Here is a 244,802-nt window from a genome sequence, read left to right on the forward strand (position 1 = left end):
GGGAAGACCTAGTGCATTAAGTGCCAGTCAGGCATGTAAGTGGCTAGCAGCAGGCTTTGCACAGGATCAAGGGCCCCAATGGGGGAAATCCTGCCCCCGAGAGTCGCCGGCTAATCAGAGGCCGGCAGCTCTTCTTTGCTGTCGGCGTCACTGGGGGAGCAGTGGCAACTGCCGGCAATGCACCCACCGGGGGCCCGGGATCAGTGAGGAACCCAGGCCTCAGGTGAGTTCGGGCGGGATGGGAGTTGCGGGGTTGGAGATTGGAGGGTGGGCAGGGGGTTTGGAAGCAAGGGCAGGGCTTTCAGCTGCTCCCCCACCCACCCTACCTTCTCGATGCTGGATCCCTCAATCAGGCACTGAGTGGCTGACAACGAGAGTCCCTCTCTCTCCACCCCACTCCTCCAACCCCACCCACAAATAAACACACTAGGCTTTGCTTTTCAGGCTCCCTGCATGGTGACCATTGGAATGCCAGCAATGGCGGGCTGAGGCCCTTAAGTGGCTGCGGTGGGGCGGTAAGGACATTCACAAGCCTCCACGCCCCAGGCTGAATCAGGGCAGATGTGGGAAGGCGGCAGGGTCCTCACCCGACACCCTCCAACCCAATGAAATGCTCCTTCACCTCCAAACTCCGCCCCGGGGAAGGGCATTAAATTCCACCATTTGCGTGTAGAAATGTTCCCTAATGTCAGTCCAGGAAGGTTTGGCTCTAAGTTTTAGAATCTGCCCTCAGGCCCTTGACTCCCCAACCAGCAGAAACATCTATCATGTAAGTCCCCTTTAATATCCTGAAACTTCGGTCAAACACCCTTTAGCCTTCTAATAATGCCTTACAGCCTTTAAAGGGTGCCTGGTTGAAAGAATTTCATTTTCATTATCTGGACAATCACTACATAGGTCCAGAGATAGATGCTGGGTAAGCTGCAGAGCATCCCAGGGAAAGTCAAACCATAAGTTAGGAATCAGTGTAGTCCTGGATCTGTAAATATCTTGTATTAGAGAAATCTTCTGGGGGAAGTTTTGTTGATATTATTGCTGCTTATTTCTAAAGAACTGGCAAGGTAGGTTCTGTGTATATATAGGTATCTAAATGCTGCTTGTGTAGCTGAAATGATTCAATATATATTCCAGCAAGCACCAACAGAGTAAAAATAACACAAAAACTGCAATGGTAAGCAAATAATGGAACTAAACAAAAGATAAATTACATTAATAATATTGTCTGCATGCTTGAGATGAAACGGGAGTAGAGAATGGTTCATTTTATGTAATTTGAAAATGAATTTCCAATTTATTTGGCTTCACCCTCTGCCTGCAGAAGGACATTATTACTGGCTAATTATTCAGCAACCTCATTAGAATCTACGACCTAAAAGCTGTCTCTCTCTCTCTCTCTTGCAAACAACCAAAATGCAAAAACTTAAAGCACAATCAGCTTGAGAGCACTGCGTTCTATTCCGAGCGCCTCACCTGGTCTATCAGATGCAACACCCAGAATGATACTGGGTCTAAAAAGGTTAAATTATGAGGACGCGTTGCATGGGCTAGGCTCGTGTTCCTTGAGTATAGAGGATTAAGGGGTGATCTAGTGGAAGTGTTGAGGACGATTAAGGGATTTGATAGGGTAGTTGGAGAGAAGCGGTTTCCTCTGATAGGAGAGCTGAGAACAGGTCTTTGATTAATAATGAGTCGCTAGGCCATTCAGAGGTGACGTCAGGAAGCACTTCTTCACCCAAAGGGTAATGACAATTTGGAACTCTGTCTCCCCTAAAATGATGTCAAGGCTGGGGATCAATGAAAAATTCACAACTAAGATTGATAGAAGTTTGTTGGGTATTAAGAGTTACGGTAGCAAGGTGGGTAGATGGTAAAATACAGATCTGCAACAATCTAATTGAATGGCAGAACAGGCTTCAGGCGCTGAGTGGCTTCATCCTGTTATTATCTTCCTAAGGTGGCTGGAGCCTCACTTTGTCTTAACCTATTATTCCACCTCCTCCTCCACCTTGAAAGTTACTCCCTGTATTGAGGCTGCTTCCTGGGTTGGCAGGAATGGAGAACAATTACCATTCTTAAACAAAAACAGAATTACCTGGAAAAACTCAGCAGGTCTGGCAGCATCGGCAGAGAAGAAAAGAGTTGACGTTTCGAGTCCTCATGACCCTTCAGCAGAACGGGTCATGAGGACTCGAAATGTCAACTCTTTTCTTCTCCGCCGATGCTGCCAGACCTGCTGAGTTTTTCCAGGTAATTCTGTTTTTGTTTTGGATTTCCAGCATCCGCAGTAGTTTTTTGTTGTAATTACCACTCTTAGTCTGTCTGTCAGCGCTCCTCATAGTTTGGTCCGTCTTTTCCAATCGATGGTTGTGTGGTTTATGATCAGAATGGACATGCCTGGCTCACTTCAAGGGTTGTCTTATAAGGAAAGGTTGGACAGACTGGGTCTGTTTCCACTGGAGTTTAGAAGAGTGAGAGGTTCCTTGATTGAAGTATATAAGATCCCGAACGGCCTTGGTAAGGTGGACGTGGAAAGGATGTTTCCTCTTGTGGGTGAATCCAGAACTAGGGGGCACTGTTTTAAAATTAGGGGTCGCCCTTTTAGGACAGAGATGAGAAATTTTTTCTCTCAGACGGATGTGCAACTTTGGAACTCTCTGCCTCAGAAGGTGGTGGAGGCGGGGTCATTGAATATTTTTAAGGCGGTGGTGGATAGATTCTTGTTAGGCAAGGGAATCAAAGGTTATCAGGGATAGATGGAAATGTGGAATTCGAAACAGAAGCAGATCAGTATAGAATGGTGGAGCAGGCTCAAGGGGCCGAATGGCCTACTTCTATTTCTATTTCTTGTGTTCTTATGTAAAGGACTGAGGAGTTCGACAGTTTTCACTGTCTGTGAAAGAATGAATAGGTGGTAGTGTGCTAAGAGTTTTAATTTCAACAGTCACTAATATATTGATTAGATTTTATATTTTATAATCCAGTGCAGCATTGAGGGAGTGCTGCATTGCCATAGTGCTCTCTTTCAGACGAGATGTTAAACTAAGGCTCTGTCTGCCCTTTCAGGTGGATGTGAAAGATCCCATGGCACTATTTTGAAGAGGAAGAGCGGGCTGGTGTCCTGGCCAATATTTATCCCTCAATCAACATCACAAAGGCAGACCATCTGGGCATTATATCCATTGCTGCTTGTGGGATCTTGCTGTGCACAAATTCACGACCACGTTTCCTATAATACAACAGTGACTGTTCAACAAGTATTTCATTGGACGTAAAGCACTTTGGGGCGTCCTGGGTCATGAAAGGCGCTAGATAAGTGCAAGTCTTTTTTGTTGTGACTGCTTCTGTGCATCAAAATATGTAACCGCTCCATTGTGCTATTTACAGATTCACTTGAATTCTTTCTCAAACAATTCTGCAGCATTGGAGCAAGATCTTTTCATCGCCATAGCCCACTCGGTTCCATCCGCATAAAGTAGATAGAAGGGAGGTTAAGGTAGTCTGTGAGGTTGAGCCACCTGAGTCCCCTCTCCAGGGAAGCTTTACCTTGGGAATTGTCACATTTGGGAAAGTCACACAAGGTACTTTATTATTGCATGACTGTTTTGTGTTTATCAAGTGTTGTGTGCATTAGAACTAGAGAATAGAACCCATTATCTCTGAGCTCTGCCAAACTCAGCATAGATTCATCACCAGAATTGAACCTGTGACCTTCTTGGTCTTGTGACTCAGCGACTAATCATGTGACGCGCTTGTTCACTGAGGACACTTCAGTGTCCTACCAGGCTCTGTGTGGTCGGCTGCTTCTCCTGGCCTCACTGATCAGGACCCTCAAGCTCTCTCTAAATTAAACCTAAAGAGCATACCCGAACCTGTTCAGCCTGAATAAAGAGCCCTTAACCATGTCATACCTTATTGGAACATGCCCTGATGAAAGCCTCACTTGTGGAAATGGCCCTCCCTCCTCCACCCCAAAATCAGCAACAATATCAAGTCATTGAAATCACTTTCCTTTTTGCAGCTCAACGACAACTTATAAACCTGGCTCTGCTCCAGATTTCCATTTCTGCATGAAAAAGAAACATCTGAGCTCAGACTCGCCAACATTTAGTCCTGGCCACTGTCCAAGCTCACGGTAACTGATATTTGGCTCCCAGTGGTGCACCTCTACTCTTGAAAATATCACTCCTGCCCTGCAACAACATTGAAAGGATCCCTCAGCACCACTGAAGGGGAGATGTCGATGTTGCCCTTCCCCCCCACAACTAAAGACGTGATGATACGCCGCAGACATCTGGTAGCAGATCAAAGGCACTTTCCTCTCCAAACGGAACGTTAGCCTTAAGCACATAAGAAATAGGAACAGGAGTAGACCATTCGGCCCCTCGAGCCTGCTCCACCATTCAATAAGATCATGGCTGATCTTCTTGTGTTTCAATTTCCACATTCCCATCTAACCCCAATAACCTTTGATTCCCTTGCCCAACAAGAATCTATCTACCTCTGACTTAAAAATATTCAATGACCCCGTCTCCACCGCCTTCTGAGGCAGAGAGTCCCAAAGTCGCACAACCCTCTGAGAGAAAAAATTTCTCTTCATCTCTCTTCATTGCAAGGGGGATGGAGTATAAAAGTAGGGAACTCTTATTACAACTGTACAGGGCTTAGAGGAGACCGCACCTGGAGTACTGTTTACAGTTTTTGGTCTCCTTATTTAAGGTGGATCATATTTGCATTGAAGGCAGTTCAGAGAAGGTTCACTAGACTGATTCCTGGGATGAAGGGATTGATTCATGAGGAAAGGTTGAGCAGTTTGGGCCTATACTCATTGGAGTTTAGAAGAACGAGAGGTCATATTATTGAAACCTGTAAGATTCAGAGGGGGCTTGACAGGGTAGATGCTGAAGAGGATATTTCCCCTCATGGGGGAATCTAGAACTTGGGGATACAGTTAGAAATAAAGGGCCTCCCATTCAAGATGAAGATGAGGAAGAATTTCTTCTCTCAGAGGGTCGTGAGTCTTTGGAATTCACTACCCTGGGGAGCAGTGGAGGCTGGGTCACTGAAGATATTCAAAGCTGAGTTGGGCAGATTTTTGATCTACAAGACAGTCAAAGGTTATAGGGAAGCAGGCAGGAAAAGTTAAGACCACAATCAAGTCAGCCATGATCTTATTGAATGGTAGAGTAGGCTGGAGGGACCAAACGGCCTACTCCTTCTCCTATTTCTTATATTCTTATATCCAATAAGCAGAAGCTCCCCAACAATCCGAGATTCCATAGGCACAATAATATGTAGTTCTTATTTTGTAATGTTGTATTATTAAAAACAGAGCCACACTTGTAGCTCACAAAGAAAATGTACTGTATGGACTATAAGACCAGGAGCCTTTGAGCTCCTCATATGTGTTCATAGAATCATAGAATGGTTACATCACAGAAGGAGGCCTTTCAGCCCATCATGTCCATGCCATTTGATCACACTTCGGGTATCAGTTGGAATGCTACCCTTGTCTTTGCCATTTCTAGACTTGAGAGAAAAATACAATCCGGCTGATTCCTGACCCTCTGATTCCTGCCAGGTGAACCCTCGCTGGAAAGTGTGCAGTTTCTGGGGGAGAATAAGTTCGGGTTTGTATCTGACGACTCTGCATTTGAAGACCCTCCTGGCATTCACTGTGTAAGACCACCAGGAAAACAATGGCCACTTGGTTGGGAATCCAAGGAAAGGCCAATACCTTCAGGAATGGAGTGATGCAGAACTAAATTGATCAAAAACAAAGTTTTTGTGCTCAATGTTCAGTACAAGATCTCTGTTCCCATTGGTTTATCTCTTCCTCCTTTCTTAGCAATCCCTACTTTGTTGTTATTTTAATAAATAATTGAGACTTAAGAGAATAAGGGATTGGTACCTCAAGGTCTCCATAGCAACCTGGAATCAGGAACATTGACCAATAGAAGGGAAAATGTCCCATTTTCAGGTGCCCTTAGCAACTTAGAGCTGGTGACTCCTACTAACAGGACTGAGAACGTCCTGGGACCAGTTCTTCTTTGTCATGTACTCCTGACAAGTCTCCAAAGCTTCCCAGTCTCTGAATACTGGGCTGATGTTAAGTGGTGCACTCATGTCCGATGGGTGTGTTACAGTGATGACCCAACCCTCCCCACCCCCAACTTGGTGGAGGGTGCTTGAAGAGCAAGAGGGGTTTTGTGAGCCAGGTTAATGACCTGGCCCATGTAGAAAGGGGCCTTGGCAACAGAAGGAACTGAGAACGTGATCAGCTGGATGTAAACACAATAGGGGAAATGAATTCCCTTTGGCATGGAAGAGGAGAAGGAAAATGTCTCATCACATGCACTAGGTTCCGGCTGCACAGACAGGGCAAGAAAGAGCCAAGATCCACATCACATCAACTCATCTTGCACTTGATGTACAATTCCCAGGCATCCCTGATGTAACATGGAAGTGGGGAGATGGCATGGGAGGAGAGGGTGGAGGTGATAGGTGGCATTGTTGGAGGGGCTACAGCGGGGGAGTGGGGGTGGAATGGGGGAAGGGTGAGGAGGATGGAGACGGCATGGGAGAGGGATTGGGGGAGATGGTGTGAGATGGGAGAGTGGGGAGAAAGATAGGATGGCATGGGATGAAGGGCTATTTTATGAAGAAAGGTTGAACAGGTTTGGCCTATACCCATTGGAGTTTAGGAGAATGAGAGGTGATCTTATTGAAACAAAAACGATCCTGAAGGGACTGGATATCGGGAGGATATTGTGGGGGAGATTTGAACTAGGGAACACAGTTTAAGAATAAGAGTTCTCCCTTTTAAGGTGGAAATGAGGAGAATTTTTTTTCTACCAGATAGTCATTAGCATGTGGAACTCTCTTCCCCGTAAAGCAGTGGAGGCTGTGTCATTAAATTTATTCAAGGCTGAGTTAGACAGATTTTTGATCGACAGTGGAGTCAAGGGTCATGGGGAGCAGACAGGAAAGTGGAGCTGAGACCACAACCAGATCAGCCATGGTCTTATTGAATGGCAGAGCAGGTTCAAAGGGCCGAATAGCCTACTCCTGTTCTTAAGTCCTATGTTTCTATGGATATAGCTTGTCAGGGCTGATGGGATAGGGGATGCGGATGGCATAGGAAGAAGGCATCGGATGCGGGTTGGGATGGGGATGATATGAGAGGGATGAAAGGCATGGCACGAGATTGATAGCATAGGAAGGGTCAGATGGCATGGGATTGGGATTTAAGGAAGTACTGTTGCAATAAATAAACTAATTTCACACAAATGTTTTGTGGATTTCTGCTAATTATAGTGAACCCCAGTGGCGTTCAAAAATGTGCTATTTTTCATTCCCTTTGAAAGTGCTTATTTATTAATTATAAAAATATTAGGAGATAGGAAGATAAGCGGTTTGAGTGACAGTTGAGGATTATCCAATCAGGTGTTGATGCTTCTCTTCACTTTACGATTGGTGATGGGAAGGTGGAGCTTCATGAGGATGGACATGTCAGGAAACCAATGGCTGAAGAGGGCCAGGCAGGGCAGTCGGGATCTCCAGGTGATGTGATGCAACCTCCCTGAATATGTCCAAACTCGATTTGGACACCTTACCCATATTTCACTAGCAGCTTGTGCTTTTTTTTTATTCATTTACTGGATGCAGGCACCGTTGGCTAGGCCAGCGTTTATTGCCCATCCCTAATTGCCCTTGGGAAGGTGGTGGTGAGCTACCTTCTTGACTCGTTGCAGTCCCTGTGGTGTAGGTACACCCACAGTGCTGTCAAGAAGTGAGTTCCAGAATTTTGACCCAGCGACATTGAAGGAACGGCAATATATTCCCAAGTCAGAATGGTGAGTGGCTTGGAGGGGAACTTCCAGGTAGTGGTGTTCCCCTGTGTCTGCTGCCCTTGTCTTTCTAGGTGGTAGCGGTCACGGGTTTGGAAGGTGCTGCCTAAGGAGCCTTGGTGAGTTTCTGTAGCGCACCTTGTAGATGGTACACACTGCTGCCACTGTTCATCAGTAGTGGAGGGAGTGAATTTTTGTGGAAGGGGTGCCAATCAAGCAGGATGCTTTGTCCTGGATGTGGAGTGTTATTGAAGCTGCACTCATCCAGGCAAATGGAGAGTATTCCATCCCACTCCTGACTTGTGCCTTGACGATGGTGGACAGGCTTTGGGGAGTCAGGAGGTGAGTTACTCACTGCAGAATTCCCAGTCTCTGACCTGCCTTGTAGCCATAGTATTTATATGGCTAGTCCAGTTCAGTTTCTGGTCAACAGTAACCCCTAGGATGTTGATAGTGGGGAATTCAGCGATGGTAATGCCATTGAATGCCATTGAATGTCAAGGGGCAAAGGTTAGATTCTCTCTTGTTGGAAATAGTCATTACCAGGCACTTGTGTGGCATGAATGTTACTTGCCACTTGTCAGGCCAAGCCTGGATATTGTCCATGTCTTGCTGCATTTGGATATGGGCTGTTAGGCCTGAGTTCAATGAACTATCCTCAACAAGACTAAGAAGGTAAAGTTTCGAGGTGCCCTTAGTAACCTGAGGTCAATGACCTCACCAATAGGACTGAAAGGCTCCTGTTGTCAATTAAGTTTCCCCAAGGCATGCAACATTTAGCTATGACACAGAACATCTTAGCACCAGTGGCAACCAGACACTTATGTCCTGTGAGTATCAAGACCAGTGAAATCCTTATATTTAAACAAAATTCCTTAATGATGAGATATTGTGCATAAGAACTGATAAGGAATCATGGCATGATGTACACTTAAAGGGCTGAAATAGAGGGCTGGCTAGTGTTAAATTATTCAGTTTGACAGATTAGAGAGGACCAGAGGACATGAGTTTAAATTATGACAGAGGGGGAGTGGACAAGATGTCAGCCAGTGGGTCTTTTCCCAGAGAGTAGTGAAGAATTGGCTTCGAGTCCTTGGTCCGCCTACAAAGCGACGAAGTGATGTCAGAGAGATTGGCACAACCCACGGGATGTCCTTGGGATGAAGGTGCATGTGGCTCATGGATAAATTGCTTTGCTGAAATTGGAACTCATTCCCACTTCTGTCACCAATCAGAATTTGAGCCAAAAAGCTGAGTTCTAACGGGCCTCCCTGACTCTGCTAGATACAGCCTGGCTAACCCAGAAATAGCAAAGCTCCCTCTACTCCGTCACTGAGCATCAGAAGAATGTCCTCCATATTATATCAGTGGAATTTCTACCCATGAGTCAGAAATGGCCTGGGAACCTTACTCCAGATGCCCTGGTGAGTTGGGACTGGATTTCCAGTCCTGAATTTGGGGTTGATATCCAGGGGAACCTCCAATCTAATCTGACCTTTCCCTTCATCATACGGGTTGTGGGAACCCATTAAACCCTTCCACTAAGACTGAAGCCCTATTGGCCGGTATAAAGATGATTATGGCCATGTCAAGGTCTGTCAGGCTGTTAATCGGCCTGAAAATCTTTACATTATTTTGCCCTCTTCTTCAAGGGAAGAGAGTGAAGATATAACAATAAAGTTACCAACTCCAAACTCCAAGTGACATGGATAATTCGTGTTGGATTCAGGACAGTTTTCTGCCATTCCATCATTGATACTGCCCAAGCCCATTTGCATCGGGCCCTCATAGAGAATCATAGAATGGTTACAGCACAGAAGGAGGCCATTTGACCTGTTGTGTCCATGCTAGCTCTTTGTAAGAGCAATTTACCTAGTTCCCCTCCCCTACCTTTCCCCTGTAGACCTGAAACTTTTTTCTCTTCAGGTAATTATCCAATTCTCTTTTGAAGGCCTCGATTGAATCTGCCTCCACCACACTCACACGCAATGCATTCCAGACCCTAACTACTCGCTGCGTAAAAAGCTTTTCCTCATGTCTCCATTGCATCTTTTGTCAATCACCTTAAATCACTGCACTCGACGCTTCCACCAATGGGAACAGTTTCTCTCTATCTATTCTTGTCTAGGTCCCTCATGATTCTCAACGCCTCTACCTAATCTCCTCTTAACCTTCTCTCCAGGGAGAACTGCCCTAGCTTTTCCTGTCTATCCATTTAACTGAACTTCCTCATTCGTGGAACTGTTCTCGTGAACCTTTTCTGCAGGTTTCCATTGACCGATCACTCTGGGCTGGATTCAGACTGAGTCTCAGAGGTTAAAGGGCCTAACCCTCTCAGTTTGGGTGATCAGAACAAACATTTTTGAGAGGTAACATGTAATAATTGGAGTGGTTTGCAATTAATTAATGATTTGCGATATTTAGAAGATAACTGCATTTCAATGTTTTGAACTTGTTACCCAGGCACCCCTTTGAAGTGATTGGTGTGGCCTAGGGAAAGTACTTTTTACTCATGCCACTTGTGGGAGCTTCCTGTGCACTAATTGCCTCCATTGTTCCTCTACATTACAACAGCGACTACACTTCAAACATACCTCGTCGGTCGTAAAGTGCTTGTGGAGATGTCCTGAGGATGTGAAGGGGCTATCCAAATGCAGGTCCTTTCTTTCTCAATAGATGATTACCATGGAAACGTGTGTGGAAGGTGTCTGTTTCACAGAGCTCACCTATTGTACAAAGTAGCCTTTATAAGAGAAAACAAGAATATCAGAACTAGGAGCAGGGCTAGGCCCCTGCAGCCTGCTCCTCCAATCAATAAGATCATGGCTGACCTGATCGTGGCCTTAACCCAACTTTCCTGCCTGTCCCCCATTACCTTTGACTCCCTTGTCAATCAAAAATCAGTCTAACTCAGCCTTGAATGTATCCAATGACCCACTGGGGAAGAGAATTCCAAACGCTAAAGACCCTCTAAAGAAAAAAGGAAATTTCTCCTCATGTCTTTCATAAATGGGAGGCCCCTTATTTTTAAATTTTATATTGTTTAATAAGATGAGGTGGTGCGTGGCTTTATTGGGACTGGGGTTATTTTTATGTTATCGCCTGGTCACGGCTGCAGTTCTCCCCTGCATTCAGGTGTACAAGTGTCTGGTCTCCAGTGAACACCACCTTGTACATTGGAAGCCTAGAGAGCCCGAGCAAGCACAAGTGACTGTGGGACTTTGATCCTTGTGTGTGGGTGCAGTAATTGCATTTGTAATGACCTCGTGTTCTTATAACTTCCACGGATTCGTGTCACGAAGCCAGGCCAGAGGTGGGTTGAAGCTGTCAATATGTTCGTTGGCCAGTCTTAATGCGACATGAAGATGCCCGGCAAGCGCTGGATGGCGCTGACAAGATCTTTGGCCATGGTATTCCCGGCCCTATATCCCATCCATCTTCAACCTTCATAATGTTGTCCGCCTCCATCCCCGCCTCAGCTCAGCTGCTACTGAAACCCTCATCCATGCTATTGTTACCTCCCAGCTTGACTGTTCCAATGTTCTCCTCGCAGCCTCTGTAAGCTTAAGCTCATCCAAAACTCAAGCACCCGTGTCCTAACTTGCACCAAGCCCTGTTGGCCCATCACCTGTTGCTCACTGACCCCACTGGCTCCCAAATCCTTGTTTGCAAGTCCCTGCACGGCCTCATCCCGCCTCCTTCTCTGGCCCCCTGTAAGTCAATGAACAGTGGGGCAATGGAACGGGTCCCAGTGCAATTTAGGATATGGGCAGCAGAGTTTTGGATGTCACCAAGCTTACATAGGGTAGAAAGTAGGAGGCCGGCCAGAAGCACATCGGAATAGCCAATACTAGAATTAATAAAGGCAATGGATGAGGGTCACACAGGAGCAAATGAGCTGAGGCGGGTGAGGTCGGGTGATATTAGAGGTGAAATTGACGGTCTTAGCAAAGGGGTAGCTATGCGGTCAAAATTTCAGGGTCAGCTCTGACAATGAGGTTGCGAACAGTCTGGTACAGCCTCAGACAGCCACAGGAAGAGGAATAGAGTCAGTGGCAAGCGGACTGAGGACTATGGCTTCAGTGTCCCCGATGTTTAGTTGGAGGAAGCTTCTGCTCATCCAGTCAGATAATGTAGAGAGAGTGGGCGGGCTGAAAGAGGTGGTGGTGAGATAGGGCTGGGTGTCATCAGCGACATGTGAGAGCTGACCCTCTGTTCCTGGATGACGTCGCTGTGGGGTAAGAAATAGGAGGGGGCCAAGGATAGATCCTTGGGGAATGAAAGAGTGCGGGAGGGAAAAGAGAAGCCATTGCAAGTGAAGCTCTACCGACCAAGACTGGAAAATAGGGTGAGGTGTCATTAACAGGTGCAACCGATCGCAAGCGCCTTAAATATTAAAAAGAAGACTTGACAAGGTAAGTTTTTTTCCCCATTTATTCAGAGAATAGTGTGATTAAGAAATGTTTTACAGTTCTGTACATTTCTCTAACTCTACTCAATTTATAGGCATTCGTACAGGGTTTTTTGTTCTGCAGATGTCTGGACAATCAAAAGCATGCACAGATTTTAAGAGCTGTAAGTATCAGTCCATACTCAAAAGATTCATACCTGTGTTTTTTTTTGTTCTGTTTTTCTTTTGGCAAATTTTAATTAATCAGATTTTTCTAGATGTCTGACAATCTCTCAACAAAGTAATACAAAAAGAACTTGCAGATCATCTTGTAAATTTCCCTGATCACCTCAAAATAGACCTTTCCTCCCAGCCCACTGTACAACGACTTGATACACTATTTGGACGTTTTATGTTGGGGACACAGGACAACCACCCATTCGACAACCTCCTTTTGATATAAGACTTAGTGATTTCTCTACAGTCAGTGTCAGCAGGGGCTTAAGGAGGCAGGTACAGCACGGGGTAAGATACAGAGTAAAGCTCCCTCTACACTGTCCCCATCAAACACTCCCAGGAGAGGTACAGCACGGGGTTAGATACAGAGTAAAGCTCCCTCTACACTGTCCCCATCAAACACTCCCAGGAGAGGTACAGCACGGGGTTAGATACAGAGTAAAGCTCCCTCTACACTGTCCCCATTAAACACTCCCAGGACAGGTACAGCACGGGGTTAGATACAGAGTAAAGCTCCCTCTACACTGTCCCCATTAAACACTCCCAGGACAGGTACAGCACGGGGTTAGATACAGAGTAAAGCTTCCTCTACACCGTCCCCATCAAACACTGCCAGGACAGGTACAGCACGGGGTTAGATACAGAGTAAAGCTTCCTCTACACCGTCCCCATCAAACACTCCCAGGACAGGTACAGCACGGGGTTAGATACAGAATAAAGCTTCCTCTACACTGTCCCCATCAAACACTCCCAGGGCAGGTACAGCATGGGGTTAGATACAGAGTAAAGCTCCCTCTACACTGTCCCCATCAAACACGCCCAGGACAGGTACAGCACGGGGTTAGATACAGAGTAAAGCTCCCTCTACACTGTCCCCATCAAACACTCCCAGGACAGGTACAGCACGGGGTTAGATACAGGGTAAAGCTCCCTGTACTGCTGCAAGAAGCCTCCTCAGGTGAGATAAGAGTTGAATCCAGGATAGAGCTCCATCGATGCTGTCTGATTGCTGTGCCTTAATTATCCTTCCCTATATTCGGTCTGAAAAACATCTCCCAATTCTCTGTCATCACGTCGCTATTCTCACCGACTCTCTGCCCATCTCTTAGTGAACTGAGAGCTGGTTAACCCCCATGAGCTTATACCCACTGGACAGAGGCAACTCTGACCACACCAAACCAAGGGCAGATTTTCTTACTGTGAGGTTGGGCCCAGGGGGCTGAACCTTCTCCCCACATCTCCCCCCAACCCCCTCCACCCTCTGCTTTAAGCCCTCAAAGTTCCAGAGATATTTACTTAGAGGGTGGCGGGGGGGAGGTGGGAGATTTGAAATATTAAAACAGCACACAACATATCTGGGATCAGTCTGAAGATTCTAAAGATGTTCTCAAACAGATTTCTGTACATCATAAGTTTAACCCTACATATATCTAAAAAACACCAATGTTCCTTTAAACCCTGCAGAGAAATGCTGACTTCCCTGCAGTGCTCCCCATGTTAATATTCTCTGGCATTTTTTTTATTTTGCTGTATGATAAAATGTCACCCAAAAATATTGCACAAATACTTTGTACACTTTTTCCTGTAAATTTTTTGTTGTTATTGCGCATAACTTTTCCGTTAAAAATGTTTGCATAAATATCAACACAGATATCACATAAATATCAGTCGAGGTGGAATTTGAAATCACATACACAAAATAATGAGGGCGCTGGACTCCAGTGAACACCCAGATCCAAACACTTGGGACTCACTCTCTGGGGTCACACCCACCCCAGCAGATAGGCTATTGGTCCTGATGGAGGGCTAGCAGTGTTAAAACGGTGAAACCCAACTCGCATTATTGACAGCCAAGAGGCTAACGGTCCACCCCTTGAATCGATAAAAGATTGGGGAGGAGTGGGGAGGAGGAAGGGGAGAGCAGAGGAGGGAAGGGGAGTGTGGAGGGGCAAGTGGAGTAACAGAGTTGGGGGTTGGAGGGGGGGGAGGGGAGTACAGAGAGGGGAATGTGGAGAGGAAAGGAGTGCGGAGTGGGGTAAGGGATGTGCAGGGGAGGCATGGGGAGTGCAGAGGGGCTGAACAGGAGCGTGGGAGGGGGGGAAGAGAATGTGAAGGGGAAAGGAGTGCGGAGTGGGGTAAGGGCTGTGCGGAGGGGATATGGGGAGTGCAAAGGGAGGGAACAGGAGTGCGGTGGGGGGAGAGAAGTATAGAAGGGGAATGGGAGTGGAAACGGAGAGAGAGATTTCCTCCAATCCATCTGACAGGAAGGTGTTGTTCGTTTTTGCTTAGTTTTACGAATCCACGAGAAATGGCAGTTGGAGTAAATCTCTCCCTCTGAGGTTCCTAACGTGTAACTCAGGACCCCCCCACCTCAACACACCACCCCCCCATCCAGTCACCGCCCCCACCCCCCCACCTCACCCATCCCCTATCTCTCAGCTCCCCCAGGCTTTTTCCTCCTGAAGGTTAGTAATAACCCCCCTGAGCTGCCGCCCAGTGTCTCTAAACCCAGAATGCAGCGTGGTTGCAACATCATAAAGAGGCAACAAGGCCCTTAATGATCTAAAAATGCCAATGACATTAGCTTATAATAGGAAGTTCAGTTTTCTGAACTTTTAAAAATTAAAATGCTGTTGGGTTGCAGGCACATGGGAGAGCTGAGGATGTCTCAGGAGGTAGCCTTTAAGGTCGGTTAGTTTAACTCCCAACCTTTTTTCTTTCACCAGCCTCTTTCCTTTTCTCTCCCCTCGTGTCCTCAGCCCAGTTGCCACTTGTCGCTAAGATGATTAGGAAGCTGCACCCATGTCCCTGCCAGTGCCACTTTCAGCCAGGTATATAGGGTCAGCCAGGCGTGTAAGGTCAACCACTTGCAGGAGTGACTCCTACTCCCCACCTAACTCCACCATCAAGTACTTCCTCAAGCCTGCAGTGAAACCTCTAAGCCCGGCTCCCCAGGGCTACGCAGTAACCGTTAGTTAATTCCACAGAATAAGAAGACTTGAGGGTTTAACGGGCATCGATCCTCAAAACCTACTGGGAGTTGCCCAACGCTACATGGCCAGAACCCTGACAGAAACGTCGATCCTCCCGTCTGTTTTCCATAAAATTTAGGCATTTTTACACCAAAATGTCTGTTCCTTAACACCCCCTCCCCCAGATCAGGTTAAACAGAGCCGTGCGGCGGATTGGCACAGGATGTCCACCTTATCTCCACTGCCAGCGCCTCCTTTTGCCTCCTCCATCAGGATCAGGTTGCCCACAAGCGCCAATGGCCCAGTCAGTGATCGGCCTGGGGTCTCTGGTGCCCATCTCCCCCTCAGTACACATTTACAACGCTTTCCACGACCATTGCAAGAAAGCGTCAGGGCAAAGAACAAAAATACTTTCAGACAATTTAATTGAGTAATTTTTTTTCTTCCTTTTTTTTTTAGATCTCAGTAGGTTTAAAGGGCAGGGTGGATCTGACCAATCACAGGCATGCTTAAAGGAAAAACATTCAAAAAGGGATTTAAAAGATTCAAAAATGCATAAATACTTCAGAGCAAAATTCGGCAAGACCAAACTGGTTGAGTGTTACAGCAGATCCATTGCTGGTGATGTGTTTCACTACAGTAAATTAGAACTGCCAGGTTCAGTTACCAGTGCTCACAACATGCAGATCATTGACGGCAAATAACCATGTTAATTCATGCATCTGGAGAGTTTTTGCACAGCTCTTTCTAGGGCGGGGGGGGGCCTTTCGCTACATCTCTTCGTCCTGGGTTCTGTGTTTGAATACCAGCGGGCATCCCAACGCAGGGAAGGGAAACATCTCAGATGGCTTGAGAAATGAGCTGGTGGAACTACAGGGTTTTGGGAAGGAGAGGGAGGTCAAAGGCAAGGCAAAGCCTAAGGCTAGGATAGACAGGTTTTTGGTCTCTTAGGGAATCAAGGGATATGGGGAGTGGGCGAGAAGATGGAGTTGAAGCCCAAGTTGAGCCACAAGCGTGTTGAATGGCGGGGCAGCTCGATGGGCCTTGTGGTCTACTCGTGCTCTTATTTCTTATGCTCTTAAGTGTTTTTAAAAGGTGTTTGAAGGGGAGGGCAAGTCATAAGGGGTTCAAGGAGAGAAAGCCAGAAGGCATCAGTGTTATGACAGAGGTTTTTCCCTACAACAGAGAAGAAGTGTGAGGATGAATAAGCAGCGGAGCAAGAAGTACTTTTGGGAATGTATAAGTCACAGAGTCATAGAGGTCTACAGCACAGGAAAAGGCCCTTCGGCCCATCGAGTCTGCGCCGGTCAAACAAGTACTTAACTATTCTAATCTCATTTTCCAGCACTAGGCCCATAGCCTTGTAGGCCATGGCATCGCAAGTGCACATCCGACTATAGCCTATTCAGTTTGGTGGCTGGGGTATTGGCGAGGTTTGAAAACAAGGTGGCCAAAATGGCACTGTACTGACAAGCCTGAGGAGGCATTTGATGTGGCAAATTTCTCCTCTGGTAACATCATGACAGATTTCCTGCTTAAAACATGTGCTGAGACAACAGCTCTGCCTAAAGCTGAATAAAACAAACCAGTGCCAAGGAAAGACCTGTAACTGGTAGCATGAGCTCCCCCTACAACAGTGAAAAGTTTTGGGTAGCAAAGCTTGAATCCAAGTTACATTTACCCCTCAAGGAATGAATTGCATTATTTGGTGCTTTACTGAAATCCTTTGCAACCAATGGGCCTAAACGTTCACGGGAAAACATTCCCAACGTACCAGCACATAGATGGATACATGCAAAACTTTTGGGAGGGAGGGTGGCGGAATAGTTAGATTTACCATAAACCTGTTCAAACTCCCAAATCTGACTTTCAGGATGTTCAACATGGATTCAAGGTAAAGTATTGCATTTCCGCCCCTAGATGTCTCTAGTGTGCTTGCTAACAAGAATATGATGCATCACGTTTCCAATGAGCTGGTGGCATCTGTTGGCAGAAGCTAAGTACTGCAACAGCCTTTATTGTTAGTCTATTAGGAAGTCCAACCAGGATTATTTCTTTGAACTTGTTAGGACTATTAGTTGCTTCACTACATGAATAATTTACCATAGGAAGTCTTTTTTCATATTTTTTTAGGAATGTGTAAAACTCTACTCTTCCACTGAAGTGCCTCACGTTCTCAGAGAACATCCTTCATGCTGTGTTGGCATACTGGTTGCAGGTTGGGCATCCAGCAGAAGGCTGGGTCAATCTACCATTCATTGGGTTTGGTGAACACAAATGTAGCTCCCATAGGCCAATGTTGACTGAATCTTTTAACATTGAAAACACAACGTGGAGCGACAAGGGCATGAGTCATTAAAGGTTTTACAGGATGGGAGATAGCAATAACTAGGTGATGTCAAATTTGGGTTTCAGAAACTAGAAGATTGTAGGTAGGAGAGAAGAGTGAGGGAGGTAAGGCGTTCCAGTTTCAAGGTGCTGGCGGAGATTGTGTTTGAGCAGGAGATGGTGTGATGAGTCTCAGTTGAGGAGGCAAAGAAAAGGGAACGGGTGTAGGGTGGGCTATTGGCATTGTTAAATATCCTGAGCCAGTGATGCTGTCAGAGTGTCTGCTTCTGTCAAGGGTCAAAGCTTTCCTGTGAAGAAGTTTTCCCATTTGCCTGTCATCACAGCCAATCACATCAAATAGAATTATAAAGAAATATCCAATTAGGAGATCGAATTGAACCCACTATAGCCTATAATATAAACAGGTTAAAGCTGATGTTAAAATAGCAAACAAACAAATGCCATGTGACTGCATTAAATATTGCTCTGCCAAGCCTGATGACTGTCACTCCCTGCCTTATATAACCTGCTACTAAAACAAGAAAACATAATAGACTTTTTGGACTTGCCCTTATTGGTATAGGTATTGGGAAATTGTCTTTTTAAATAATATACATAACTTGTATTTGTGTGCATGTGTATACGTGTTTGTGTGCATGTGTATATGTGTTTTTGTGCATGTGTATATGTGTTTTTGTACATGTGTGTATGTGTTTGTGTGCCTGTGTATATGTGTTTCTGTGTATCTGCGTGTGTCTGCATGTGCATATATTGACGTGCGTGTGCATATGGTACATGTAAGTATTTATGTGTGTGTGTGTTTGTCTGCATGTGAGACATGTATTGCTCCAGGTGATGGATCTGCTTTGATTTACAGTGAAAATACAAGTAAACTAACAGTTCAGACAGGGGCGATGTGTTCCCACTACAACATCCCTGACCTACCTGAGATCAACAGCACATGGGCCCCTCACAACACTTCCATTTCTTAATCCATGCAACTCCACAGAGTAAAATTTATCCTAACAGTTCAAATGAAAGGAAATCCATTCCCCTTAACTTATTATTTCCTCCATTGACTGGATTTTAGCACAGAAAGAGAAAGCTAAGTGTGTTTGAGAAAGGTTTTGTCCCTTACGGCCTGAAGAACAGCATCCTCGGAGACAGAGATGGGTGTAAACTCGGGTAGCACTGTCACAATTACCACCACTCCTCCTCACCTCCCACCACACAAGAGGAAGACAACTTTCTTCCTGAATTCTAATTTAGTATCAGTGGCCGTGAGGACATAATTAACCAGCAGCCCATTGACTGCCCCAATGACTGGGGGATTAGACATTACACTGCACAGTGTATGTCTGCAAAGTCCTACCTGATGAGCTTGAGGACTGTGAGGTGTTGAGTTCTTGTCTACAAAGTGTAGCTAAATAACAGCACAGTGATAGAGGCATTATTGCACTGTACAGGACAGAGCGTTTGATTTCACTTATGAAATTCTGCAGCTTTTGATACTCTAATATTTGCATAAAAGGTAACAAGTTTGACAAAATGGGGGTTTGGGGAGGCTGAGGGGTGAGGAAATGCCAAGTTATTGACCTGAGATACGTCTGACAGTTCTGATCCCTTAAAGAATGAGCTGACATTGCGCACGAACGTTGTCTCAAAGCTTGTGAACAGTGAGGGTCCTTGGCCCAACCCAAGTAGCATTAGCCATCTGCAGTCAGCAAAGCTTCCCTATAAAGCAAAGGGCTGCTCAGCGATTTGGAGCCAACAGGCCAAGGTATGGACCAGGACTCCTGTCGCCCTTAGCAACCTGCAGCCAATGGAATATCGGAAAATACTGAGCCCTAACACCCACACCGACCTGACAAGGATTAATTCTTTGGGAGGCTCCTATCTCCAATGGGCTGTGGTCAGCCCAGGGGTAGGGAACCTTGCAGGCAGAGCTCGGGCTTTTATACCTCCAGGCGCTCTAAGCCCAAAACCTTGCCAGTCAAACAAAGATGCTTCTACAAAGTAGCCCTTCCTTTTCTGAAGACCATCAGATTCGCAGGAAAGGAGGGAGCCGGCAATCCACACGTCCAACCTTCTCAGGCATTCCGCCAACTCCATTTGCTTTGCCTGAAGCCTCACTGACTGCCATTGGAAGGAGCCAAGGATCCCACTGGGAGAGGGTTTACTGGCCCCAAGCTGCAAGTTCTTGAGAAGGGCTGAAACCCTGGGTTCCAAATCCAAACATCACTGGGGATCTGCAACGTAACACTTAACATATCTTTCATCTCTCCACTTACTTAGTTAGCGTGCCAGAGAGAGGAACAGAGCAAGACAGACAGAGAGCGAGCGAGAGAAAACCAGGGGAAAAAACGGTCAATATGACCGAGTAATGGCACCTTTCTTATATACAAGCCTTTTAATATTAATTCTGATTAAAAAATAGAAAAAAAAGTGCTGCATCCTTTCAATAATACTGTTTTATATGATTGATTAAATTCATTTTTTTTTGTTTCTTTTTTCATGTATTTTTCATCGAGTTTTGCAATCTGGAAGGAAAATATAATTCTTTTTTTGCATATGACATTAAATATAATCCTTACAGTACATCATGCAAAGTCATGCTGAGGCTCAGAAAAATGCACCTTTTAAATATATAATACTTTTTTATCAATTCCCCCCGCACAGCTTTTCTTCCTCCTTTCCGAGATTTCTGACTCCAGTCGTTTTTTCCCCATTCTACCACAATTGTTTGCACTTTGATTTGTCCTCTTCGTTCCTGTATTGGATCCTTATTGCAACAAAATTCCATGTTCCTCGATGTTTGTCCTCATTCGTTTGCTTCTTCAGCGTTGTCATCAGCAAAGTAAGGTTTTTGTGGGGGATTTTTTTTATTTTTGTTGGGGGGGGGTCTTTTTTTTTTGTTTTTTTTTTAAAGAGTTTCCCTGCTTGAAAGTGAAGAGAGAGCAAACGAGATGAGCAGGAAAGAGGTGACGACAATGGAGGAGGGATGGAAGGAGGATGGAGGAGGAGGAGGAATGAGCAAGGCAGGAACGCAGTGGCAGGAGGTGGGAGGGAGCAGGGTGACAGAGGGAGATGACACGACAGGAACGGGGTGGGGAGGCAAGGGGGATACAGGAGGGAGAAGGGGAAGGGTTGGGGAAGAAAGGGTTGATGGAAGACTTAGCAGGGTGAGTTGAGAAAGGGGGAAGGAAGGAGAGGGGTTAGTGAGGACGAGGAAGGGGTATTGAGGAGGAGGAGGGTAGGCGAGATGAAGATGGTTTACAGGAGGTGGGAAAAGAGGTATTGCAGAAGGAAGGGGAAGGGGTCACTAGTTGACCGTGACGGCCTCCAGTTGCATGTATCTAGAAATCACTGGACTGTCCTTATAATTATCTGTGAGTAGAGAAGAGAGCAAAAAATGGCTCAGGGACAGCTTTGATCTCACCTCGCTCTTGCATAACAGGCATGCAGCAGTCGAGGCTGAACACTCCACTTCAGACAGAACTTTTTTTTTCTTAAAAAAAAGGAAACAGTTTTTTTTTTTGATTTTTGTTTTAAATTGTTCAACATGCACCAAGGCAAACGTATTCATTTGCTTATTGCTTGCAATGGAGTTCCATGCATTAGAATGCGGGAGAAGGGGGAGGGCGAGGGGGAAAAGAGAAATCCCACTCCACTCTGGATCAGAAAGTCATTTCCACTGGTTTCCCACCTTGTGTGTGTGTCTGGTTCTTTTTATGCCTGTACGGCCCGTATATCCTGAGTGTACACTTTATTTTATTTAGCCAAGAGTCAACGACAGAGAATACATAGTGGTCCAGAAAAATCTGCAGCTTCCCTATGTTAGGATTCATCGTTCCACGGAAGTCAATTTTTCTTTGCGTTTCTGATTTTCTCAAGCCTTTGGGGGGATGGGGTGCGAGGGTGGAAATAATCTATTCGTTTAAAATATAGGAAAATTCCACCGTGCTGTCCGTTGAGGGGGTTGGGGGGGTGGTTAGCCGGGGGGGAGGGTCTGTTCCTTGAATAAGCCAACGACTTGGCACAAATTTAACCACTTTAATTTTCCATTCGAACGGTAGAAAGCAGATTCTTCATCAGTCATTTGGTATATGCAGCCTATTGTTCAAGCAATGGTCTCTTTTCTTTGTGTATTTTTTTTTAACGATTTTAATAGTCCTAAATATATATATATATATATAAATATATCTATATATACCTATATAGATATAGATACATACACACACACACACACAGATATAGTTCTCTAGAAAAATATTTCCCACTCTTTTGTGTCCATGCTACAGAATGGATGGAATGGGTGATTGGGGTCGCCTTAGTGGACATGGCGAGCTGAATGGCGAGGTGACAGGAGACAATCGGAGCGCATTCCCACTCATGCCAGAAATGTTGTTTAGGCTCCTCGACTTTTCATAACCTTGGGTTTCAAAAAGAGAGAAGAAAGCAATTTTTTTTGCACATATACTAAATAATGAATGAGTGATCTAGACTCCGAGACAAGGCTTAACTCTCTGGAACAAGTCTACACGGACTAGGGTTGCCAACTCTCCAGGACTGGCCTGGCGTCTCCAGCAATTGCAGATCAATCTCCCGGACACTGCTATGTGCGACCCTGGAGAAAAATCATCGGGACGTTAAAAAAGATTGGGTGTTTTTTTTTTCTTTGAGCTTTTCTCTTCACCAGATGTAAAAATATCGACAATGGGAGAAAAAGAATGTTTGGCTGACTGACAAGCTTTATCCAATTGGGTAATGAGTCTTATTACTTTCCAATTGGCGTAGGAAGGCAGTACGTCACAAAGATGGATGGGTTGGCCGACTAATGGCTGGAGCATGGAGCAGATGATGTGATGAAACCTCCAGGAATACATTTAATCATAGTTGGCAACCCTAACACAGACCCACAGACAAAATAAAAAAATATATATATCAGGACTCGATCTTCTATTGCTTGGTAGATTCTTTCAAAATGGGTCTCTCTTTTTCTGGGAAGTATCTCCATCTGACTGGCTTTTCAGCCAATTCTAAACTCTAGGCCGTTGCCACCCCTGATCAGCAGAAGTCCAATCTTACTCTCACCACTAAACTAGGTATAAAGCCCAACCACGAAGCCAATGTCCATTCACTCATGAATTTTAAAACAGCTAGCAATTTAAATTTCCTTTCGACATTCAGATGGGATGTCGACCTCACTGGCTGAGTGGATGGGGCCGTGGGATCAAATGCTAGGAATTCCAAAGGGTCAAAGGTTTAATTAAACCCTACCTGAATCACTAGCCATCTTGGTGGTATAAAATGAACACTATTATGGAAGAGCAGAACCATTTTATTGAAGCATCGAGGTGGGGGGGAACAGGGGGGGGTGGGGGGAAATTATTTAGATCAGCCCAGATCCACTAAATATGATTCCGGGTCATCATTTATGAAGCAGCATTGTAAGCTCACTGAGACAACACAAAAAAAGACAGGCAGCAAGGGCAAGAAACCACAAAAAAAGAGCAAAAGGCAGTGGGTAGTATCTCCTACAGAAATAATTAAACACGCGTGAATTTGTTCTGTCAGAGTGAGAGAGGCTGGCTCTAGGGAATGGAACATTCAGCACTTATTTTAGTTGTAAACACATCCAGCAGTTCCATCACAAACATGCCATTGGTTAAATTCAGAGTGAAGTTCCCTCTCAACTGTCCCATCAAGCACTCTCAAATCAGGCATATTATGGGTTGGACGCAGGGTAAAGTTCTCTGTACCCTACCCCATCAAGCACATCAGGTGCATTATGGAGAGACAAGCTCCTTCTTCACTTCCCCCATTGAGCACTCTCAGGTCAGACTGAAACTGCCTCTACTGACACGCAGCAATGTGCCTGAACCCCAATCCAATACTCAACAATGTGCCTGAACCCCAATCCAATACTCAACAATGTGCCTGAACCCCAACCTGATACTCAACAATGTGCCTAAACCCCAATCCGATACTCAACAATGTGCCTAAACCCCAATCCGATACTCAACAATGTGCATGAACCCCAATCCGATACTCAACAATGTGCCTAAACCCCAATCCAATACTCAACAATGTGCCTGAACCCCAATCCGATACTCAACAATGTGCCTGAACCCCAATCCGATACTCAACAATGTGCATGAACCCCAATCTGATACTCAACAATGTGCCTAAACCCCAATCCGATACTCAACAATGTGCCTGAACCCCAATCCGATACTCAACAATGTGCATGAACCCCAATCCGATACTCAACAATGTGCCTAAACCCCAATCCGATACTCAACAATGTGCCTGAACCCCCATCTGATACTCAACAATGTGCCCGAACTCCAATCTGATACTCAACAATGTGCCTGAAACCCAATCTGATACTCAACAATGTGCCTGAACCTCAATCTGATACTCAACAATGTGCATGAACCTCAATCTAATACTCAACAATGTGCATGAACCCCCATCTGATACTCAACAATGTGCATGAACCCCAATCTGATATTCAACAATGTGCATGAACCCCAATCTGATACTCAACAATGTGCATGAACCCCAATCTGATACTCAACAATGTGCCTGAACCCCAATCTGATACTCAACAATGTGCCTGAACCCCAGTCTGATGCTCAACAACGTGCCTGAACCCCAATATGATACTCAACAATGTGCCTTAAGCCCAATGTCAGAAGAGTGCACTTACTGAATTACTTTAATACCTTAATGTACTCAACCATCTTTGTAATATCATTTTTCAAGACCAATGTTTCTGGCAATTGTGCAGAATCACACCCCATCAGGCTAAGATTGTCTCAAAATCATTTCATGTCCGACCTTATCATTCACCAATCATTCACCCAAATTCTCTGGACTAGATTCAACCCAGGAATGAGGCGACTGTATGCCAAATAATCAACCTAACCCTCACTACAGAAAAAACACAACCATCCTTAAGTGTAGCAAGATTTCCTCTGAAATAGCTTTGAGAGAGATCTGAAAGATATCACAGCTCTGGGTGAATCATATACTCCAGTTCACTTTCTTTTGTACAATCCCTGCAATGACCTGTGAACTGCTAACTGTGGACAACGCCTGTAGGTTCATACCCTGTGTCTCTGGGAGGACTACATGTTGGCGATTACTGTCCATATGTTACATACGTGATGATGACTGTGCAAGGCCATGTTTGGCAGAAGGAGCAAAAGAAGAGGATCCCCTAATTGCCCCCCTCCCCCATCACCCTTGCAACTAAAGACGCCACCTAAGGCACTTGAGCAGAAGAGGGCCTCCTTTTTAAATTCTATGGGAAGCTGAGGAGGAGACTTCTGCCAGGGAGTTAAGATGTCTCAGAGTCAGTCATGGCAACATCAGTCACCTTCTATTTCATGCATTCATGCTTACATAACAGCTCTTGTTTTTCTTCTGTACAGAAAAGGCATAAACATATGAACAACTAAATTCTGATAAAACTCAAGCATTTTTTTAAACACCTTATGATTTCATTTTCTTAGTGTTCCCTCCTCTCAGTCCCATCCTTTTCTGCTAAAGGGGTCTCCAGTTATCTCCAAGTACATATTCAATATGCACCCCTGGTTGACCTTCCAAGGGCTACATCTGAGGAGTGAAGGGTTCCCTCCGCCCACAGAGAATAGTTAAGATCGTCTGAGGGAAGCCTGAATGTGACCTCATTTCAGGTCAGGACGGGAACCCTTTCCCCTGGATGGACTCCTACACATTGTGTTTCACATCAAACCTATTCAACATGACCCACTGTCTACTCATCAGCCCTGAGGCCTCTCCTAGATGTTCTATCTCTGGGGGGTACAAACTACTGGATTCAGTTCTGAGACATCCCTGCCATTGACTTTTGGCATTGAACCACTGGGCTATCCCTTGGCCTGTTTCTGGTAATAGATTGCAATGATGTGCCTTGTGAAAACTGAAATAGTAAAGAATTGGTGAAACAATAGCAATAGTATCATACAGCCTGGTAAGGCACTGATGGGATAGTGGAAATGGTGCATTATGGAATTGTTGAGCTAGCAGAACATGCAATGGAATGACTTTGATGAGACAGAGTGGTCGAGGATCAATCCTCAATGTGGAGGAATAATTAACGCAAGCCTTGCCTAGGTCCATCAGGGGACTGCAATAAGAAGAGGCGTCCATTAAGTCCACAAGCTTGACTACCTCACCATCCTTGCTGAAGGACACAAAAGATAGGAATCCCTCATGGGGAATAAACAAAGAACGCCACCAGCCAAATAAAATAAAGCAGCAAATATCACGTCAGACACATCCTACAGCCCATTCAGAGGACAATTCCCCAGCACTCTTTTCAATGACAAGTGCTTTGCTACTGGTTAATTCCTCCACAGCAAAAGAGAATGACCTTGTGTTTCACAGCCAACCTACCCAACATGACCCATTCATTACAAAGGTTAAATTACTTTTCTTGCGATCTCGCTGCTCCCAGGAATCTGGCAAGGAGGCCAGAAATTGGAAGAAATAAATCTACTGGGTTTTAATGCTTGATTACAGTTGGAATTAGCATCTTACACTCGATGTCATTGAAAATCTTACAGAGACACATTGGGCAGCTCTACCAGTCAAAACCAAATATCATAATGGCTGCACAGCAATATTCTATTCGCTTTTTCTTGGGGGGGGGTTTTTTGGAGATATGTCACTGATTTAACATTTGGGTCCTGGGTCTGAAACCAGTGGAACTTTCAATCCCTACACTTTCAGGAACTCAAGCTTTGTATTAAGATCTGAAATATATTAAGCTAACCCCACTATCTAGTAACTATCAGCATTGTAATGATTAATATGACCATAGAACATATTTCATGCACAACATTGGACACCTTAATGACCATATTCAGGGATACAAGCAAACTTGTGTCCAATTAAATTTGGTTGACAAAACTGTCATGTTTTAAATTATGAAGGTTTGCCTCTCTTTTCTTTTCAATATGCAAATTCTGGTCACCTCTTAAAGCCAAGAAATTGGTCCTTCACTTTCAACGTGTGATTGCAAAATATGGTCCATCTTTTAAGCAAGATTGACAACCACATTGAAGAGTGCGGCAGTGTTTCATTATTATGTCACCGTGCAGAAGATGGCATCTAAAACCTTTCCAGCACTTGGGAACTCAATGCAGAGAGATCATTTTAAAGATGAATCTGAATTCAGTTTACCTCTTAAACTGTGTCAGAGAATGACCATTGTAACACACTCCAATATGGAGGAACATGAGAGATCCTTCACTCCATTCAGTCAGGAGAGCGCATTTCCTATTAAATGTTGCTTTTGACAAAATACAAAGCATCCATTCAGCAACCAACATCTCGAACCACTTACATCTTCCTCCATGCCAACTGTTACCATGATGATTAAAGTAGGGACATGAACTGCACTGGTGTAACCATGGTATCATTAGCAACAGAACGATGATACCACATTTTGGTTGCTATAGGCCTAAAACAGGGCCTTTGTTATCAATGAATTTGCAGCAAGTTCCCATTTAAGATACATCAGCTGTCCTTTTCAACATTCAAAGCCAATTATTAGACTCTTCCTGCAGTTATTGCATCTTAAAACGAGAGGGAGCACTGGGCTCAGAGGCTTTCCAGTGTCCAGTGACACAGGAGGCAGACAAAGCATGTGTTTACATCTGCTTCCATGGCTAATTCTTCCTGAAACAAGTCGCTAGCCTATGCCAAGAGGGTACAGCTTGAGAGGCACTACTCCACATCAAGCATAGCTGACCAGGAGACTCTCCCGCTCTTACCACCTGCCACAGGCATAACAGATGGTTTTACAGGTTGATAGTTAACCTGTTTGGCCATGTTATGAATGCACCTTCCTTGGCCCTCAAGTCCTGAAGTGTGACTTGAACCCGGAGCTTCTGGTTCAGAGATAGGGACACTACCCACTGCGCCACAAGACGTCCTACTGGGCATCAGAACTTCTTTAAAAAAAAAACAACATAGATAATTCCTGATTTGTTGTCTCTGGCTTCTTAGCAGTGTCAAGTCATTGGAGAAGGTGCAGAGGAGATTTACCAGAACAGTACCAGGCATGAGGAACTTCAGTTACATGGAGAGTCTGGAGAAGCTGAAACTGTTCTTCTTAAACCACAGAAGGTTTTGGGAAAATTTAACAGAGGTGTTCACAATTATAAAATGTTTTGATAAAGTAAATAAGAGGAAACTGTTCCTACTAGCAAGGGGAGTCAGTAACAAGAGAACACAACTTGAAGATAATTCTTCAGGAGAAATTATTTTACACAATGAGCTGTTGTGATCTGGAATGCATTGCCTGAAAGGGTAGTCGGAGCAGATTCAATAGTAACTTTCAAAACGGAATTGGATAAATACTTGAAAAGGAAATGATTGTGGAAAAGCTGGGGAATGTGTATTATCAGATAGTCCCTTCAAAGAGCATGATGGACAAAATGCCCTCCTTTTTGATTCTTCACTTCAACAGCGTCCACTGGCATGTTTTTCCATAACTCTATTACTCTTCATGTGAAGAAGATCTGTCTGATATTTCTTTGTTATCTCAACTTTCTAATTACTGATGTGTGTGTGTGTCCTGGTATTTTTTTTAAATTCATTTATGGGACGTGGGCATCACTGGCTAGGCCAACGTTTATTGCCCTTGAGAACTGAGTGGGGCATTTCAGAGGGCACATAAGAGTCAACCACATTGCTGTGGGCCTGGAGTCACATGTAGTCCAGACCAGGCCAGGTAATGGACATTAGTGAACCGGATGGGTTGTAATGGTTTCATTAGACTTTTAATTCCAGATTGTTCTTTATTAGATTCAAATTTCACCATCTGCCGTGGTGGGATTCAAACTCAGAGCATTATTATGGGTCTCTAGATTACTAATTCAGTAACAACACCACTGCCTTCCCCTAAATTTGGATCCTTTTCTACAAGCAGGTCACCTGGATCCGTACTAATTCCCCTCGAAACTCCAAACTGGGCACCTCACGATCCCCTCTTTTATACAGGTTTTGTGGCTGTGCTGAGGTACGTTAAAGGGAATGTCGTATTGATTTTACATCTTCAGATAAAAATTTTGGAATAACTGTCAGCACTGAGTATCCAATATCAGGGGGAAGGGGTAAAAACAAAAAACTGCGGATGCTGGAAATCCAAAACAAAAACAGAATTACCTGGAAAAACTCAGCAGGTCTGGCAGCATCGGCGGAGAAGAAAAGAGTTGACGTTTCGAGTCCTCATGACCCTTCAACAGAACTCTTTTTGGGTAGGAGGTAGAAGCGGGCCGTCCGAGGTTGGGCGACTATCAGGTTGGAAGCTGTGGGAGGAAGATCTCCAGAGGAGATGAGGTCAGTGACAGTCCTGGAAACAATGGCTTGATGTTCAGTGCTGGGGTCATGGTCCAGGGAGAGGTAGGAGGAAGTGTCTGCGAGTTGACGCTCAGCCTCCGCGAGGTAGAGGTCAGTGTGCCAGACAACAACAGCACCACCCTTGTCAGCAGGTTTGATGACAATGTTGGGGTTGGACCTGAGAGAACGGAGTGCAGCAAGTTCAGAGAGAGACAGATTAGAATGGGTGAGAGGAGCAGAGAAATTGAGACGCCGACTGTCACGCCGACAGTTCTCAATGAAAAGATCAAGAGAAGGTAAGAAGGTTCTGTTGAAGGGTCATGAGGACTCAAAACGTCAACTCTTTTCTTCTCCGCCGATGCTGCCAGACCTGCTGAATTTTTCCAGGTAATTCTGTTTTTGTTCAGGGGGAAGGGGGTTGGTTTAATAAGGAGACATTAACCTTTAAACAGCCCACTGAGAGTAAACAGACCTCCCTCGCCCCTTCATATTTTAGAACAAGATCGTAGGCTCAGAATGTAAATTAATAGTTAAAATCATAGGAACATACATATGCACATACAAATTAGGAGCAGGAGTAGGCCACTCGGCCCCTCGAGCCTGCTCCACCATTCAATAAGATCATGGCTGATCTAATCTTAACCCTGATAACCTTTCACCCCCTTGCTTATCAAGAATCTATCTCCTCCTGCCTTAAAGATATTCAAGCACCTTTTGAGGAAAGAATTCCAAAGTCTCACAACCCTCAGAGATAAAATAATTCCTCGTTTGTGTCCTAAATGGGCAACCCCTTATTTTTAAACAGTGACCCAAGTTCTAGATTCCCCCACAGAGGAAACACCCTTTCCTCATCAATCTTGTCAAGACCCCTCAGGATCTTATATGTTTCAATCAAGTCGCCTTTTACACTTCTAAACTCCAGTGGATACAAGCCTAACCTGTCCAACCTTTCTTCACAAGAAACCCGCCCATTCCAGGTATTAATCTAGTAAATCTTCTCTAAACTGCTTCCAACGCATTTCCATCTCTCCTTAAATAAGGAGACCAATACTGTACACAGTACTCCAGATGCGATCTCACCAATGCCCTGTATAACTGAAGTACAACCTCTCTACTCTTGTATTCAATTCCCCACGCAATAAACGATAACATTCTATTAGCTTTGCTAATTACTTGCTGCGCCTGCATACTAACCTTCCGCGATTCATGTACTAGGACCCCCCAGATCCCTCTGCACCTCAGAGCTCTGCAATCTCTCATCATTTAGATAATATGTTTCTTTTTTATTCATCCTGCCAAAATGGACAACCTCACATTTTCCCACAGCATAGCATGGTTACCTGACAGGAGGAGGTCATTCAGCCTGTTGTGTTTGTGCCAGCTCTCTGTAAGAGCTACTCAGCTATTTCCACTCCCCCCGCCTTTTCCCCATAGCCCTGTATATTTTGTCTCCCCAGGTAATTATCCAATTCCCTTTTGAAAACCACGACTGAACCCGCCTCCACCACACTGGCATGAAACTGTTTTTCTTCAAGTTGCCTCTGGCTCTTTTGCCAATCACCTTAAATCAGTGTCCTCTGGTTCTTGACCCTTTTGCCAATGGGAACAGTTAAGTTATTTAATTTATGAATTGTACAGGGATTTAAGACCAACATTTTAAGGAGAGATCAAGTACTATACCTGTGCATGGTCTCCGTTTAATAATTTACTGAACATTAGTGTGATATACTTGTTGACATGGCTGCAACGAATGTTGAAAAGTGATGGAAATCAGCTCAACTCCTTCTCAAGTAATACCCATGTCAGTTGAGAATATAGACAAAAAGGAAAGTATCAGTCGTTGGTCAGCCTGCTACCTGCAATGCCAGAGGACTGGACTCCTAACTGGGACAAATTGATAGGCTTCATTTGACAGTTGGGTTGTGGAGTGGGGAATATGGGCAACCCGCCATTGCGAGCCAGGTTCTCTGGGATTGACAGGAACGCCAGCCAGGAAGTGGGAATTTTTTCCCCTTACTTCTCACGGGCTTTCCAGTTTAGGGTAGCTTTGCTGAGCCTTTCCAGATGGAACTGTGGATTGAGAAAATCTGGTGCTCCTGATTTTCACCTTATCGATTTCTGAGACCACAAGGTCAGGAGCATGGTGAATAGCCCACACTGCCCTCCATGTCCATTACGCCAATCCACCTTCCGTTGCTGGAACCCTGGCCTCTCAAAATCACCTTCATTGGCCACTCCCAATCTCAGCAGACTGCGCCATGGTGAAGTCATGTCTGTCCTCGGGTCATATATTGTACTTGACAAGAAGGCCATAAGGGAAGGTTTTTGATAAAGGGGCTCAATAATTATTGGGCATTAAATATTTGTTGCTAGCTTGTGAAGCCTTTTTGAAAAATGAAATTTCCCTGTCTATTTTGAGTGGGACACAGTACAGATTACAAACTTAATATTCCCTAATCCCAACAAGGATGGTACAAGGTTCATGCCTTTTGGACCAGAGAAGGTACCAGTGGGACCTTCTTATTGAACCGGTGCAATCTTTGTAGTGGTTTTTGATACAACTGAGCAGCCTTCGAGGCCATTTCAGGGGACAGTTAAGAGTCAACCACCTTGTTGTGGGTCTGAAATCACATATAGGCCAGACCAGGTAAGAAAGGCAGAGCACCCTCCCTAAAAAGGACGTTAATGAACCAGTTGAGTTTTTATTAACAAAACTCCAACAACTTTGTGATCATTTTCATGGATATCAGATTTTTAATTTAAGGTGATTGGCAAAGGTGACATGGAGAAAAAGTTTCCTCTGTGCAGAAAGTAGTTAAAGATCTGGAGTGAACTATCGGGGAGTGTGGGGAAGGCAGGTTCAACTGAGGCTTTCAATAGGGAAAGGGTTAAAACACCTGAAACTCTTTTGAGTTATCAACAGTCACAGATTGCAACTCTTTCGAGTACAATCACAGTTCTTGGTTTCCGGGAGTGGGACATGAACCCACAACCCTCTGATTCAAAGGCGAGCGTGCTATGAACTGGAGGAAAAAAATTGCAGGGCTATGGGAAAAGGGCAGTTGAGCAGAACTAGCTGATTTGTCCTCGCATACAGCCAATCTAGACTTAACAGGCCAAGTTGCCTCCTTCTGTGCTGTAACCATTCTCTGATTCTGGCTAATCCAATAACATAATCACTACATCACCATATCCATAAGGTAGCCACTAGGTTTTCCACTGCAATACATCACCTTGGCACAATCTGATTTTTGACAGCACAAAGTTAATTGCTGGTTTAAAATCATCCTGCTATTCCAAAACTATCACAATCCAGTGGGTGCGGGAGAGTTTGTAATCCCATGTGAAAATAGCATCATTAGTGGAGCTGGGTGATTTAGTGAACGGATCGACTAGAGAGCAAAGCAACACATTTGAGATTTTGGTGCGGGAAGGAGTTGATCTGACTGGATTACACAAACCAATGTCGCAATGCGGACCTGATTGCAGACTTCACCCGAGATTCAGCACCTTCAGCAACAACAATCTGCTGTTGCAGATGAACAACAACAACAACCTATATTTATGTCGTGCCTTTAATGTAATGAAACATCCCAAGGCGTTTCACAGGAGCGTTATAAAACAAAATATGATACTGAGTCACATAAGGAGATACTAGTTCAGGGGGCCAAAAGCATGATCAAAGAAGTAGGCTTTAAGGAGGGTCTTAAAGGAGGAAAGTAGGGAGAGAGGTGTGGGGAGGGAATTCTAGAGATTAGGGGCAAGGCAACTGAAGGTGCAGCCACCAGAGGTGGAGTGATTGAAATCAGGGTGCCCAAGAGCCAGAATTAGAGGAGCATAGATATCTCAGAGGGTTGTGGGGCTGGTGGAGATAGAGACAGGGAGGGGCAGGGCCATGGAGGGATTTGAAAAGAAGGATGAGAATTTTAAAATCAAGAAATTGTTCGAGTGGGAGCGTATTGTAGGTCAGCGAGCACAGGGGAATGGGACTCAGTGCAAGTTAAGAGTTCTGGGTGACCTCAAGTTGACAGAGGGTAGAATGTGAGAGTCCAGCCTGGAATGCATCGCAATAGTCAAATGTAGAGTTAATGAAGACACAAATGAAGGAGTCTCAGTACCAGGTGAGCTGGGGCAGGGGTGAAGTTACAGAGGTGGAAATAGGCAGACTTAGTGATGGTGTGGATATGAGCTCAGGAGCTCACCTCTGGGTCCATTATGACACCAAGGAATGTGAACTGGAGTAAACACTTCAATATTGGTCTCAATATAAAAGGACTGTCATCCTAGTCAGCTACACAGTAAAGGAAATTGGACACCGGAATCCTTTCGCTCTGAGCACAGCTCATTTCATCAGGCACTGTTGTAGATGCCAGAGCGTGGAGACGGTGATGTGGCACAAGAGCCCAGAGCTCACCGCTGCTGAGGCCAGGCACTGACAGAGGAGCCTCATGAAGCTACCCTTTATGAACAGATTCCTCTACATCCTGCGATGCTGTGGATTCCGTTTCTCAAACACATGGGTCTCATTCTCTGAAAATGATAACCTAATATAAGTCTTTAAATTCTGAAAGGGTTTCACTAGGGTAGACAGAGAGAAGGTGTTTCCACCTGTGGACGAGAACATAGCTAGAGGCTATAAATATACGACAGTCACTAATAAATCCAATAGGGAACTCAGGAGAAACGTCTTTACCCAGAGAGGGAGTGGTGAGAATGTGGAATTCACTCCCACAGGGAATGGTTGAGGAGAACAGCAGAGGTACATTTAAGGGGAAGTTGGATAAACACATGAGGGAGAAACGAATAGAAGGTACACTGATAGGGTGAGATGAAGAGGGGTGGGGGGAGGCTCGTGTGGAGCAGAACTACCGGCAAATGGGCTGAATGGCCTGTTTCTGTGCTGTACACACCCTATGTAGTTCTGTCATTTCTGATAGTTTTCCTCTTTAGCTTTTTCCCATCCCTAAAAGAATTGGACCTCATTGCATCAGGGGGATGAAAAAGGTCCAATATCACAGGCCCAGGTCCCACTTGCCCAAGGATGCCCTAAAATCTGCCCACTGCCATTTGGGGTCAAATGATATTCAGGCCTCCGTAGCACTCCGTTTAAGCAGGAGTTGGGCCAATTGCACATGCTAATGAGGGGCCTAATGTGGGTTTAAGGACCCTCCCTCTGGAACATTCCTCAGCCCCGGACAGGCAGCCTGCTCCCCTCAGGTGCTCCTGGTCCTGATGCGGACCAGCCAGGGGGTGCTGGAGATCGTCAATAAGCGTGATCCAGGAATGTTTTATTGTGGCATGCTGTCAGCCTGCTCTTTCACTCCCCTGCATCTACCTGAGAGCCATTTGCTGGAATGGGATGGGGTGGGGTGGTCCTACCAGGTGCCAAGAGGTGTGTGTGTGTGTGTGGCCCAACTGTAATATTAAGATGTGGTCCAAGGGCCAATATGGAATGAGAGTCAGTGTCCCCAGCTGGGGCATCTGAAGCTACTCAATACTGGAGGACTTGAATTTCTATAGCACCTTTCTCTAGCCTCTGGATGACCCAAAGCACTTTACAGCTAATTAAGTACTTTTGGAAGCATAACTGATGTTATAATGTAAGGAAACACAGCAGCCAAAGTGCACACAGCAAGCTCCCACAAATGGCAGTGTGATAATTACCAGATAATCCTTTTTCAGTGATCATATTGGTGCAGGAAAAAGTATCAGCCAAAATGCCAGGGAAAAATGCCCCTGCTCTTCCGCCAAGGGTGGCCCTGGGATCTTTTGCATCGGCTTGAGAGAGCAGGCGGGGCCTCAGTTTAACATCTCATCTGAAAGACAGCGCCTCCAGCAGTGCAGCGCTCCCTCAGTACTGCACTGAGGTGTCAACCTAGATTATGGGGTCAAGTATCTGGAGTGGGACTTGAAGCCACAACTTCCTGACCCAGGAAAGAGTGCTACCCACTGAGGCAAGCTGGCACTGTGATAGTTGGGCTACAGTTCTACAAGCACTGGGCAATCTCCAGTACCTCCGCTAAATGACCATTATTCATGTGGAGCCTTAGACTATGACTGACATCAGGTCATTCATCCACGAGTAAGTAACTCAGCTTTGTGTTTTGTTGAGGCGCCTAATCAAGGGGGTTAAAATGATAGAAGGGCAGATAAAGAGCAATGATTTCCTCTGGGAAATCCTGAACAAGAGGGCACAACCTTAAAATTACAGCCAGGTCCATTCAGGAGGTAATTTTTCAAACAAGGAGCAGTGAAAATCAAGAACTGTCTCCATCAAAAAGCTATGGATGCTAGAGGTCAACTGGTGCTTTCAAGACTGAGATTGGTAGACTTTTGATAGGTAACAGTATCGTGGGATATGAAACGAAGGCAGAGAGCTGGAATTGAGATACAGGTCAGCCATGACCTGATTGAATGGCAGAACAGGCTCTTGAGGGGCTGAGTGGCCTCCTCCTGTTCCCAATTCATGAAGGGAGCCATTAATGATATTTTCAATTGCAAAAATAAGATACACACCTTACCTCCAGCAAGAGGCAGTGTAATTAATTGGGCCACTGCTCCCTCAAAAATGACTTCACGCGAGAAATCGCTCTAAATTATTGCAGCTCATGATTATCTGACGAGAACAAAGTGAATATGCCTGGCCCTTCTGATTCTGAAGGACTCATTGTGGTTTAAAACATTATCAGCGTTGATGTGCCTTACACGATAATGCAAGTCATTCTTTTGTCAGATGAAAGAACGAGATATGTAAGTGTTGACAGTTGGGAGCAAGAGGCCAATTTGCCTGGAGCTCGTCACATGTCAGGTGATGTAATCCTCCTGTCCTCAAAGTCGATGATAGTCGAGACTTTCTACACTGTTCCACCACAGAATCACAGGATTGTTACAGCACAGGAGGAGGCCATTCCGCCCATCGTGTATGCACCTGCTCTCCAGATGAGCAATGCACCTACTACCACTCCCCCGCCTTCTCCCCGTAGCCCTGCACATTCTTCCTTTTCAGATAATAATCTAATTCCCTCTTGAAAGCCTCGATTGAACTTGCCTAACCACATTGTCAGTCAGTATATTCCAGATCCTAACCACTCGCCGCGTGAAAACGTTTCTCCTCATGTCTCCATTGGTTCTTCTTTTACCAATCACCTTACATCTGGGCCATCTAGTTCTCAATCCTTCTATCAGTGGGAACAATTTTGCCTATCTACTATGTACAGACCCCTCATCATTTTGAGCACCTCTATCAAATTTCCTCTCAACCCTCACTTCTCCAAGGAAAAGAGTCCCAATTTCTCCAATCTATCTATGTTGCTGAAGTTACTGAACTCTCCCAGGGCAAGTACAGCACGGGGTTGGTTACAGAGTAAAGCTCCCTCTACACTGTCCCCATTAAACGCTCCCAGGACAGGTACAGCACGGGGTTAGATACAGAGTAAAGCTCCCTTTACACTGTCCCGTCAAACACTCTCAGGACAGGTACAGCACGGGGTTAGATACAGAGTAAAGCTCCCTCTACACCATCCCCATCAAACACTCCCAGGACAGGGACAGCACAGGGTTAGATACAGAGTAAAGCTCCCTCTACACTGTCCCCATCAAACACTCCCAGGACAGGTACAGCACAGGGTTAGATACAGAGTAAAGCTCCTTCTACACTATCCTCATCAAACACTCCCAGGACAGGTACAGCATGGGGTTAGATACAGAGTAAAGCTCCTTCTACACTATCCTCATCAAACACTCCCAGGACAGGTACAGCACGGGGTTAGATACAGAGTGAAGCTCCCTCTACACTGTCCCCATCAAACACTCCCAGGACAGGTACAGCACAGGGTTAGATACAGAGTAAAGCTCCTTCTACACTATCCTCATCAAACACTCCCAGGACAGGTACAGCATGGGGTTAGATACAGAGTAAAGCTCCTTCTACACTATCCTCATCAAACACTCCCAGGACAGGTACAGCACGGGGTTAGATACAGAGTGAAGCTCCCTCTACACTGTCCCCATCAAACACTCCCTGGGCAGGTACAGCACGGGGTTAGATACAGAGTAAAGCTCCCTCTACACTGTCCCCATCAAACACTCCCAGGGCAGGTACAGCACGGGGTTAGATACAGAGTAAAGCTCCCTCTACACTGTCCCCATCAAACACTCCCAGGACAGGCACAGCACGGGGTTAGATACAGAGTAAAGCTCCCTCTACACTGTCCCCATCAAACACTCCCAGGACAGGTACAGCACGGGGTTAGATATTCTGAAACATGGAATATGATGTCATGACCTCAAATTATGAAACATTGTCACATGGAGATGAGATTATCATGTGACATTTGGCAAGTACATACATGACATAGTACAGCCACCCATATGTTCTAGGAATTGATGATGATCCTAACATGTGTGAACAAGAACATCAGCCTCTGTTCATCCCATTTGAACAGCCCCAGTGACAGTCCAGGTGTGGGACACAGGGTCTCGGGTGTTAGATACAATGCCAGTTGCTCTCTCCTTCCCAAAGATTTCTCACTGGTTATTTCCTGGGGCTTCTTGATCAATTTCAAAAGGAATGTCCCATTTTAACCAGAACGCCCTGACCTGGGGCTACGAGTCCCAGGCCGAGATCAACTACTTTATGGTTCTACAGAAAAGCGTTCCCCCAGCCCAGAATACCAGCCTTGCAGCTTTGAGAACTATAACAGCCTCTTTAAATTTATATGGGTCGTAATAATTAATTCAAATTTTAATTTTAATTCTAATTGCTTCAAGTAAATGAGATCTTGCCTCAACTTGACTGATCCTGGGCATTCATCTTAATTGGTCATTACTGAGCCAATGGGAACAGGCTGGCTGATGGTGTGATATCCTATGCAGCCGCCACCCCCTCAACTTCCCCCATTAAAATTTATAAGTCACAAATCATGGATTTACTAAAGAAATATTAACTTAAATCAAGAGATGTATGCCTGGTCCGTGCTGACATCCTGAGACATCCAGGCTGGCCTCAGCGTTCCTTTGCCTAACAATGGGATAATCAGCGAACAGGAGTATTTGTGATGTCTGCGATGCCCTACATAGCCAAATGGCCAGCTGAAACTCACTGTGTGTTAACACTCGATTAACTACTTGAGAGAGGCGCCAGCAGGTGCCCAACTCCCCCTGCAAAAGTCAAGTTTAGATGCCAGTGAAGCCTGAAACTCAAACCAGAGGCTGGTGGGTGGGTGATCTCCCAGAGGAGAGCTAAGCTCGCTGGCATTGTCTCCGTCACTCAGCCATATCGGGGTGGGGAGAAGAAAACGACAAGGAATATCAGCTCGTGTTGTGATGCCAGCAAGCCAAAGCGGCCTCTGGATTCTGCTCTGTGAGGGAGACCTAATCTCATCTCCGAATTCCCCTGGATAACACTCCATTATACCTGTCACCATTTGCCAATTGATCATCACCATCTCGGCTCTTTTGCTCATACATCTTCCTTACGGCTGACTATTAATCAGATGGACACCCCCTCCTTCCTTCCCCACATCTCTCTGCCCTTCCTTCCCCCCACCCCAATCCAAGAAATGGGACAGATAGAACACGTTGAAAACAAGAAGCTGTGAATGATTATGTGAAGGAGGGGGTTTGCGGCGAGGGTGGAGAAAGCCTTCATTCCAGCTCACGTGCTGATAGCCTCTACCTTTCTTGCCCATCTTTGGCCATTTAACCTCCGGAAGGGTCCTCTGTGATGATCCCAGAGTGAAGGTCCCTGCAAACCTCCATCAGTCACCCAGTTTCCCTTTAATAGTCTTAACAACATCCTTTATCATTTATTTACAGATTGGTATAATGTATCAAATCCTTCCCTGAACAGTCAATAAAAAAAAAACCAAGTGTTATAATATCCCCCAAACAAGGTCCCCAGCGAGTTTCTGAGGGCTAGATTAGCTAATAAGATTGCGCTAATCTTATTTTAAGAAATTGCGTATTAATTTCAGCTCTGCATCTTTGCCAATTGTAACTTTGGTTTCTGAGATCAGGGATCTCGGACCCTGAAGTTGAGTGATACAGTGGCAGGGGGCCAATGATCAGGGCCTCAGCTCAGGTTTCAATGACAGCAGGCTTTCTTAATGAGCTACAGGAGGCAACTGAGAGTCTCTCAGGAATCATCTATTCTTTCTTGTGGTTTATTCCGGGGACGCGGGCAAAGATTTGCTGCCCATCCCTGGTTTGCCCATCCAGGTGAGTAGGTGCATCACTTCAGAGCAGCAGTTAACAGTTTCCTCTTTGGGCTGGAGTCACGTATAGGCCCAGACCTGGGTAGGGACAGCAGGTTTCCCTCCCTAAAGAGATGGGAGTGAACCAGCTGAGTTTTTAATGACAATCCGACAGCATTACCTTTTACCATCCAGGTTTTAGTTTACAGATTATTCTTTCCTAAACCCAATTCAAATTGAGACTGATGAATTTTGAGTTTTCGCTCTCTGGCTTATTGGTCCAATAAACATAACCACTGAACCTTCAGAACACTGCTTTGCTGAGAGACAATTCTGAGTGAATAAGAAATTAGAAATAATCCCACTGTGGATCACCTCAAGGGCCCCACGGAGGTTAACCAAAGGATCTCATTGCATTCCCCGGTCGCTCCCTTCCCACCGATCTGTATTCAGACTATGGACCTGCTTGTATCCCTTTTCCATTTGGGCCTGAGGGTGTCATGTGGTACCTTTGCGAATACTTCCATCGGGAGAGTGCTCAAAGTCTCCGGTGGTCAGCAGGAAGCAGGCTCTGTCCCGGGCGTACTTCTCCCTTCCTCCGGGCGTGACTGGCTGGTTCTCTTCTGGTGACAGGGCCTGGTCGATGGTTGGACAATCCTCATTGGCCAAAGCAGCATTGGCAGCATCCCCGTTTTGCTTGGGATCTTGCAGGCAGACAAAAATAAATGAAACACACACAGAAGCGTTACTCATTAAAAATCACAAGAATTCCCTCAAAAAGTATGACAGTAGAGGTGTTAGGTAGACTTTAATTAAGCAGAGAGACCTTGGAATCTATATATGCAAATGCAAATCCTTAAACATGGTGCAGCAATAATTTATTCTTTCATGGAACACTAGTGAACCAGATGGGTTTTTATGACAACCAATGATAGTTTCATGGTCACCATTACTGAGACTAGTTTTATATTCCAGATTTATTAATTGAATTTAAATTCCACCAGCTGCCATAGTGGGATCTGAACCCATGTCTCCACAGCATTAGCCTCTGGATTACTAGCCCAGTGACATTACCACTACACCACCATCTCCCCAAGGTGGCTAGAAAAGCATATGGGCTGCTTAGGTTTATAAAGAGGTCTTTGAACTTTATAAATCACTGATTGGTCCTCAGTTGTAGTATTGTGGACACCACACATCAGGAAAGATGTAAAGGCCTTTGAAGGGCTACAGAGGAGGTTCACCAGGATGCTACCAGGGATGAGGAACTTGAGGACAAGTTGGAAAAGTTTGGACTGTCCCTCTTGGAGCGAAGAATTTTAAGAGGTGACCTAATAAAGGTGTCCAAGACGATGGGGAGGTTTTGATGGAGTAGAGAGAAAAACATTGACAGGTGGGTCAACGACCAGATGTCATAGATTCAAAATCATTGGCGAAAGGTCAAGACAGAAGATGAGGAGAAATTTTGTTCACTCAGAGTGCTGCTGGGATCTGGAATGCTCAAAGTAACAAAGTGGCAGGAACCGATTCCATAACTAATTTTAAAAGGGAGTTGGGCAAGTACTTGAGTGTGAGGGACTTCCAGGGTTACAGACAAAAAGCTGGAGTGTGGAACTAAGCATGCTGCTCTTTCAAAGAGGCAGCAAAGACACAAAGGGCCAAATGGCCTCTACTTTGTTGTAAATAGCTAGGATTCTATGAGAATCAAAGGGTGAGAGGTTACAGCTGTCAGGAAAGGTCGAACAAGTTTTTTTTTTCATTATGAATGCAATTGAGATCTGACCTGTTAGAGACCTTTAAAATTATGACTGGGTTGGACCAGTTGGTTGTGAAAAGAATAGCTCCAGGTGCGCATTTCATTTATTAGCCGAGGCGTGGAATATAAGAGCAGGGAGGTTATGCTGGAACTATATATAACATTAGTTAGGCCACAACTTGAGAACTGTGTGCAGTTCTGGTCACCTTATTACAGAAAGGATGGCATTGCATTCGAGAGGGAACAGAGGAGATCTAGGAGGATGTTGCCAGGATTGGAAAATTGCAACTATGATAACAGATTGGATGGGCTGGGGTTTTTCTCCTTGGAACAGAGGAGAGATTTGATTGAGATGTACAAGGTTGTGAGGGGCCTCGACAGAATGGACGGGAAAGGGCCTATTTACCTTAGCAGAGAGAGCAGTGACTAGGGGGCATAGATTTAAAGTGATTGGTAGAAGGATCAGAGTGGGCCTGAGGAAAAATATTTTCACCCAGAGGGTTGTGGGGCTCTGGAACTCACTGCCTGAAAGGGTAGAAGAGGCAGAAACCCTCAGCTCATTTTAAAAAGTGTCTGGATATGCACTTCAAGTGCCGTATCCTGCAGGGCTACGAACTAAGTGCTGCAAAGTGGGATTAGGCTGGATGGCTCATTCTTTTGGCTGGTGCAGACATGATGGGCCAAATGGAATCCTCCTGTGCCATCAACTTTATATGATTCTATGTCGTTGAATCCAAAACTGGGGATCATTAATATATGATAGCTACTAATAAAACCAATTGGAGAAATTTCTTTGGAATGCATATTTCCATTCTTGGGAGCAATTTTGTAAATAGTCCACTTATTTCAGCACCCACCGAATGATACATTGTCCAACCCATACATACCTTTGTATACAACACTTTCATACAGAAAGGGACCATATAAAATACTGTGAAATACACTGCCTAGTCCATATGCATCCCTGCGTAACACAACTATCCAGTTCATATGCCTCCAATATTTAACATGTTTGTACACAATTATAAACAGAAAACCTCTGCAAAATACCCAACAGGGTCTAGCAGTATCAGTGGGGAGAGAGACAGAGTTAATGTTTTGGGTCAATGCCCTTTCATCAGGACTGGAAAAAGTTAAGAGACGTAACAGGTTTTAAGGAGGTATGGAGGCAGGGGAGGGGGGGTGGTGGGTATGGAAGAAAGAACAGAAGAGGAAGGCCTGTGATAGGGTGCAAGACAGGAGAGATTAAATGACAAAAGGGATGATGCTGCAAGGCAAAAAGGGGGATGGTAATGGGACAAAACCAAAAGATGCGTCCAGAAAAGGTGTAAAGGTGAAACCCGGAATCATCACCAAACAATGGTGTCCAAAAACAAAGGAGGGTTGAGACTATGACCTGAAATAGTTGACCTCAATGTCGAGTCCAAGAGACTGTAAAGTGCCTAACCGAAAGATGAGGTGCTGTCTCTCCAGCTTCTGTTCAGCTTCCTTGGAGCAGTGTAGGGGGTGAAGGACAGACCGGTAAGTGTGGGAGTCGGTCAGACAAGCTTGGGGGGGTCACACTTGCAGACTGATTGGCAACGCAAGCACCCAACCTGTGTTTGGTCTCCCCAGAATAGAAGAGGCCGCATTGTGAGCAGTGAATGCAATAGACTAAATTGAAAGAAATGCAAGTGAATCACTATTTCGCCTGAACAAGAATAGGATGAAAGAGCTAGTTATAGGCTTTAGGACAAAAGCTAGATAATGATATTGTTCCTGTTCAACGTGGACATTGAAGTAGTTACTAACTACAAGTATCTAGATGTCAAAGTGGATGATAAGTTAAATTGGAGGGAACAGTGTACAGGTGTGGTAAATAAAATCCTTTTGTTTAGATCCTACAATCATGAAACTCTTCTTTACAGCTGTAGTTGAGAGTGCCATCCTTTTTGCATGTGGCGCCTGGTACTGTTGGTTTAAGAAAGCTGACTCTTTAAGGGTGCACAGATTATTGAGCCAGGCAGGATGAGCAGATCTTTCTTGACAAAATCTGCTCGAAGAGAATTTTGATAAAAGTAAAGAGTGTCGTGAACAATGAGATTCTCCCCCTGTCTCAGTATTACTGTTGGATGCGTTCAGGGAAAAGGCTACGATCCCTCAGATGCAGGACAAACTGGTTGCTGGACTCATTTGTGTCCTTCTCTATAAGAATGTTTAACAGGAGTTTGATGTATGGACTCACTGACTATTTTAATGCTTTGGAATAGTTTTTAATACATATTTTAAGTAAAGTTAGAACTCTGTGATAGGATAATTTTCTATCTTTTATTATTATTCATTTATACGTAATGGTTTTAACATACAAGCAATGTACCCAAAATGAATTTCTATGTGGACAATGAAGTGAATTTTGATATCCCCCTTCCCTGCCCTGTTCTTGCTCAAAATCTTTTAAAGCTCTAACTTTTTCTGGTGAAACAATAATTCTGTTTCTCTCTCCACAGATGCTGCCAGACCTTCTGAGTGTTTCCAGCATGTTCTGTTTTTGTTTTAGATTCCCAGCTTCTTTTTGCTTTTCTCCAGTCTCTGTACTGTCCAATCCACACAGAAACTGTGGTAACACTCTGTCATGTCCACACACTTCCCCATGCAACAGAGTACCCAGTTTGTATACCGCCCTGTGTGGTCCATGCACCACCTGTTGCATAAGACATTGTCCTGTCTATCCAGACACCTGTGGGGACTTTTTATTCAGCCATGTGATGTGGGCATCACTTTAATTTCCCTTCAGCTTCAGAAGGTGGTGATGAGCCACTTTCTTGACTTGCTAGGCCACTTTAAGGGGCAGTTAAGAATCATTGCTGCAGGTCTGGAGTCACATATAGACCCAACCATATAAGGACTGCAGCTTGCCTTCCCTAAAGGAATCAGATGGATTTTACAACAATTCAGTAGTTTTACGGTCACAATCACTGATTCTAATCTTTTTAATTTCAGATTTATTTAATCAATTGAATTCAAATTCTCAAACTACCGTGATGGTATTTGAACTCAGGTCTTTGGGGCCTTTTGATTACTAGTCACATAACATAACCTCTATGCTACCATTCCTCACCTAACACACACTGTCTGGTCCATTCTGCTCTAATGTGTAATATATTGCCCAGTCCATACAAATACCTGTGTAACACATTGTTCAGTACATACACCTCCTGGTTGTGTAACACACTATCCACCCAACATACATTTTCCTGTACAATATATCGTCCAGTGCACGCACACCCTTGATCATAGTCTCTCCACTTTGTACAGGCCCCTCTGTAATGCACTGACCAGTCCGTGCACCTCCCAATGTAGGAACACCAGGAACAGGAGGAGGCCATTTAGCCCCTCAAGCCTTTATTCAATAAGATACATGGATAACCTGTGACCTAACCCCATTTGCCTTTGCCCCATATCCCTTACCACGTTTCTTTAACAAAAAAATTATCGATCTCAGGTTTTAAAAGGATATAGCATCAGCTGCCATTTTCGGAAGAGAGTTCCAAACTTCCACCACCCTTTGTATGTAGAAGTCTTATTTAATTTCACTCCTGTGAGGTCGGGCCCTAATCTCTAGACTTGGCCCCTCCCCCTAGTCCTAGACTCCCCAACCAGCAGAAATAATTTCTTTCTATCTACCCTATCTTTTTCCCCTTGAAAACTTCCATCAAATCACCTCCGAACCTTCTAGATTTCAGGGAACACAACCCTAAATTAGGTCATGTCTCTTCATAATTGAGTCCTGGTATCATTCTGAGAAATGTACGCTGTATTTCCTCCAAGGCCAGTCTATCTTTCTTAAGGTGCGCTGCCCAGAACTGCCCACAGTAACTCCAGCAGCGGTTTAATCAGGGCCTTGTACAACTGCAGCACAACTTCTACCCCTTTGTATTCTAGTTCTCCAGACATAAAGGCCAGAATTCCATGAGCATTTTAAATTATTTTCTGTATTTTGCAATGACATTTTAATGATCTATTACCTGGACCCCAAGTCTCCATGGGCCTTCACTGTTTCTAGCTTTTCACCATTTCGAAAGGCCTTGTTCTATCCATTTTAGGTCGGAAGTGGGTGACCTCACATTTGCCTACATTGAAATCCATTTGTCACAGTTATGAGCATTTACTTAATCGATTAATATCTATTTGAGATTTTATACTTCCATCTATACTGCTTAAAACACCACCTCTCTTTTAAATCATTGGCAAACTTGAGTGCCTTGCTTTCTATCCCATCATCTTTTCTTATTCATTCACGGGATGTGGGCTTCGCTGGCTGGGCCCAGCATTTATTGCCCATCCCTAGATGCCCTTGAGAAGGTGGTGGTGAGCTGCCTTCTTGAACCGCTGCAGTCCGTGTGGTGTAGGTACACCCACCGTGCTGTTAGGGAGGTAGTACCATCCGGTTTCACTCCTTTTTTTGTGACTTTGTAGCGGTTTGCTACAACTGAGTGGCTTAAGCCATTTCACAGGGCATTTAGAGTCAACCACACTGCTGTGGGCCTGGAGTCACATGTAGGCCAGACCAGGTAAGGACGACGGGTTTCCTTCCCTAAAGGGCATTAGTGATCCAGGTGGGGTTTTTACAACAATGGTCGTCATTAGACTTTTAATTCCAGATTTTTACTGAATTCAAATTCCACCAGCTGCCATGACAGGGCTCAAGCCCGAGTCCCCAGAGCATTACCCCGGTCTCTGGATTACCAGTCCAGCGACAACACCATCGCCTCCCCCCGATCTACGTTGTTAATGAATATAGTGAATAGTCAGTGCCCCAACACAGATACTTGAAGGGCACCACTAGTCACATCCTGCCAATTAGAATGCCTGCCCATTCTCCCATATAAACATAAATACCTACGAACATACGAATTAGGAGCAGAAGTAGGCCACTCGGCCCCTCGAGCCTGCTCCACCATTCAGTAAGATCATGGCTGATCTGATTGTAACCTCAACTCCACATTCCTGCCCACCCTTGATAACATTTCACCCCCATCTCACCCCCTCTTGTTTATCAAGAATCTAAGTAGCTCTGCCTGAAAAATATTCAAAGACTCTGCTTCCAATGCCTTTTGAGGAAGAGAGTTCCAAAGGTTCATGACCCTCTGAGTGAAAAAATTTCTTTTCGTCTCTGTCTTAAATGAGTGACCTCTTATTTTTAAACAGTGACCCCTAGTTCTAGATTCTCCCACAAGAGGAAACATCCTCTCCACATCCACCCTGTCAAGGCCCCTCAGGATCATGAAGGTTTCAGTCAAGTCACCTTTTACTCTCCTAAACTCCAAAGGATGCAAGGCTAACCTGTCCAGCCTTTCAACAAAGAACAAAGAACAAAGAAAAGTACAGCACAGGAACAGGCCCTTCGGCCCTCCAAGCCTGCGCCGATCATATTGCCTGTCAAACTAAAACATTTTGCACTTCCAGGGTCCGTATCCCTCTATTCCCATCCTATTCATGTATTTGTCAAGCTGCCTCTTAAACACCACTATCGTACCTGCTTCCACCACCTCCTCTGGCAGCGAATTCCAGCCACTCACTACCCTCTGCATAAAAACTTGCCCCGCACATCTCCTCTAAAGTTTTCTCCTCTCACCTTAAATCTATGTCCCCTAGTAATTGACTCTTCCACCCTGGGAAAAAGCTCCTGATTATCTACTCTGTCCATGCCACTCATAACTCTGTAAACTTCTATCAAGTCGCCCCTCAATCTCCGTCGCTCTAGTGAGAACAATCCGAGTTTCTCCAACCTCTCCTCATAGCTAATAACCTCCAGACCAGGCAGCATCTTGGTAAACCTCCTCTGCACCCACCCCACCCCCAATGCCTTCACATCCCCCCGGTAATGTGGGGACCAGAATTGCACGCGATATTCCAAGTGTGGCCTGACCAAGGTTCTATACAGCTGCAGCATGACTTCCCAGCTTTTATACTCAATACCCCTGCCGATGAAGGCAAGCATGCCATATGCCTCAAGAGGTAACCTGCCCATTCCTGGTGTTAGTTCGGTAAACCTTCTCTGAATTGCTTCTAATGTATTTACATCCTTCCTTAAATAAGTAACCAATACTGTACACAGTACACCAGATGTGGCCTCACTCGTGCCCTGTACAACTGAAGCATAACCTCCCTACTTTTGTAATCAATTCCCCTCCCAACAAACAATAACATTCAATTATCTTTCCTAATTACCTGCTGCCTTTTGTGATTCTTGCACTAGGACACCCAGATCCCTTTGAATCTCAGAGCTCTGCAATCTCTCACCATTTAGATAATATGTTTCTTTTTTATTCTTCCTGTCAAAGTGGACAATTTCACATTTGCCCACATTACACTCCATTTGCCAGATCTTTGCCCACTCACTTAGCCCTACCCTCTATCTCCTGCCGCTCAGCCAATTTCCTAACCAGGGTTAATAATTTGATTGATTCCATTACTTTAGCTAACAGCCTCTTAAGAGGCACCTTATCAAGTGCCTTCTGGAAGGATAACATCCAGAGACATTCTCTTGTTCACCACTTACATTATCTCTTCAAAATATCAGGTCGCAAACCCCTCTGCTACCCATTAAGAAAACTTTGAACACACTGCCTAGTTCATATGGAAGCCATGTGTAACACACTGTGCAGTGCATAAATACAGTTGTATAAAGCAATGGTCCGGTCAATAAAGCTCTTCTGATTTCTTTATGATGGCAGCTTATATCCTACAGACTCAACAGGTTAAAGGACTCATGTTTATTTATAAAGTAATATTTAACCATACGTTGGTTGACTGGTTGACTGTTACATCAGGCTGAGTCTATTCCCCACGGAACCTGGACAACCAGTGTAATTTATGTGAGAGTTTATTAAGCAGGGGTTCATCCAAAGCTAAACAAAAACATATTTTCCTTAGTTTCTATCCCTTGTATTTCTAGAAATTGTTATCCAGGATTTGGCTGGTTGTCTGCTGTGGATGGGATATCCTTCCTCAGACATCAGCTACTCTCCAGCAACGCACCCAAGTGCACCTCGATTGTTGAGTTTCAGAGGGCTGTTTGACCGTAAAGATCATCCCCAGCTACTCTAGACCAAGTGCCCGTTGCTCATGGGCAGCCTGTAGCAGCGCGTGACGAGACGAACAATGTCAGAGCACCAAAGCCAGGCCTGATCCTATCCTCACTCCCAACTCCTGACACATGAGCCTCCAACTGTGGTCACCGGGTAGCAAGCAGCAGCAGGGACCCTGGGTTTTACCTTCCCTTACCCAGGGGTTCTGAGGCTGACCAAAGCGCTCCCTGCCTCCCCCGATGGCACAGATCCACTAACCCAACAACAGACAAGAGCCCAAGTCTGCGTGGCTCCAGCAACCCAGTGGCTAGGTTCACTGAACCATCTGACGTCTTGTATTTCAACAGTGCTCGGAAACCGTTTGAGCCTAGGGTCTTTGCCCACAGAGGAAGGCCTACCTGCTCTGTTTATTTCGATGATCTCCTCCTGAGCGAGTGGGCAGGAATCACCCTGGGCACTCCTCTGGGGGGACTTGATGTCAGGCTTGCAGTAGTTGGGAGAACCCGGCTGGGGAGCTCGAGGGATGTGCTTGTTCTTCTTCTTTGGTAGTTTCTGCTTGGCCATAGCCAAGGAATAGTACATGCCAAAGTTATTGACAATAACAGGTACAGGCATGGCGATGGTCAACACCCCAGCCAAAGCACAGAGAGCTCCCACCAACATCCCAGACCAGGTCTTAGGATACATATCCCCATAGCCCAGGGTTGTCATGGTGACCACCGCCCACCAGAAACCAATGGGGATGTTTTTGAAGCTGGTGTGCTTGCTGCCCGTTATGTCTTCAGGGTCGGCCCCTATCCTCTCTGCGTAGTAGATCATGGTGGCAAAGATCAGGACCCCGAGGGCCAAGAAGATGATCAGCAGGAGGAACTCGTTTGTACTCGCCCTCAGCGTGTGGCCCAGAACCCTCAGCCCGATGAAATGGCGGGTGAGCTTGAAGATGCGGAGGATTCGGACGAAACGCACAACACGCAGGAAGCCCAGGACATCCTTCGCGGCCTTGGATGAGAGTCCGCTCAGACCAACCTCCAGGTAAAAAGGGAGGATGGCTACAAAGTCAATGATGTTGAGGGTGTTCTTGATGAACTCTTTCTTGTCCGGACAGAACATGATGCGCATCAGGAATTCAAAGGTGAACCAGATGACGCACATCCCCTCCACGTAGGTGAGGAAGGCCTCAGTCTCAATCTCCACATCCTCCACCACATTGGTAATGTTCCCCGAGGTGACATTCTCGGTCCTGTTGACCAGGTGGTTGAATGCTTCATGGGTCTCAAGGCAAAAAGTGGTGATGGATATCAAGATGAAGAATAGTGATGCAAACGCCACATACTGCAAAAGAAAGAGAAGAGTTAAAAAAAAACAAACCAAGTGCATCAATGCATCGCCACGGTAACACTGAACACTTGGACCCCTGGGTAACAATTTATAGGGCTAAGTTTCCCACTATAGTATGGATTATGGTTAACCTTTGGTGGCGATACTTACAGGTTATCTGGGACCTGGAACAAACTCACAACATTCAGTTGCCACCCTACCTTTCAAGACCACTGCCCTGTTCTAAAATCAAAGGATGATACAGCACAGAAGGAGGCCATTTGGTCCATCGTGCCTGTGCCAGCTCTTTTGAAGAGCTATCCAATTAGTCCCCTGCTAGCCTCATAGCCCTGCGAATCTCTCCTTTTTAAATATATAGTCAATTCCCTTTTTGAAACATTGATTCTACATCCACTGACTTTTCAGGCAGCCCATTTCAGATCATTGTAATTCACTTTAGATAAAAAATAAAAATTCTCTCATCTCCCTGTCTTTTTTGTCCCTTATCTTAACCCTGCGTCTACTGCTTACCAACCCTCCTGCCAGTGGAAACAACTTCTCCCTACCTGTTCTATCAAAACCTTTCATAATTCTGGACACCTCTATTCATTCTCCCCTTAACTTTCTTTGGTCCAAGGTTTTACATTGGGTTTTTTTTTAATATAACTCAAGGGCAAAGTATATTTCAAGTATCTCATTGTCCACTTTTTCTCATATTAGAAAATACTTGCTCTAGGAAAGGTATCTATAGAGATCCTGAAGAGAATTAGAAGAATAGATTACATTGAATAGTATTTTTGCAGTCACTGTTGGAAAGTAGGAAATGTGGTGACCAATATATGCGCTGCAACATTCTGCAGTCTCTCTCCATTGAAGTAACATTAGAATTACAGGATCCAATGACTAAATGTTAGCCTATGCTCTCTGGTGTTTAGAAGAAAGACAGGTGATCTATTGAAACATACACAATTCTGAAGGGGCTTGATAGGGTAGATACTGAGATGTTGCTTCCCCTTGGCTTGGGAACGTAGAACATGGGGGCACAGTCTTGGAATAAGGGGCTAATCATTTGGGACTGAGAAATTTCTTCACTCAAAGGGTTGTGAATCTTTGGAATTCTCTACCCTCCACCACCTCCCCCACCAACCTCGAGGATTGTGGTTGCTCCATCATTGAATATATTTAAGGCTGAGATAGATTTTTGGTCCCTCCTGGAACCAAGGGATATGAGGGGCAGGCGGGAAAGTGGAGTTGAGGCCAAGAATCAGCCATATTGAGTAGTGGACAGGCTCAGTGGGCCATATGGCCCCACTCGTGCTCCTATTTCTTATGTTCTCATATCCAGTGCCTCATTAGAATCAGAACTGGCATGAGTGCCACGAAAGGAATGATTGGCTTCAAGCAGCCTCCTACATTCTGCGACAGAACGCTGGGCCTATAAAGATTTGCAACGACAAAAAGCACGACTGTCGAAATTATCACAGTAAATCTGCGACATGCCACTGCCTTGGAAACGGCTGTTAGTAACAAGCAGGCATGTTCTAAACTGTAGTAATAATTACTCAACCTCTTTGACCCTCTACATGAATGTGACAACATCAGGGTTTGCCCCATGGGCTAATTAAGCAAAAAGGTTAGCGGGAAAACTACTTCAGAAATCCAAGTTTTACTCGTGAAGTAGTCACTACTCATCACCTCCTGCTGTAAGCCACCCCAACTCCCGATTCCATTTCTTAACATATTTTATTGTTACCAGATTCCGCTCTGGCCTTGTTTCTCAGCAGCCATTAACTGCGCTGGAAGCCATTTTGTCAACTGTCACTGGGCTGCACAGATGCCCGCAATACCCAAAACAATTAAAGAAACATTTTCCTTCAGTGCCTGTCCTTTGTGAGCTCCTACTGTACAACTTTCTCCTTTTGATTTACAGGCTCATTACGCATTGCCAACTCTCCCAAATTGTCCTGGAGCTGTCTGGGAATTAAACGATTGATCTTCCTCGAGGAGCCCAGGAGGAAAGTCACAGGAATATTTCCGTTTAGCGTTTCACTCCCGCCTGGACGTCAAACCCAGAATGTCACCAGTCCCTGAGCTACCTGATAAAAGCACATCTTAGATAGAGGGGTTTCTGGCAGGCAAAGAGGACTGTGGGTATCACAGCCGCCATTATTGACTGATTGACATATCAGGCAACTAATGGCATGAGTCTGGCGGGGGATAGGTGTTTCTGTTGGAGATGGCAAGTCTCGTGATGGGACCTCCCAGTATACAATCCAACAGGAGTTGGCAACCCTCGCTATCAATTGCTGTTTGCGAAGGAAGTTTATCCCAGGACTCGGCCTGCATTTGTTTTATTCATTCTGAGATGTGGGAATCACTGGCAAGGCCAGCATTTGTTGCCCATCCCTAATTCCCCTTTAGAAGGCGCTGGTGAGCCGCCTTCTCAAACTGCTGCAGTCCATGCAGTGTATAGATACACCCACAATGCTGCTAGGGAGGGAGTTCCAAGAGTTCGATCCAGTGACAGTGAAAGGACGGCGATATAGTTCCAAATCAGGATGGTGTGTGGCTTGGAGGGGAACTTGCTGATGGTGCTGTTCCCTTGCATCCGCTGCCCAGGTCCTTCTAGGCGGTGGAGGTTGCGAGTTTGGAAGGCGCTGTTGAAGGAGCCTTGGTAACTTGTCGGTCAATAAGATGTGTGGTGTTAACCTGGGGAAATGCCACAATTTTCACTCGGAGTGAAAGGTCTTGGTGGTGACCATTACATAGCCATGAGCAATCATGGTGGACTAAACCCTTTCATTTTCCAGTTTTATAAAGTGGCATTGCTGGATCTACAACATCAGATGGAAAGATCCATTTTGCAGGCCACATTCCACACAGTGATTTGAAATATTTAAATACAAGTGGATCTACTTTTGGACCGGCCTCCTGCTAACCAGGGGCATGTGGTGGAGATGTCTTCTTTCACTGCCACCTTTGGCAATTCTGCTGGTTCAGTTCTGGACTCTGTACCTCAGCAAGTACTGGTCAAATCATGGGTCATGCAACAACAACTACATCTTGCATTTATAAAGCACCTTTCACATAGTGAAACGTTCCAAGGCGCTTCACAGGGCCGATGGTCAAAGAAAATTTGACACTGGGCCACAAGAGGAGATATCAGGAAAGACAGCATAAAGCTCCGACGGAGAGGTAGGTTTGAAGGAGGAGAGAGGCGCAGAGGCTTAGGGAAGCCGCAGTGAATTGAAAGCATGCTGGTGCCTAAGACCCCAAGCGCCATGGCAGCTGGTGGAATTTAAGTTCAATTAAATAATAAAAAAATCTGGAATTGAAAGCTAGCCTCAGTCATGGTGACTACGAATCTATCATCGATTCTCATAAAAACCCATCTGGTTCACTGATGCCCTTTAAGGAAGGAAATCTGCCATCCTTACCTGGTCGGGTCTATTTGTGACTCCAGACCCACAGCAATGCCCTCTGGAGTGGCCTAACCAGCCACTCAGATTTAACAATTAGGGATGGGCAATAAGTGCTGGCCTTGCCAGTGACACCCACACCCAATGAAAGAATAAAAAGAAAACAACATCACTGAAACAGATGGCCACGGTGCTGTTTGTGGGAGCTTGCTGTGCACAAATTTGTTGCCACGTTTCCTACACCACAGGAGTGACTATGCTTTAGGAGTACTTTATTGGATGTAAAGTCCTTTGGGATGCGGGTGGTGCTACAGAAAGGCAAGCCTTTTTTAACATGCTTATCGTCTTGGCTGAGGTGAGTTGGGCCAGTTAAGGAGAGATACCAGAGGTGTTGGCGTGTGCGCCTACATAATAACAGTGACTACACTGCAAATGTAATCCATTTGCTGTAAGGGGTTGTGGGATGTTCTGAGGTCGTGATAAGGCATGTTATAATTGCAAGTCATTCTCTGCAAATGGGGGAGGGATTACAAATCCAATTTGTTTCTGGTTGTGCCTGTTTTCAAAATAAGGGCTTTGATATTGGAATTATCTGAAACAGGGAAATCTGTGGTCAAGCTTAGCTGGCATCATAGGAACTGAATGGCAGAGTCAGGAGCCTTTGTTGTACTTGGTGACTGAAGAAAGCTCTCAGGACAGCACAAAGTGCTTTGCAGCCAGTGAAATACTTTAGAAAAACACTGTGTAATGTAGGAGACAGGGCAGCCAATTTCTGCACACAGTAAGCTCTCCCAAACAGCAATGTCAATGATCTTGTTGGGACACAAATACAGGCCCAGGACATCATGGAGAGCCCACCTGCTCTTCTTCAAAACAGTTGCCGTGGGATCTTTTATATCCACCTCAAAGAACTGACGGGGCCTCGGTTTAGCATCTCAAAAATAGACAGTACCTACAATACCCGTACTGGGGGTGCCCGCCTGGATTATGCGCTCGAGTCTCTGAGGTGGGACTTGAACCCTTGACATTCAGGCTCAGAGGCAAGATTGCTACTGACTTAGCCACGGCTATCACATGACCAGCCTGTGTTCTTTTTCAAAATGGACTGGTTCGAAAGGGGTTTGTTTTGTCAGCAACATCCCCATCGCTTTAGTAAACCATATGCCTATGGTGATGTCACTGACTCACTGCCCATGCTCCCTAAAAGCCTCAACCAATGCCCAGCCCTGTAACTGCCATCCAACTGTAGGTTACCACCTCCCTACGACAGTCCTGGTTTAGTGGGTGGCCAGGATGAAGTATTTAACATGGACCAGTGACGCTGCAAGTGGCAGTGTCAAGACCTCATTGCAGGTGTGGACTAGTGCCCGCCAATTCCTTCTGAAATAGTTAAAGACAACCCTGGCATTTAGAATCAGGTGGGTTTCACTCTTTGCTTAAATGGGCTCTCAAACGTACGGTACCTCATTGCAATCCTGGAAGACTGCCGGGTATCGGTTTTGTCTTACAGGCGAAACCTTAATAACAAGTAGCTGCGATTTATCACACTTTGGGACGTTTGTAGGAGACACGAGTGTGATACCAAGGTGAACTTCCTTTTCCAATACATTAGGATGTTGAGCCGCTGACACATCTTGGACACTTCCCTCAACATAACCACCAGCACCCCATCCCGTTTTACAGGATCCCAAAAGACCAACACCTTTCCCATTTACTCCCATTGTGGAGTAACTCAAATAAGAAAAATATTTTCGCTTTCATTTCCATTAGCTAGAATCTCAAAGGACCAAAGTCCTGCCCATTTCCATAGAATTCCAACGGACTCCATCTCTTCCTATTCACTTCCACTGTCTAAAATACCAGTAGGCCCAAACTTTTCATATTCATGCCCATTAGACGCTTTGCCAATGGAGCAAACATCTTCCTAATCTCTTCCATGACATTGCCTCCCAATGACCCAAATCTCTTCCCATTCACCGCAATTGTTTAAAATTCCAATTGACCAAAGCTCTTCCTGATCACTTCCATTGTATAGAAACTCAAAGTGCCCATATTCTTCCTAATTGCTTTCATGGTATAGACCCCAATGAGTTAAATTGCCTCTTGTTCAATTGCACTATTTTAAATTCCTTTACACCAATTTAGTCAGACAATTGGATCCAATTAAAATATATATTTTTTGAAAAGCCATCTCAGGATAAATCTAGGCTATCCAACACTCACCAGCTACAGCCTCTTACAGGCTGGACTTATACTCAAATACCACACAGACCTAGAGAAGCAAGATACAAAATGGCTCTGGATCTGGTTTCTCTTCATCCAGTTTAGTGTAAAAGCCTCAGACCGATTCAAGCCTAAGTCGCAGAAATGGAACCAAAATGTTGATCGCTCCAAATCTGTGAATTCTAGCCGACTCATAAGTCGTGTTGGATTCTTCCCCAATAGGCACAGTCTGTTCCCTGCCCACCCTGTGCCAGAGAAGCCTCTTTAACAGTCTAATCACTCCTAGGTGTAATCTGTGTTTTTGTTCCCTGTTTTCCGTTGTTTGTATTTAGAGAGCGGGCCAGATATTTGCAAATTGTCTGTAATTACTTGCCATTCAAAGACAAGGGTGCACATAATAAATGTGAAGCCACCTTGATGAGGTAACGCACTATAACTGTTCGACACAACGATCCAACTTTTTTCCTCACCTGAACTGCCACATAGGTAGTACAAAGTGAGATATCTGTACATCAACTTGGGCCTCACTTTATTCCAAGGTCTGTTTGACATCTTTTCTTCTCCCTGCTTCACTCATCACCAATTTCTTCTCCCCATTTCCACCCCCCCCCCCCACCCCTGCCAATATGATTCTTTGTTGAGGCTGATTTAAACAATCTCTGACGAAATAAAATAAGGCCACTCTGCCCATCAAGAAGGAAACATTCCTAAAGCACCTTTCACAACCTCAGGGAATCCCAAAGCGCTTTACAGCCAATGAATTACCTTTTCGAATTGGAGTCATTGTTCCAATCAAGAAAACACAACAGCCACTTTGCGCACAGCAAGCTCCCACAAACAGCAATTTACTGCATTGAGTTCAACAGATTCAGATCCACTCCTACTTTCTCAGACACTGATCTAACCATCCGCCTCCACCTTTTGTTTATTTACTAGTAATCCAGAGACCCAGGGGTAATGCTCTGGGGACCTGGGTTCGAATCCTGCCACGGCAGATGGTGGAATTTGAGTTCAATAAAAATTTGGAATTAAAAGTCTAATGATGGCCATGAATCCATTGTTGTAAAAACCCATCGGGTTCGCTAGTGCCCTTTAGGGAAGGAAATCTGCCGCCCTTACCTGGTCTGGCCTACATGTGACTCCAGACCCACAGCAATGTGGTTGATTCTTAAATGCCCTCTGAACAAGGGCAATTTGGGATGGGTGATAAATGCTGGCCTAGCCAGCACGAATGAAGTTTTTTTAAATGTGGCTTGTGCCATTCAAATGTCGATTGGCTTCGGCAGGACCAGAAGGACCCTGACGGCAGGGAGGGGCTGGAAAATTCTGGCCTTAATCTCTCCTGCCTGCCACCCTATCCACAGGTCTTCCCTTTCATACATTCCCTGCTTCTGCGCTTTTGCTTAAAACCTGTTACGTCTCTAACATTTTCCAACTCTGACAGAAAGGCCGTGGCCTGAAACTTTCGCTCTGTTTCTCTCTCTCTACAGAAGCTGCCTGATCTGCCGGGCATTTCCGACATTTTCTGTTTCTATTATAGGAATGGGAGGAGGCCATTCAGCCCCTCAGTCCTGCTCTGCCATTTTCAATTCGTTCATGGCTAATCTGTACCTCAGCTCCATTTCCCATATCCCTTGGTACTCTTACCAAAATCTATCAATCTCAGTCTTGAAAATATTTCTATTGACCCAGAATCAACAGCGGGAAGAGATTTCCAGATTTCCGCTGCTTTTTGTGTAAAAAAGTGTTTTCAAATTTCCCTCCTGAATGGCCTGACTTGAATTTAAAGATTATCCCTCTTGTTCTTAATTTCCTGCTCCCGCCCCCAACAATCAGAGGAAAGAGGAAAATCTGTAATCAAATCCTTTTAACACGATAAATGCCTCAATCAGATGAACAATCTTCCTATACCCACCTATACCCAAGGGAATACAAGCTACACCTATGTTAGCTGTTCTCATAAATTAGGCCTGACACAAGATTGCTTAAATATAATTCGGATTTGATCTGCATCCACAATATGAACCTTTACTAGGATGTTGCAATACCTTATTCAGACACAAGAGGACACCAGAGCTCCAAATGGATCGACCAATGGGTGCCTGTCGTTAAAAAATTGGTCCCAAAACTCTCTCTCTCTCTAATTGAGTCTAAGAGCTGTTACAAAAGTCTTGAAAGACTTTCATTTATATAGCACCTTTCATGGACTCAAGATGTCCCAAAGTGCTTCACAGCCAATGAAGTACCTTTCTGAAATGTGGTCACTATTGTAATGTAGCCAATTTGTGCACAGCAAGGTGCCAGAAACAGCAATGTGATGCTGGCCAAATAATCTGTTTTTTAGCGATGTTGGTTGATGCACAAACATTGGCCAGCACATTAGGGGAGAACTCTTATTTTTCTTTGACATAGTGCCCTGGGATCTTCTACATCCACCTGAGAAAGCAGATGGGCCCTCAGTTCAATGTCTCATCCGAAAGACAGCACTTCTGACAGTGTAGCACACCCTCGGCACTAGCACTTGGAGTGTCAGCCTAGATCTCTACTCAAGTCCTTGGAGTGGGGATTGAGCCCACAACCTTCCTACCAAAGGCATGAGTGGTACCCACTGACCACAGCTATTGCAGTTAATATGGTGTTGAGACATTTAAACCAGGAAGAGCCCCAGATCCCCATCCAGTTTCTGCTCTGATGGCTGACAGATCTCAACCAAGAGCTCTACAATTGGCTTCAAATTCATTGCACTTCCAAAGGGAAAATCCAGGGTCCCTCTTTCTCATCTCTATCTAGTGACCTCCATGATAGTGTGCAGACATGAGAATAACAGCAACACCTATTTATGTGGTGCCTTTGGGGTATTAAAATGTCTCAAAGCACTTTACAGGTCCATCATAAAACAAAATTAAGACACCCAGCTACACAAGCTAAGGCCAGACACTTGGTCAAAGGGGCAGGTTTTGAGGAGCATCTTAACACACGTACATACAAACATACAAATCAGGAGCAGGAGTAAGCCATTCGGCCCCTCGAACCTGCTCCGCCATTCAATTAAGATCATGGCTGATCTGATTGTGGCCTCAGCGCCACTATCCTGCCTATCCCGAAACCCTTTTACTCCTCTGTTGGTCAAGAATTTAGTCAAGAAACCTCTGCCTTAAGAATCTTCAATGACCCTGCCTCTACCACTCTCTAGGGAAGAGAATTCCACAGACTCATGACGCTCAGAGAAAATTTTTTTTCCTGATCTCCGTCTTAAATGGGACACCCCTTATTTTTAAACTGTGTACCCTAATTCTAGTCTCTCCCACGAGTGGAACCATCCTCTCAGCGTTCACCCTGTCAGAGTGTTGGTCTCCTTATTTAAGGCAAGCTGTAAATGCGTTAGAAGCATTTCAGTGAGGGTTTACTAGACTCATACCAGGAATGGGTGGTTTGTCTTATGAGGAAAGTTTGGACAGGTTAGGCTTGTATCCACTGGAGTTTAGAAGAGTAAGAGGTGACTTGATCAAAACCTTTAAGATCCTGAGGGGCCTTCTCAGGTCGGATGTAGAGAGGATGTTTCCTCTAGTGGGAGAATCTGGAACTAGGGGTCACGGGGTCGCTCACTTAAGGCAGAGATGAGGAGAATTTTTTTCTCTCAGAGGGCCATGAGTCTTTGGAACTCCCTTCATCAAAAGGTGTTGGAAGCAGAGTCTTTGAATATTTTTCAGGCAGAATTAGATAGATTCTTGATAAACAAGGGGGTGTGAAAGGTTATCGTGAATAGGCAGGAATGTGGAGCTGAGGTTACAATCAGATCAGCCATGATCTTATAGAATGACGGAGTAGGTTCGAGGGGCCGAGTGGCCTACTCCTGCTCCTAATTTGTATGTGTGTACATATGTTTGTATGTCCCTTCAGGATCTTATATGTTTCAATAAGATCAACTCTCATTCTTCTAAACTCCAATGGATACAGGCCCAATCTGTCCAACCTTTCCTCGTAAGATACCCCACCCATCCCAGAAATCAGTCAAGTTAAGGGAAGGTAGAGAGGTGGCGAGGTTTAGGAAGAGAATTCCAGGGATTACCATCTGGGCAGCTGAAGGCACAGCCACCAAGTGTGGAATGATTCAAACTGGAGATACTCAAGAGGCCAGAATTAGATGAGCGCAGGTATCTTGGGAGGGTTGTCGGGCTGCAGGAGATAGGAAGAGGTCCCAATTGCAATGATCCACGTGTTAGGTCAGTCTGCCAACATTCACCTCCCAAGACAGCCATATAAATGAGGCACTTGAACAAGGTACTTCTTTTGTGCAGTTGGAACTCTATCTCAGCATCAGCCAACAATAAATTGGAGGGGGGGAGGTGCGGGCAAACAGTAACATGGGGAAAAGCACCACTTGCCAATAAGGAATATTGGTACGTTTGAACAAACATAATTCCACAAGCTAACTGAGCCTTCTCTTGAATAGGAATCACCCAGCCCAAAGCCAAATGGTTTGAAACATTCCCCCATTTCCCAGAGTTTTGAACGACCAAGTTACAGCTTTGCTTGGCTGGTGGGAGGAATCGGGGAAAAGCTGTGATCCTGCCCTGCCTGCAGAAACCTGTGCTTCTTTTATTCTTTCATGGGATGTGGGCGTCACTGGCGAGGCCAGCATTTACAGCCCATCCCTAATTGCCCCTGAACAAGTGGCTTGCTTGGCCATTTCAGAGGGCAGCTAAGAGTCAACCACGTTGGGTTGTGGGTCTGGAGCCACATGTAGTCCAGACTAGGTAAGGATGGCAGATTTCCTTCCCTAAAGGACATCAGTGAACCAGATGGCTTTTTACAACAATCTGGTAGTTTCATGATTATTATTAATTAGACTAACACTTTATTCCACATTTCGGGTTTTTTTTTCAATCTTTCACGGGATGTGGGTGTCGCTGTCTGGGCCAGCATTTGTTGCCCATCCCTAATTGCCCTTCAGAAGTTGGTGGCGGTGAGCTGCCTTCTTGAACCGCTGCAGTCCATGTGGTGTAGGTGCACCCACAGTGCTGTTAGGGATGGAGTTCCAGGATTTTGACCCAGCGACAGTGAAGGAACGGCCGATATATTTCCAAGTCAGGATGGTGAGTGTTTTGGAGGGGAACTTGCAGGTTATGTTCCTATGCACCTGGTCCCCTTGTCCTTCTAGGTGGTAGAGGTCACAGATTTGGAAGGTGTTACCAAAGGAGCCTTGGCGAGTTGCTGCAGTGCATCTTGTACAGGGTACACTAATATGATACATCCATTGAATTTAAATTTCCTGCAGCTGCCACTGTGGAATTTGAACTAATTTCTCTGGAACCATTACGCTACCACCCCCACAGCATAACATGCAACGTCTGACCATAGATTACTCCAAATGTCTTTTCAGTCTTAAAATATGTGTTAGAATCTAAGCCAGTTAGAAGGATCGAAGGTCTCTCTCTCTCTATCTCTATCTCTCTCTCTCCCTCTCTGATGTTAGCTGTGGTTAGTGGGTAGCTCTCCCCCGCCTCCCAGGCAGAGGGGATTCAACTCCCACTCCTGACACACTCTTACGTACAACACAGGGAATGCCGCTCTGTCAGAGGTGCCATCCTTCGGATGAGATGTTAAGCTGAATGCCCTGGCTGCACTTTCAAGTGGATGTAAAAGATCTCCCAGTACGACACTGAAGAGTTCTACCCGGTGTCAATATTTATCCCTCAACAAACATCACAAAAATCATATTACCTCGTCCTTATCTTATTGATGTTTGTGGGATCTTGCTATGTGAAAATAGTGCTTCCAATATCACAACAGAGACTGCAGTTCAAAAGTATTGCAACGCCTGTAAAGTGCTTTGGGGTGTTGGAAGTCATGATCAGAGCCTTATAAATGTAGGTCTTTGTTTGCTTTGTTCTGGTCTGCGTGGTTTAACGTAACAGAGACTTCATCAGAGAGACCACAGCCAGAAGCTAAAATGTTAAATCAAGGCAGCATGCAAACTCCCACTCGTCATCCCATTCAGCTTTCTGATCATTGACCAGTCTACACTCTAAGAAAACCATGGCAAGAACTGTTCTATATGCAGGCACTGACTCAAGTAGCCCCAGCGCGATGCTGTCTGCAGGTGGGATTTAGCAGAGAGAGCTGCCTGATTTAATGAGCTGAGTGATCACAATGAGAAGCCCAGAGAGCGTGAAGTGCGTGCGTCAGCAGATCTATATACTGCAGCAAAATTCCAAGAGCGACAAACTGCTCTAAATCTGTGTGGAGCACTCAACACAGGGAAGAATAACTAAACACCTCACCGTAATCACAAACTGATGACCCCCTTCTGTGCTGAAACCATTCTATGATTCTGTGTGAGAGCAGCTATTCTCCACAATACACAGGGCTGCCATTCTCCACGATATATACAGGGGCTGCAATCCCCTATAATATACACAGGGGCTGCAATCCCCTATAATATACACAGGGGCTGCTATCCTATATATTATACACAGGAGATGCTATTCCATAAATTATACACAGGGGCTGCAATCCCCTATAATATGCACAAGGGCTACTATTCCCTACAATATACACAGTGCCTGCCATTCTCCACAATATACTCACAGGCTGCTATCGACTATAATATGCACAGAGGCTGCTATCCCCGAAAATATACACAGGGACTGCTATTCCCTATAATGTACACAGGGGCTGCCATTCTCCACAAACTTTACAGGGGTTGCTATCCCCTATAATATACACAGGGGCAGATATTCTTCATAATATACACAGGGGCTGCTATCCCTTATAATATACACAGGCGATGCTATTCCCTATGATATACACAGGGGCTGCTATTCTGCATATTATACACAGGGGCTGCTATTCTGTATATTATACACAGGGGCTGCTATCCCCTATAATAGGCACAGGTCCTACTATTCCCTATAATAAACACAGCGGCTGCCATTCTCTATGAGGTAAAAGTGGTAGCTATTCTCCACAATATACACAGGGGTAGCTATTCTCCACAATATACACAGGGGTAGCTATTCTCCACAATATACACAGGGGTAGCTATTCTCTGCAATATACACAGGGGTAGCTATTCTCTGCAATATACACAGGGGTAGTTATTCTCCACAATATACACAGGGGTAGCTATTCTCTGCAATATACACAGGGACAGCTATTCTCCACAATATATACAGGGGTAGCTATTCTCTGCAATATACACAGGGGTAGCTATTCTCCACAATATACACAGGGGCAGCTATTCTCCACAATATACACAGGGGCAGTTATTCTCCACAATTACACAGGGGCAGTTATTCTCCACAATGTACACAGGAACAGCTATTCTCCACAATGTACACAGGAACAGCTATTCTCCATAATATACACAGGAACAGCTATTCTCCACAAGATACACAGGAACAGCTATTCTCCACAATATACCAGGAACAGCTATTCTCCACAATATACCAGGAACAGCTATTCTCCACAATATACACAGGAACAGTTATTCTCCACAATTTACACAGGAACAGCTATTCTCCACAATATACACAGGAACAGCTATTCTCCACAATATACACAGGGCAGCTATTCTCCACAATATACACAGGGGCAGCTATTCTCCACAATATACACAGGGGCAAAGATTCTCCACAATATACACCGGGGCAGCTATTCTCCACAATATACACAGGGGCAGCTATTCTCCACAATATACACAGGGGCAGCTATTCTCCACAATATACACAGGAACAGCTATTCTCCACAATATACACAGGGGCAAAGATTCTCCACAATATACACCGGGGCAGCTATTCTCCACAATATACACAGGGGTAGCTATTCTCCACAATATACACAGAGGCAGAGATTCTCCAAAATATACACAGGGACTGCTATTCCCTGTAATATACACAGGGACTGCCATTCTCTGCAGTATACAAAGGGGCTGCTATTCCCTACAATATACACAAGGGCTGCTAATCTGTATAATATACAAAGGGGCGGCTATTCTTCATAATATACTCATGGGCAGCTAATCTCCACAACATACACAGGGAGAGCTATTCTCCACAATATACACAGAAACCAGCAATTCTCCACAATATACACAGGAACAGCTAATTTCCACAATATACACAGAAACCAGCTATTCTCCACAATATACACAGGGGCAGCTATTCTTCATAACATACACAGGGGCAGCTAATCTCCACAATATACACAGGAACAGCTATTCTCCACAATATATACAGGGGCAGTTATTCTCCACAATGTACACAGGAACAGCTATTCTCCACAATGTACACAGGAACAGCTAATCTCCACAATATACACAGGAACAGCTATTCTCCACAATATATACAGGGGCAGTTATTCTCCACAATGTACACAGGAACAGCTATTCTCCACAATATACACAGGAACAGCTATTCTCCACAATATATACAGGGGCAGTTATTCTCCACAATATACACAGGAACAGCTATTCTCCACAATATACACAGGGCAGCTATTTCCACAATATACACAGGAACAGCTATTCTCCACAATATACACAGGGAGAGCTATTCTCCACAATATACACAGGGCAGCTATTTCCACAATATACACAGGGGCAGAGATTATCCACAATATACACAGGGGCAGCTATTCTCCACAATATACACAGGGGCAGATATTCTCCACAATATACACCGGGGCTGCCATTCTCCACAAAATATACAGGGGCTACTATCCCCTATAATATACACCGGGGCTGCCATTCTCCACAAAATATACAGGGGCTACTATCCCCTATAATATACACAAACTGCTATCCCCTAAAATATACACAGGGACTGCCATTCTCTGCAGTATACAAAGGGGCTGCTATTCTTCATAATATATACAGGGACAGCTAGTCATCATAATATACACATGGGCAGCTAATCTCCACAATATACAATTGGGCAGCTATTCTCCACAATATACACAGGAAGAGCTATTCTCTACAATGTACACATGAGCAACTATTCTTCGTAATACACACAGGGAAAGTTATTCTCCACAATATACAGAGCGGCAGCTATTTTTCATAATATACACAGGGGCTGCTATCCCATATATTATACACAGGGGCTGCTATTCCCTATAATATGCACAGGAGCTGCTATCCCATAAATTATACACAGGGGCTGCAATCCCCTATAATATAGACAGGGGCTGCTATCCCATATATTATACACAGGGGCTGCTATTCCCTATTATATGCACAGGAGCTGCTATCCCATAAATTATACACAGGGGCTGCAATCCCCTATAATATAGGCAGGGGCTGCTATCCCATATATTATACACAGGTGTTGCTATTCCCTATAATATAGACAGGGGCTGCCATTCTCCACAAAATATACAGGGGCTGCTCTCCCCTATAATGTACACAGGGACTGCCATTCTCTGCAGTATACAAATGGGCTGCTGTTCCCTATATTATACACACGGTCTGTTATTCATCATAATATACACAGGGGCAGCTAATCTCCACAATATACACAGGGAGAGCTATTCTCCACAATATACACAGGGAGTGCTATTCTTCATAATATACACAGGGAGTGCTATTCTCCACAATATACACAGGGGCAGAGATTCTCCACAATATACACAAGGGCAGCTATTCTCCACAATATACACAGGGAGAGCTATTCTCCACAATATACACAGGGGCAGCTATTCTCCATAACATACACAGGGGCAGCTATTCTCCACAATATACACAGGGGCAGCTATTCTCCACAATATACACAGGGAGAGCTATTCTCCACAATATACACAGGAGCAGCTATTCTCCATAATATACACAGGGACAGCTATACTCCACATTATACACAGGGAGACCTATACTCCACAATATATACAGGAGCAAATATTCTTCATAATACACATAGAGGCAGCTATTCTTTACATCATACACAGAGACAGCTATTTATTATAACATACACAGAGACAGCTATTCTTCATAATATACACAAGGGCAGCTGCCCCTCATAATATACACAGGTGCAGCTATTCTCCACAATATACACAGAGGCAGATATTCTCCACAATATACACAACGGCAGCTATTCTTTACGTTATATACAGGGACAGCTATTCATCATAATATACACGGGGGCAGCTATTTTCCATAATATTCACAGGCACAGCTATTCTCCACAATATACACAGGGGCAGCTATTCTCCACGATATACACAGGGGCAGCTATTCTCCACAATATACACAGGGGCAGCTATTCTCCACGATATACACAGGGAGAGCTATTCTCCACAATATACACAGAAACCAGCAATTCTCCACAATATACACAGGGGCAGCTATTCTCCACAATATACACAGGGGCAGCTATTCTCCACAATATACACAGGGGCAGCTATTCTCCATAATAAACACAGGGGCAGCTATTCTCCACAATATACACAGGGAGAGCTATTCTCCACAATATACACAGGGGCAGCTATTCTCCATAATATACACAGAGGCAGCTATTCTCCACAATATACACAGGGAGAGTTATTCTCCACAATATACACAGGGGCAGCTATTCTCCACAATATACACAGGGAGAGCTATTCTCCACAATATACACAGAAACCAGCAATTCTCCACAATATACACAGGGGCAGCTATTCTCCACAATATACACAGGGAGAGCTATTCTCCACAATATACACAGGGGCAGCTATTCTCCACAATATACACAGGGGCAGCTATTCTCCATAATAAACACAGGGGCAGCTATTCTCCACAATATACACAGGGAGAGCTATTCTCCACAATTTACACAGGGGCAGCTATTCTCCACAATATACACAGAGGCAGCTATTCTCCCCAATATACACAGGGGCGGAGATTCTCCACAATATACACAAGGGCAGCTATTCTCCACAATATACACAGGGAGAGCTATTCTCCACAATATACACAGGGAGAGCTATTCTCCACAATATACACAGGGGCAGAGATTCTCCACAATATACACAAGGGCAGCTATTCTCCACAATATACACAGGGGCAGCTATTCTCCACAATATACACAGGGAGAGCTATTCTCCACAATATACACAGGGGCAGCTATTCTCCACAATATACACAGGGGCAGAGATTCTCCACAATATACACAGGGAGAGTTATTCTCCACAATATACACAGGGGCAGAGATTCTCCACAATATACACAAGGGCAGCTATTCTCCACAATATACACAGGGAGAGCTATTCTCCACAATATACACAGGGGCAGCTATTCTCCACAATATACACAGGGGCAGAGATTCTCCACAATATACACAAGGGCAGCTATTCTCCACAATATACACAGGGCAGCTATTCTCCACAATATACACAGGGGCAGCTATTCTCCACAATATACACAGGGGCAGAGATTCTCCACAATATACACAAGGGCAGCTATTCTCCACAATATACACAGGGAGAGCTATTCTCCACAATATACACAAGGGCAGCTATTCTCCACAATATACACAGGGGCAGAGATTCTCCACAATATACACAAGGGCAGCTATTCTCCACAATATACACAGGGGCAGCTATTCTCCACAATATACACAGGGAGAGCTATTCTCCACAATATACACAGGGGCAGCTATTCTCCACAATATACACAGGGGCAGAGATTCTCCACAATATACACAGGGAGTGCTATTCTCCACAATATACACAGGAACAGCTATTCTCCACAATATACACAGGAACAGCTATTCTCCACAATATACACAGGGGCAGCTATTCTCCACAATATACACAGGGGCAGCTATTCTCCACAATATACATAGGGGCAGCTATTCTCCACAATATACACAGGGGCAGCTATTCTCCACAATATACACAGGAACAGCTATTCTCCACAATATACACAGGGGCAGCTATTCTCCACAATATACACAGGGGCAGCTATTCTCCACAATATACACAGGAACAGCTATTCTCCACAATATACACAGGGGCAGCTATTCTCCACAATATACACAGGGGCAGCTATTCTCCACAATATACACAGGGGCAGCTATTCTCCACAATATACACCGGGGCTGCCATTCTCCACAAAATATACAGGGGCTACTATCCCCTATAATATACACAGAAACTGCTATCCCCTAAAATATACACAGGGACTGCCATTCTCTGCAGTATACAAAGGGGCTGCTATTCTTCATAATATATACAGGGACAGCTAGTCATCATAATATACACATGGGCAGCTAATCTCCACAATATACAATTGGGCAGCTATTCTCCACAATATACACAGGAAGAGCTATTCTCTACAATGTACACATGAGCAACTATTCTTCGTAATACACACAGGGAAAGTTATTCTCCACAATATACAGAGCGGCAGCTATTTTTCATAATATACACAGGGGCTGCTATCCCATATATTATACACAGGGGCTGCTATTCCCTATTATATGCACAGGAGCTGCTATCCCATAAATTATACACAGGGGCTGCAATCCCCTATAATATAGGCAGGGGCTGCTATCCCATATATTATACACAGGTGTTGCTATTCCCTATAATATAGACAGGGGCTGCCATTCTCCACAAAATATACAGGGGCTGCTCTCCCCTATAATGTACACAGGGACTGCCATTCTCTGCAGTATACAAATGGGCTGCTGTTCCCTATATTATACACACGGTCTGTTATTCATCATAATATACACATGGGCAGCTAATCTCCACAATATACACAGGGAGAGCTATTCTCCACAATATACACAGGGAGTGCTATTCTCCACAATATACACAGGGGCAGCTATTCTCTATAATATACACAGGGGCAGCTATTCTCCACAATATACACAGGGGCAGCTATTCTCCACAATATACACAGGGAGAGCTATTCTCCACAATATACACAGGGGCAGCTATTCTAGACAATATACACAGGGGCAGCTATTCTCCACAATATACACAGGGAGAGCTATTCTCCACAATATACACAGGAGCAGCTATTCTCCATAATATACACAGGGACAGCTATTCTCCACAATATACACAGGGAGACCTATACTCCACAATATATACAGGAGCAAATATTCTTCATAATACACATAGAGGCAGCTATTCTTTACATTATGCACAGAGACAGCTATTCATTATAACATACACAGAGACAGCTATTCTTCATAATATACACAAGGGCAGCTGCCCCTCATAATATACACAGGTGCAGCTATTCTCCACAATATACACAGGTGTAGCTATTCCCCACAATATACACAGAGGCAGATATTCTCCACAATATACACAGCGGCAGCTATTCTTTACGTTATATACAGGGACAGCTATTCATCATAATATACACAGGGGCAGCTATTCTCCACAATATACACAGGGGCAGCTATTCTCCACGATATACACAGGGAGAGCTATTCTCCACAATATACACAGGGGCAGCTATTCTCCACAATATACACAGGGGCAGCTATTCTCCATAATAAACACAGGGGCAGCTATTCTCCACAATATACACAGGGAGAGCTATTCTCCACAATATACACAGGGGCAGCTATTCTCCATAATATACACAGAGGCAGCTATTCTCCACAATATACACAGGGAGAGCTATTCTCCCCAATATACACAGGGGCGGAGATTCTACACAATATACACAAGGGCAGCTATTCTCCACAATATACACAGGGGCAGCTATTCTCCACAATATACACAGGGAGAGCTATTCTCCACAATATACACAGGGGCAGATATTCCCCACAATATACACAGTGGCAGCTATTCTCCACAATATACACAGGGAGAGCTATTCTCCACAATATACACAGGGGCAGAGATTCTCCACAATATACACAAGGGCAAAGATTCTCCACAATATACACAGGGGCAGATATTCCCCACAATATACACAGTGGCAGTTATTCTCCACAATATACACAGGGAGAGCTATTCGCCACAATATACACAGGGAGTGCTATTCTCCACAATATACACAGGGGCAGAGATTCTCCACGATATACACAAGGGCAGCTATTCTCCACAATATACACAGGGCAGCTATTCTCCACAATATACACAGGAACAGCTATTCTCCACAATATACACAGGGGCAGAGATTCTCCACAATATACACAAGGGCAGCTATTCTCCACAATATACACAGGAGCAGAGATTCTCCACAATATACACAAGGGCAGCTATTCTCCACAATATACACAGGGGCAGCTATTCTCCACAATATACACAGGGACAGCTATTCTCCACAACATACACAGGGAGAGCTATTCTCCACAATATACACAGGGCAGCTATTCTCCACAATATACACCGGGGCTGCCATTCTCCACAAAATATACAGGGGCTACTATCCCCTATAATATACACAGAAACTGCTATCCCCTAAAATATACACAGGGACTGTCATTCTCTGCAGTATACAAAGGGGCTGCTATTCTTCATAATATATACAGGGACAGCTAGTCATCATAATATACACATGGGCAGCTAATCTCCACAATATACAATTGGGCAGCTATTCTCCACAATATACACAGGAAGAGCTATTCTCTACAATGTACACATGAGCAACTATTCTTCGTAATACACACAGGGAAAGTTATTCTCCACAATATACAGAGCGGCAGCTATTTTTCATAATATACACAGGGGCTGCTATCCCATATATTATACACAGGGGCTGCTATTCCCTATAATATAGACAGGGGCTGCCATTCTCCACAAAATATACAGGGGCTGCTCTCCCCTATAATGTACACAGGGACTGCCATTCTCTGCAGTATACAAATGGGCTGCTGTTCCCTATATTATACACACGGTCTGTTATTCATCATAATATACACAGGGGCAGCTAATCTCCACAATATACACAGGGAGAGCTATTCTCCACAATATACACAGGGAGTGCTATTCTTCATAATATACACAGGGAGTGCTATTCTCCACAATATACACAGGGGCAGAGATTCTCCACAATATACACAAGGGCAGCTATTCTCCACAATATACACAGTGAGAGCTATTCTCCACAATATACACAGGGGCAGCTATTCTCCACAATATACACAGGGGCAGAGATTCTCCACAATATACACAAGGGCAGCTATTCTCCACAATATACACAGGGCAGCTATTCTCCACAATATACACAGGGAGAGCTATTCTCCACAATATACACAGGGGCAGAGATTCTCCACAATATACACAAGGGCAGCTATTCTCCACAATATACACAGGGAGAACTATTCTCCACAATATACACAGGGAGAGCTATTCTCCACAATATACACAAGGGCAGCTATTCTCCACAATATACACAGGGGCAGAGATTCTCCACAATATACACAAGGGCAGCTATTCTCCACAATATACACAGGGGCAGCTATTCTCCACAATATACACAGGGAGAGCTATTCTCCACAATATACACAGGGGCAGCTATTCTCCACAATATACACAGGGAGAGCTATTCTCCACAATATACACAGGGAGAGCTATTCTCCATAATATACACAGGGGCAGCTATTCTCCACAATATACACAGGGAGTGCTATTCTCCACAATATACACAGGGAGAGCTATTCTCCACAATATACACAGGGGCAGCTATTCTCCACAATATACACAGGGAGAGCTATTCTCCACAATATACACAGGGGCAGAGATTCTCCACAATATACACAGGGGCAGCTATTCTCCACAATATACACAGGGGCAGCTATTCTCCACAATATAGGAGCAGCTATTTGCTTATACATTGAAATCAGTATAAACAGACAAACACGATAAAATATTTGAATGTCCCAAGTAACTTACATGGCAAAATATATAAGCGATACTCTGAACTAACACACTTTGCGAATTAAGGGCCACCTTTGATGCACCTCTAACAATGCGGGACACAAGCTATTGTTAGGCTGTGGTGCCTGGGGCATTCACTGAGTCGGGATCACTGGAGCCTCCCCTGGCATTCTGCTTCCTCTCTGCCCCCAGATTACCATGAGGTCAATACATGCCAGTCAGATAAAGGCACGGTGGGTTCTGTGAAAGGAACAGGAACTCTTTACCCAGAGGAGAAACCACAGTATCACTTCTTCAGAGAAGGGTCATAAGGACTTGAAACGTTAACTCTGTTTCTCTCCCCACAGATGCTTTCAGACCTGCTGAGTTTTTCCAGTATTATCTGTTCTTATTTCGGATTTCCAGCATCCACAGTATTTTGCTTTTATCTTGGTGATTAATCCAGTAAACCTTCTCTGAACTGCTTCTAATGCAATTACGTCTTTCCTTAAATAAGAACACCAATACTGTACACAATACTCCAGATGTGGTCTAACAGATCTTTGGATGAACTCAAAATTACAAAGGGTAGAATGTGGGAGGCCGGACAGGACACTGTTGCTGTGTTATACAGGGACATATCAGGGTATCATTCCTATAATATCGCTGATCTTTCCATGACTATTTACTATTTCATGTGTGTCAGAAAAATATAATAATTTTCAAAACGTTATTGCAATTTATTATAAGGTAGGAATTGTGTACGTGTGTGTGTATGTGTGGCACTTAATTGAATTAAAGGCAGCTGGTCTGAATGCTTTGATGTATCAGAAGACAGGCTGGGTTTGAAATGTTAAGTAGATAAACATGCCTGAAGTTTTAGAATGGGAGGTGTAAAGGGAAAATTAGCCTTTTTAGATCGACCGGAGTAATTTGAATTTCAAGAGAGGTGGTGAAATGTTACACTTAGCCAGAAGAAGCCAAACAGTGGGCAGAATCTTCTGGCTGGCGTGCAGGTGGCGGAGCCCGCATGCCAGAGCTTAAAATGTTGTGCGTCCCGACGTCAGCGCGCGGGATCTAGATATTTCGGTGGGCGGGCGCACTATGCAGCAGGACGTGCGCCCTCCATTAATTAAAGGCCTTGTTAAGGCCCTTAACTTGCCAATCGTCGATGATTTTGAGGGGCCCGTGCGAACTTCGGCTCGGCACACGGGCCCAATGGGCAGACGGGTAGGTAGGTGACTTTTTTTACAAACCTCATCCAGTGGCGGGATGAGGTTTGATAGCGGTTTAAAAAATGCTTAATAAAGTTTTTGTTTATTTGGTTAACATGTCCCATCTCGTGTGACATTTTCACATGAGGGGGACATGTTAATGAATTTTTTATTGTTCTATTTTTTATATTTGCCAGCCTTTCAGCGATCTCCCTGAGGCAGCACTTTGCATTTGGAGAACCACCTCCCCCACCCACACAGGAAGCGCATAGCGCTTCCCGTTGGGCATCACGCTGGGTGGGCCTTAATTGGCCCGCCCACTTAAAATGGCGGCGGGGCCCATTTCGGTGGTGGCAATCGGCTGCCCGCCTGCCGCCGAGTCGATCGAGCCCGCCCACCCATCAAGAGCAAAATTCTGCCCAGTGTGTTTATTTTTCCCAAAGCTTACTGATAAAATTGGTACTATGAAGGATTTTTATTATTAGAAAAGTAGAATTGAAAAGACATATTGGGACAATGAGATTTACATCAAAAAGGGAGAAACCTGTATAAAGGAGATAAGGTTACGTGTAAGAGATGCTTAGATCTAACAAGTGTGAAAAGTATCCAGCCTCTAAGCCTTAGGTTGCTGTCTTCATGAACTGAAGTGAAGAGAACTCACTTTGAATTCGACTGTTCAGGATATTGTATTACTTTGCCTGGGTCTTTTAAATCTATGTGTTTTACTGTCGCCTTAACAGAGGTGTTACTGGGAATTAGATTAGCTAGGGGAGCTGGGAGTTATCATAGTAGTGATTTACGAACAGTGCATGTGCTTAAAATCATTTTTTAATTAATAAAGGTTTAATTTAGTTTTGTAGGAAACCTATAAGACTCGGTGGTCTTATTACTACTGAATTCAAGGCACACGTCTCAAAATAAATAATAATTGTAAAATAGTTGTGGCTGTTGTTTCGAGTTTCCCTCTGGGATTTGAACAGCTCAGCATTTACCATCCGCAGTGCCATAACAAAATCAGGGGCTCATTGCGGGATATATTTGAAATTCCTGGATTGGTTTGGAGTCGGTGAATCTTAAGGTCATAAGTACAAGAAGCATTTTGAATTCAGGAATTGCTGTGAGGTTTTTTTTGGTGAGACTGCAATATGGCTTTGGCAGTTGCTAAGACTTGCCTGGGATTTGAAGTTATAACTTTGGCTGGTTTACAAAAGGTAAATAAAACTGAGTTAATGGAATTGGCAGATAAGTTACAATTAGGGTTACCTGCAAGGGTAAGGAAATGTGATATAATTGAATCTTGGGCTACAGGAAGATATAGACGGGATGGTCAAATGGGCAGATAAGTGGCAGATGGAATTTAACCCTGCAAAGTGTGAGGTAATACACTTTGGAAGGAGTAATTTGACAAGAAAGTATTCAATGAACGGCATGACACTAGGAAGTTCTGAGGAACAAAGGGACCTTGGCATGTGTGTCCATAGATCTCTGAAGGCGGAGGGGCATGTTAGTGGGGTGGTGAAAAAGGCATATGGGACTTGCCTTTATCAATCAAGGCATAGATTACAAAAGTAGGGAGGTCATGTTGGGGTTGGGGTGAGGCCACAGCTGGAGTACTGTGTGCAGTTCTGTTCACCACATTATAGGAAGGATGTGATTGCACTGGAGGGGGTGCAGAGGAGATTCACCAGGATGTTGCCTGGGATGAAACGTTTCAGTTATGAAGAGAGGTTGGATAGACTTGGGTTGTTTTTGTTGGAGTAGAGAAGACTGAGGGATGACCTGATCGAGGTGTACAAGATTATGAGGGGCATGGACAGGGTGGATAGGGAGCAGCTGTTCCCCTTAGTTGAAGAGTCATTCACAAGGGGCCATAAGTTCAAGGTGAGGGGCAGGAGGTTTAGTGGGGATGTGAGGAAAAACATTTTTACCCAGAGGGTGGTGACGGTCTGGAATGCACTGCCTGGGAGGGTGGTGGAGGCGGGTTGCCTTACATCCTTTAAAAAGTACCTGGATGAGCACTTGGCACATCATAACATTCAAGGCTATGGGCCAAGTGCTGGTAAATGGGATTAGGTAGGTAGGTCAGGTGTTTCTCACATGTTAATGCAGACTCGATGGGCCGAAGGGCCTCTTCTGCACTGTGAGATTCTGCGATTCTGAAGGTATAGCACAGCATTTGAAATTGGAAGGAATACCTGAGAGACTGAGTTCTCCAAGGGGTAGTTCATTGGAATGGGCTCAAATTCAGTTGCAAATGGATAAACATGAGGTAGGGGCAGCAGAAAAAGAAAAGAAAGAGAAAGGGTATTTCAAAGAGAACAGGCAGAAAGGCAGGAAAGAGAAAAGGAGAGAGACAGAGAATTCCAGCTTAAAATGCTGGCAGTTAACAAAGAGACACCAGGAGGTGAGGAAGGACTTATATCCAAATCAGAACCCAGTGGGGAGATGTTTAAATTTGTACAAGCTCTTTCAAAGTTTGAGGAAAGAGATGTTGAAGCGTTCTTTATTTCATTTGAGAAGATAGCTAAACAGATAAAATGGCTGCAGGAAAACTGGACATTCTGGTTACAGTCTAGGTTGCTGGGTACAGCACATGAGGTTTATGCTTCATTGTCAGCAGAAATGTCGGTGAATTATGATGTGGTAAAAAAAAGGTTATTCTGAGTGCATATGAGTTGGTTCCTGAGGTATACAGGCAGAAATTTAGGAATATGAGAAAACAGCCTGGGCAAACTTATATTGAGTTTGAGAGAGTAAAACAAAGTAATTTTGACTGGTGGATGCAGGCGTTAAAGATAGAGATGATATATGCAGCTCTTAGAGAGGTAATTCTTTTGGAAGAATTTAAAGATTCAATTCCTTCGGCAATGAGAACTCATGTGGAGGAACGGGGGTTTGAAACAGTAAGACAAGCAGCAGAGATAGCTGATGATTACGAATCGGTTCATAGAGCTAAGCCTTTTTATCGTCACCCTTTTAAATCGAAGAAGGATAGAGAGTGGGAAGGTGAAAGGAAGGTGGGTACTCGGGGAAGAGGAGTAGGTGGAAATTCACAGGGAGCTTTTTTTCAGAATAAACAGGAAGGTGCAAAGGTAGAACTGACATTCAAAAATTGAGGTGTTTTCATTGTAATAAAGCTGGACACACGGAGTCAGTGTGTTGGAAATTGCCTGTTGGGATTATTGGGGTACAGGAAAGCTCTGGAAGTAAAAGTGCTGTGTGTTCTGAGGTTCAGGCACAGGAAAAATCAGTGGTTTGTGTACAAGTAAAACAGGAAGAATCAATGATGGGTAAAGCAGTGGGAATGTGTTCACAATTTACCCAAGAGAATTCTGAGGAGCAGGTTGCAGAAATGTTTACAGATTTTGTATGTGACAGGGAAGTCTTTCCATGTGTATAGGGTGGAGTAAATATGTTAACCTTTTAAGAGACACAGGGACTCGTCAATCCTTGATGTTGTGGGATAGCGATATTTGTTGTTCAGAGGGAGTATTGCAGGAGCAGGTGATAATAAGTGGGGTTCATGGAGATGCTAAAGCTATTCCATCATGGAAGGAACATTTAAAGAGTAAGGGGGAAACAGGCAAAGTGATTATTGGGGTTGTGCAAAAATTTCCCATTGCAGGGGTTCAGTTTATTCTGGGTAACTAGGTCACAGATGTGACTGATACTTATGGTGGTTGATCAGCCTGCAGAAGTGTTTTCAACAGAGGTGTTGCAGAGAGAGCATCCTGGATTGTTTCCAGATTGTGTAATAACAAAATCACAGGCTCGTGGGTTGAAACAAGAAGAATGGGAAGTTCAAAAGCAGGGAGAAGGTGTGGAAGCCCAATTGGCTGGCACTGTGCTTGATAACATTGTTCAGGAGGAAAGGACAGGGGGCAATGCAGTTGAGGTGTTTAACTCAAGGCAGTTAGTGTAGTTACAGAATGGTGGCATAGCGGTAATGTCACTGGGCTAATAATTCAGAGGCCCAGACTAACGGTCCGAGGGGCGTGGGTTCAAATCCCACCATGGCAGACTGTGGAATTTAAATTCAATTAATAAATCTGGAATATAAATCTAGTCTCAGTAATAATGGTGACCATGACAACTATCATCACTGTGTGCCCTTTAGGGAAGGAAATCTTCCATCACTTCCTGGTCTTGCCTACATGTAACTCCAGACCCACAGCAATGGGGTTGACTCTTAACCACCCTCTGAAATGGCCTAGCAAGTTATTCAGTTCAAGGGCATTTAGGGATGGGCAACAAATGCTGGCCTTGCCAATGACACTGACATCCCATGAAAGAATAAATATAAGAAAAGGAAATAGAGACACTGGAGAGGGTGCTAAAGAGACTTACAAAGGTAATACCAAAACTGCGAAGTTATGCCTATCAGGAAAGGATGAACAGGCTGGGTCTCTTTTCCCTTAAAGGAAGAGGCCAAGGGGTGATCTAATAGAAGTCCTTAAAATTCTGAAAGGCTTTGATCGAGTGGATACAGAGAGAATGTTTCCTCTTGTGGGGAACAGCAACGCTAGAGACCAGCAATGTAAGATTGTCACCAAGAAATCCGATAGGAATTCAAGAGAAACTTCTTTACCCAGAGGGAGAGAGGAAGTGAAACTCACTACCACAAGGTGTAGTTTAGGCGAATAATATTGATGCTTTCAAGGGGAAGTTAGATAAACACATAAGGAGAAGGGAATAGAGGGTTTCGGTGATAGAGTTAGAAGAGGAAGAATGAGAGGAGCATAAAAACCAGTGGTTGGGCTGAATGGCCTGTTTCTGTGCCAGATATTCTACGTACTCCTGTGTAAAAACTGGATACTGCAAAAAATTCAGGGCTAGAGTGATTTCTCAAACTAGTATCAACTACTTAGATATGTTGGAGAGAAATTTCCCTTCCCCTCAAACTGGCCTGGGTTTTTTATTGGCTCTCTCAGGACATTAGTGAAAACCAGGTGGGTTTTTTACAACAATCGATGATAGTTGTCATGGTCACCATTATCACTGAGACTAACTTTATATATTGAATTTAAGTTCCACTGGCTACTGTGGTGGGATTTGAACCCATGTTCCCTGGAGTATTAGTCTGGGTCTCTGAATTATTAGCCCAGTGAAATTACCACTACACCGCCATCTCCTCCTTTTTATAATATGGCAACCAGAATTGTTTGCAGTACTCCACATCTACAGGACACTAGTTAGACCTCAGCTGGAGTATTGTGTACAGTTCTGGGTGCCACACTTTAGGAAGGATGTGAACGCATTGGAGAGAGTGCAGAAGAGGTTTACAAAAATGGTTGCAGTGATGAGAAACTTCAGCTATGAAGATAGATTGGAGAAGTTGGGACTGTTTTCCTTGGAGAGGAGAAGGTTAAGAGGAAGTTTGATAGAGGTGTTCAAAATCACGAGGGGGCTGAACAGAGTAGAAGAAGAGAAGCTGTTCCTGATCGTAAAACGATCGAGAACGAGGGGGCACAGATTTAAAGTGATTTGCAAAAGAAGCAAATGCGATGTGAGAAAAAACTTTCACAGTGAGTGGTTCGGGTCTGGAAGGCGCTGCCTGGAAGTGTGGTGGAGGCAGGTTCAAACAAAGCATTCGAAAGGGCATTAGATGATTATTTAAAGAGAAACAATGTGCAGGGTTACAGGGAAAAGGCAAAAGAATGGCACTAAGTCATAATGCTCACTCGGAGAGCTTGTACAGATATGGTGGACCGAATGGCCTCCTTCTGCACCATAACAATTCTGTGATTCTGCAACACGCTTCAGGGCGATTTTAGAATGGTATCGTGTCTATATTGTGATTCATGTGATGTGGGACAGGCTGGGGAGCCAGGAGGTCCTTACCTGACTGTCATTGTCCATATTTTCGCATAAATAAATGTTAGTATTCTACAATACACACAGATGCCACAACAGGGACATGGAACCACAGCATGGTACAGCACAGAAGAGGGCCATTCAGCCCATCATGCCTGTACCAGCTCTTTGAAAGAGCTATACAATTAGTCCCACTCTCCTGCTCCCTTCCCAAGGATTTTGTTTTGAAGGATTTATCCAATTGCCTTATCAGAGTTACCACCAGCCCTTTCATGCAGCACATGCCAGGTCATCATCTCTCACTGCACACATTCTTTGTCCTCAATGCCCCTCTGGTTCTTTTCTGTGCCTTCTGGCTTCTGATGCTTCTGCCACTGGCAGCATTTCTTCCCCTTATCAAATCCCTTCTTTCCCTACATTGCCTGCCCGGTGCCAGGGTTAAGAACAAATCCTCTGGGCTGGAAAAGAACTCGAGGTAGGAGGGGGAGGATCCAGTTGCTATGCTCCACATTAGGCACCAGCAACCTACGTAGGGCTAAGAGGGAGCGTGCTGAGGGAATATGAACAGCTAGGGGCTAAACCAAACAGCAGGACCACACAGGTAATAACCTCTGGATTACATCCTGAGCAACAAGCAAATTGGCTTCGGGTAAATAAGATCAGAGAGTTGAATGCGTGGCTCAAAGGTTGGCGTGGGAGGAATGGGCAACAATTCATGCGTCATTGGCACCAGCATTGGGGAAAGATGGAGCTTACTGTTGGGATTGGCTTCACTTGAACTGCACTGGGACCAGTATCTTGGTGAGTTGTATAACTAGGGCTGTAGAGAGGGTTTTAATCTAAATGGTACAAGATCTGGTGGGGTGGGGTGAGGGAGGGGGGCTGGTAGTTGAAGTGAGGGGAAATTTAGAATGTTGCAGAGGAAGGCCAAGGCAATAGTGTAGGATAGCGATATGGGTATTGATAACCAGAGTGAGACAGGAAGGGAAAGAACATAAAAACTTAAGAGTGCATCAACAAATAGGGTCAGAGTAGGGAAAAATTGTAAAAATCCAGAATTAAAGTCTTTTTCATCTGAATGCACGCAGCATTTATAACAAATAGATGAGTGGATACCACAAATATAAATAAACGGATATGATCTGATAGTCATTAGAGAAACATGGTTGCAAGGTGACCAAGGTTGGGAACTGAATATTCAGGGGTATTTGACATTTTGGAAGAATAGGTAGGAAGGAAAAGGAGGTGGGGTAGCTCTGTTAATAAAGGATGAAATCAGTACAGTACTGAGATATGATCTTGGCTCGGAAGATCAAGATGTAGAATCAGTCTGGGTGGAGATAAGAGACAGCAAAGGAAGGAAGTCACTGGTGGGAGTGGTTTATAGGTCCTTAACAGTAGCTACACTGTAGAATGAAATATAAATCAAGAAATCATGGGGGCTTGTAAGAAAGGAACTGCATAATTGTGGGCAACTTTAATCTTCATATGGACTGGACAAATCAAAAGAGCAAAGGTAGCTTTGAAGACAAGTTCATAGGGATAGTTTCTTAGGACAATGTGTTGTAGGACCAACCAGGAAACAGGCTATTTTATCTGGTAATGTATAATGAGACAGGATTAATTAATGACCCCATAGTAAAGGATTCCCTAGGGAAGGGTGACCATAACATGATAGACTTTCACAATCGGTTTGAGGGTGAGAAACTTGGGTCTGAAAGTAGAGTTTTAAACTCAAAATAAAGGCAATTACAAGGGAATAAAGATGTAGTAGACTAGAATGAACTGGGGAAATAAATTAAAAGGTAAGACAGTAGAGAATCAGTGGCAGACATTTAAGGAGATATCTCAACAAAGGCATATTCCATTGAGAAAAAAAAAGACTCTGCAAGACAGATGGACCATCTATGGTTGACCAAGGATGGTAAGAATGGAATCAAGTTTAAAGAAAAAGCATAAAATTTTGCAAAGATTAGCGGTAACCCATGAGCATGGAAAATTTTAGAAACCAGCAAAGGATGACTTAAAAAGAAATAAGAGGGAGATAATTGATTGTGAGGGTAAACTAGCAAGGAAAATATAAACAGACAATAAGGACTTCCGCAAGTCTATGAAAAGGGGGAGAGTAGCTGAATAGTACATTGGTCCTTTCGCGGATGAGACTGGGGAATTAACAAGCAGCGTCTTTTGAACGAACAAACAGCATCCCAATAATAGTAGAAAATCAGGGAACAAAGGGAGGGAGGAACTTAAAACAATCATCACTAGAGAAAAAGTGTTTAGCAAACTAATGGGGCTAAAGGCTGACAAGTCCCTGGACCTGATGGCATGCATCCTAGTGTCTTTAAATAAGTGGCTGCAGAGATTGATTTTAACCTTCCAAAATTCTCTAGCTTCTGAAAAGGCCCCAGCTGGCTGGAAAACGGCAAACATGACACCCCTATTTGGGAATGGAGGGAGAAGAAAGCAGGAAAATACAGACCAGTTAGCCCAACATTTTTAATATTGGAAAAATGCTGGAATCCATCATAAAAGGGTTAACAGCAGGACATTTAGAAGATCATAATAAAACAATGTCAACTCTGCTTGATTGTATGAAAGGGATATTGTGTAAGACAAATTTATTAATTAGAGTTCTTTGAGAATGTAACAAGCAGAGTGGATAAAGGGGAACCAGTAGATGTAGTGTACTTTGATTTACAAAAGGTATTCAATAAGATACCACATAAAAGGTTATGCACAAGATAAGAACTTATGCTGTTAGGGGTATTATATTAGCAGAGATTGAGGATTGGTTAAATAACAAAAAATAGAGAGTTGAGGTAAATAGGTCACTTTCAGGTTGGCAAACTGTAATGAGTGGAGTGCTGCAGGAATCAGTGCTGGGGCCTCAACTATTCACCAAGGCTCCTTCCACAGCACCTTCCAAAACCATGACCACTAGCATCTAGAAGGACAAGGGCAGCAGATAGATAGGAAAACCACCACCTATAAGTTCCCCTCCAAGTCACTCACCATCCTGACTTGGAAATATATTGCCATTCTTTTAATGTCGCTGGGTCAAAATCCTGGAACTCCCTCCCAACAGCACTGTGGGTGTACCCACACCGCATGGGCTGCAGAGGTTCAAGAAGGCAGCTCACCACCACCTGCTCAAGGGCAACTAGAGGTGGGCAATAAGTGCTGGTCTAGCCAGCGAAACCCACATTCCATGAATGAAAAAAAAACATTTACGATCTATATTAATGGCTTAGATGGAAGGACCAACTGTATTGTAGCCAAATTTGCTGATGATACAAAGGTAAGTGGGAAAGCAAGTTGTGTGAAGGGCACAAAGAGTCTGCAAAGGGATAAAGGGAGGTTAAATGAGTGGGCAAAAAATATGCCAGGTGCAGTATTATGTGGAATCATGTGAGGTTGTTCACTTTGGTAGGAAGAATAGCAAAGCAAAATATTATTTAAATGGTGAGAGTCTTAATAATGCAGCAGTACAAAAGGGCTCTGGGTGTCCTTTTTCATAAAACACAAAAAGCTAGCATGCAGGTACAGCAAGTAATTAGAAAGGCAAATGGAATGTTGGCATTTATTGTAAGGGGATTGACTCATAAAAGTAGGAAATTTTGCTACCACTATACAGGGAATTTGTGAGACCGCATCTAGAATACTGCAGCCAGGTTTGGTCCCCTTGTATAACCGGGGACATACTTACATTGGAAGCTGTTCAGAGAAGGTTCACTAGGGCTGATTCCTGGGATGAAGGGGTTGTCTTATGAGGAAAGGTTGAGCAGGTTGGCCCTATTCTCACTGGTTTGTAAAAATGAGTCAAGGGCTATGGGGGACAGGCAGGAAAGTGGAGTTGAGCCACAATCAGATCAGCCATGATCTTATCGAATGGCAGAGCAGGCTCAAGGCCTACTCCTGCTCCTATTTCTTTTAAACAACTCCAACAAATTTCCTTGACCTCCTCTGCTCTTAGGAGAACAACCGCAGCTTCTCCAGTCTCTCCACATAACTGAAGTTGCTCATCCCTGGTACCACTCCGGTAAATCTTCTCTGCCCCTTCTCTCCTGAACTCTGAGTTCCTTCCTAAAGGGTGCTGCCCAAAATTAGCCACAATATTCCAACTGGGGCCTTAACAACATGTTATAAAGGTTTAGTAAATCTTCCTTTCTTTTATACTCTAAGCCTTTACTTTATAATGGCAAGGATCCTGTAAAATATACTCATACTGCTATTCCTTATAATACCCATGGGTATGCTATGTCCCATAAAGTACACCAAAGTACTTATTCTTCATATTATACTTAAAGACTGCTGTTCTCTAAAATATGCACAGGGAATACTATTTCCTAGAATAGCCACTGTGTCTTATAGTTTCCATGTACACCGTGATTCCTTATAATATACTCAAGGGCTGTTATTCCTTATAATATGCACAAGGACTGTGATAGTCATTAATATACACAGGGACTTATATCCCCTACAATATACAGAATCTCTAATATTCAAAGAGGCCACTCTTCTCTAGATCACGCAGTGATTTTCTCATACACACAGTTGTTATATACTTTACAGTCTATAATATTATATACAGTCTATAATGTATACTTAGGCTGTTATTCTCTATATACCCACAACACTTCCTATTGTAGGGGCTACTACCTCATATGACATACACTATGGCTGCTATTCCTTATAATGTTCACAGGGCTGCTTTTTTAAAGAAATAGAACCATAGAACACTACAGCACAGAAAACAGGCCATTCGGCCCTTCTAGTCTGTGCCGAAATATTATTCCGCTAGTCCCATTGACCTGCACCTAGTCCATAACCCTCCAGACCTCTCCCATCCATGTATCTATCCAATTTATTCTTAAAACTTAAGAGTGAGCCCGCATTTACCACGTCAGATGGTAGCTCTTAGTAGGCCATTCGGCCCCTCGAGCTTGCTCTACCATCCAATAAGATCTTGGTTGACCAGGGCTCAACTACCCCATTCCCGTATCCCTCGATTCCATCTGAGGCCGCAAAACATATTTCACTCAGCTTGCAAAATACTCTACAATTGAGCATCCACAGCCTCAGGGGCCGTGAATTCCAGAGATTCACAACCCTCTGAGTGGAGGTATTTCTCCTCCTCTCAGTCCAAAACGGTTGGCCCTTTAATCCGGAGACTGTGACCCCCGTGTCCTGGATTCTCCAGCCAGGGGGGGGGACACAGCCTCTTAGCATCTACCCTGTCAAGCCCCCTCAGAATCGCATACGTTTCAGTGAGATCACCTCTAATTCTTCCAAACTCCCGAGAATATAATGCATGCTCATCATACACATAAGAATACTAATCTCCATTATTTCCTCTTTATGATATGCACAGAGATTATTATTTCCTAGAATACACCCAATATTTGTGGGCTTGTGCCTGGGGAAGGCAGGCTTAATTTTCTAACACTGGCTGGTCAAACTGCTGTGATCTCGGAGGATGAGGACTGTAAGAGGTGTGACGATCAGAGGATATAGGCTGATCTCAGGGGGACGAGACAACAGTGATGCTGCAGCACAGGGTCACAAGCCAAATAGCATTCCGTTCCCTGAATAACTCCCACCCACACATTATCAGCCTGAATGATTTATTTCTCGATGAAGCTTTGGAGGCTGAGCTCCGGGAGGGAGGAGGCTGGAAGCGGAGGATGTTATGGATTCACGTGGTCGATGATGTTGTAGTTTTACAAGTCGCTGTGTTTGTCGAAGAGAAAGAGAGAGAGAGAGAGAGAGAATTTCTGTACTGGATTCCTAGCAGACAAAAAAAAAAGCCATTCAGCTGTGCTGAGGGCTCCTCTCATAGCTAACACAATAGTTATCCGAGCTAGAGGGAGTGTGATGTAAGAGAGTTTCTTCTCAACTGATTTAAGAAAGACTTTCATTTACATAACACCTTTGACCTCAGGATATTCCACAGTACCTGAAGGCCAATTAATTACTTTAGAAATGACATGTAAAAAACATGGAAGCCAAATCGTACACAGCAAAGCTCCCCAAAAACAACAAAATAACAATAACCAAATCATGTTTTTTTTTTAAGTGATGTTGGTTGAGGGATAAATATCACCCAGGACAGGACAGGACAGCGGGGGCGAAGGCCACTGTTAAAGTCCCATCTCATTTTTGGCGTTGGATCCAACCGATTATGTGACACTTTCTTTTGGAACGAGTGAGGAAAGGTCGCTTGAATTCAGCCCTGAGGTTTGACACTCACTTTCTTAACGGAAGATGCCAGAGCGGAGCTGTAACTAAACACATTTCTGATGTCCAATTTCCCCGGCACTTGGAGCAACTCCACCACAGTAAACCAGGCGGGTGTAGCCCGAGGCTAAATTGCACACCCTCCTCCTGATGGTGGAAGTTGTGGCTCGGGTGACTAACACTATCCCTCGCCGAGTTGGTGGTTCAAAACCCACTCGAGGCACTTGGACCAGCAATCTAAACTGAAACTTCAGCGCCAGTGCTGAGGGAGTGCTGCACTTCCTGAGGTGCTGTCTCTCAGGTGAAATGTTAAACTGAGACCCCCCCCACCAACTCTCAGGTGGACCCCTGTCGCGTTATTTTGAAGCAGAGCAGGGGAATTATCCCCCCATATCCTGGCCAATATTTAATCCCCCCCATATCGACATTGCCAGAAAGTAAACAATCTGGTCATGATCACATGTGTTGTTTGTGGGGATCTCGCGGACGCCTTTCCTCCATTGCAACACCTCAAAAAGCACTTCACTGACCACCCCCCCAAACTGCTTTGGGGCTTCGGGAAATGTGCTATCGGCCTTTTAACAAGCACAACCTCACAGGAGGTGGTTGGTCCTTCTTGTGTTTAGCATCTAATTCTTCATGTTCCAGAATAGTAACAAGTTTCTCATTCTCCACACTTGTTTAAAAAAATACCTGCTTTTTTCCAGGTTTAATGTCTCTCTTAAGGCAGCACTGTCAGTATGAGAGACTATCAGCGGCAAGAGAGATCAACAGAACAGGTGTATTTGAACTAATGTATTTCCATCCATTGTTTTATCTTTGCCTTTTAGCCTATTTCGATCCCTTCCCCCCACCCCACCCCCACTAGGGCTACCTGTACCTTTATTTAGATAATATCACCACCTTCAACACCTCTTTGTCCTTTTGTCTGTGACATCTTTTGGTTATCTCCACCTATCACTGGCCCTCTATCCAGCTCTACTTGTCCCAACCCCCCCTTAAACCAGCTTATAGTTCACCTCTCTTCTATTTTTCCTTAGTTCTGGTGAAGAGTCATACGGACTCGAAACGTTAACTGTGTTTCTCTCTCTGCAGATGCTGTCAGACCTGCTGAGTTTTTCCAGGTGTTTTTGTTTTTGTTGTGAACAGAACCACGTGACAGGTTACAAACCCACCCCTGAACTAGGCCTTTAATTTAGGGGAACGGGGGGGTGGTGGGGGAGGGCGAATGGGTGGAAATATCTTACGCTTTTAAGGACTGTGTCTCGGTCTGAATGACTGGGGCCTGATGAGAGGTATTACCTTTAGAAATACATACTGCACCTCAACAGATCTCAGAAACAGCAAGTCACACGTTCCTTAAACATGTTCAACCACACTGCCCTGGTCTCCACACTATACTGACAGTCCACTCTTTCAACATGTATAATTACAGAAAACTTCTAGAGTACAGAAACAGACCACTGCCCAAAGCCAGCGTTGATATGCTTCACACCAACCTCCTCCCACCCGACTTCATCTCATCCCATTAAAATAATTTTCTATTCCTCTCTCCCCTCACGTGTACACCCTGAAGTGCAGCGATGTTATTTGCCTCAATCACCCCCCTGTGGTAGCGAGTTTCACATTCTCACCACTCTCTGCCTCATGAAGTTTCTCCTGAATTCTCCATGGATTTATTCATGACTAACCTAACATTCCCCCCCACCCCCCACCCCACAGTGTTGGTGTCACAACCACAAGTAGGAAACTCCTTCGAGTTACCAACAGTCACAGATTGTAACTCTTTCGAGTACAATCACAGTTCTTGGTTTCCGGGAAACTCTTTCGAGTTATCAACAGTCACAGATTGCAACTCTTTCGAGTACAATCACAGTTCTTGGTTTCCGGGAAACTCTTTCGAGTTATCAACAGTCACAGATTGCAACTCTTTCGAGTACAATCACAGTTCTTGGTTTCTGGGAGTGGGACATGAACCCACAACCCTCTGATTCAAAGGCGAGGGTGCTTTGAACTGAGCCACAGCTGACACCTCGAGCACAAGTAGGAACTGGCTCTATTTTGCTCTGTTTCACTCTGTTTTGTTCTGTCTGGTTCTGTTTGTCTCTGCCTTCCTTTGTTTGGCTCTGTTTGGCTCTGTTATGCTCTGTTTTGCTCTGTTTGGCTACGTTCTCTACGTAAAACCTACTGAAACCTTCTCAATTTTAAATACCTCCAGCGGGTCACTCCTCAGTCTTCCCTTTTTCGAAAGAAAAGAGCCTCATCTCGTATCTTGATGCGGCCAACAATGGTGATTTAACCCTTTGCGTTAAACCTGTACCTGTCAGTAACTGTTGGAGGTGTTAAACAGGGGCTGTAGTAATGCACCTATTGGAATTGCAATGGGATTGGAAGTTCAGTGAACGAGATGCCTCATTTCGTGCTGCAGGGGGGGGGAAATGATTGCAGTTTCCTCTCTCTCTTTCTCTCTCTGCATTACTGGTTTGTAGGATGTGGAAACCTGCTCCCTCTCGCTCAGTACAGCCACAAAACTGCTGGCGCTGTGATAATTAATCGGCAGAATTGCTACCACTGCTAAATTCTTGCCGCAACCTCCCATTCTGCAACAGCGCAGTCCTGCCCCCTGCCGGCCCGCGGCGGCATTTAAATGCGTCTTTTGTCCCTTATAAAACAAATCTCCACATCTGCAATTGCAGATCTATTTTGCTTTCCGTATTATTTCCTACCTCCATCTTATTCCTTCCCCATTCAGATTTTTTGCTCTCTCTCTCTCTCCCCTTTTCATCCCTTCCTGTTATGGTTCGCCTCTCCCTTCCCCGCTTTTTTTTTTAAAAAAGTTTTTAATTCATTCTTGTCCCTACACACACATTCTTCATTCTCTGCTTCATCTGCCTCTCCTTTTCCACTCGGCTCTTAATTCGTCCTTTTTTTAACTCCGCACGTGTATTTTAATTGTTTTCCCCCCTGGCTAAATGCAAAGGATAAAAAACTTTCAGTCCAATCTGGATCAATGATGTAATTACAAACTGTATCCACAGAATAGGCAGGTCTCCCTCTCTCTCTCTCTCCCTCACTTAGAGGTCTCACTTTTTTGGGTCATTTTCTAGCTCAGTCTTCTCCTTATTTCCTCTGTCTCAGCTGTAGATCTTCACTCCTCCCCAAACACACACACACAGAGAACCAGATACCAGGAGAGGGGAACCATTCACCATAAGCAAGTGGGAACACACACAGACCCCTGAATCCAACGCACTTTTTAAAAAGAAAAAAAACAGCATAAGCATTACCCGGGCAGCTTTGGACGAGTAGGGGTCCTCGAACAGGGCCCAGACTTTAGGCTGAAGTCTCTTCCACCAGCCCAGTTTCCTGTTCGAGTCCTCCTGAAGACACAGCCTCTTGAGATCGCCGTCCTCTTCGTCGTCCGCCTCCGGCGTCTCGAAGCTGTCCAGCGCCTCCTCGGCGTCCCTGTGCTGCCTGTAATTCATCCAGCAGCATGCCTCCACGTCCGTCTCGTCGATGCCCCAGAAGGCGAGCTCTTCCTCAAACAGAGGTCCACACACGTCCGCCGGACAGTGGAGCTTGCCCGTCCTGTAATAGTTCAACACGTAGGCGAAGACCGAGGGGTGGCGATCAAAAAAGAACTCGTCCGTCTTCGGGTCGTAGTCAAAGTTGCTAAAAGCGTCCGGCTCCGTCAGCCAGGACAGCCTAGTCCCAGGTAAAGTCTTCAGGGTACTTCTGTAGGTCTCATGCCTGACGCCTCCAACGTTGATGACAATCTTGTCGCTCTCCTCGTTCCTGCCCATATCTCCTTTCAAACATGACTTGGAAGAAGGTTTGTTCCCTGACTTTCTCCCACGGAAAGATGATACGCAAACTGAGCTGATCATATGGGAAGGATTTTTGCCTGGGTAACAGATTTTTTTTTCCCCTTCTGGTCTTTAAAAAGCACGTGTTCCCTCTTCGAATCACGATGCAGATAGAGTCAGGTGCCCCTCGTCATTGTTTTCTCTCTCTCTCTCTCTTCCCCCCCCCACCCCCCCCCCCCCAAGAACAACCTTCACACACACACTCTCTCCCTCTCCCTCTCTCCCTGTCTCTCTCTCACTCTGTTCTACCTCGCTGAAAATGAGAGGCTTTTGGAGGGAGCTGGTAGATACGAGGATCTCTGCTGCAGACAGAGATTGAAGTCACGGAGAGAGAGAGAGAGAGAGAGAGAGGGGGGTGGAAGAGAGAGGTGGGGGGGAAGAAGAGAGAGGAAAACGATGGTCTACCAAATGCAGAGACTGGATGCCAAAGTGATTTTTGTTTTTACAAAAAGTTTCGTTGTGGATCTTCTTGCCTTCTTCTCCTGGAAAACCTGCAACAACAAACCGGGGAAAGAAAGGTGAATTTCATTTCGTCAGGTCGTGTTTGTGAGAGACATCTCGATTGTTACAAAAGTGGAGAATTGTCTGTATTTGCATTAGCAAAATCCGGACTGGTTATCTCTCTATATATATATAGATAGATAGATAGATAGATAGATAGATAGAAACAGGATGAGTCTTAAATTCACTCCTTGGAAACCTTTGATTACAAAGGTTTCCAAACCTTGAAGTCTTTGAGCACTGTAACTGAAATGTTGTGAGTGACAGGGGGCTGGAGAGAGACAGAAAGAGAGAGGCGAGGGGGAGTGATGGTTCTCTCTCACCTTACATCAGTTTATCTATTTTTATTTCGTCAGGTCGTGTTTGTGAGAGACATCTCGATTGTTACAAAAGTGGAGAATTGTCTGTATTTGCATTAGCAAAATCCGGACTGGTTATCTCTCTCTATATAGATATAGATAGATAGATAGATAGATAGATAGATAGATAGATAGATAGATAGATAGATAGATAGATAGATAGATAGATAGATAGATAGATAGATAGATAGATAGATAGATAGATAGATAGATAGATAGATAGATAGATAGATAGATAGATAGATAGATAGATAGATAGATAGATAGATAGATAGATAGATAGATAGATAGATAGATAGATAGATAGATAGATAGATAGATAGATAGATAGATAGATAGATAGATAGAAAGAAAGAGGATGGGTCTTAAATTCACTCCTTGTGACAGATGAGAGATTGCAAAGGTTTCCAAACCTTGAAGTCTTTAAGCACTGTAACTGAAATGTTGTGAGTGACAGGGGGCTGGAGAGAGACAGAGAGAAGAGAGAGGGGAGGGGGGTGGTTCTCTGTCACCTTACATCAGTTTATCTATTTTTCTGCCGTTGCATGTTTTTTATTTATTTATACAATATCGAGGAAAAGACGGACTGGAACCAAGAGCGGGAATCATATTGAGCTAATTCCGTGTCAGCACTTTAAACCTGCAAGCAGAACAGCATTGCAGCAAAAACAAAATCTGCTAGTTTTGTATTAATTTCCAACGACTTAGTCTTGTCAACTTAGTATTGCCAAGATTTAGTGGGGCATTTTGTAAAATGAGTTTTATTCTTTGTTTAAAATACGTGGGGACATGTTTTTTAAATATCCACAACCGGGACTGTGACTTTTATTTTTCAAAATTATTTTTTAATCTTTTGAGCTATCAGGACCTATTGAGCTAAACATATTTTTTAATGAGCCAGCATTTTGTGGCAAGGACCGATTTCTGTGTAAAATAGGTTTGGTCCATTGAGTTTTCTGTGTGGAAACGGCTCTGTGTTTTACAGGTCAGTGTAATACATATTTTGACCATTTTAAATATGGAGAGATGATATTTTGGAATCTCTCAGATGTCGGAACTCTTTTATATTGGTGGGGGGTGGGGTGGGGGGGTGCGGACTTAATGGACACTAAAGTATTCCCTGCTCCTTAATCAAAAAATAAATTGGGAACATTTTTCTACACTCCTCTCCCCACACCACCTAAACTAAACGGTTATCGGAAATGATTTCAGAAATGATTGCAGCGTTTTCTCAATGTTTAGTCAGTGTCCTGCTGACTGGCAGTAAAACCTATTGGAGTGAGAGCCTGTGTGTAAACGGCTGTGAAATTCCGTGTGTGTGTGTGAGATTGTTTCTTTAAATAGGTGTGTGTTGATTGTTCCTGAATGTGTGTGTGTGTGTGTGTGTGTTAGGTGTGTATATGCATCAGTTTGTAAAAGTGTCGGCCTTTAATTGTATACAAGCGCAATTAACTAAGGAAGAGAATTTGAGTGTGTGATCGCCGGTGAGTTTGTCAAAGTGTTGGGCACATGAGTGTGACTCTGAATGGGCGTGTAAGTGACTATCAGTGAGTGGATTAGTTTGTACGGCAGTAGGTGTGTAAATTTGGACGTGTATAGGTATTTCTCTGTATCTGTCTTTATAGTATGTATATCTGTGAGTGTGTGTGTGTGTGTATTTGTGTCCATGTGCGTATCTGTGTGTGTGGTAGTCTGTGAATACATGTTTCGATATATGTATATGTGTGAATGTGACAGTGAGCATCTATTTGTGAGTGTTAGTGTCCATGTCTATATGTTTGTTTGTCAGCGAATGTGTGCAGTTGTTCCTGAATGTGTACCTGTGCCTGTGTGTGTCTGTGTGTTTGTATTTCCAAGAGTGACTGGCTCTGTGTGTACGTTTGGACAATTGTGAACAAACAAATTGTGTGTATCTCTGCGCATACCTGTGTGTGCATAAGTATCTGTATTTTGTGTGTGTATATATATATCAGGGCATGTATGTGTGCCTGTGTATACATTAGTGCATTAGTGTATATATGTGTATATGTATTTGTGTATGTATATATATGTATATATATTTTTGTGTATTTTATATGTGTATATATATATATATACACACCTACACGTGTGTATGTGTTATGCTGATGTATTTATATCTCTATCTGCCTCGTTTCTGCTTAAGCTCTCTCTCTCTCTCTCCTTGCAGAGACATACATTAAACATAAAGCAACCAAATGCATGTGTCTAGGAGATCGCTGCATGTTAGGTACCATCTAATCAGGTTTAACCTCTTGTGCTTTTCAGATTACGCTTTGGCAAAGAAGATCTACTGATCGGGAACACCATCGATTTGCAGAGCGCACGCTCCATTCTCAATAACTCATTGCTATTGGACAGTCCACCAGGCATCAAGACCAAATCTGGTGAAGCTGAGCCAAAGGGCCAGGAAAACTGGACCAGGATGTACAAACATAACTCAGCCTCCATTTTAAAGCCATACATTCCGTCCTTATTTCCCATACTTCCATTATAAATCCCTGTGTCTACACCTATAACAGAAATTGTATCTCTGGTGGCTGGGGGGGAGGAGGGGGGGTGTGACTACAGTGTGACGTGCTAACATAGGGCTGTTTAATTATAAATGAGGACATGAGAATTTATAACAGGAAAAGTTAGCAGGATGGCTAGGCAGACATACAATGCTGTGGTGCTACACACATGGAATCAAGACCAAGTGTGACCTGCAGGTCAAGCAGAGCTGAAGCCTGGGGAAGACTTGGACCAGAGTTGTAATTCATCCCTATTTCAAATGCATACATTCTGACCTATCTATCTATCTATCCATGTGTGTGTCTGTCTGTCTATCTATCTATATAGATAGACAGATAGGTATTGCTATTTCAAATTCCCATGTCCATATTTATAACGGAAATCTATGTAAACTCATCACGCTATAATTACACCCTTCCATCAATGGTGGCGCTGTGATGGGAGGGTGTAATATTTTGACAAGTTTACCTGGCAGTTTCCATGAAAAAGGTTGACGTAGGACTTTGTAATGGCAATATGACAGGAAGTAGATGTAAGACATTTTAAGGTGATATGGATATATGCAGACAAAATAACTAGAGAGAGTGTTACATCTAAGAAATCTTGCTCAATCATAATTTAATTCTTGAATGTAGAGCTGATTATTAATTATACTGTATCTATTCTAAAAAGAGTGGGGTGAAGAATATAATGGGTCTTCTCCGGGGATTTGAAGACCCAAACTGTTGGTATAAACTTTGCTCTCATGGTCTATTTAAATTCCTCCTTGAAATTAATCCTTTATCATTCCTAACATTTCATTCCCCTATATCTCATGTCTATATGCTAATCAAACATCATTCTACATGTAAAGCATTGACAGCTACAGAGTGAGGTGGAGAGAAAGAGAAATGGGTTTACAGATACAGAGAGGCCGATGTCAGAGCAAGAGGAAGGTAGACAGATGAGCAGAGATAGGGAGCAAGAAATACAAATTCCCCATGTGCACATTTATAAGGAAAGCTGTATGTAAACCCGTCACGCTGCAGTTACACCCTCCAACCAGTGGCGGTGGTGCAGTTCCCCCCTTCTGTAGGGGGCGCAGACCGAAAAAATGAATAGGTAAATGAGGCAGACACCGAGAAGGGTAGATGGACAGACAGATAAAGACGGCTAGTCAAATAGATTAGAGACAGCCAGACAGACAGGACAGTTGCTTGGTTCAATCGCTTCGGTGCTAAATCGATATTGCTGAATGGGACTGCTTTGCTTTCAAATCCAGCGCCTGTAAATTTTGCAAGGAGCTGGCCATGCAGTTTAGAGTCGGGGGGGAGAGAGAGCCTGGCGTTTGCTCATTTTTGTAATGAATGCTACAGACGGTCACGTTAACAGACGGGAAACAAGAAGAAGCGGTGAAAGGTGGGGAGGTCTCCCTAGACGGTGCCTTGCAAACACCGAACCGCCTCCTAGTCTGCAAAATACATTTACAAAAATCCTTTTTTTTTTAAAAAAAAAATGAGCAGCAATACAATCAAAAAGAATAACCGAATGAAACCAGTCAGTCTCGCCGCACTGTACCTCCACCAGCAGAACCCGGCACGTTATTAAAGGTTGAGAGAGGTGACAAGCAGGGGAAATATCCTGTTTATAATCCCGTGAAAAGAAACTGTCTCCCGGGATCTCGATGGGGCACCGATCGATGGGTATTGCTCAAGGAGAACAACATCAAAGGACCTGATGGCTCGCCGTCCTGGGGGCGGGGGGGGTGGGGGAGGAGGAGGGGAGGCAACATTCTCACATCCACAGGCAAAATGCAAAAAAAGATTGGGAACAAATCCCTGCTCCTAGCCAATTGCACAATATTTCATTCCAACGTTTACTTTCACCCGTTTGTTTATTTATTTATTTATGTATTTATTTATTTATTTTGCATTTGCTGCCTTAACCCGCGGCGAGGTTCACAACCAATGACCAAAAAAATAGCTCATTTTTAAACATTTAAAAGAAATTTTTAAAAAAAACCACATAAAGTGTCTTTAATATAGAAAACAGAAGAGGAGCGAGTACTCACTTAAACTGCAAGATTTCAACCACAAATGTTGCTCCCTTGATCTGTTGCAATCGTCAGTTTCACTGGAAAGTGACAAAAAAGATTTTCCTGGCTATTTGGGGTTTTTTTTTTCTTTCTCTCTCTCTCTCTCTCTCTCTCACACACTCACTCTCTCTCTCTCTCTCACACACACACACGCACAAACACACACACACTCACATGGGGGGGGGTGGGTTGGTGTGAAAAAAATCCCAAGGAATAATTTCATCGCCCCCTTTTTATCTGAAATGTAGACATGAGCATACACATTTGTCCTTGAACTGTCGCGTGTTGTTTCTTGAGATAGATATATATATATATATGTATATATGTATATATATTTAACACGCACACACTCAAATATACTTTTCCCTCTCGTTCTGGCTCACAGGAAGAGACTGGGAAGAAGGTTTCTCATAATTGAAATCTAGTGGCTGTTGTCTGGTTCTGGGAGCTGCTACCCGAGTTCTGCTAATTCTGCGGCAGAGGGTTGTTCATGACGTAACTCGGCACCGTTACCAGTTTTTATGGACGGATTTTTGCTTCAGGAACAAGTTGCCTTGTTTTATCAATAGGAGCCCTCCCTCTCAATGGTGGACGAGACATCCGCAGACTCGGAGACTCCCCTTCTCGTTCTCTGTGCTTAGCTCCTTCCATAAGACAATGTAGGATGGGAGCGTGTTCAAGTGCTTATTAATTGAACCACTTGTACCTGATTTACAGGAATGGATGAGAGAGAGAGGGAGAGAGAGAGAGAGGGTCCACATGGGATATGGGGCTTCATTTAGACTCCCTGGTGCTTTAACGCCTTGGTAGGAACGAGAGTGGGGAAGGATTTAAGTGGGTTAATTTTAAACATATATTAAAATTAATACAATAAAAAAATCAATAATTCAAATGAAAAGATGGATATATCTACTCACTCTGACTGTCACAACCACTCAAGTTGCTTTTTGCAGATTCATTGCCCCTGCTTTACGCTGAGCTGAATAAACGCGGCCAGCCAGGGCTCTGGAACTGGCCTCGGTTAATCCCACTTGCAGACAGGAGTTTCTCAGAGGGAGAGTGGAGGATCTGCCCGCTCCTCAGTCCAATCAATAACCTCCCCCCCCCACCACCCCCCTTCCCCTCCCCCCGTCACCGCAGCCTCCTCCCCCTCCCCCCCCCACCCCTCCCCCCCCACTGTAAATCCACTTGTGCGATCAAACTGCGATGCCTGTGGTAGTTGAATTGCCTGCTGGAGAGAAGGGCCCCTAGGATGGGGTATTGAAGGGGGACGTGTTGTCTAATGGAACTAGATGCCCAATGAGATCTCACCTCTGCCTTGATGGAGATGAGTGAAGGGAAAAATAAATGGAGTGTAATTTAAATGCCCTGGATTATAAGGCCCTTCTCTCTTTTTCATAATATTTCTAACACACGGAGGGATGCAGCAACAAGTACCGCTGTCCAGTAGCTGCTATGTAGCAACAAGCATGACAGCAGCTGGAGAATGATCATTTCCTGAGGGCATTGCGAAGGACAAGGATTTAGAGATGCCACTTCCTCCTGGTCTCTGGTCAAGTTCAGGAGAAGATGGGGGGTGGGTGGGACAGCAGAGCAGAGATGAGAAGCCCACCCAAGGGAAGTGTGAACAGCAAACAGCGGAGCAGATTGCAGACAGGAGAGTAGGCTACTTAAGCCCATTCCACCAGACTCTTTATTCTTTCATGGGATGTGGGTGTAGCTGCCCATCCTTAATTGCCCTTGAACTGAGTGGCTTGCTAGGCCATTTCAGAGGGCAGTTAAGAGTCAACCACATTGCTGTGGGTCTGGAGTCACATGTAGGCCAGACCAGGTAAGGTTGACAGATAAGGACATGAGTGACCATCACTGAGACTCGCTTTACATCCCAGATTTATTCATTGAATTCAATTGCTGTGGTGGGATTTGAACCCATGTCCCCAGAGTATTAGCCTGGGCCTCTGGTTTACTGGTCCAGTGACTTTACCACTACGCACTACACCACCATCTCCCTCCTGCTGATGTGCCTCAACCTCCGTTCACCAGCTGAGATCATTTCCCCGCCTCTCCAACCGTGCCGTGTTTCCTGGGGAACTTGATAAGGGGACTTCTTTTTCTGAGGGCTGAGGGCATCGATGTGATCTGTGTGAGATCCACAAGCAGGTCCAGCCCCTTGCCCTTGCCCTTGAAGGATGTTCGGATGTGGGAGGCGTCACTGTCCAATCCCACTTATCCTCAGCCGACATCTTCACATACACACTTTCCAACAGGATCGGGAAACTTGCCTAATTTTCCCCCTTCTCTGTTCTAAGACACTCAGGGCAGTTTCAATCTCTGACCACTGAGGCACAGTAAGTGTTGCTATTGTCACTCACTGTTGTAACCTTCTGCAGAGCGAGAATGGGCCTAGGGACCTGAAGAGGAAGAAAGCCTGGATACTGAGTTAGGCCTGAGCAGCAGATGCTAACAAGCTCAAGGCTAAATCCATAGGGCCTCAGGGAAAAAGGTATCCTCCTGTTCAACATCAGCCCAAACCCTACAGTACAAGTGTGATTCATGCTCGAGTTTAACTGCAAAAATCAAAGGCCCTTCACTCTCCATCCAAATCGCGTTGGAGTTTGGAATCTAATTGAGGGGGCTCAATGCATCTGGAAAACAAGAAGACGTGCACTTATTTAGTGCCTTTCATGACCTCAGGACATCCCAATGCACTTTACAGCCAACGAAGTGCTTCTGAAGGGTATTGACTGTTGCAGGAAAGGCAGCAGTCAGTTCATGCACAGCAAGCTCCCACAAACAGCAGTGTGGCAATAGCCGGCTCGTCCCATTGGTTGCGGGATAACTATGAACCAGGACGCCAGTGGAGCTCCCCTGCAAAATAGGGCTGAGGGTCAGATTTACATGCATTCAAGAGGTAGACAAGGCATCAGTTTAACCCCTCACAGGGGGGAGGGCACCTCCAACCATGCAGCACTGGGGTCGGCAGCTTAGATTGTGAGCTCAAGTCCCTGGAGAGGGCACCTGAACCCATGACTGCCTGACCCAGAAGTGAGAGAGTTACCCGCTGAGCTACAGCTGATAGTTTGAAAAATAATGGCTACCTGGACTAGGGTTACAGCCCAAATCCAATCCAACTCGGATGCCTGTACATATTTATATATATAAAATATAATGATAATCTGAAGGAGAGTTGTAGACTAGAATCTAATTAGGGGATAGGTTGGTTTAAAAATAGGATGATAGATATCTGGGAATGAATTAGAGTGGGAATTGTATTGAGAATTGAAGATGATTTATATATAAGGGCCGATCCAACCACCTCAGCAAAATTGCCACTGGAATCATTGGAAGCTCATGGAGAGAGCAGCTTAATTTTCCAATTGAGCAAGTTGACCTGATTAATTGATCTTCTCACCAATTAAGGCAATTAATACAGGAAGCACCATTACGTGGAGGGGCTGCTGCCCTGGACTAGCACAGGGCCCTTTAAATGCCGGCAGCTCACGCTTAAAGAGCAGCAGCAGCCTAAAAAGTTAAATCACAGCATCCAGGGTAATATTGGCCCGAGGCTTCAAAATGGTCCAAACCGAGGAATTATTGCCAGGTTTTTCTAAAGGTCGCACAAGATGAGGAGAGAATTACCAAGGACCAAGAAAAAACCAAGGAAGGGAAGCACAGTGCTGGGGGCTCAGAGCACAGTGTATGGGTGACTGAAAAATCCCTGACTCTGGTTTCATGGCTAGTGAATTAGGTGGCCGTCAGCAGAATCAGGTGAGACGGCTACCCCAACAAAATCAAAGCACTGCGGGTGCCGGAAATCCGAAATAAACACCGGAAATGCTGGAAATGCTCAGCGGGTCGGTCTTAGGAACGTAAGAGCCTAAGAAATAGGAGCGGGATTAGGCCCCTTGGCTCCTCGAGCCTGTTCTGCCATTCAATAAGATCATGGCTGATCTGACTGTGGCCTTAATGCCACTTTCCTGCCTGCCCCCCCCAATAACCTTGACTCCCTTGTCGATCAAAAATCTGCCTAACTCAGCCATGAATATATTCATGACCCAGCCTCCACTGCTCTCTGTGGAGAATTCCAAAGATTAATAATGCTTGGAGAGAAGAAATTCCTCCTCATCTGCATCTTAAGTGGGACCCCTCCCATTTTTGAACTGTGTCCCCTAGTTCTAGATTCCCCCACAAGGGGGAACATCCTCTCAGCATCTATCCTGTCAAGCCCCCTCAGAATCCTTATACGTTTCAATAAGATGACCTGCCATTCTTCTAGGCCTGACCTGCTCAACATTCCTTTGTAAGGCAAACCCCACATCCCAGGAATCAGCCAAGTGAATCTGCTCTGAACTACTTCTAACATGCCCCTCCTCATGTAAAGCAACCAAAACTGTACATAATATCCTAGGTGTGGTCTCACCAGTCACCTGCACAGTTGTAGCAAGACTTTCCTACTTTTATACTCCACCCTGCTCATTCTGATGAAACATCATTGGCCTTGAACATTAACTCTGCTTATCTCCCCACCAATGCTGCCTGACCTGCTGAGTATTTCCAGCATTTTCTGTTTTTAATTATATTTCAGAACGTAATAGGCTTCAAGGAAGCCAAAGAGAGGAGGGCGGAAAAAGGACAAAAGGGAAGGTCTGTGATTGGGTGGAAGACAGGAGAGATTAAATGACAAAAGATTTGGCGGTGCAGGGTCAAAGGGAGTGGGTGATGGGACTAAAGTAAAGAAATAACAGATGTGTCTAGAGGCGGCGTGAATGGCAGCAGGATGAACAGCTGAATCTCGAAAGCAACAGCAAGAGAAAAACGAGAGTAAATCAGAAACCTGAAAAGAAAGAAATGGGGGACAGGAACAGGAAACTCTGGAAAAACTCACCAGGTCCAGCAGCATCTGTGGAGAGAGAAACAGAGTTAACGTTTCGAGTCTAATGTGACTCTTCTTCGGAACTGGGGAGAGGTAGAAGTGTGATGGGTTTTATGCTGTTGAGAAAGCTGGGAGGGGCAAGTGGAGCAAAATAGAAGGTCAGGGATATGTTAGAGGGCAGCAGAGATTAAATGACAAAGATGTCATGAAACATAAGACAAAGGAAGTGATAATGATAGTGTTAAAGACTAAAGCTTTGGTCCAGAGTAGGTGTTAATAGCAGAATAAAGGTCAGCAGTATCTGAAAGCAAAAATGTGAGAACAAGATACAGACTGGGGGGAGGGGGGGAATCAAAATGGAGGACAGAGTTCATAGTCTGAAGTTGTTTAACTCAATATTGAGTCCAGAAAGATCTAAAGTGCCTAAACGGAAGATAAGGTGCTGTTCCTCATCCAGTTTGACACTAGACCTGCTTGGATGCCTCCATTCCATAGGTATACTTGTAAATGTGCTTTCCCGCCCTTTCAAATAAGCCATCAGCAACCTTCATTCAACTGCTGCAGCGTGCCAAACACTGAATGATATTTTGTAAGCATCAACAGCAGTAGTTTGAGAGGCGGGTAGGGTAGAAGTTTGAAGGTCTGGTCATTTTCACAGCCATGAGTAGAGTCAGGCCTATGGTGGGAGTCAGAGCTCGATGACAGTGCAGAATTGGGCAGTGACCTTCCTTGTGAAGTGTAAGCAATTAAGTAACCCAGGCAGGTGTGCCTAGCTAGGCCAGAACACATATAACTCCTGGGATGACAGCCAGTGGGTGCCAACTACATTGCCTATAATTACACCTTTTGTCTTCAGAGAAACCTTCTCAATTGGATGTAAAAATCCCATGTTGCTATTTCGAAGAAGGGGGCGGTGGAGGGGTGGGTGGGGTGTAGGTGTGGAAGGAGCAGTTCCCCCTGGTGTCCTGGGCCAGCATTCCTCCCTCAGCCACCATCATTATATTTTTTAAAAATGATCTAGTCACTGCTGTTTGTGGGATCTTGCTGTGTGCAAATTGGTGCGTTCCCTACACGACAACAGCGATTGCCCTTCAAAAAGCACTTGATTGGCTGTAGATCACTTTGGGGACATTCTCAGGTCAGGAAAGGTGCTGTAGCAATGCAAGTTCTTCCTTTCTTTATTTCTAGGCACTCCCAGAGAAATTCCCACATGGAGGAACCTGCCTCCAATAAGTCAAAAAACAGCTGTCACAGCAAGGCTGCTGTGGAAAAAGGAGTGGGGAAAAACAGCCTTGCTATCCAAAAACAAAGAAGGAAAAGCTGTCTCAAAGAGTCAGTGCAACAACAATTCTGACAAAGATATCCAAAGAAACAAACTTTACTGAAAGCTGTTAGCAGCTAGCATTAAACCCACATGGAGTGGTTTAAGTGTTTACATATTTAAAGGGGAGACTTGATACAGACATAAGCAAGAAAGGGACTAAAGGGATTACATGCCAGGTGAAGAGAGGTAATTAAAGTAGGAGGGAGTGTACGCACCACATCATAGGCCAGTTGAGCCAAATGGCCTGTTTCCATTGACTTTATGCAGTAACATAGAAACAGGAAGAGGCCATTCAGGCCTTCAAGGTCTGTTCTGCCATTCAATTAGATTGTGGCTGATCTAACCTCAACGCTATTTACCTACCTCTGCTACATAGCCCTCCATAGTCTCGGCCAACACAAATCTGTCAACCTCTGTCTCGAAATTTCAATCACCAGTCTTTTGGGGAGAGAGGTTTTCAGCTATTCGCACCAGCTTCCATTTCGATGCAATTCAATCCCCAAAGGCCAGATCACCAACTATCTCAAATGCCAGTTTTATTATACATGAACATAATAATGGTTGTAAACAACAGATTGGGGCACTGGCATCAGTATTGGAACAGGAGGGATCTGTACCGTTGGGACAGTCTCCACCTGAACCGATCTGGGACCAATGTTCTAGTGAAAAAGGTAAATAGGGTGGTCAACAGGACTTTAAACTAAAAAGTGGGGGGAGGGAAGGGTAAAACTCCAAGAAGTATGACTAATGGGAAACAAAGCAGCAGGTTAGCATGTGGGGAGGGTGGATTCAACTTCATGGAAAATTATGAAAAAACTGAAAAGAAAGGAGAGCCTAGGAGAGGCTATTAAAGTCTCCAGAACAAAATAGGACAGAATGTTTGGAAATGGCTAAGAATCTAACTTCAAGCACATCAGATAAAGGGACGACAATGAGAAAGGGGATGGGAAATACAGGACTGAAGGTGTTGTGTCTGAATGCACGCAGTATACGAAATAAGGTAAATGAGCTTGTGGCGCAGATTGAAATTGGCAGGTATGATGTGTGTGGGCATCATGGAGACATGGCTGCAAGGGGATCAGGACTGGGAGCTAAATATCCAAGGATATACATCCTATCAAAAAGATAGGCAGGTTGGCAGAGGGGGTGGGGTTGCTTTGTTAGTAAGAAAAGAAATTAAATCTATAGCAAGAAATGACGTAGGGTCAGATGATGTAGAATCTGTGTGGGTAGAGTTGAGGAACTGCAAAGGTAAAATAAACGATAGTGGGAGTTATGTACAGTCCTCCGAACAGTAGTCAGGATGTGGGGCACAAGATACACCAGGAGATAGAAAAGGTGTGTAAGAAAGGCAAGGTTACAGTGATCATGGGGGATTTCAATATGCAGGTAGACTGGGAAAATCAGGTTGGTAGTGGATCCCAAGAAAAGGAATTTGTGGAATGTCTCCGAGATGGCTTTTTGGAGCAGCTTGTGGTGGAGCTCACTAGGGAACAGGCAATTCTAGATTTATTGATGTGTAATGAGGCAGATTTGATAAGGGAGCTTAAGATGAAGGAACCCTTAGGAGGAAGTGACCATAATATGATAGAATTTACCCTGCAATTTGAGAGGAAAAAGCTGGAATTAGATGTAACGGTATTACAGTTGAATAAAGGCAACTACAGAGGCATGAGGGAGGAGCTGGCCAGAATTGACTGGGAGATGAGCCTAGCAGGAAAGACAGTGGAACAGCAATGGCAGGAGTTTCTGGGAGTAATTTGGGAGACACAGCAAAAATTCATCCCTAGAAAGAAGAAGCATACTAAAGGGAGGACAAGGCAACCATGGCTGACAAGGGAAGTCAGGGACAGCATAAAAGTTAAAGAGAAAGCATACAATGCGGCGAAGAGCGGTGGGAAACCAGGGGATTGGGAAGCCTACAAAGACCAACAGAGGACAACTAAAAAAGAAATAAGGAGGGAGAAGATTAAATATGAGGGTAAGCTAGCCAGTAATATAAAAGAAGAATGCAAGAGTTTTTTTAGATATATAAAGGGTAGGAGAGAGGCAAAAGTGGACATTGGGCCACTGGAAAATGACGCTGGAGAAGTAGTAGTGGGGAACAAAGAAATGGCGGAGGAACTGAATAGGTACTTTGCGTCAGTATTCATGGTGGAAGACATGAGTAACATCCCCAAAGTTCAAGAGAGTCGGGGGGCAGAGGTGAGTATGGTAGCCATTACCAAGGACAAGGTGCTAGGAAAACTGAAAGGTCTGAAGGTGAATAAATCACCTGGACCAGATGGATTACATCCCAGAGTTCTGAAGGAGATAGCTGAAGAGATAGTGGAGGCGTTAGTGGTGATCTTTCAGGAATCACTGGAGTCAGGGAGGGTCCCAGAGGACTGGAAAATTGCTAATGTAACCCCCATGTTTAAGAAGGGAGTGAGGCAAAAGATGGGAAATTACAGGCCGATTAGCCTGACCTCGGTCGTTGGTAAGATTTTAGAATCCATTATTAAGGATGAGATTTCAGAATACTTGGAAGTGCATGGTAAAATATGGCAAAGTCAGCATGGTTTCATCAAGGGGAGGTCATGCCTGACAAATCTGTTAGAATTCTTTGAGGAGGTAACGAGTAGGTTAGACATAGGAGAGCCAATGGATGTTATCTACTTGGACTTCCAGAAGGCCTTTGACAAGGTGCCGCACAGGAGGCTGCTTAGTAAGATAAGAGCCCATGGTGTTAGAGGCAAGGTACTAACATGGATAGAAGATTGGCTGTCTGGCAGGAGGCAGAGAGCGGGGATAAGGGGGTCCTTCTCAGGATGGCGGCCGGTGACTAGTGGAGTTCCGCAGGGGTCAGTGTTGGGACCACAACTTTTCACTTTATACATGAATGATCTAGATGAAGGAACTGAGGGCATCCTGGCTAAGTTTGCAGATGATACAAAGATAGGTGGAGGGAAAGGTAGTATTGAGGAGGTGGGGAGGCTGCAGAAGGATTTGGACAGGTTAGGAGAATGGGCAAAGAAGTGGCAGATGGAATACAACGTGGGGAAGTGTGAGGTCATGCACTTTGTTAGGAAGAATAGAGGCATAGACTATTTTTTAAGTGGGGAGAGAATTCAGAAATCTGGAGTGCAAAGGGACTTGGGAGTCCTAGTCCAGGATTCTCTTAAGGTTAACTTGCAGGTTGAGTCGGTAGTTAGGAAGGTAAATGCAATGTTGGCATTTATTTCGAGAGGACTAGAATATAAAAGCAGGGATGTGCTGCTGAGGCTTTATAAGGCTCTGGTCAGACCACATTTAGAATATTCTGAGCAATTTTGGGCCCTGTATCTCAGGAAGGATTTGCTGGCCCTGGAGAGGGTCCAGAGAACGATCCCAGGAATGAAAGGCTTAACATATGAGAAACGTTTGAGGACTCTGGGTCTATACTAGATGGAGTTTAGAAGGATGAGGGGGGGATCTGATTGAAACTTACAAAATACTGAAAGGCCTGGATAGAGTGGACGTGGGGAAGATGTTTCCATTAGTAGGAGAGACTAGGACCCGAGGGCACAGCCTCAGAGTAAAGGGAAGACCTTTTAGAACAGAGATGAGGAGAAACTTCTTTAGCCAGAGAGTGGTGAATCTATGGAATTCATTGCCACAGAAGGCTGTGGAGGCCAGGTCATTGAGTGTATTTAAGACCAAGATAGATAGGTTCTTGATTGGTAAGGGGATCAAAGGTTACGGGGAGAAGGCGGGAGAATGGGGTTGAAAACTTATCAGCCATGTTTGAATGGCGGAGCAGACTCGATGGACCGAATGGCCTAATTTCTGCTCCTATGTCTTATGGTCTTATGGTCTAACAATTCAGAAAAACAAAGCAGACTTCACCATGGGACCAATTGGCATGTGACTGATTTCAATTAGTTACAGGTTGGATTGGGATTATTGGGCACTAATACATAGGCGACAGAAAAATCTGTATGAAAGCTTTAAACCGTGGAATTTATACAATTGAGGCCATTCACTTGATAGAGCATTAGGTGGTCTGAAACAACCATTGAACCAACCTCATAGAATAATGGATAGCTGGGAGCGAGTTACAGGCTGGGATCTAATCAAGGGGTTTAGGGTGGTTTATATATAGAATAACAGATACCCAGGAGTGACTTTTTACAGTTTATATCAATGACATAGATGAGGGGAGTGGAGGCATGGTAGCTAAATTTGCAGGTGACACAAAGACAGGGAAGAAAGTATGTTGTGAAGAGGACATAAGGAGGATATAGCGACATATATAGATAGGTTGAGTGAGTGGGCAAAAATCTGGAGTATAATGTGGAAAATTTTGAAGTTGTTCACTTTGGCAGGAAGAATAAAAAAGCAGAGTATTACTTAAACCGAGAGGGACTGCAGAATTCTGAGGTGCAGAGGGATCTAGGTGTTCTAGTGCATGAGTCACAAAAAGTTAGTGTGCAGGTACAGCGAGTAATTAAGAAGGTTAATGGAATGCTATCCTTTATTACGAGAGGAATTGAACATAAAAGTAAGGATGCTATGCTTCAGTTGTACAGGGTATTGGTGAGACCACATCTCAAATACTGTGTGCAGTTTTGGTCTCCTTCTTTAAGGAGAGATGTAAATGTGTTAGAGATAGTTCAAAGGAGGTTTACTAGATTGATACCTGGAATAAGTGGGTTGTCTTATGAGGAAAGGTTGGACAGACCGGGCCTGTTTCCACTGGGGTTTAGAAGAGTGAGAGGCGATTTGACTGAAGTATATAAGATGCTGAACGGGATTGACAAGGTGGACGTGGAAAGGTTGTTTTCTCTTGTGGGTGAGTCCAGAATAGGGGGCACTGTTTTAAGACTAAGGGTTGCCCTTTTAGGACAGAGATGAGGAGAATTTTTTTCTCTCAGAGGGTTGTGCGACTTTGGAACTCTCTGCCTCAGAAGGTGGTGGAGGCGGGGCCATTGAATATTTTTAAGGCGGAGTTATTTAGATTCTTGTCAGGCAAAGGGAATCAAAGGTTATCGGGGGTAGATGGGAATGTGGAATTCGAAACACAAACAGATCAGCCATGATCTTATTGAATGGCGGAGCAGGCTCGAGGGGCTGAATGGCCTACTTCTGTTCCTATTTTGTATGTTCGTACGAGTTACAGACTGGAATCTAATTGAATGGTTTGGGTGGTTTATATAGATACCCAGGAGTGATTACAGGCTGGAATCTAACCAAATGGTTTATAAATAGAATAACTGATACCTGGGAGTAAGTTATGGGTTGGAATCAAATCAAATGGTTTGGATGGTTTCTGTATATAGAATAATTGCTACCTGGGAGTGAGTTACAGGCTTAAATCCAATTGAAAAGGTTGGGACCTTTTTATGTAGAATAACAGTTACCTGGCAGTGCGATATAGGCTGGGATCTAACTGAGGGGTTTAAGGAGGTGTTGGGGGTTATAATTAGTATAACCAATACCTGGGAGCGTGGTATTGGGGGTGGGGGTGGGTGGGGAGTTAAATATAGGACAATATCCAGATGGATTATCCTCTTCTTATTGGCATCTCTTTGATAAGATGAAAGATGAACATCCCCCATCCCCCCACTCCAACCCCACTCATCAGAAAGAAACAATTACAGAGCAAGACGCCTAACTGTTATGGACTCCATCTGTTATGGAAAGCAATGCTACTTTTCAACATGACTTAAAGATGTATCATTAAATTAAAACGATAGTCTGTAATTTTCCTGTCTTGTTTGTTACAGCATTCAACTGTACCATCTTCACCATTTAGAGAAGTGTGCCATTTCCACCCAATAGGTCTGCATTGGTTGCCAAATTGAAAGTAGTGGTTCTGAAGGAGATTTGCATTTAACCGCATGTGCAGCACTTACATGTACTGTTTCATAGGAACAGGAAGAGGCCATTCAGCCCCTCAAACCTATCCCACCATTCAATTAGATCATGGCTGCTCTGTCTCTCATCTCCATCGACCCACTTTGGCTCCATAACCCTTAATACCCTTGCTTAACAAAAATCTATTAATCCCAGTTTTGAAATTTTTAATTGACCGACCTTACTTAAGGAAAGATGCACTTGCATTGGAAGCAGTTCAGAGAAGGTTCAATAGGCTAATTCCTGGGATGAAGGGGTTGTCTTATGAGGAAAAATTGAGCAAGTTGGATCTATACTCATTGGAGTTTAGAAGAATTGAAACATATAAGATCCTGTGGGGACTTGACAGGGTAGATGTTTCCCCTCTTGGGGGAACCTAGGACTGGGGCACAGTATAAAAATAAGGGGTCTCCAATTTGAGGCTGACGAGGAGAAATTTCTTCTCTCAAAGAATTGTTAGTTTATGGAATTCTCTTCCCCAGAGGGCTGGGCCATTGAATATATTCAAGGCTGAGATAGACAGATTTTTGATTGACAAGGGGAGTCAAGATTATTGGGATCAGACAGGAAAGTGGAGTTAAGTCCACAATCAGATCAGCCATGATCTTATTGAAGCGGGGAAGCAGGCTTGGTAGGCCGCATAGCGTACTCTTGCTCCTATTTCATATGATCTTATGAACTCCCCCAACTTCAATAGCTTTTTCAGAGGGAAAGATCTAGATTTCCAGTACCCTTTGTGTGAAGAAGTATATGGCATCACCCCTAAACAGTCTAGTTCTAGTTTTAAGGTTATGCACCCTTGTTCTGGGCACTCCCCCAGAGGAAATTGTTTCCCTCCATCCGCCTTATCAAATCCTTTAATCGCCGCAAACATCTCAATTCGATCACCCCTTAGTTTTCTACTCTCGGGCAAATACACGGTTCATCGATGTGAGGGGCTTGTTTGCTGGTGCATGAACTCCCAGAGTAATGAACCCAAAGTGAATGGCAAATTTCAGCAACCAGATTTGTTCGAAGTCTGGCCAATGCTGCAGGTGATCTCAAGAGCAGAGCTGCTATGAAATGCAACCAACTCCGATGACAAGGAATCATTGCGTCTGTCGGGATCAGCGATCAAGAGGGGTGGGGACCAGCGTGAGCCGGGGAACCTCCCCCAGTGTGAGATCTTGCTCCAAACCCGTCAGTTATTGACTTGCCCTCCTCTTCAGATTTGACAGGCTCCATGTCCTGATTGAAGCATCACCAGCTTTGCCCCGGTATGTCAAAAACTCAAACACATGTCAGCTGCAGCACACGCGTCAGAAGGTTGTGGGTTCGAGCCCCACTCCAGAGACTTGAACGCAAGCTGCAAGCTGGCACTCTGAGTGCAGTACTGAAGGAATGCCGCAGTGTTAGAGGTGCTATCTTATGGATGTGACTTTCAACCTCTCAAACGGAAGTAAAAACCCCCCATGGTTGCTATTTAGAGGGAGATTAGGAGGAGTTCTGTCCACTGTCCTGAAGCAAATGTTTATCCCTCAACCAAAATCGCTTAAAAAAAAAGGATGACCTGGTCAATGTGACATTGTTGTGTCTGGGATCTTGCTGCGCATGAATTAGCTGCCGCATTTCCTACATTACAACAGTGACTCAAGCTCAAAGGCATTTCATTAGCTGTAAGGTGCTTTGAGATGCCCTGATGCTGTAAACGGTTGTATACTACAGAGTTTAATATAAAATACAGACTGCAGGACACCTTTTGTGTCTGTCCTCTAAATTAAGGAGCCCTGCATTTTGCAAACAAATTTTGTAATTATTTATATGCTGAAATGATTATAATTGTGCAATTCCTTTATTATTTAATACTTTAAAAAAATTTTCATAATTATGTAATAAATTGTAATTACTTGTTCTATACGTATTGTCCTCATAATTTGGCAGCTCATGATGATTTCTCAATAAATCAATTATATATCTGTCTCTATCTGTCTGTCTGTCTACCTCTCTGTCTGTATGTCCATCTGTCTGTCTGTCTGTCTGTCTGTCTGTCTGTCTGTCTGTATGTCCATCTGTCTGTCTGTCTGTCTGCCTATCTGTCTGTCTCTCTGTCTGTCTGTCTATCTATCTGTCTGTATGTCCATCTGCCTGTCTGTATGTCTATCTGTCTGTATGTCTGTCTGTATGTCTATCTGTCTGTCTACGTCTGTGTCTGTCTGTATATCTGTCTGTCCTTCTGTGCCTGTCTGTCTATCTGTCTGTATGTCTATCTGTCTGTCTGTCTATCTGTCTGAATGTCTATCTGTATGTTTGTCTGCCTGTCTATCTGTCTGTATGCCTGTCTTTATGTCTGTCTGTATTTCTATCTGTCTGTATGTCTTTATGTCTGTATATCTATCTGTCTATCTGCCTGTAGGTCTATCTGTCTGCCTGTCTATCTGTCTATATGTCTGTCTTTATGCCTGTCTGTCTGTATGTCTGTATGTATATCTGTCTGTCTGCATGTGTATCTGTCTGACTATCTGTCTATCTATCTATCTGTATGTCTATCTGCCTGTACGTCTGTCTATCTGTCTGTCTATCTATCTATCTGTATGTCTATCTGCCTGTATGTCTATCTGTCTGTATGTCTGTGCCCGTCTGTCTAATTGTCTGTATGTCTGTCTTTATGTCTGTCTGTCTATATGTTTGTATGTCTGTCTTTCTGTCTGTATGTCTATCTGTCTGTCTGCCTATCTGTCTATCCTATCTATCTACAATAGGGCCTTTGCCAGCACCATTCAGTTCTCTTGCATTCAGTTCGAGCTCACTGGTGATGCCCTGTTAGCCTTTCCCAGTCCAGTCAGTTATCATTTACTTCTTTTCTTTTATCTGTGATGGCAGTTCCTCAGGTTGTGAAATGATGAGACCTCTTCACCAGCTGCTGTTCAGCATCATTTCTTGTGGTCGGGGACTCAGTCTAAGGGGTTCATCACTACTGTTGGCTGTGATTCAGCCGGCTGCACTCTCATCTCAGACTCAATAAGTTGTGGATTCATGCCCCACTCAAGGACTTGAGGGCAAAATCTACAATGGCTCCCCTAGTGCAGAACTGAGGGAGAACTGCACAGTTGGAGGTGTCACCTTGATGATGAGATTTTAAACTGAGGCCTCGTCTGTTCTCTCAGGCGGCATAAAAGATCCGGTGGCCACTATTTAGAAGACGAGCAGGGGAGTTAAGACAGTGTCTTGGCCAACCTCTCTAAAGCGGGTTATCTGGTCATTAGTTTGTTGGGAGTTTGGGTATCTGTTAATTAGAGGAGGGCGAGGCCTTGGGGGGGGATTTCAAAACAAGGATGGGAATTTTAAAATAGAGGTGCTGCTTAACTGGGTGCCAATGTAGGTCAGCGAGTGCAGGGTGATGGGCGAACGGGAATTGGCACAAGTTATAACACAGACAATAGTGTTTTGAGTATAGAGGGAATCCCCAAAAGCTTGTGAGCTCACTAACCTGGCTCCTGATCCGGCAATGCCTCTATTTTCAAATTCTTGCCCTTGTGTTTAAATCCTCCCCCCCCAACCCCCCACCAAGGCTTCGCTCCCTCCCTATTCATGTAGCCTCTTCCAGCCCTCCAAACCTCTGAGATCATTGCACTCCTCCAATTCTGGCCTCTTGTGCATCCCTGATTTTCAAAATAGTGCAAAGCAGGTTATATTTAGCAGGGATTTCTGGATAGGCAGCGCTTTTTGCTAAAATATTCTGTCGAGTTTCACAGTTTTAATTTTTTTAGGAAAACTTGATGAATTAATGCAATATTATTGCACTGGGAATTACAACTCCATTACCGAGCCTCTGCTTGAATATCATCATCGTCCCTGGGCAACAGCTGTTGGACGTCCCGTGACCGTGTCCACTCGGTGGGTTTTAGGCTGTCTGCAACGCTCTGCTGTTGATCCTCTGTACTGTGCCTTCGTCTCGCCCAACAACAGCAACTTGCATTTATATAGCGCCTTTAACGTAACCCCAAAAAACATTTCACACAGGTGCAATAGGCAAACAAATTTGGCACTGAGCCAAATAAGGAGATTTTAGGGCAGTTTGTTCAAAGAAGTAGGTTTTAAGCAGAGAACAGAGAGAGGGACGGAGAGATTTAGGGAGGGGATCCCGGGGATTAGGATCCAGGCTGCTGAAGGCCCGGCCACTAATGGCGCAGCGATTAAAAGCAGAGATGCTCAAGAGGCCAGAATTGAGGAGCACAGGGATCTCGGAGGGTTGTAGGGGTGGAGGAGGTCACAGAGATAGGGAGGGATGAGACCATAGAGGGATCTGAACACAAGATGAGAATTTTAAAATCAAAACACTGCTGGACCAGGAGCCTGTAGGTCAGCGCGCTTCAGGTTGTAGACGCCTTTGGCTAATTCAATGATTGTCTCATCCCACTTCTCTGATGTCATTTCCTCCACTGAGGAACTCAATCCCCCTCCTCCAGATGCCCAAAGTCGTTGGTACTTCCTGGCACTGCCTGGATTACTTAATGTCAGAGGGGAGTTAGGGTCAACCACATTGGTGTGGGACTGGGGTCACATAGGTCCAGAGCAGGGAAGGGCGGCAGGATTCCTCCACAAAAGGAACATTAGTGAACCAGATGGACTTTTATACAACAATCCAACAGGTTTGTGATCACCTTTACTCAAACTGGATTCAAATTCTCAAACTGTCATCATGGGATTTGATCTCACTCTCTCTGGGTTATCAGTACAATAACAGAACCAGTAGGCTAGCATACCCAATACTCAATATAACCTAGCGCCCACGTAGAGCCCAGGCTTAATGAATCAGTCAAGGCCCGAATTATTCCTTCTTGTTGCTCTCAAACAGAATGAGAATTTTTAAAAAACATTCTTTCACAGGCCTCGCTGGCTGTGCCCAGCACTTTTATTGCCCATCCCTAACTGCCCTCAAGAAGGTGGTGGTGAGCTGCCTTCTTGAACTGCTGCAGTCCCTATGGTGTAGGGTGCTGTTTGAAAGGGAGTTCCAGGATTTTGGTCCAGTGACAGTGAAGGAACGGCCGATATATTTCCAAGTCAGGATGGTGAGTGGCTTGGAGGGGAACTTCCAGGTGGTGGTGTTCCCATGTGTCTGCTGCCCTTGTCCTTCTAGATGGTAGTGATCGTGGGTTTGGAAGGTGCAGTTTATGGAATGCTACTGAGAGAGGGATATCCCAGCAGGTGGAAAAAGCCACATTAATGGTCCACTTGTTATTTTCCTCCCCTGGCCCCCTCTGTAGTTTGCACCTGGGAACAGGTCACCATTGTAAAATTGAACATAGTAATTTCTGGATGAAAAAAAGGACAAGTTCCATTCAGTTCGCCTTCCTGCACACTGCTAGTCACGTAACACAATGACAATGGAGTTATTGACTAATCCCAGTGAACAATGTCAATCAAGGAGTCTACAACAGACCCAGGCATGAGTGAGGAAAACCTCCAGTGGTGGAGAACTTTGTGAACCACAGGTCCAAACTCATCTGTTCCCCCCCCACTCGTCACACATCAGGTCTCAAATCATTCGTTAAATGGATCACCAGAATGTTATTTTCTGAGAGGGATCTCTGTAATTTGCATTTAGGCACATCAATATTAACTGCTCCCACTGTGTCCCTCGGAAACCTGCTCCATAGATTCATCACACACTCAATGAAATATTGTTTCTCCAGATTAGTTTTTGAATTTAACCTCCTTCAGACGTAGGCTGTGTCCTCTGGATCTGCTGTTCTGGAGAAGGTGAATCACGCTATCACAATTGGCATTACTGTAGAGTTCTAAAAATAGCAATCATATCACCTTTTGTTTATTCTGTCATGGGATATAGGCATCACTAGCAAGGCCAGCATTTGTTGCTCATGTCTAATTGCCCTTGAACTGAGTAGCTTGCTGGACCATTTCTGAGGGTTGTTAAGAGTCAACCACATTGCCGTGGATGTGGCCAAATCAGGTAAGGATGGCAGATTTCCTTCCCCAAAGGGTGTTAGTGAACCAGACGGGTTTTTACAACAATAGACTAGCTTTACATTCCAGATTTATTAATTGAGTCTAAATTCCACCAGCCCCTGTGGTAGGATTTAGAACCCATGTCCCCAGAGCATTTAAGCTGAATTACTAGTCCAGTGACATTACCACCTCGCTACCTCTCAACCATCTCAGTTCCCTGATACGGTACAGTCTCTAACTCAATCAGAAATGGTCCAACTACCCCCTCGAAGACAGAGCTCCCGCCCCCGTCACACCATCCCGAGGAACATCCCACAGGCTCGATCCTCTCTGGGGGAAAAAAAACTACTTGCCAATCACATGCCTTCCACGTACCATCTTCATATTTACAACGCGCACAGTGTGCAGAAACAAATCTCCAAGCACTCCAGAGACTCACAGTCCAATCACCAATTATTTTATTTATTTTCAAAATACAGGCCAAAAACAGAAAGTGTTAATTCAGTCAGAACCTCCGCGATAAAGAGGCTCTGGCTGTTACGTTATTTAGGAAACGAACAGAGGCTGTCAAGGTTATGAAAGGGCTTGATACAGAGTTGAACATAGAGAAGTTTTTTTCCCACTTGTAGGTAAGATCAAAACTAAGGACCATAAATATGAGGGTCACTCATAGGTCCAGTAGGGAATTCAGGAGAAACGTCTTTACCCAGAATGTGGAACTCACTACCACAAGGATTACTTGAGGTCAATAAAGTGGAGGCATTTAAGGGAAAACTAGATAATTATGAGGGAGAAAGGATTGGAAGGGTCTGCTGTTGGGGTTAGATGAAGTCGGGTGGGAGGAGACTCTTATGGAGCACAAACCCCATTGTGGATCAGCTGGGCTTAATGGTCTGTTTCTGTGCTGTGGACTCTCGGGCCCAATTTTAACTCTGCAACAGGGTGGGTTTTCAATGGGTTAAAAATCAGGCCCTAAGTTTCTATGGAGTTGCTTACAACTGACCTCTAGTGGCACAAATGGAGTATTGCTACATTTCGGTTTGGCCCCATGACAGGTCCCATGATCTTAATTCCGCCTTCTTTCCTCTGCCCTTCCATGAGATACCTCATTACTTCATAATCCAGAGGCGGCTCCATTGTAAACCACAACTCCCAAGGGCCAGTTGACAAACTGCTAGTAACCAGAGGGAGAACTCAGCAATGAGTGACTGGGATGCAGATGCGTCCTAATATTACAGGGAGGGAACAGGTTTGGGTAAAATTCGATGCTCTGGATATTCTAAACATCATTTTATTATTAAGATAGAATTGCTCCTGTTTCCATCCTCGATCGGTTGCTCGCTGACAGGGAAGGGGGATTAGGATAAATCTTTTAGACCCAGCAATATGCCTCCTTGAATTTGGAGTGTCTGTCCAGAGTAGCTGGCCCGGTCCCCACCCAACCTCAGGTAAGCAATGGGAGGCACAATTTGCAGGCTAACATTTGGTTGCCTTGTGCAGGTGAGGACATCTCTACTCTTCCTTTGTCACCTTCTGTCAAGAAATAAGGAAGCATGGACGACTAAATCTGTCGAGGTCCTAGCCTTGGTAGCCACAAGACTGAATGGACTAGAGATGGGTCCATCGTGTTATCTGGAACAGTGTACAAGGCAGTCAGTGTCTGGAAAGGATTTAACTCGCATCTATTTAAATATTAACTGTCATCCATTAAACAGCATTTTCTCCGATCTGGAGTTAAAGAGACAACAGCCCTTTGCTTTCTCAAACGCTGGTGGGAACCCGATCTACGGGCAGGGCCTAGTGCTCAGGGCAAGCACTTTCTGGCCTCATACAACAGAACAGAAAAGTGTCGGAATAAGGTGACCACTCCTCCCGGCTAAGGGGCGGCGAGGTGAGGGGCTGGGTGGCGGGGGGGTGGGGGGTGGAGTATGTTGGACAGTTGAGAGAAAAGTATCCACGGCAGTGAGAAATTTCCTGGTAAAACTCGCCGGAGATGACGAAGTGAGAAGGGCAAACGAGCGAGGCTTTCATGGGGGGCAAAGGTCACTTCCAGGCGGCATCAGTGGAAAAAAAAAAGGTCAAAAACAGAGGCCCAGGTTTTCGCCGAGAGACCGGGCTGGGTCCTGGAAGATTTTGTAGCTCCCTGGGACCCTGAAAAGAAAAGCTACAGGTCACAGGGAGTAGTTTGCAATTCCGTGAGAATGGACATCAGGATCAGATGGGGTTTTAGGTCCACCAGTAGCCGATTTTTCCCAGAGCAATTTCCACACAGAAATAATGTTACTGCTCGGAATGACCTAGCATTCCCAGTACACAAGGATAGATTTTTGCTTTACTCGAGAGGGTAATTACGCAAATATACCAAGACTGTGTATGTTCAGCAAGCTAAAGGTTATGGAAGTGTGGCGAGGTTATGTTTAGTTAGGATAGACGTCCGTAAGAAATTGAGCTTTGTTATTTCCCTCTATAGTTTTCTAAATCAGACCCATGCAAGTTTATGAAAAGGAGGAGAGGAGGAAGGACATGGTCTCGGACCTGGGGGCAGTAGCCCCTTTTATAATTGGAGAAAGCGCGCTACACAGCATCAGCAAAGCCCACTCGGTTGTTGGCCCGGTCGAAGATGGTATAATAGCGGCCAATGAACACGTCACCCAAAATCCAGAGTGGTCCAGCTGGGGGTGGAATGTCCATGCCCATGAATCCACTGATGCACATGGTATGGCCGAACTTGGTGATCTGAGGGAAAAAAGATAAAAGGGAAAAGGTTAGGAAAAAAAAAGAGGGATTAACCACGGATCGATCTCACCTTCCATCCACACTGAGGGACAAATAGTAACTACTAGCAAATCCAAAATCTCAGCCCAGATAACATTCTGTACTGACTGACTGAGCAACATTCACTCCCTCTCTGTACTGACTGACTGAGCAACATTCACTCCCTCTCTGTACTGACTGACTGAGGGACACTCCCTCTCTGTACTGACTGACTGAGCAACATTCACTCCCTCTCTGTACTGACTGACTGAGCAACATTCACTCCCTCTCTGTACTGACTGACTGAGCAACATTCACTCTCTCTCTGTACTGACTGACTGAGCAACATTCACTCCCTCTCTGTACTGACTGACTGAGTGACATTCACTCCCTCTCTGTACTGACCGACTGAGTGACACTCCCTCTCTGTACTGGCTGACTGAGTGACACTCCCTCTCTGTACTGACTGACTGAGCAACATTCACTCCCTCTCTGTACTGACCGACTGAGTGACACTCCCTCTCTGTACTGACTGACTGAGCAACATTCACTCCCTCTCTGTACTGACCGACTGAGGGATATTCACTCCCTCTCTGTACTGACCGACTGAGGGACACTCACTCCCTTTCTGTACTGACTGACTGAGGGACAGTCACTCTATACTGACTGACGGACACTCACTCTCTCTTTCTCTGTTCTAACAACCGACACTCGCTCGCTCTCTGTACTGACTATTGACATTCTTATCCCGCTCTGTACTCCCACTCCATCCTCGTCAGCTCACAGAGATCAGGGTGACCTGATCAAAGTTTTAAAAATTATAAATAGATACTTCCATATTTGGGAATTTATGACCATTCCCGACTCCTCAGGTACTTTAGCAGTCCATGTCCAAATGCAGCAAGACCTGGACAATATTCAGGCTTGGGCTGACAAGTGGCAAGTAACATTCGTGCCACACAAGAGCCTGGCAATGATCACCTCCAATAAGAGAGAATCTAACCTTCGCCCCTTGACATTCAATGGCATTACCATCACTGAATCCCCCACTATCAACATCCTGGGGGTTACCATTGACCAGAAACTGAATTGGACTAGCCACATAAATACTGTGGCTACAAGAACAGGTCAGAGTCTAGGAATCCTGCGATGAGTAACTCACCTCCTGACTCCCCAAAGCCTGTCCATCATCTACAAGGTGCAAGTCAGGAGTGTGATGGAATACTCTCCACTTGCCTGGATGAGTGTAGCTCCAACAACACTCAAGACGTTCGACACCACCCAGGACAAAGCAGCCCACTTGATTGGCACCACATCCACAAAAATTCACTCCCTCCACCACCAACGCACAGTGACAGCAGTGTGTACCATCTACAAGATGCACTGCAGGAACTCACCAAGGCTCCTTAGACAGCACCTTCCAAACCCACGACCTCTACCATCTAGAAGGACAAGGGCAGCAGACACATGGGAACACCACCACCTGGAAGTTCCCCTCCGAGTCACTCACCATCCTGACTTGGAAATATATCGGCCGTTCCTTCACTGTCGCTGAGTCAAAATCCTGGAACTCCCTCCCTAACAGCACTGTGGGTGTACCTACACCACATGGACTGCAGCGGCTCAAGAAGGCAGCTCACCACCAACTTCTCAAGGGGCAATTAGGACTGGGCAACAAATGCTGGGCCCGGCCAGCGACACCCACATCCCGTGAATGAATAGAAAAAATACACACGCAAAATATTCTCGAGGGGGGGGGGGGCGCAGAGCGGGTTGGACTCTGGCCTTTCACATTTGACCCTGGCTTCAAAACTGGGCCCATACGGATGGGAACGGGGTGTCTTTGGGTGGGATTTTCCGGCCCTACCCGCGCCGGGATTGTCCGGTTCCTCCCGAAAGTCAGTGGACTTCTGGCTGGGCCCTGCCCACAACAGGCCCAGAAAATCCCGGCCTCCGTCTCTTGTTGGTTGACAAGGTCCCTATTGAAATGAAATGGGCAGTCAAAGCTCAGCTCTGAGTGGGCCTGTCCCCCTTGTCACAGGACAGCCTGTGTCGGGAAATGGAAAATTTAAAAAAGTACAGGCGAAGTAGAGTCAAATGCACCAAGTGTTTCCTCAGTTTCTTCCACTGCAGTGTCACTGTGGTACAGTGGGAGGCGCTCTTGCCTCAGAGTCAGGATAGGCTTCGAAACTTGAGCACATAATCCAGGTGCACCAGCCCAGAGCAGTATTGAGGGAGTGCAGCACTGTCCGAGGTGCAACCTTTTGGAGGAGACATTAAACTGAAGCCTCGCCCGCCTGTCCAAGGTACAAGATGCCGTGACACTGTTGGAAGAAGAGTGAGGGGCTTCTCCAAGGGCCCTGGGCAACGTTCCCCTTGCAGCCAACATCGCCAGCCAATTATACATTCTGCCGCTGCTTTGTAGGGAACTTGCTCTGCCCAAAATGGCTGTCACACGGCGCCAGGGTCCGCACGCCAAGGAGTAATTTGCTAGGTCACCATTCTTTCTTGATAAACTGATCCGGGACTGCCTGCTGCCAAAGACGGAACAACTGCCATTTCCAGCGCTTGCCTTAATCAGCACAATTTCACCCCCCCCAAAAAAATTAAAACCAAGCCACCAATGCCCCAGGTCACTACTTCACCTTCATCACATACTGCTCCCCGGTTAGCGAGAACTCTTTGCCTCCGAGATTGAAGCTGATGACGGGAAGAGTCGGAATCTTATCGCATTCGATCGTGTACTGTGGAGAGGGGACCAATGAAAACCGGTCAGATCATCAATGCACCAAGTTCAAACCAGTCACAGCGAAATCAGTAGCAGCTTAAAAGATTTTTTTTAAAAAAAGGACTTGCATTTCTATAGCGCCGTTCATGACCGCCGGACATTTACAGCCAATGAAATACGTTTGAACTGCAGTCGCTGTTGCGATGTTGGAACTGCGTTAGCCAATGTGCACACAGCAAGATCCCACAAACGGCAAAGAAATAAAGGGCCATTTAATGTATTTAGGTGTTAACTGAGGGATAAATATTAGCCAGGACACTGGGGAGAACTCCCCTCTTCTTTGAATGGCGGCCTGAACAGGAGATCTTTTTAAATCCACCTGAGAGAGCCAGTTTAACATCTCATCCAAAAGACGGCACCTCCGACAGCGCAGCACTCCACCAGTACTTGACTGGGATTGTCAATCTAGGCCATGTGCTCAAATCTCTAGAGTGGGACTTGAACATCTGACCAACTGACTCAAGCAAGACTGCTACCAAAAAGCGAGAGATATCTCCTCTTTCCTGTGGCATGTGGGTGTCGTGGGCAGAGCCAGCAATAACTGTATCTCTATTCCCCACCCCCGCAAGAAGGTGGTTAACCTCCTTCGTTAACCCCCTTACAAATTTGATACAACTGAGTGACTCCCTAGGCTACATCAGAGGACAGTTAACAGTGATGTTGGTGTGGGACTGGAGTCACACACAGGTCCAGACTGGGTAAGCACAGCAGATTTACTCCACATCTGAAGTTCTGTGCACAGTTCTGGTCTCCTTATTTGAAAAAAGGGTATAATTGCTTTGGGAGCTGTCCATAGGTTCACTCCACTCATGAAGGGCTTATCTTACGAAGAAAGGTTGAACAGGTTGGGCCTGTACCCATTGGAGTTTAGAAGAATGAGAGATGATCTTATTAAAACGCAGAATATTTTGAGGGGACTTGATTGGATAGATACCGGGAGCACATTTCCTCTTGTGAGGGAGACCAAAACTAAGGGATATAGTTTAAGATTAAGAGGTCAACCTTTTAAGACAGAAATTAGGAGAATTTTTTTTCTCTCAGAGAGTTGTTGATCCGTATAACTCTCTTCCCCAGAAAGTGGGTCTTTTAATTTATTCAAGGCTGAGTTAGATAGATTCTTGAGGGACAAGGGCTCTGGGGGAGGCAAACAGGAAAGTGGAGCTGAGGCCATAACCAGGTCAGTCATGATCTTATTGACTGGCACAGTAAGCTCGAAGGGCTAAATGGCCTACTCCTGGCTCCTAAATCCTGTGTTCCTATTTCCTTCCCTAAAGGACATCAGTGAACCAATTGGGTTTTTACGACAATCCGGCAGTTTCACAGTCACCATTACCAATCCCAGCTCTTTATTTCCAGATCCTTTTCCAACTGAATTCAAACTCTCAAAAATCCATAGTGGGATTTGAACTCCTGCTGCATGGATTATCAGCCCAGGCCTCTGCGTTACTAGCCCAGTAACATGCCCCATACACTGCTAGACTGAGCTACACTGCTTCAGCAGCTTCACTCCTGTGAAGCCTGGGGACATTTTACTATGTTAAAGGTGCAACAATAAATGCAAGATGTTGTTGATCATGAGAGAGAGAAAATTTATCAAGACTTCTGTACCTCTCCCCGAATGACGGGCACCGCGCCGATAGCTTTCTGAAGGGCTTTAATCTCCTCCGCTGGTCCGGTGATAAGTGATGTTCCTGTGTCCACAATCGCCTGGCAACCACCTTTACACAGGGTCAGTTTATTTCCTACAGTCACCCTGAGAGGGAGAGAGAGAGAGAGAGAGAGGGAGACAACAGGGTCAGGGACATCAAATACTTTCATTACACCATTCAAACTCTGGTGTAAAGCACTGGTTTCCAAAAGGTGATTCTCGAACCCTATGGGTGGTGTGGGAGTGGTCTCTTACAAAGTAAACCCACCGGTGCCAATCCCAAAAGCATTGACTCTCACTGGAATGAGGTCCCACAGTTTCCAGCAGGCAGTCAGTGTATCATGGGCAAGAGCACAGACACCAGGGGCCACGATATTTCTGGAGACTAGCGCGTGGGACAGGAATTCAGCCTCTGGTCTTACTGTCCGACCCACAAAACCCCCCCCGCCCAAAATCCCACAGATATGTAAAAGGGGCAGCGACCCCACTAATTATGGCACCCACCTCTTTCCCCCTGTAGGGAAACAGTCAGCAGCAACCTGTCAAAGATCGCAGGGTTAGTAAAGGGGGTTAAAAGGTGTCATTTTAAGATGGTTACGTTCTCAATACAAAGTGATCCTACATCACCAGAGATCAGCCCCTGCACTTTCACCAAGAGAGAGCAATGGAGATTTACCATAACAATACCAGGGATGAGGGACTTCAGTTATGCAGAGAGGCTGGAGAAGCTGGGATTGTTCTCCTTCCAGCAGAGAAGGTTAAGGGAGATTTCATAGACGTGTTCAAAATTATGAGGAGTTTTGACAAGAGTCAACGAGGGGAAACCATCTCCATTGGCTGGAGCAGATGAAAAGAGGACCTGGATTTGAAGTGCTTGGTAAAAGAGTGGGGATGGGGAAACAGTTCTGTGAAAAAACTACTCAGCGAGTTGTTGTGATCTGGGAGGTGCTGCCTGGAAGGACAGTGGAAGCAGATTCAGTGGTAACTTTCAAATGGGAATTGAACAGAAAACCTTTGCAGGGCTCTGGGGAAAAGGAGAGTGGGGCGAATTAGATAGCTCTTTCAAAGGTTGGGGTCAGCGCAGGGCCATTGGGTTCGATGGTCTCCTTCTGTGTTCTGTCATTCTATGATTCTAAGATGGCACTCCTTGCGAGGTGTATGGCAGATTCAGATTCCCCATCATGCTCTCAGTCTTTATTCCGTTGTTAAGTCGTTGGGCGGGGGGGGGGAGAAACCCCCTTGCTTACATCGAAAAGCAAGCCAGTGGGTGTCCAGCGAACCCCTTCTGGAAAGGGCGAGAGGCCACAGGCGGTCAGCATTGGGGTCCAGTGTGAAGCTTCTGCGGTCAAACAGCCAGACCCACACTACTAAATTCAAGCGCAAAAGGATGAACGTCCATCTGGGCGGCAGAAGATGTGACAACTCCTGTGGAGCTGCACCCTGGCAGGAGACGCTGAAGGACAAACTGCTCACTAAAGAAACATAATCGAAGAGAAGCAAGAGAAGAGTGGAAAGTGGCCGGAACTTACTGATCAGCCTTTATCTGCCAATAGGCCTGGCGAGTGACGTCCAAATAGTGAAAGCTTCCAGTGTAATATTTGGGGTCCACACCTCCTAGCAGCAGCTCCCCGCCAGGCTGAGTGCTCACATCCCTGATTCAAATACAAAAAACAGCAAAGAAAAGCACCTTAGAAATAGTTCTTAGAGCAAACACTTCGATAGGACATGGAGAGACGTAATTAAATGTTTTTTCTAGATCGAGCAACAGACTACAGACAGCCCAGAACTCAGATGTAACAGTCATTTGAGAAGATAGAGAGAGAGAGAGAGAAGATGAAAGAAGGAAAAGAGACAAAAGAGATAGTGAGAAGAGAGAGAGAGTTGGAGAAAGACAGACTGAAGACAGAGGGAAAGAGGTACAGGAGAGAAGGGGAAGAAACAGAGAGAAGAGAGAGAAAAAAGAAAGAACGAGAAGAGTGAGGATGGAAGATCGAGAGAGAGACTGAGAGAGGTAAGAGGGAGAGAAAGAGCCAAAGAGGAATATAAGGAAAGAAATGAGGAGGGAGAGTGAGAAGGAAGGAAGGTGCAAGGCAGAAGGGTACAGAGACTGAGAGAAATAGCTATACACAAACTCACCGGTTCAGGTAGAAGGAGAAGACATCTTTGTCCAGCAGCTTTTGTTTCATCATGTTATCAAAGACAGGCAGAACGCCATCGACGGAGATCTTAGGGTAGGCCATGCCAAGGATCCCATCAAACTTTGCAGCAACGAAGACAATCCCAGGCTGTTTAACAGCCTGCCCAAAAACCTGCTTTGGAATCGCTGTGGCACCGATCTATAAAATGAAAGTGTACACGGCAATCACAGCTCTGCTTGGCCCAAACGAGGCTCGCAAGATCATAACAAGGAGGAGGAGAAACAGGCCATTTGGCCGGCACTTGCTCACACCCAATGTTCAAACACTTGCCAGCAGGAGCTGCTGGATAGCAACCTGGGGTCACGGGGCGCTGGTGAATTTTTCCACTCACTACAGATAAAAAAACACACCCACATCACTGAAGACAGTCAAGGTCTCAAGACGAAACCGTGTAAGATTCTCAACAGGACAGGTTAATTCACACTAGCTCATCGCGACTGAGTCAGGTGCCAGATACACTATCCAATTCAGGGAACTGATCCATCAGTTATCATATATTTTTTTTGGTGAACTTTGTTCTTATAGCAAGTGATGTTGATGGTGTGTTTTTCAACATTTCCTTACATTTCAGCAACTCAGTGGCATTGGCACCAAACACTCCCAGGACAGGTACAGCACGGGGTTAGATACAGAGTAAAGCTCCCTCTACACTGTCCCCATCAAACACTCCCAGGACAGGGATAGCACGGTGTTAGATACAGAGTAAAGCTCCCTCTGAGGACCTCACACCGCTATTCGAAGACAGGGAGTTTTTCCTGGGATCCTATGTCTATTTCTCAACCAACATCATGTATCACATTGTTGTTTGTGGGAGTTTGCTGTGTGCAAATTGTCTGCTACATTCCCTAAATTACAACAGTGATTACACTTCAAATGAAACAGGCATAAACAGCTAAACAAAAATAAGTGACAGCCATCCACTGATTCATTCCTCAGGGCAATGCCTTGACCAGTCAGTGTCAAGATTCCTGGTTTAAATTTCAAACAATGCTTGGCAGTTAACTGTCCGTCACCATCAGTGATGCATTCCCCATAGAAACACCTCTACCAATCAGAGTCCACTTGCCAACCAATCAGCCCTCTCTTCTCATACAGTATAAATTGTTGTTTGCCCCTTATATTGGTATTCTTGTCCTGATGAGCGCAGGACAAAAAGCTTCGATGTGTCTTGAGGTTGTGAAAGGCACCTCAGAAATGTAAACCTTTCTTCCTTTAAAGGGGCCAGAGTGAGAAGGGTGAATTGCTGGGAAAGACAAGGGTATAGAAAGCTTTAGTCAAGGTGTTCTCAATATCTGTGGCCCCAGTGTCTGTATTCTGTGTTCAAGGCCAATTAATATTATTCTTTCCGTCAAGATCAGAGGCTCAGGGACGTGAGGAGAATGTGAGGACAGGCGGAGAAGGGATTTCTTGACACAAGTGGGAGGTTAATGGCTGCACGCAATTAAGGAAACAGGCTACGGGAAGATGGGTGTGCTCGTATTCTGAATGGTCAAACTAAAAGCAAAGGACTCTTTTCATCCCACTTACTCAGCACTAAACACCCAATTCAGTGTTGGGTTCCAGACTCGATTACTGCCATAGGAATGTGCCCACTGCGCATGAAATTCAAACCGCCTCACACTCTCTTCACAGTGGATTATTATACACAAAGGTGACGCCAACCCATCAGGCGAGGCTGGGATTGGTCTGTCCACCCGAGAATGTCCTCCTCACTTACTGTTACAGTGTCCTGGCTGAGGAATCCCGAAAGGCTCCCAGATCCATATTGAATAGCGAACGCCGTTCCATTTTTAACATATGTGCTCGAATCATCTGATCTATACTTGTTGTGAAACCCTGAATAGGCAGAAACAGAAGTCCAACTAAGCAAAGCTCAACACCTGAGTTCAGAATTAAGAAAATCAAGGTAACTTTCCTCATTACCCCATCAAACACTCCCAGGGCAGGTACAGCACAGGGTTAGATACAGAGTAAAGCTCCCTCTACACTGTCCCCATCAAACACTCCCAGGACAGGTACAGCATGGGGTTAGATACAGAATAAAGCTCCCTCTACACCGTCCCCATCAAACACTCCCAGGACAGGTACAGCACGGGGTTAGATACAGAGTAAAGCTCCCTCTACACTGTCCCCATCAAACACTCCCAGGGCAGGTACAGCACGGGGTTAGATACAGAGTAAAGCTCCCTATACACTGTCCCCATCAAACATTCCCAGGACAGGTACAGCACAGGGTTAGATACAGAGTAAAGCTCCCTCTACACTGTCCCCATCAAACACTCCCAGGACAGGTACAGCATGAGGTTAGAGAACAAGTAAATCCCCCTCTATACTGTAAAGCACGCTCAGCACATTTCTGGAACTCCCTCCCTAATAGCACTGTGGGTGCAGTTTCACCACATGCACAGCAGAGGTTGAAGAAGGTGGCTCACCACCACAATCTCAAGGGCTTCTAGGAACGGACAGTAAATGCCCACGTGTTAGCAATGAAAAATTTTTAAAAGGGAATTGAAAGCTTCTAGTCCTGTTTGCTTGTCACTCACAGCAAGCGATGTCCAAATAGGAGCAGTGGGACGAGGGGACCCAGAGGTTTGAAGATCCAGTGTCGAAGACCACAGTGAAGTACTGCGGTGGTGTGCCAATGCCAATTCTGCCATAGTACTGGGCCTGAAAGACAGGAGCATTCATTAGCTGTAGCTGCACCAAACAGGCTTCCATTCGAGAGACAGCGCGCGAAAGAGACTGAGCCTCATCTTACACCTTGTAGCGTTCCAGACACTGAGCTCTCCACACACTTTGACCAAGTGGCTATTGCCCATTGGCAAGCCCCATGAGCTATTGGACCAAGAGCTGCGCCATAACCAACCCCCATCCTGTCCTTTATCCAGCTTCCCACATGGACTTCGTTCGACAGCAGTCGGGAACCCCTGCTCCCTGGCACATCATATAGGCCAAAAATTCAATGCTGCATTGTCAGAGGCACCACCTCAGGCAGGCGCTAATCAGCCGGGGGCCCTACAACCAACCACACATCTTCGACTCGACAGCCCGCTTAAGGCTATCTGCCCTTGAACCTGAGCAGAGGAATGTCCGAGCAGAACCGAGGGAACAGGAGAACAGAAACAGATCATGCACCAGCAAGTGAAGAGCAGAGAGAGCAAGCAGGGAGAGCACCTTCGAGCATTTGGTTGTCACTCATACTTACGTCCAAGTAGTTTGTGAGTGTTTCGGGAGTCTCGGCATCGTTTCCCATGTACTTCTCATTTCTGTGGGCACCAGCAGCAAAGAGCTCCTCGATGGAATCTGCAGCTTCGGTCAACGACCTCCGGATGGAGCTGAACTTTGTTAATGGAATCCTGTTAAACATTGAAACAAATACATATTTCATTTTCTTTTGCGTAATAATCTCCCCCCTCCGCACCACTTGACACAGACTTTTGTTGGAGTGCGAGAACTGGGTCAAATGATGTTCCTTCAAAACCAAGAGTCAGAAGCAACCGTTGGTCAGCTATTGGACTGTGAGGGCACTACAGCTGAACCCAGATCCCACCTTCACCCTACGCATAGTGATCAAGCACGACCCCCGACTTATTCTGTCCCCCTTTCCTGCTGGGGCCATTTTGCTGGCACACCATTGGCATAACAGGAGGCCATTCAGCCCCTTGAGCCAATTCTGCCCATTCAATTAGATCGCGGCTGATCCACACTTCAACTTCATATCCCTCGACACACTTACCCAACCAAAGGTTTATCAATCTCGGTGCGGAAAGCTCCAATTGATAAACCCCTCCCCTATTAACGGAACTAACAGTTCAGGTCAACGTGACTTCTCATCAGAACTGAAGGAATTGAGGAACGTAATCAAAAGATCATCTCAACCTGAAACGTTAACACTGTTTCTCTCCACAAGTGCTACCTGACTTGATGAGTATTTACAGACTTGTCATTTTTATTATCAAACCCTACATTTTGTTGTTTTTCTTGACAACGTGCAAAAGAAACCTGCTGGCGTGCAGTTTCTGGGTGTGTATCTTCCTTATTAGCGATTCCCTTATTGTTGTAAAAGACACTAGCCTGTACATGTCAGAATGTGTAGTTAGGCATTGTTTCTTTTTTAAATTCTTTAAACTCTTATTTATAGGAAAATGGCTCTTTTACCCATCATTATGGACATATTTCTTTATACAGATTCCTTCACATAGCTTCCCCTTTAAATGCATCTATCCAATCACTTCAACCACTCCCTGTGGTAGCAAGTTCCACATTCTCACCCACCCTCTGGCTAAAGAAGTTTCTCCTGAGTTTCCTATTGGATTTCCTGGTGACTATCTTATATCGATGGTCTCTTAGCTTTGCTCTTTCCCCACAAGGGGAAGCGTTCTCTCTGTATCGACTCGATCAAAATTTTTCAGAATTTTAAAGGCCGCCCCTCAGCCTTCCTTTTACCAAGAGGGAAGGGATCCGGCCTGTCAGTCCTTTCCTGACTTGTAAAACAACGCACTTCTGGTATCATTCATGTGCTTCCAGGTCCTTTTCACAATATAGCAAACAGTGCTCCAAATGTGGTCTAACCAAGGCTCAGTACAGGTTTAGTACAACTTACCAATTCTAACCTTCTAGGAATAAAGCTTGGCTTGCTATTTTTTATGGGCTTGCTAATTGGTGGTACACATTTCAGTGATACCCTTTCTCAAACTTCCCCTTAAATGCATTTTTTTTTTATTCATTCATGGGATGCGGGCATCACTGGCCAGGCCAGCATTTATTACCCATCCCTAGTTGAAAGGGTATTTAAGAGTCAACCACATTGCACATGTAGGTCAGGACCAGGTAAGGATAGCAGATTTCCTTCCCTAAAGGGCATTAATGAACCAGATGGGTTTTTACAACAACCGAAATAGTCTAATTCCAGATTTTTTATTAAATTCAAATTCCACTATCTGCTGTGGTGGGATTTGAACCCAGGTCCCCAGAACATTACCCTGGGTCTCTGGATTACTAGTCCAGTGACAATATCACTATACCATCCTCCCCCCCATTTGCCTCAACCACTTCCTATTGCAGCACCACATCTATAGGTTCCATTTTATCCACATTGTTTGTTACTTCCTCAAAGAACCCCAATAAATTAGCCACATATGATTTCCCTTTCACAATACCATTTTGACTCTGGCTGATTGCATTACGATTTTCTATGTGCTCTACTATATCATCCTTAATACTAGATTCTATCATTTTCCCTATGTCAGATGTTAAGCCAACTGGCCTGTAGATTTTAGCTTTCTGTCTCCCTCCTTCCTTGAATAGAGGAGTCAGGTTCACTATTTTCCAATTGGATTGGATCTTTCCGGAATCTAGGTTTTGGAAAATTATAACCAATGCATCTACTATCTCTGCAGCCAATTCTTTTAAGGCTCTAGAATGAAGTCCATCGGGGTTTGGGAACTTGTCAGCTTTTAGTTCTAATAGTTTTCTCAGTACCGTTTCCCTGGTGATTGTAATTGTTTTAAGTTACTGCCCCCTCATAGACTGATAGACTTTTACAGCACAGAAGGAGGCCATTCGGCCCACCATGTCCAGCTGGTCAACAAAGATCTGACTACACGAATCCCATTTTCCAACGCTTGGCCCATAGCCCTGGAGGCTATGACAACGCAAATGAATATCTAAACACTTCTTAAATGTTACGAGAGTTTCTGACTCAACCACCCTTTCAGACACCTCTTGATTCATAAAGTGTTTCTGGGATGATATTTGTGTCTTCGACAGTGAAGACAGACACAAAATATCTGTTCAATGCTTCTGCCCTTTCCCTATTTCCCATTATTAATTCCCCAGACTCACTCTCCAGAGGGCCAATGCTCAATTTAGTAACTCTTTTCCATCTTAAATACTCATAGAAACTCTTCTATTTGTTCTTATATTTCTGACAAGCTTTCTCTCATACTCTAATTTCTCCCGCCTTTTTTTTTTAGTCACTCTTTGTAGGTTTTCAAGTTCTGCCCAATCTTCTAACTTAACAATATTCGCAGAATTTTATGCCTTTTCTTTCAATTTGATACTATCTTTACCTGCCTTAGTTAGCCACAGATGGTGCACCCTTCTCATGGAGTCTCTCGTTCTCAGTTGAATGAATCTTTGCTGAGTGTTATGAAATATCTCATTAAATGTCCGCCATGCATCTCTACTGACCCACCCCTTAACCTAATTCCCCAGTTCACTTTAGCCAGCTCTGTCTTCATGCGCCTGTAATTGCCTTTATTTATATTTAAAACACCAGTTTTCTCTCCCTCAAACTGAATGCGAAATTCAATCATGTCTGCAGCACTACTACCTAGAGGCTCTTTTACGATAAGGTCATTTATTAATCCTGCTTCACTGGACGTTACCAGATCCAGAATAGCCTGCTCTCCAGTTGGCTCTAGAACATGCTGCTCTTAAGAAATTGCCCCAAAAACATTCTATGAACTCATCTTCTAAGCCACCTTTGCCAGTCTGATTCGTCCAATCTATATGTGGATTAAAATCACCCATGATTATCGCCGTAACTTTTTCACAAGTCACCATTATTTCTTCCTGCATGCTCCACCCTACAGTGTAGTTACTGTTAGGGGGCCTATAAGCTAATCCCACAAGTGACTTCTTACCTTTGCTACTTCTTATTTCTATGCAAACTGATTCTACATCTTGATCTTTAGAACTAAGGTAATCTCACTCTATTGTCCTAATGTCATCTTTAATTAACAGAGCTACCCCACCACCTTTTCCGAGCTTCTTGTCCTTCCGAAACGTCAAGCGCCTTTGAATATTCAGGTCCCAGCTTTGGTCATCTTGCAGCCTTAATAGCTATCAGGTCATACATATTTATTTCTATTTGAACTGACATTCATCCATTTTGTTACAAATGCTACACACATTCAGGGCAGAATTTTCCCCCCCCGATCAGGTCCGCGCCGCCATTTTACGTGGTCGGGCTAATTAAGGCCCGCCCAGCGTGACACACACCCAGAAGCGCTGAGCGCTCCCTGTGCGGGTGGGAGCGAATTCCCTGAGTTGGGGCCTGTGCTCTTTTGTGCATGCACGCGAAAGAGCGCAGAAATCTCCCTGAGGCACGGAGTTAAAGTTTTTAAAAGCTAAATAAAGGAAATAAAATATTTTAAGACATGTCCCCTCATGTGACAGTGTCACATGAGCTGGGACACGTCAAGGAACATCAATGAAAAACTTTATTTAATTTATTTTAAAACTTCACGAAACCTTATTCTGCCCGTGGATGAGGTTCCATGAAAAATGCGAAGGCCGCCTGGGCTCTTCGCCTGCCCCCCCGCCAACCTTACGGTTAGACGGGCAGCTCATTTAACTATTTTCATTAGTCCTTAACAGACCTTTGACAGTTCGGCGGGCCAACTGGAAATCTAAATGGCGCGCAGTGACGTTGGGATGCACGCCCAAAGTCACCGCGCGTCGTTTTCTGCATCAGCGAGTGGGCCCCGCCCCCACTCGCCAACCCGAAAATACTGCCCTCAGATACAGAGTCTTTAGTCCTGTCTTTTTACTGTTTTTCAAAACTCTTGTCTTTTTCTGCTGGTGCACCCTTAGGTGTATAAACTCTGATTACCATTACCCTTAATGCTAACTTGCTCTCTTGACTTGTTCTTTTCCTTCAAGTTACCACATCTTCCCTTACATGAACCCTCGCCCCAACTATTTAGTTTAAGGACCTTGCTCTCAGTAGGAAAAACCAGTTCAAAGTTTTCAAATCCCAATAAAAATCGGTAATACCGGAGTTCCGTTTTCAGGTATACAACGGCAGCTCGGACAGGGTTTACTGGTACCCTTCGTTTCCAAGTTTTACTGTTCCTTTTGGGTTATAGCTCACATTAGTGAACGAGGTGGGTTTTTACAACAATCAGTGTTAGTCCCATTACAAAGACTAGCTTTACGTTCCAGATTTATTAATTGAATTTAAATTCCACCAGCTGGGATTTGAGCCTATGTTCCCAGAGGAATCAGCCTGGGCCTCTAGATTGCTAGTCTAGTGCTATTATCGCATTGCCACTACACCATCATCTCTCCTCCGTACTCTGTACCTCCTCTATCTTATTCTTGTGTTGCCCCCGTCAGACCACCTCACAATCCACCATATTCAAAAGATGAAAATTCGCACATTGCAATTGTGGCTGTTAAGTTGCAGAATGACTCATATCAGATGATTATCTCTTCCTGTGGAGGCAAAAAAAAGAAACGGTCCAGCTTATATCAGACTCGAGCAGGCCTGACCATAAGACAGGAGAGTCGCGCCCGCATTAAACATGAACCTCTCCAGGGATTCCCATGGAAGTTAAATCATCCCCAGGGATTCCCCTCTTGCTTTCAAACCCATCTTCCATCAAATGATGCAGCACAAAAGGAAGCCATTCGGCCCGCTCTGCCTGTGTTGGCCCTTTCACCAAACTATCGACTCGCCCAACTTTTTCCTTTTCCACAACACATCAGATCCCCTTTTGAAAGTTCCTGTTGAATCTGCTACCAACGCCCTTTTAGAGCAGCGCGTTCCAGATCACAACTCGTTGCATTGAAAAATATTTCTCATCTACCCTGTGGATTTTCTGCTAATTATCTTAAATGTGTCTCCTCTGTTGTTATCAGCCCTCCAGCCAGTGGGAACAATTTCTCCTTCTTCACCCTATCAAAATCTCTCATAACTTACTTTAGCATCAATAAAATTACAAGGTGTTTTCACAGGAGCAACCAGACAAAAAAATGGATGCTGAGACAGATAGTCGGATAGGGGATCAACAAAGTGGGTTAAGGAGCAGGGAATTTAGGGAGGAACTTCCAGTGCTCAGAGCCCCGACAGCTGAAGGAGCAGCCAACAATAGTGAGGAACGAGGTGGTACAAGAGGCTAGGGTCAGAGGGACAGGTCCCGGAGAGTTGTAGGGTCAGAAGAGGTGTCAAGAGATCAGGAAGGGGTAAAGCCATGGAGGAATTTGAACATGAGGAGGAGAATTGGGGTGAACTACCCTAAAGTACTATCATTGGTACATAGCAACCAGAACCTGGTAAACCCACTGAACATGGAAGAAGATCATTCAGTCCATCGTGCCTCCAAGGATAGTCTCAATGTCAACCAGCAGGTTCAATTAATGGAACAGTTATAAATAGAACAATGATTTGTTAAAGATATCACCTTGGTGTTAACAATGCACAATAATGTCTAGACAGAATGTTGTTTTAATTGAACACTCCTGTGTCAGTCACCTGTGATTCACCGCAGCATGCAACTCCACCCTGATTATATCCCAGTCTAACTCATTCCCGGAGAACTGTTAATATATATATATCTATATATAAACCCCCTGAACCCCTCAATTAGATTCCAGTCTGTAACTCACTCCTGAGTATCTGTTATTCTGTATATAAACCACCCTGAGCCCCTCAATTAGATTCCAGCCTGCAACTCACTCCTGAGTATCTGTTATTCTGTATATAAACCACCCTGAGCCCCTCAATTAGATTCCAGCCTGCAACTCACTCCGGAGTATCTGTTATTCTGTATATAAACCACCCTGAGCCCCTCAATTAGATTCCAGCCTGCAACTCACTCCGGAGTATCTGTTAATATATGTATACAAACCCCCCTGAAACCCTTTGATTAGATTCCAGTCTGTAACTCACTCCCAGGTATCTGTTATTCCATATATAAAACACTCCTCACAAAGCCCTTGAGTTGATCCTAGCCTGTAACTCACTCACGATATCTGTTATTCTATATGTAATACACCCCAAACCCCTCAATTAGATTCCATTAGAACATAAGAAAGAGGAACAGGAGTAGACCATTCGGCCCCTCAAGCCTGCTCCACCATTCAATAAGATCATGGCTGATCTTCTTGTGTTTCGATTTCCACATTCCCATCTACCCCCGATAACTTTTGATTCCCCTGCTTAATAAGAATCTATCTACCTCTGCTTTAAAAATATTCAATGACCCCGTCTCCACCACCTTCTGAGGCAGAGAGTTCCAAAGTCGCACAACCCTCTGAGAGAAAAAAATTCTCCGCATCTCTGTCCTAAAAGGGCAACCCCTAATTTTAAAACAGTGCCTCCTAGTTCTGGACTCACCCACAGGAGGAAACATCCTTTCGACATCCACCTTGTCAAGGCCGTTCAGGATCTTATATACTTCAATCAAATCACCCCTCACACATCTAAACTCCAGTGGAAACAAGCCCAGTCTGTTCAACCTTTCCTCGTAAGACAACCCATTCATTCCAGGTACCAATCTAGTAAAAACAAAAAGCTAAAAGCTACTGCGGATGCTGGAAATCCAAAACAAAATAAAAACAGAATTACCTGGAAAAACTCAGCAAGTCTGGCAGCATCGGCGGAGAAGAAATCAGTCAACGTTTCGAGCCCTCATGGCCCTTCAGCAGACCCCTCGATTAGATTCCAGCCTGTAACTCACACGCAGGTATCTGTTGTTCTACATATAAACCACCCCGAACCCCTCGATTAGATTCCAGTCTGTAACTCACTCCCTGGTATCTATTATTCTATACATAAACCCCCCGAAACCCCTCGATTAGATTCCAGTCTGTAACTCACTCTCGGGTATCTGTTATTCTATATATAAACCACCCCGAATCCCTCGATTAGATTCCAGCCTGTAACTCACACCCAGGTATCTGTTATTCTATATATAAACCCCCCCGAACCCCTCAACTAGATTCCAGCCTGTAACTCACTCCCGGTTACACATTAACCCCAATATCTTCCAGACTAAGGAATCAAGATTGTCAGTCATTAAAGCTGTAAACTGCATCCTGCATTAACATAGCTGGTACAGGGACACCAGTAAAACAATTGCAATTTCTTCTGCTGAAGGGCCATGAGGGCTCGAAACGTTGACTGATTTCTTCTCCGCCGATGCTGCCAGACTTGCTGAGTTTTTCCAGGTAATTCTGTTTTTATTTTGTTACCAATCTAGTAAACCTCCTTTGAACCTCCCCACCCCAGTGCATTTACATCCTTCCTTAAATAAGGAGACCAAAACTGCACACAGTATTCGAGGTGCGGTCTCTGTCTGTAACACACTCCCGGTTATCTGTTATTTTATATATAAACCACCCCGAACCCCTCGATTAGATTCCAGCCTGTAACTCACACCCAGGTATCTGTTGTTCTACATATAAACCACCCCGAACCCCTCAATTAGATTCCAGTCTGTAACTCACTCCCGGGTATCTATTATTCTACACATAAACCCCCCGAAACCCCTCGATTAGATTCCAGTCTGTAACTCACTCTCGGGTATCTGTTATTCTATATATAAACCACCCTGAACCCCTTGATTAGATTCCAGTCTGTAACTCACTCCCGGGTATCTATTATTCTATATATAAACCACCCCGAACTCCTCAATTAGATTCCAGTCTGTAACTCACTCCCGGGTATCTGTTATTCTATATATAAACCACCCCGAACCCCTCGATTAGATTCCAGTCTGTAACTCACTCCCGGGTATCTGTTATTCTATATATAAACCACCCCGAACCCCTCGATTAGATTCCAGTCTGTAACTCACTCCCGGGTATCTGTTATTCTATATATAAACCACCCCGAATCCCTCGATTAGATTCCAGCCTGTAACTCACACCCAGGTATCTGTTATTCTATATATAAACCCCCCCGAACCCCTCAACTAGATTCCAGCCTGTAACTCACTCCCGGTTACACATTAACCCCAATATCTTCCAGACTAAGGAATCAAGATTGTCAGTCATTAAAGCTGTAAACTGCATCCTGCATTAACATAGCTGGTACAGGGACACCAGTAAAACAATTGCAAGCCTGTTTGCTGCTGGATTTTATCAGGAGTTTAAATAGACACCAGGTGCCAGATCTAGTCGATGGCCATTGACCACTTTACAAGTGTTGCCATGGATCTCCTTACAGGCTGACCTTCAAATTCTCAGCCAGCTGAAATTGGTTCCGGCACTAACTTTCGGTCATTGTCAGTCAGCTTTATCTGGTTTCGCAACAAGACACACTTAAAGGTCGGAGAGGAATCTGTTCTCGTGGCCCAAGTGGGACTGTCCAGTTTGTGACTCTCCCCACCCACCCAACTAACCGTCCGCAATTCCATCACTCCCACCCCTTCAAGCTCTGACCCTTACAGTGAGAAAACAGCACCGAATCACCGAATTGTTATGGTGCAGAAGGAGGCCATTTGGCCCATCGCGTCTGCACCGGCTCCCTGAATTTTAACTTAGTGCCCATCTCCTGCCTTTTCCCCGTTACCCTGCACGTTGTTTCTAGTTAAATAATCATCCAATCACAGCATTGCCACTTCCTACTCAGTACAGTTACTGTCTGCGAATAACTCTTGCACAGGCATCAGAATGATGTTTCCCTCTCCCTCTCCCTCTCCCTCTCTCTCTCTCAGTCTGTGCTCACCTGATGAGGGCATCAGAAGATACCAGCAACATGCAAAACAAAAGCACTTGTGCCCACTCCATGACTGCAAGCACTTTAATCCACTCCAGTAGTGCAATATACAACAAGCAGGCCCAGCCACTTCCCTTATGTACGTGTGTGTCTCTGGAGGAGGGAAGGCTGCATTGGCAAAAGGGAAGCTTCTAGATTCGATCCTAGCACGCTGATTGGCCTGTGACCGGTGTCAGTCATCTGAGCTCACCAGCACAAGACTTCACTGTATGTGATCAGGTGACCTGCAGACTCATGATTAATCAGGAGATTAGAAGCTGTGTTAATTGGGTCAGAGAGTTATCTCGCTGCATCTGCGAGAGTGTTTGACATGCAATTTAAATGTATATTCTAGATATGTCCTGTAAGTGTAGTGAGGCACCTTGTACTGTGATGAAGGAAAGTGATATGTATTGCACTTCATGTAATGTCAAATTTGAACCGTTTTGTAATGCCCTTTTTACAAATTTTATGAATAAAGCATATTTTTGGCCGTAAAAGCTGAGTCAGAGGGTTATTGTGATGCTATTCATCTGCTATGGGGAGTCAGTTTCCTTTTATTTCTTTAATGTAAAATTTTGTTCCACTCTCATATGCAAGTGCTTTGAACAAAAACAGTACTGCAGATGTCACATTGAATAGATGGCTTTGTTGTGCTTCAGATACAACCTCTACAGAAACACAGCACTATCTATTATTTAATAAGGAAGCAGATAGATTCCCGGACTCTAAAGGCATCAAGGGGTCTGGGGAGAGAGCGGGAGCATGGCATTGAGATAGAGGATAGAGCCATGATCATATTGAACGACAGAGCAGGCTCGAAGGGCCGAATGGCCTACTCCTGCTCCTAGTTTCTATGTTGCTATGTCTATGTTTCTCTTATTTCGTTTGAAACAATTGCAGCAAAATAAAGACAGATAGCATTTATGTGACACCGTTCAGCATCCCAGGATGTCCCAAAGCAATGGAGCGATTGGCAAAAGACTTAATAGTGACACGAGGGAAATTTTTCTGTTATACAGCGAGAAGTTAGGATCTGGAATGCACTGCCTGTGAGTGTGGCGGAGGCAGATTCAACCATGGCTTTCAAAGGGAAATTGGATCGCTATCTGAAAAGGGAACATTTGCAGGTTTACGGGGGGAAAGGTAAGGGGGGGGTGGAGCTAGGTGAATTGCTCTTGCAGAGAGCCAGCACAGACACATTGGGCTGAATGGCCTCTTCTGTGCTGTAACCATTCTATGATTCTCTAAGAGTAGCACATGTCGTAATTTAGGAAATGCTAATTTGCACACAGCACGATTGCACAAACAGCAACGGGATAATGATCAAACCGTCTGCTTTGAAGAATGAATATTAGCTCAGGACTCGAGGGAGAACTTCCCTGCTCTTCGTCAAAATAGTGGCCAGGGGATATTTTACATCCACTTGAGAAGAAAGGTGGGGCCTCGGCTTAATGCCTCATGCAAACAATGGCACCGCTAACAGTTTAGCGCTCCCCCAGTACTGTGCAGTCAGCCTAGATTTCATTCTCCGGCCTCTGAATGAGCACTTGAACACACAGCCTTCTAATACTGAGGTAATACTGCTGCCCATGAGCTACAGCTGACCAGTGTCACAATTCTCCTGTTTATGAGCAGAGCCCCAAGAGAATACAGTAAAAAAGAGGAAGTGTTTTGAATAAAGTGCATGGCTGTAGCACTTTCCCCTTGAAGCCAGCAGGAAAAGGGAAGGTTGCAAGATGGACACAGGAAGAGCTATCTTAGTTCAGCCAGTGCACCATCAGATCATCGCTGCCTAAGTTCCAGCTGTGGCTCAGTGAGTGACATACTTGCCCCTCTTTGCCACAAATTCATGGGCTCAAGACCCAGTCCAGAGACTGGGATCAGCTGTAATTTAACCATATGAGCTCCTGCTACAGTGGCTCGGGGGAGTTCAAATTCAGTTAATGAAATAAATATGGAATTTTTAAAAATAGGATCATTTGTGGGGATTGTGTAGCTACTGCATTTTCATAAACACCCCATCTGGTTCACTGAGTTCCTTTAAGGAAGCATGTTTGTCCTCCTTACTCAATTTGGCCTATACATGTGACTCTGGAATAGCCTAGCAAGCCAGTCAGTTGTCAAGAGAGGTAGCTCTCTGATGGGCTATAATAAATGTCTTCTTAGCGTTATAACAGTGACTTGTTAGGAACTAGAGATAGTTTAAGTAAACTATATTTGTGTTTGTAGGTGTTAGGAATGAAGTTTGACTTGTCTTTCTGTATTTGTGTGTTGGGAAAGGGGGACTGAGTTTTAATTTCTCTTTAGAAGATGCCTACATTTTAATTAGGTTTTACGACTCTTGAAGGGGAGTTAGAACAAACACAAGGTAAAAAAAGCTGTGCTGTTGCCTAGCAACAGTGGTCCAGGGAGAGAGGCCCCACACAGACACAAAGAAACTGAAAGCAGTTTGAGTTCAGTTGGTCATTATGTTCTAAGTTGAAGGCAGCAGTTTAAGTCTCTGTCTCGAGCTGGCATACTAGCAGGTTGCTGAGGGAAATAAGTCTAAAAATCTTAGATGAGTTGCTCTAAAGTAAAAGTGAATGTCAAGTGAATTCTGAATCTCAGGGGAGATACCAACTTGTCATCAGTCTACTGGGAGAGGGAATTGCAGGGACCAAGTCCTAAAGCAAAAAGAAAAAGGCCCAAGAAGCCCTTTAAGTTAAGTCAAAGGACAAGGACAGGAATATGAACAAGATCCTGTTTAGGCGAAATGAAAGTGAGGAGCAGGGAGAAAGGCTCCAAGCTTAAAGATCAAAAGGAGAAAGCTGCAGGATGCAGACTTAAAGCAAAATAGGCTTGCAAGAAGCCAGAAGCTCCAAGGAGACAGCCGAAAGTCTGTGACTCTTTACTATGGGCATGTAAAGCAGTGATGTTCTGTTGGCATGGCTGAGTTTGAGAGAGAGTGCTTGGGAGGAAGCTTGAATGCACGTGGTGATCCAGGGGAGAGGGACATCTGAAGGAGAGTTTGAAACCCTGGAGGTGGACCCTTGCGGAAGGCATGTGAGAGAAAGCGTCGTTTGGGAGAAGATTCCAAAGTGAGTTCTTCGAGAGTGGAGGTTGGAAACCCCCGTGTGAAAGATGGCGACCAGTGAGACCAGCTGGCTCACAGTGTGACAAGCGTCTGGGGGGAGTTGAGGAGAGATCCATAGCATCAGGTTGGGGTGGCATCTGTCACTTGGTTTCAGAGTGTGGTGCGCCTGACCACAGGTCACCTATTGGTTTACATGGACTGTGTACCTACTGTGAACAAGAGAGTATAAGATAGCTTTTGTGACTTGTGTTGTCCTTATAAATCTGTATTTTTCTGTAAAGGTATAGTTGTGGGTGAAGGAGTATTGTAATATAGTTCATCTATTCTTGTTTAATAAATGTTTTATTCTTTTGTTAAAGGTTCATCAGCTGAGTCCTGTGACTCTGTTCAGTAGTCACCCTCCATGCATCTTAAAAAAAAAAGTTAGGATCTATCAAGCCAGGCACCACCCTGGGATCTGACGTGTCCAGTAATAACATCAGCTGGGATCGTAACAGGCTACACGTCAAAAAATATTTCATTGACTCTGAAACTCTTTGGGGAGTCCTGGTGATGTGAATGCAAATTTTATTCTCTTATTTTCTAAGGTGTTCTTAAAAAAGGATTTGCGTTAATGCAATGTTTTATCAAACTCTGAGAAATCTTCCAACCGCTTCTCACAAAATTATTGACTGATAGTTTTGAAAGTGGCACCCATCTTGTACACACAAACAAAACTGAATTGAACAACCACATCATTGGGGTTTTTTCCCACGATAATGTCTTAACTGGAGTAAGAGTTAGGGAGAAGGTGAAAAATCTCTTGGGGATTTTTCAGTGCAGAGGAATTATATATTTGTATTAGGCATAGCTTTTGTGGTGCAGTGGGTAATGTCCCCGCCTCTGAGTGAGAAGCCCTAGGTTCAAGTCCCATTTCAGGTTCGTAACGCAGCCAAAGAGATTGAGTGTCAACCTGCAAAATCTGCCAAAACATGCCAATGGCAGGTGATAAGAACGGGAGTGATTCCTGGAGAGCCATGTGATGGAAAGAATGTTGGAGTCGCTACCATCTCTAGGCATAGCTCCGGGCCACAAAGTCATTGTAAAAGCGTATGTTGCCACAGCAGCTTGGACTCCTTGTTGGCTGGTCTGGATCAGATTGGTAACAACAGCATGGGGGTGGGGAGCAGAGGGGTTTGATCCCTGATCCAGCTGGAGTGGATTTGTGACCTGCCTCCTTGCCCTTCCTGTGATGGAGATCATGATGCTGTGGGTAGGACCCTGCCTTCAGGCAGAGAATTGAAGAAGCTTAAAATACATTTTTGAAAAAGTCCCGTATTCTGTCGCTTCTGACCCTTGGAACTGCACCACAGAATTTACCCAATTCCCACAAAGCTCTCTGTGATTATGAGAAAGATGATGCAACTTGGCATGGATTCTGTCTTTTACCCAATATTCAGTTCTAATGACTGTGTACCGTTCTCGTGGTGCTGAAGACCCTACCCTGCACCCCCCACTACCTTCCAAACGTGGCCATTCTTCATGTCTTGACAGTCTATCTCTTCTGTGTCAGCTTTGCCCATTTTGTGGAACTCTCATCCTTCGATCTGAAAGTTGTGCATTCAAGACCCATGCCAAATTAACATTTAATATTTAAATAGCGCCTTTAATGTTAGTGCTTCAAACAAAATTTGACACTGAGCCACATTATGAAATATTAGGACAGGCGACCAAAAGCTTAGTCAGAGTTAGGTTTTAAGGAGTGTCCTAAAAGAGGAGAGACAGAGAGGTTTATCAAGGGATTTCAGAGTTATAAGTCCAGCTGCCGATGGTGGGCTGATGAAAATTGGGGATGTACAAGAGGCCAGAATTGAAGGAGTGCAGAGATCTTGGAGTGTTTTAGGAGTTTATAGAGGTTAATAGGGAGGGGTGAGGCAGTGAAAGAATTGGAAAACAAGGATGAAAGTTTAAATTGTGTCATTGCTTAACTGGGAGCCAACGTAGGTCAGTGAGCACGGGTGGTGGGTGTATGGGACTTGGTGTGAATTAGGTCATAAGTATATAATCTAGGTTAGGTGTTGTCTTTCATTTAGCAGGGAACTCTAATGATTTCTTTTTCTTTATTCTTTAGCGGGATGTGGACATCGCTGGCAAGGCCAACATTCGCTGCCCATCCCCAATTGCCCTTCAACTGATTGGCTTGCTAGATCATTTCAGAGGGCAGTTAAGTGTCAACCACATTGCTGTGGGTCTGGAGTCACATGGTAGGCCAGACCAGGTAAGAATGTCAGATTTCCTTCCCTAAAGTGAACCAGGTGAGGTTTATGACACTCAGTGATAGTTTCATGGTCATGAAACTGAGATTCGCTTTACATTCTAGATTTATTAATTGAATTCAAGTTCCACCAGCTGCCTTGGTGGGATTTGAATCCATGTCCCCAGATCATTAGCCTGGGACTCTGGAGTACTAGGCCAGTAACATTACTATTTTGTTTTTTGACCGGTTCCAACATGTGCTATCTGACCTTCAACTGCCAGATTAGGTGACTCCCTATCTAGTACAGAGTACTAGATAGGGAGTACCATATGGTACCTAGTACTGGAGTCCTCTGCCAAAATCAACTATTATCCCTTATCTAAGTGTGGTAAAGTGAGGTACCCTGTCCCTTTAAGAAAATGCAAATGTGCTGATCATGTGACAGCACTGACCAATCACTACACAGTGCAGGCAACTGGGAACTAGTGAGTCTAGTTCTGGGGGTTTCTGAGTGAGCACATATTATCTGGTGCTCTGTGCTGGGTCTCAACAAACCATCACCGTTTATTCTTACATCAGTCTCTCCCTGTTATTGATTGCAAGCAGCCATTGATGAGAACATAGGAAGGCGTGCAGTTAGAGTTTGGTTGACCAACAAACTCATTTACCCAAGACATAAAAACTAAGCCTCTTCTCTATTCTTTCTCACTCTGTTTTGATCAGTCTGTTTTGTCTTTTACTGATCTCTGTATCTCTGTGGTTTTTTCCCACAATTCTTCCACTGGATGCTCTGAATGGTGACAGAGGTGATTTTGAAGGACAAGGGGCCTTCTCCAGCTCTGTGTCACTATCAGCGCCTTGGATAGTTTTCAGGACTCTCAGGCTTTGTCTGGTTACCTGTTGCTTCACTGGTGCATTCTGGATTTTGATCTTCAGCTACACTTTCTGGTTCAGAGCAGGGCTGCGTTTCATTTGTTTTCTGTAAGAATTTCCAGGTTCTCCTGTACTGTTGTCCGTTTGGAGTCTGTACTATGTAAGACCTTGGTTCTCCTGTGAATCCTGTGACAACAGCAGGATTCTAGATCCCTTCTTGCTGAATCCTCACTGTCTCTCCCACCTTCAGGTCAGACAGAGGTTGGGTGCCTCGATCCAAGTGCTGTTTCAGCTTCTGCTGTCTCAGTTTGAGCAGGTCCTACGCACTGTAGCTCACCGGCTGTGGAAATAACAGTTGGGTCATAATTGGAAGCTTAGTTCTTAGTCTTCTCCCCATCAGGAGCTGTGCTGGAGATGATCCAATGCCCTCTAATGGAGTACTCCTGAAATCTAGTAGGGCAGGTAGCGATCTCTTCCATCCATCTTTTCCTTCTTCAACATGTGTTTTAAGGTCTGCACAGTACATTCCACCATTCCGTTGGATGGTGGATATTGTTGGAGTGTGGCAAAACTCCCAGTCCTGTGCAAATTTGCGAAACTCAGTGCCTGAGAATTGTGGATCGTTGTCTGAGATGAGTGCTTCAGGTATGCCGGGGCGAGCAAAATTTGATTTAAAATGATTTATTACAGTGATGCTCTTACTATCATTTCTCGGCAGCACAGACTCAAAAAACTTTTAGTAATGATCTACTGCTCGTCGATACTCACTGTTGTCAAATGTGAACAAGTCCACTCCAATTTTCTGCCAGGGCCTCTCTGGAACACTATGGTTCTTTTTGTTGTGATTTGCTGTACTTTTGGCACACTGCGCACGCAATCACCATTTCCCCGATTGTGTTCCCATTCCAGGCCCAATACATTACATCTCGAGCTCCTCTCCTGCATGTTTCTATGCCAAGGTGACTTCCATGTATCCGCTGCAGCATTTCTTTCCTCAGTTTTGCAGGAATTATGGTCTTTTCTCCACTTGAAAAGTATTCCTTCTGCTACATGAAGTTCCTCATGAAAGTTCCAGTACCCTTGCGCAGCAGGAGGGGATCCGCTCCGGTGTGTGGACCAGCCAGTTTGCACAATCTGTTACAGTTTTTTCAGGGTGGCGTCGTTCTTTGTCACTTCCCTGATTTTATCCATTTGGTTACAGCAACAGCTAAGTTCTTTGTCAGCATGTGAACTTGTGTTTCCGTTTCTTTATCCTCTACCATGTGACAAAGTGTCTGCAATGTACAAAGGCTTATGATCAGACTCTACCTCCACATCTTTGCCACAGACAAACTGGTGGAAGTGTTATAGGCCAAACACAATTGCTCGCATTTCTTTCTCTATTTGGGCATACCGCTGCTGTATTTCAGTCATTGCCTTTGAAGCATATGCCACTAGTGCCTCATTTTGCAAGAGGACAGCTCCCAGGTTAGTCTTTGAAGTGCCCACTGCGATCTTGACAGGCTGACTGACATTGTAATACTTTAATACTGGTGCCTGGGTCGGTGTTTTCTTCAGGCTGGTCAAAGCTTCCTGGTGACTTTGTTCCCAGTGCTATTCCACATCATTTTGTAGAAGTTCTCTGAGAGGTGCTGTCAGGTCTGACATGTTCAGAATGAATTTCCCAAGATAGGTCACCATTCCCAAAAACCTCTCCAAGTGTTCCTTACATTCTGGGGGGTGGCATGTTCACGACTGCTTCGATTTTGCTCGGGTCCGGCTTCAGTCCCTCACTTGTTAGCTCATGTCCCAAGTACTTGATTTCATGAAGACCTATTTTTCATTTTTCCTTCTTCAACTTGAGGCTCCTTTCTCTAGCTCTGGCCAGCACCTGCCTCAGTTTGAGGTCATGTTCTTCTCGTGAGGCTCCCCACTCCTGCACATCATCGATGTAGGTTTCCACACCCTCTACTCCTTCAATCAGCTGCTTCGCTGTTCTGTGGAACACTGCCGGGGCTGAATTAATACCAAAAGGTAAGGGTAAAAACCTGTATTGCCCATATAGTGTGTTGAAGGTACAGAGATAGGAGCTGCGTTCATCCAGCTTGACCTGCCAGAAACCTGAACTCGCATCCAAGACTGAATAGTATTTCGCATTAGTTAGCTTACGCGTGATCTCTTCTACTGTGAGCAGCTGGCAATGCTCTCTTTGTACTATCTAGTTTAGGTCTCTGGGATCCAGACAGACTCGCAGATTCCCATCTGATTTTTCTACAGTTACAATTGGATTAACCCACTTTGTCGGTTCTTCACTTTTCTTGATGATGTGAAGCTTCTCCATTCTGTCCAACTCTGCTTACTTATAGCTCAGTATTACTGGAATTTTCCTGGGAGGGTGTATTTTGGGTGTCACAGTTTCGTCAATATTGATGATGTGTTCTCCTTTTAAGCAGCCAATCTCCTGGAACACATCTTTATACTCGCTCAGGATGTCATCAGTGGTGACACTCATTATTCTCTAGATTAGCTTCAGATTTTCACAAGCTTTGATTCCAAGAATGGGTTTTGCATCAGTTTTCATCACTATGAATGGAAGTGCTTGAGACTGTTTTTTGTAGGTCACTTTGAGTGTGCACTTGCCTTCTACTGCAATTTTTTTCACCTGTATAAGTAGACAGCTTCACTTTTGTTTTAGTTAGTTGTTTTTCTTTGTTTATCTTATGACACAGGCTTATGGGGATGTCGCTTGCTTGTGTACCTGTGTCAAGATTGAAATTAACCATCATGTTGGCAATTTTTAAATCAACCTTCCATTTGTGTTCTTTGGAATTCGTTGTTACTATACCACCGAAAAGTTCCGTTTCAGTGTCTGTGTCAATCCTGTGCACTTTCTTTGATTTATACATCTTGGCGAAGTGATTTAGTTTGCCACAGTTCTTACACTGCTTTCCGTAGGCTGGACAACTACGTGGTAAATGCTCCGTTCCACATCAGCTGCATTTAAATGCTTTAATAGCAGTTTTATTCTTTTTATGTTCAGACTGTCTAGTTGTTTTTTTTTCAGGGGCTGTTTCTGTTTAAATGTATCTAACTACTTGACCATGTGCAGCTTATCATCTTCTGTCATCTGTTTAAGCTGGTATTTCATTGTCTTTTCCAGTCTGCAGATAGTCATTGCTTTCTCTGGTGTGAGATCAACTTGTCTCGAAAGCCGTTCTCTCAAAGTGTCATTTGCAATTCTGGAAATGATTCTATCTCAAATGGGTGACAAGTTCTCCAAATTCACATGATTTAGCTCATTTTCTCAGCTCGGTTATGTATTGGCTTATGTTATCACTGCCTTGCGTGCACATAAAAAATTGGTATCTTCCATACATGACGTTTTTCTTAGGGCTGCAGTAGGCTTTGAATTTTTCCATTATTTCTTTCAAGTCATTTTGTTTCTCATGACTTTCAAATGTGAATGTGTTACAGGATTCTAGGGCTGCTTCCCCTGCTAGGTGAAGAAAGATGGAAGACTGTACCTGAGGGTCTCTTTATCACTGCCCGTCGCTGTGAGGTACAGCTCGAATTGCTGCCGGAACCTCCTCCAGTTTTTGGCCAGATTTCCCTCCAAACTGAACACTGTCGGTGGTTTCGGAGCCTCCATTGTTGCGTTTAGTTCACTTCTGACACCATGTCTTGTTTTTTTGTTTCAATGACACACACTTGACATTGTAGCTGAGCTAACTTTATTGATAACACATTTTCCTAATATAAACACATATCTGCAGAAACTGAATTCTATCAAGACAGGTTCCAACCTGTGCTATCTGACCTTCAACTCCCAGGTCAGGTGACCTCCCCCCTATCTAGTACAGAGTACTGTATAGTATCTAACACCGGAGTCCATTACCACAATCAACTATTATCACGACAAATACCACTAATTGCCCCAACATTCCTCCCCACCCAAACTGGTAAACTGATTATCAATCTAATTGCTGTTTATGGGATCTCGCTATGTGCAGAATGGCTGTTGCCTACTTAGCAGTAACTGCACTTCAAAGTAGCTCAGAATTTTCTGCGAGATGTTAAGATGCTTCTAATTACTAGGCAATCTCCTGCAACTTTGCAAAAAAGGAGTCTTCAGGTGAAGTAGGATCAGAAGGTAGGGGATAAGTGAACTAGGTTTTCAGATGTAATACAATCCCCGTTCTGATCTTATCTTTCTAATTCCATTAACTTCCAAGTCCACGGTTACACATGGAACTCCCCAAATAAATGTTCCATGCTGTAACTATTCCATCTAGTGATGACAGTTCCATCAGGTGGAAAAAGTGTAATTATAGTGTGACATGTTTACATATGAGAAAACCGTTATAAATGTAGACATAGATATTTATAATGTTATACAAAAAAAATGATAGGAAATCCATAGAGGTAATATTCTAATATATTATTACAGATTAATTAGATGAAATGTCTTTATTGATAAGTTATTTTAATCAATTGCTAAGCATGGAACAAACATTGAGCCAAATCATCCTGTTTCAAGCTGATATTTATGGCAAACAGATAGTCTACCTTTATCAACTCCACTTCTGCTAGCAGGGTTGTCCAGAACTAGGGGACGTAGTTGAAAAATTGGAGACAGATCTTTCACAGGATGAAATTAGGAAACACTTCTACATGCAAGGGTGGTAGAAGTCATTGTTGCTGAAACTCTCAATCTTTACCTCGAGACTTGACTATTCCAATGTACCTCCTGGCTGGTCTCCCACATTCTACCCTTTGTAAACTTAAGCTCATATATCCAAAACTCTACTGCGACTTAACTCACAGCAATTCCTGTTGACTCCTGGTCATGGAAGCAGCATCTTGATTTTAAAATTTTCACCCTTGTTTTCAAATTCCTCCATGGATTTGCCCATCCCTAGCTCTGTAATCTCCTCCAACCCCACAACCCACTTAGATATATGCAATCCTCTAATTCCAGCCTCCTGTGCAACCTCAACTTTAATTGCTTCATCGTTGGTGGCTGCACCTTCAGTTGCCTAGGCCCTAAGCTCTGGGATTCTCTCCCTAAACCTCTTTGACTCTCCACCTCGCCATCTTGTTTTAAGACACTCCTTAAAATCTACCTCTTTGACTAAGCTTTTGATCATCTGACCTAATCCTTATGTGGTTCAGTAACATACTTCGTTTTAAAATGCCCCTGTGATGTGCCTTAGGATGTTTCATTACGATAAAGGAGCTATATAAATATATGTTGTTGCAATTAAAGTATTAATAGCTTTCAAAACCCCTATGAGCTTTCTAAGTATGTAGTTTCTTGAAACATTTGGCACATATGTATAATTAACATTTTCTTTAATTCATTCACAGGATGTGGCCTTTGCTGGCTGGGCCAGCATTTATTGCCCATCCCTAGTTGCCCTTGAGAAGGTGGTGGTGAGTTGCCTTCTTGAACCGCAGCAGTCCGTGTGGTGTAGGTACACCCACAGTGCTGTTAGGGAGGGAGTTCCAGGATTTTGACCCCGCGACAGTGAAGGAACAGTGATACATTTCCAAGTCAGGATGGTGAGTGACTTGGAGGGGAACTTCCAGGTGGTGGTGTTCCCATCTATCTGCTGCCCTTGCACTTCTAGATGGTAGTTGTTGTGGGTTTGGAAGGTGCTGTCTAAGGGGCCTTGGTGCATTCCTGCAGTGCATCCTGTAGGTGGTACACACTGCTGCTACTGTGTGTCGATGGTGGAGGGAGTGAATATTTGTGGATGTGGTGCCAATCAAGTGGGCTGCTTTGTCCTGGACGGTGTCAAACTTCTTGAGTGTTGTGGGAGCTACACTCATCCAAGGGAGTATTCCATCATACTCCTGACTTGTGCCTTGTAGATGCTGGACAGACTTTGGGGAGTCAGGAGGTGAGTTACTCGTCGCAGGATTTCTAGCCTCTGACCTGTTCTTGTAGCCACAGTATTTATATGGCTAGTCCAGTTCAGTTTCTAGTCAATGGTAACTTGCAGGATGTTGATAGTGGGGAATTCAGTAATGGCAATGCCATTGAACATCAAGGGACGATGGTTAGATTCTCTCTTGTTAGAGAAGGTCATTGCCTTGTACTTGTGTGGCGCAAATGCAGCTTGCCCAAGTAGCTCAAGCCCAAGCCTTGTCCGGATATTGTCCAGGTCTTGCTGCTTTTGGACATGGACTGCTTCAGTGTCTGCGGAGTCGCGAATGGTGCTGAACATTGTTCAATCATCAGCGAACATACTCACTTCTGACCTAGTTATGGAAGGAAGGTCATTGATGGAGCAGCTGAAGATGGTTGGGCCGAGGACACTACCCTGAGGAACTCCTGCAGTGATGTCCTGGAGCTAAGATGACTGACCTCCAACAACCACAACCTTTGTGCTAGGTATGACTCCAACCAGCGGAGAGTTTTCCCCCTGATTCCCATTGACTCCAGTTTTGCTAGGGCTCCTTGATGACAAACTCAGTCAAACGCTGCCTTGATGTCAAGGGCAGTCACTCTCACCTTGCCTCGGGAGTTCAGCTCTTTTGTCCATGCTTGAACCGAGGCTGTAATGAGGTCAGGAGCTGAGTGGCCCTGGCAGAACCCAAACTGGGTGTCAGCGAGCAGGTTCTTGCTAAGCAAGTGCCGCTTGATAGCACTGTTAATGACCCCTTCTATTTCTGTACTGATAATCGAGAGTAGACTGATGGGGTGGTAATTGGCTGGTTGGATTTGTCCTGCTTTTTGTGTACAGGACATACCTGGGCAATTTTCCACATAGCTGGGTAGATGCCAGTGTTGTAGCTGTACTGGAACAGCTAGGCTAGGGGCGCAGCAAGTTCTGGAGCACAAGTCTTCAGTACTATTGCTGGAATATTTTCAGGGCCCATAGCCTTTGCAGTATTCAGTGCCTTCAGCCATTTCTTGACATCACATGGAGTGAATTGAGTTGGCTGAAGACTGGCATCTGTGATGCTGGGTATCTCCGGAGGAGGCCGAGATGGATCATCCACTCGGCACTTCTGGTTGAAGATTGTAGCAAATGCTTCAGCCTTATCAGTTGCACTGATGTGCTGGGCTCCCCCATCATTGAGGATGGGGATATTTGTGGAGCATCCTCCTCTAGTGAGTTGTTTAATTGTCCACCACCATTCACGACTGGATGTGACAGGACTGCAGAGCTTAGATCTGATCCATTGCTTGTGGGATCGCTGAGCTCTTTCTATCACTTGCTGCTTACGCTGCTTGGCACGCAAGTAGTTCTGTGTTATAGCTTCACCAGGTTGACGCCTCATTTTTAGGTATGCCTGGGGCTGCTCCTGCTATGCCCTCCTGCACTGTTCATTGAACCAGGGTTGATATCCTGGCTTCATGGTAATGGTAGAGTGGGGGATATGCCGGGCCATGAGGTTACAGATTGTGTTTGAGTACAACTCTGCTGCTGCTGATGGCCTCCAGCCCTTCATGGATGCTAGATCTGTTTGAAATCTATCCTATTTAGCACGGTGGTAGTGCCACATAACACGATGGAGGGTATCCTCAATGTGAAAACGGGACTTCATCTCCACAACGACTGTGTATTGGTCACTTCTACCGTTACTGTCATGGACAGAGGCAACTGTGGCAGGCAGGTTGGTGAGGATGAGGTCAGGTATGTTTCTCCCTCTTGTTTGTTCCCTCACCACCTGCCGCTGACCCAGTCTAGCAGCTATGTCCTTTAGGACTTGGCCAGCTGGTCAGTAATGCTGCTACTGAGCCACTCTTGGTGCTGGGCATTTAAGTCCCCCACCCAGAGTACATTCTGCGCCGTTGCCACCCTCAGTGCTTCCTCCAAGTGGCGTTCAACATGGAGGAGCACTGATTCATCAGCTGAGGGAGGGCGGTACGTGGTAATCAGCAGGATGTTTCCTTGCCCATGTTTGACCTGATGCCATGAGACTTCATGGGGTCCAGAGTCGATGTTGAGGACTCCCAGGGCAACTCCCTCCCGACTGTATACCACTGTGCCGCCACCTCTGCTGAGTCTGTCTTGCCAGTGGGACAGGACATACCCAGGGATGGTGATGGTGGTGTCTGGGACATTATCTGTGAGGTATGATTCCGTGAGGATGACTGTGTCAGGCTGTTGCTTGACTAGCCTGGGAGACAGCTCTCCCAATTTTGGCACAAGCCCCCAGTTGTTAGTAAGGAGGACTCTGCAGGGTCGACAGGGCTGAGTTTGCCGTGGTCCTTCCCACTGCCTAGGCCAATGCCAGGTGGTTCGTCTGGTTTCATTCCTTAATATCTTTCAATATCTTGCTCAAGTTTAAGACAAAACTTGCAGCAGCAGAAATTTCAGTAACATTATGTTGTCATTTAATCAGGTTTTCGTTTGCTTTGATTGTAATCTGAAGCATATTGCTGCCCTTTTATCAGTGTCCCTGCCTTTTCATTCATTTGACTCCTGGTTGATGGGAAATCCTAATTAGAATTGAGGAGAATGTCACAATCTTGGCAGAGCCGCGCATGCGCGGGAGGCTGCTCGAAAGCGGCGGCGCATGCGCGGGAGGCTGCTCGAAAGAGGCGGCGCATGCGCGGGGGTTTGTTAGGGAGCGGTTGCTAGGCGACGCTGCCGAATCCCGGCATGCCTCGGGAAAGTGAAGGGGGCGGGGGATTGCAACATTGGCTGAACAAGATGGCGGTGTCTGTGCAGCTACTGTGCTTAGCAACCAGCAGTGGGGTCCCTCTGTACTGCAGAAGCAAGGGGGAGAGCAGGCAGGTAACCTCACTCAGGTCTTACGCTTTATGTTTCACTGACTTCTCATTTTTAAATAAACTCTCTTTGCAATTTAAATCAAGGAATGAAATGCTGTGGTTTTGCACTCAGGAACATTAAGGGCCAGTGCCACTCCATCAGCTGTGCAGAGGTCATTGCCATGAAGAAGGAAAGAGACAGGGGAACAAGCTTTCCTTGTCTTTTATAATTAGGGACATGTGGTGCAGCAGCCATCACAGGATGTGGTGCCCATGAGTGCTTCTGCAAAATGCCACCTTATTCCAAACCTGACCACACATCTGGTATTGGTGGTGACTGGCTGGTCATTCCAGTGAATAAAATGTGTTTAAAAGAAAATGCTGGGCCGACTCTTGAGATGGCTGTGGAGGCCAGGTCATTGAGTGAATTTAAGACCGAGATAGGTAGGTTCTTGATTGGTAAGGGGATCAAAGGTTACGGGGAGAATGGGGTTGAGAAAGTTATCAGCCATGATTGAATGGCGGAGCAGACTCGATGGGCCGAATGGCCTGATTTCTACTCCTAGATCTTATGGTCTTATGTGAGCCGTATAGCAAGATTGGCGTCATTGCCCATCCTTGAAAAGGTAGTGGTGAGCTGCCTTCTTGAACTGCTGAGGGCTGTTAGCAAGGGAATTCTCAGTATTTTGGCCCAGCCGTGATGAAGAAATGGCCAGTTATATTTCCTAGTTGGCATGGTGAGAAACTTGCAGGTGGTGGTGTTCCCATACACCTGCTGCCCTTCCCCTTCTAGGTCTTAGAGGTCACAGATTTGCATGGTGCTGTTGAAGAGGCCTTGGCGGGTTGCCACAGTGCATTTTGTAGATGGTATGCACTTCAGCCATGGTACACCAGTGGTAGAAGGAGTGAACGTTTAAGGTGGTTGGGTTGCCAATCAGAAGAAGCACTGCCTAATGCTACTGCAGAGTTGGAAACAATTTCTCCTGTAGGACAGGAGAAGACCATTCAATTGAATAACAGCTGATCTGCATCTTAACTCCATCCATCTGCCTCGGTTCCATACCCCTTAACACCTTTGCCTAACAAATATCTAACAATCTCAGTTTTGAAATTTTCAATTGACAACCTCAATAACTTCTTTGAGGAGAGAATTCCAGATTTCCACCATCTTTTTGCTTTTTAAAAATTTATTTCATGGAATGTGAGTGTCACTGGCTGGGCCAGCATTTATTGCCCATCCCTAATTGCCCTTGAGAAGGTGGTGGTGAGCCATGTTCTTGAACCACTGCAGTGCATGTGGTGTAGGAACACCCATAGTGCTGTCAGGTAGGGAGTTCCAGGATTTTGATCCAGCAACTGTGAAGGAATGGCGATATAGTTCCAAGTCAGGATGGTGTGTGGCTTGGAAGTGAACTTGCTGATGGTGGTGTTCCCATGCATCTGCTGCCCTTGTCTTTCTAGGTGACAAGAGGTCACGGGTTTGGAAGTTGTTATCAAAGGAGCCTTGGTGAGTTGCTGCCGTGCATCGTGCAAATGGTTTACACTGTGCGTCGGTGGTGGATGGGGTGCAGATCAAGTGGGCTGCATTGTCCTGGATGGGGTTCAGCTTCTTGAATGTTATTGGAGCTGCACTCATCCAGGCAAGTGGAGGGTATTCCATCACACTCCTGACTTGTGCCTTGGAGATAGACAGGCTTTGGCGAGTCAGGAGGTGAGTTACTTGTCACGTAATTCCCAGCCTCTGGCCTGCTCTTATGTGAAGAAGCGGTTCCTGATGTCACCATGAAAGACCGAGCTCTAATTTTAAGGATGCACCTCCTTGTTCTGGACTTTGCCACCAGAGGAAATTGTTTGTCTCTCTATTAACCCCACAAATTCCTTTAATGATTTAAACTTTGAGATTGGGTTGGGAGAAACCGGTTCAATGGGCTGAATGGCTTTTCCATGTTCATTACATTCTCAGTAATGTCCCTTTTAATTTTGCAGCTTCCGTTCTCTGTAATTGGCTCTCTGAATGGAGTGCATATGTTTGGGAGTAACCAGGATGTTCTTCTGACCAGCACCTGCACTGGCAACACCAGGGTCTGTTGGAGAGTTTTCCAGGACAGGTGAGATTGAATGAAAGTCCAGGGATCCATGATGGATTTGGCTGCACGTGAGACACTAACTCATGGCCGCATATTGATTTTAAAACAAAAACCAACAATGATTTTCCTCGTAAGCTTTTCATAGGGAGAAAGCGGCTCTGTACGCAGGAGTGACAGGAGCTTGGAGGAGAGAGGATTGAGAGCAAATTTGATAGAGGTGTTCAAAATTCATGAGGGGTCTGGACAGAATATCACAGAATCACAGAGTGCAGAAGAGGCCCTTCGGCCCATCGAGTCTGCACCGACGCGTGAGAAACACCTGACATACCTACCTAATCCCATTTACCAGCACTTGGCCCATAGCCTTGAATGTTATGATGTGCCAAGTGCTCATCCAGGTGCTTTTTAAAGGATGTGAGGCAACCCGCCTCCACTACCCTCCCAGGCAGCGCATTCCAGACCGGGACCACCCTCTGGGTAAAAAAGTTTTTCCTCACGTCCCCCCTAAACCTCCTGCCCCTCACCTTGAACTTATGTCCCCTCATGACTGACCCTTCAACTAAAGAGAACAGCTGCTCCCTATCCACCCTGTCCTTGCCCCTCATAATCTTGTACACCTCGATCAGGTCGCCCCTCAGTCTTCTCTGCTTCAACGAGTAGATGGAGAGAAAATGTCACCATTGGCGGAAGGGTCAAGAACTGGAGGATGCTGATTTGAGATGAATGGCAAAAGAACCAAAAGCAACATGAGGAAAACTCCTTTATACAGTGAGTGGTTAGGATCTGGAATGCAAGGCCTGATAGGGTGGTGGAGGCAGATTCAGTCGTGGTTTTCAAAAGAAAGTTGGATAATAATCTGAAGAGAATAATTTGCAGGGTTACGGGGAAAAAGTGGGAGAGTGGAATAAACTGAGTTGCTCTTGCAGAGAGCCAGCAGGGACACGACGGGCTGAATGGCCTCCTGTGCTGTAACCATTTTATGATTCTAAATTTATCTTTCAAAATATCTTTAGATTTTCCTCTTCTGATCTCTGGATATTTAGTATTTTTGATTGAAATTAAAGAAAAGGATATTTTTGCTGTTACAGGACTACTGGATTAAAAAACCCAACACATTCAGTAAGCGGGTGGGTGGGGAAGCCTTCTGCACAACTACTAGAATTTCCTCTCTACCCCTTCATGTATCACTGAAATACAACAGTCAGAACAAACTACCAGTTGCTGTGGCTGCTCTCCCTCCCTAGATATGCTCGAGAGGTGCATAGAAAAATCCCAATTATGAATAATGGGTAAAAATGAATGCATTTATATAGCACCTATAATGCAGTAATAGGTCCTGGGGCTTTCCCAGGAGTGATTATCAAACAAAATTTGACACTGAGCCATGGAAGGAGATATTAGGACAGGTGACCTAAGCTTGGTCAGAGATGTAAGCTTTAAAGAACATCGTGAAAGGGAGGTGGAGAGGTTTAGGGAGGGATTTCCAGAGCACAGGGCATAGTGCGTATAGAGAACAACCGGAAGGTAAATGCATCATTCCTGCACAGCTCTGAACTCTGGAGACCAGACAGATTCATGCTCTGTTCTGGGTTAGTTTTGCTCAGATAATTTCATAAGAGCATAAGAAATAGGAGTAGGAATAGGCCATTTGGCCCCTTAAGCCTGACCTGCCATTCAATAAGATCATGGCTGATCTGGCCCAGGCCTCAACTCCTCTTTCGTGCCAGCTCCTCATAGCCCTCAGTTCCCCAATATCTTAAAAATCTGTCCACCTCCTTTTCAAATACTTTCAGTAATCTAGGCTCCACAACTCTCTGGGGTAGAGAATTCCAGACATTCACTACCCTCTGAGAGAAGAAATTCCTTCGCATCTCACTTTTAAATGAGTGTCCCCTTATTCTGTAACTATGTCCCCTAGTTCGAGATTCCCCCACTAGTTTTTTTTTTAATTCATTCACAGGATGTGGGCTTCGCTGGCTGGGCTAGCATTTATTGCCCATCCCTAGTTGCCCTTGAGAAGGTGGTAGTGAGCTGCCTTCTTGAACCACTGCAGTCCATCTTCTCAACATCTACCCTGTCAAGCCCCTGTCAGAATCTTGTACGTTTCAATAAGATCACCCCTCATTCTTCTAAACTCTAATAAATAAAGGCCTAACCTGTTTAGCCGTTCTTGACAAGTCAGCCCCTTAATCCCAGGAATCAGAGTATTGAGTCTCTTTTGAACTGCCTCCAATGCCAGTATATCCTTTCTTAAATACCAAAACTGTACACAGTACTCCAGGTGCAGCCTCGCCAACGCCCTGTAAAGTTGTAACAAGACTTCCTTATTTTTAAACTCCAACTCCCTAGTAATACAGGCCAAAATTCCATTTACCTTCTTAATTACTTGCTGCTTCTGCATGCTAACTTTTTATATTTCATGCACAAGAACACCCAGATCCCTCTGTGCTTCACTTCTTTGGAGTCTCTCTCCATTTAAATAACAGTCTGCCTTTTGATTCTTCCTACCAAAGTGCATGACCTCTCACTTTCCTACATTAAACTCCATCTGCCAAGTTTTTGCCCGCTCACTCAGCCAATCTATATATCCTTGCAGATTCCTTATGTCCTCCCGCCTATTTTTGTATCATCAGAAAATTTGGATAAATTACACTCTGCCCTCTCCTCCAAGTCATTAATATAGATAGTAAATAATTGAGGCCCTAGGACTGATCCTTGTAGAAAGTTTCGTCTTTCCAACCAGAAAAAGACCCATTAATCCCAACTCCCTGTCTTCTGTGTGTTAACCAATCCTCAATCCATGCTAATACATTACCCCCCAATACCGTGAACTCCTATCTTGTGCAATAACCTTTTATGTGGCACCTTATCGAATGCCTTCTCGAAATCCAAATACACTACATCTACCGGTTCCTCTTTATCAACTCTGCTTGTTATATCCTCAAAGTAAATTTGTCAAACATGATTTCCCTTTCATAAAACCATGTTGACTCTGATTGTGTTAAGCTTTTCTAAATGTCCTGCTATGTCTTCCTTAATAATAATCTAGCATTTTCCCAACGACAGATGTTTGGCTGACTGGCCTATAGTTTCCTGCTTTTTGTCTCTCCTCCCCTTCTTGAACAGGGGTGTCCCATTAGCGGTTTTCCAATCTGTTGGGACCCCCCCCCCCCCCCAAGAATCCAGTGAGTTCTGGAATATTTCCACCAATGCCTCCACTATCTCTGCAGCCACTTCCTTTAAAACCCTTGGATTCAGGCCATCAGATCCTGGCAACTTGTCTGCCTTTAGTCACATTAGTTTGTCAAATACTTTGTCCCTCATGATAGAGACTGTTACAAGACCTTTCCTCCCATTAGCTCCTTGCTTATCTGAGATCTTTGGGATGTTTATAGCGTCCTCCACCGTGAAGACCGATGCACAATATTGGTTTAAATGTGGGGGCAATGAAACAAATTAAACCCAGGCACCCAAAGTGGGGGGAGTTTGCCCGGAGCTGCCATTACTAACCGCTAACCAGTGACTCCCTGCTGGAACGTGGGGCTGTCCAGTGAACACGGGCCTTGATGCTGACCACAAATAGCTCACTGACATTCATAGTCTAGGCATGCAGGGTGAAGATAGGAAACTTGGATGAGGCACTGAAGGACAGATGGTTCACTGCCTTCAGTGGGGAGAGGGAAGGAAAGAAACATTTGTAAGAATGTCGAAAACTCCAAGAAAGAAATACTGTACTTTTTTGTTTTGCACAATACTTAACGTCTGTGTTCCAGGGACACGTTAGCAGATCCTCAGAAATAGCTGTGCAGGTGCCCAAAAGATATGCCTAAGACCTAGTCCGTACTGTGCTAACAGCTTGTTTCTATGGTTACGCAGCATCACTCTCATCGCCATGACCTCTGAGGAAGATGCAAGTGACCTTTACCTCAGCCGCCTGTTAGACAACGTGTTCAGTGCCATGGTGAGTTCGCAAGTCAAAGTCTTATTTAGATTGGCAGAGTTTTTTTTAAAAGACACCTACATCAGCTGTGACGAACAACGGCAGGCAGGAAAAGGCCTTCTAGCCCATTCGCCCTCTTGGATGTCAGCTTCCCACTGGCCAGATTTGTGTTATGGCCAATAGTGTTATCACTGATGCCAAAGGAAGCTCAGTGTGAAAAATGGAAGAATTGCAGGACTGGTGCTGTTAATGCTGCTCTTGTCAGCCGTGGCTCAGTGGGTAGCGCTCTCACTTCAGAGTCAGAATATTGTGGGTTCAAGACCCAGACCACCAGAGTTATCAGCACAAAAATCCAGCTGATGGTCCCAGCACGAGTACCGCGAGAGTGCTGCACTGTCTAAGGTATTGTTTTTCAGATGAGACATTAAACCAAAGCCCCGTCTGCCGTCTCGAGCGCCTATGAAAGATAACCTGGCACTATTTGGAAGAAGAGCAGGGAAGTTCTCCCCAGTGTCCTGGCCAATGTTTATCCTTCAATGAACATCACTAAAAATCAAATAATCAGGCCATTATCACATTGATGTTTGTGGGACCTTGTTATGTGCAGATTGGCTGTCGCATTTTGTGTATTAAAACAGTGACCACAGTTTAAAATTACTTCAAAGGCTGTAAAACGTTTTGGGACGTCCTGAGGTTATGAAAGGCTGGTTCTTTCTTTCAAGGTTTGGAGAAAAGCAGCTTGTTAGGAATCACCTGCGAGTTCTTTGATGCCAAGAACAGATGTTGAAAGTAGAAGGTGGTCTGATCCACGCCACTAACAATATTCACTTGGAAAAGGTCAAATCCGAACTGAAAATAATATTTGACGTATGGGCTGCTCAGCATGAGGTGTGACTGCAGGGTAATAATTGTATTTCTTGGCCCAGTTCTCCCTCTGATGGTTAGAAGTCTCACCCTTGAGTTCAGAGCCTTGTAGCCTGACCCAGCTTCACAACATAAGAGGGGCAGTGTAATCCAAATGGTTTAAAAGCAAAACGTCACAGATGTTAGCAACCTGAAAAAGAAATAGAAAATGCTGGAAATACTCAAATGGCTAGGCGGTATCTGTGGAGAGAAGAATAAATTTAATGTTTTAGCTCGATAACCTTTAAATCAGAAAAGTTCTGATTATAGCCACCAAGCTGGAACATTAACTCTTTCTGTCTGCACAGATGCAGTCAGATCAGCTGAGTATTTCCATCATTTTGTTTTTTTTTAAATCTAAATGGTATTATTTTGAGTAGGTAAATGAGCAGAGGGACCTGGGGCTGCATATTCTTAACTCCTTGAAGGTGGCAGGGCAGCATAAGAAAATAAGAAATAGGAGCAGGAGTCGGCCATTCAGCCCTTCCAGCTCACTCCGCCAGTCAATGAGATCATGGCTGATCTACTTTAACAGCATTTTCCTGCACTATCTCTGCATCCCTTGATGTTTTTAATATGTAGAAATCTACTGATCTCAGTCTTGAACATACTCAACAACTGAGCCTCCGCAGCCCTCTGGGGTAGAGAATTCCAAAGATTCACCACCCTCTGAGTGAAGAAATTCCTCCTCATCTCTGTCCTAAGTGGCCTGCCCCTTATTCTGAGACTGTGTCGCCTGGTTCTCGAACCACCAGCCAGAGGAAACATCCTTTCTGCGTCTACCCTGTCGCCCTGTAAGAATTTTGAATGTTTGAATGAAATCACCTCTCATCCTTCTAAACTCCAGAGAATAAAGGTCCAGTCTATTTAATCTTTCCTCACAGGACAACCCCTCCATCCCAGGAATTAGTTTGGTGAACTTTTGTTGCACTCCCTCTATGGCAAGTATATCTTTCCTTAGGTAAGGAGACCAAAACTGCACATAATACTCCAGGTGTGGTCTCACCAAGGCTCTATATAATTGCTGTGAGACATCTTTACTCCTATACTGTAATAAAGGCCAACATACCATTTGGCTTCGTAATTGCTTGCTGTACCTGCAAGTTAGCTTTCAGTGACTCATGAACAAGAACACCCAAGTCCCTTTGAAGTTCAACCACTTTCCAGCCTCTCTTAAGAATTTAAGAAATACTGTGTATTTCTGTTTTTCCTACCAAAGTGGATAACCCCACATTTCTCCACGTTTTATTCCATCTGCCTAATTTTTGCCGACTCGCTTAGCCTCTCCAAATCCCATTGAAGCTTCTTTGCCTCCTCCTCACAACTCACACTTCCACCTAGTTTTGTGTCATCTGCAAAATTGGAAATATTACATTTAGCCCTCACATCCAAATCATTGATGATATAGATTGTGAATAGCTGGGGCCCAAGCACTGATCCTAGTGGTCCCCCACTAGTCACTGCCTGCCAACTTGAAAATGACCCATTTATTCCTACTCTCTGTTTTCTGTCTGTTAACTAATCCTCAATCCATGCAAGTATATTCTCCCCAATCCCATGGGCTCTAATTTTGCTTACTAACCTCTTGTGTGGAACCTCATCAAAAGCTTTCTGAAAATTTGAATATACAACATCTACCAGTTCCCCCTTATCTATTCTGCTAGTTGCATCCTCAGAAAACTCCCAACAGGTTTGTTAAACATGATTTCCCTTTCATAAATCCTTGTTGACTCTGCCCAGTCCTACCATTATTTTCCAAGTGTCCCCTTATCACATCTTTTATTATAGATTCTAGCATTTTCCCTACTGATATTAAGCTAACAGGTCTGTGGCTCCCTGTTTTCTCTCTCCCTCCTTTCTTAAATAGTGGGTTTACATTTACTACCTTCCAATTTGCAGGAACCATTGGTAAGGCTAAGAAAACATAAGGGATCCTTGGCTTTTTAAGTAGGGGCTTTGAATATAAAGACGGGGAAGTCATGCTAAACCTTTACAAATCACTGTTTCGGCTTCAGCTGGAGTATTGTTCAGCTGGGCATCATACTTTCGGAAGGATGTCACTGCTCAGTAAAGAGCACAGAGGAAGTTTACCAGGATGGTGCCAGGGATGAGGGACTTCAGGTTTTAAAAAAAAAATTGCTCTTTCATGGGATATGGGCTTCGCTTGAAGGGCAGGGAAGATTAAGCAGAGATTTAACTGAGATGTTTCAAGCTATTAGGATTTTGGTAGAGTAAATAGGGAGAAACTATTTCCTCTGGTGAGTGGGTCAGTAACCAGAAGTCATAGATTTAATTTTGTTTTATTCTTCCATGGGATGTGAGCGTTACTGGCTGGGCCAGCATTTGCTGCTCATCCCTAATTGCCCTTGAGAAAGTGGTGACAAGCCACCGACTTGAACCGCTGCAGTCCATTTGGTGTATGTACACCTAAATGCTGTTAGGAAGGGAATTCCAAGATTTTAACCCAGCTACAATGAAGGAATGGCGATATATTACCAAGTCAAGATGGTGAGTGGCTTGTAGGGGAACTTGTAGGTGGTGGTGTTCCCATGTATCTGCTGTCCTTGTCCTTCTAGGTGGTAGAGATCGCGGGTTTGGAAGGTGCTGTCGAAGAAGCCTTGGTGAGTTGCTGCAGTGCATCCTGTTGATGGTACACACACTGCTGCCACTGTGCGTCAGTGTTGCAGGGACAGATTGTGGATAGGGATGTTACCCCTGGCTGGTGAGCCTAGAACCAGGGCATACATTCTTAGAATTAGGGGCAGGCCCTTTAAGACTGAGATAAAGAGAAATTTCTTCACTCAGAAGGTGGTGAACCTTTGGAATTCTCTACCCCGGAGGTCTCTAGAAGCTCAGTCTCTGAGCATGTTCAAGACAGAATCAATAGATTTCTGGATACTAATGACGTCAAGGGATATGGGAATGGTGTGGAAAAGTGACGTAGAGGTAGATGCCATGATCTGTTTGAATGGCAGAGCAGGCTTGATGGGCCAAATAGCTTACTCCTGCTCCTATGTTCCTACGGATGGGATGCCAATTAAGTGAGCTGCTTTGTCCTGGATGGCGGTCAAGCTTGTTGAGTGTTGTCAAAGCCACACTCATCCACACTTGTGCCTTGTTGATGGTGGACAGGCTTTGGGGAGTCAGGAGGTGAGAGTTACTAGTCGCAGAATTCCCAGTCTCTGTATTGCACTGTCTGAGCTACATTTGTACAGAAAGCTTCTGTCGGACAAAGCCGACTGGCTTTGATAGACTTTAACCTTGTGCTCCTGATTTCGCAAGGTGCTGGTGGTTGGTTTGGACGATCTGGTGAACCTCAAGAATGTGGAGCGATTGAAGCGGGAACTCCGGGTGAGTGAGACTGTGGAACCATGAGGCATGTTGTTTGGTGTCAGCCATGGCTCAGTGGAAGTCAGAAGGTTGCAGGTTCAAGGCAGTGTAGACTAACACACCAGTGCTGCACTGTCAGATGCGCCCCTGGATGAGAGGTTAAATCAAGACCCTGTCTGCCTCTCAAGTGGATGTTAAAGGTCTTGTGGCACTAATTCAAAGAACAGGGGAGTTCTCCCTAGTGTCCTGTCCAATGATTATTCCCCCAGTCAACTTTGCTAAAATATTCATTTATCACAGTGCTGTTTGTAGGACCTTGCTGTGGGTTAGCCAGGGTTCCAGCTCCTGAATACTTTTCTTTAACTCAAGAGGTTCACACACAATAAGAGGATGGCTAGTGGTACAGCAGAGATATATGATTCCCAATTACCAATTAGTCAGAATGGGGTCACATGGTTCTGGCAGTTCAATCAGATGACTGTAATACATTTTCTCGGCAACATTAAATTCAGCTAATTGAAGGAATGTACTTCCGACCGACCAAGCGGATTGCCCGAAGGCAGTGCAGTTTAAACTTAATATTTCTAATTCTAGATTCTTATAATGTCTGTCTGCAATCTGTTGGCATCTGTGTTAATGCTGGTGAAAATACTTTGACTGGGTTCCTTTTGTTGTGCATATCTGAGCTGAGAATTCCTTTGCTATTTTCCTAGGCCTGTTACAAGCTGATTGACAGTTTCTTGACTGCCTCGGATTGGATCGGAGACCTGACACAGTGTGTGGATTGTGTGGTGTCTCCAGACTCTGACATACTACAGGTTAGTGAGGCATGTTGTTTGGTGTCAGCCATGGCTCAGTGGGAGTCAGAAGGTTGCAGGTTCAAGGCAATGTAGACTAACACACCTAGTGCTGCACTGTCAGATGTGCCCCCTGGATGAGAGGTTAAATCAAGGCCCTGTTTGCCCTCTCAAGTGGATATTAAAGGTCTTGTGGCCCTAATTCAAAGAACAGGGGGAGTTCTCCCTAGTGTCCTGTCCAATGATTATCCTCCAGTCTGACAGAACCCTGCTTGCTGACATAATGGAAGACTGCTGCACCCAGACTGATGCGAATCACCTTGATCGCTCAGTTTTGATAAGTTCACCCATAACTTAAATTTCTAACAAACATTATTTGCGCAGGGATTTCTCAGAACACTTTACAGGAGTAAAACGCAGGTGGGCTGAAGCACAGATGAAGAATAGTGGAGAGTGGAACTTTCCTTAGCTGCTCTTTAGGGTTCGTTGTCAGTATCAAACTCTCGCAGCTCAGTTACAGCATGAGTTACAAGCAGAGTAAAAATCCCCCTACACTGTCCTATCAAACACTCCCAGCTTAGTTGAAATATGGACTGTGTAGCTCTCTTTATTGTCCCATCAAGCATGTCAAGATAAACAAAGGCAGGTGTTCAATGAACAGTAAAAGTTTCCCTTTACACTGAACCCCACTCAACAATGACCTTTAACTGCAATTTGTGAAGAGGAGTCCTTAATGTGTCATTCATTGTTTCAGTGAGATGGATATGATTATTGGGAGCCAGGGTTTTAGGAGGGAAACTTGCCAGGAAACTAAGTGAGACCCAAACTTATGTAGCTCCTTACAAGTGTCAAAGAAATTTCATCTGTTCAGCCTGTCTTGAATTCAAAACCACCAGGTCTCCACAATGAAAAATGATAAAGAGCACCCTGCACAATCAGCTGGGCAGTATCTTTGCGCTCTGAGCCGTAACATGGCCTTGGCTATTAGGCCTTTCAAGCAGATTGTATGCTATTCTAAATGTAAAAGTGGCTCTTGCCTTTCGTCTGCTACAGGAGGCACTGGATGTATTTGTTGCTGCTGCTGCTGCTGAGAGTAACTTTGGGTGCCTCATGGTCATGGGCAAAGTCGTTGTGGCAACAGAGAAGTGGTGGCGGCTCGCAGCCCAGGAGGTAATGTTGTTGGCATGGCTGGTGGGATCCCTGGCACCCAGCTCATCGCGTGATTACCCCATCTATCTGCCACATGGCAGCCCTACGGTGAGTAACCAACCATCTGTCTGTTGGGTTTTTCACTTCCTGTCTACAAACCTTTACCCCAGTTGTCACGGTGTTTGGTCACGTTTTACTGTCAACATTTACCATTGTAAATTGGCATGTCAGCGTTTCCGGCTTAACTTTTGTAATGGAGTGCAGGCTCTGGCCATTGGATGGAGGCAATTTGCTCAACTTTGTGGCCATCTTAAATGGAAAACTACTTACGTTGATCAGCACATTTGCTAATACTTCTTTATAAATCCCTATATCATATTTGAGCAAGCATGCTTTTACCTTAAGAATGTTCTTTTTATATGGGATAAAATTGGGCGCAAGCGATCCTGTAGAGTGAGTGTCAGCAGATTATTCACGGTGTAATGTATTGGAGTACAGTGAAATTTAAAGTGATGGGCAGAAAGATTAGAAGGGAGGTGAGGAAAAATGTTTTCATGCAGGGGGTGGTGAGGGTCTGAAACTCTCTGCCTGAAAGGGTAGTAGAGGCAGAAACCCTCAACTCATGTAAAAGGCGTCTGCATATGGGATGTGGGCGCCGCTGGCTAGGCCAGCATTTATTGCCCATTCCTTAATGCCCTCGTTCAGAGGGCATTTAAGAGTCAACCACGTTGCTGCGGGTCTGGAGTCACATGTAGGCCAGACCAGGTAAGAATGGCAGATTTCCTTCCCTAAAGGACATTAGTGAACCAGATGGATTTTTACAACAATTGACAATAGTTTCATGATCATCATCAGACTTTTAATTCCAGATTTTTATTTAATTCAAATTTCACCATCTGCCGTGGTGGGATTCGAACCCAGGACCCCAGAGCAGTACTCTGGGTCTCTGGAATATTAGTCCGGTGACAAAACCACTATGCCACCGCCTTCACCTCAAGTGCCATGACCTGCAGGGCTACGGACCAAATGCTGGAAAATGGGATTTGGCTGAGTGGCTTGTTTATCGGCCAGCGCAGACACGATGGGCCAAGTGGCCACTTTCTGAGCCATTAACCTTCTATGATCCTAAAGGGAACCTGCACCACCTCCTCCACCCAGTCCAGTCTCCACAAGATTCTAGTGGTCATGTTGCACGGTTGCCTGTTTGAAGAGGCCTAGCAAGCTGACTATTCAGGGCAATGAGGAATAGGCCTTGCAGTGTCAACCACAAATTAATAAAGTACGTTTGCACTTTGCAGTGAGGAATCATTTGATGGCAGTCAGGCACCCAGAGAATAGCTGAGCTTGTTGCGGCTGCTTGCATCGTGCCCACTTGGTGCCCCTGGCTGCCATCAGCTCGCTTGGCACAAATTGGGATTCCAGCCTAAGAGATTCTGCTCATTAATATTCATTTATTCTATCGGGAAGTTTGTATTTTGCATGAGGAGCATTTATCATTTGTTCCATTTCACAGGGGGGCCCGTGCACAGGCATTTAATCGCTGTTGGTTTGTGCAAACAACATTTCAGTAATGGATAATCGTTTTTCGGGTTGCCTCATTAAGGAGTTTGCAATGTTTCAAATTATCACTGTGTACCACAACTCTGTTAAGGGAAGAGCATGTCTTGAAAGATAATTTGCCAGGTTTGTAAACTGGTACAAGACCACAGACTTGGACTGGGGTTAATCATTTCCCCTCTTGCTTTGGTTTTTCTGACCTGCTGCCGTAAAGATGTTGGCTTTTGTTGGGGTACAGTTCTGTACTTACCATGCACCCCACCAGCACCTCCCCTAAATGGCATTCTTCACATGCAAGCCTTGATTGTGAATGTTGGCCGGCTGTTTAACTGTGAAGACATCACTATTGAAGACTAAATGCCTTTTCTCAAACCCTCCAGGACAGGGCATTAGGACCTGATTGTGCAGAGTAGCCCGATACTCTGGAGTTTAAAAGAATGAGGGCTGATCTCATTGCAAGGTATAAAATTCTGTGAGGGCTTGATTGGTTGGTGCTGAGAGGCTATTTCCCCTGGCTGGAGAATCTAGAACACAGGGTTACAGTCTCAGCTTGAGGGGTCGGCCATTTAGCACTGAGTAGAGAAGCAATTCCTTTACTCAGAGGGTTGTGAATCTTTGGAATTCTCTGCCACAGAGAGCTGTGGATGTTTAGTCAATAAATGTATTCAAGACAGTGTTCGGTAGATTTTTGAGCATTAAGGGATATGGTGGTTAGATGGGAAAGTGGACTTGAGGTCGAATATCAGCCATAATCTGATTGAATGGGCGTGCAGGCTCAAAGAGTCAAAAGGCCTACTTGCGTTTTTGTTTTTGAACCCCTTCAGTAAGATTTTTGGATTTGGGACCACAAATACCTAAATAGGCAGCTGACTGATGGTTTATTGAGTTTATGAAGAAACAACAGTTTAGTTATGATACATTAACTAATTAGACAGAAAAGGTATACGGCCTGTAACAGTCGAGGTTTACTGGTTCCAGGTGGCAGACAAGTAGTCGACACAGAATGTGTTGATCTCACCATCCTCCTCCCCCTCATCCATCTTAAGGCAGCTACCAACGAGTACTGCAACCTTCTCACCGCCTCGGGCCCCTCAGCAGGACTTGTCCGGCACCTCCGCCTGACCTCAGCCCAGTACCTTAGCAGCCCCTACCACCAGTATGACACCAATCTATGTACCCGTTTTTGACACTGGTAAAGCTACCAGCCCCCCCAATCGCCAATCTAACTATTCCGACCAATGAGCACAGGACAGGTACTCAAAACGTCAGGGTGGTTACCACCCCCTGCTTGTGCATTACCCTGCTCAAGGTCAGTTTCAGTTTACATCACGTTGAGGATTATATCTTGGTCTTTTCTAAACACTTGGGAGATAAGGCGGTGCACAGGGCACCATCTAACAACTCAGGAATGTCAACATGACAGCCTAAAATAAGATTGTTTAGAGGTCAAAGTGTTTAGAAATCCTTTTTCCAGGAAGAAAATCAATGTTGCTTAGCTAATCCCGAAAAAGTGCAGAAAATACCCGCTTATTAAATGCCCCGATTTCTTAAACTTCTAGTTCAGGTGCTGAAACTAATTGTAGAACATAGAACTTTGTCCGAGATCTAATTCTTCCCGATTTAAAATCAACCTTTCGTTTAGTTTGAATAAAACTACCTTCATTGCTAAAAAGAAAGCAGAATACTAAGGATGGTGGAAATCTGAAATAAAAACAAAAGGGGAACTGTTGGAAATGCTCAGCAGGTCAGGCAATATCTCTGGAGTGGTCGCCCTGAACCTTTAACTCGGTTTCCCTCTCGATGGATGCTGCCTGTTTCAGCAGTTTCTGTTTTCATATTAGTTGCTAGTTGCTATCTCTCTCCATCGGATAATGATGGTCGCTGATATTACCGAGCTTGTGTTTCTTGAGGTATGGGGAACAGAATCATTAAGCACTGTACCCCTCCTGGTCTCTTATTCCAGGTGCCCCACAGGCTGCTGACCTTTCAGTTGGTCCCTGGAGTGGAAGTGTGCCTGCTGTGTGGACCAACCCCCTCTTTGCAGCAAGTTCAGACTGAGGTGAGTTAACTTTCCTCCCATCTTTGTGCCTGTTGTTGTTCATGTGTCCATTCTAGCAGTAGGTGCAGAACAAGATGGACATGAGGCTTGGCTGTTTTGGAAGGCAGCACACCTGATCCCCCTTGACAATCCTCTGCACATTTGATTCAGGAGGTTATCAGACAGTGATCAAGGGCATGAGTCCTGTGCAACTTTTATTTTTTTTCCCCTCCCCATCTCAGTCTCTGTCTGCCTTGTTCTGCTCCCTTATCACCCACTGTGTCTCATTCCCACTCCCCCCCGTGTCTCTCTCCCTCCTTCACAAGGCGCGTCTCAGTGCCCCAGCTACTGGTTGAAATTTAACTCTGCACCGTTCAAAGTTCGAGGGGGAAAACCTGAGGAATAAACTGCGGTGACCTCATTGATTATCATTCACTTTACTCCCATTTCAATTCATCAGTCTCTGAGCTGTAATTTATTCTGTCTTTTTGCTAATCATTTGCAAATGTTTAAAGGAGTTGTCAGCTATTTAGTTAAAATTGTGTCTAGTGAAAGTGATTGGAAAGGCAGTTAGTCCCTTGGTCTTGTAGATTTGGAAGGGTTATACGCATATTTCACTTGTTTTTTAAACGGTGCGCTTTCTTAACAAGATTTGGATTTGTTTTATTCACCCAGTTAGTTGAAAGATTCTGGAGCCCGCTACTGGAACCATTAAAGACCTGTCTCAGGGTACATCGACGTTCCTTCTCGGCCAGCGTTCCCTTACACCCGAGCATCCTTGGGTAAGTTTTGCAAAACCAAATCAGCTCATCAGCCTCCTACAGTTCACAAGCCATGTGGAAGACACAGACACTTCATCTTGTCATGCATTCTCTAATCTCATCTCTCCAAGACCAGTTTAGAATTACCGTTTTTTTTAGCTTTAATCCGGATGTCCCCATCCTCCAGGCCATATACGGTCTGCCCAGTTCTAGTCCGTCACCGATTGGCATTCTTATCTCTTCTGATCTCGAGGTCATCTCCCAGTTCATTTCCATTACAAATGCAAGAAACTTGGGTTCCTTAATCTACCCAAGCACCAGTTTGGTTAAAAACATTGCAAAATGTGAACTTCTCCAAGGCTTGAAAACCGTTCCCATAGGTGGATGCATTAAAAAAGAACATTGATTGATTTTCCCTTCTCCCCCTCTCTCTCTCCTCCCCATCCCTCTCTCCTTTCCCCCCTCCCCTCTCCCTCACCTTCTCCCCTGCCAACCCTCTCTCCTCCCCTTCCACCCCTCCCGCTACCCCCCTCCACCCCTCCCTCTCCCCCCTCCATCCCTCCCTCTTCCCCCTCCACCCCTCCCTCTTCCCCCTCCACCCCTCCCTCTTCCCCCTCCACCCCTCCCTCTTCCCCCCTCCGCTCCTCCCTCTCTCCTCCCCTTCCACCCCTCCCTCTCTCCCCTCCACCCCTCCCTCTCCCCCCTCCGCCCCTCCCTCTCTTCTCCCCTTCCACCCCTCCCTCTCTCTCCCCCTCCACCCCTCCCTCTCCCCCCTCCGCCCCTCCCTCTCCCCCCCTCCGCCCCTCCCTCTCCCCCCATCCGCCCCTCCCTCTCCCCCCTCCGCCCCTCCCTCTCCCCCCTCCGCCCCTCCCTCTCCCCCCCTCCGCCCCTCCCTCTCCCCCCCTCCGCCCCTCCCTCTCCCCCCCCTCCCTCTCTCCTCCCCTTCCACCCCTCCCTCCCTCCTCCCCTTCCGCCCCTCCCTCTCTCTTCCCCTTCCGCCCCTCCCTCTCTCCTCCCCTTCCACCCCTCCCTCCCTCCCCCCCTTCCGCCCCTCCCTCTCTCCTCCCCCTCCGCCCCTCCCTCTCTCCTCCCCCTCCGCCCCTCCCTCTCTCCTCCCCCTCCGCCCCCCCTCTCTCCTCCCCTTCCACCCCTCCCTCTCTCACCCCCTCCCTCCTCCGCCCCTCCCTCTCCCCCCTCCGCCCCTCCCTCTCCCCCTCCGCCCCTCCCTCTCCCCCTCCGCCCCTCCCTCTCTCCTCCCCTTCCACCCCTCCCTCTCTCCTCCCCTTCCACCCCACTCTCTCTCCTCCCCTTCCGCCCTCCCTCTCTCCTCCCCTTCCGCCCCGCCCTCTCTCCTCCCCTTCTGCCCCTCCCTCTCTCCTCCCCTTCCACCCCTCCCTCTCTCCCCCCCTTCCGCCCCTCCCTCTCTCCTCCCCTTCCGCCCCTCCCTCTCTCCTCCCCTTCCGCCCCTCCCTCTCTCCCCCCCTTCCGCCCCTCCCTCTCTCCTCCCCTTCCACCCCTCCCTCTCTCCTCCCCTTCCACCCCTCCCTCTCTCCTCCCCTTCCGCCCCTCCCCTTCTCCTCCCAATCCAAAAATCCTTTATTAACGCAGAATGCTGCATAAGCATGTGTATTTTCCATAGAAAGCCTTAAACGCCTTAGGTAAGATGTCTGCTGGTGTTATTTGACAGTAGATTTGACGACAGCGAATGCATTTAAAATCAGATGACTGAGGAAGGTTCTGTGTCTGTGCCATGAAAATAAATACTGTGTCGTCCTGTCCTTTTGAGATTTTATATGGAGTTTTGGGGTTGATAGAGGGAGGTTCAGTATCTGCAGTGGCTCAGTGGAAGAACTATCTCCTCAATCAGAAGGGGGTGGATTCAAGTCCCACTCCGGAGGTTTGAGCACAAATATGCAGGCTGACGGTCAGTGCAGTAGAGAAACTGCTCACTGTCAGAGGTGCCATGTTTTAGAAGAGATGTTAAACCGAGGCTCTGCCTGCTTTCTCAGGTAAACTCAGATCCAATGCCACTATTTTGATGAGCCCTGGCCAATATTTATCCCTCAAACATCATCACGCAAAAAAAGAAACACATTATCTGGTCATTATCACACTACTTTTTGTGAGAGCTTGCTGTGCACAAATTGGCTGCCTTGCTTCCTTCATTACAACAGTGACCACACTTCAAAAGTGCTTCATTTTCTTTGTTGGATTTTATGTGGGGGTGAAAGTGTGAGTGACAGAAGGGGATTCTGTCTGGTTTGAATGAAAGAGAAGGAATTTGGGTGCATTGGATTTCAGTATAGTGGGAGCAATGAATTCTGTCCATTGGGAGTAGCATTTATTCCCAATATGTAGATCGAAGCTGAGACACTTAATCCTGATCCAGATGGTAAATATCGTTAATCATTGAATGTTTGAGCCTGGTGTCCCTCTCTGGAGGTGGCAGCTTCTGTGTTTTTTTTTATTTGCTGAATGTGTGATTTAACTGGGCTTGGGGACTGAGGTTTGCTAATTGTTTACAGAAACACCAATCCAAGCAATAACTAACAATTCTCGGCAAAGACATTAACACTTATCCACAGTCAGCGGTTTCGCCTTGGCTGTTACTTTCTCGTCTCTTGTGTTTTTCTTCCAGTCTTCTGTTAATAAACAGAGAACAGAACAAGAATTTGTTCACGCTGCAGCCTCATGCCGTTGATCACAGTCAACAGCAAGGTAAGCACATTGTCGAGCCATTGTTACTGTCACTTTTAACATTGTCAATGTCCTATTGGTAGCAGCATGTGGTACTTCTCTGCCTCGTTCTCAATGTAAAGATGAACCTACCACAGCTGGTAGTATCCAAGACTTGATTTTCATATTCCCCAGGAATAGGTAGAGAAAAAAGATGTGGCTTACTCCTGTCCCCCATGTCGGTCCCTGTCCCAAATCCTTAGTCTCCCCTATCTAGATAGACAAGGCCAGCAGATTTCATGGGAACACCATCACCTCCAAGTCCCCCTCCCAAGTTGCACAACGCCCTGAAGTGGAAAATATCAGTCGTTCCTTCACTGTCGCTGGGTCAAAATCCTGGAACTCCCTGTAGGTGTACCTACACCACATGGACTGCAGCGGCTGAAGAAGGCAGCTCACCACCACCTTATCAAGGGCAGCGAATGATGGGGAGTGAATGTCAGCCTCCTTTCGGTGCTGCAAAGCCTTTGGTTGTGTAGTCACTCTCCGAGCCTCAGCTCTATTTCATTTCGCGTCTTTGTTGACTGTTTGCCTTTCGTGTTGCTCCTTCCAAAACCGCCCCCGCTCCCCGAATTGGTTGGACGGCAAGCACGATGTTGGAAAGCTGCTTTCTCGTGATTTGCCAGGAAAGGTGTTAATTGTGATGTTTATTTTAATGAAATTGTTACAGGAGCAGTACTTCCTCCTGAGAGACGCAGATCAGTTCTCCGACTGTTTTATACCCTAGCTGTCTCTTCATATTTTCCAGCAGATTCAACTGAATTCAAGCCTGGTAAGTGAAAATAATTAAAGCGCATGATAATTCATAGATTAACTCTTTCTTTCCTGCCCGCACTCCACCACTCCCCCCCCCACCCCACCCCCCACCCCCCCGCCCGCCCGCCTCCGGAAAACATGGACTCCTTCCCTTCAGCATTCTTTGGCTTTTTGATTTGTTTCCTGGATGTTAGTTGCAAGCTTTCTTTTCTGTTTCTTTTTGATTTCTGATACAGGTTTCAGTTCAGTCTCATCTTGCATAATTCTCTGTCCTTCCTTCGACACTTTTTGGAGTATTTTCCTGATCAGTTGCCGCCTCTTGAGGCATTTCATTTTCCACTTCCTTTTGCAGGGACAGTAACAGCGCTTTTCCTCTCCTCCCCTCCCCTTCTGTCCCTCTGATCAGGAATTGAGCTCTTTAAGCCTTTGGAGAACAGACGGAATCAAACATGCTTCTGTTAAAAACTTTGATTATTTTTTAATTGTCGAGGGAATAGTTTTCTTCCCTGTGTGAAATGCTTGCTGAAGATACACAGTGTTTATATACTCCCCTTCCAGCCAGGGGCTGGACAAATGAGCCACATCAAATTTATTTTTCTGGCCTTGTAATTTTTTTGACATTCCTCTTCAATGTTTCACTTTTCTTTGACTGCGTTTTCCTTTTGAAAATGGTGATCTATTCCCCCCCACCACTTCAGTGAAACCCGGGATGTTTTGCTGTGTTAAAGACACTTGTACCAGTAAAAAGTGTGGTATTATTTGTGTTACATGGATTCTACAGCACCGCAACAGGCCATTCAGCCCTGCTGGCCCATGTTGGTGTTTACACTCCACATGAGCCTCTTCCTAATCCCATCAACACATTCTTCTGTTCCTCTCTCCCTGATGTTTATCCAGCTTCCCCTTAAATGTTATTCAACTTAGCCACTGCCTGTGGTAGTGAGTTCCACTTTCTCACCACTGTCTGGGTAAAGTAGTTTCTCTTGAATTCCTGATTGGATTTATTAGCAACTTTTCTATTTATGACCTGATTTTAGACAGGTGGAAAAATTTTGTCAACATCTACCCTAGCAAACCCTTTCATTATCTTCAAGATCTCTATCAGACCCATCCCTCAATTTTCTCTTTTCTAGAGAAAAGAAACACAGCCTGTTCAATCTCTCCTGATAGATATATCCTCTCAGTTCTGGTTTTGTCCTTGTGAATTCTTTTTGCACCTTTGCCAGTGCCTCGATATCCTTATTATAACCTGGAAACCAGAATTGCCAACAGTACATCATGTGTTCTGACCAAGGCTTGAAACAAATTTAATCTTCTCTGCTTTTCAGTCCTATTGCTCTAGAAACGAACCCTACCATTGACCATTTTTTAAATGGCCTTTCTTAACCCTTTTCCCTGCTTATACTGATGTGTATAGCTGAGCCCTTTATGCAACTCAGACTCTTATTGTCCAATCTTCTCATCTCAGTGTCTCTCCATGAGGAATTCCACACCGGCTTCACCCATTCCCCAGCAGAATGCTACGTTGTCGCTGACGACCACAAGTGCTATGCCATCCAGACCCAGCAGTACCAGCTCTTCTTAACCTTCACACCAAATGCCCCCACTTTTGCCCTGCGGAGCATCGCAACCAAAACGTTTAACCTGCTGACGAAGGAAGTTCCTTTCTGAGCGGCATGAGTCTGAGCTCTGGGTGTTTGGAGTGAAGCAGCTGCCACATTACCTGGCATCAACCAAGTGGACCATCTGCCCTAAATGTGCTGTCTCTGGGAGGGTGATGAGGACAGAGAGCAGCCCAGATGGTCAACCCTCCCTGTTCCTTGTACTGGAAAAGAGAAGGCCACTGCCTCCCTTGTTGATAATTGTGGGGAAACGCTGGATGTGGAAACAGCTACCGTGGTCACTTGCATAACAGTGATTGCGATTCAGCCTATGTTGTGGAGTAACAGTTTGGAAAGACCATGAGGAACTTCTGTAAGTGAAACTACTTTCATCATTGTGAGGTCTAGATTAGCAAAGGAAAGACAAGGGGTGTGGGCTAGAGGGGGTGCAAAATAACTGCCCCTTCACCATTGCCGCCTTGTCAGATGGGAGCTCCCATTCACCGACCATGGATGCAGGAGATTGGAACCTGATGTGAAGAAGTTGATGCTGGGACCATCCTGGAAGAAAAAGGAATTGTCACTACAGGAATACTTCAACTGTGGAAGATGAGGAAGAAAAGTTAAAGTGGCTATCAGATGTTTGTTAAACTCCAGCCAGCATTTTATCCATGAACTGACTGTAGAATCCCCATAGCAGAACCACCACAGAGGGAAGCTGTATTCTGAATGTCAGAGCAATTAAAAGCTGTGTCTTGGTGGGCCTCGCACAACAATAGACCCCTGGCCCCACACACCTGGAAGTGGCAGTCGGTGCCCAGTCGAGGTGACCTCAATCTGCACGATGTGCAGCAATGTCTGCTGAGGCAAAATATCCTCAAGGCCCTCACAGCTCTGGACCACGTGAGATGGCAGAGGGGAAGCTAATGGCAGTGGAATCTTAGACAAAGAAGGTGGAGAACTTTGTTTAAAGAAAAGCTTTTAAGTGGCGGGGTGATTCTCACCCATGTATATTAGACAAATTCTCTTGTGTGTGTATTTTTTGAGTGCACTTACAATGAAGTCTTAATTAAATGGCCTCATAAATTCTGATTTTTAAAAAATATTGTTCTGTATTCATGGTCCCTCAATAAGATCCCAAGAGAGGTCACTCCTGTGATGAACAATACATAGTCCATCAATTCTAATAAATGAGCAGTATACTGCAGGACTAGGTTGCAGAGTTGGAAGTTTATAGCCAGCTTCAGACTCCAATTCACTAACTGGCAATGTCTTATTGGCCATGGTCCTCATGGAACCAGCATTGTAACTATAAGTCCTTTCTTTATTGAATTCCCGCTGACTCCGACACAGCATCAAACCATCGATGGGTGGATTTTCCGAGTTCTTACTTTTCATTCTGGTAGAGGTCGGAAAAATCACACTGATCAACTATCAAAGTTCCCTCTACACTGTCCCCATCAAACAGTCCCAGGGCTGGTACAACACAGGGTTAGATACAGAGTAAAGCTCTCTCTGCAATGTACTCATCAGACACTCCCAGAAACTCCCTCACACCGCTGTCTGAGGCCCCTCCCTGTGCCTCATTGGACTGTGACTCATAACACCAGTTACCATCTGAAACTAATCTTTCTTGGGATTTGGCACTAAAATTAGTGTGTGTGTGTGGAACTGAGGACTCTGCTCTCCTATGGTATTGCATCACTGCAGTCTCATAAGCAGGGTAGAGAAATGGCCACAAGGGCTGTGGGTACAAAAACAATAACCGATTCAAGGCAGGTAGCTGCCAGCTCTTAATACAATTTACAATTACCTTCCTTTAAGGTCATCGCATTAATCAATACATTCACAAGACATTAATGGTTTATTTTTCTTGTTCTGGATTAGCAGTTTGTTATTTTGCTGTTTTATGACACACTTGATTTACTGGGGAGGCAACCACAATTGCTCCTGTCAAAGCTAAATTAATCAGTGCTGGAAGCCAGGCCCTTACTCTGAATGCCCATGTGAAAAACTGATCCATATTGCACAATAACAGCCACAGCTGAGCCGCAACACATCGAGAGGAGATGGTGGCTGTTATCACTGCCTGACTGTCTCTCCCTGTGGAGCAACTTCTATAGAAATCAAATGTAAAAGATGCAGCCACTTCATTTCTCTGACACCTCTGCTTCAGGACAAATGATCCAGAGGGGTACAGGGATGGTTAACTGTATAAAATATTATCCACTTCCTGAAGTTGCCAACAGGAAAATGTGGTAACAGTTGCATAGAATTACACAGAACTTACAGGACAGAAACAGGCTGTTTGGTATAACTGATTTATGCCAGTGTTTGTGTTCCACATGAGCCTCCTCCTGCCAATCTTCATCTAACCCTAACAGTGTATTCTTTTATTATTTTCTCCCCCTTGTGCTTCTCTAACCTGCTCTTAAATGCATCTTTGCTGTTCACCTCAGCTGTGCCCTGTGGTAGTGAGCTCCACATTCTTACCACTCTCTGGATAAAGAATTTTCTCCTGAATTCCCTGTTGGATTTATTGGTGGCTCTCATATTTTTGGCCTTTTGGGCATCCCACAAGTGGAAATATCGCTATGTCTCCTCCATCAAAACCCTTCGTAATCTTATCAAATGAGCCACAGTTATCACCAGGTTGATGATGACACTTCAAGAAAAGGAATGGGGGCCTCTATCTCAAACCCACACCCCCACCCCGGCCACGCATTCCCTGATAGGGCCAACTCCCCTGAAATAGATCTCAGGTCAAGTCCTCTGAGGTCTGATTCCTTCCTTGAATTGGTAGGCAGGCACCCAAGGGAAATTCAAGAGCAGTAAATGAGGGAACAGGTGACTGGTGTGACCATGACAGCTGCTGGTCTTACCTTGACAGATTCCTGCATCTGTCCTTGGGGCCCTGCCTGCCTGCACTGTATAGGGTTGTGTGGGGTTAGGTCTTCTGTCAGAGATCATGTACCAATGGTTAATGGGAAGAGGTGCCCTGCAATGCTAGACAGGGCAACACTACTACTACCCATCTCGCACCAGCACCTCGATTTGACCAGACATTAAACAGGAGATTTCAGTGCCCTGTTCCTGCAATATTTGCCCGCACATTCATGCCCCTACAATTAGTTTTTTTCTTTTCTCTGTCCCCTTTGGTAAGGCTGACAAATGTTTCAAACCCCTGTCCAAAGACTAGAAAAGTTTTAGCCTCAGATCACTTGAGCTTAATAAGCTACATTATACTGTGTGATATCCTGCCCCTCCCTCACTACCTTCCCTGTACCTGGGCCAATGTGTGCAGTGGGTGCAATATGCCAATTACTCAATAGACTCCGGGAAGATCAGATCACTGGATCTGTGCAGTGGTCCCCCTGTCATTGACACGGAACTGCAGAACCAGGATCCTGGCTAACCCTTCTGCGATCCACATGTTCTTAAAAAACCTAGATCCAAACAATATCAGATTTATTTCCTGTATTGCAAACCCTGGGTTACCACATTTAACAATATGCACACTCTTGTCCAATTCTAGAACAACAGGTGGAATATTCCTTTTAAATATTCATCAAATGTGTTTCCATGACAATGGGCTGATAATCAATGACGTCAAGATATTCCGTGGCATTGGGTCCAAAGAGGAGAATTAATTTCTAGTTTTTCTTTGTTTCTCGACTTTTTCCTCTCCTGAAGCCGTTGACTGCAGCCAGGGCGTGGGTTCCACTGACAAGGGCAGCGCTCCAGTACCTTGCCCAAGTGAACATCTTTCAGAGTGTAAGGCTGACAAGCTATTCAACTGTAGGAGAATCACAGCCCTAGTCCAATCCCACACCCCTTGCCCGCCCCACTCTTATTCTCAATCAGTCTTGCATCCAATATTCCCCGTGTGCAAGTTATCAAAATGCAGCAAAATAAATCAGCTCAGAGACAGGGAATTGATCATTATGGTCAGAGTTTATCTAAATAGTGTCCTTCATTGTACATTTGCTTCTGTTAAACATTTTCTGTCGTTTAACACTGATGGGAGATTCACATCTCCGGTGTACACATAGACGCACACAACACACGCGATATTCTAAGCCGCTCCTCTAATGAAACAGTGATTGCATAGTAACATCATAATCCTACTTTGGATTCAGCCATACTGGTACTCAAATGTTCACTAGATCAGACGCAGATTATTCATTTTAACCCCCTCCTTCCCTTGTTGCCTGGGTGACTTGGCACAATTTGTCAGTTCACCTTCCTCCACTATCCTCTCTCACAGCACCCCCTCATTTCTCATTGTACCCATCAGTGATAGCAATGGTGTGCCCTCCTAAATAAATTCACAAAAGGCATGTAGTGAAAAATAACCCATTTTTGAGAGACATCTTTTTAAATGCATCTTCTCCCCTTACCATTCCTTTTGCTTGGTTATACTGGCCCTACAGCAGGTATCCGAGAACCTCGATTGCCAAGGAATCCCAGACTCTAGCACCATGCATTATCCCAGGCCCTGGCACCCACAGACCTCTCCACCTCTGCTAATGCTGCCACCAACCCCCCTCCCCTCCCCTCCCCGGAGATCTGTTAGGTATGTGAACAGCAATCCCCATCTCTCTGGAAGCAGTGGACTGATCTGTCCCCAACCCACATGTGTGTGTGGTGATAGTCAGGACAGGGGCTATAGAATGTCAGACATGAACTTTAGAGCCCAGAGATCTATGCCAATCCATTCATTCCTGCCATAAAAGCAGAAAACCACCATGATTCCCCAACCTTGCATTTCCCCTCCAGCAGGAAGGGTTAAAAGGTGAAGAGAGCAGTTATTGAGGCATAGTTGTCCAAGCAAGAGGCCACCCAACATTTACCATGCCCAAAACATCCATATTTTCTCCATGCTGGATTCGCGCTTGCATTCTGTTCTGAACTCCAGCAGCATCTCAATGATGTGATTGAGAATCAGGTTAAGAGTGGGACAGGTCCCCAGGTGTCTGACCATTTTGTAATAAGATTGAAACGTCCACGTGTTGATCTCTGCAACAAAGGGGCAGTGCAGAAGAACACTTCAAATCTCCCACACCCAAAGCAGACACAAATGGGTGCTGGGTCCAGCCTGAGGATATCCTTTGACTTTCCTACCACGAGGGACAAGACAAAGCAGCTTTGAAGACTCCAGATCTGCAATTAATTAGGAAAACCTGTTTTCACTGGCAGGAGAGGGCAATGCGAGGAGAGGAGACAGATTTAAAGATAAGTGGCAAAAGAACAAGAGGGAAGATGAGAAGAGCTTTTTTTTTCCCATGTGCTGACCTGGAACGCACTGCCTGAAAAGGCTAGTGGAAGCAGATTCAAGTTACTTTCGAAAGAGAGTTGAATAAACACTTGAAAGAGAAAATTGTAGCGTTAATGGGGGAAAACAGCAGGGAAAGTGAGACTAATTGGACAGCTCTTCCGAACAGTCAGCACAGGTGTAATGGACCTAATGGCCCCCTTCTGTGCTGTAAGATTTTATAGTCATCCAAGCTGAATTCATGTCTTTTCTTTTAATAAAAAAATGAATTACTTGCCATTTTTCAAATGATTGTCACTTACCTCAAATAGATTCATACAAATTAGGCAAATGGATTTACAATCCTGTTATATATCAGGTCTCTTGGAAATATCCCAAACTGTTTTGTGTGAAACAAATTTCCGTAATGTAGTCACTATTGCTGTGTCAAGGAGTGCAGCTGCCATTTTATGCACAGCAAGATCCCATGGAGGAGGAGTAAGGTGAATGCCCAGGGACTCCATCTTTGGTGCCAGTTGGGACGAGGGAAGGAATGTTGACTGGGAATAATCATAATGCTTTTCCTCAAAAAGGCAGCACAGCAGTCCCTCAGTACTGTACTGGGAGTAAGAGATTGTGTGCTCAAATATCTGATTTGAACCCTTATGGTCCCTTCAAAGGAGGGATGATGGTTTAAATAAAAGGTTTGTCAAACTGTCCATGAGACAGCCAAACTGACAAATTCACACTAGACGTGAGACATTAAAAGTGCAAAAATGCAGCTGGAGAGTTGAAGGGAAAATCAAGGGTTAATCTGCTTAATCTCCAAGGAGAATGGATTTGGTCCTGGGTCATTTATAGGAGCTGTGAGGTGAACTGAAGGTATGGACTGACATAACATTTCACAGGATCAGCAGGCTCTGACCGTGTTGGTTACCTAGGCCAGCTGGTCGTTTATGAGGCCATCGGATAACTGAGCTGAGGTGGCTGGCATAAAAGCGTTTTCCAGCAGAACCAGGCAATCAGAAGCAGGACCATCCGCTAAATTTGCCAAGTCCTGCCACTGAGGGCAACATCAGCTAACTGAGTACAGACTGGGGCCAAAAGCCTAGGAACCTTCCTGCTCCCTGCAGCTTAGTATTAAAGATGATGCATTTACAATTAGCAGAACGGGCAGGTCAGAGGTTTGACAAACTACAGAAGGCAGAGTCACCATCAGGATCCCAGAGATACAGTCACCATCAAGATCTTCCAGAGATGGGCAGCTGAGAGAGGTTTGTAAAGCCCGTGACCTGCTCACCCCAAGAACTCATCCTAGTAGGGAGTGAAATTTTCCCAGGGTAGGAGTCTAATCACAAATTCAAACCTATCACCCACACAGGAAGGTCAGAAAGGGTTCATTGAAAGGTTATAAGGAATGTGAATTGGATATTATACACAACACCCTTTTTAACTGTTGACCCTTACTATTCCTTTGCATTATCCACAGCAAGTACCTCAGCTTCTGAATCAAATGTAATCCCCCACCCACCCACCCATGTCTGATCGCTTGAGGCATTAAATGCAAAATTACCAGTAGGGCTGGTTACACAGAGCAAAGGCGGGAGGCACACAGACAATATACTGGATTATAGATCACACAATATCATACACTTTTGCCTTGATTGAACTATGACTAAAGTGCTACACATCACTAAGTTAATCGCTTTAATACAGATTGCATTTAGGGAAAAAGAAATAGCCTCACTCAATCTGTAAACATGCTGCTTTTAAACAAGGCAAGAGAGCGGTTATGGTCACAAAATGGCTTCCCTGGTTCCCAGACACAGCGAGCTCTGATACACTCATGTTACTTTTCGCCTCTCTCTGTTCTCAGAGCTGGAAACACCCTTCCCCGCCACCTACCTATTAAGCAGCGCAAAAAGTTTAAGTCCACTAGGTACACGGTAACCTAAAACATTTGATTGCCAGCTACCTGAATTATTGGAAAACGTGGACAGTTTGGAATGGTGAAAGGTGCAGACTGGGTAAGAAGCCTAACATATTTCACTGGTCGTTGAGAAGCCCTCTCTGACAGAAAGAGCTTCCAAACCACAGCCCAATACTTTCTCACTCAAAATAGCTGTAGAAAACACACACAGGCTTTTCAATGGATGGTTAGGGTTAGCAAAAACGTATTCTTTTGTAAAATTTTCCACTCCTCAAGGACTCGGCTCTTGTTGGGTTTTGGCCACTCTTCCCAAGCAACCCATTTTCCAGTGAATGCCACTGGGCTATTCTACACTGGAAGGCTTTACCGCCAGGCCCGTTCCCGTGCCCTCAAAGCTGCTGGCTTTTCCAGCAGGAGTCACTGCATAGTATCCAGGAGAAGGGGCGCTGACCAATTCTCTCTGTCCTTGGCCAAGGGCACTGTCCTCCTGCTGCCCAGGTTCACTCACTACAGAAGTGATTGTACCTGGGCCCTTTTCTTGCCTGTAGAACTCAGTTTCACACTGGAAAGTGCCGGAAAACCAACTGCCTTACAGTCCCCAGTGTGCGAGGACTCAAAGCCACACTTGAAATCAAAATAATTTTGTTAGAATAACTCCTTGGTCCTCATGTGTAAAACTGGAAAACCCATTCAAAAATCATGAGGAGACAAGAAGTGAACGAATGGGAGTTTCAAATATTGAAGATGACCGCAATTAGGCAATTCTATATTAGTTACCTTTCATTTTCCATAAAAGCGCAGAATTACCAAAATTATTGAATAAGCAGTTCCCTACAGACAATGTAGTATGAAAGTTGGAGGAAAATCAGAGTCTTAATCTGCATGCACTTCCTGTCAACTTTTCACAAATTCTGATCCCCACATTTAGAATGGAAATTACAATGTAAACATGTCACGTTGTAATTACACATCCCTGCCAGTGGTGGTGCCAGGTGCTACAGCATGACAAATATACACAGACCTGTGAATTTGTAAAAGAACTATAAAAGGACAGAACAGACAATTTAAAAACAGGGACTGGTCACTGCCTGCTCAGTTCTTAGAACTAGGGTATGAATGGATGGTTAAGCTAAAATACAAAAGGTAAGGGCAAGGAAGGGAAGAAGTTGCTTTCTAAACATTTTCCAAAACACAAAAAAGGGGCAGGGAGTTCCACACAAGGGTGTTCAGGACAATGGAGAAAAGACAAGTAAAACGGAGTGGGGGTGGGGGGGGTATAAGATCATGATTAATTCAACATGGGGAAAGCAGGCGGGAGGGACTGAATGGCCTCCTCCAGTTGAAGTGCTTCCATGAAGGCACTCTGTTCATTGCTTGTCTACAATCATGATTCTTAAAAACAGCTTAGTCCACAACCTCCACGTTGAACAATGCCATCACTGCCCACACGCTCCCCCACCCCCCCACCTCCGCATCTACCCATAACAAGCAGCGTCAGTCATCTCATTTCCTAATGTGTAGCTGGCAATTTTAAAAAGACAATTGTATGACTTTCATGTTAGGAACACAAGAGTTGGGAGCAGCAGTAAGCCATAATGCCCCTTGAGCCATTCAATAAGATCATACTGAACTTTTACATCAACTCCACTTTGCCTCCTGGTCCCCATAATCTTTAATTCCCCATGTGCTCAAAAATCTATGGATCTCAGTCTTGAACATACTTAATGACTGAGCATCCACACTCCTCTGGGATACAGAATTCCAAAGGCTCTTTGCGATGCAGCAGCACATCAAGTTACAAGGTACCCATTGATTAGATGACTCCAAGTCAGGGAGACAAGTCCGATTGTTCGAAAATAACTGAGCAGTTTTGCAACTTTAATTCCACTGCCAAGTATTGCTACAATTCTTCCCACCCCTGACCCATGCACCCCCTCACCAGCAGATTCTAGAAAGAACACTGGAATGGTTGACTTGAATGCTTTCACAGTGAAAGTCACTCCAAGTCAAAGAATTTCTACATTTTGGGCAACATTAGTCGATTGGCTTAATTCTTCCAGGAGTTTGGGGAAAGAAGGGAAGCAAGACTTCAAACTAGGCTACAAAGAGTGAATTTCCCCAGGGCTCCTATGGCCACTGTAACTTCAATGGAAAACCCGTTTACTTACATAAATGGGGTTTCTGCGAAAGATGCAGTGACACAAGAGAGCAGCTCAGGATGGCTGAAATTAATGCTCCTTTGTCTGCTGTCAACTGTGCAAATCAAAAGAGAGACAGAGCACATCGGATACTGTCGGATCTGCCTAATGTAATGTAGTGCATGTTGTACAGTAAAGACAAGTCGGGAACTTTATTCACATTTTGTTTTCTTGTATTTTTTTCCTTTTCCAAGGTTACATTTTGACTCGAGTATTTCATTGAGGCCACAGCAACTCCATTAGTTAAATGGTCCAACTCTCTCTGTTGACATTGAAGATTCAACATAGCTTCCCCATCTCCATTAATTTACTATTGATTTTGCTCTCGTTAAAAATCAGCCTTTGAAACTGGTTAAGCTCTCTCTATTTTATACAGCTCAGCAAAGAAGCCCCATTGCCATGTTATCCAGTTGCATGGGTCAGTTTTATATACAGGCATTAGGCATAGGGATCCTCTTGCACAAACAAGGATAGGTTACGCCTAATCTGGGGTACGCACAGCACAAGTTTGCTCACCATTTACAAGACAACTCCCAGAGTAGTAGTGGTATGTTGAAAGAAATAGAAGGCGGGGGTTAACAAGCAAGCCAACCCCAAAAAGACAAAAGACACATTCATAATTGAAGGACATTGATGCAGAGAGCAGGAGGGGAAAAGAAGAAATTTAAACTTTTGAATGTGGGAGACAAAAGCAGTTTGGGCTGCATTTCCTCTGTTTATGTTGCCAAATCCGGTTCCTTGTAAATCCATGATGAGCTGGGTCTGCACAGGATGGGGAAGCTGGCTTGAGAAGTGAAGACGCTGAGGAGCTGGCTCATGGACAGAGGCTTCCCAGACTCGGAACCAAAGAAATTGACGCTGGCATGAAAGCAGATTCAGAATAAGGAACAATTTACCCCATCGTCACGTTTCGTTGCATTAAAACTAAAGCAAGCATTTCTGCTCAACCGCACGCATCATGCAGCTTGTGCTGACTGCTATGGTAGGGAAGGTGGGGAATGAGAGCTTGTTGAGCTTGAAGGTGATGAGAGAGCAGACTTTGTAAGAACCTTGGGAAGACATATTTGTCTAAAGAGGTTTGGAAGGGACGTGTTCCAGTCTTTTTGTACTTGTAACAAAACGTTAAGCTCAAGGTTAAATATAAAAAAAAAATTCACCCACCCTCTTAATTCTCAGTGGTGACATTGAAACAGCTAATTTAACATCAGTGACCAGAGAGTAAATTGGTCTTACAGGTATTTCTATCCAGTCCTAAATAAGGAGTTATATACAGATACATTTTACAATTACTTCATACTTTTTTAATATAAGGAATGACTATATTGATTAACAGCGAGGTGGGACTTCAAGTCTTTTGGTATTCGGGCATCACCACATTTTGAGATCTGCAAAGGCAGTGGGAACCAAAAGGGCGAGTTACCCGATGGCTACCTGGAGAAATTCTGCTCAACATTCTCCCCCACCATCTCTCGGAAGGCAGTGCCTTCTCACTAGAGGTCAGATCTTCAGACAGTAGGCATCCTCCAACACCCTGCCCAAACTGCCTCTCTGTGTGCACAAGCCTAAACAGTGAGTGCCTGCAGACTATTGAGCCGTGGGGGTGTATCACAGCCAAGTCTGATCCCACCTTCACTAAACATCAGCACAGGAACGCACTCTGGAAAAAGCAGCCAGGAGACTACACAACAGCCAATTGGACTTGCTTCCCAACCCGGGCTACTGAAGGGAACAGCAGCGTCCAGCCGAGGGCTAACTCCGCCACACCCTGCAGGTCGACCTACTTGGGCTGTGTGGGGCTCAGCCTTACGCTGTGGTGCACGTATCAAGCCCTGCGTAACGGAAGGAGCTTTCTGCTCGCCAATATCCTGAAAAAGCAGGCAGAGAGGTTTATAACCATTTAGTTTGACATCCCTCATTACCGGGAGCGTTACAATCATTAAATGTTGCTCGTCAACACAGTTGAGAAGGACCACGGGCAGCAGTTACTTCACAAGTAGTGTTGACTTTACCACAATCTGGTGCCAGCCCTGCTCGCCCTTTCCCTCTTTCGCTGCCACGTTTGATGCCTCGTGTACCAAGGAACCTTCCAAGTCCCTCAATAGCAAAAAAAAACTCTACAATCACGTAAACATATACTGTACTTAAAGGACGTCACATGATACTTCTTGAAGATTTCACTGGACGTGGCGCATAGATATATGGACCTTCTCTCACACATGCATACACACACACACACACTCTCAGACTTAAACAAACATTCAGTATAGTGTAAGAGATCGATTACATGTTGGAGGCTTCAGAACTGTTGAGACAGTAATGCGCATAGTCGCTTCGACACAGCCTCCTTGCTTGTGCGTAGTGTGAGGCGATACATCTGTGGGGAGGAGAGAGAGAGAGACAGACAAACAAACATGAGCTCACAAAGTAATCGTTTCCAATTGGCACCTCCAAACTGAACAAGAACAGGACAAAGTGCGCCCCGCACACACAAAATCCCGCTAAAGTAACTGGCACTGGTTTGTCCAGATAGGATATTGGTCTGGACACAAATTTTTAAAACATTTATTCATGGGATGTCTGCATCGCTGGCAAGGTCAGCATTTGTTGGCCACCCATCTAATTGCCCTTGAACAAGAGTGTCTTGCTCGGCCATTTCAGTGGGCATGTAAGAGTCACCACATTGCTGTGGGTCTGGAGTCACATGGTAAGGATGGCAGATTTCCTTCCCTAAAGGACATTAGTAAGCCAGATAGGTTTTTACAACAATTGATTATAGTTTAATGGTCACCATTACTGAGACTAGTTTGCAATTCCAGATTTATTAATTGAATTTAAATTCCACCAGCTGCTGTGGTAGAATTTAAACCCATGTCCCCAGAGCATTAGCCTGGCTCTCTAATTACTAGTCCAGTGACATTACCACTATGCCACCATCACCCCCACAAGAATAAAGGCAAGGGGGAGAAAGCAGCCTCCAGTCTGTTAAAGCCCACACCGTGACACTCTTTTCCACGCCCACATTGCCCCCCACCAAACTGTTCTCACCCAACATTCATGTCCAGGATTGTTCCAGTGAGCGGGTATCCAGGCTGACAGCACTAAACCATGGCCCTACGACAAATTACCCCCAGAGATCAGCTAACTGCACCAATTTCAGCTAGCTCTAACCTGCTAGCTGCCAATCTACAAGTTCAATGTCATGCCAGGTGTTACGGCTACCCATTGAGGAGTTATGTCTCATGGCTCTCAAGTGACATACCCAGTGATCTGACCTGTCATGCCGTTAAGCGACAGGACATCAAGAGATTAAATGTCACCAACCTGTGCCTGACTGTTGGGTTCCAGCCTCAACAAACAGCCGACCTGGATGGATTTTGTGTGAATGACTCCCGCGCCGACAAAGTTATCACGATTGGGGTCGACATCCTGCAGCAGAGCAGAACCGAACCCTATCAACTGTGAGAAGAAGAAAATAAATAAATCGATTGGATGGTCATCTTGGAATCCCAGCCCCTACCAGCAGTCCTGCTCTACAGAGTAAAAACCTGCCACACCACTGGTCACACTCCTGAGTGTACTTTGCCCCACCTCGCCAACTATCTACCTTCTGTTGCTTAAAGAGCCCATTGGACTCCCACTTGGCATTTGTCACGCAAGAGGTAAAATTCCAGGACTAGCAACTGGCCTCTGACACCTCACACTGAATGATCATTCTCCTCACGTTACATTATACAGCAACAGCTGGATCATTCTACACCAACCAGGCAAGGCTGGGGGTTGTGGCTTTGGGTCAGGTACAAGAATGCAACTGACTATTCTGCACTTTGCTGTTTTACCGTGCACAGTGTCCAAATTGTGCCAACACCAGCACTCCCTATAAGCGCTGGGGATCACCCACCAGAACTACACAAATGCCAAGGAAGGTGGCAATGATTCACATTTGGAGGAGAACATATTGAGGTTCTTCAGATTTTCAGGAGCGTCAAATCCCCACAAAACCATAAACTCTAACCAGTGGATGTAGACTTGGTCACAGCAGGGCAAGATCAACAGCTTTAGAGGTTTAGATTCAAAATCCGTCACACAAGAGGGAGGAAGAGACCATCAGCAAATTCAAGTGAAGTTGCACAATCTTTTTGACGAAGGAAACACCTGTATGCCTATGAGGAATGAATGAATGAATGAGGAACCAGCCTGGTTCTTTTTTCTCTTGAAACAGGAAGACTCAGGGGTGTCCTAAGAGGTCTTTAAAATTATGAAAGGTTAAGTAGACAGAGAGAGAGAGGAGAGAGAGAGAAGAGAGAGAGAGAGCACGTTTGTACTTGTGGAGAAAAGCAAAACTGGTGGCCATCAATACATGATAGTCACCAAGAAAGCCACTCGGGAATTCAGAAGAAACTTCTTTAGTCAAAGAGGGCTGAGAATGTGGAACTCACTACTACATGGAGTATAGATGCATTTAAGGGGAGGCTAGATAAACATAAGAAAGGAAGAGAGTTATATTGGTCAGAAGCATAGAATGGTTAATCATTCAGCCCGTCGTGTCTGTGCAGGCTCTCTACAACAGCTGGTCCCACTCTGCTGTCCTTTCACTAGAGCCCTGAAAATTCTCTCAGGTGCTTTTCCAATTCCCTTTTGAAAGCCACGACTGAGTTTGCCTCCATCACACGCTCACAAAGTGAGATCCTAAGCAGTCGCTGTGTGAAACAGACTCCCATGTCACCATTGCTCCTTCTGCCAATCACCTTAAATCTGTGCTTCTCAGCCCTTTCGCTAATGAGAACAGTTTGTGTCTATATACCCTGTCTAGACCCCTCAGCTTTGAACACCTCTGTTAAATCTCTTCTCCAAGGAGAACCCCAGCTTCTCCAAGGAGAACCCCAGCTTCTCCAATCCATCCACATAACCAAAGTTCCTCATCCCTGGAACCATTCCGATAAATCTTTTCTGCACCCTCTAAAGCCTTCACATCCTTCCTAAAGCATAGTGCCCGGAATTGGACACAATACCCCAAGCCTAGGCCGAACCAGTGCTTTATATTGGTATATCATAACTTCCTTGCTTTTGTACTCTGTGCCTCTGTATATAAAAGCCCAGGATCTCAAATGCCTTCTTAACCTGCCCTGCCACCTTTAATGATTTACGCACATATTCCCCCAGGTCCCTCAGTTCCTGTGGCCCCAGGATGAGGAAGAATGGGAGAAGGTTGAAGTGAAGTATAAATGTAAACATGAACTGGCCGAGCTGAACGACAGGGTTTCTGTGCTGTAATCCTGTGTGGGGTTTTGAACTGTGGGACTAATGAGAGATGCCAATTGTTACCTCAGCCAAAACCAGTAAAGTGAACAGTGTGCAGGGGCTGAAGTCATGACTTTCCTGGACAGTGGTTTGGTTGAATTACACATGGTGCACTTAGTCACTGGAGACGGGGCGTTTTAATCCTTAAAGCGCTAATGAATATGAGTGAGGAGAGAGAAAAACCTTACCTTAGCCTTGGTGACCTCTGTGTCCATGGGATGATTAGCTTTAAAGATCTTCTGTGCTTCCTGTTGGGGACTTGAGAGAGAGAGAGAGAGAGAGCAAGAGGAAGGGTGTCAAAACTAACATGGGCAACAAAAGTGAAAGCTCACTCAGATCATCAGAACAGTTCTGCTGCAATTACAGTGCCAGACTTCTTGCACCATCTAAAATTTTCCTCTATACCCAACCTCTCCACTGCCTGACAGACCCTCCGACACACTGGATTGTGTCAGTGTCCAGCATGCTTCCCACCATCCCAGATTCTCTGTGTACCTGCTCAGCTGCTTCCAACGCTGGAAGAAGTCTTCAGATGCCATCTCTGTTGGCTGGAAAAACTTGTTGACGGTTATGGGTAGTTTTAGAGTGATATTCTGCAGGGTTCCGCCATATCTACCAAGCAGGGAGGAGAATTAGCAAAAATTTTATTTTTAATAAAAGTTAAGCGATAAGATTTAAGGAAGTAGGATTCACAATATCATCTTTCACTTGGGTTTAAAGTCCTAGGCAGATGAATTTAAGGCCTCTTGCTTTTGGAAGAAAGGGTGGGTTACAGCTGCCAAGCATTAACCAACACATTGCAATTAACTCGCAGTGAAAGTGACCAGTATCTGTTTTGCTAACCCCCACCTCCCCCACCAAAAAAAACAGCCAGATGGGAACATGCAAAGCACGGAGTTTCCCCCCCACTCCCCATTTCGTTTCTATTTGGTGTCAGGTGACCTTTTTTTTTCATCTTGCTCAGGTTCCCATTACTGCAATTCGAGCGAGCAGGGCAGCTGCCTGTCAGGCTGCTCACGGAGAGAAGCGAGCACACAGGCGAGAGCCGCAAGCTAAAGTCAGGAGGGCGCAAAAGGAGAACAAGAAAGAGAGGGAGAGAGAGCATGCACATGATTTCAGATGATACAGGATCTCGACACAAATCCAGTACCTGAACTGAATGTTGAGCAGGGGGGCTTCAGTGAAATCCGACAAGCATTCAATGTTAATCACTTGCTGAACCTGTGCTCCACCTTCCACGACCGGCTCCACTGGCTTGGCCTGAACATTCAGCTGTGGCAAGTGTTAAAGAATTTAACAGGCTATTGCGTGGCACCCACCTTTTTCTTTGGCCTCCCCTAATTCACTCTTTCCTATATGCCCCTCTTGGGTACAGTTCCATGGTCAGTGATTGCCCTCCAGCACCTTGACAAATGCCTATTCTTCACAGTCGAATACAGACACTGCACATCAGCTGACTATTCAACTAGAGACCAGCCAGCCCAGGTGTTTTGTGTAAATGCACAGACACCCACACGCAGAATATGTACATGCACAAGGACTATGTAACCAGGAGCCAGGGACATTTTTCTATCTCACCCAGCAGCACTGAAGTCCTTATTGCTAGCCCAAATTCAGATCAGCTAACTCAAGAGGGATTGACCCTAGATGGCTTTGAGACAGATGTGTCAGCTGTGGCTCAGTGGGTAGCACTCCTGCCTGAGGCAGGTGGCCACGGGTTTAAGCCCCACTCGAGACTTGAGCACGTGATCCAGGCCGACACTCCAGTGCAGTACTGAGGGAGCACTACACGGTCAGAGATGCAATAAACAGATCACATGACACTGTTTGGAAGATAACCTAATACTTATCCCTCAACATGAATTGCTAAAACGGATGATCCGATCATTATTGCATTGCCATTGGTGGGAGCTTGGTGCGCACAATGTTGGCTGACCACCACATTTCCTACATTACAACAGTGACTACACTTCAAAAGCAAGATCCTTGTGCCTCGTCTCACTTCCACTGCTCTCCTTGCTTTCAAACACACAGCCCAGCATTTTCAGAGGCGATATGGCTCTAGGCTGGACCACCAAGGAAGGTGTCCACACTGCTGGTGACATGAATGTCACTGCAAAATCTCACCACGGAGAAGGTGTAGGTGTCGTACTTCAGATGGAGGTTCTGTTTGCTCGTTCAGGCCCTGGATTTTTTTGAACGAAGCAGCAAGGGAGATATTCGGCCCATTGTGTTGTGCCAGTTCTTTGAAGGAGATGACCAATTAGTCTCACTTACCTCTGCTCTTTTCCTATACTCCTTGATTCCTTTCTTTTTCCAAGTATTTATCCAATTCTCCTTTGAGAGTTACTGTTGAAACTGTTTCCACCACTATTTCGAGATTCTAGATCTTCACAGCTTTCCACATTAAAACAAAAATCTGGTCTCCCCACTGGTTCTTACGCCATTTATCTTAAACCTGTGTTCTCCACTTACTAACCCTTTCACCAGAGGGAACAGTCTCTTCCTGTTTATTCATAATTTTGAACGCCTCTATGAAATCTTCTCTTAGCCTCCTTTGCTCTAAAGGTGAAAACTCCCAGATCCTCTGGTCCATCCACATAACATGACATTAGGAATATGTGGCAGTATTTGAACAGAAGCCGGACGCTTTTCATGTCTTTGATGACACTTCTGAGAGACATTATACGCTATTTGTGACCTTTCCTTTTGAAGCCTTCACTGCATCCCGCCTTCAACAGAAAAGCACACTCCCGTTAAATTTCAGTGCTGACTGAAAACAAAAAGATATCGTTTTGCAGCTCGCCTGGACAGCTGACATTCAGTGTGAAGTTTAGGAACTGGACGGACGTCTTGTTCCCAAAGAACAGGTACATTCGACCTAGACATGGAGACACGAGATAAATAAATCAGCACTCTCGCCGACAAGGTCTATGGCAAGGCCAGCCAAAACAGACAGCTTCGAGATTAAAAGAATTGTTTACTAGAAAAGCTAATTTTCTAAATGGAGACAACATGCAGGCAATCCACAGAGACCAGGAAGGTGCCAAGTTTGCTCTCAAATTATGGAATTGGCTTTCAAGTGTCCGAGGAAGCTGGACCCTGGGGCAGTGGTTGGGGCAAGCGGGTAAATCCAGGTTCCCACCCCCCCCCCCCAATTGACCTCAAGCGAGTCCCGTTAGAAACCACACATCAGGTCGCGGACAGGATCGGATTTGGATTACGATGCCTTTGGTGGCGAATAGCCAGTTGAGAACTCACGATCCAGTCTCGTGCATGCAGGGCAGCTGGAGCTGGTGGGAGGATGCTGCAAGGCGACAGTACTCTCAGGGAGAAGAAATGCTGGGGTGGGGGGTTGGGAAAAGCACCCAAGGGTCTTGAAACTTTTAAACAAAAAAGGCATTTTAAAACAGCGGTAACAAATTTTGCCCATACATGCGCGTCAGCAATGACTGCAAACACGGGGTCCCTGAAACAGCAATTTCATCCCAGCTAAGGCCCTCCGATCTGAAGTGAAAGGTAGGGATCACTCACCCAGATTCTGTCGGTATTCTGACTTTATTCCGATCTGCAGAAGCTGGTTTTCAAATAGGACTCCGTTGTTTTTGCAGACAAACCTACATCAAGGGGGAAAGGGGTGGACAGAGCACGCAAAAATGAGAAAAATCAGCTGACACTTGATAAGCACTGTTTACATCTATAACAGGGACAACCACTAAAGCTCATCCCAGACCAGTGCTGTCACTTACATTTTGGCACCAACACACTTGAAAATCAGTGTTAGCGTTTACTTATCCTCTCAAGTTGCTCCCACCAGCGGTGGTGAACCTGATACCAACAGCACTCCACAGTTACAACTCAAAATGCTCTCTTCAGATGCAAGACAAGTTGGAAGGATAGAAGCTACTATTGTACTGTTGGGCGATTTACACAGTTCAAGGGGACAGTGTGTGTTTGGTTCAGTACTACAGTCCCAGTGACAACACTGCAGGCTCAATCCCACCTGTAGCCAGACTTTTGAAAGAAAAAATTGGAGAAGAAACATCTAAAAAGAAAAAAAGCTGCTATCCTCCTTGTACAACGTCTGCATTGACCTGCGAGCTCGTAGCAGGGCATCAGTTAAAGGCCTGGGTCACCTCACTGAGTCGTGCTGTCAACAAAATCGAGGACACCAAACCACCCCGCCCCCCCGACCAACTCCGCCCCCTCTTCAAAACCTGTTACTCACTGCCCACATCATCTCCAAGTACATTTAAACTTGGCTGGGCTTCACAGAGAACGTGCAGCCCTGAAATATTCAACCAATGGTTCAAGTCAAAAGGTGCTAAGGTTTCATGGAGTCAGAAATTTCCACATATGGAGGCAGCTATTCCATCTCCCAGCCCTGTGAAGTAATCGATTCAAACCCCTTTTTTCTTTAATATGTGTCTTCCAGCACTTATTCAATTACTTCCAACTCTGTGGTTGACTTTGCTTCACTAAGCCCTTATTTTAAGTGCTCCATATTCTAACGAGCTTTTGGAATTAAAACAGTCTACCTTCGCTCTTTATATATCTGGTACCAATCCTAATTTAAGCCCCGAGGATGCAGGGGGTTAGAGTTGCTGGCTGCACAGGGACAAGGGACTGAATGGCTGCTTCATGTGCAGAAATTTCTGATTCTATCAAGTTTCAGCCTGGAAACAGGTCACTCGCAGCAACTAGTCCGTCACTGGCACCAATTCATTGACCTGTGCAAATAACCTTCCACCTTCTCAAAATTCATATAAACAATTAGTATTTCTACCAGGTTCCTGCTCTACTCCAATGAATACAGCCTCAGCTTTTCCAAGTTGATGATCCCTGACACCTGAGTGAATCTATACTGTAATGGTTCCAATACTCTCCTCTACAACAGGATATCTATTACTAACTGTAGGATTTGTGCAACAGAAAATAAAGCTGGTGAAATTCTAGCAGTTGGAAACCTGATATTGTAAAGGATTCCCAAATCAGAAACCAAAATGATTCTCATCTAAACTTACTAAGTCGGACTTGATGTCTTTCTTTAGATGAGAGTTGCACTACCATCACTAGCCAGCAGGTGGCAGTGATGTGCCCTCCAATCCATTTGAGTGAACAAGTAACATACAGACATCACAGGATTCCCACCCTCCCTTTCTGTTGGGAGGAAGCTTTATCATGTTGCTTGCCATTCAAGCTATTGATAAGGCTGCAGGATGAACAGCAAAGCTACAATCATCCAAATGCTCCACCTCCACTTAGCAGTCTGGTTAAGGCCATGCAGTCACCTATCTAACCAAAGCCAGGGTACTGGAGTGCCAAGCAACCAACCGTGCAAGATTTCAACAAGTTGGGCCTAGCATCAGGGCTGGAATTTGAAGGGGCTGCTTTGCTGTTGCTGAAAACTCTCTCTTGTTAACCAATGCTCTCTGAGACACAAGTGCAACCTTGGGACTGTGCCGCCCAGAGGGAGACTGTTTGGTCTAATCACCAGCTCACAGGAACAGGAGGCGGCCAATCAGCCCCTCAAGCTGCTTCTTCCATTCAGTCAGATGTGGCTGATCTGTACCTCAACTCCATTTGCCCACCTCGGTTTGTAGTCCTCAATGCACTTGTCTAACAAAAGATCTATCAATCTCAGTTTTGAAATTTCAACTGAACCCCAGCTTTCTGGAGAAGAGAGTCCCAGATTTCCACTACCCCAAGTGTTTCTAGGCATCATGCCCAAACGGCCAGGCTCCAATGTTAAAGTGCAGCCCCCCGCACCCATGTTATAACCCACTCACCAGAGGAAACAGTTTCTCTTTCTCCACTTCATCAACTACTCTAATCATCTAAAATACCTCAAATAGGTCACCCCTTAATTATCCACAGGAAATACAAGTCTAACCCTCAAAATTCTTTTAGCCTCCAGTATCATTCTCATTGCATTCATTTCAAGGGCAATATATCTTTCTTGAGATGCAGTGCCCAGGCCTGCATGGAGTGTTCCAAATGTCTCTCTGGGTTGAAGAGCTGAGGCTAACCTGTGGAGCAAGTTTAAGTTCAGTCCTGTATTTCAGAAATGTCAAGATTAGCCACTGGATTAAAACAAAAAGTAAAGTCTCTGACTGCCTGGACCAAAAATTAGCTATGCACGTGAGAACTGGACAGCGACCTCCTAGCAGAGACTCTGGGTGCTGAACTGCATGATCTCTTCAAACAAAAGAAAATCTACAGAATTTCTTTTAAAAAGTACCACAACACCCATCAGAACAAAAACACAACGTGAACTGGACAGTAAGTGAAGTAACCTCCTTACTTGTTGAGGAGATCGTCAGCATCAGGTACGGGCAAAGCAGGGTCCTCAGAGCCAGCAGCAGGCACAGTCGTGACAGTGCTGAGGGATGGAGAGCGAGAGAGACAAAGAGAGCGAGAGAGACAAAGTGAGCGAAAGAGACGGGGGGGAAAAAAGAGAAGGGAAATGAGAAAGAGAGGAAGGAAAAAAAAAGAGAGAAATAGAGAGAAAAAGAGAAAGATAAGAGAGGAGAGAGAACAGAGAAGAACAAACAGAAAGGGGAAAGACACAGGGAGGAGGGAGGGACAGAGAGTGGATTAGGAAGATGAGGAATAGGGGTGGTGTAAGAGCATACAGCACAGTTCTGTTATCAATGACATTCAGAGAACAAAACAAGAAGCTGTTTTAAAGTGTTAATTAGAGGCCAAATTGTTAATCCTGCAGGAAGGTTACATGCACCTCAGACCCGACTCGGGTGTAAAAAAAGCTAAAGAACACATGCTAGATAATGCTTAAGTACATGATTGACACACATTATTTACACACGTGCACACACACATGCACACACACACACACGAACGAGATTGCATGGCCAAGCCTAAATTGTCCTTGTTGGGTGTATGCATGCACGCGCACACTCGCATTCCAGCACAAGTAATTAGACAGTGATCAGGAGCAGAAATCCTGGCTGATTTTGCTCTCTAGGCTGGGTCAAAATAGAGGCCCCAGGTAGGCCTACCAGTTTCCTTCCTCGATAGCATCTCCTGAATGGATGCATTGTGATACAACTACGTAGATATCTCACCCAGATTATTTTATGCAAACCTACACAACAAGCCTTACCAAGCCTTGGGTGCAGCCCAAAAGCCAACTAGATTAAAAATCTGCCCAGTGCTGTTCTAGCCCTTACAAGACCATCCAGGTCTCAGCTTTGATTGACTGTGAGGAATTAGCAGCTCACAGGAAAAAGGATAGCTGGGTGGGCTGAAAATTTTTTTTTAAAAATCAAGGCACTCTTTTCTCATTTAATACAGACCACACAACCCAACATCATGTCTGACTCCAGTAAACACACTTTCAGGGATGTGTACAAGAAAATTTTACTTTCAACCATGTTGCAGAAAAGTGACATCCACAGGTTGCTCTCCAGTTTTCAGGTAGCGAGTTTGTGCTTCACTATGCGATGGACAGACACTCAACAAACTGAGATCATCTCCCCACATTTACTCAACAGAAACCGACTCCCTTCATCCGATTCTTTGACCCACAGCTGCATGGCTCACCAACCCACTTTTCACTGCACAAGTCCTGTTGGCTCCCAACAACATGTCTGGGACTGTGGCCTTTGACACTTGTCAGTTGCCCTTGGTGAATCAACAACTTACAATACTAAAAAGATACTATATAAATGCAAAACACTCCAAAGTGCTTCACAGGAGTGTTAGCAAATTAAATTTAACAGCGCCACATAACGATCCATTAGGGCAGAAGACTAAAAGCTTGGTCGGAGGTAAATTGTATAGATGAATCGAAAGGGTTTAGGGAGGGAATTCCAGAGCTCGGGGCCCAGGCAGGGTGAAGGCACGGCTGCTAATGCTGGAGCCATTAAATTCAGGAATGTACAGGAGGCCAGTGCAGAGATCTTGGGTTCTAGGGCTGGAGAAGATTCCAGAGATAGGGAGAGGCATGACCATGGATCTGGAAAGTTTTCATTTGGTGTTGACAGCGGCTGCCAAGACTGGTGTCTTCAGGAGCCAGTGGCTTTAGCTCAGCACTGGAATAATAATCAAGCAGCTCAGTTCATGGACAACTGCTTTACATTATGGAATGTAGGCGATAAGGGAAAGACACCAGTGTCTGCCTCCAGCTCAACTCAAGGCAGCGTAAAAGCATGATTCTCTTTTCTCTCTACTCTATTTTTTCAGGGTCTGACAACAGTTAAGCACGTCCCTTTTCAGCTGTAGTGCACTGTCCAGTGACCTGTAGGCAAGTGCCGCATCAGCTGCAGTAATCCCTCATTAACAATCCAAGCTGAGGATCGCAGCACATTTAACAAGCTGCTCGTCAAGGCAATAATCCTGTGCCCAATTACTCATGTAATAGATATCAGTGACAGAAGTAACCCCACAACTCAACCATCCTCCCACAGCAATTAATCTGCACCCCCGCCACCACCTCCCCAACCCATATCATCTATTTGGATGGTGGAGAGCGCTAAAAATCTGGAGGTGTCTAATGTCCTAGAACTAACTCCAAGCAGCAAATTAAGTTACCTTAATCTACAAGATGGCATTTATTTCGACCTTCATCTTGCACTGATGGGTTTGTTTTTAATGTGGAATGGAAAAGACAGGGAACAGTCATAGTTTAGAAAGGTACACATTTCCTCACGACATACCCTCACCCTCAGACAGTCAAAGACATAGACTGACTAAAGTCAGAATTTCAATTTTGAAATCCAACAGGATTTTCCCCTCAGTCTTACAGGACAGTCAATGGCTTGCTCTCCATTTATAGTGATTCCCTCCTGTTTACATTGAGATTTGGGAACTTGATCACATTCTGCAATTCCGCCCATTTTCCACAAAATCCACAGCCAGTCGGGTTGGTGATAAGCTTCACAAAGATTCCATCACCTACCTCCCTCCAACATACAAGCCATACGAAGCAGGACTGTTTAAGGTTCAGTTCCACAGTCCGTGCTGTCCTCAGCTAGGGCAGGGATCCTACATTAGGACTTTACTCAAAACAAAACTGTCCAGGGTTTCTACTCCTGATTGATACCCAATGACATGATTGCATGACCATCGGGGGCGGGGAGGACAGGTCTGTACTTGGCTCCAATTCCCTTCATGAACGAGTAGCCCATTGGCATTTTCATGCTCTCGACTCATATTTGAAAAGAATGGTCAGTTAGGGTGACTGGAGTCAGTGGATTTGCAGTAAGTATGAACATCAGGGCCTTTGGAACAGAAAGGCAGAAACAGGCCAGGGAGAAAACAGTGGAATTATGCAGCATGGTGGACTGTACACTGATGACAGCAAGTGATCAGTGATGAGTAGAGGCCGGGCGATTCCTTGCCCATGGCTGAGAAAGACAGAAAGGCGAGGATGTCAAACGCAAAGTTTCCTCAAGCCTGTTTTCAGACATCTTTCGATCATCTGTGATCCTATACAAGGGGCGCAAGTGTGAAAAAGGAGGGAAGCCGGTTATGAAGGACGGGCACTTTGAATAGTTACGTTGTGGGAGAGACAAAAACCTTTTTTTAAAAAAAAAAGTGTGCGCTCGGCATCAACCTTCACAACAAGAAAAGACAATTATAAAGCCCGAGAAGAGGGACACAGAATTGCCAGGCCACAGGAAAAAATAAACAACTGCTGTAATTTAAAACTGATAATGGAAAGAGAAAATTGACCTGGCCATCAATGGATAGACAAGTGATTTTAGTTCTCTATGAGCAAATTCGGCTCAATTCACCACTTCCTACAGTGGGGATTTTGCAAAAGGTGTCCCCAGAGGAATGAAAATGTCAGTTTCTGGCAGACCAATCACTTGTCCTAGCCAGCTTCATTTTCATAAGAAAAATCACACCACCATTCACTATACTGAAAACAATAAATGTGAAAACTTGCACAAATCACTGAACAGTTCACTCCATGCCATTTCAAAGCAGATCAGATTAAAACTCCATGCAGAACTGCAAACAATCTGCCTTCACTCGAGTCGCCTCAAACCTGAACGCAGGTTGAAACCGAGTGTCCAGGACATGTGACAAGACATACTGAGGCATTGCTGAGCCAGCGCACGCACACACACACATCCAAACACAAACATACTACCACATCAACCCAGCAATTTCACAATCCTGTTATTTTACATGAAATATATACTGCATACACAGACACTACTGAGTTGAAATATCACTGCATACTAGCAAAAAACCTTTTGAACAAAATATTTTTATAAATGCACAGGATGTGGGCATTTATTACTCATCCCTAGTTACAACAGAGGCTCGCTGGGCCACTTCAGAGGGCAGTTACCACTTTGGTCCGGGTGTGGAGTCACAGAGGCCCAGACTGGGTAAGGGTAAGGCAGATTTCCTTCTCTGAAGGACATTGGACTAGTAACTAAAAGCCCAAATGATTCAATTAGACAACTGCTACACTAACATAACACTAACACACAGGAACACATCAACATGTTCCTGTGTAATTCCTCTGTCAGCTGGCTTAACAAAAATGAAAACTCTGAACTGATGTTTTAAAAAAAAACAAATGCCAAAATGTTGACATGACTATGCAGGCACCTTGAAAGGTTTTTAATTTAAATACTGGAGAAGAGGAGTTACAAAGCTCCTCTCCTGCTTAGGCACTTTCCAATACTACAGCCAAGCCGAAATGCAGGAGTACATAATATGCTGTATATATTTAGAGTAAAACAACATTCTCTTTTGGACCCTGAACTGGTTCTGAGCTAGGAGTGGATTGGGTTTAGACAGTTCAGCTCCACTCAATAATACACAGCTTACTCTGCACCCAGGGCTGCGTCCACCAGCAACGATGCAGGGCTCTCACCCGGCAGATCCAAGCTTCTGCACGATCCCAATTCACAGGCAAGCGTGCAGAGGAACAGAAAAAAGGAGAAACCAAATCACAAAGCAGCCGCCACACAAACTACTCAAAGATCAAAGTCGCAAGGTTTCGCCTTTAAATATATTATTTTAAATCAGTTTAGTTTCAGCAAATTGTGCATGTTAGTGCTGGGAAACGCAACTTGCCTGTCATAAGCACTCAGCATCAGGCGCTCCCAGGTCAGGTGCTGCACAGCAGGCTTGGGAGCGAAGCTCCTGCAACAATACCCCATCAAGCACTCCCAACACATGCTGTACAGTTTAGGTACAGAATAAAGTTCCCTCTGCACTAACCAACTTCAACAACAGGCTCAGAAGATTACCCCCTTACCACAGCAAAATGGTGTCTTTCCATTTCCAATTAGCATGTGGCCTACTTGAATAGGATTGCCAACTTGTTTTGAGTCAGAGGCTGTGGACCAACTCTGACCTGACTCAAGACTGGTCAAAATCAATTCTCTTATGATCGACGAGGAATAACTCACACCACACTTGGTCTAGACTAGAACTGAACTTGGGTCCCAGAGGTGAAAGGAGCCCTGGTATCCTTTCCAGAGTCAGATTTTAAAGGGCTTTGAATGCAGCAACTTCTATTATACATGGAGCAAAAAAGAGGGATAACACCTGGTGACATGTTAGCTGTTAGGGAATCTGAATGCTGCTTCTTGTCTCGAGGACCAAAGTTTAATTCCAACTCAGACCATTAGCAAGAAATAAAAACAAAATGCTGGAAATACCCAGCCCAATTTCTCTCCCAACAGATGCTACCAGGCCTATTGCTGAGTATTTCCACCATTTTCTGTTTTTATTTTCAGATTTATAGCATCCGCAGTATTTTGCTTCCGTTAGCGTGAATCTTTCTCTGGAACTGCCTCAAGGATTCAAAGTGGAATAAGATTACGGGAGCCATGATTCACTTCAAGTTTCTGCCGCTGCATTTTAAGTTGGCCGCTATCCGTTTAAGAGAATCTCTGCCTTTGCACAGGCCCTTTGAAAATTCCATCAACAAGAGAGAAAAAGAAGAAAACCTTGTTGCTTCACCTTTCAATTTTAAAAACTTACAAACACAAATCAAGCACCAGAAATATGATCAGGGACATTCCAATGCACTTCACATAACAAAGTACATCACTGTTATCATGGGAGTAAAAACTGCAGCCACTATAGTGCATAGCAAGGCCCCAGGAACAGCAACAAAAAAAAGTGAGAGAGGAGTATAAACATCTCATTTGACAGTGCTGCACACCTTCAGTGCTGCACTGAAAACGCCATCTTAGATTGCGAAGCAGGGCTTGAACCCACAATCTTCTGACTCGAGAGATGAAAGTGCTGCCAAACTGAGCTAAACCAACACTAAACTCTTTTTTTTACATGTAAAGGTCATTAGCATTGAACGGTGACAGTAGCATTGCCTTGCGTACTTGCAAATGGTTACAGGCAGTATCCGAAAAAGCTTTGTTCATGACCTCACACAGCGGGAATAGGACTCTCTCCCCTGCACGAATCCTGAAAATTCACATGGTTTCTTTTCCACCCTTTTTCTCATCTGATGGCATCAACTCCTTACTTAGGAAACTGTTCCACAATCACAGGACAATTAAAATCAGTCAGTCATTGACCCCACTGCTTTCCAGTGACTACTGGATACGTGTGTATGGGTGCCAGTGAGCTCACTTTATGATCAAGCTGGCCAAAAACACTCATTGACCAGACTTGCAAACCCCTACGTCAGGCACTCATGCTGGGTACCACCACCTCTGTGCTAAAGCAGTTCATCCCAAGGTAGTACGGGGAACAGATATATGGAGGCTGGCTGTGCGCTAACATTTAGTGTTGTGTTAAATTTAGAACGGTCACAGATCAGAGTTGAAAAAAAGATACTACCACAAAAAGGACAAAAACACCCTTGGTGTTAAAAAATTGTTTTTCACTCAATTCTTTAGGTATTAGTTAATTGTTAACACCTAGTGTCAGGAGCATAAGCTAATTCAACAGAAGCAACTTTTTCTTTAGTGGACCATGGGGAAAAGCTGGAAAACCAGCTTCGGATGTGTTATTTGTCAACATTCTCACTCCAGCTATGGATGTGGAGCACCTTTTGGCAAAGCACTTCACAAAGGGACACTGAGCAGACTCGCTCTGCCTCACATTAAAACTCTCCCCCTTCTAGCCGCTAACCAACGTTAGTATTAATTGGCGAAGAGGAGAGAGGCTGAAGGAGCAGAAGACAGCGTAGGCAGGTGTATAATCAGGGAAAATAAAATTTATGCTAATATTTTCTGAAGCCCACGGACAGCTCCCTCATTTTCTGCCCCTCAGCATACCCTGGGCAGCTGTGCGTTTTCCTAGCATGAAGCTGCTCTAGATCGACTTAGTCCTGCCTAACAGTGTGGGGAAACTCAAACTGGTCAGTCACACAGACACACAGTGGTCAGAGAGATAATGAATGATTTTAAAAACCATCCCACTTGAACTTCCTAAATAAAAACATATGCAAATACTTTGAATAAAATCAGTACTGTAGAGATCACATTGAATAAACGGTCTGGGGTCGGGAGTGGGGGGGTGGGGTTCAAATATAACCTCTACAGAAAAACAGCACTATCTTGCTGGCTAGCTAATTTGTACCCAAGCTGCAAACCCAACAAAGGACTGGTGACAGACGGTTTGCTGTCCTCTTACCGGGAGAAGTTGTCTTCGGATCCAGGTGCTAGAGCACCGGTGGCCGGCACAGCATCAGAAAACACATCCACCAACAGGCTGCCTCCACTGGCAGGGGTGTTCTTCAAGCCTAGAAGGTCAGCAGAAGGGGAGGGCGTGGACTGGAAAGGGCAAGATGATCACAGGGTAGAATGGTCAGAAATCACGTTGTAAATGCACTGTTTAAGTTGCCAAAAACAAACAACAGCTATAAACAGGTTGATTTACCCTGCGCAGAACAACAGAAGCAGAGGACCAGCGGAAGCAACAAAGCAAGCTGGGGAAACAATATTTCAGTGACTGAGTGGTCAATCTATAGATCAGGCTCTCCAGGGAGATGGTGGAAGCAGTTAGTATTGATTCGTTTAAATACTAATTGGTTGGATTTCTTTTAGAAAATAGCATCTTGGGGATCTGGTCTATGAGTAATTGGAGACATGACTTATAATGAGTGGAGCTTGAGGGGAACAGGTGGCCTCGGACCAAAGCTCTCCATCACCGGGGATTTCCCCTTGCGTTATGTTTGAGCCTGTAGCAGATTCATTGATAGCGATTGATTGCTGTGATTAGGTAATAACTCTAGAGCGACTACCAGATGGATCCTGGCCTTTCATCTAGCGATTCCCAGGGTTCTATGGCCAAAATGCTGAAGTGACTCATTTCCCATCTTGCCAAGCATCCTGAGAAACTCCAACATTTGTTTAGCCATAGCTGTTCTTTAAAAAAAAAATTAAACGCATAGAAATCCCTGAGAACACTCAAAGTGGTTCTGGCAACTTCTGTGGACACACCAAATAATTTAGTGTTTGTGGCCTGAACCCATTTCTGATGAACATTTGTTAACTTGGTCAGCTGTTTTTGTTTCAGGTTTTCCAGCATTTGCAGCATTTTCTGTGCACAAGTGCACCTGGGCAAGGTTCCTTTTTCTGCATTATTTCATTCCTTTCTTTCACACCTGGCATACCTTGTATGGAGCAGATGCAGACACAGTTCCATACCACTGCATTTAAAACAGTACTGCACTGTTGAAGATGCTCCCTTAGTACTGAGCTGGAGTCTCAAACTAGATGTTATGCTCAAGTCCCAGAGGGACACTTGAACCCATAACCTGACTAAGAAGTGAGTCCCACGCAATGAGCCAAGACTGATTTATGGTGCTTGACCCAACACTGCAACAGCCAATACAGGCTTTCTGCCAATATTGTACTCACCACTGTGCTGGCATTCACAGCAGGCTCCACGCCACCGTTGACCTCTGTTTGTTCCTTCTTCCCTTCCTCCATGTCCGTCACAGTGCCTGGTCCCTTCTTCTTCTTGAGCTTTGCGAGAATGGATGATTCCCGCTCGGGGAATGGGGGCATCTCTTCCAGAACAGTGGCCTGTGGAGAAGTGGGGAGAGAGAGAGAAAGAGAGAGAGAGAGAAAGAGAGAGAGAGAGAAAGAGAGAGAGAGAAAGAGAGAGAGAGAGAGAGAGAGAGAGAGAGAGAGAAAAAGAGAGAGAGAGAGAGAAAGAGGGAGAGAGAGAGAGGAGAGAAAAAGAGAGAGAGAAAGAGAGAGGAGAGAAAAAGAGATAAAAAAAGAGAAAAAGAGAGAGAGAGAGAGAGAGAGAAAAAGAGGGAGAGAGAGAGAAAAAGAGTTACTAGGACTGGGGCTGAAATCTGCCGATCACGTCTTCTCCATCCGTCCGCCTAATACCGTGATGTATTTCCATCTATACTGTCAGCTCTCCAGCATCTTTACCCAATTTATCAATCCAGGGTTGTATATCTTTGACATTCGCTATCCCAGGGGTATGCGAGTGCTCAGTTGCCGAGTATATTTAACGATAAGATCAATAAACATTTGGGGAACTAAGGGAATCAAGGGGTAGGAAGATAGGGTAAATGTCATTGATGTAGATGATCAGCCATGGCTTTACTGAATGGTGGAAATTTGAAGTGCCAAATTGCCTACACCTGCTTCTAATTCTTACATTCCTATGTCTGCATGTGTGAGGCTAGTGCTGACAGGCTGCTTCACTATAGAAGGCATCACAGGTGAACCTGATCTTTCTACCTGAGGTCATTGCAAAGAAATCTGAAGAGGAAACCTTGGCTGAGGCAAACTCTTGATCCCCTACAACGGTCCCAGTGATAGAAACTAACTCAGCATAGGTTAGGAATCAAACCTACTTTTTATGGCTCAGCATTTTACATTTAAATATCTCACCCAAGAAATAACACCACAGGGAGTTCAATACACCCTTAGTACTGGCATGTGGAGTGCCAGCCTTATTTTATGTGCTCAACTCCTTGCAGTGGGACTCAAACCAAAGTCCCACTCCAGGAAAAGTTTCTCTGTACCTACCCTACAAGCAGCAACATTTCGAAGCAGAAAGTTTGAGGCTGGGGGCTTTTTTTGTTTACTTACCAGAACATCTGTGCTGGCAATTGAGCTGAGCTTGAGGTACTCCACGGCCCTCTGCTGGAGCTCCACATCAGAGTTTCGGAGCTGGCTGTCGCTGCGCAGCACGTCCTGGATGGTGGTCTTGGTCTCAGGGAATAGGTTGACAAACTTAATGTAAGAGGAGAGAAGTAGTGCACGGGTCGGAACGCTGCACAGGTGGAACTTGGAATGCAGCAAGTTGAACTGAACCAAGGGGCTGCAAGGGCATGTAAAGAAGGTGGGGGGGAATAAAACACACGTTAGAAATAATCACAAATGAGCATAGGGATTGTAATGGGACAGGAAAAGACCAGCTGGTCCCAAGCCTGCCACACAGTTAGGGCACGTCAAGCATCATGATTCACAACATCCCGCCCGTCAGCAGCCAACTTCACAATCCTTGACCTACACCACCTAGAAGGATAAAGGCAACAGGTACATGGGAACACACATCAGCTCCAAGCTTCCCTCCACTACTCCAACTTGGAGATATAATTGGCCATTCCTTCACCTCTGCTACTTCAAAATCCTGGAACTACGTTTTTTTTTAAAAGAGCACTGCAAGAGTTCCTTCACCACACAGCTCACCACCGCCTTCTCAAGGGCTATTAGAGGATAGGCAATAAACACTGGCCTTGCCAGTGACACCCAAATCCTGAAAATGACATTTTTAAAAAATGCCCTGGGAGAGGCAAAAGAAAACATATAGTGTTGCATTATCCTTTAACTACTCTGTACAGCAACACACCGTCAATACACTACAGGGAGAAGGGAAAATAAGAAATTGCATTTCAGTTTGGTGTTTTATTCTCAATACATCACCAATGGGCTATAGGAAAAAATCCCACTTACTACTTTTAATGTTGTGTCAATACACCTCTTGCATAAAATGAAAACAGAAAGATACAGGGAAACAAACTGCAGTTGAGTCAGCATCTGTGAAGAAACAGTTTGGTATATGCCCTTCATCAGTTCAAAGCAAAAGCAACAAAATGTCTGATTGAAAAATAGTCAAATTGTTTGCATGTTGACAATATCGAGGCTTGAAGATGACAGCCGTCACACGGTCCACCCTGTTTTTAAGTAATGTCATCAATTTGATGAGTATATTTTTCAATTAGTAGCCAGTGCAGAGGTGTGGGACATAGATCAACTTTACACTTGACAAGGGCAGCAGGCGCATGGGAACATCACTGTCCAGTCGCATACCATCTCAACTTGGACATATAATTGGCCATTATTTCATGGTCACTGGGCCAAAGTCCTGACAGCACTGTGGGAGCACCTTCACCATACAGACTGCAGCAGTTCAAGAAGGCAGCCCACCAACTTTTTCATGGGAAACAAGGGTCAGGCGATAAATGCCAGCCTTGCCAGTGACATCCCAAGAATAAATATTAAAAAACACAGACGGACGAGGAGGAGGGAGGATGCTGTCAACTGCTGAGCGAGAGTAAAAGCTAAAGAAAGTGCAAAATCACCCCAAAATTTACACTGATAAAGTTAAGGGGTGCCTTTCCAAAGTTGGGAGAAAGTGGAGGGAACTTTACTCAGCGTCGGATCTGAGCTACGTCAGAGTGTTTGATGCTGGCTTGAAATGAAAGCAAATAACTTGTCGTCACAGAACAAAATAATTCCTACAACAACCCAGGTCAGACCACACAATTAAGTGGAGGCAACAAATGAGCTTCTGACACAGTCTGCCATTACCAACAATGGCATTGCCCCATCAGTTTACACTGAAAAATAGACTTTCCCCAACATGCCGGTGGTGCTAAGGAAGAGCAGCATTACTTTAAAGACCCCTGGCTGTTCACACCTATAAAACCTAGTGCCAACTGCCAGGGTCTCAGTGGAAATGAGCACTTTCCCACCTGAATCTGGGGAAAGTACTATGCTGAAAGTTTATGGGCCGTCTCTTTTACCTTCTTCAGCTCACCTGGATCGTGGATCACCTGCAATGAGATTCCCAAATTCTCCCAAGATGTATCCACCCACCTTCACCATGTTCTCATGACAGGCTGGGGCCTGGAGTGCCTGAAGACCAAATCAAAAATAGTTTCATGTAGACAGACATTCTGATTGCAGAAGGGAGCCTTTTTCCCCACCTGCACTAAATTTAGGTCCCTCTTATGGGCTGCTTTTAAACCATATCCCTTTTGATGGAGTAATCATTCAGTATCTTTCTGAATACTGTAATCAATTTTGCAATCAACGCCGTGGCAAAGTGCCCCACATTTTGCTAACTTGTTTCTTTTAATCGCCATCTTTACACACTGGGATTCTCTCAAGACTGTGGCCTTGCGTCTCCGATTTATCTACCAATGGAAACAACGTTGTGTCTTTTTATAATGTGCTTAACGATTTAAAAATTAGTGTGAGAAACAAATCGTAAGAATGACAAACTGGTTGGTTCCTTGTCAAGACATAATGCAGATCAGACAGGGTGAGTCGTCATTTGGACACTGGCTGGTTTATATTTTCATACTCCTTAAAGGATGGAAACTCCTGCAGCGGCACAGTCATTGCGTAAAAACGCCTCTTTAATGTGGTGCATGACCTTTGGTTTGCTAGACCAGTTCCAGAATCTGGGCAACCTAAATATTTTGATCCTAAAGTTACCCCAAAGTTTCAATGTCACACATATTCTTTCAACAGTTACAAATAGTCAGAGATTTTCACCCAATGCTCATTCAACAACTTGTATTCAATAAACTAGCAAAACTTTCCAAATCACTTCATCACAGGTGGATGTTAGATTCTACAGGAGAAGAGAACACCCACTGCTAAGAGATAGGAGGTTTCTGAAAAGAATAAAGATACAGGAAGGAATGTTTCAAAGAATTGAGTAACACAATTAAAGACTGTCACCAAAAACAAAAAAGGCACAGGTGATGGGACAAGCCAGAGTTGGAGGAGCAGAGAGCAAGATGGGACAATGGAGAAGGTTAGAGCAGTGGGATCAAAGGAGACCAGAGGGATTAGAAGGTGAGCACAAGGATTTGGATGCACCCAGGGACAGTTGGCAAGGGTTTGGACGACAGGTGACTTGGGACTTTGAGCGAGATTGGAGGCAAGAGTGATGAAGTTCTAGATGATGGAGAAGTTTGAGGGGTTCATGGGGAATGGCCTGGAGGGAGTGGGGGGAGCAGGGAAGAAGGCACAAGGTAACAAAAGACACAAATGAAGGTATCAGCACCAATAGGAGTTGAAAGAGAGAAAGAGGGGCAGAAACTGAAAATATTCCTGAAGGTGGAACTAGATTTTCTTAGTAGTGGGTGATTTCAAATTGCAGCTCAATTCAGAACTCCAGGTCAAAAATTTACCTCAAACACAGTCTTTGCTGCATAACCTTGGACATCATCACGGTTAATAACGATCTGAATGACTCGGTACCATACTTCCTCGCTGACATAGTCCCCTGCAATGCGGATGAGGTTCAGGATTGTGTCCACATACCACGTGTAATCCACAGCATACTTCTCTGCTAGAATGGCCACCTTCAGAACCTAACATGGATTTAAAACAAAAGGAGTAGTGATTGGGGTATCCTTTCTAAAATGCTGCAGTCGCCCTAGGCTGATGAATAGTTGAGATAAACGGAAGCAGAGCATTACTGAACAACACAGAATAGAACTTAAGTGGCCTCCCTGGTCGGTGTGGGTCAGCACCGCTCTGGGACAACCAATGGTCACTTAATGGGCATATCTGCCACTTAGTTCAATGCCCACATCCTTCCGCCACCGTGGTGACTGTACGTACCGGGTGACTGTAGCAACTCACTAGCTTTATTTTGACAGCACCTCTTAGCCTCACTATCAGTCTTTCAGTTTTATCCAGTTTCTTTCCTCGGTACATGCCAGCTTGCTCCGTGGACAGGCATCCCCAGTTAAAAAAAATACCCAGTGCTTTGCTGGCCATACTGCACAACAACAAACAGACAGATGAAACTCATTCCTCAGAGTATACTTGGAACATGGCATTAAAAAAAGAGAGAAGCAAGTCTTGCATTAAGACATTCCTCAGAAAATGTTGAACCACTTAATACGCAACAAATTGTTTGATGCAATCAGCAGCTGGGTATTCAGCTCAAGGGAGGAAAAAGCCTTGTGCTGCAAAAGGATTCCAAGGGGCTGGGGTAGTGGTCTCTCCATGTAAAGATGGAGCAACTCCTTTTTACAGTTGCCAACCACAATTTGCATTGATACAGCACCTGTAACATAGTAAAAGAACCTGAAAAGGTGCTTCACAGGACAAAACTGACGGTCAAAAGGGATATCAGGATAGTTGCCCAAAAGCTTAGTCAAAGAGTTAGGTTTTGAGGAAGCTTGTTTCTCTCCTGGCTCCTGCAGTCCAATGGTTGATTGGTGGAGGTGAGAATTACTAAGCATACCTGCAACCTAGGAGGAGGGGGGAGGATCCGTTTAACTCATTGTTGAGAGTTCTTTTGTTTGCACACACTGTTGTTTTAAATTAGAAAACTGAAAGAAAGGGAAACTCACAATCTCTTCACGAATGGAATAATCAGCTGTTTCCAGGTAGCTTAACATTTCGGCCACGATTTGTGGTGCATTTGTTCGGTCACACATGGCATACAGGAGGTCTGCGGCTCGTTGGCGAACACTCACATCCCTCTCAGTCTATTCAAGAAAAGATACACACAGGATGAGCAACCAACTGCATCGCACTGATGAACCTTCCACAGCATCAACCCATCTGAGAAAGTGGGGCTTTAAAAAAAGATTGTTGTACAAGAAACATGCAAAAGGCAAGGAATTACTATGCCACCAAACAGTGCTGAAGCAAAAGGGAATTCATTCAAACCTGTGCATTGTGTAAGCATTGGCATTAAGTGGGGAGAGATCACAAGCCCTTTCTTTTGCCGGGGTTATGGCTCCAAGGGGGCTGCTAGCTCTCCAATGCCTTGCCCAAGAGTATATGTTTCTTCACTTATTGGGAGCTTGACAGCTATTCAACTATATGAAGCACTACAGCCATGTCCAATCTCATTTCATCCCATTCATATGCACATTTAAGAAAGGTTGTGAAATGATGATTACAAGCAGATACCATGACTAATCCAGATCAGAAGCATTAAAGTCAACCGCTTACCTTCAGCGCATTGATGACTGTTTCGATGTGGGTTTTGACAGCCTCATGCGAGAATTCTGATCCCGCCAGCAGACACATGCTTTCCAAAGCCAGGTATCGCAGGTTAGTTTCACGGTGCTGCAGGAACTGGCCAAGTTGGTTGCACGCACGTACTAACAGGTTAGGCTCGCTGCCGGGAAATTAAACAGGTTTAAGATTTAAGAAAAATAAGAAAATGTGTGTGTTGTGTGCATGCGAAATGTATATTTTAAAATGACAAGCCTTTCATCTCCCTCCCCAGACTTACTGTGTCTACAAACCAGCTCACCACCCAAGGCAGTGATGCTGACTCCTCATACTATTCTCACAAAGTTAACTTGCCAGTGAATCGGAAGAACCAGTGCAGCGCTAAGGGAAATAGACAAGCAACTTGCAGGTTCCATGAGAACTGCAGTGAAAGGAGTGGCCAAGAAACCTACTTTTGGCCCTCTGGCTGTTGTGAAAGTGTACAGAAGCAATTCAGCACCTACTCCCCATGCTTACCTCTGCTCAGTTGCTCCACTTTGACACAGCTCAAATCAAGACGCTGTGGTGAAGGGGAGATTGTTGGCTTTAAACTCACGTCTTACTACTCCATCTGTAAAATGGTGTCTTTGGAGATCAGATATCATTCCCCGAATTTGCCTCATTCTTTCTGGGGTTAGTTTCAAGGGTGCCCGACTAGTCCTGTACAAGCCCAGAGACAGCGAGTGCTGGTGGGCTATTCGTCTGAGTGCAAAGCCAAATCCATTAAGCCAATGCATAAGCTGAATTATTTACATTGCACCGTACCCTCCCCCCTTTAAGTCGTACATGGATGTCACGTCACATACCTGTCATAATGTATAATAAGGCTGATTGCTTCAAAAAGAATTGCATTCTTAGCGTTGGAGTGTTGTACCTTCTTGGATTTAGGTGGCTCCTGAGCCTTATTCAGAATAGTTTCCATACATTCAATCAGGCGACCCTTCACAGCAGTGTCCTCTGCAGAGGATGAAACAATGAGTGGCCCTCATGAGCCCAGTATGTCTACACCAATTGGAGTATCCTTTCCAATACATTGGTTGAGATCAGCTAACACAACACTGAGCAAGTAATTGAACTGGTCTCTTCTGATTTATGCAGCTTAGTTCTGCACACACTAGAACCTAGACACCATTCACATTGACCTATGTATATCAATTACAAATTTTGCATAGCGTGCAACCCGTCTACATAACTTGCTTTCCGTTTTCAAGGTTTTTGGTCCTACTTTTGTGTCAATATTTACCATTGTAAATTGCTATGTCAACAGTCACATTGTAATGGTACGCTCTAGCCCTTAAGATGGCTCCCTGGAGCAGGTTTCTGAAGCCTCTTGCAATTTCATTTCCATCTTACATTTAACAATAATGCATCAATGGCTATGAGCAATGCCACGAGTAATACAGTAGTGATCAACTGACTTTTCAGTCACAACAACACTTGGATACAGTCATAAGCAGCTAGATGCCTTACCAGGTGGAGGATAACACTGCAGGAGTCGTAGCAGCTTGACAGAAAGCCAGGGTGCTGGAACAAAGTAATATGTGTAATCCTGCAGATCAGTGGAGGCAGATGATACAATCTGTAACAGGCATGAAATAAGAATCAAACTTTTGGTCATACTTCTTAGAGATGCAAGAAAAGGCTTGCCACAACACGTACATTTATCTGCACACATCTAGATTTTGATGTGAACCTTACACTCAAGCAGAGAAATGTTAGCTCTGGGCAATAGAACACTTTCCATCTTAGGCATCCACCATTTGTATCAAGCACGCCCAGATCAGTCACAGCACAGAGCAAACACAGAAAATGCTGGAAGTACTCAGCAGCTCAGGTCACATCTGTAGGGAGAGAAAGAGAGAGTTAACGTTTCAGATCAATGAATTGTTAACCTCTTTCTCCATCCGCAGATGTGATCTGATCTGTTTAGCAACGCTCAGTAAGCTGTATGACCATACAGCAATCTGAAAGTTCCCGGACACAAGAAGGCTCCTTTAAGTTACTGTGTGTGTACAGCCAAGCAAAGAAATTTAAGTGGCCCACAGATTTAAACGATTGGCTGGGCATTACAAAAACATTTCAGGGGGTCATTGCTGCTGAGTATTTCAAGAATTTCGTTTTTATTTTAGATATGTAGTATTCACAGTATTCTGCTTTTCTATCAGTCACAGCACAGGCTATAAAGCAAAGCCCCTTTTTTTCTGCTCCAACAGTGTGCCTCAGGTCTAACATCAGAACAGTACCTCCTACAGTGCAAGTGCAGCCTATTTCCCAAGCCAGCAAGTATCCTGCAGCCTCAGTGAGATTGCCAACTGCTCAGGAGTTAGAGGCAATTTTCCAATAACAGCTAATGAACACTGTGAACTGGATTGAAACTGTCTAAATTTCACTGCCATGTACAATGCATGTCTCGGTGTCCGCCTACACGGATCCTTCAGTTTCGGCTGGATTTGAAGTCACTGCCCATTGGTGAAAGATCGGCGTCCAACCCAATACACCATCTAATTTCAAATTGTTAATCACGAACCCCCCACCAACTGTATTCAACATTCTTTGGCAGATCAGATGACAAAGAGATCTTCACCCAGCATTCTAACAAGCACTTGATGAAAAAGTAAACATGTAAATATGGGTAGCTTTCTCTCCTCTTGTCCCCCTTGTGGGGAGAGGGGGACCACCCTCCCACCCAGCATTTTGGTCTTCTGGAACATGTCATGAAAGTATAATAATTCTCATAATATTTTTCTGGTTTATTGTAAAGTAGGTTTATGGGGGTAAGTATAGTTGGGTCTGTCTGTGTGTGATTTAATTACATTTGGAGTCAAGTAGACTGCAAGCTTAAACTCATCAAAGAAGCAAGATGGTTGACATGCTAATGAGTAAACACGGATGCTGGCTTAGCAGGTAAGGTGTGATGGGGGTTTGTATTTTTAGATAAATGAAGGGAGATTTGGATTTCAAAGGGATCTCAGTCTGTTTACAACTAACCAGATAAGCAAGGCAAAGGAATGTGTTTTTTACCCCTCCCCGCCACAAAGGTTACTGACAATAAATAGTAGCAACATGAAAGTTTTTATATTGTAAGGAAGATACGGTTTCAAAGACATACGAAATAATAGAATTTTCATATTAAAAAGAGGGAAACATATATAAAGGATAATGAAGAGCTGTGTGTGAGGAGAAGGCCATGTAAGATCTAACAGAAGTGTGGGGAAATAGCCTTAATGAAGCCCCCAGTATTTGTGCATGTAAGTCTGCTGTCTACTGAAAGTGAAGCTGGAGAAAAGCCATTTGGAATTCCACTGTCCAGGGTATTGTGTTAATTTGCTGGATCTATTTAAAATCAAAATCTATTTTTGGACCGTTGCCTTAAATGGAGTGTAACTGTGGGTCAGGTTAATTAGGAATTTTAGTAATTATTATAGTGGTAATTTGTAGTCTTATGTATGTGCTTGAAGTCTTTTCTTTTGTTAATAAATATTTTAAATTTTTTTAAATCTCAAAGTTTTGGTGGACTTATTACTTCTGAATTCAGTGCACGCATCCCGTAATAAATTCAAATCGCAAAATCGTTGTGACAGCATGCCCAAGTTTCCCTCGTGGATTTGGTCCGCCTGGCACACATCTGCCACGTCATAACAAATAGAGGAGCTCAGAAGTTCTTGCTATACAAAATGAAACATCCAGCCTGCCACAACACTGAACAGCAAGCACACAACATTGGGCTGGGGATAGTGAGGGCGCAAGTGTCAATTTTCTCTACTCTTGAAGCTGCTTTCAGTGGGATACAGTCCCAAGGTGGACAGTTTACCTTCTGGCAGTCATCCAAGCAGCACAGTGCCAGCTATTGGTTATTGATGCAGGCTATTAGTCCAGAATACAGCATTACAGCCCAGCTCAACAACCTCCTCATGGATGGGGATAGGAGAAAGGATGCTGGCTGATTTTCCTCACTGGCACTGATGACAACAGCAGAGTTTTTTGGCTACAACCCTAGTGTGAAGAGCTTCTGACTTCTATTACATTGGGCAGAACTTTTAATATGCCAGGCCATGGAGAGGATGGTGGTAGGAGTGCCTCACTTGCCAATTTCTCTCTGAACAGAAAACATGTCAACCCACATAAACGCAGCAAACCGACTGTTTAACAGCAATCAATTGAGTGTGCAGGACAAAGGACAAGCTTCAGTGCTAAAATCTCAAGTGTCCGCACACCCACTTACCCGACTAAGTCTGGAAACGGCCAACGAAACACAAGTCTTGAATTCATCAGGGTTCTTCTTGCTCAGGCAAGTGATGAGACTGGTAGCAGCAGTCACAACCCCCTGCAACAAAACAGGAGAAGCGTGAAGCAGGTAAACTGCACACAGATGCTCGAAGATCATGTATATTTTCATTAATTGGCTTTAGAAAGGCCATTATTTTTGAGCTACAGGTATAATGTCTCAAACCTGGCTACCCAAAAACCAGACAATTTAATAAGCTGCCATACATAAATACTAATTCTTATTAAATAGTAAACTAACTCACTGGCTTGTTTGGCTCAGTGCCAAATTGGCACAGACTAGTTATTGGCTTTGTGCGCCAGTCTTTTCTGAGCTCCGAGAGACCCTTGATCCTGCTCGACCCGCCTCAGCCCGATCTGGACCACCTGAACCGAAAACCGGAAAGGTCTGAAATCCAACACAGGCTTGGCCCCCATATTGCCGGTTTTGAGACACCACCCGTAATAGGCTTTGGTGATGTGCAGCGCATTTCTCATAACAACCACCATCTCACATTGCTCATACCGCCAGTGACAGGCCAGTAACCAGCAACACTACACCCTATCGTTGCAAGGCCTTTTCATGCAGCATTAAGCTCCATCTGCCCAGTTCAGTGATTCAGATAAACATTAAAATGAGGAAATTCTGATGTTTTGGCTAATACTTTTCCTCAATTGACATTTTAAGATTAACCGGACATTCATGTCACTTCTGCCTGTGGGGTCTTGACACATGCAAGGTGTCCACCATATCTACCAACAGAACAATGGCTGCACTTCATTGCATATGAAACATACTAAGGTATTTACATGAATGTAAGTTCTTCTGTTCCATCCATCAGCATTCTCTCATCTAAGCTCGGCCTGCTAATTGTACAGCTGGGCGCTTTTCAAATTTCTATTGGACAGCTCTTCCAACATCATGCTTTGCTGAAATCCTAGTGACAACCCAATTCTGATACCTTACCTAAAAGGCCGCTTTCTAATTGCGACCGCAACACTGGCAAGTATTCCACGCGGCCCTCGCAACTTAATCCAATCTGAACATCAGCTAGTTCCAAGAGCTCACGCTTTCCAGAAGCAAAGGGAAGGTGACACTGAGTCAATTTTGTTTCCCCCTCCATTGCCTAGAGCATTGAAACCAGTTGTAGTTTCTGAATGAAAACAACTGAGGGGCTGAATTTGGGGCCGCTGTTCAGTATGGATCTGTTCTATACTGGGCACAGAATTTACCAAAATGATCCAAATTTATTTGGGCTTAAAGATTGTTTAAAAAAGACAATACATTTGTTTACCAGATGCTGGTCATTTAGTAGATGGACCACTCGAGATGTCCACTCGCCCATAGGTACCAGGTCTGGGGAAGTCTTGTAGAGACGCAGCAGACACAAGGCAGCACTCTGTTTCACACTGTCCATAGTATCACTGTCAACACAACACCAGCAAAAGTTCAATGGAATAAATGAATCTGGGGTTGAAAGTGCTTATTACAGAGGGAGAAAGGAGGAAAGCAATTCAGATTTCATCTTTAAAATGGATTCACCAGGTTGAAAAATTTGAATGCTGGACATGGAATACTCTTCTTTAAGATAAAAGCAAAAAACTGCGGATGCTGGAAATCCAAAACAAAAACAAAAATACCTGGACAAACTCTGAGTTTTTCCAGGTATTTTTGTTTTTGTTATGGAATACTTTTCACTTGGGAATGCAAGGTCAACAACAAGCCCAATTGAAACAAGGTTTCTTCTACACTCCCAGCACAGGTACAGCATGGGTTAGATATAGCAGCACTTGCTCATTACCCTAATATTGCATATTAGCCCCAACCTCAGGAGGACAGTCCTGCACATTAATGTGGCATTTTCTCATACAAACCACCCTCTCAAGCAAGAATGACAATTGTTGTAAAATTCAGGGAACTGTTTACCTGCTGCTCATGGCCATTAGGAAATGGATTGAAACGGCCATACCTCACTTTCTACAGAACTGTATGAGTCAGCTGATAGGAGAAAACTTTCATCTAAAAAAGTGCCAACTACAGACAGCAATTGCATGAAGATGTACTTACCCAGCCACCAGGATTTTGGGAATCTCAGAAGCAAATGCCTCTGCCATTTCCCTGCTGCCAACGTTTGCGATGCAGTGCAGGGCGAGACACATGAAGATGGGGTTGCGGCTGGCCAGGTCGTTCTTAATGGCATTGTTAATCAGACGGATAAGCTCGCTATTGGAGTTCACCAGCACAGAGATGAAAAGGTAACCCTGAGAACACAGAACACACACCCTGAACATGGACTTCTGAAAGATGTTGTGGTATAGTTGGCAATCTTGGGAGTCTCAGTAGACTTGACACAACATATCTAACCAATGTATAACTGCAAGATGTTAGTCACAACAGTAGGAAACAATTCAAAGGAAATCACAAAAAAACCTAGAGCTTAGATCAGACCTAATCTCGATTACACAGTAGCTCAGGTCACCAAAACACAAGGGAAATATCCATGTAACAGAGGCAGTGTAAAGAAGGGCCAAGAGGCTGATCAATGGTCTGAGTTACAAAGAACAATTTGAACACCAAGTTTTTTCCAGACTGTCAGACAGTTAATCTTAAAGATTCCAACATCTAGGGACTTGTGCTCAAAATTGGGAGAACTGTCCCAATTACTAGTGAAGAAATGGCCCAACATAGTCACATACTCAGAATAATGGACAGGTTTTTGATCAACAAGGGAGTCAAAGTTTATAGGGGAAGGTTTGTGGAGGGGGGCACAGGGGCCAGCAGAAAAGTATAGTTAAGGCCACAACTAGATCAGCCGTCATTGTATTGAATGACGGAGCAGGCTCAAGGGGCTAAATGACCTGTTCCAAATTCTTATGTTATCAATAAGAGTGTAATTGCTATGGAAATCTGGAATATTACTTTATATTAAATTGAGAGAGTGAGACAAGTGAATAAAAGAGTCAAATAGCAAAAGATAAATGCAGGAACATACAAACAATGACAGAAGGGAAAAGACCCTCTGGTCCATCCAGCCTGATCAACACAATTTGTGATCACAATATATACACAATCTGAACCCCACCCAAAACCAAGGAAGACTAATACCAGGAAGCTCTACTTCACACATGGTGGGGTTAATAGAGCAGTGGAGCTGTAAACCCTGGAATCATTGAGAACACAGTTTTCCCTGCTGCCCTGGTCAATACATATCCCTCAAGCAACAACACAAACAGATGATCTTGTCATTAGCCCACTGCTGTTTGTGGGAGCTTGCTGTGTGGAAATTGTTGACCACCTTCTTCTGCATTACAACAGTGACTACACTTCATTGACTGGAAAACGCTTTGGGAGGTCCTAAGGTACTTTAGAAATGCAGTTCTTTCTTTCTTTAGAAAGTCTAGGTGCACAGCTTTCAGACCAAAAGACATATTGGCTTTAGTACCCTCCTTGGTTGAAGGACTGACTTGCCCTTGCTGTCTTAAATTCAGACATTATGGTGAGGCAACCATCCAACAAGTTTGAAAGAACATTGCTAATCAGAAATCTTGCTCAATGCAATCTCCGGTTTCCTGCCTATCACAGTTTGCAATGAATCTGATTAAAATAGGTTTACAAGAGGAACCAATTTGATCTTATCAGGGTGTCAGCCCCATGCAGTTCTTTAATAGGGTGTACATTTTCTCAGGTTCTGCCAATTCCCTCAGCAAAATCTGTACCACCACTTGCTGCCCCAACCCCATCCACCCTGCCAGGTTTGATCGAGCAGAGCTACTACTCACAATCTGTTTCTCTGTGTACTTATTGGAACTGAGCAGGTTGACTGCCTCCATGTGGCCAAAGTCAATGTCATGGCCAAGCAGGAAGATGAAGAGCAACTTGCAGACATACTTCTTCTTACTGTAACCATCCAATGCCTTGTCTCCTGCAGCGGGTAAAAGAAAAAAAAGAGAATTTCAAATTACACGGAATACAGAGCACAGAAACAAGACAAGAAAGGTATTATTAAAGCCACTCATCGTCCACATCAGAATTGGTTTTGAATGTCCTGGATGATCTCCTTAAAAACTCAGAAAACTTCAATGGAGTGACTTTTATGGTTGTTCTGTTTTTACTGGCCCAAGTCAGCCAGAGTTCCTGCTCTGATCTCCATGTATTCACCCCTGTTAAAAAACGTGCATGTGGGATAGTCTGTTCAGTATTGGGGCGATGGTGGCAGTGTGGTAATGCCACTGGAGTAGTGATCCAGAGGCCCAGGCTAATACTCTGGGGACATGGGTTCAAATCACACCAGTGCAGCTGATGGAATTTAATTTCAATTAATTATATCTGGAATATAAAGCTGGTCTCCGTAATGGTGACTACGAAACTATCATCGATTGTCGTTAAAAACCTATTTGGATATCTGCTGTGCTTACCTGGTCTGGCCTACAAGTGACTCCAGACCCACAGCAATGTGGCTGACTCTTAAACGCCCTCTGAAATGGCCTAGCAAACCGCTCGGTTCAAGGGCAAGTAAGGATGGGAACAAATGCTGGCCTTGCCAGCAACGACCACATCCCATGAAAGAATAAATAAAAATTGGACTGGGCTAGTTTGTGATGTTTTGCAGTCAGATACCCTCCAAACATTTGTTGCCTTGGTTCACAGATAACCAATTAAGTGGGTACCAAAAGGGTCTCCGGTATCTACAAACTTGTGACATTATACAGAGAATGGCTTTTTATTGGGAGTGTGGGTAAGAGAAGTAAAAGAGTAGAAGGGTTCTGCAAATTATTTCTGAAAATTCCTCCCCGTATTCACACCTTCCCTGTACTAGTAACAAGCTGAGGCTCCAGATATGCTGCTGACTCATGCACATCTCTCTGTTTGGAGCAAAGAGAGGGGGGGGAAAAAACTGCTTACTATAGGAAGAGGAAGCCGGGACCTGTTGAGAGAAGTAGCTGTGGCTTTCTTTCAGTCCTGTGTGTTGCCTTATTTTGACTTTAGGAGATTTGGCTGGCAGTGGGGGTGGGGTATAAGTGAAAAAAAAAGAGACATTCTGGGACTAAGTAGAAAATAAAAACTATACTGACTTACTGTGTTTGGGGGAGCCTAGCAGTCCCGCATGACTGCAAAACTGCAACAGTTCTACACAAACTATCATTGCAGCAGCCAAGTTTGCAAAAGCAAACCAGTTTTAAAAATTGAGATGGGAAACTATTTGTTTCTCAATTTGGGTTCCAGCTAACCAAAACTTACATTCCACCGAAATCTCTTCTTTGACAGCAGTGGGAGGAGTAGGGAGTGCAGAACGGAAAACATAGACTCAAGTCACCTCCTTCTGCACTGTAACGACTCTGATTAAAAAGTCAATCTTCTTAATGCATTAGAGGTTTTCCTAGATCTCTCGGGTTACCTCTCCTCCCGATGACAGCAATTGGTGCTCCAAAACATCCTCAAGGTGAAAGCAGCCTCCTTGAGCCTTGGACATTCTCCACAAACAAATTATTCCACCACAGTGAGTCCTGCATTCAATACCCGTGGAAATATATTTTTCAATAGAGATCACTTGACAGCGACTAGCTGCTGGAAACCTGACCCATTCCTTTTCCCCCTTCTTTCCCCAGGAACACAGACATACTTTATCTCCCCAACTGTTAACCTGCCAGAGATCAGCTGACTAGCGCTAACACAGTGGCCCTTTATCAACTAGGACATTGAGAGGGGTTCTCTCTCCCTCTCTGTAACACCCCTACCCCACTTGCTTGCCACAGATGCATCTGTCAATAACAGTATCAGTAGGAGTGACCACTGCACTGTCCTTGTGGAGATGAAGTCCCATTGTCACATTGAGGACACCCTTCAACGTGTTGTGTGGCACTACCACCGTGCTAAATGGGATAGATTTCGAACAGATCTAGCAACTCAAAACTGGGCATCTATGAGGCGCTGTGGGCCATCAGCAGCAGAAGTGTATACAGTCACAAGCTGTAACCTCATAGCCTGACATATCCCTCTACCATTACTAGCAAGCCAGGGGATCAACCTTGGTTCAAAGAAGAGTGTAGAAGGACATGCCAGGAGCAGCAGCAGGCATACCTAAAAATGAGATGTCAACCTGGTGAAGCTACAAAACAGGACTACTTGCTTGTCAAACAACGTAAGAAGCAAGTGATAGACAAAGCTAAGTAATTCCACAACCAACGGGTCAGATCTAAGTTCTGCAGTGCTGCCACATCCAGTTGTGAATGGTGGTGGACAATTAAACAACTCACTGAAGGAGGCGGCTCCACAAATATCCCCATCCTCAATAGCCCAGCATGTCAATGCATTTGCAACAAATCTTCAGCCAGAAGTGCCGATCCATCTCGGCCTCCTCCTCCCGAGGTCCCCAGCATCACAGATGCCAGTCTTCGATTCACTCCATGTGATATCAAGAAACGGTTGAAGGCACTGGATGCTGCAAAGGCTCTGACAATATTCCAGCAATAGTACTGAAGACTTGTATTCCAGAGCTTGCCATGCCTCTAGCCAAGCTGTTCTAGTACAGCTACAACACAGGCATATACCCAGCAATGTGGAAAATTGCCCAGGTGTGTCCTACACACAAAAAGCAGAACAAATCCAACCCGGCCAATTACCACCCCATCAGCCTGTTCTCGATCAGTAAAGAAATGGAAGGGGTCATCAACAGTGCTATCAAGCAGCACTTGCTTAGTAGTAACCTGCTCACTGATGCCCAGTTTGGGTTCCGCCAGGGCCACTCAGCTTCAGACCTCATTGCAGCCTTGGGTTCAAACATGGACAAAAGACTGAACTTCAGAGGTGAGGTGAGAGTGACTGCCCTTGACATCAAGGCAGCGTTTGACCGAGTGTGGCACCAAGGAGCCCTAGCAAAACTGGAGTCAATGGGAATCAGAGGGAAAACTCTCTGCTGGTTGGAGTCATACCTAGCACAAAGGAAAATGGTTGTGGTTGTTGGTGGTCAATCATCTCAGTTCCAGAACATCACTGCAGGAGTTCCTCAGGGTAGTGTCCTAGGCCCAACCATCTTCAGTTGCTTCATCAATGACCTTCCTTCCATCATAAGGTCATAAGTGCAGATGTTCACTGATGATTGCACAATGTTCAGCATCATTCATAACTCCTCAGGTACTGAAGCAGTCCATGTCCAAATGCAGCAAGGCCTGGACAATATCCAGACTTGGGCTGACAAGTGACAAGTAACATGTAACATTCGTGCCACACAAGTGTCAGGCAATGACCATTGTTATGGACACAACCAGTAGTAATTGCTACGCAAACCAAATCCCAGAGGGAAGCTTGGCTTACAGGCCACAACTTTTTTTTGGATTCTAATAACCAGAAGACGACATTCTAATCTCAGCAGTAAGACGTCCAGTAACACTTGGGTTTATAAAAAAAAAAATTAAAAGTATTAACAAACAAAAAAATCCAAAAGGTTACAGTTACACAATTAAGGCTAGTCTGACAAAACGTTCCCCCAAAAACTCTCTCCTTGGTCAAACCTACAAGTAAACAAACACTTTCCAGGCAAGACTCCCTTACAGACAGTTAGATATGGAATCCAGTAATATCACATAAGGCAGGCTGCTGTAGCTTCAATGAAGGTATACCACATGAACTGTACCCTCTTCCACTTTGTTATGGAATTCACTTCGGAATGAAACTGCTTGCTGCAACCCAAGGCTCCTCAACAGCTCAAACAGCTCCAGCTATTTCCAGCCATCTCCAGCTTAATGGCTCAACAGCTATCCAGCTCAATAGCAAAAACCTAGCTATCCACAGTAACTCTAATACACCTTTTCCCCCTTTCATCTCAGTCCCATTGTTCTCACACCCCTTTGAAACTCAAACCCTTCCAAATATAAGATCTTTCATGTTTCCATCTTGTCTTTGCTTTTGGGTCAATAATATGATATCCCCATTACTGTTTACCTATGGACTCCTGCGGGATGCAAACATTTTCCTTCATCTCTGATCCCTCTTTGAAATGCAAACAACTTATCTAAAGATGGAAATGTTAGATTTAACCAATTTACTTGTACTTCAAACTTAACACCTTTAACCTTTTCATGTTTCCAAACGCCCAGACATCCCAAATCCTAGCAATCTCTTGTCCAACTTAATTAACACATGCACAGCCTCCTTTACAGAACAATAATGTTCCTCAAAATATTTAAAAAATAACCTCCATTCTCACATCATCTCCAACAAGAGAAAATCTAACCATCAGCCCATGACATTCAATGATATTACTGAATCCTCCACTATCAACACTCTAGGGGTTACCATTGACCAGAAACTAAACTGGACTAGCCAGATAAATACTGTGGCTACAAGAGCAGGTCAGAGGCTAGGAATCCTGCAATGAGTAACTCACCTCCTGACTCCCCAAAGACTGTCCACCATCTCCAAGGCACAAGTCAGGGGTATGATGGAATACTCTCCACTTGCCTGGATGAGTGCAGCTCCAACAACACTCAAGCAGCTCAACAACATCCAGGGCAAAGCAGTTCACTTGATTGCCACCCCATCCACAAACATTCACTGCCTCCATCATCACCGAATAGTATGTACCATCCACAAGATGCACTGAACAAACTCACCGAGGCTCCTTAGGCAGCACCTTCTAAAGCCACGGCAGCTACCGGAGACACATGGAACACCACCACCACCTGGAAGCTCTCCTCCTTGTTACTCACCATCCTGACTTGGAAATATCTCTCTATTCCTTCACTGTCGCTGGGTCACAATCCTGGAACTCCCTAAGCACTGTGGGTGTACCTACACCACATGGGCTGCAGCAGGTCAAGAAGGCAGCTCACCACCAGCTTCTCAAGGGCGATTAGGGATGGGCAATAAATGTTAGCCTAGCCAGTGACGCCCACATCCAGTAAATTAGTAAAAAAAGGACGCCAAACATCTGGATCTCCAGCTTCAACCAACCCAATGATCAAGAGGAATGAGTAATGGGATTTCAGGGAATGATTATGGCAGAGAAGGTTAAGAAGTGATGAGGTTGTTGTTTTTAGGGTTCAAAAGGACAAATAACGTAAGCCACAACAAGCTCTTTCACCTTGTTCAGAATAGTGGAACCAGAGGACACAGCCTGCACTTGGAGGTAAATTTAAAACTGATCGGCAGAAACAATATTTCAATAAGTGAGTGGTCAACATATGGAGCAGGTTCTATAGGGAGATGGTGGGAGCAGTTGTTGATTCATTCAAATGCAAGAAAGATAGATTTGTAACAAAATAAGATTTTGGAATCAAGTCTGAGTAATTTGAGACATGATCTGTGGGGTTTAGGAGGAACAAGTGACTTTGAACCTATGATTCCCAAAGCTCTCCACCACTGGGGGTTTTCCTCACCTCATGTCTGGACCTATTGGAGACTCATTGAAAGAGGTTGATCAGTGGGATTGGTCAACAACTCCATTATTGTTGTATCATGTGACTGCCAGGATGGGAGAAGGTGCAGGAAGTGGATCTCAGTTTTCTTTCATCAAGCAATTCCTATGTTTAACTGGATGCAGACTAGGCTCCACAAGAAACACAGCCTCCTATCAACACCACCTCCTATCAACACCACTGAAATGTGTTGGAAAAGTGCAACGTGCTGGAAAAATACCAACTGCTGCCCTGCCATTCTGTGTCAGTGAGGTGCTGGGTAGATGAACTGCATCTCAGACAATATAGTGAAAAGGGATACCTGAAACATTCAACACCTTACATCTGTCCCCATCTCCTGCAGGATACACTGCTTGGAAATTGACTGATCTCAACTTCTAACAAAAAGCAGGAAAGAAAATCTAACCAGTGTGCTGAACAATGTAGATATTATCTTTGAAGCAAACAGGTTTAAGCATGGTAACTGGCAAGGTTGTGGAGGAAGTAAGAACACAGTTGTTCACACACAGCACAAGAGATTCAACATATTAAATGCAGCAAACTCATTCTGGTTATTAAAAACAAAAAAAAAATCAATTTTAATGCATTTCATAGAACATACAGCACAGAAACAGGCCATTCAGCTCGTCTGGTGTGTGCCAGTTTTTATGCTCCATGTGAGCCTCTCCCACGCTATTTCATTAAACCCTATTAACACATCCTTCTAATCCTTCCTTCCTTATGTGTTTATCTAGCTTCCCTTTGAATACATCTATGTTATTTGCCTCAACCACTCCTCATGGTAATGAAATACACTCCAGGAAATAAAGGCAGCCTCATGTTATTTTTTAGTCACAAGTTTGAGTCTCTTGTTCTTTGAATGTACTCCTCATTCCTTACATTCCCCAGGGATTGGCAAGCTCTGCAAAGCCCTCCATGCACCATATGGTGTCCCCCAATCAAAAGCTCCACTCAAGTGTCTGTCAGCCTGAACCACAAGATATTTGGGAGGTGCACAAACTTGGGAGGGTATTGCACTTTCAGTCCTCTGTGCTCAAGGGCAGGGAGCCATGTGGAAAAGGGTAGCAAACAGCCTCCATCTATTAGCTATCTGGATGGCATAACTGCAAATACTGCAGGAGAAAAAGGCAGCAGGATACAGAGAGTTCAGACTGCTAATTCTGACTGACATCTTTTGCAATAGTTTATCATTCATCCCAGTTCCATTGACCATCAGGTCTGCATGCTTTGAGAGAGATGACCAGGGGCCTCCATCTCACGACGTTTAGTCAATGCTGCTTCTCTAGGCAGCTCGGTGGATGGTGCTTGCCAGGCCTGCAGACCACCACCGAAATCCATCCCCTCCACCAGCAGACATGTACACGTACCTTTGAACTTCGATCGGATGTTTGCCAGCTCTTTGTTTATTCGTTTAATTTCCGCTTCTTTGCTTTTGCCTGAAAAAAAAAGGGACATCAGCAATGTGGAGAGACAGAGTAAAAATCCTTACCGAGGTGTTCAAAAATCATGAGTGGCTTTACCAGCTGAGAGGTCGGTAACAAGGGCGCACAAATTTAAAGCAACTGGCAAAGGGACGAGGTTGGGGAGATGAGAAATTAATTTTCCGCAGTGAATTATAATCTGAAATACATTGCCAGAAAGGGTGCTGGAAGCAAATTAAACAGTAAATTTTAAAAAGGGAATTGGATATATAGTCGAAAAGGAAACATTTGCAGGGCTATGGGGAAAGAGCAGGGAAGTGAAAATAATTGGAGAGCTCTGATAAGAGCAAACACAGGCACAGTGGGCTGAATGGCCTCATTCAGTGCTCTATGAGGATTAAAAAGAGAAGAAAACTCATGCATTTTTTAAGCCAGACACCAAGAGGAAGTAGAAAACACAATTTCTACACTGTAAATATCTATAAGCACCAAATTCTATGAGACAGATATTGTTTCAAAACTCAGGGACCTAGCAGATTAGCACTTTAATTCAATCTGCACCATTAGGTATTTGTAAATTCTATCAGCGCCTGTTGGAATGCAGCACACACTGCAAATGAGGTGGTAAGGAGACAGTCTTCTCCCCTTGCTCATAAAATTAACTTGCATTTAATCAGCATCTTTAACATAGTAAAAAGCCCCAAGGTGCTGAACAGCAGCGATTACAAAACAAAAATCTGACACCGAAGCACACAAGGAATTATTACTACAGGTGAGCAAAAGCTTGGTCAGAGGTTTAAGGAGCATCTTAAAAAGGAGAGTGGTACAGGTTTAGGGAGAGAATTCTACCATAGGGCCTCAGCAGCTGAAGGATGACTGGTAATGGTAGAGAAATAAAAAAAGGGGAATCACAAGAGGCCAGAATTGACAGACTGCAGAGGCCACAGAGGGTTGTAGGAGCAAAATGAATTATTGTCTGTCTTAAGCCAGGTCCCAACAGTGATGGCTGTAGACCATATGCTGCCTCAAATCAAATTGCCATACATAAATAGGCAACCGGGAGCATGGCTTGAGAGAAAAATGGAAAAATACTCCACTAGTGCATTGGGGTGTTGTCCTTCTTAGGCAAGAGCTGAGGCACAGCAAGGGGTGGAAGAGAGAACTTTAAACAGCATTTAGCTTTGCTAAACCTGCCCCAAGTGTGTTTGGCTCCAACAATGGGTGATGGAAATTTTTTTTTCTATTCCATTTCCCTCACTGAGTCCAAAATTTGCAAGAGAGTGCTCATTCCACCCTTGTCAAATGGGACAATTCATTCAAATGCTGAGTGAATACAACATGTGCAAAACAAAATTAAACACAGAAAACTAGGTGAAATGCCAGGGCCCTCAGTGCATGACACCAAGGGTGTGGGGGAAAAAGCAGGAAAGATTCAGTAAAGTAGGAAATTGTGATTAAGTGACATTAAGTCTAGAGTTAGGTTTTAAAATCTAGACTATGTGGCTGCTCCAGTCAACTCTATGACTTGAGCATAGAATTAAGGCCAACACTTCATTGCAGTACTGAGGAGCTGCTGCATTGTCAGAGGAGGCATCTTTCAGAAGAGATGTTAAACTGAGGTCCTATCTGCCTGTTCAGGGGGATGTAAGTGGAAGCCATGCCCGTGAAGCACTTTGGACCGTTTATTTATTTAAAAGCCTATAGATAACAAGAGGAAGGAAAGAGAAAGGGAGATAAGGCATTACACAGTTTCAAAGTCCTGAATATGCAAGCACAGGAATTTGGCACAATGAGTGACAATTTCAACAGTGAGCATACAGGGAAAAGGAAGGCCGTGTAGATTGGCGTTTTATACAGTTTAGGAGGAATGAGAAGGGAAAGTAGAGTTAATGCCAACAGTTGTGCTGTTTACATACACAACGTTAAAACAATCTACACTAAATAGATGCTAGCAGTCAATCTGAGCAAGAGGTATGTTTAAGAAAGAAATTCCAGTTACTCAGATAACAGAGAACCATTTGACAATGACTTGCATTTATGTAGTGTCTTATCACACCATGCAGAAATGTCTCAAACACATTCCCTCATACATTCAAACAATTCCTTTATATAGGCTAGAGCTTTGGACGGTTCTACAAGATCCCACATTCAGCAATGAGATAATCTTCAGTTTGACATTGCACTCCTTCAATACTACACCAGAGTCTCACTGCAACATGTAAGAATCTGTGAGGGTTTGATAGGGTAGATGTTGACAGGCTATTTCCCCCGGCTGGAGAACCTAGAGCTATGGGATATGATCTCAAAAGGGGTCGGACCGAGATCAGGAGAAATTTCTTCACTCAGAGGAATGTGAATCTTTGGAATTCTCTAACCCCGAGGGCTATGGGTATTCAGTCAGAGAGTGATAGATATTTTGGGTACTAAGCGACCAAGGGATATGGGAATGGGGTGGGATAGTAGAGTAAGATCAGCCATGATCTCACTGACCAGGCTCAAGGGACGTTCTGCCTACTTCTACTCTTTTTTTAAAAATATGTTCTTAGCCTACTTCATGAGCTCTGGTTTAATATACAGTAATAGTTTAGTATTCTTTATGCATATATTGTATGTTGAAAATAGGGCTAGCTTCCCCAGTAACTTGCCATGCTACCAGTGTGGCACAGAACACAATGTCCCAGTGTTAACTCCTGATCTGAGCTGGAGTGATGACACACAAATGGCCCAAGCTACCAGGGTGCCCAAGACAGTAAATGGAGCCTTTCCATTTAGAAGGCCTAAGGTCCATTGCCAGTGCTGAACTAGTTGATCTGAGATCAGGTGGGGGCAAGAGATGTTGAAAGTGGTCTCTGTGCTCCGTGCACAAGGGAGGTGAGCATCAGCAATGGTGCTCAGTGCCAATCTGCAGCAAGGTGCGTGTGCATGTGTGTGGAAGATGATTGGCGACAGGCTCTCAACAGTTGTAGCTCTGTCAGCATTGGCAGTGATACAATAGAACTGTGCCTCAGCACGAGACAGCACCTTCAGGAAATGAAGGGAAAAATAACTGGAGTGAGGGGAACACACCCCCATAATGTTAAAAGTTATCAACCTTATTTTCTAAAGCATGTATTTTTTTTTTGGCTACCTGATCCAAATCGATCACCGAACCCCCACCCGGTTAAGTGCTCCTGCAAAGCCCTTCTTTAAACGCAACCAATCCATTCCCTCAGCAGCAGCAGCACCCCCCACAAACCAAACTCCTCCTTCCTTCTGTAAACACATCCATAATATTCAAAGTTCGATGCCTAATCACATTTCCCATCTACAACACACTAGATCCTGTTGGCAGATATTTGTGTCAGCTAATCCATTATAAATTCCCATGTCCACATTTGTAATGGAAACTGCCTATGTAATCTTGTCACACTGAAGTTACATCGTCCTGCCAGAAGTGACACTGTGGTCCCTCAGCTTTGTATCATCAACAAGAAAAATGCCTATAATCCAATCAACTCTGCCCTCTGTTTTCTAATTTTTCCTATTTAAGTATAATTAATATAAAACCAAATAACAGTATTTATTTTAATATAGGACTGGAAGGCATCTGCCTTTATTCCTTACCCTCTAACCCCACTAAATTTGATAACTGCAATACTACAGATCATCAACAAAAAATATATATAAATAGCTTATCTGCCTGCATCTTGAGTCTTCAGTTTTAATTAGGATTTGTCACATTGCCAGCGATTCCAATTCATTCTTTTGGGAATGTCAACCATAGAATTCTTTACACCTCTTGCAAGCAGTTCAGAGAAGGTTTACCAGACTAATATCTGGAATGGGCGGGTTGTCTTATGAGGAAAGGTTGGACAGACTAGGCTTGTATCTGCTGGAGTAAGAAGCAACTTGATTGAAACATAAAATCCTGAGGGGTCTTGACAAGGTGGATGTGGTGAGGATGTTTCCTCTTGTGGAAGAATCTAGAACTAGGGGGTCACTGTTTAAAAATAAAGGGTCACCCATTTAAAACAGAGGTGAGGTGAAATTTTTTTCACTCAGAGGGTCATGAATCTTTGGAACTCTGCTTCCACCACCTTTTCAGGAAGAGTGTCTCTGAATATTTTTAAGGCAGAGGCGGAAAGATTCTTGGCAAGCAAGGAGGCGATGGGTTATGGCGGGGGGGGGGGGGGGGGGGTAGGTTGGATGCAGATTTCAGATTTCTATCAGATCAGCCATGATCTTATTAAAGGGCAGAGCAGGCTCAAGGGGCTGAATGGCCTACTCCTGCTCCTTGTTCGCATGTTCCTCCCAAAATCTTCAATTTTTTTTTAAACACAAGTTTGGCACCTGTGTTTTCTTTCAAATTTCTTGAGTTTGATATATTAGCACCCTTGAGCCTTTGCCCAACACCAAGGTTGCTTAATAGGATCAAAATTAAAACATCCCTATCCTACCTACAGCGGTAGCACCCAAGCCATTCGCCTCCTCCTCAGTTCCCCACCTAGTTCCAGTCTGAAGGGTCAGCTGTGCTTCAGTGCAGCACTCTTGCCTTTGATTTAGGCCGTGTGTTTAAATCCCTGTCCAAAGGCTAGAGCACAAGATCTAGCTGACAATGCAGTGCCAATGCTGCGGGAGTGCTGCACTGTCGGAAGTGCCCTCTTTCGATTGAGATGTTAAACCGAAGCCCCATTTGCCCACCTCTCTGGTGGGCATAAAAGATTCTCACTATTTCCAAGACAAGCAGGGGTGCGCTCCCCAGTACAACACAAAAGGAAAATACTGCAGATGCTGGAAATCTGAAATTGAAAAAGTTTTTTTGAAAATGCTGGAAATACTCAGCAGGTCAGGCAGCATCTGGGAAAGAAACAGAGTTAACGCTTCAGGTCAATGACTTTTCATCAGAGTAGGTCATCGACCTGAAACGTTAACTGTTTCTCTCTCCACAGGTGACGCCTGACATGCTGAGTTATTATTGTGTTCTCCCCAGTGTCGTGGCCAGTATTTATTCCTCAACCAACACCAAAAAGAAAATTATCTGGTCATTATCATATTGTTGTTTGTGGGAGGTTGCTGTGAGCAAAATGGCTGCTGAGTTTCCTAAATTACAACAGCGACTATATTTCATTGGCTGCAAAACACTTTGGGACATACCAAGATTCTAAAAGGTGCTAAAGAAGTGCAAGTTTTTTTTTTAAAATACATGACATTTTCCAAGGTGGAGATGTTTTGAGAAAATCACATTGCTATTCTGTCTATGCTCACAACCATACAAAATAAAACTCCCACCAGCTAAATAACAGGACCCAAAATAACTGGTCCAGACTGACGTTGAGGTTTCAACAATGGATGCAGCCTGCCATCCTCGGTCTTTAATTACGGTTTTGATCAAAGATTTGGTTTTCTCCCCAGGGGTTTTGATGTTCTTCTATGCAAACTCCTGCAGCTGGGATTGCTGTTCTTAGTGGCTGGTGAGCAAACAGGGATGCACTGAACTTATAGAATTAAAAGCTGTAATTGCCCTGTGGGTTTCTGATTGCAGGTGGACCATTCAGGATGCGGAGGGAAGCAAAGTAGCGTGGAATCATACGCCACAGAAGGAGGCCATTGGCCCAGCTTGTCTGCATTGGCTTTCTTGAACAGTTAACCATTTAGTCCCAATCCCTGCCTTTCTGCATTTTGGTTCTTTCAATATTTATCAACTTCACCTTATAAACTATTCTGGTATTCTACCAGAAACAGCAAGAAATGATATCAACACTGTTTGCTGTGGGATAGGGGAGGAAGCTAAATTTCTGTGTCTCAACATTCTTAATAGCCTAGCAGGTAAAGCACCATTTAGTCCAGAAATTCCAAAATTAGACTCTGTGGCAAGGTAGGCGAGCTCAGACAGAATATAGCTGGAGAGCAAGAACGGGACTCGATGCTCCTGATCCAGGAGGGAAGAGTAGTAATATTGTTTAATTTTTGCCACAATTGATCACCGGGCTTGTTGGAGGGTAGGGGTAAACAAGAAGAGAAACTATCTGCTAGGCTTCAGGTTCTGATCACTATTCAGTGACACCCCCCCCCCCCCCCCCCCCCCCCCACCTCCACTGTCTTCACACAGGATTGCCTGGCTGAAACACAACGCTGTTTACAATTGTAGAGTATCTACTCTCATTGTCTAGAATTTCATATGCAGAAGATTCACAAGTGAAATGGTGAGACTGGGAAAATTAAAATTCAAAGGGTTGTCACTGTACACAAATCACAAAGTTAACATGTAGGTACAATAAGCAATTAGGAAAGCAAATGATATGCTTTTCTTTATTACAAAGGAATTGGAGTGCAAGACTAAAGAAGTATTACTGCAATTGTACAGGGCATTAGTGGGATCCCACACCTGTAATACTGTGCACAGCTTTTGTCCCCTTACCCAAGGAAGAATATACTTGCCTTGAAACGAAGCTTCACTGGACTGGTTCCTGACATGAGGGATTGGTCCCATGAGGAGAAATCAAGTAGACGGGGCCTAAATCCTCTGAAATTTTAGGATAATGAGATGTGATTTCATTGAAACATCTACACTATCAAGCCCCTTGAGAATTTTAGATGCAGGAGGATGCTTTTTAGAAGTATGTTCTTATGTCAGTCTCAGAATAATGAGTCGCCCATTTAGGGTCAAGATGAGGAAAAATTGCTCCACTCAAAAGGTTGTCAATCTTTGGACTTTTATTTTAATTCTTTCACTGGATGTGGCATCACTAGCTAGGCCAGCATTTGTAGCCCATCCCCAACTGCCCTTGAGAAGGTGCCAGTGAGCCGCCTTCTTGAATTGCTGCATTCCATTTAGTGTAGGTACACCACAGTGCTGTTAGGGAGGGAGTTCCAGGATCTTGACCCAGTGACAGTGGAGGAACAGCGATATATTTCCAAGTCAGGATGGTGAGAGACTTGGGGGAATTTACATCTGCTGTCCTTCTAGGTGGTAGAGGTCGCGGGTTTGGAAGCTGCTGTCGAAGGAGGCTTGGGGTTTTGCTGAAGTGCATCTTGTAGGTGGTACAACTGCTGCCACTGTGTGTTGGTGATGGTGGTTGGGATGCCAATCAAGTGAGTAGTTTTGTCCAGGATGGTGTCAAGCTTCTTGTGGAGCTGCACTCATCCAGGCAAGTGGGGAGTATTCCATCACACTCCTGACTTGTGCCTTGTAAATGGTGGACAGGCTTGTGGGAGTCAAGTGGTGAGTTACTTACTGCAGAATACCCAGCCTCTGACCTTGTAGTCACAGTATTTATGTGGCTAGTCCAGTTCACTTTCTAGACAATGATAACCCATAGGTTGATAGTGGAGGATTCAGCGATGGCAGCGCCATTGAATGTCAAGCGGAGTTGGTGGGATTCTCATTTGTTGGAGATGGCCATTGACTGGCACTTAATCAGCATAAACCAGAATATTGTCCAGATCTTGCTGCATTTGGACATGGACTGTTTCAGTACCTAAGGAGTCACAAATGGCGAACATCAAGGCTCCTTTGACAGCACCTTCCAAACCCACAACTACTACCATCTAGAAGGACAAGGGCAGACAGATGGGAACACCACCACCTGGAAGTTCCCCTCCAAGGCACTCACCATCCTGACTTGGAAACATATCTTCGTTCCTTCACTGTCGCTGGGTCAAAATCCTGGAACTCCCTCCCTAAAAGCACTGCGGGTGTACCTACACCAAATGGACTGCAGCAGGTCAAGGCGGCAGCTCACTACCACCTTCTCAAGGGCAATTAAGGATGGGCAATAAATGCTGGCCTACCTAGTGAAGCCCACATCCCTTGAATGAATAAAAAAACACCGCACAATCATCAGCGAACATCCTCACTTCGGACCTTATGATGGAGGGAAGGTCACTGATGAAGCAGCAAAAGATGGTTGGGCCGAGGATACTACTTTGAGGAACTGCTGCAGTGATGTCCTGGGACTGAGATGATTGACCTCCATATCCAACTTCCTTTCAGCTAAGTATGACTCCAACCAGTGGAGAGTTTTCCCCCTGATCCCCATTGACTCCAGCTTTGCTCGGGTTCCTTGATGCCATATTCAGTCAAATGCTGCCTTGATGTCAAGGACAGTCACTCTTACTTCACCCCTTCAGTTCAGCTCTTTTGTCCACATTTGGACCAAGGCTGTAATGAGGTCAGAAGCTGAGCTGCCCTGGAAGAACCCAAACTGGCAGTGAGCAGGTTATTTATTTACTTTTCTCTCTTCTTTCACAGGACGTGGGCATTGCTGGCTAGGGCAGCAATTTTATTGCCCATTTCTAATTGTCCTTGAGGTGGTGGTGGAAAGTCACCTTCTTGAACCACTGCAGTCCACGTGGTGTAGGAACACGCAGAGTGCTGTTAGGGAGGGAGTTCCACGATTTTGACCCAGCAACAGTGAAGGAAAGGCGATATATTTCCAAGTCAGGATGGTGAGTGGCTTGGAGGGGAACTTCCAGGTGGTGGTGGTATTCCCATGCATCTGCTGCCCTTGCCCTTCCAGATGGGAAGTCATGGGTTTGGAAGGTGCTGTTGAAGGAATTGACTGAGTAAGTGCTATTTGATAGCACTGTCAGTGACACCTTCCATCACTTTATTGATGATCAACATGGGGCGGTAATTGGCTAGGATGGATTTGTCCTGCTTTTTGTGGACAGGACACAGCTGGACAATTTTCCACATTGCGGGGTAGATGCCAGTGTTGTAGTACTAGAACAGCTTGCCTAGAGCACAGCTAGTTCTGGACCATAAATATTCAGTACTATTGCCGGAATGTTGTCAGGGCCCATAGCCTTTGCAACATCCAGTGCCTTAAACCGTTTCTGGCTATCACATGGAGTGAATCAAAGACTAGTATCTGTGATGCTGGGGACCACTGGAGGAGGCCAAGATGGATCATCCACCTGGCACGTCTGGCTGAAGATGGTTGCAAACGCTTCACCCTCATCTTTTGCACTGATGTGCTGGGCTCCTCCATTGTTGAGGATTGGGGTATTTGTGGAGCCTCCTCCTCCAATGAGTTAAATGTCCACCACCATTCATGACTGGATTTGGCAGGACTGCAGAGCTTAGATCTGACCCGTTGGCTGTGGGATCGCTTAGCTCTATCACATGCAGCTTCTGCTGTTTGGCAGCCCTGTGTTGTGCCTTCTCTACCACAGAGAGCTGTGGATGCTCAGTTATTAAATATATGCAAGATAGAGGTTGATGGATTTTGGATGCCAAGGTCATTATATGATATAGTGATAGTGCAGGAAGGTGGAGTTGAGGAAGGTCACTATTATCAAGTGAATGTCATAGCAGAATCAAATGACCTACTTCTACTGCTATTTCTTATGCCCCAAGTGAGATACTGGATGGCTGGTAAAATGCAGGCATATGCTAGATTTTACAGCAAATGAAACAGCAAAATAAGGGTACAATCTTTCAAACCTCAACTACTGATGTGAGCAGACAAATCCCAAACCACCTCATTTAGCAATTTTGTTCAATGAAAATACTGAAGCAGACATTGGGATGTCCAAATATCACTTGTCTATTTTGGGATCGAGTCATATTGTTTGATCTGGGTATAGAGTTTGTTTAATGAGCAAACTGTTTAATGCACACTGATGGTCATTGGGGAGACCAACAGGAAAGCGTTGCTGGTCCTTGTCAATCTACTGCTTTGCAAAATTAGTCCGACACTGGTCTGAAAACTGGATCAACAAAGATTAGCACAGAAGTGGTGAAGTGTGCAGTCATTAACGTTTACCAGTGGTCACATAACAGAGCTGTACACGTGACCCTGATGTTGGTGATCAAGGTTCAGTACCAATCTAAGCTATTGAGAAACTAGGAGACAGTGCAACCAGAAGCCTCTACAACAGGACTGCAGTGGCTTTTGATGCATTAACCAGAGATTTGTGATGAATGCACTCTAGAACTACACAACACCTTCACCAATTTTGGCTTACTGTAGTGCTGTTACTGCATTAACCTGAGTAATCAATCTCACCCATTTTGTACCGTTCCACTCAAGGGGACTGAATCCTGTGAATTTACCCTTCTGACAGGCAGTCTCCATCCTGCAACCCACCTTTAAAGCACTCTCTTTTTCCCTCAGATTCTGTTAACAGAATATTTCATTTTTAGCACAGGCAATCGTTGCTGCATTTAATACATTTGCCTTCCTGTCCCACTAACATCCTGGGTTGGCTAGGGCAAGGGATGCAAAGGACAAATACAGGGTTAGATTCCCTGCTTCTAGTCGTAAAATAATTATGGAAATTGAGGGAACTCAGGGTTTGATCTGCTACGTTACCAGTGATTTTTCTTGCCTGGTTTAAAATGGAGTGCTCTGCCCAAATTCACATGGCATTCCCACTCGGCAACCACCGAATCACCTCCCCCGACAATCCACCCAGCACCTGAGCCATCAAGCGCCCGCCCACCCAACCCCACTTTCAGTTAGCGCAGGGGGTGGGGGTGGGCAGCAGCCACCGGGCAGGGTCCACAACCGCCACCGTGACCCCGCCGCAGCTGGCCGGCAACCTCGCCCGCTATCAAAATAGGCGGCCATCGGGTCCGGATCGGGTCAGACCGAAAGAAGGTTCCGGAACTACCGCCACCGTTGCCAGGGGGGTGACAGCGCTCCGCCGCGGCGTGATGTGGAAACCATTCCCCACACCCACAACCCAACACACCCACACAGAAAATTTACATTTGACAGGAAACACATTGTACATTTACCTATATTAAACCCTTAAATTAAACAATTAATTAATGTAAGGGTTTTGATACCTTCAATAAAAAGGGGGCCAGATGAATTATAAATGGGCTGAAGGGCTTTGCCTGCCCTCCTCCCCCCTCCCAGTCCATCTGCAACCACTTACAGTTCCTAATGTCCGAGATAAACACCGCCAGCCCCCTCATCCCGTCGCCTTTGGACACCGCCGGCATCTTCTCGGCTTACAGACTGCCGCCTCGACCCAGGAGAAACGGGCGAAAGGAAGCGGGCGAGCGGCAGGATCTTTTACAATGAAAAGATTCACAACCAGGCCTCGGTCTGCCTGTCACTGGGCGCCTGGATCAGCAGGCCGGAACTGGGCGGGAGCCTCGCCGCCCTTCCCTCCCGCCCGATTGGGTCAGCTGCCTGTCCGTCACGCGCCCCCGGGTTTCATTGGGTAGCGCGGTGTCCATCAGCGATGGGCGGGATCTACTCGCCGCCCCACACCTTAAACCACCCCCTCCATGTTCATTGGTTATCACGCTTGTCCATCAAGATATGCGCCCAGGTTAGTGGTCAATGTGCACGTCAGTCATAGGCGGTGGCTGAATCTATTGGCTGGTGATAGGTTCTGTCCCATTCATGGAGCGGGACCCACACCACTTTGGGTGCTGATTGGAGGACACATTTGTCAATTAATACTTTCGACGCTCTGATTGGCTGGAACAATAACAGTGGGGTAGGCGGGTTATCCTGTTGTCATGATCTCAGAAATAAGGCGGCGAGGAAACGCCATCGCCTCCATGTCACCGACCGAGATACCAAGCTGAGCAAAACGTTAAACATCCTGTCAGTTTCTGAGGATGGCGGCAAACATTTTTTCTCATCCGGTTGTTATTACCAATTGATTGGTTGAGATGCCATGCGGCAGCGGATGTACCGCGTCCTCACATCGCTGATTCGTCGTCAGCGCTGCCAATAACTAGGGATTGCTTATTGATTGGTCGGATCATCTGTCAATCAGACCCCCCCCTTTCCCGCCCCCCCCCAGGTCTGGTAGACCCCGCCCCTGGATTGCTCAATGATAACAGCCAGGCTGTAAACTATTTTCAGTCAAATCATTAAACTAAATTAATAAAATCAGGGATATAATAAAAAGCAGCCCCTTAAAGGGAAACTTCAAAAGACAAAGTTCAAAGGAAACTTTGAAAATTGAATCAAAAAGGCTGTACTTGGACAGAAGCAACTCCCTCCAAAATGAAGAGGCTGCCAATATATTGAAGTGATTCACTGGCAACCTCTTCATTTTGGAGGGAGTTGCTTCTGTCCAAGTACAGCCCTTTTTGATTCAATGTTGGTAAGTTTCCTTTGAACTTTGTCCTTGTTTCTGCAGTTTCCCTTTAAGGGGCTGCTTTTTACTATACCCCTGATTAATTTAGACTAATGGTTTGACTCAGAAGAGTTGTGGCCTTGCTGTTGTCATTGAACACTCCCAGGGTGGGGTCTAGCAGACCTCAGGGGTCCGATTGACAGATGATCAGACCAATCAACAAGTACGACTCACAAGGAATGTATGCAGTGAATACTAAATGTATCAGAATTGTATTGAAGGACCTACAACATGATCTATGTCGATAACTCAAATACCATTGCACTGCCTGTCTCTAATGACCATATTGAAATGTCTGTAATGTTCGTTGATTGTATTGAAGCACCTCATGATCTATGTGGTAAAGTTGAATACGATTGCAGTTTTTGTGATGGTCATTTTGTAATGTTCTTTCAGATATTTTATGACTAAAGTATATTTTTCCCCCCAAAAAAAATCAATGAGCCAACCTCAGCTCTTGATGGGCCACAATAGGGAATACGAGTTTATAAAAGCAAATTACTGTAGATTTCCAGGGGATGCTGGAAATCTGAAATAACAACCGAAAATTCTGGAACAAATCAGCAGGCCTGGCGGCATCCGTGGAGAGAGAAACAGAGTTAACGTTTCAATTCCAATATCACTCTTCTTCAGAGCAGGAATCTGTGGGCTTCTAATGAATATTGGTAGGCAGTCAATCGCCAGAAATGGAGACAGAGAAATCACTGATGGGAAGTGTTGGAGATGGACCATGTGAAGGTGTGAGAAGGGTGAAAATTTGAAGCAAAAGTGAATTTTTCCAGGTCCGGACGAGAGTACGAAGCGGCACCGATACAGTCATTGATGTACTGGAAAAAGAGTTGTGGGGGGCGCTGAGTATGACTGGAACAAGGAAGGTTTTATTAATAGAGGCATTGAGTACAAGAGCAAGGAGGTCATGTTGAACTTGTATAAGACACTAGTTAGGCTTCCTCTGGAGTACTGCATCCAGTTCTGGGTGCCATACTTGAGGAAGGATGTGAAGACACTAGAGAGAGTATAGCTATGAGGATAGATTGGAGAGGTTGGGACTGTTTTCCTTGGAGAAAAGAAGGCTGAGAGGAGACTTGATAGAGATATTCAAGATCCTGAGGGATTTGGACAGGGTAAATAGTGAGAACTTGTTTCCACTCAAGAGAACATCAAGAACTAGAGGGCGCAGATTCAAAAAAATTGGCAACGGGAGTAAATGTGATGTGAGGAAAATTTTTTTTACCCAGTGGGTGTTTGGAATCTGGAAACAAATTTCCTGAGAGGGTGGTGGAGGCAGGTTCAATCGAGGTATTCAAAAGGGAATTGGATTGCTACCTGAAAAGAGAGAATGTGCAAGGTTATGGCGTAAGTCAGGGGAGTGGGACTAGGTGGAATGCTCTTTCAGAGAGCCAGTTCAGACCCAGCGGGCTGAATGGCCTCCTTCTGCACTGTAAAGATACTGTGAACGTTCCACATACTCCACAAAAAGGCAGACATAACTGGGGCTCGTGAGGGTACCCACAACTGCACCTTTTATTTGGAGGAAATGAAACAAGTTAAAGGAGAAATTGTTCAATGAGAGAACAAGTTCAGCCAGGTGGAGGAGGGTGGTGCTGGATGCAGATTGTTCAGGACCGTGTTCAAGAAAGAAGCGGAGAGTCCTCAAACATTGTTGGGGGTGGGGGTGGTGGGGGCCGGGGCTGGTGGGGGGAGTGGAGGTATGAGGGATAGGATGTCAATAGTGAGGAGGAGGCAGTTAGAGCCAGGATGTCAGAAGAATTACGAATGTAGGTGGGAAGGGACTGGACAAGGGGAGAGAAAATAGAGTCAGGAAAGGAAGAAATAAGTTCAGTGGGGCAGGAACAGGCTGAAACAATGGGTCTACTGGGATAGTCTTGTTTGTGGATTTTGGGAAGGGAGTAGAAGTGGGATTGGGGGTCAATGAAGTTGGAGGCTGTGCGTTGGTTACCTCCCAAGCCTGGATGTGAAGGATGCACAGAGACCAGGATTCTTAGGTAAAGAATTTTATTGCCCACTACAGAGTAAACTTCTTCCCTCTAACACCCCAGACAGCCAGTACTTTTAATGGAACCAGTTAAACTAAATTAGGGAAAAACAAGGGACAAAACAAGATGCAGCCCCTTAAAGGGATACTGCAAACAAACAAAAATCAAATGTTAAAGGAAACTTACAAACATTAAGCCAAAATGTGTTGAAAGGGGTCTATAAAGCATCCCAGATAACTCTTCCTTATATACAATTGAGTATAATTAACAAATCAACACCCAGCACTTGTTCACCTTATCACCTTCAAGCACTGGGTATCTAACATTCATTAAACCGAACCTATTAGATGCTAACACTGTAGAGGGATGATTCCAGGGGAGATGAGGTCAGTAACAGTCCTGGGAACAATGACTTGATGGTTAGTGGTGGAGTCATGGTCCAGGGGGAGGTAGGAAGAAGTGTCTGAGAGTTGGCGCTCAGTTAGAGATCAGTACGCCAAATAACAACAGCACCACCCTTGTCAGCAGGTTTGATAACAAAGTCAGGGTTGGACCCAAGAGAACGGATATACGATGTATGGATTAGGAGCAGAAGTAGGCCACTCGGCCCCTCGAGCCTGCTCCGTCATTCGATAAGATCACGGCTGATCTCATTTTAACCTCAACTTCACATTCCTGCCTCCTCCAATAACCTTTCACTCCCTTACCTATCAAGAACCTATCTACCTCTGCCTTAAAGATATTCAAAGAGTCTGCATCAACCACATTTTGAGGAAGAGGATTCCAAAGACTCTCAACCCTCTGAGAGAAAATGTTTTTCTCATCTCTGTATTAAATGGGTGACCCCTCATTTTTAAACAGTGACCCTTAGTTCTAGATTCTCTCACAAGAGGAAACATACTCACCACATCCAACCTGTCAAGTCCCCACATGATCTTCGATCAAATCATCTCTTACTCGTCTAAACTCCAGCAGATACAGGTCCTATCCTGTCCAGCCTTTCCTTGTAAAACATTCACCCGTTCCAGGTATTAATCTAGTAAACGAGTGCAGCAAGTTCAGAAGGAGTGAGGCTGGAGTGGGTGAGAGGAGTAGAGAAATTAAGACGGCTGATGTCACGCTGACAATTCTCAATGAAAAGATCAAGAGTACGTAAGAGGCCAGAGGGAGGGGCCAGCTAGAGGGAGAACACTGGAGGTGGGTGAAAGGGTCAGTTGAATGGGGAGAGCCCTCCTGCCCAAAGAAGTGAAACAGAGACAAAGGCGACGGAAGAAGAGTTCAACATTGTGCCAAGCCCAAAATTCATTGAGGTGAGGGCATGGGGAGATAAAACTGAGTGCTTTACTGAGCACAGAACGTTCAGCACCAGAGAGGAGAAGGTCAGAGGATATAGTGAATATACATCAAGAGCTGAGATTAGAAGAAGGGATGGGGTCAGAGGGACGAGAAGGGGAGGAAGGATCTGGAGGGGCATTGGTACCAATAAGTTGTTGAAGTGTGCGCTCCTTAACACCTAGAAAGGAAGAGAAAAAGTTTCTTGTTAAGGTGTAGGATGAGAAGAAGAATGAAATGGAACTGGGGCCAAGGAATTGGAGCACAACTGCACAAAAATACATAGAAGTTACAGCACAGAACCAGGCCATTCAGCCCAACAGGTTCATGCTGGTGTTTAGGCGCCACCCTATTCATCTCACCCCATCAACATACCCCCCTATCTCTTTTCTCTTACGTGTTCATCTAGCTTTCCCTTAAATGCATCCACACTATTTTGTTTTATTCTTATGGGGGTGTGAGCATTGCTGCTTTATATGGTCCATCCTTAATTACCCTCAAAGGTGGTGGTGAGCCACCTTCTTGAACTGCTGAAGTCTGTTTGGTAGCAAATACCACATCCTAACCACTCTCTGGTTTAAAAGAAAGACAAACCCACTCAGAGACAGCAACTTACCAAGGCTCCTTTGACAGCACCTTCCAAACCCGTGACCTCTGCCACCTAGAAGGACAAGGGCAGCACCTGCATGGGAACACCAGAAGCTGCAAGTTCCTCTCCAAGCCTGACTTGGAACTATCCTGCCCGCTCCTTCTCTGTCCCTGGGTCAAAATCCTTCCTCCCTAAATGCACTGTGGGTGTGCCTAGACCACACAGACTGCAGCTCAAGGCTGCGGCTCACCAATACAGTCCGGAGAGAAATAAAAAGCGACCCTGCCGAGAAACATGAGCAAAACCCAACCACCCGTGAGCTCAAGAAGTTCATGGACAAGAAACTGTCACTCAAACTGAACGGTGGCTTCGGGCCCTTCGTGAATCTTGTCGTGGGTGAATCTGTCGAGGCGGCACCCGGAGGGCCAGCAAAATAACATTGGAATGGTGGTTGTCAGAGGGACCAGCATTATCACACAGGAGCCTTAGAGTGAGTATCATGAAGGCAGCTCTATCCCTGAAAACATGGAACAAACATTGCGAAGTCAAGGGAGGCACCATTTTGAGCACCAGAATTTTTGTCCTTTCTTTTCCTGGTAGAAGATGGCAATTGGTTCAATCATTTCAGGTGCAACCTGCCCATTTTGTGAATACTTTATTATTTGTACTTTTGGGACCTAAAAGACATTAAATATGTTTTTGTATCAAAAGAAAATACCTTCTCAAGGACAATTAAGGATGGGCAATAAATGCTGGCCTAGCCTCCAATGCCCACATCCCATGGACAAATAAATGAAAAAAAAGACTTGTATTTAGATAGCACCTTTCATCACTTCAGGATGTCTGAAAATTCTTAGAGCCAGCAAACAAAACCCAGTTATCGGCCAGAGTGAAGACCTGAAAAATTGACAACAGTATCGCAGATCAAATGCTTCTCAATACTTTTACTCAGCAAAGACAGAATGGATTACCTGTTACATATAATCACCTGACAGAAAAATAAAGATTTGCAATTATATGACTCAGGATGCCTTAAAGCATTTATAATCAATAAAGAACTATTGAAGTATAGTCACTGCTATGTTATGATACGGCAGGTGGTATTTACCAGGCTGACCAAATCCACAAGGGGAACTTGGCCACGCTATCACTGCAATTTGTATTTATTACGAAAAGGTTTGTGCATTGAATTCAGAAGTAATGAGTCCACTAACACATTTAGAGATTTTAAAAATTAAATTAAAACATTTATTAGCAAAATAAAAGTATTAAAACGCATACACAAGATGAGTTACACCGTTACTTAATAGCATAACAAATCCCAAAATTCCTAATTAACCTGACTCCTACCTACATGCCCCCTTTAAGGCAACAGTCAAAAATAGATTTTAAATGTAGAGGTACAATCCAGCAAGGTTACAACAGCACCCACTCGACAGTGGAATTCCAAAGGCTTTTTAACACAACTTTGCAAAGTGGCTAGAGACTGTTTCCCTAAGTCTGTTTCACAAGGTGTATCTTTTAGATCTTACACAGCCACCCCTGATACAACCTTCCAACCTTCTTTAAATATATTCCTTCCTCTTTAATCTGTAAATCCCATTGTTTCCATATGCCTTTGAAATTTACTTTTCTCATACTATAACAATCTTTCATGTTGTCAATATGGCCTTTGCCTTTTGAGAAACTTAAGCATAATAATCTTGCCCTATTTATCCTGTCATTTGTAAAACTTCATCATGTTCCTTTGAAAACCAAACGCCCCTCCACTTATCTTAAAATGTAAATTTGACTCACAACCTATCTGACTTTAGCCTAGCTTACTCATTAGTATTTCAAATACCCTTTTTACACCTAACACTTTTGATAATTTCAACCTTGCAGTCTATCTGACTCTAATTCAATTAAATCAGCCACACACACACAAACATAAGCCCATTTTACAATACCCCACGATAATGTTATGAAAAATATGGTTGTTTTGTGACAGCTATAATGTGGGAAACACGATAACCAATTTGCATACAGCAAGCTTGCACAAACAGCAACGAGATAAGTGACCAGATAATCTGTTTTGGTAGCGTTGGTTGAAGCATAAATACTAGTTGGGAAACTGAGAGAACTCCCTTGCTCTTCTTTGAGTTATGCCATAAGATCCTTCACACCCACGTGAGGAGCAGGCGAGGTCTTGGTTTAATATCTCATCCAGAAGATGATACTTATGATAGTGCTGTACTCCCACAGTGTCGCTGTAACATATACTTTTGTAGACAGGAGATGATGGATTCAGTCCCCACATCAGATACCTGATCCAGGCTGACATTCAGCACAGTACTGAGGGAGGACTGCACTATCAGAGTTGCCTTCTTTTGGATGAAGCATTTAACTAAGGGTCTGTCTACCCCCCTCTAGGCTGGACCTGAAAGATATAATGGCACTTTTATGAAGAAGAGCAGGGAAATTCTCCCTGGTGTTCTGGCCAATATATATGCCTCAAACCAACATCAGTAAAATACAGATTATCACATCATTATGACTCGCTGTTTGTTGGAGCTTGCTAGGCAGAATTTAATGGCCCCATCGCAGCAGGGGTGGGGCCATAAAATGCGACAAGCCAACCAAAAGTCCATTGACTTTGGTGGGATTGTAAAATCCGGCCAGTGTAAAATTCCAACTGTTATGTCCAAAATGGTTGTCGTGTTGCCTACATTACAACAGTGACTACACTTCAGAGAGTATTTAATTGGCTAGAAAGCACTTTGGGATCTCGTGAGGTTGTGAAAGGCACTATATAAATTAAATGCCATTCATTCTCTTTTTATCCAATTTATGTAGCGCACCTCACAGCCCGTATGTGTGCACACACTCACACATACAAATATACAAACACCCACAAATATACACACTCACACACCTACAAATATACATACACAGACAAATATATACACACTCACACATACAAATATACATACACAGACAAAAATATACACACTCACCCAAATAATATACACACACTCACCCAAATATACACACACACACACACACATTCCAACACAGGTCACTAGAGCGTGATCAAGAACAGGAAGCCTGGAGGATCAAGAGTTTGGATTCGAATCCAGGTGGCAAAGGTGAACGGGCAGTGTAGTAACCCACCCTGCCATGCAGGCCACTTGCACACTAGAGACAGCTCAGAAACTATACCAGTATTTTGGATTTCAAGCGTTCACGCAGGCCCACGTGTTGAGCTCATATCTACACCATCACTAAGCCCGTCTATTTCCATCTCCGTAACATCATCTGCCTCTGCCCCTGCCTCCACTCATCTGCTGCTGAAACCTTCATCCATGTCCTTGATACCTCTAGACTTGACTATACTAATGCATGGAAAAACTCAGCAGGTCTGGCAGCATCGGTGGAGAAGAAATCAGTTAACGTTTCGAGCCTTCACGGCCCTTCGGCAGAACTGAAGCATAGTTAGGAGAAAGGAGAAATATAAGCTGGTTTAAGGTGGGGGGGGGCAGGGGGGGGGAAGAGAGAAGTCCCCCCGCGCCCCCCCCCCCACCTTAAACCAGCTTATATTTCTCCTTTCTCCTAACTATGCTTCAGTTCTGCCGAAGGGCCGTGAAGGCTCGAAACGTTAACTGATTTCTTCTCCACCGATGCTGCCAGACCTGCTGAGTTTTTCCAGGTAATTCTGTTTTTGTTTTGGATTTCCAGCATCCGCAGTAGCTTTTAGCTTTTTGTTTTTATACTAATGCATGCCTGGCTGTCCTCCCCCATATCACCCTTCGTAAACTTCAGGTAGTCCAAGACTCTGCTGTCTGTGTCCTAACTCACACCAAATCCCATTCTCCCATCACCCCTGTTCTTGCTGACCTCCAATGGCTCCTGGTTAAGCAACGCCTCAATTTTAAAATTCTCATCCTTGTTTTCAAATCCCACAATGCCTCTCCTTTTCTCTGTAACCTCCTCCCACCAACCATTAAAGATATCTGCGGGTCCCCTAATTCTGACCTCTTGAGTGTCCCTTGATTTCATTCACTCCACCATTGACAACTGTTCCTTCAGTTGTCTAGACCCTCAGCTCTGGAATTCCTCCTCGAAATCTTCCCACATCTCTCTCCTCCTTTAAGATGCTGCTTAAAACCCCCCTCTTTAACCAAGCTTTGGCCATCTGCCCTAATATTGCCTTATGTGGCTCGGTGTTGATTTTTGCTTTATCATACGCGTGGGAAGTTTTATTAAGTTATAAGTGCTAAAATATATGCGAGTTGATGTTGAGCTACATTGGGATTAAAACTCTCATTGTCATTTCAATGATCACCCACCAGGAGTCACCATGCAGCACAGCCAGTCACTGTATGTACATTAGCCACTGACGGATTCATTCACTTTAAGATGACCAATTCCACAAATAAGATTTGCGTCCAGCTTTTGCCTTTGCAGTTAGTTTGGAGAGTCTGGTCCTAGCAGAGTGAGTTAACCCTTTCACACTTCTACCTAGCCCCACACACATATCACTACCCAACTACCCCCGTGCACATTGACCTACATCGACCCCAGGTCCAGCAATGCCTTGATTTGAAAACTCTCTATCCTCGTGCTTCTACCCCGCCCTACCACCCCCTCCCCACCTCCCTATCTCTGTAATCTATTCCAGCCCCAAAACCCTCCAAAATCTCTACAATGCAACTCTGGTCCCTTGCGCATCCCCCAATTTCCTTAACTCCATCATAGATGCCCGTGCCTTCAGCTATCTGGGCTCCAAGCTCTGGAATTCCCCCCCTAAACCTTTCCATGTCGCTTTAAGACGCACCTTAAAACCTACCTCTTTGACCAAGTCATCTGGCCCGATAGCTTCCTCTGTGGCTTGGTTTGATTGGTTTGTATCTTCACACACTTTTTTCCTCTTTGGGGTGTATTTGGGTAGTGTTATCAACCTGTTGAACTGCATCATGAACACGCCTTCTGTTTCCAATAGAGCTTCTAGCTCAGAGGCAAAGATGCTACCAATGAGCCACAAAACCTCCTGTCATTCAGTGTCAAATTTTATTCATAATGTTCCTGTGAACTACCTTGGGATGTTTTGCTATGCTAAAGGCACTCTATAAATGCAAGCTGTTGATGTCTCTGGACAGGAGCCAGTGACCTTCTGATCCAGAGGTGAGAGAGAGAGAGAGAGTGCTCCCCCCAGAGGCATGGCTGACACTTGATGAATTTCACTTTTCAGGAAGTCACATTGAACAGTCAGTCCACACACACCAGGGGCGCTGCTCTTTAAACCTCACACTTCACGCATTCGATGCAGTGACAGTGTTTTTTTTTTATCTTGTGTGGGTTCAAGGGAGGGGAGTCATTACTGGGGGAGGAGACATGTTTCCCAAACTGATTCAGCTACATACTGGCATCAAGGTGTTTCCTGAAACTCATTGCTGATTAGAAGAATCACATTGTGTGGGAATAACCCTGGCCTACAACCATGGGTTCCCTTAAAAATATCTTTTTTTGTGTCCTGACCCTGGGATTCTTTGCTTCACATTCCTGTAATAGGATTACCCATTTCCAGTCCCTCCAGCATCAGTCTGGAGCATTCCAGTTCAGGTTCAAAATGCTTGGATTCAGAGTCAATCCCCCTATATTTTACCCTGCCATGCATTTCAGCTGCACTCTCAGACAAATGTCACCTGCGGTACCATTGTGCTCATTTTCCATTGATTTCACCCTCTCAGAGGGACACTGCCAATATTACATACGAATTAGGAGCAGGAGTAGGCCACTCGGCCCCTCGAGCCTGCTCTGCCATTCAATAAGATCATGGCTGATCTGATTGTAACCACCTGCTTACCCCTGATAACCTTTCACCCCCTTGTTTATCAAGAATCTATCTACCTCTGCCTTAAAAATATTCAAAGACTCTGCTTCCACCACCTTTTGAGGAAAAGAGTTCCAAAGACTCACGGCCCTCAGAGAAAACATTTTTCCTCATCTCTGTCTTAAATTAGCGACCCCTTATTTTTAAGCAGTGACCCATAATTCTAGATTCTCCCGCAAGAGGGAAGATCCTCTCCACACCCACCCTGCCAAGACCCTGCAGGATCTTTATCAAGTTGCTTCTTACTCTTCTAAATGTGTAAAATAATTCCATGTCAAGAGTGGCTTGCACTTCTAAAGCAACTTTTAAGATGTTGGGACATCCCAATGTGCTTTACAGCCAATGAAGCGATTTTTTGAAGTGTAGTCACTGTTGTAATGTAGGAAACGTGGCAGCCGATTTGCGCACAGCAAGCTCCCACAAACGGCAACGTGGCAGTGACTTGATGTTGGTTGAGTGTTAAACATTGGCCAGGAGACCAGGGGTAACTCCCCTGCTCTTCTTTGAAATCGTATCGTGGGATCTTTTACCTCCAGCTGAAAGGAAAGTTGGATTTAACAATCTCATCCAAAAGACATCACCACCTCTGACAATACAGCACTCTCTCGGCACTGCACTGAGAGTGTCAGTCAACCTGGATTATGTGCATATTGGGATCTTCACAGTCGTCAGATGGAGTAACTTTCATAACTAGATTGGACTTAAATCAAAGTTCCGGAGCTGGATAATTTAAAACAACTTGTTTCTATTATTTGTTGTTAGGGCAAAGTGCTTTTTAATCATAATGGAAGGAATGCAGATTACGTTATGTGACATTATAACTGCATTGAATAGTACCATAGTGGTTATGTTACTGGGTTAATAATCCAGATATCTGGAGATATGAGTTCAATTCCCACCATTATAGCTCTGAAATCTGAATTTAATTAACTAAATAAATCTGAGAACAAAAAGTTATAGTGTCAGTATCTGTGGCTGGTGCAGCCGAAAGTCAATGGATGTTTGGCTGGTTCTCCAAATTTTCTGTTTCTACCTGCAACAGGACCAAATCCTGGCGTATGTAACTCTCAGTATTACAGCATCTTTGTGGTGCAGAAGGAGTCTGCACTGGCTCTCCAAAAGAGCGTTCAACCTAACCTCACTCCCCTGCCTTATCGCCCTAACCTTGCACATTCTCTCTTTCGAGGTAGCAATCCAATTCCCTTTTGAATACCTCGATCGAATCTGCCTCCACCACCCTTTCAGGAAGTTTGTCCCAGATTCCAATTATTTTGAATCTGTGCCCTCTAGCTTTTGATGTTCTCCTGAGTGGGAAAGGTTTCTCACTATTTATCCTGTCCATACCCCTCAGGAGCTTGAGTACCTATATCAAGTCTCCTCTTAGCCTTCTTTATCTCCAAGGAAAACAGTCTCAACCTCTCCAATCTATCCTCATAACTACAGTTCTTTATCACTGGAATCATTCTTGTACCTCACTCCAAAGCCTTCACATCCTTTCTCAAATATGGATCCCAAACTAGACACAGTAGAGATGAGGCCCAACTAGTGTCTTATACAAGTTCGACATGGCCGCCTTACTCTTGTACCCAATGCCCCTATTAATAAAGCCTAAGATACTATATGCTTTATTAACTGCTCTCAGCATGAGCTATGTGCATATACATCGAGGTCCTTCTGTTCCTGCACCTTCTTTAGAGGCTCTCTCTTTATTTTATGCTGACTCACCATATCTTTTCTGCCAAAATGAATCACCTCCCACTTCTCTGCATTGAACTTCATCTGCCACTTGTCTACCCAATCCACCGACATGTCTATGTCCTTTTGAAGTTCAAGACTATCCCCATCACAGCTGACAACATTTCCAATCTTTGTATCATCTGCAAATTTTGAAATCATGCCCTGCTCACCACAATCTAAATCATTAAACTATCAGGAAAAGCAAGTGTCCCAACACTGAACCCTGGGGA

The 244,802-nt window shown here is 44.7% G+C and overlaps 4 protein-coding genes and 1 long non-coding RNA gene across 9 annotated transcripts; 2 read left to right on the top strand and 3 right to left on the bottom strand.

Moving 5' to 3' along the window:
- Positions 1–12,090: 12,090 nt before the first annotated feature.
- On the top strand, positions 12,091–18,267 carry LOC144669422 (uncharacterized). Its single transcript, XR_013573670.1, has 3 exons — positions 12,091–12,422; positions 16,792–17,340; positions 17,580–18,267. It is a non-coding gene; the product is annotated as an uncharacterized LOC144669422 (long non-coding RNA).
- Positions 18,268–22,069: 3,802 nt separating this feature from the next.
- LOC144669420 (voltage-gated potassium channel KCNC1-like) lies at positions 22,070–88,090 on the bottom strand. Its single transcript, XM_078531834.1, has 4 exons — positions 87,491–88,090; positions 48,571–49,504; positions 39,856–40,050; positions 22,070–22,206 (listed from the first exon to the last, which is right to left on the bottom strand). Exons 1-4 carry the CDS (start codon positions 88,088–88,090, stop codon positions 22,070–22,072), a joined length of 1,866 nt encoding a protein of 621 aa, XP_078387960.1.
- Positions 88,091–111,990: 23,900 nt separating this feature from the next.
- LOC144669382 (cathepsin D-like) lies at positions 111,991–133,564 on the bottom strand. Its single transcript, XM_078531772.1, has 9 exons — positions 133,404–133,564; positions 124,149–124,299; positions 123,487–123,610; positions 122,661–122,779; positions 120,882–121,081; positions 120,275–120,397; positions 118,706–118,850; positions 116,955–117,053; positions 111,991–114,291 (listed from the first exon to the last, which is right to left on the bottom strand). The coding sequence occupies exons 1-9, from the start codon at positions 133,463–133,465 to the stop codon at positions 114,130–114,132; spliced, it is 1,185 nt and encodes a 394-aa protein (XP_078387898.1). The 5' UTR covers positions 133,466–133,564; the 3' UTR covers positions 111,991–114,129.
- A 14,643-nt stretch (positions 133,565–148,207) lies between these two features.
- On the top strand, positions 148,208–170,911 carry fuz (fuzzy planar cell polarity protein). 4 transcript variants are annotated; one of them, XM_078531776.1, is made up of 11 exons: positions 148,208–148,346; positions 150,312–150,433; positions 154,289–154,373; positions 158,538–158,606; positions 159,299–159,403; positions 160,436–160,639; positions 164,052–164,147; positions 164,802–164,908; positions 167,526–167,605; positions 168,294–168,395; positions 169,848–170,911. In XM_078531776.1, the coding sequence occupies exons 2-11, from the start codon at positions 150,351–150,353 to the stop codon at positions 170,048–170,050; spliced, it is 1,134 nt and encodes a 377-aa protein (XP_078387902.1). In that variant the 5' UTR covers positions 148,208–148,346; positions 150,312–150,350; the 3' UTR covers positions 170,051–170,911. The 4 variants fall into 4 exon arrangements, with proteins under 4 accessions (XP_078387902.1, XP_078387901.1, XP_078387903.1 ...); XM_078531775.1 differs by having other exon boundaries at positions 148,231–148,350; XM_078531777.1 differs by lacking the exon at positions 148,208–148,346 and adding an exon at positions 149,742–149,832.
- A 3,004-nt stretch (positions 170,912–173,915) lies between these two features.
- Positions 173,916–232,045, bottom strand: ap2a1 (adaptor related protein complex 2 subunit alpha 1). Of its 2 annotated transcripts, XM_078531773.1 has the most exons (24): positions 231,822–232,045; positions 220,899–220,967; positions 213,898–214,040; positions 212,186–212,379; positions 211,413–211,542; positions 210,077–210,178; positions 207,325–207,433; positions 206,661–206,811; positions 205,810–205,978; positions 205,200–205,337; positions 204,024–204,206; positions 202,637–202,734; positions 200,683–200,914; positions 199,486–199,653; positions 198,257–198,396; positions 195,473–195,535; positions 190,965–191,042; positions 188,195–188,277; positions 187,452–187,541; positions 185,811–185,934; positions 185,156–185,272; positions 184,849–184,918; positions 182,684–182,818; positions 173,916–181,736 (listed from the first exon to the last, which is right to left on the bottom strand). In XM_078531773.1, the coding sequence occupies exons 1-24, from the start codon at positions 231,886–231,888 to the stop codon at positions 181,659–181,661; spliced, it is 2,931 nt and encodes a 976-aa protein (XP_078387899.1). In that variant the 5' UTR covers positions 231,889–232,045; the 3' UTR covers positions 173,916–181,658. The 2 variants fall into 2 exon arrangements, with proteins under 2 accessions (XP_078387899.1, XP_078387900.1); XM_078531774.1 differs by lacking the exons at positions 190,965–191,042; positions 195,473–195,535.
- Positions 232,046–244,802: the final 12,757 nt, after the last annotated feature.

The sequence above is a fragment of the Cetorhinus maximus genome, chromosome 29, assembly GCF_964194155.1.
Source record: "Cetorhinus maximus chromosome 29, sCetMax3.hap1.1, whole genome shotgun sequence".
NCBI classification, from domain to species: Eukaryota; Metazoa; Chordata; class Chondrichthyes; order Lamniformes; family Cetorhinidae; genus Cetorhinus; species Cetorhinus maximus.

Excerpts from the sequence above, each read along its gene's own strand:
- LOC144669420 (XM_078531834.1), bottom strand. The coding sequence starts at position 88,090 with ATGATCAGCTCAGTTTGCGTATCATCTTTCCGTGGGAGAAAGTCAGGG. Across the intron at positions 49,505-87,490 it reads ACTCGTCCAAAGCTGCCCGG|TATGTGGCGTTTGCATCACT; the intron begins GTAATGCTTATG and ends TTTCTTTTGCAG. Across the intron at positions 22,207-39,855 it reads CGATGGAAGTATTCGCAAAG|GTTATGAAAAGTCGAGGAGC; the intron begins GTACCACATGAC and ends TTGAAACCCAAG.
- fuz (XM_078531775.1), top strand. The coding sequence starts at position 148,267 with ATGGCGGTGTCTGTGCAGCTACTGTGCTTAGCAACCAGCAGTGGGGTC. Across the intron at positions 148,351-150,311 it reads GCAAGGGGGAGAGCAGGCAG|CTTCCGTTCTCTGTAATTGG; the intron begins GTAACCTCACTC and ends TTAATTTTGCAG. Across the intron at positions 160,640-164,051 it reads TGCCACATGGCAGCCCTACG|GTGCCCCACAGGCTGCTGAC; the intron begins GTGAGTAACCAA and ends CTCTTATTCCAG.
- ap2a1 (XM_078531773.1), bottom strand. The coding sequence starts at position 231,888 with ATGCCGGCGGTGTCCAAAGGCGACGGGATGAGGGGGCTGGCGGTGTTT. Across the intron at positions 211,543-212,185 it reads CCCAAAATCCTGGTGGCTGG|TGATACTATGGACAGTGTGA; the intron begins GTAAGTACATCT and ends TTGTGTTGACAG. Across the intron at positions 202,735-204,023 it reads CAGCAAAGACTGTGTTTGAG|GCACTCCAGGCCCCAGCCTG; the intron begins GTAAATTTTTGA and ends TTTGGTCTTCAG.
- LOC144669382 (XM_078531772.1), bottom strand. The coding sequence starts at position 133,465 with ATGGAGTGGGCACAAGTGCTTTTGTTTTGCATGTTGCTGGTATCTTCT. Across the intron at positions 123,611-124,148 it reads CACTCACAAACTACTTGGAC|GCCCAGTACTATGGCAGAAT; the intron begins GTAAGTATGAGT and ends CCTGTCTTTCAG. Across the intron at positions 121,082-122,660 it reads TCAGCCAGGACACTGTAACA|ATCGGTGCCACAGCGATTCC; the intron begins GTAAGTGAGGAG and ends TTCATTTTATAG.